At 38.9% G+C, this 288,358-nt stretch overlaps 1 protein-coding gene and 2 long non-coding RNA genes across 3 annotated transcripts; 2 read left to right on the top strand and 1 right to left on the bottom strand.

Annotated features, from left to right (window-relative positions):
• Positions 1-62,805: 62,805 nt before the first annotated feature.
• Positions 62,806-67,847, top strand: LOC124242526 (uncharacterized). The gene is made up of 3 exons (XR_006889468.1): positions 62,806-63,268; positions 63,765-63,886; positions 67,780-67,847. It is a non-coding gene; the product is annotated as an uncharacterized LOC124242526 (long non-coding RNA).
• Positions 67,848-114,421: 46,574 nt separating this feature from the next.
• Positions 114,422-286,595, top strand: CCDC192 (coiled-coil domain containing 192; the record flags this gene model as incomplete). The annotated part of the gene is made up of 6 exons (XM_046667795.1): positions 114,422-114,478; positions 134,657-134,764; positions 159,743-159,874; positions 160,758-160,814; positions 230,611-230,743; positions 286,266-286,595. Coding segments are annotated over 6 exons (774 nt in total), but the record flags the coding sequence as incomplete, so codon positions are not given.
• Positions 200,251-217,621, bottom strand: LOC124242469 (uncharacterized). The gene is made up of 3 exons (XR_006889455.1): positions 217,505-217,621; positions 208,896-208,942; positions 200,251-200,492 (listed from the first exon to the last, which is right to left on the bottom strand). It is a non-coding gene; the product is annotated as an uncharacterized LOC124242469 (long non-coding RNA).
• Positions 286,596-288,358: the final 1,763 nt, after the last annotated feature.

Below are 288,358 nucleotides of genomic sequence, written 5' to 3'. Positions count from 1 at the left end.
TAAAATTGATGCAAATAAATGTAGTGTCTCTAAATAATTTTCTTCACTTTACTTACTACCTTATGAGACAAAGGTTGGGAAGTTGAGCGGTTCAGCTAAAGAATTTTCCTTAGAAAGCTGAGGAGGGCAGAAGATGGTGAACAGCTGTGTTTTCACAATATTGTACCTTCCACACAAGCAGGTGGGGGTGATCCTTATTTTTCCAAGGCTGGAACTCCTTAATCCGGATTATCTACTGATTAACTCTAGGCAAAGATGATTTCTGGAAATCAGAAAGCTGATTACTGCTAGTAAATAAATTGACTCTAAATTCTAGTAGGTGCCTAAAGAAAACTCTGACTTCAAACTAGTCGACTCCTTTGTTGATGTTTTCCGTCACTTAGAAGCAAATGTTTGGACACGCTTCTTTCCAAGATGAAGAAAAGTCTAGGCCTGGGGCCCTGAATGTTGAGCGAGGCCACCTTGCTTCATATGATTGATGGTAATTTTATGTAACATTTCAGAAACTTCTGGGTGTTATCTGAGGTCTGAAATGATGACTTGCCAGTCTCATATAGCATATTTCATGTGCATATCATGTATCATATATCATGTGCATGGTCCAGGTCCCTGAGTTAGTGTTATGATAATAAAAATGGCTGGGTATGCTCTCACTTTTGATAATGTCTATGAGTCTTTCTTGGAGTTTCCAGGCATCAGTAAGGATATCTTTCTCTCCTACTGTTCCTTGGGTCTGTGGATCTGTTCTCCTTTGGCCTCTTCTTGTTCCTCCATCCTTCCTGCAGTTGTATATACTCCTGGCTACACGCACTTGTGTCTTCTCTATTGTGGAGCTTACCCAGCCTTGTCTTTGTGGTTTCTTCAGGGATCCCCTGAGCAAAGAATATAACCCTTCCTTTCCACTGTAAGAGATGGACTTTAACACTAGCAATGGAATTCTACAAAAAGGATGTTGGTAGTTTTTTTTTTTTTCTAAGGAAGATTAGCCCTGGGCTAACATCTGCCAATCTTCCTCTTTTTGCTGAGGAAGACTGGCATTGAGCTAACATCCGTGCCCATCTTCCTCTACCTTATATGTGGGACGCCTGCCACAGCATGGCTTGCCAAGTGGTGCCATGTCCACACCCGGGATCTGAACCGGTGAACCCCGGGGCCGCCAAAGCAGAATGTGTGCACTTAACTGCTGTGCCACCGGGCCGGCCCCGGATGTTGGAAGTTTATGATAAAATATTTAAGGAACAAGAACCAACTAATGGGAGGAGATTAACTGTATATTAAAATATCCCCATAAACCAGAGAGATTAGGTGGAGGATATATATTACAACTGAAAGTCAATAATAGTGATCAGTAAGAATATGGCCCCTTCCTACTTTCACCAATAATATGAATTTATGAAAAAGTCAAATTATATGAGTATATTAATATTTTGAAGGATAAAGTTCTTTTATAGTCAGAAGGGACTTTAAAATTTATCCAGGGCAGCTCCCTGATTCTGAAGATGAAGACCCAAGGCCTAGAGCAATGGAGTAGCTTGTTCAAGCTCTGGTCAGTGGCTGGAACTTCTTTTCTTGAGTGTCTAACACATGTCAGATGTTATTCTAGGTCCCAGATAAGCAGCCACAAACAAGGCCAAGGTCCCTGTCCTCTTGGGGTTCAAATACCAGTGGAGGAGGCAGATAAAAAACAAGCGAACCAATAACAAATGATCAAGATCATTTTAAACAGTGACAAATCCTTTGGCAGTATCAAAGGGGGAATGTGATCAAGAGACGGAGAGATGTTCTGGAGATAGGACACTGGTGCTGAGGCCTCAGTGGCAAGAAGAACCAGTCCTGTAAAGTTGGTGTCAGTCTGACTGTGTGGTGTGCCACAGCACTGCAAACCGCCTCCAGAGAAAATGCCTGCAAGGTCTTCTTACATTCTGTAGAGCTTCTGTCGTCTCCTTAGATTGCTTTCAGAAAGAGAAGTGAAACACATATTAATGATATGATGTAAATAAGCATCATGAATATGCAGCCCACAGTGATAGGGCCTTTAAAAAGACCTTTACCCAGCATCCATTCCCTGCCCTTAAGGAGCTCACAGCCTAATGCACAGCTTCTCAGTCATAAAGGCAACCTCCGGAAGCTTCATCATTGCTCTCAGATCTGTTCAGGCAGAAGTGAGGGAGGCAGCTAATTTGACTTCAACAGGATTCTGGTCAAGATCTAGTCCTCTTCTAAAAAGAGCTCTCAGCCATCGAATCCACACTTTGGCTTTACATCTTATGTGCCACACATATTTTAGTGTTTAATTATATTCTTATGCTTACACAGTAAAAAAAGAAAGTCAATGTGTATGCTCACAATAGTGACTCTAATACTGGTATTAATCATTGGAAATAAATGAGAAGAGCCAATGAAATTTCAACGAGCAACTGATAACATGCAAATCATTTTTTTCTTTTTTAAAGTAAAATTTACCTATCTATTGGGATTGAATGTAGAAAATTCAAACTACAACTTGATCATTATTCTTTAGCTTGTGATCATTTAATGAGCCACTATGAGATGGATTAATATACATTTAGTGTTGATAGGAAGAATACATTTTGCTGAAAATATCATCTCCATGCCTATGCTCAGAGAAAACTTTTCCCAGATTATATGGCCTTCACATTATCATCAAAGAGAAAAATAAAAGCCTTAGGTAGTCATATTTAAAGTTTGGAGATGAGGGCTAGACTAGAACAGAGGATTGTTTTTAAAAGGCAATTGAATGGAGATCCTGGGATTCTTTAAGACACTTCCAGAGGATCTTTAAAATGATTATAAAACTGTTTTCAGTCCCATTGCAAGAACATTCCAGAAATTGTTGAGGGGGATGGGATGACTCTAAAAAATTCAGAAAAGTTTCATAGCCTCAAAAATGTGAAAAATCCATGCGGCCCGATCTTCCCCTGGGCAGTGGGGGTTTGAATCCAGTCACGATGCGTGAGAGCCAGAGTGGATGTGCCATTTACTGCTCAATAACTTGACAATACAAGGAGTTTTGATTGTTGCAAAGCACAGAGTTTCTCAGAAGCTGTGAGTGGTGGAAGGAAAGGGTGAGAATGTGAATGTGCGCACTTGCTGGAGTGTAATAGGATTTCAAAATCTTCTCTGCTGTCTCAGTTGAACCTCCAACCTGAGGATAAAACATGAAGTGCCAAAGATGTTGTTTCCCATCTGCGGGGCATGCGAAGCAGATGGCTGAAGCTCTGTGAAACTGATCGAGGGCTCATGGACATTCTCTTTGGAGGTAGTTTGGAGTGCTGTGGTATTTCTTTTCTCCCTTCCTCCTTCATCCCAAGACTGGCAATGGAGAAGGGGAGAGTAATATCCTTTAACCCAAGTGAGAGGAGCCTCAAGGGACCACTCAGGCAGTTTGACCTTGTGTCTGGCACACCCCATCCCCAGGCTTGAATCTGTAGCTAGGTCAGCCTGGAGTTGGCAGAGCAAAGGGAGAGTGCATCTCCTAGGGAGTGAACAAGGTGGCAGGACAAAAGTGATTGTTTTCTACGGATAGATGTGGGCCTCACTGGAGAAACCAGCCTGTCTGTGAGGATAGTCTGGAGGAGTGAAAGGACCCCACAGAGGAAGAGACTTCTGAAGCCCAGAAGCTGAGGGAATGCGAAGTGGCCAGCCAGAAAAGACACATTGCTTATTGAAGGGCAAGGTGGCCAGAGGTGCTGAGGGGTTCTCTGAGGAATCTGCCAATGTACCCCACAAGAATATAAGCCAATCTCAGACATCCCCATGCCCAAAAGACACTGACACCAATTTACATCTGTATCTTTTCTCCCTAAACTATACTTCTGGGCCTAGTCACAGAATGGTCAGAGGCAACTGGTGGGGAAGAGAGAAGACGACTAGAGGAAAGAGGCCAATCATTAGCTCCTCCCTTTCCTCATGGCAGAATTCCAGAGCAGAGCAGACCTGACTGGAGGGATGGGGAGGGGAGAATTTTAACTTTAAAAGAGTTTGAGTTTGTTACTCTACTAGAATAGACTGAACTCGAATTTTCAGCTGGACTGGATTCAGTGTTTGAAGGTGACCAGAGAACTTTTCTTATCTAAGCATTATTTGAAACCAGAGGCATCCCTAAGATTTTGTTTCAGGGTCAGGAAAGAACAGGTGAAGGAGTTTAATAGGCAGAGAAAAATAAAATGAAATTGGTTTCTAGATCAATTAATAAGCTGGTTCCATGACCTAAACACACACTGAGATTGTGTGGCTTTTGGGTTCCAAGGAAAAGGTCAAATGCTGATGACCAGTGACGGTATTTGCTTAACTTGCATTCTCTCTGAGCAAGTGTCTATAAAGTGCTTACTGTAGTGTCTGGCACAGCACGAGCCCTCAGTAAACAATAGAATTATGATGCTAGTTATTTAAATTATTATTGCAGGGCATCTGATTGAAGACATATCCAACTAGACTCTCAGCCAGCAGGTTAAGAAGCAGGGACAGTGCCAGCCCTCCATAGAGGGAGCTCTGAAACTGTCCTTCCCAGGCTAAGAGGTAATGGGGCCTCTACCAGCTGTGGCTTCCCTGGAAAAACAATATAAGTGGTGAGTCAGACTCCAGGGGGGTACCATGGCAGAAGGATCAGGCTGTCCTCACTTGGAATCTTGGCTCCATAGCCCGTAGTGCGACAAATTATTAACTTCTCTGAACTTCAGTTTTCTCATGGTTAAAATCTAAAAATAATACTTACCTACTGCAGGGGGATTAATACCTACGTCAATGGGCTCCTGTGGTATTTAACGGATATTCTGTTTGTTTGCTTCCTTCTTCCTGCTCGCCCAGCCACGTTCCTCTTCTTTTAATTCTTAAAACCCCTCTATGGAAGCCCAGCATTCTTAAACTTTCCTGCTCTATGCCCTGTTTCCTCTACTCGTTTGGGCAAGTAGTCTAACAAACTAATCTCTAATAAGGTAGAAATGAAGGATAATTGCTTAGACTGGAGATGACTTTTTAACAGATGAATTTGGAAAATGGAAAGCAGAGAAGAAATCTCAGACCCTGAATTTTCCCACTTGTGTCAACCTGATGGGACAGGTTCGGGGTTGGAAGGACCACATTAAGTACCCCCACTAGGCTAGTGCTCCACTGATGGTGAAACTACCTTTTTTCTAATGTGGACGTCCAACTCTTACAGCCGTGACTGGCCATGTGCTCTGTACTCCTCTGAGCTCGGCACTAAACTGGGAGCTTTGCAACAGAATCACACTGCATCTTTGTAACAACTGAAAGGGAAGACATCCTTAGCTGACAGAGGTGACTGCTCAAACCCCAAAGCAGACAGACTTCAAAGTAGTCATTCACCCCAGACACACCCCCATGAGAAGACGGTACTGAAGCGATTCAAGAAATACATGTGCGAGTACAAAGGAGATGAAAACTTAGCAAAGAGGAGCAGAGGAGGAAAAAAGGATGGAAAGTCCCAAACTTTAAATGCTTAAGATTGTCCTTGAATTCTTTATCTTCCTTCCTTGCGAGTTAATACTCATTTCTGTTGGATCAGCACACAAGCTACTTTCCACAAATCTGCCAGGTACTCAACCGGTGACAAGAGGTCAAAGCGTAATGCGTCCCCACGTCCTTTAATCTGGAGCTGGCATCTGGCAGTGTTTGTGGGGACTTAACTTTAATTAATCGACTCCTTAGTAATAGAGCTGACAGTTTCCCTTTCACGGGTTTTAGAAAGTTGAAATTTTTTCCTCAAAGAAACTTAAAGTTCTCTAAATCCCTGGGCCTGAGGAGAAGACTACAATAAAAATAGACATCTTCTCTTTTAGTCTCTCTCTTCACACAACAAACACAATGTTATTCATCCTTGTGGGAAAGTATAGGTCCTAAAGGATAAGCAAAGAGATATTTGGCAATGAAACTGGGGAGAAATAAAAATATTATAACTGAGCTGTGGCCCCTGAACATTCCATCTCTTCTTTTTCAGGAAACTTTCTGGGGCTTCCCATCTCATCACACTCAACTTTTGTGCGTAATTTAGTCCTGCTGAAGAAACCTCAGCACCTCCTATCTGAACATCTCTTCAGAGGTTCTGAGCCCACAAGCCATGACTCATCCTAATCCATAAAGTACATATGGCCTCATGCCGGGAGCAGAAGTTTCAGCAGGAGGCTGAGCTGTGCTTGCTCCAGGGTCCAGGCGTGTGTGAACATGTCTGGAGGACCAGTGGCTAGGCCCGCCAGGCTCTGTTTCCCTGGATGACCAGGGCACTAGCTGGGCAAGAAGATACCCTAAAAGCAGAGTGAGTCGTGCTGTACATATTGAACGAAGTGAGTTCTGGGAAAGAACAAAATGGATCCGTAATAGCCCCCAGGGATGTTGGCCTGTGTCCAAGGGAGAGGGGCTGAAGTGAGATGAGGCGACAGCTAAAGGACTCTTGGAGATGAGGTGCCAGTAATCCAGGCCTCTAGAGTCAGTATTGAGAGGAGACAGCTCCCTTAGTGAGCACAGCACCTGCCTTGATGTGGCTTTGCTGGGAACCTCCCATGGCCTTGTATGTTAGTGACCTGAGCAGACAGGAGCCACAGCAATAGCACTCTAGTGTGCACCCACAGCGCCATGCCTCTAGTGGGCATTGTCAACCAGGACTGATGACGAGTTACAATTGGAAGTAATGCTTTCAGGGTGGCTATGACAGGAGACAGCTCCATAGTGAGCAGCAGCAATAGCTGTGAATAGTGGAAGAAGTTAAAACTGTGAATACAGGAAGAAGTGCTTCGTGGAGAATGTGCAGGACCCCCCTGAGAATTCCCAGAAGTATCAAGCTGTTTGTTGAAGAGAGGAGTACTAGAGTTCCTCCAGACCTGGTGGAGCTGAATCAGGGAAATATTGTGTAATGATATTATTTTAAGACTCTTGCTACCCCTGGTTGATGTGTTATGGGACATCAAGCCTTTGTGTGTTGGGATAGTGGCTCTATATTGTGGTTACTGATGACAGATTGTAGGAACAGGACAGTCGGAATATTGACTGAGAATCATGCTAGGTCAGGAAATTGGCGGGCCCTGGAGCTGGAGGATAGAGAGATCCAGTGTGGCTGTTGTCCTTCCCTGGGCCTTGAGGAGGCTGCGCTATGTCAGTAGCACAGTGGATCCTGGCCTATCCCTATGCCACTAGGGGAATGGTGCTGGGGACTCATTTTTCAAAGAGAGTGCCCTAACTGAGCGATGAGAGTAAGTGGCGTTTGGGTAGAGGGATGCAATTCTGGGTAGAACGTATATTGAGTGATTGGACACCTCTGGCCCAGATATTTTAGCATCATGAGTGGCCTTGTGCTGGTGACTGAGTTTGTGTGTGGGGTAGAGAGCTATGTCTCTTAGAGAGCTATAGGGCTGAAAGCAATCTTAGCTGAACCGGTCACCAATGCCGCTCTCCCCTGAATGGAGAGGAACTCCTGTCAGGTCTGCACTGGCAGACGTACTGTGGTCTCCTCAGCAGGCAAGGACTGCACAGTGGCAGTAATGACCAGTACAGCCAAAGAGAACAGGCTGCTTGACTGATTGCTAAAGAATGAATGTTTTACCCCCTCAAGATTCATATGCTGAAATCCTAACACCCAGTGTAATGGTATTTGGAGGTGAGGCCTTTGGGAGGTGATCAGATCATAAAGGTGGAGCCCTCATGAATGGGATTAGTGCCCTTATAAAAGAGACCCCAGAGAGCTCCCTCATCCCTTCCACCATGGAAGGACACAGTGAGAGGAGAGCTGTCTGTGAACTTGGAAGCAGGCCTTCACGAGGCACCAAATCTGCTAAGGCCTTGTTCTTGGACTTCCTAGCCTCCAGAACTGTGAGAAATAAATGTTTGTTGTTTAAACTATCGTCTACGGCATTTTTTTACAGCAGCCTGAACAGACTAAGACCCTGACCAAGGAGGTTATTCTATTTTCTCTTCTGGAAGAGCTGGATATCAAAACTGGCCCACTGGATTGAGGAAACAGCTCTGAGTCTTGGAACTTCTTTTCGGAAGGAAGACCCCAGGGATGGAAGAAATATTTTCCTCCACAGGTGGAATGGGGGATTAGAGTAACTTAATTTGAATATTAAAGAGAATGGTACCTTATTTTGCTTCCCAAGCCAGTAAAGTAGGACAGACAATTTCATGTTACACTATGCAGATTATTGGGAAGCCAATAAATATATGATCCCGCTCAACTGCCGATTGTCTTTACTGCTGCTGTAATGACCTCAAGAGGACTTTGAAAAATCTGAGAGCTGGGAGCTGTGCTCCTGTAAAGATCTGGACTAGCCTGCAAACACAGGATAGACAGGTGAGAAAACAAACTTGAAGCTCGTCTTCAGGAATTAATTATAAAATGCCCGAAGTGGAAGACAGGACCTGGTTTGCAAAATAAAAACGTCCTGTGGCTTAAATCATTGAGCTGTCCCCACACGAACAGCCTCTAGCAAAGATCTCTAAACTCGGTCTTTCTCTTCACAGTCCTTGGGAAGTAATGAATCACCTCTGGAAGATGACTGGTGGGTAAAATAAGAGATGAGACAACAAATAAAAAAATGAAAGCTTTTCCTCCAAGAAAAATGGAACTAGGCACCTTCAAATTGCAGAAGCTTTGCTGTAAAAAGTCTTCTTTCTTCAATAGTTACACCAGGTATCTACCTAAGTTCTGCCACATATCTGGGACCAAGATTTAGGAATGGGTTGTGGTCTTGTTTCAAATGTTTCATTGCTAATGCAGATCTATAATACAATGGCTTTATTTTTTATTTTTTTTTTGGTGAGGAAGATTGTCCCTGAACTAACATCTGTGCCAGTCTTCCTCTATTTTGTATGCGGGATGCCGCCACAGCATGACCTGATGAGCGGTGTGTAGGTCCATGCCTGGGATCTGAACCCATGAACCTCAGGCTGCTGAAGTGGGGCACACAAACCCAACCACTATGCCACTGGGCCAGCCCTACAAAGGCTTTATTTTTACTACACTCTTTTCTGAAACATCATATAGTCAAAATTTCCCAAGGCCAAAACAGGTTTTGGTCAGGCAAATTAGATTGTATCCAGCAAGTGTCAGAATGAGTAAAGGATGCCTTGAAGGCTGTCAGGGAAACCATCTCAGTCTCCAGGTAATAATCAGTTGATGAGAAACTTTGTTCATGTCCTTATGAGAATCAATGCATCTTTAATTATTATTGCTGTCTACTGGGAAAACCAGGGAATTGTACTATCTCAGAGCCTGACTTCAGCTTCCTTTCTAGTGGTAATTAATCTTTGATGGAGGCCTGTTCAGGTTATCTGGAAACTGTCCTTGAAATGCAGATTAGTGTGCGATAGGTATTGAGGCAGACACTCGGGAATAACACCTGTAAGGGAGCGAGGGAAGCAGGACTGAGCAGAGGGAGAAGCTGAGCTGATACTGTTGCAGCCATGGCCTTACCTTAGTCCATCGCACAAAGAGCTCTGGTCATCTGGTGATAACCCTTCTGTGCTGCCTGAATGAAGCAAGGAGACCAGGTCTTAGTATCTGCATCAACCACTATTGGTTGCGGGCTGTCCTCAGGAAGGGGCAGACCATGGGTGAATCAGCGCCCTTTGGCAGAGGGCAATGCCTGGAAGGGGACACGGTTATGACCCCTCAGCATGTGACATTCCTCTACCCTGGGGGGATGAGTTCCTTGGTTCTGACTAGGATAGAGGGAGAATCTGGGCAGTACACTGTAGATCCACTGCAAGAGTGCTTATTGAAGAGGTGTCTTAATTAAGGTAGCAGTTTCCTGTTGTCTAACACTGTGTAGCACATTACCCCAAAACTTAGTGGCTTAAAACAAAAAACGTAATTTATTATTGCTCCTAGTTTCTGTGGGTCAGGAATCCACAAATGGCTTGGCTGGAGGGTTCTGCTTGAGGTGACTTGTGTGAACGCAGTCAGCTGGTAGCTGATGCAGCTGGAGTCCAGAAGATACCCCTCTCTCTTTGTGCGCTCTTGGGGCCTCTCCATGTGGTTTCCTTGTAGGGCCTGGTTTGGTCTTCCTCACAGCATGGCCACCTGGCATACTCACTGCCATGGAGGCTTAGGGCTCCACAGGTGAGTGTCCCAAGAGAGACTGGAAAACACTATAGGGCATTTTCTAACTTACCCTCAGAAGTTCTGTGGTAGCATTCTGTGATAAACATCCTGTTTGTCAGGGGTCCACCCACTTTCAAGGGGAAGAGACAAGGATTCTGTCGCTTGATAGGGAATAACAAGGTCTGCAAGAACATATAGGAGGGGACATTTTTTGAAAATACAAAAGGCTATAAAGCTTATATTTTCTGATGGTAATAAATCCAATGAAAAAAGTTAAAAAATAATGGTGTAATGCAAATCCTTTGATTTTTTTCATCATATATATTCAACATATAAGTTCAGCCCAGAATATTCCATCAGTTGTAAGGAACTAGAAATAGAAGCAAATACAGCGTTACTATCCTCTGTTAAGTATTATATATGAGCGTATAGGAGACGCCAGCTAAAGACAGTTATTCCTACATCACAAAAGCCAGTTGAATGAATTCTACGTTAGTTTTTATTCATTATCCATCTAAATTCTTACATGTCATAATGCATAGGGCTCAATAGTCAATCCTCTTTTTTTCAACGATATTAGGATATCATGAGATCAGTATCCACGTTTTCAACACTCTGACCCTCAACTTTAGACCACAGAAATACTATCAGCTCCCCTCTTCTTATTTGGCTGAAGAAATGTGGTCACACCAAGGGAATTTGGACCTCAAAATCAGTTTCAAAACTGACATAAACTTTGATATCAGACAAATTCTGTTAGTTCCTCCTAGGACAGACTTTTGGATCAGTTGAGTCAAGACTAATAGGTTTGTTTCTCTGAAGTTCATTTGGTGTGTCCCAGGAGGAGAACACAAATACCTCTGTGTGATGCAACTTGGGAAACTAAAGCAGTCATTCTGCCTCAGACTTTTGCTCTTTGGTGATGGAATTCGGACACTTTTGGCATTCCTGACATTTCATCTAATCTCTTTCAGTGACATTTTAAGTGACCAGGATTACCAAACACTGTCGGACAAAACTATTGAGGCAGGCACACAATCATCATTTGTTTGAGGGGAACAAAAGATTTGTTTTAGATTAGGAATTCACCAAATCAAGCCTTTCAAAAACTTCTGAATCATCTTATTAGAGTGTCTACTGGTCTAGATAGGAAAGGCTGTTTAGTTTACAATATGTTGCCATCAAGTGTGCAGTGTACAATTTAGATGAGAACAAATGAGGCTCCAAATCCTTTTATGATGCAGAGTGCTTTTCAGCAGTGCTCGGCAATATAATCGATGTTTTTTTCACAACTTAAAGTAAAAAGCATTTGACGGAAAACTGCTGTTGCAGAATGACATTGTATTTTAGTGCTTTCACCTAAAAAGAGCATCTTTGAAAATAACTTTTAAAAGAAATGACTAAAGCCCCAAAGATATAGAATTATCTTAAAGTAGTTAAATGATGGATATCTGTATATTTTTAAATATGTCCCAAATTTGGAGATATTAAAAGCAAAGAGTTTTCATTGTTGGACAAACATTACATATTTTGCTCTCTAAAGAGAAGCCTTTCAACTCTTTCTCTCTTTGAGGCTAGAGTAGCTGGTTGGAAGACAGGCTTGCAGGTTTATTTGCAAACCTTCGGGACTATTGTTAGTTCAGTCTCCATTTGGCCCCCAGTCTGGGGCTCTCTGACTAGAGTTGGTGCATTGTTTCTCAAAATGCTTAAAAACACAATAAAGGGTCAGGCTTGAGAACCTTTTAAATCGCTGAACACTAGCAGTGGTGCAAATAACTCCCCCTAGTGCCTTTAAAGCTAGCTGAGGGGAGAGAGAAAATGCAAAGGGACAAAATAAAAGGATGGGCGAGAAAGGAGAGACAGGGTTCTCTGTCAAGGACACGGCAAGTTGCCACCAATTGGAAGATGGCTTAATAACTCTTGACCATGCTTGCGCGTGTCTGTTTCTGTGTGTTGACTGTGTGGCTTTAAGCCTGGTCATTATCGTTCAGGAGATCATCATGAGACAGGTTGGTATGACATTTCTATGCATTTTTATTTTTAATATTGAAGAAAAAAGTCCTCAAGCAGCCTGGGTAACAAGGATGGGGCCATGGCTGCCAGCTCAACGAACCCAATGTCTGTCTCCTCAGCTTCACCTTTCTCAGGAGGCACCTCTTCCTAGTTAGCAATGATTAGGGGACAAGGGTTTCCCCTTCTTTTCTGTAGGGGAGAACTCCTAAGGGATTCTGGGGAAGTGACCTTGAATGGTGTCTCAAAGGAAGAAGGCAGGTGATTCTGTTCTGTTTTCAACCTCTGTCCTTTGTTCTCCTCAGACTCTCTGAAATTTGTCACTTTTGTCATTTTCCTTTTCAGAAAGTGACAGTTCCCTGGAGATTTTTCACTCCACATCATCTCTTGACCTTTCTCTGAGAGGTTGTTTCTCATTTCGCTGCCAGCTTGCTGCACGGCACTTTTTTATTTGCAAGTTTTTAGGGCAAATACTTTCTTGTGTGAACTTTCTGTACTTCAGGCTGTATTTTACACCGGGGCCAACTCTCACTTGTAAAAAAGAAAGTTACAGCCAGGATAAGATGAAATAATAACCTCCTAGGTTTTCCTGCAAGCTCTTGAATTCTAAATTCAAACTTTCATATTTTAAATCTTATGCAAATTTTATTTTTCAGGATTTTTCTTGATGTTTTGTAAGCACTTTCCCTGAACCTGAAGAAATATCTGCTTCACTGAAATTATTGCAGAAATATCAAACCCCAGATAACTTGACATTCCTTTCCTCCTTAATGTTTTTTTATGGCATGAAAGGCCAATCTTAATAGATGATCAAACCATGTGGCATTTCTATTTTAGCCTTCCTGGTTTGAAGAACGACTGATATAAGTGGATAAGATACTGAGAAGAAATCCTTTATTTAGTGATGAATTCTAAAATAAGAAGGAAGAAGTAGATTTTAGAGAATAGATTTTGGCTCTGATAGCATGGATTTGTTCTCAAAGTTTTAATGATGGAGAAAATATTTTACTAAGTGTTGATTTAAAATCACTGTGTTGAAGTGTGGTTGATTTGGATTTCAACTGAATGACCTGACTCAGTCCAAATTAGAGAGTAAAATATATATCGAATGTGGAAAATAACCTGGTAATGTAATAAAGATATGAGAAAGAGGAGCTAAATGAATCCATCCCTCTTTCTTTCCAGTTTAAAAACCTCTACAGAAACCAAGGTAAGCAAAGGAGAGGCTGAGAGTTCCTGGAAATTCAGATAGTGTTCATGGAAGGCTGATTTATTTATAATCCTGCAGTAGTTTACATATGTTCTAGTAAGTGTAATACCTGTGCTTAACCAGTTTGTTATACATTCTTACTTCTCCAAAATTGTATTTTTCCTGAGATGTTATGTCAAAAAAATTTTTCCATCATGGAATTGTTCAGATTATTTGGGTGAGTAAAGAAATTTGTCCTCCTCCATTTTCTGCTATTAAATGTGTAGCGAGTGATGAAAAGTGCTCAGGCTAAGGACTGTTTTGGGTGGGGATCGGGGAACCCTCTCCCTCTTCTAAGAATCAAACACACTCACCTCAAAGCAAAAGGGATACCAGGGACTGCCCCTCTTTGTTTCCCTCTCTTTTTTTTAGGAGCTTGGTAAATGCATTAGTTTCCTATTGCTGCTGTAATAAGTACCCCCAGCCTAGTGGCTAAAACAACACAGATTTATTCTCTTACTCTTCAGGAGGTCAGAAATCAGTCTCATTGGGCTAACCTCAAGGTGTTAGCCAGGGTGTTTCCTTCCGAAGGATTTACGGGAGAATCCATTTCCTTGCCTTTTTAAGCTTCTAAAGGCTGCCTGCATTCCTTGGCTCATGGCTCCTTCCTCCATCTTCAGAGTCAGCAGTGTTGCATCTTCTTTCCTCTCTGACCCCTGCTCTGGTCCTTACATCCTCTCTCTCTGACTTTGACTCCTCCTGCAACCTTCTTGTAAGGACCCTCGTGATTGTCTGGGCCCACCCACATAAGCAGGATAATCTTTCCATCTCAAGGTCCTTAATTGAATCACATCCGCAAAGTCCATTTTGCAACATAAGGTTATGTATTCACAGATTCTGGCGATTAGGATGTGAACATTTGGAGGGGGGCATTATTCTGCACATCCTAGTAAACAAATACTCTCTAGCCCTCAAACTTTTTCTAGCTGGGCTTTCTTTTGAACACTAGAGCACCAGGATGCCCTAGAGTGAGCAGGCCCTATTCTCACATCTGAAGAGAAATGTATGAAAGGATAGTGTAAAAGTTTAAACTGCAACCACTGTTATAATTCTAATATTTATACCATCTTGTCTCACAGTGGTCTCCCTGGTGAAGGTTTATTTATGGAGTTTGGGCTTAGGAACTTAGCTTTTAAACTGATACCACTGTTTGCGAGAGAGAATGAGAGCAGGCATATCTAGATGCTGTGAAATAAATTTTAGGAGTGCTTTACTTTTTTGGACTTCTTCCCAGCAAAAACAACATTTTCCATTTTCCATTTATAGTCTGCGCCGTTTTGAAAATGACTTATCAAGGTTTCTAGAGGCTGGTCAATGAGTTTCAAATATTCCCATTGATGGAATAGATTAATTTTTACACCAAGACTTTTCCAAAAAGCACTAAATCAATATGCAGATACTTCTGTCAACTGTCTAGTTCTGACTCAGGTACCACATTCTATGCCGATTTTTTATTCAGAAAAATAGGGGCATTCAATAAAATGCATTGGAGTGAGGTAGGGACAAATGGGTTCCAAAAATGCTGGCAAACAGCAATTAATGATGGACTGGTTAGCAGAGGGAAAACCAGGCTGAATGGCTGCAGTCAGAGAGCTGTGTCTCAGGTGGGCACAGCTGATGACCTCAACACACAAAGTCGTTTCAGAAGTCTCAGGGTCATCTCAAGAAACACCGTGAGCCACCACTGCCCCCAGGATATCCCAAGGGTAAATCTAATATGCGCAACTTCCTAGTTTTTTCATTCAGTCCCAGGGCAGACCCCCACCTGGAATCTTATTCTTCTGGTGTGGACTTCCACAGAACATTGGAGCTGCTCTCCCTTCACATCCTCATTCTCTGTGGAATCATAACACAGGCAGCCACTGAAGGTTCCAGAGCAAGGGTCAAGCCCAGGGCAGCGTCTCTCAAGTATTCATCTTTGATTTCACCCGTTAAGATGACAAAGATGTCATTCCCCCAACTTTGGGTCCATCATAGCTTTTGTCATAATGAAATAAGCCTGGGAAAGGCCTCTTTAAGATTTTTAAATCCTAATAAATCTATCTGCGTTTCATTTTAATAAAAAATTTTCAAATTAGTCATCAAAATGCCAACACAGCCCAGTCATCATAAATCTAGTTTAAAAGTTTACTTAAAGTAAATAAGAATTTTTTTATCATTTGGCTTAAAAAACTAGTTAGGGACTTGATTTTCAAGAAGTCAGAAGCATGTTTGCTCTGTAGTAAAGTACCTGTTTTTCTTAAGACACAATGTTTTTGAATGTTTATCTATAAATTAGTTCACATAGTGGTATTTCTTTTTCAGTTAACCTAAGAATTAGATTTTACTTGTTACCATAGATGTCTGCTAATTGCTTATGAAAGTGAAAATATTAAATCCATGGTTTCACACTTTTTTACTGCAATCCACAGTAAGAAGTACTTTTTTTGTGGTGCAGCCTAACACACATATTATGTCTATAATATTTACATATTTTTGAAACCAAAGTTTTATGAAAAATAATTTCCCTTCCTGTAGCTATATTGTGATATTATCTATCTACTTTGTTTTATTTCATTAAGAAACTACTGGTTATGATCCACTAAATTGATTTCATGACCAGCAATAACTGGTGATGAAAAACACTGTGTTATTAAATGACACGAAAACGCAGATTATTTTGAGTTGGAAAGAGAAAACATGATCATGGGCAACCCAAATTAATTGCCTGACATATTCTATTATAAAAACATTAAAGGGTTAAATCTTTGAATCATGAAGATTATGGTTCAAATATTTATTAAACTTATTTTTGTTAGAGTGATGATGACTTTTGGAACAATGGTATTGAGTAACCCAGACTATCGAGAAAATAAGACTTTAAAAAAGCTGCGGAGGTGGTTTAGCCCTACATTGGTGATACTGGAGTCTGTTGTACTGCTTATAAACAACTGTGGTTACATTTCAGCACATAGAAAATTCCATCAAGGATGTCAACATGAGCTAAATGCATGTATCTAAGGAAATCAATTGTTAGTACTTTTTTCTTTATCGTTTGTGACCTCCTTCTCCCCAAAAAAGAAGCTGTAAGGTCTGAGCATTTTCCTTTTGGAATAATGCCAAGATTATCTCCATCTGGTAGAAGTTTTCAGACATCCTAAAGGTGCTCTATTGGGTCAGAGGAGAAGACATTACCTGGAAAGGTAAAGTTCTGACCAATGTAGGTTGGAGTTTACTTTTGCAGATGAGCTGAACAGTCATCTAGAAAAGGGCCAAATGACCACCTTGAGAAGTCAAAGCCAAGATTAAGAAGCTTCTCTACTTCATAATTCAAACTTAGAGCAAGAGTAAATGGTAAAATAAGCATAACAAATCAGTCAAATTCATATTTTTCCATTGGTTATCTTCTATGCCGTGAACATGTATAATTGTTTCAAGCTATTCCTCAGACCCTTTGGTGCCTCTGTTTTGGAAGTGCCCTGGGCCCACCCTCATCATCCTTCATCTGCTTGTTGCCTGGCCCAGCCAGTTCTGGGAAGAAGTGAGCTTGTAATCTTGGTTGGTGGTTGGCCCCCCATGGGTATGCTTAACCATGGATAAAGCATTCCTGCTGGAGAGATGCGTTTTTCTTATCTTACTCCTCCAACACATTTTACTGAGTATAATAACTTCAATTCATCTTCACTCTTACATTGCCTTAGTTCCTGCTTCTAAATGCATTTTGCATCAACTGAAGAGTTTGCTAACTGGGTGACCTTCACATCCTTGTACGGGAGAAAATACAAAATGAGACCAGGGATTACCATTTTAAATGAAAGCACTATAGTTGGAAGAAAGATAGCTCCTCAAGGCCCTTGAAGCAGAGTTGATTAGTCACAAAGAGCTAGAGGCAAAGCACCTCTCTTTGCACTGTTTTGCTGAATTTCTTGACTGGTTTTTAGGTTCTAGACTTTAAAAAGGAAATCCCTGTATGCAAAGAGGGTGAGCGAGGAATGGGAAGAAACATTTGCTGAGTGTCAGGGGCTTGGCATCTGCACTCACTCACTCACTCAACTGGCCCAGCATCATTCCTTCATTCATCAAATAGTCATTGAGCACTTCCTATGTGCCATACTTTTACATACACACTACATATATTTTATATAGGTACATATGTGTCTTCCAGTAAGTGCTAGAGATGACAACAATATTTGAAAGTAAGAGGAAAAAGGAGTGTGGTAGGCAGACAAGATCTGTAAATTGAGGTGACCTCTGATCAGAATCCTAAAGCAAGTGAGGGGAAAGAGCCACACAAGCATGTACAGAGCCCTGAGATGGGAGCAGCTTGGCATGTCTAAGGAACAGCAGGAAGGAAGGAAGGTCCATGTGTCAAGAGCTGAGTGAGAGTGGTACAAGAAGAGGCCATAGAGATAAAGAGAGTAAGGGGTGGTGGGTGGGGACATATTGCATGTGACATGCTTGTACAAAAAATTACTTATTTGTCTGAAATTCACATTTAACTGGGTGCCTTGTTTTTTTCTTGCTATATCTGGGAACCCTTTTCTTTCCTCCCTCTATCCCTCCCTTCCTTTCTTCCTTCTTTCCCATCTCTGTGGTTGTGGTATTCATTTCACCTACAGTTAGACTGATTTGTTTCAGTTTGCTTTCAGTGTCAATTATACTTTTTGTCCTTACTGATTAATTTTATTTTCAAATGTGTAGGATATTAACATACTTTCAAAAATCAAAACCATGCAAAATGACACTCAGAGAAGTGTGACTCACCCCCCGCTTCCCTTCTACCACTATTACCCTTGTAGGCCACCAATTTCATTATTTTCTGGGTTTATTGTTCATGTGTGCTTTGTTTGAATTTTTTGTAGTAAGAAAACTGATGCATATTTTCTCCTCTTTATTATGAAAATTTTGGCATTCTAAGTATGGTCGTTTGTGCTTTGCTTTTTTCTGCTTAATAATGTCTCCTGGAAATCATTCTGTATCACTTCATAAAAATCTTTCTTATTTTTTTTACAGCTGTATAGTACTCCACTGTGTGTAGTACAATAGTTTATCTAACTAATCTCCTATGCTTGAACATTTAAGAAGTTTCCACTGTTTTATACTTACAAGTAAGGCTGCAAGTGAATAATGTTGTGCATATGTATTCATGTATTGATCAGCGTGTATCTTCAGGATAAACCCCTAGAACTGGGCCTGCTGGATCGATAGTAAATCCGTATGTAATTCTGTTAGTTAATGCCAGATTGACCTCCTTGGGGTGATATCATTTGACATTCCAAACAGCGATATATGAGGGTGCCTGTTTCCCCACAGCCTCACTAAGAGATTGTATTGTCAAGCTTTTGAACTTTTGCCAGCCCGATGAGTGAGAAACAGTATCTCAGTGGAGCTTTAATTTGCATTCTACTTGTTATGAAATGGAAAATCTTTTCATATGTTTAAGAGACATTTTTAGATCCTGTTTGTGAATCATCTGTTCACGTCTCCTGCCTACTTTTCTATAGAATTACTTCTCTCAACTGAAAAAATTCCTCACATATTAGGGATATCAGTCCTTTATGAGATATATGTTGCAGATATTGTCTCCCAGTTGTTAATCTGTCTTTTGATTTTGTTCATAGTGTTTTTTGTTTTAAAGTAGATCAATTTCTGTACTTTCTACTCAATCCCATTGATCTTCCTCTCAGTTCATGACCCTGGATGTGTTTGAAGGTAGGCCTGACAGGGTTTGGTGATGAATTTGTGGGGCATCAGCAAAAGAGGAGTTAGGCATGGCTCCAAAAGTTTCACCTGAGCAACTAGAATGTTTAACTTTCTGTTTACTGAGGAGAGTTTGGTTTTTGTGGAGAACACCAGGAGTTCTGTTTTGGTCATTGCTGAATCTGAGATGCCATTTAGACGTCCTGGCAGAGATGTGAGGGGGCACATGGCTATGAGTGAAGATTTAGGGAAAAGGTGGTAAATAGACATTTAGACTCAGGCATGTAGAGACAGAATTTAAGACTAGAAAAGTGTCAGGAGGTCTTGATGAAAGTATCATGTCCATTTTAAGGGTATACATCCTAATACTTTGAGGATTTAAGTCCCTTGTCCAAGTAAAGTGCAGAGCTGGGCCGTGAATCTAGGTCTTATCCTCTGTAGTATTACTTTGCTAAGGCTGCCGTAACAAAGTACCGCAGACTCAAACAACAGACATTGTTGGGAGGCTTAAACAACAGAAATTTATTTTCTCCTGATTCTAGAGACTAGAAGATCGAGATCAAGGTGTCGGCAGGGTTGCTGTCTTCTGAGGCTGCTCTGCTTGGCTTTCAGATGACTGTCTTTTCCTCCCTGAGTATTCGCGCAGGTCTTCCTCTGTAACATGTCTTTGCCCTAAAGTGTTCTTCTTATAAGGACGCCAGTCATATTGGATTTGGTCTCATCCTAATGACCTCATTTTAACTTAATTCCCTCTTTAAAGATCTTATTTTCAAATATAATCACATTCTGAGGTTCTAGGTGTTAGACCTTCGACATACAAATTTTGAGGGGTACACAATTCAGCTCATAACACTCCTCTTTCCATGACACCAACTTGCTATGTGTTTGAGAGGAAACAGGGATTAAGAATCTGAAAGGCTATGCTGTTTCATAAAGGAATTAAGATGATGATTACTTCCATGCTCGGGAGTTCATATTTCTCCTTTTTTGGGAGGATATTTATGTGGATGATATAAACATGAGTGATATTTAATATGGGTCCACAATCCTCAGATCTGTTCCCAGGGGAAAGGCCTTGTCCTCTCTAGGAACCATGGGATCTGGAAAAGGCCATAACACAGAAGTTCCAGCAGTAAATTTGGGTCTTGTCTGGGCTGAAGGAAAGTAGGGTGAACATATTTTAGAACGACTATCAATATTTATCTCAGAGAAGTCATTCATTGACCACTAACAAATGTGGATTAATGTAAACCAGAAACATCTATCAGATAAAAAACTATCCCAGACTCCATCCTTTCAGCTAGAAGCAACCCCAAGGAAATTTCTCCTTTTAGAGATAGTCCTTAGTTATATATGGAAATCAAGAGTCAAGACTTATTAATTGTTGTAATTAATTCATTGAATATTTGTATATTTGTAAATGCATTAAAAAGAGAAGAAAAAGATTCTCTGGACGTCATGGAATGATCCCATAACTTCTCTAAGTCACCTTTACTTGGAAAGATCCTCAAAGTTCTTTTCTGCACTATTTTGTAATCTGTTTTTCAATATTTTTGCTCCTTGGTTCTTATTCACTCAACTACAATGTTCTGGTGCAGGAAAACATCTTCATAAATTACTAACTGAAACTCATCGAGATTCTATAGGAGACAAATTACTTTGAATTTGCCTTCCTAGAATTTATAGTCATTTCCGAGTAACTTTGTCACTGACATCTGTGATAATTTTTTTGGAATTCCAATATGTTATCTAACATTTCTACTTCTTAGAATAAATTATCTGAACTGAGTAAAATTTGCTCAAAGACATTAGGCTGGAGTAGAGGTTGAAGCAACTTGGAGTATGGTATTTTAACAGAATTGATTGAAGGGCTAGTGAAACAGAACATTCCGGTTGCCTTGGGTTGCTTAGGAAGGTGACATCGAGGTGTTAGGATAAGGGCAGCCTAAAAGCTGACATCAGTTGTGGATAATGAACTGAAGAAAGCATAGACACTGCAAAATGAAACAAACAAAAATCACACAAAAATGTAAATGTTGGTTTCACCAGCACACCAGTTAATTAAGGTTAATTCATCCTTAAAAATAAGAAAATCTACCCTAGTTAGAGCAAAATGTGGAAAAGAAATAACTCCTAAATATAATCACGTGTACTGCCCCGTCTTAACTGGAGGGACCCTCATCTTCAAGCGCCTCTGGCTTTCCTCTGCCATGGGCCCAGGCTTCATTCACCAACATCATCTCCAAATTGGGTTATTCAGGCAGCCACAGAAGTACGTAGTTGAGACTGACTGTCTAAAATGTTGACCCAACATTGCATTCCTATTTTGGCATTTCTTTTCAATAAACAAAAGTGGCCTGGGCCTCTCCAGACCTCTGAGAATGCTAGCAGATACTGATTGCTTAAAAACGCTGTGAACGAAACATCACCCTCATTGACTGTGGACTCATTGCACTGTTTATGTGCTGCATTCCCCAAATGAAATGGCTCAGGAGGTGGCAGGCTTCCCCAGGCCTGCAGCCCTCTCTCCTGTGGCCTTAACTATGCTTTCTGTCCCTTGTCATTGTATTTTAAGGGAAAGTCATTTGGGACTTCAGTTTCTAGGTGTTTTTAGTTCCCTTGATTCTGGCTGCTTCCTTTCAGGGAGGATTCTAATCTGGCAATTTTGAAAACACACCAGCACCAACCAGGTTAAACACAGTGCCCCCGGCTCTGTTGTGATTAGCTCTTCCTCGTTTTTAAGACAGGCACTGACTCTCTCAGCTCATTGCTTGCTTTAGAGAGTGTAAGATGACAAAAGAGGAGAGTGTGCTGAGTGGTTTGAATGCTAGTCAGTGGACTTAGTGTACCACTGGATCCCAGAGAGAGATGCACTCCGAGATCTCGCCATATGACCAAAGCCACAGTTTTAGGTTATCTTTACATTTATTATGCTCATGATAGGTCCACTGTGGTGGCGCCAAAACTGTAGGATTGGGATCAGTGGGAGAAGTAGAAGAGTGGAACACAACAGAAGGGCCTAGTACTTTTTCAAATCATACAGATTTTTTTCCTTTTGAGGAAGATTAGCCCTGAGCTAACATCTGCTGGCAATCCTCCTCTTTTTGCTGAGGAAGACTGGTGCTGAGCTAACATTGATGCCCATCTTCCTCTACTTTATATGTGGGTCGCCTACCACAGCATGGCTTGCAAAGCAGTGCCATGTCCTCACCCGGGATCCGAACCGGTGAACCCCTGGCCGCCAAAGCAGGAAGGTGCGCAGTTAACCACTGTGCCACCAGGCCAGCCCCTCAAATCATCCAGACTTTTAAGGAAAAAGGGAAAACCTCGTGATCTCTGAGACCAGTTCCCCTCATCCCCAATCAATGTGCCATGAGGAATATGCCTTTATAACGTTTTTTCTATAAATTCACATACATAGAAAATTAATGAATAGAGTTCCCATTGTGGAAATAAATGAAGATCACCCAAACGAGAACAGACAAAAGCTATTTATTCAGAGCTTGCTTTAGCAGGGGAGTCAGCCACCATCACTTGTGCTTGGTAGAGACTCAGTCAGGCAAAGGAGAGGGAAAGCTTTACAGTGGAAAAAGGGAAGGCATCGCTATGCCCTAATTGGAGGTTGTTGGCCTGAGAAAGCTGTAGGCAGGCTCACCAGGAGCAGAGCATTCCATGAGATTGGTTAGGGGTGCATATTTGGCTTTCTCCAGTTGGTCTAAAGATGGAAGCAGGGGACAAATTAGGGAAGCTGTCAGTTAATAAAGTCTTGGCTGTTTCAGACCAATTACTGGAGGGGTGATTGACTTCCTGGGCTGGTTGCTGCAGGTTGTGGGTCAGAGTTCTATTTTTATTTTTGTTGTAGCCTTTCAGTCTGTATACTGAGTCTTTTACCATAGGTAATTATTTATTCATAGGGACTCTTTATGTTTCCTGAATAGGATCCTATTGTTTGTTGTATATTGCAAACAATAGTTTCTCCCAGACTTTTGTTTTCCACGTTGGAGTTTTACATTTTTATATAATTAAACCTTTTTCTTTATGACTTTTGGAATTTGTAGCTTTCTTAAAAAGGCCATCTTCTTTATAGTGTTACAACATGCGTCTCATAAATTTCCTTTTAATGTTATGATAGTTTAAAAATAGTTTTGTAATCCAGATAAATTTTATTTTTTCGTAGAGTGTGAAGAGGAGCTACAGCTTTATTTCCTTTTCCAAATGGAGAGCGATTTGGAATTATACATTCTTGCCCCATTGACTCAAAAACTCATCTTTAACAGGCACTAAATTCTGATATATACCTGTGTTTGCTGCTGGAATTTTCTCTGCTCCTTGGATCTATTTTTCTGCTTTAATTACTAGAACATCACACCTTATTTTGAGGGCAAGATCCTCTTCATTTCAGTTTTGGTTTGTCTCTTTAACTTGATTCATTGAGCAAAGTAGTTTTTAAATTTCAATTTTCATAGGCTTTTTTTCCTTTCACTATTTTATACAGTTATTGCATTATAGTACAAGAACGTGGTCTGTATGATTTCTGCTTTTTGAGTATTGAGTATTATTGTGGTCTAACCTATGTCAATTTTTGCGAAGTCCTTATAAGTTTTTGAAAATAGTGCGTATTTTCTGTTTCTTGTATTAAACACATATGTTCAGTCTTGTCATGGTAAACCTGGAATCCTCTATGCCCTTACTGTCTTCATCAGTTTCTAAGAAAGTTATGTTGTATTCTCTTGGTATGCTTTTGGATTTGCTGATTTTCCCCTTGAATATCCAACAGCTTTTGGATTATATTAAAGTAATGTGATTAATTGTGTAAATGTTCATGACTATTACAATGTCTTGGTGGATGTCACAGCTAATAAATATCTTGGGCTCCTCTTTCCCCGTATTGGAAGGCAAATCCATAATTGGGAGGTAATTGGAGACCAAAGTGGACAATGTCTAGACTTGATGTTTTTCCTGGACACAAATGGGACTCCTAGTCTCCTCAACAGAAAACATCTCAGTGACAAAGTCCTTCTGTTCCTGAGAAGCAACAGCCTCTCCCTAAGACTGTGCTGGATCAATACAGCCACAGCGGGCCCCCCTTTCCCAGGGTTTCAGTTTCCACACAGTCCATTGCCCACTTACTTACTTAGTTTTAGACATTTATGATCGTTCGTTAGGAAACCATCAAGTTTGCTGGGCTTTTTTGTCTTGGCAATGTTCCTCCTTTTATGCTCTTACTGTCATGTATTGATTTTCTACATCAGCTGTCCAGTCCTGAGTACCTTTTACTATGTGCTCTTTGTACTATCTTTAGATAAAAATGTTGGAATAGGAAAAAAAGTGGCCATCTAATTGCTACTAGATTGCTCTTTGAGTTGAGATTTCAAGCATTTGGTGAAATGGTCCCTGTTTTCCACCAGGCTGGTAGTCTATTTTGTAGGTATGAAGTCTGGGAATCCCTTAATTCCAAAATACTGTAATTTCTAGGTAAAAGGTAGTGGTATGAGGTGCCTAGGATTGTCCCAAGGACTGCAAGTGTCACAGCCATGCAGTATGATCTTATGGGACAGATTAATTTTCACAGATCTTTTTTTTCTTTTCAATAGAGGCAATCAATTAAAAGTATAACTAATGAAATAGAGTTTGTATAATGTTAGCAGCTTCATACATACATGAATAAGTTCTAAAAATGCGTTTGCTTGTCACGCTTTGTGTCTTGGTTTTATCATTCAAAAGAGATGGTAACTGAAAACTATTATAACCAGTAGAGGACATAAAAGAACCTGAGGAACATTCCTTAAAGGAGCTAACAAACATCTTAGGGAGAAAAGGCTCTCCCATAAAGACTGTTAGAAAATAGTAGAATACAGCGTGGAATTAACTGCTAATGTAAACAGCGTTGTCTATAAGCTTTCTGGAAGTTCAGAGAAATTTTGTCTTTTTATATAGACATACTTTGGTTACTCCAGACATAGCTTTTTCAGACAAGATACTTCTTCCCATCCCTATAACTTAGAGCACACCAGGAAATTTAAGCAGTTTGGGAGTAAGTAACATTCCTTCCCTCAGTCTTGGAGTCTCAATGTGTAAGAAAAAGGTAAGCTTACATTTATTGGGTGCCGGCCATTTGCCAGGTATTTTTATGTATTCTATTTCACTTTATCTTCATCACAGACTTGCAATGTAAGTATGAGAGTCCCCATTTCACCTTTGACAAAACTTAACTCGGATTAAGTTTCATGCCTGGGGTTACTGAGCTGGGGAGCAGCAGGGCAGCGCTTTGCATCGAGTCAGGGCTCCTGGTCTTTCCAAATAATTACCACGCCTTTGCGTGAGATTGCACATGTGCTAACAAAAGCATTCCAGGTACTATTTATTCAATTGATTTTTCCATATAAATTATTAGAAAGCAGATACTTTATCTTTTCAGAAAGCTTTATGTCGTCTTCCAGAACAATATAATAGTATAACTCTTCTTTAGGTCATTTCATGACTGTCAGAACCAGGAGAGGAAAATAAAGCAAAGATCCTCAAAATCCCTTGGCAAGGTTGCCGGATTTAGCAAATAAAAATGTAGGATGTTCAGCAAAATATTAGGGATATACTTACACTAAAAATATTATTCATTATTTACCTGAAATTGAAGTTCAACTGAATATCTTACTTTCTATCTGGCAACCGTATCCCTCAGCCCAGGTTTATAATTTCATCATTCTTTTCAAAATAGCAGATTTCTCCTTGTTGGATATTTAGTTTCATTTTCTTTCCTATAATCCCTGTGTAAGAGAAAAATGGTTGGGAAAATTGGTCAATAGGCGCTTATCGAAAGGAGGAATTCTGTTTGGATAACTGAGCGATCAGTTCTTTGTGCATGGAGGATTAACTCTAAGTTTCACCCTTGATTCTGAAAATCTCTGACTGGTGTCCAAACCTGAGTGACTGAATCCAACAACAATTGTTCTATTTCCTTGGTAAAATGTCGTAGATAAGAATACAGGGAGGTGGGAGGGACAGCTATGTCATGTATTAAACCTGTAGCTAAACATGTATTAAACTTAAATCTTTTTTTTTCAAGTCCATTTCAAGAGACAATTTTCCTAATTTCGACACTAATATATTATGCTGCGGAGTTGTGTTGGTGATCACAATCTGTAATGTATGGTTGGTTAATTAAACGATGCAAAATCAGTCTGGAAAACTTGCCAAGAATCTATGGTCAGTTGGAGGTAAATACACCTGGGAATCTCAGACAAATTCATAGTCAAGACTGCTGTGACAGGGGTATCAGAATTCACCCGTGGTTTTCAAACACAAGGAAAACAATTGAGCGTGGGTGAATGTATAATCACAGAAGGATGACCTTCTCATTTTTAAAGGATAAAAACTTCCTCAAAAACTTGGAAATATAGTTTCTGAATGTGATGGAAAATATAGACCATAGAGAACACAAAACAAGCCAGTAATAGAAGTCAATGCTCACATGGGGGAATTTTTTAATGCATATATCACCCTCAGAGACACATTTTTGTTGTACTCATGACATGTTCCTGCACACTGTTTTAGATATTTCTCTATTAGTTATTCCTTATGAAAATATAAGAATGTAAAGCTGACAGAGACTGCAAGGTGACCTGATCCAGCTCCTCTCAGTGTACAGAATAATGGTAATTCAAATTGTTGTTTAATGGAGAGAGGGGAGAATGGGAGTCAGGGGAGGGAACAATGAACACTTATTTATAAAATTTTTTTAAACTGATTGTTAAAAAGTTCCAATGAGAGAGATATATAATCTTCAAAGTATCCCATTTACCTGACATTTTTTCTTAATGCTTCATTAAAATCTCTTTGATTACATTGTGAAAACAATGTATATGTCATTCTTTGAAAATAAACTATAAGACAGCTTCTCCAGAGACAGGTGCTTCTCTCTGGCTTTGGATAAGGGAAGAGAATAGAGCTGTACTCCCCAGATGTGATAGGATCCTGGTGCTCTATTTCTTTTCAGTCTGTGCTCACTTTGAAACACAATTCAGCCTTTTTTACATCCCAAAGAACAAATCCAATTCCACAGTACGTTAGGATTATTGTAGGTGTTAACAAGATTTAGTAGGAAGATAAGGAAGCGAATTGACATTGCCCACCAAAAAAAGCAAACTTACTGAAATAAAATTCCACATTAAATACCTCAGAACTTCACCATAGTTTCTCCCTGGCTGCCTCATCTTTGTACTTTCTTTCTCCCTCCCCCTCTAAAACCTCTTCACTTTCTGGAGTAATGTTGCTCTCACTCTCAGCTAGCATATCCCACTCAGCAAAACCACAGTTCTGTAGACAGTGGGCTCCATTTTCCTTGGAAACTGTTCTACCATTGATTATCGTTGAACCCTCCAAAATCTTTTGGAGTCTTACCTCCTACACACAGCAACTTTCCAAGTATTCATCAAACAAAACAAGTAACCAGCCTCAAGATGTCTTCCAATGATTCTTGTCTCTTGGTTTTCACTGTTCTTGTGTAGTCTCTACCTACAACGAATTATGGCTAACCTGCATGACCAAGAGAATATGGTAGAAGTGATTATGCGTGACATCTGAAGCTAGGTCATGAAAGTCATTGTAGCTTCCACTTTGGTCTCTTGAGTGACTCACTTTGGGGGAAGCCATGCCTTGAGGACACTCAAGCAGCTCTATAGAGAGACTCATGTAGAGAGGAACTGAAGTCTCCTGCCAACAGCCGGCACCTACATCGCCAACCATGTGAGTGAGCTATCCTGAAGCAGATCCTCCAGTTCCAGTCAACCTTCAGATGACTGTAGTCCTAACTGACACTTGACTGCAACTCATTAGAGACCTAGATCCAGAACCATCCAGTCGAACTACTGCCGAATTCCTGATTCACAAGAACTGTGAGAGAAAATGATTATATTTTTTTAAACCATTAAGTTTTTGCATAATTTGTTAGGCAACTGTGAAAAATAGTAAGAGATATATATATTGATCTCTGCCCCTGTTGCTGCTAACATTGGGTCTTTGACCCTGGTTCCTGACACAGAGCTCTTAAAATATTCATAATTTCCTGAGGGATAGAAGTGTCTTTTGCTCTAATGAGAAGACTCAGTGGGCTCCTAGATTGGGGCTGGTCACCAGAAAGACCAAGCTGTGATTAGAAGCTTAGGACTTTTAGCCCCACCCCCTATTGTCTGGAGAGGAAAGAGCAGCTGGAAATTGAGCTAATAATCAATCATGCCTACATGATGAAGCCTCCATAAATATCCTTAAAGTACGGAGTTTGGAGAGCCTCAGGGTTGGCGAACATATCCATGAGCTGGGAAAATAGTGTGCCTCAGCTTCACGGGGGCAGAAGCTCCTGTGCTCAGGACGCTTCCAGACCCAGTCCTATGTATCTCTTCATCTGGTTATTCATTTTTATCCTTTAAAATATCCCTTGTAATAAATTGGCAGTAGTAAGTAAACTGTTTTCCTGGGTTCTGTGAGCCACTCTAGTAAATTATTGAGCCAGAGGAGGGGGTCATGGAAAGCTTTGATTTGTAGTTGAGTCAGACAGAGTTACTCAGTTGTGAGTAACCTGGGGGCCCACTACTTGCAATTGGCATGTGAAGTGAGGGGCAGTCTTGTGAGACTGAGCCCTTAACCTGTGGGGACTGTGTGAACTCTAGGCATTTAGCGTCAGATTGCTTGGTGTGGATAACCGACACATCTGGTGTCAGAAGTCTTGTAGTAGAGTAGAATAAATACAGTAGTATTTTTCTTATCCAACAATATATAACTAATACTACATTCTTAATTGAGGCAGTGATTCTAATGCTTACTCAGTTTTGAGTTATGAAGAATGCTTCAGGTTTCACAGTATTAGATGATCTGTTTATTTCTTGTCTTCTATCATGTTTTCTTAATAAAGTAGCATGGAGAAACACAGAAAACTATTACCCTGAGCTCCTAATGGATTAATTTTTTAAAGTATATTCTATCCAATACTGGAGACAATAAAGCATTGTAGTTAAGAGCATGGACACTGGAGCTATGAAAACTAGATTCTACATTTTCCAGCTATGTGACCTTGGGCACGTTATTCAACTAAGACCCAGTTTTCCTTCTTGTAAAATATGCGGTAATCACAAGTACCTCACAGAGAGTTGAAGGGGTGAAATATTATGCATGTTCTTTGTACACTGCATAGCTTGTAGTGAATGCTCAATAAAGATTGGCTATTACTGAGATTTCAGTATTAAAAGAATGTCTGTTCTGATTACATTTAAAATGGAAATTTGGCAGACAAAGGACAGAAGCTCAAGCCCAAATCTTGCCAGCATGTTATTTTTTGTTAATGATATTAACAGGATCAGAATAACTTTCTATTCATCTTGACAAGCTCACAGACAACCCAGTGACACTGTGAACTTGGATGTTGTGGAATGCTAATCATCCCTAATGATGTCAATGTTGGGGCATAGTGCCAGTCAGAAAAATTTAACCTGGGATACATCTTCCATGTTTTTGTGTTATATTTTATGTACATTTAACATAACTGATTTGCATGCAAAAACCTTGAAACCATAGAATATTCATGAAGGTGGCTTCTTATACCTCTCATGTTTTATTTCCTGGGTTTGCTCATTCTTCTAACACACACACACACTTAATCTACACAAAAAATAATTTATTGGTCGATTTATTAGTGATTGTGAAGCTCCGTTGGCTAGAAGATGTCACTGATCATGAGTTTACACTGTAAACCTGGGGAAGAAACTATTGTAGAAAAGCAGGTGGAGAAATAATAGAAAACGGAAAATTAAAAACACTAATAGAAAATACCAAATAGAAAAGAAAAATCGTAATAAATGAAAATGTGGAGACCAGGAGAAGCCATAAGAAAATGATTATTTGTATGGCATGAAATTAGTGCATAAATGACTCAAGGACAAGCATTTTATAAGAATTTCTTATGACTGTCACCAGCACTTATATTTCATTGTTTCCCTTAGCTAATTTCTTTAAAAAAAAAAAAAGATTATTGTTAAGTAACAAGATAAAAGGAAGTGAAGTTTGGTTTGTAGGTACCTCAGACATTTACCATGAGCCTTAAGTGCTTACTGATTACAAGCACTGGCTTAATTTCAGTTTGCTGGCTCTACATCTTTGGCATTGGAACTTGAAAAGAGGTTAAATATTGAGAAATAAGTTGGTTATCAGAGTTCCTAGGTAAATAGAAGAGCTTACTGCTTAAAAGACCCTGTGTCATTACTGAGACACAGTTTTTCCATCTGTATATAGGAATTATATTATGTGTCCTTACATCATAGCTAAGCAATAAATGAGCCAATGACAAGAACTGGTCAATGAGATGGAAATACACCTTCCAAATTTAATATTTTAAGCCAGAAAATTTCAAAAGGATTCCACAACAAAAAGAAGAGGCTAGCAAAGGGGCAGTGCTGAAAGTTTAGACCACCAGTCTCCAGATGAAGGGTGCTAACCATCCAGAAAACAACGAGGTTAGGTGAATTTATTCGTATTCAATACTGAGTGCCTAGATGCCCCACTAGTCTTTCACTGTTCGGCAAGCAAAGAGGAAGGTTCTTCTGTGGGGAGTCTGAGCAGCCTAAGAAAAAAGACCTAAAGTCACTGACATCATACTTTTCCCATAAATCGCCCACCCAGATCACACAAAAGTGAAGTTCAAAGTCAACAAGCCTCACACACATGCTCAGAGCTTCCAACTAGAGAAGACTTCCAAGATGGCAGATAAAAACCAGAACAGACAGAGGTAAAACAACTCAGCAGACAAAGAAACCAGTGAGGAATAAGAAATCTTCCAAAGCCTACTATGAATATTTCAGAGTTATGAAAAGATATGGCAGACACGCACTGAAAACAAGATGCTACAAAAAACACATTCAGAAAACAAAGAAGATTTTTTGGAGATTAAAAAATATGATGGTAAATATGAAAAACTTAGTAGAAGAGTTGAAAATAAATTTGGAGAAATAGTTCAGAAAGGAGTACGAAAACACAGAAAATAGGTAAGAGGAGATAAGAAATTTAGAAAAAAGTCCAGAAAATATAACATACAATAATAAAAGTTCAAGAACAGAGAAAATTGAATATAGGAAATTATTGTGAAAATAATTAAAGATATTTTCCCAGGACTGAAGATCATGAATTTCCTGATTAAAAGAGCTCATAAGAAGCCTAAACAATGAATGAAAATAGGCTTACATAAGGCAAATCATTATGAAATTTCAGAATGGGACACAGAGAAGATTCTCAAAACTTCCAGATGGAAAAACAAGTCGTATATAAAGCATTAAATATCATACGCTAGAAAAATGGAGAACTCCTTTAAAATTCAGAAAGAATATTATTTTTTATGTAGAATTTAATATGGAGCTAAAATATCAATCAAATGAGAGGATAGAGTACAGATATTATCACACACCAGAGACACTCTTTCTCAGAAAACTGTTGGAAGATGTTATCCATCAAATTGAGGGGGCGAATTGAAAAGGAGAAAAACATAGGACACAAGAAACAGGAAATCCAACACAGAGAGAGGCAAAAGGAATTCCTAGGAAAATAGTGAGAAGGGATTCCAAGAAGACTGCTCTGCACCCATCATATAGGGCAAATAGTCTACAGCTTTGGTAGGAAAATTTATAGCCAAGGACGGTGCAGGTCGTTTTCTCTGTTGCCAGCCTTTCTCTCAGAAGGAAGAACTAGGTAAAGTGAAAGTCAGTGAAACCACTGCATTTGTTGATGAAATTCATGACAGTATATGACTGAGAATGAACAATGAGATAATAAAAAAGTAGAGTTACAGGAATGACATCAGCAGCATGGCAGTGTGAGATGCTCCCTTTGTCTCTCCCCATCAATCTACAATTACTCTGCCCAAAATGTTAGGACACCAGAGAGATCCACACATCTGTACATCTAAACATGGGTGGACTGGAACATGCAGAAGAAGTGGAACCAGAGTGTTGCCTGCAATCCTGGCTCCCTGGCCATGGTGGCTGAGCCCGTAGCCTCAGGGAACCCAGTAGCAGCAGCAGAGGTGGCACACACAACTCTGGCCTCCAGGCCTCAGCAGCACCAGTGGCCACAGGGAACCAGGCAACAGAGGTGGCAGATCTCACGACTCTGGCCCCCTGCTGGTGGCAGCAGCACGCATGAACCTGACAGCCTCAGATGTGGTGGAGGTGCCTGTGACCCTGGCTCCCCCAACACTTTCCCTTTCCTTGCCTTGGCAGTGGTGCCTGCAACCCTGAATGTGGCAGAGGTGTTGGCCACCCTAGTACTTTCAGTGGTGCTGCCAGCAATTCCAGCAACATCAGCATCAGCAAGGCACCAGCAACCCCGAGGCACAAGTAGTGACAAGGAGGGCACCAGAAACGCCTCTGGCAGAGATGAAGAAGGGTGGAAAGTGCCGATTTTCAAATACAGCCAGAGGCAGCTGAGTACAAAACCAAAAACTTGTGCTATAATGCCACCTACTGAAAAACAAAAGGAAGGCCTCTAATTACCAATCTGTTGAATTGGTAGGCTCAAAGGAAGCAAAGCTTTACCTAAATAAAAAAGGTGTTCATTATATCAAATGTACCAGCAAAGGAAAAACTCAGCAAGCACCATGAGAAACCACAGTAACATGATACCATGAAAAGAAAATGACAATTCTCCAGAAACCAAACTTAAAGTCATGGAAGATTATGATCTAACTGATAGAGAATTCAAAATAGCTGTCATGAAGAAACTCAATGAGCTACAAGAAAACTCAGAAAGGCAGTTCAATGAGCTCAGGAATAAAATTAATGAGCAGAAGGAACACTTTACTAAAGAGATTGACGCTCTAAAAAAGAACCAAACAGAAAATCTGGAGGTGAAGAACTCAACAAATGAGATGAAGAATGCATTAGAAAGCATTGGAAATAGAGCAGACTGTAGGGAAGAGAGACTTAGTGAGCTCAAAGATAGAAATCTAGAACTGATTCAGGTAGAAGAGGAGAGAGAACTAAGATGTTTTAAAAATGAAGTAACTCTATTAGAACTACATTACTTCCTTAGAAAAGACAACATAAGGATAAGGGTATCCCAGAAGGAGAGGAGAGGGAGAAGGGAGAATAGAGAAATAGTAGCTGGAAACTTCCCAAACCTGGGGAAGGAACTAGATATACAAGTTCATAAAGCTAACAGAACCCCTTATTATCTCAATGCAAGAAGATTTTCTCTGAGACATATTATAGTAAAACTGCCAAAAGTTAATAATAATAATAAAGAAATAATTATAAAGGCAGCCAAGGAAAAAAAAAAAGACCGTAACCTATAAAGGAACCACCCACTAGGCTATCAGCAGATTTCTTAGTAGAAACTCTATGGCCAGGAGACAGTAGAATGTCTTACTCAAAATATTGAAAGATAAAAACTGTCAGCCAAGAATACTCTATCTGGCAAAGTTATCCTTCAGATATGAAAGAGAAATAAAGGCTTTCCTAACAAACAAAAGCTGAGGGAGTTCATCGTCACTAGACCTGCCTTACAAGAAATATTGAAAAGAGCTCTTCTACCTGAAAAAAAAGGCAAAAGTACACAAAACTTTGAGGAAGGTGATAAATAGACAGACACAGTCAGAAAATTTCAACTCTAGATCAGAATAGGATGTTAAAGACTTAATTATAGCACACAGTTTAAAGGGAAAAAAGCATTAAAAATAACTATAGCTAATTCAAGTTGGTAAAACTCTCAAAACATAAAAAGAGATAATTTGTAACAACAAAAACATAAAAGGGAAAGAGGAAAAGGATGGAACCATACAGATCAATGAAAATAAGATGCTGTCAGCAGAAAAAGTGCTATTTTATCTATGAAACATTTTATAAAAATCTCATAGTAACCATAAAACAAAAAAATAGAGCAGAGACACAAACATAAAAAAAGGAAACAGAAAAACATCACAGAAAGCCACCAGACTAAAATGATAGACAAAAACATGAGGAAAAAGAAACAGTGAAGATATAGAGCAACCAGAAAATGAAAAATAAAATGACAGTACTAATTACACATATATCAATAATCACTCTAAATGTAAATAAATTGAATTCACCAATGAAAAGACACCCAGTGGCTGGAGGGATTGAAAAACAAGACCCAACTATATGCTGAATCCAGGAGACTTGTGTCAGCTCTAAAGACAAACATAGTCTCAAAGTGAAAGGATGGTAGATGATACTCCAAGCAAATAGCAGCCAAAGGAAAGCAGGTGTAGCCATACTCATATTAGACAAAATAGATTTCATGCCAAAAAAGGTAGTAAGAGACAAAGATGGACTTCATATAATGATAAAGGGGAGAATCCATTCCCTTAATAAAGACATAATATTTATTAATTATATGCACCTAACATAGGCACATCAAAATGTATAAAGCAATTATTAACAGACCTAAAGGGAGCAATTAACAGCAACACAATAATAGTAGGGGAGTTTAACACCCCACTTACATCACTGAGGCAGAAAGTCAACAAGGAAACAATGACTTTAAATGAAACATTAGACCAGGCAGACAATAGATATATACAGAGCATCCATCCAAAAGCAGCAGAATACACATTCTTCTCAAGTGCACATGGAACGTTCACAAGGATAGATCACGTATTGGGAAACAAAACAAGTCTCAATAAATTTAAGAAGATTGAAATCATATCAAGCATCTTTTCTGACCACAATGTTATGAAATTAAAAATCAACTATAAAAAGAAAGCTGGAAAAATCACAAATATGTGGAGACTCTACAACAAGCTACAGAACAACTGTTGGGTCAATGAAGAAATCAAAGGAGAAATCAAAAGATATCTGGAAAAAATAAAACATAACATATCAAAATCTATGGTATGCAGCAAAAGCAGTACAAAGAGGGAAGTTTATAGCAACATGGGCCTACATCAAGAAGCAAGAAAAATTTCAAACAATCTAACCTTACACATAAAGGAACTAGATAAAGAATAACAAACAAAGCCCAAAGTCAGTAGAAGGGAAGAAATAATAAAACTCAGAGTAGAAATAAAGAAAATAGGACTAAAAAGACAATAGAAAATATCAACAAAACTAAGAGCAATTGAAACGTATAAGATGTTGAAAGAAATTGAAGAAGACAAAAAGAAATGGAAAGATAGTCTGTGCTCGTGGATTGGGAGAATTAACATTGTTAAAATGTCCATATTATCTAAAGAAATCTGCAGATTCAATGCAATCCCTATCTAAATTCCAATGGCTCTTTCCACAGAAATAGAACAAAAAATCCTAAAATTTGTATGGAACCACAAAACGCCCTGAATAACCAAAAGAATCCTGAGAAAAAAGAACAAACCAAGAGGAATCACACTCCCTGATTTGAAATTATACTACAAAGCTATAGTAATCACAACAGCATGATATTGGCATAAAAACAGACACATGGACCAGTGGAACAGAATTGAGAGCCCAGAAATAAACCCACATGTTTATGGGCAACTAATTTATGACAAAGGAGCCAAGAACATATACTGGAGAAAGGAAAGTCTCTTCAATAAATGGTATTGGGAAAACTGGACAGCGACATGCAAAAGAATACAAACTGGACCACTATCTTTTACCATAAACAAAAATTAACTCAAAGTGGATTAAAGACTTGAATGTAAGACCTGAAACTAAAAACTCCTAGAAGAAAACATAGGCAGTATGCTCTTTGACGTTGGTCTTAGTAGAATCTTTTTGGATATGTCTCCTCATGCAAAGGAAACAAACCAAAAAGTAAACAAATGAAACTACACCAAACTAAAAAGCTTATGCACAGCAAAGGAAAACATCATCAAAACAAAAAGACGACTTACCAAATGGGAGAAGATATTTGCAAACATGTATCTGATAAGGGGTTAATATCTGAAATATATAAAGAACTCATACAACTCAACAACAGTAACAAAAACACCCCAAACAATCCAATTAAAAACTAAGCAGAGGATCTGAATAGACATTTTTCCGAAGGAGACATACACATAGCCAACAGGCAGATGAAAATATCCTCAACATCACTAGTTATTAGTGAAATGCAAATCAAAACCACAATGAGATATCATCTCACACCCATTAGAATGGCTATTATCAAAAATACAAGAAATAACAAGTATTGAGGAGGATGTGGAGAAAAGGGAACACTCATATACTGCTGGTAGGAATATAAATTAGTGCAGCCACTATTGATAACAATATGGAGATTCCTCAAAAAAACTAAAAATGAAAATACCATATGATCCAGCTATTCCACTTCTGGGTATTTATCTGAAGAATATGAAAACACTAATTTGAAAAGATACGTGCACCCCTGTGTTCATTGCAGCCAGCCCTGCTAGTCTAGTGGTTACGAGTCAGTGCTCTCACTGCCACTGCCTGATTTCATTTCTCTGTCAGGGAACCATGCCACCTATCTGTTGGTTGTCCTACTGTGGTGGCTGTGTGTTGCTGTGATGCTGAAAGCTGTGCCACTGGTATTTCAAACACCAGCAGGGTCACCCATGGCGACAGGTTTCAGCGGAGCTTCCAGACTAAGACACACCAGGAAGAAGGACCTGGCCACCCAGTCCTGAAAAACTGGCCATGAGAACTCTATGAATAGCAGTGGCGCATTGTCTAATACAGCACTGGAAGATGGCAAGTTGGTGCAAAAAAGACCAGGCAGTTTGCCACCTTACTGTACACAGGGTTGCTAGGAATCAGAATCAACTGGACAGCACTAACAACAAATGTTCATTGCAGCATTTTTTACAATAGCCAAGATATAGAAACAACCTAAGTGCCCATTGACAGATGAATGAATAACGAATATGTGGTATATATATGTATACACATACACAAACACACACACACACACACACACACACACACACACACACACACAATGGAATACTACTTAGCCATAAAAAAGGTAAAATCTTGCCAACTGTGACAACGTGGATGGATCTTGAGTGTATTCTGCTGAGTGAAATAAGTCAGACGGAGAAAGACAAATACTATATGATTTCACTCGTGGAATATTTTTAAAAAACCAAATTGAACAAACAAAACAAAACAAAACAAAAACAAACACATAGATACAGAGAACAGATTGGTGGTTACCAAAGGGGAAAGGGGAGAAGGGAAGGGCAAAATGGATAAAGGGGATCAATTGTATTGTGATGGATGGAAACTAGATTTTGGTGGTGAGCATGCTGTAGTGTATACAGAAGTCAAATTATAATGTTGTACATGTGAAACTTAAATAATGTTGTAAACCAATGTTAGCTTAGTAAAAATAAATGTAAATGATAAAGCAGGGTAAACTAACCAAACAAAAAAGTATAGTTACACTAAAGACTGGTGTCTCTTTTAATCTAAATCTTGGTAAGAGCCTTGTGGTTCTCATAAAGATGAAGAAAACACAATTCTGCCTGAATAAGAAATAAATCTCTTTTGCATCCAATCATTCAGACTTTATTCTATTGTCTGTTAGTGAGAGTTGGGTATCCTTTTGGTAATGTGTTGGTTGCCACTTTTTTAAGAGGTCGCAATAATTGTGCATCCTGGAAGCAGAGATTGAATCAGAGGCACTCTTAGTAGAAAATCTGGAAGGCTTGGAACCCCTTTGCTGACGGAGCCGTGGGCAAGAACAGGATTCTTATAATATAGGACAAGGTCTGTAGCTCAGTTTTCCTTCAAGGAAAACTGTTCTTTATGTGGAGAACTGTTGAAGAGCATAGAACAGTGTTTTTACAGTGGGGCAACTGAGGCTGTCTATTTAGATTCTCCGTTCAATTCCTAGAGAATGCCTGGTTGAATCATTTCTCACATGAGCTACTCCAAAAGCATGGCCCTACATTTATAAAACTTAAGAATTTAGAATTTTAGTGATTTCATAAAAGAAATATGCAGTTATTGGATTGTTTTAGTATATTTTGTTTTGTATAAATTACTACTACTCAGTTTATGGTCAGTTGTATAGAATAAGTATTTAGAATGATACCAGTATTAGGGAATTGGTAATCTTATTCTCGAAGACTCAAAGAATTCTCAAAGATTCTCAGAGAATCTAGTCTCAAAGACTATCAGTCTTTGAGAATCTCACAGATGAGAAATTGTATCTTCTTTCTGCCTCAGCACATTAGGAGGACATGTCATGGCCCCACCAGTGACAATGACTCTCAGTAAGTGGAACATGCCTCCGCACCTATGCTGGCGGCTATGTTCTCTTCTTAGTTGATCTTGATCCATGCTGTCCCTCAGACAACTTGAACATTGCTGTCAAAGTTGATCTATTCAATTTATTAAAGTCTTCCCTCCTGAATTTTTGTATTGAGATTTGACTGATGACATGATAACTAATAGGAATTATTGAAATGAAAATGATTTTCTTGACTTCTGTCTATAAAAGTTACTAATGAAGTTCAAAGTTAATTTTTGTTTTATTACAGGAAAAATCATTTTGAGTTTATTTTTAAGTGACTGGGAGATCAGAAATATTTGTTTCATTTTATCTGAATTAATTGCTTATGTAGAGGACTTGCGCTTTCCGCTATGACAAAGTAATTCCTGTGTTTATGTTTTATGTCCCAAATCCTAACATCAGATTTAAAAGATGTATTTCTTAGCTGATATCTTTTGTGGTTTACCCTCAAGAAAATATCGTTTGTCACGAATGATTCTGCATCATCTGTTTGGTTTGTCTAGAAAACATATCCTCTAATCCTTTTATGTACTTGAAAATAAACAATTAGGACAAGACCATTGTGATACTATCAGAGAGTAACTTTTACAAGCATATGAATTAAGATATATACTGACGTTTTGTTTTAAAGGCATAAGAGTTTTTAATGCAGTCTGCCTTGCATTTACCCAGTAAAACTCTTACTATATGTACAACTCAGCATTTTGAGTACCATTTGGTATTTCCAGAGTTTCTGAATATTGGCTTTGAATCTTATATTGTGAATGAAATTAAAAATCACACAGTTGGTCATGTAACTTATAGTCATAAACCTGAGGTGTGCAAAATGAATGCAACTTTCTTTACTTTTCAATTCTGAACTTGGAATAGAATGGCTTCTGTTTCTTGTTCCGCCTAATAGTAGAGAGTTTTTTATCTGGGTACTTCCAGGTAATCTGTGTTACTTGTAGATTCATTCTCAGTCTCTCGGGTAAATACTCAGACAGGGCTTCCTCCACCTCCTTCTTCTCTGCCTTCCCCCAGGGTTGAGCAGTGTTCACTGGTAGGACTGAGAGGGGCAGGTGTTCTCACCCCCAATGTGGAAAGGCACTTGAGTGTCTCACTAAGTTGAGTGTGTGTGTGTGCGTCTGTGTGTGTATACTCAGGGAGCAGGTGTCCCTGCTTAATGTGTGACTCTGTCAGTACTGCCACTTTGGATTGGATTTAAAGGATGACTCGATGAAATGCGGTGTTTTGGAATACAAATTGTGAATTTAACTTAAAAATACCAGCCTATGTAAAGTGGTTAGGGAGATTTCAAGTTCCTGACTGCCCTTTAGTTGGGAAGTTCCAGGTTAGTATTGGAGAGAAAGAGATTTTTGAGGGAGGCTGATGTGCCTATCAATTTTAACATAAGATGATTTGATTAATCAGGCTATAAACATACATGTATATTTTATACATATAAATTTACATATTGATATATGTACTATATTTCTATTACCTGAACTTGTATTTTTATTTGTATCTATATCTGTTTGAAATTTTATGAGATTATATTTGTGTATGTATATCCTATACTCACACAAAGCATTCAATGCTATCTGTTTTAACATTTTCACCATTATTCAACATATTCAGGTGAAATACGTTCTTGAAATACAGTTAGTTTAGAAGAAAATTTTTGTGAGACTCCTGTGAGTAACCCTTTCACTTCCCCAATGCAGTGCTGTGAAATCCATAAATGAAGTGTTATAGTATCCACACTTCTCATTCGCACTTGAACAATTGCACCCACTCACCCCAGAAGTGTTTCTGGTGGAAGCTGTGATGAATGTGACATCGTCTCCCCGACCCCTCCATTGCCCCTTTCAGCACTCCCTCTCCTCAGGCCTTTGGTGTCCTCTGAGGATTAGGGACCTGGCTCAAACATGAGTGTGTCTTGTGGTTTTCTATACTCTAGTGTGTGTGTGCCAACGGAGACAAAGAGAAAAGAGGGCAGTGAGACCCTGAATAACACCACCACGTTGCAAGTGTGCAACCAGTTGGCTGCAGTGGAAAATTCCCTGAGGAGCTATAGCCTCATCTTCTAAACTCAGTTCAGCATGCCTGATGTTAAGAGGTGACATACTCTATCCCACACTCCACCACCTCAAGCTTTGAGGTTTCCTTGCTAGATTTCACACAAAGAAGGAGAAAGGGAACACATCAACATTATCCTGCCTTAAGGGACATCTTAAAGATCAAAATCATGGAGAGAGTTAAGCCTGCTTGGATACCTTGGGGTGACAGAGAATTTCCCTTTGTCTTCCTGTTGGAATCTAAACCCTTCAGAAATAACATAATCTTTTTTGAAATGTCAATTTTTCCTTCCTAGCATGAAAATATGAATCATTAGTACTCTATGTAAAAGGGCCTTTTTCTGTTCCTCTCTCAGAAGTCTAAAGGTTTATTTGTCATTGCTAAAAGAGTGTGGATTTTGGAGTTTAATGGTGTCCCTAATCACTCCAACTTCGTTGGTACATTTAGAGTGATGGCGCAAACTGGCTGGCAGGGCTTCTGTGAGAATTACTTGAAATGAAATCTGTGAAAGAACCTGGGTCCCTTTACTCCAGGAAAATGTGAGCTAAGCCTGGATAAAGGATGCCCGTATCCTGTCATTTTCTGTATCCCAGGGACCTGGAAGGGATCTGGGGGCCATAGCCAATTGTTAGTTCTGATCTCTGGGCCACCAGGCCCGCTGCCCCCATGGTCTGTAAGGGATCTGGAACTGAAGGTGGCCGTGGTAAAGCGTGGACTCTTGTTTCCTCTTAGACCTCCATGTGTGTATTGTTGATCCTCACGTGCATCCACTAATAGTAAACAGGCCTGAACGGATACAAGTATCTTAAGGACTAGGCACAGAGTAATGTTTCTTGGCAGATTTCAACATTGCGTTATCATGCAGAAGGCTCCGATTTTCTTCTTTGCTCTGCAAATCATTTGGCCTCCTTACCTGGAGAGAGAGGCTTAGATGCCCTTCCAGTTTTAGTACCTTCATCTGTAAAATGATTACTAAAATAATTGCCTTCTAAATGAATCTGTGAAAATAAATGAGACATTGTAAGCAATAAACAGTGAATTTCAGTAGAAACAGTTTCTCTATCAGAAAGTCAGTGAATATAATTAAAAATGTGAGGAACCATGCCCTTTGAATATTTTGGATATATATTTATATAATGTGTTTATGGCAATGTTGTCACTTTTTCTAAAGTCATTTCTAAATCCTTCCTTAAAGCTTAGATCTACATAAATATGTGTTTATGCAGTGGCCAAAAAAAGAAATTCTTGTTTTTACTTTCATCTAGGGAAAAACTAAACACATTTATGACTTAGGATCCATTTAAATGTCTATTCTCACTGCTAATCATTTGTTTATTTAATGCAAAATATTCTGCCTTCATTAAAATTTTGAATGTTGATAGGAATTTAATAGCAGTACTCAAGTTCAATTAATACTCTAAATATTTATACTGTAATAAAGGCAAATGGTTTTGCTTAACCTGAAAATTATTTGCCTTTTTAATCACAGGAATATACGTTGAACACTGACTTGTGAATTTGTTGACTACTTTTCCCTGATATGGTCATTGTCTACTGTTTTGTCTTTAGTCGTAGCACATATTTAAGAAACATTTGCTTCTGCCTTTATGAGAGACCGCATGCAGAAACATATTAGCTAAGCCTGGTTGAAATATGAACTACCTGAAATGAAACACTTTTCCCTTTCGCATTGCACCTAATGGCCTAATTAACGTTGAGCCACTTATACAAGAAAAATTTTTAAAATTAAGTTTTGATAGTAGAAGTATAAATTGGTTGAAATTCATGAATTGGCTAATTATGCTCATAAGTCCATGTATAGTTCAAGCATTTGTCCAATATGCTAAAGTTCGAACACAGTATTATTTAAATAAATTCATTATAGAGATTTCCTAGTATTTATAACTATGTTAAGAGGTTTTTTACAATTCTAATCTTAAAAATTTTGCCATGTATACTATTTTCCATGAATACTCTTCCTTTACAATCTATGTGTATAGTCATTTCTATCAAGATTGTGTATTAAGTACTTCTCTGGGCTGGACTATTTAGGCTAGCTTCGGTAGGAAGTGAGGTACTTATCTCCTTATATATGAGAGCCTTGAGAAAGCTCTCAGGTTGAAAAATATCTCCTCTTTGGCCTGCAATTTCAGCTCTGACATAGATTCAGTCCTGACATTCTGATTCTTTTCAATATAATCCTGATTAAAGTGCTATATTCCAGAGAAAGTGATATATGTAAGTCATTAATATCCATTAACATCATTGTACTTATCACAGCTCCATCTTAACTGACAGCTAGCTGAAAGCAGAGTCCTGATGGAGAATAGAGTTGGTGAGCTTCAATGTAGGGAAATATAGAAGGCTCCTCTGGAAGTCAGCACAGGAACTGGCAATACAAAATGTCAGCCCTGAAGACAATGTCTAGGGACAACTCTGGGACACAAAATACATTAACGTCAGTCTCTGCACTACCTTAAATTTCAATCTAAGACATAAAACTTTCATATGGATAGACATCTTAAGCATTTAACAGTTCCATTGATTAAATAAGTATTCATGTTATGTCATTAAAAGGGATATAGTCTCTCTACTCTAGTAGACATCTACTTAACTCTAGTAAGTAAACTAGGAATCATGAATACATATTTAGAGCAGGTAGATTTGGGGAGAGACCCCGACAGTTTTTCAGAGGTAGTGGACAAGGCTTTAGGGTATGCGTGCTGTTGGAGGAGCTGTTTGTTTGAAGACAAGAGATAGAAGCACTTGGTTTAAAAAAGGTGAAAGAAGAGCTCACGTTGTGAGATGGTGGAAAATGAGCTTATATTGTGCCAAACAAAAAGCTACAGGCACAAAACTGATTGCTCCTGAATGACATCAAACATACCAAATTTATTTTTTACTTCAATTCGGTTTCTAGACTAGAAAGGTGTGCCAGGGCTAAGCTTTTTGATTGGCTTTTTACGAGTCATCTTCATATCTTGCCTTTCCTATAGCACACTTCCCCATGCTTTTGTTAATGACCAATGCACAAGGAGAAGAAAACCTTACACAATTTTTATAAATCATCAAAATTTTCAAAGTTCTTTCCTCGGCTGTTGGTACTGTGGACTGGCATAATCAGCAGTTAGTTTCCAGAAAAATGGAACTAGCTGATGAACTGTTTCCCAGGATGCAAATTAGACACACGGATAATATCTGATGTGGGAGGACCATAAATATTGGGACAGGAGATCTAGCGTATATGGAGGATATTTGGGGTTTTCTTCTGTGTGAATGACCTAAGCATAGTCCTGATAAATATTGAGGAGCGCTACACGACATCCAAAGTTTATTCCAACATGATAATGCTAAGATTTTTCCAACTGGAATGAAAATAGTCTAGAGTTTCTATCTCTTTGGCATTGCCCAAGTTTTGAGACCCTGAGACTTGTAGATAGGCATTCAGTTGTATTAATAATTTCTCGCTACAGTAGTGTAATTTTTTTAAAGTATGTAGATCTGAAAGTAAAATGACTTATTCTTATGCGTACATTAGCTCTCCCAGGGAGCTTGCTATTTATTTGGAAAGAATGTGTCCATGGTGATCAGGACAGTAATAAATAGTAAACTTTCTGAACTGGCACCGAGCCCATTTCTTCCCCAGGCACCAGATAAATTCACACCACAAGTTATCAGCAGAGTTCAGTGTGGTTAAAGATGCCCAATTAAAACCCATGAGCACCATGTAACTCTGAATAAATCTCTTCGTCTCAAGGCTTTTCCTGAGTTCAGAAAGATGTAGCCTTATTTGAATTATTCTGAAAATGATCTTCAACACAAAAGCTAGCAAGAAAACACATGAACAAGCTTGGGATCTCTTTCTTTCTATTTGGATTTGTTTTCTCTGTCTGCCAGGCAGGATGATAACGGGTCAAAGCCGTTACTTCCATTAACAGTCATGGCTCATATCCCATCTTCTCAGTCCTGATGCTAATCACAGCAAAGCCTCAGCAGCCTCTTGAAGCACTGCTGAGCAATCCATGTTCAACTGTGACCCGAATTCTAAAAGTAAAAAATAAAGGCAATGTTTCCAAATAGCTTATCAAGAAATGTTTCCACAGATAGTACACTCCAATTTCAGTAACTCTTAAGGATGTGACATTTCAGTTATTTATTTTCCCATTCTTCCTTCCTTGTACTGATTTGCAAATTCCTGTGATCTTCAGCATTGATATTCATTGCTGGTGTTAGAAGCATCTATAATTATTCATTTAGATGAGGAAAATATGGTCGTTGCTCTCAAAGGGTTTATAGATGGATTAAAACAGGGGTAGGGGACCTGTGGCCTGTGAGTCATATTTAGCCAACCACCTGTTTTTGTATGGCCTATGAGATGTGGATGGTTTTACATTTTTAAATGATTGGGGGGAAAATCAAATGAAAAATAATATTTCATGACACATGAAAATTACATGAAATTCAAGTTTCAGTGTCCATAAATAAAGCTCAGTAGGAATACAGGCATCTTCGCTTATTTATGCATTATCTATGTCTGCTTTCATGCTGCTGCAGAGTTAAGTAGTAGATAACAAGACCACCTGGCCTGCAAAACTGAGAACATTTACTTCTACCTGGCCCTTAAAGGGAAGTTTGCTGATCCTGAATTAGAATATAAAATAGTAAGTTCTAAAATGCAGACAGAAGGAAAGTGCTGCCCTGAGGGAGACGTGAGCAACTGCTTGGGGTAGTTACATTTTCCACAATCAATTATTAGTGCTTAACATTTTGAAGACATCTCATATTTGGGGAATTTTTTTCCATCAGTAGTATCTAAGCATCACAACTGAAGCAAGCTGAGGGGACTCCACAATTACGGTGAGTCAGAAGGAAATGGCTCTTCCTACTGCGAATGAGGCTTAAAAACAAAACTGGATCCGTAGAAGAGGAAAAAAATGCTTCATGGCTGAAGCCTTCTCCTAAATTTCAATAAATAAATGTGCATTGCTAACAGAACTGGAGAAGAATTTTCCACTGTCCCTAGAAGGGCCTTGGCAGTTCTGCAGCCCAGGAAAAGTTGGGGCCTAGGGTTCCACACATGACAGAATGTGGAGAGAAAGGATATGCTTCCCCAAGATTCCTCCACATAGCTGACTTGTAAATTCTCAGTCTCTTCCTTCTATCTGCTTAGGCATTTAGGTTAAACCATGCCCTATCTTTGAGGTTGAGGAGGTTTATAATGCTTAATCCCATCGCACGTTGTTTTCATTTAATAGGTCCTGATCATCATTTAGCTGGGTACCGGTTCTTTGAGGGGCATTTTCAATGCTCCACCCCTCTAAAGTTTCTGAGAGTCCTGGCTACTGGTTAATGTCTCAAAGAAAGGGAAAAATTGAGGAGAGAGGGAAGAAAGAACTAGCTTTCAAGAATGATGATCCTGATTCTTGATTATCTCTTTATACAACATGTCTTTTAAAAGGCATACTCAGCTCTTAAAGTCTTCCCTGGAATTAAACAAAAAGCAAGAACATACTCATGTATAGCATATGGGGAGGGTCAGCAAACCTATCCTCATTTTACATCTGAGAAAACTGCAGCTCAGAAAGATTAGTGAATTGCTCAAATTTATAGAGTTTGAGAAGCGGCAGAATTAAAATTTGTACCACTGAGTGGAAATCTTGGGCTCCTTCTATTACACCACTGCTACCTCCCTGTTGTAGAATATAATGCAAACTACATGTCTAGATGTAGCTGTCTCTGTGGGATATAGTTTAAATATATTAATTTAGCAGCACTGTATTCCTGCAGGGAAATTGCCCTGAGACGCATGATATAACTGATCTGTGTTACCCAAGCCAGGGCTCCTTGAATGGTCTTGAACCCCTTCATCTGACAACTTCAGCTCTTAAGCCAGCATTGTCTGGACAGTCCCATATTTACATCAAGGACTGAGTGATAACTTTCTTTTAAAAGCAGAATGGAGGAAGATGGCTCTCAGAAGAATGAACACACAGCCATCCTAGTGGGGCCCTCTGGTTAACTCAGTGCAGATTTGACCAATTGTATGGCATAGGGAGGAAGTACTGGCAGGGAAAACCACTCCTAAATCAGAAGTGGAAAAATCACCTCATTCAAACTGAATTCTGTGATGCTTACAATCAGACGGAAAGGTATCATGTAAGTCCAAATGTCTATGGAGAGCCTTCTGCATGCCCTAATCTATACTGGACTTTTGGGTGGTTATAAGGCTCCTCATGGAAGTTAAAGTATAATTAGGGAGATCGGACATATATTATGTAACAGTTTATTCATTAAACAAAATTGTGCCCCTTGTAAAGAATCTAAACTTGGGCAAGTCTGGTGGGTTACAGATGGCAATAGTTTAATACTGACTTGCCCATCACTTCACAGTAGTAGCTGTTAACTCAGGAATTGAAATGAGGAATTTTCCATCCGTATCAAGAAATAGTATAGAGGTTAATCAAGTAGTCTGTAGAGTAGCTGCCTCCACCTGAATCCCTCATTTATCACTCTCTACCTGTGTGGTGTTGGGCAAATCATGTAACCAGTCTGTGATTCAGCAGCAAAATTAGGATAAGAATACCTAATTTGTGAGGATGGAATAAATTATTACATGTGAAGCGTCTTAGAGGTGTTTGGCACATAGTGAAAATTCAATAAAAAACAACTATAACATTTACGTTAGTGATCCAGAATAGAGCTCAATATTTCTTTAGCGTTCCATTCCAGTTTGAGCATAGGCATAGGTTTTATAATTATACTTGCATTTGAATTTGCTGGATTTGTGCTGAAATGAAAAATTAGAATGTACTTTATCATGGGAAGATGTGCTATTATCATTTGTGAAATCAGAAGAAAAAGAAAAGTAGTATTTATGGTTATATAATAGTGTATGCTTATATAATAGTATATACATCCATTTGCCAGGAACTATTTTAAGCTTTTTTATATAAATATGATTCACTTAATCCTTACAGCAGCCCTAAGAGATAGGTAAGTACTATGATTATCCCTTTTGGGGCAAATAATCCATAACCAATCTATAAATCGAAATTGGGGTGATTTTTATTATGAGCCGGGTCTGAGGACCATATAGCCCAGGAGAGTCCTTTCACAAAGGAGTGGAGCACTCCAAAGAAGTGGCGGTATACAGAGTGGTTATATGCCATCAAAGAACATGTATCACATGCGATTGGAATGTCCCTTTTACGATAGTCATGAGGTTGCTTTGCTGGCACAGTGTTTCACATAGCAATTGATGAACAGAGCAGGTAGCAGGTCTGTGGTCTCAGTCTCAAGCTGAGTGGTCACAGTGTGACCACAATAGGCCAGTAATCAATTTCTCGCCTAGGGAGAAATGCTTATCCTTAAGAAAATGCCAATGTGGGGGAAGTTACATCTTTTTCTTTAAGGGCGTTGTTCTTGTCTTTGACACATAGCAAATACTTAAAGCAGATATACAAAACATGTTCAATGGTCATGTCAGTCCTTTTTGGGAAAACAAGGTCAGGCCAAATTAGTTTTACACCAAATGGCTTCTTCATATACTCCAATATATCCTATTACTTGTCATTTATTTATCATCCCTATTTTACATATGCAAGAATACAGGCACAGAGAAGTTGAGACAGAACAATGCAATTATTTGAATTGCTTTACGTCTTATGTTGATGGTAACTATGAACTCCTGGCCTTCCATTAGATCTCATTTTTTTCTATGTTTATGATATATTAGCTTAATTTTTAGGTGAAATTTTGTCTATGAATTATTTTTATTAAGGTTTTGCTGATTGTGTATTCCATGGAGGCTCATTTTGGGACAGGGTCAAGCCGATTGAGGAATGGACTACAGTGGATAAGTGGCTTCTGGATTAAGAGATGAGTGAGTGAACTGGAGAAGCCAACTCAAATGACAATTACTAACAATAGAAATAGCTTTGAAATTGTGCTATGGTTGAATATGACTAGATTCCAACATAGTAAAGACGTCTGAATATAAGTACTTAGTCAATTGTTTTATAGGGAAATCCTAATGACAAAAATTCACCTAGTAAAGCGTTACAGGAAACTTTCCATTGGAAGTACTAACGAAAGCCCCATGATTTCTAATTACTCTCTGAAATGATTGTTTAGGTTTCACAAAATATGCTTCTGCTTGAAATCCATCAAATTTATTTCCATTTTATAAACAGTAACCTTTGAAGGGAACATAGCCAGTGCTATTACCAGCCACTAAATTTGAATTGAACCAATTACTCAAGTCATGATGGATTTGAATTAATTTGCTTTGTATTTATGAAAACATGCTTGTAAAATTGAATTTTTCTTTTCCATCATTTATCAGTAAGAAGAAAGCTCATGTATTTTAGAATCACAGCATAATTCCCTGTGATTGGCTTGCAGGCAACATTGAATTATTTTAATACTCAAATGGATTGTAGAAAATACTTCCGGATATTAGATATTTTCCATTTTAAAGGTAGGATGTGTATGGAAGTTGTTATTGTGCTTCATCCCCAACAGGCCTGATTCACTCTTCTGCCAGCCTGAGAGTGCCAGGCACATATGCTACACCTGGGGAGAAGCTCCTGCAAGAGGAAAAGATGCCTCACCATTTCTCAACATGCTTCAAAGCCTTCCTTCCTCAGATTTCAACAGCCAACTTCTGACTCTGTGGGCAAAAACTTGAGGCAAACAATAATGCAGAGTTACCCTATTCCTTCTATTTTTGAGAGAAGCAGTCTATAAGGCACTATTGCAAAATATTTTTCTGAAAAACTTCCAAGAAAACTCGAGAAATCTCTCTCATCCTCCAGGTAAGCTCATCAAAGCATGGGAAGAAGGTGGTGATTTTCTTCTTGTGAACATATGATAGATGTAGAATCATAGAATTTGGGGTCTAGTTATAACCTCCTTGACTTAATAGCTGGGGAAAGTGGGACCCAAGAGCTAGCTTGCTTACATAAATTTGTCCCACAACCATTGAAAGAATGCAAATCTCTGGGGTCCTTGCAATACTTTGCCTCCCACAATTCACAATCAAGAGGGCCCAGGAGTCTTCAGATAACTCTCAATGCTCTGTTCTTAGTAGATAAATCTACTAGATTTTCTTAGTAGTAGATTATACTGCTCTGAATGAATTATGTCCCAAATTGTATAAGATTTCCTCCAAACTGCAGCTTGTTTGCATTCTAGTTATAGTATGAGCCTGAGACTCAAAATTGTTCTCCCTGAAATGAAGGAGCTCAGTAAAACATTGATTGCCTTATTTATTGATACATCATACAGTAAAACATCACTGACATGGAGCGTGGAGTTCTCTTTTGGTTCCAAGCTAATTAGAGTACAGTTTTGAGAAATGATTTTATAACATACAGCATGAACATGAAAAATATTGATGGAAATTTCTTCTTTAAATCAAGTTGTAATAATTTTTGTGGACTTATAAATTAGACAATTTATTCCCCCAGTCAACCACTGACCCAGTGCTATGCTCAATTTGGAGCTACCTATAATGCAATATTTTAACTCAAGAGCAAATTCAACTGTCTCAGTGTAAGAGGTGGGGGCAGATAACAAAGGACCAAGGGAACTCAGCCGCCTACTAGTTGGGTTAGTGGTCTTGCCACACAGTGGCCACTTCAAGACCCATGTTAACTTGAAAACTCTTAAATCCACACAGGAAGGTGAATGGTGAAGGTGAAATCCGCACAGTCCCTATCAAGAATCTTTTTTTTGTTTTTTGGGTTCTCTGAGGAGCTTTTTGTCTCTGCTCTCAGGAAGGCGTCAGGCTTATGTTCTCTTCAGAGGACAGTGAAGAAGGAAACCCACTAAACGATGTTTACGCCTTGTAGAGTCTGCAGTAGTCTAAATTAACTTCTACTTTTTTCGAAATGTTGCTGCTCTTTTGAAATTCTGATTCTACATGCATCTAGGAGAAGGGTTGGCCAAGGTCAGGGTGCTTATAAGAAGGATTTTAGAGGCTCCATCCAATTAGAAAAACACAGTGAAACAATAAAAGATTGCACAGGAGAACAAGGAAGACAAATAAAAATAATCTCTGATTAACAAAAAAGTTATTTTTGAAACATTGCAAGTAGGTCAGAATTATGAAAAAGGGGCACTTCGATAACTTTTCTCTAAGGATCTCAAACCCACGAAACCAAGAAACAAACCTATGAAACCAAGAAACCCAAGGTTAGTTGCCTTACTGTGAATGTTCAGCTCACTGCCTCCCATCCACCTCTCAGACTCACCCAGGCCATGCTCTTTCTCTCCATCTACGGGAACAAGATATTTCTGCAGACCGCAGGGGCAATGATCAAACTCCAGACTTGATGCAGTCTCTTACAGTGTTTGCATCCACCTTCCATGCCCACTAAGAAATTAATGTCATTGTTTTTCCAGAGGCCCCTATCAAACTTTGAGTTATTTTGAGACACTACTGTGTCTATTTATCTTAGGCCCTATGGAAGAGGGAGAGATGGATATTTTAAATGTGATCCTTGTGTTCCTGGGCAAATCACTTCACCTCCCCAAACTTTGTTTACATAGCTATAAAACTGGAATAAAATATTATGTAACCTGGGATGGTATGGCCCTTGTGAGGTACGGCGTGTGATACCTGACCCATTAAGGTTGGAGCCAGGGTGTGGGAGCGGATCTGGCAATGTCAGACTGTGACTTTGCCATTATGAAAGATCCAAAGAGTTCTGAAACTACATTGGAAGGGCAACATGCTAAACAAACTGTCCTACTGTGCTGAGCTAGGAGACAAGATACAATCCAAAAGAGGCTTCAATAGATCAGAGGCTAAAGAAACCAAGTGAACCCAGGCATCGAAATCCAAGGTGAGACTAGAAACAAGGGGAAGATGGGGAGGCAAGGAGGTTTAAGCAGATCAACCAAGATCCGGTGGAAATGGACCAAGGACTGGGTGGGGGACAGTGTTGGTGTAGGATGAAACCCAAGGATGCTAAGATAGGGGACAGTGTATGCCAAAGAAAAATTATCTTGGAGGTATAATCTATAGGGAGTCACTGGATAAAAGGTAAAACTCTAGCTAAATGTAGTGGTAGACTGTGTCACTGTTTGACAGTGTCTCCTGTTCCTTCCTAGGGAAGGTTATGCTTCTCAGCCTATTAAATTCAGATTTGGCCATGAGATTTGCTTTGTCCCGTGCAATTCAAGCCAACTGGTAGAGGCCTTAAGAGCCAGCACATACTTTGCCATGCTTTCTTTTCCTTCTACCTCTTTACTTGGTAGAGGCTGGGCCCTCTGTCTGGGTCTTGGAATGAGGATAATGATGACATTGGGGCAGAGTTCCCAAATGGCCCTTAATGAACATGTACAAGAAATAGATTTTTGTTATTTTCTCCCACAGAAAATTTGTTGTTGTTTTTTAATCACAGCATTATCTAGCCTATCCTGACTGATAGAAATGAAGATTACTGGTTGGAAGCTAGTAATTAATGGCTATGCCCGGTTAGACTTATTTTAATATGACAGGCAAAGTACAACAATGATACGGCAAGAGCAAATGACTAGGAAAAAATATGACTACAGTGTTTACTTAGGACAATTTGTAACAGAGAGTGAAGTCTATGGGTAAATTTTTTACCTCTCCCAATATCATAGCCAGTCAAGCAAAAAATGAATTAATAGGACACCCAGCCTCTTTTATTCTCAAGTATCTCACAGCCTAATCAGAAAGTCAGAGCAAATTCACTCACACACACACACACACGCACACTACTTTCACTGGATAAAATTATGTAAAAGGGTCCACTTTTTTCTATTGTAAGAGGTCAAAGTCTAAGGAGACCAAAGATACAAGGCTGCTGAGTTTTGTTATGATGAATGTGTTGTTATCCTAATTATCATCATCATTATTACCTTACTACTGCTTTTGTGGTATTAGATATTAAGGAGATATAAAAAGATATAATACAGTTGTTGAGTGGAGTTGAAAAAATAAGTTATTCTTCTCTGTCATATGTAGCTTCCTGAGCCCCTTAGCCTTGGAATGGACAATACTTGAAGGGACAAAGGTAATTTATTATTTTAGATAAACAGATGACGTAGGAAAATTGTGGTTTTGGAGGGATGGGATTACAGAATGAGAAAGGTTTTGAAAAAAAATGCAAGGAATTATAATCAGGTTGACAAACAAGGTGTGGACTCCCATAGAGGGAAATCAAGACAGAGCCCCAAGAGCCAGTGAGAGCTCATTGCAGATCATGGAGGCTAATTTTTGAAGGCAGAAGCAGGGAAGGGACGACTGTTAATGATGTATGGCCCATTCTGCCATCCTGACTTGGCCCAGGAATGTGGGCACATGCAGGGAACAATGGAGAGATTTTTCTTCATCCTTTTCCCATTTGCAAATACAGCTTTTCTTGGTTTACACATTAGTAATCTATAGTCCACTGAATATGGTACTGTCATTTGACCCAAACCCCCAACCATATTCATGATACGCAACATCAGTTGCAGGACTATTGGCAACACTAAAGGTTCATTTTTCTCAATTGACCCCACAACCATTTTTGAATTAAGAAAAATGTTGAGAACAAAAGCAAGGGCCCCTCCTGACAGCAATGCTAAAGGGCATTCTCATGAGGACGAAAGCAAATGGAAGTGAGAGTTGCTAATATCTGCTCTGTCTCAGTTATTTTAAAGGTGCTATTCTTGAGCATTTCAAATGAAGAGTTGCCTTTTCATAAGCTCTTTGAAAATTCTTCCTGAATTGTATTCAGTCCCTATTAATTTACCATTCAGCATTTTCACCTTTGTGTTAGTAATATATACTGAACAGACTGAAGTACTATATACTATTGCATTTGTTTATGTACCATTGCTGCAAAATAAAGTTTATAAAAGACATAGGTTTTTTTAGATTTTATATGGTAACTTGTGCTTCAGCCAAACAACCATTCTAAAAAGATTTTATTCTTCAAAATTTGAAAATATTAAATCCAGCCTTTTTTAGATCAGCAATGGTAAAATTCATTGAATATGTCATTATAATCTCCTTTATAGCTTTCTTCAAACATTTCTGATATTTAATGGTGTATAAATGCATACACATAAATAAATGAGCAAATAAATAATTAAATAGAAGTTAGCTATATAAATGAATAAATACATAACACATATAAAAACAGATGATGTCTGCATAATACAGGAAAACCAGGGCAATAGTTTAGATTTTATTACACTGTATGTGGTTACAAGAAATCACATTTTTAAGTGCACACAAGATGTGTGAGGAGAACCAAGAAGAATTAGCTTTACTTACGTGCCGAATAGACCACAGCCCCTGAGAGGAGATTCTGGGTGTTTGAGGAAGCCCTTGTCCTCAGAGGATTATCCACTCATTTGCTGCAGGCATATAGGAATCCATCAAAAGAGACTCATTGCCTGGGTTTCAGGCAAGGTTTTTATTTATTTTTTAATGGTTTGTCCATACGACACTGACAAATTTTGCAATGTGAGCTTGCACATACTTAAACATGGTTAAACAATCAAACTGCATGGAAGTGCTTATAATGAAGTGTCACCCTGTGTGCTGCCCTCAGCTCTTGAGTCTAACCCCAGGGAGAACAAAATTTTAACATTGATTTTTTTAGTTCTCTTTTTATTTTCTTATTAATAGTTTGACATCACTCTTGCCTATTTTATCGAGGCTGATATTCTCTTTTCTCTTCTTGCTATCATAAGTGATGATTTAGCTCAATCTTCACCACCACTTCTCCCAATATTTACGTTGGGATTCCCAGCCCTGTAGTTCCTTCTACAATCTCCAGGAGACAGTGGGGTCACTCATTTGTCCCCAGGCCTCCACTTCTTCCTATTTTTAGCCCCACTTCTCATTCCTGACTTTTGTCTTCCCTGCCAGGCCATCACCTCTCTGCAGCTGTAGCCCCCTCTGCATGTTTACTAAGCTCTGCTTCATTGTTCAGCTCTCCTCCAGCCACTTTCCCTCTCCCAGAAATAGACCAAGCTTCCCTCTGCCTCATGTTCCACACTGTTGTCTTTATCACTATGGGCTCTAATCTGGCCATTGTCTACTGCCACTTTAATGGGAGGTCCGAGGGGAGGCAGAAAGGAAGGGAGGAAGAGAAGACGTGTATATTTTAAATGGGAATTTCAGGCATTCTCAATGCAGGGCATATGCCTTTTTCTAATGATCAGTCTATGTATTTAAACAGTTTTTCAAAGAGGTTTGTGATACCTCAAATTTTAAGCTTAAAGCTCTTCTCTCACAGAGTTAAAATGCCTAATATGGCCAAACAATCAAGGGGCGGAAAAGAAATCCATTTCACTATATCATTTTCCAAGTGTGGACGGCATATGCTCTACATCATTGACCATATAGGTTTCTGATTCAAAATACGGATTCTCTGCCTTACTGAATTAAATAATCTGGGCCTGGGCCCCCTAAATCTGCAAGCTTAACAAGCTCGTGAGGCAATTTAACATTATATATAACAGAAATACAGATGATTTATAATGTCTGCATACTTACTATATATAAAGATATAATATATATTATTTATAGACAAAATTATAGATGGTAGACCTCCAAAGTTTGGAACATAGAATTGGAAGAGAAAGATGTACCCTTAATATTTACCTTTTTAAATGATACACTCTATGACTGGAACTTTTGATTGGTCCTATTGAAATATTTGTGAAGTTAAATGTTTTTTAAGCAGTGATTACATCATCTATAAGATGCAGCATTGAGGCAGCTGAAACTTGCATTCAATGACCATATGTCATAACTTCAGTTTATTACCATTTCCTCAGCCTCCTCTCCACCACATCTACAAATTTAAATAGCAGAAGTTGGGATTGGTTTTTCATAAATTTTTTAATGAGCATTTTTTGACTGTTATGTGTGATTTTTTTCCCTCTGGGTGTTTTCAAATTAACTTTTCAGTGGCAAGATGTTTAGTTCCAGAATTTTGTCAGGTATAAAAATCAGGCTAATGGGTCAGTAATTCTCAGGTACGTTCTATTTCATTTTCTAAATCATCTAAATGTTCTAAGCCGCTCAATCTTCAAACCGTCCATGCAGTAGTTTCCTTCTAAAATGCAGCTGTTGAGCAGAAAGAAAGAACAATGCCAAAATGACTGCATAAACATTTAGAGGCATGGTTTGTATAAAACTCTAATTGGCACTTTATATGACATTTTAAAGGCATTAGTTCACAGTCATTAGGAAAATTGTTATTATTGTACAAGTCATTTTAAAAGAATAAATTTACTCAGCAGGCTGTTAACTCCTCAGTATGAACTTCCTTTGAACAGTCAATAACCCATAGTGATGTTCTTACACTTTCATATTGTAATTAGAATTAATAACTAAAATTTTGCAAATATTGTCTTTCAATAGAACTATTGTGGCATATTTCGTGCAGTTGCCCCTTCTTAGGGTTGGACATCAGCTTTTTCACGAGCATGATGCATTTCCTTCCTCTGTGCTTTATTATTTTCGACTTATCAAGGAGGGCACGAACAAATTTGTTAATTTTGTAGGGTAATCGGAATCCTCACAAGTATTAAATCCTGTCAGTGTTCTTCTTTCAAATACATTGCCACTGAGTTGCAGCACTGTTTGTTCCTCAGTCTCATTTTAAATTCTTCTCCATTCCAGATTCATCAGCTACTAATTGAGCATTCAACATGCCACAGATGTGATGTGCACAGAAACGCATTCAAGAAAAGATCAAACCAGGAGGCTGCCGCTTTGCAGTTGGACTTTCACCTGCTTGCTTTTGATAATGCTTGAATACAGATCCTAATTTTTGGGCTTGGTTTGGCCGTTATTAAACCTTCCCCACTGCTCCCTTGAGCTTTGAATGTTCACTGACCTGTGAAGATAACGAGTGGATAAATAAACTTAGACCGGGCAAACCAGAGGGATATTAGAAACAGAGCTAATCTTGATTTTTTAAGAAAAAAAATCATATTACATGATGTAGCGATTTTTAAAAAACTTTTTAAAAGTGAGACTATGAAGGGAGAAGTCACCAAGAGGGCACCAAGGGAGAGGGCACCTAAGGGCTGAGATGCCAGTTCCTGCCAGTTGCCCTTGCTCTGCATATTCTTTCATCTGGACCTTCGTTGAAGAGAGTGGTCAGCCATGTCCAACACTGCCACAAGGAGCAAGAAAGATAAATGCTAAAGCCTTTTTTTCTTTGCTTGAGACCATTAGAAGCCATAGATGACCTTGTGAAATCAGGTTCTGTAGAGAGGGGAGGGCATAATTTAGATGTCTGCTGGGTGAGCAGTGAAGGGGAGGTAAGGAAGTGGAAAATAGTGGAGGTGGGCTAGTTTGTCAAGAAGCTTAGCAACTGTTGCTAGAAGTTGAGTTCTTCTGGGCCCTTATCAGGGAGCGTCCTAGAGTTGTACAGTGCACAACCTGAACAAACTGAAGTGGGGTCCTAGCACTCGTGTTTTTATTCTTTGCAACACCTAACATAGAACATATCTGACTCTTGAATGAACTTAGTGAATGTTTCCTGAATATGTGAAAGAAAAAACATACATGAAGGAAGGAAGTAAAGATTTGTACAAAGAATCTAGTGATAAAAATGAAAAGAGGGGCTGGTCCGGTGGCGCATCAGTTAAGTTTGCACATTCCACTTCTCGGGGGCCCAGGGTTCGCCAGTTTGGATCCCGGGTGTGAACATGGCACCACTTGGCAAAAGCCATGCTGTGGTAGGAGTCCCATGTATAAAGTAGAGGAAGATGGGCATGGATGTTAGCTCAGGGCCAGTCTTCCTCAGCAAAAAGAGGAGGATTGGAAGTAGTTAGCTCAGGGCTAATCTCTCCCCCCCCCAAAAAAGGAAAAAAAATGAAAAGAAAATCATTTATATTTTGAATCTTATACCAAGAATTGATTCAATTTTATTTTGAGAATTAGGCAGAGCCAGAAAGAAACACAATGATGATAATAATAATAATAACACAGCCTGCGGTGGCATAAAGCTTGACGGCTCGTGAAGTCTTTTTCCATACTTGTTGTCTATTTCTTCATGGAAAAGTGCAGCATAGGACGTTTAGGAAAGAATCATCACCTAACGAACATTAAAGGTGAAACTTGAAATTAGAATGTAGGAAAAGTTCTTAAAATGGATATCTAACAATATTGACTCATGATATTGTGTGGTTAAAAAGAAAGACTGAATTAACACCCAGGAATAACCCTGGGATCAGAATGGATAAGAGAAGCCTAGCATATATGACCTGTGAAATCGTCCTATTTCATCACAATTCCATGTTAGTCTGAGCTTTATACAGCTCTGTGTAGCATTCTAGGCTCCCTGTTGAAAGCTGGACCAGAAAGCAAAAATTTGGGCAAGAATTCAGAGAAGAGCTATAAAGATTACTAAAGACTAAATAAAAAGGACCTACTATGAAATGTCCAAAGGACTGGACTTTTCATAAATCCTTATTCATTGTTTCAGAATTCATGATGATTCACATAAGGCAACTGTGTAGAGGAAGGGCTTTCCCAATAGTTCCAATTGTAATTCTCTCATAAACGAAGCATCCACACTTGGCTGAAAGATCTTTCGTAGCATTAGATCTTCATCAAATGTTCTTTGGTTTACTTAGTCCAACTTCCTTGGGGGAAGATCATTCTAACAAAATTTTCAGGTGGTTAATGATTGACTTTTTGCAGCAAGGATAGAATGAAAAGAAATACGCCAACCTATTTAGACTAAGTAAGTAGCAGAGGAGTTAAACAGAGGTTGTCAGAGGGCGTTATGGAATCTACTTCTCTGGAGAGTTTTAAAAATAGGCCAGGCGCTGATCTCTCTGGGATGGTTTCAGCCTGAGGAGTAGCTAGAGGACAGCCACGGCCCTCTCATGTTCCCTTCCACCTCAATGAGTCTATAGGCTAAAACAATATCTGAGGAGGCCTCTTGGGCAGGGTAAGCCCGCAGGAACCCAGGCTCATTTCTAACTAGAGTACTTTCTTACCACATGGAATGATAAGTATATAAGTGAGGGTGGGGTCAGAATGTTCTCTGAACCACACTCCGTTGGCATTACTGAGACAGGGCGCTCCGTCTACCAGCACGTCGGCTGAAAAGCACAAAGGATACCAGTTAGTATTGAATGATAGTGCTCTGTTAGATTTCATTTGTCCCATTGTTTTGTGTGTGTGTGTGTGTGTGTGTGTGTGAGAGAGAGAGAGAGAGAGAGAGAAAATACAGTAAGTAAAACTAATTGGAAAGGGAATTCAGTTAAAAATCCAGAAAACATATAGGGAAAGGACCTTCATGTTCTCGTCAGGTTAGGTTCTAATGTCAAGCGTTTGATTGACATCAGGTCTTAACATTTAGCATTTGAATTTTTTGGGTCTGAGGCCAATCCAGGATTGTGGTCTGTTGCCAGCAGATGGGAGTTTTCCTCTTAGAAAATGAGCTTTGTCTCAGTCCCCTGGCGCTACTGGATAATGGCCCGCTTCTCACCAGAACAGAAGAGACAGCATAGCTGACAGGCACAAAGTCAGCCTTAAATATCATGCACCCCATCATTTGGTGGGTGGGTGTTGTCGCTAACTATGCTTCCACTTCAACAAAGAATGTGGTGAGTTGCCAAAAAACGAGGATGTTCCATCTTAAAGATTATGCTGAATTCTTTCCGGAGAAGCGTTTTTTTAAAAGATGAATTTTATCCTAAAATATTTTCCAAATTTATTTAGACATTCCATCCAAGGAAAATAATTTAAGTGTTGTGCCATGTAACTAGAATCTGTAGAGTTAGAACAGCTTTCTCCCAACAAAGATCTATCTTTATTCATCAAGTGGTCTCAAGCAGCCTGGGTGGGGTGAGGCGCGTGCCAAGGTCACCATTATGCAGGCTGGCCAAAGGAGACACTGGACCCGGCAACCTACACCCTAGCAAATTTACAAATAGGTGGTGAAAATATGGTTCTGTTTTTTAATTGTTCTTTCCTCTTTGCCTCCCATAATTGCTGCTTTTCTGAAAGGTCAATTTCATTTTCTTTAGGAAAAGGAGTCTTTCCTTCATCTCCCAAATGCTAAGTTGATGCCCTTCTCTAGAAGTCTTCCCATTAAGTAAGTTGGCCTGAAGGTCATAAACCGTAATCAATATGAAGGCTGGTTGCTGCAAGGTGCTAATTGACATCCCCAAAGAGGAATAGTGTCAACAATCAATAGAGAAGACAGAGCACTGGTAGATTTATGGCTTTGATTTTGAAAACGTATGGGAATGCCCTGTGATATTTCCCCCATACTCCTTTTGAATGTTAATGATTTCTTGAAGACGATTTCAGACACACTGCTAGGATACTGCCTCTACTCACTGAAGCAGAATCCTCTGAAGAGTTGCTGAGGCAGAACTGAAATCATGGCTCACCTCAAAGAAGCCGCCGTATTGGCCGCTAATGATGCCTCACACAGAAAGACGATGCTCCTGTAACTCGGGGGTTTTAATGGGAAGTTTCTAAGCCTGAAACAACAGCTTTAGATCTGGGGTGAGCTGCTTGCAGCTACCACTGCCTACTGCTTTAACACAGCTTGGTCGGGAAGAATGGAAACTAAAGAGGCTTGTAACTACCTGTAACTGTTCCACCAGGAAATGGATCAAGTGTTTGTTCAGCCAGATCCAGGTACTTCACCAAAACTGTGTCTTTGATGAGCTAATTAATGCTTTTCTCTAACTTTACAATTTATGCATGAGCATAATCGCATAGATGCCTTTTGGATCCAAGTTCTGAATTTAAATCTAGCTAAAAGTCTAATTAAACAGTTGCTAGGTAAAGTTAATAACGAAGGGGTAAAATGTAATAACGCCTTTATTTTTAAAGCATGCTTAAGTTTATAATGCTACTGATACTGGATAGAGGAGAAGTAAACCAGGCTTTCTTCTTTGCTAAGCTGCAGTAAATTATTCTTGAAAGCTGTTTGCCCGTTACAATATTTCTTTTTCCATTCACCTATAACGTGCAACCTTCTGAAATGTAACAGGGATGTTTTAATTTGTTTATGAAGGATCACAACTCAACAACTCACAATGACAGCACTGACTGTCCCTGGTGTCTCCGGGTGATGAGCAGTGTGCAGCCCTAGGCTTTTGAGGTATCAGCAAGCAGTGTTTTTCACTAGGAAACACACAAGGAAGGAGAAAGAAAACTAGGCAGAACAGGAGGTTTATTGTTTGAAGTTAAGTTTAGTTTGCTGGTGGTGCCTTTTGATACCCCCAGATGCTGACTGGGCACTGGCGTGGTATTTTTCTGATGTTCTCAGCGAGGCTGCAGCCTTGCCCTGCAGTCCCTTTAAAACTCTCCAAGCAGATGTTAGGAAGAAGATGAAGATAGGGAAGAAGTCAAGCTGAGGTTAGGGTTCAGGCTGAAGAGAAAGGTGGCCCACTGACCCAGAGCTGACAAGCATCGGTGAGCTGGGAACAGCAGGGTCCACTCCCAAACCCAAGCAGAAGTGTCTGCAGGCTGACTCTGCAGGGACAGCCGGAGGGAACAGACCAGCCAGTGCAGCAGTGGGGGCTGGCAACAGTTCTGAAACTGCCTGTTGACATTCGTAGCTGACCACATTCGCATGTCCTTAAAATCATTTTTTATGGGCTTTCTAGTGGACTTGGGTCTATTTTTTGAGTACATAAAATAATATTTACCCTTAGCTGTCCTGTGAATTCTAAAACATCAGGGCTATTGTATTGGAACAGGAGGGCTGTATTTGGAAAAGAAGAATATGAAAGTTGCCGTGTATTTATGTGAGCCAAAAAGGGAGGGCGGGGGGCAGTTAAAATACATGAAGCACCTAGAAAGAGCCAGGAAATCTTTATCTGAAGTTCTTGGCTGGTTCTTTGAATTTACAGAAAACATTTTGTATCTTTGTGTGCACATCCTGGAATGCAAGTTGCTTTTCACTGGGCTCATACACAGAATTTCCACAAGACTCGTAGGTGAATAACTTTTGCTTGTGTAGCGATTCAATTAGTTAGATGATGAGGTGGTTTGTGGAAGGCTCACGACCGTGGGGGGAGGTGTATAAAGGGTTGCCTGGGATGTTTACATGGCAGCGGTGGGTGGGTGGGGTGGACGGTGAGGTGGACCTCCGGAGACTCCAGCTGTGGAAACAGCAGTGCCGCTGAGGCCTCCTTTAGCTCAAAAGGTAGAGGGTGAGTCTATTTCGCCTCAGTCTCAGGATATGTATCCCTTTAATCATTGAAAGCCGTGTTGCTGTCTCAACAGTCGGCTTCAGAGCAGTTGCAGAATAATGCAGCACTTTGAGCAAGTCTGTCTCAGCCAGTGACTGCAAATTCAGTCCTGCCTGGCTAGCCAATTCCCTTCCTGTTACAGACTACAGATTAGTCTCCCTAGTCTGCCAGATAAATATAAATCAGGTACACAGGATGTCTTTGTAGGACAAAGTGTCCTGTCCGTCACACGTGAATGTAAACTGGACAAGCCTGTGAGTGTTCTCGCTCAATGGATGACTGTTTTTACATCCACTTTGTCAAGTCACATAGCTAGGTTTCTGGCCTGGAAGTTTTAAAAATTAGGATGGCAATTATGTGGTTTAGGAATACTTAAAATACAGACAGCGTTGCTTAACTGTACCCGGCATACCACTAGCAGCTGAGAGATGACAACTTTCTACTCATTCCAGCATGCCGGAGAAAAACTTGCCAACCAGCATCCTTTGGGGGATGGTACTCTTTTGGTAATTGATTTTTATGATTTGGGGTAGTTTACTCATAATCTCCATTCCTTTGTGTGCTTGCTTGTGTAAGAGAAATCAGAAATAAAGAGCCCACACTCACTCATCATCACCTATTTATTGAACACTCACTCTGTGCCAGGCAGGACTACATGTGTGCTGCATCTGCTGCAACTATTATCATTGCAACCCATTGTAGGGGGGTGGGCGCTTGAGTCAAGGACCACAAAAGTGGGATGGTAGAATCAAATGCCTGTGTGCGGTTCCACAGAACAAGATGCCAAATGGCTGTCACTTTAAAAAGAAAAGAAACATGTCATTGCTTTAAGATATATTTTCTTCAGATAAAATATTTTTCCTTACTGTAAGATTGTATAATGAGATGCTAGTGAAATGAAATGTACGAAGGATCCCGGCCTGAGAAGGGTACACATTGACATTTATAGTTTCCATGTGAGACATTTGGATTCAGAATACTTTAAATGGCTGCCCTTCCCCACCAAAGGAGCAGATTAGGTAAGAAAGGGTTGACCCCTTAAATAGAAGGGAAACTGCTTATTGCCAGCTGATTTTTCTATTTCAGACCCCACCCATCAGCATTGAGGCCAAGAAAAATTTAGAGAGCCAAATAACTGCTTTTCCAATCATGAGATCTGTGACTATTAAAGTGTCATTGTGATTTGGACTATCTGTGATTCTTTGAAACAAGATCTATTTCAAACACAATGGTCTGACATCCCAGTTTGGCTGGATGACATGAGCTTTTTTTCCTCCTCTCTGTATCAGCTGGCACCTCAAAGTTTGAATTCGGTTCCCGGGACTGAGGGGCCAGAGATTTAATTCAATCTCTATTTAAAGAGGCACTGATCCCAGAACAGCAAGGGATTCTTCAAGGAGCTTGTTGTTTAATAAGGAGAAGGAGGCAGAACACCATGGAGACTTCTCCTGAAATAGGTGCTGCCACAGAATGCAGGGGAAGTGCTCCTGGAGACAGAGCAGACAGCACTCCATGACTCTGATGAAGGGAGAGGTGTAGGCGCCACAACAAGGTGGTGTTTGGTGTGGACCCTGAGGGAGGGAGAGAAGTCCACAGATGGGAGCAGGGTGAGGCGGAGAGTATCATGACTAAAAGCTCAGAGGGGGGAAACCTGGAGGTGGTCGGAGCACAGCAAGTCTGAGGTTGGGCTGAAGAGCAGACAAAGTGAGGACGTTATCCTCAGGCATCTCCAGGCTCAATTACACGTAAGTTCGTTCTTATCAATACATTGGTCATTTTACTCGAAACCAAAAGTGATTGGATGTTTGTTCCTTTTTAAACTTAATATGAAAATAAATTTAGAGCTTAGAAAAATTCCATTGTTAGACTATGTCTCAAACCGTGGTCCAGAAAACAGGGGTATCAGGTCCCTAAAGGGGTTAATGGGCGGGTTAGGGCCTTGGACATTGGAGTACAAAGGTTTTCTGAAGGGATGAGTGGTAAGATCTGAGCTTAAAAAGATGAATCTTGATGCAGTATGTAGAAAATGTGAGGAAAGAAAGAGAGGGCCTCTTTGCAAATTACTGTAACTGAAGTGAGTGGGTAATAGTGAGAATGACTCCGGGTAAGGTGGACTGCTCACAGGGCTTCATGAGTAATTCAGGATGTTTTAGACTTTGTTCCTATCACAGAGTCTAGGGAGCTAGGCTTGAGAAAAGGGAGTATTACATGATTTTTGAAAAATGGCATCTTTTAATTAAGGTTTCCTTGGTCCAGTATTAAAATCAGATTTTCTTTCCTGAGCACACACAAATGGACCTGGCAAAGCGAAGACATAGATGTGCTGTGTGATGGGGGAAGCCACTCAGGATTAAAATACTGCCGTGAGTAACTGGTCTTTCTTATACTTAAAATAATTACCTTTCGTTATTATAAACACTTATGATGGTTGTGTCAGAATCTTTTGAAATAATTTACTTGCCCAGGTTTCACTATTTATCTAAAAGAAAGAAATCATTACAGCTAAAAGCAATTTTAAACATTTTCTAAGACTCATTTTTACCAAAAAGGGACATTTTATTCCAAGATAAGCATTTAAAAAATGTAGATGTCTTTGAATATTTTTGTACCGTGCTAGTCAAGTGATTACATTTATTTCTTTTCCTGCATCTTGTTATATCTGATGCTTCCTTTAACTTACACATGCTATTGAGCTTTCCAAATTTGTAAATTATTGATTAGCTGATTGCAGGTTTGAAATTAAACAGGCTTTTCCAGGGATTTCAATCAGTCCTAGGGAAAATTGTGGAATAGTTGGCATTTCTTTCTGGGTCTCTGTATCCCCATATCCCTTTATAACCATCTCATCGCCACCCACTACCCTTCATCTCTCCCCAGGACTCTCCTGCTGGGTCTTCTGCTCATAGCACCCAAGTCTGCTCCTCCCAGCTCCTCTCAGCAGCCTCTCACTCTCAGCAAGGCCTTCCTTCAATCCCCTTTCTGTCCACCTCACATCCTCCTCCTTAAAGTAGAAACAGTTTTCATAGACAAATCCCTACTAATGTGTTAATGTGTCACTTTCCTTAGTAAAATATTGCCATTTAACAGGAGCCTTTGATGATCTGACCAAATGAAGTTATTTTAATAAGAACTTGGGCACCACAGTATGTTGGGAGGTGAGAGGCTTACAATTTATAAAGAACTGTAGAGTTGCCAAAATCCTTTCATCTCCATTTTGTCATCCATTTGGTAAATCTGGAAGGGGTTGGAGAATATATATTTATATTTTAGCAGGCTTCTCAAAACATCTGATCAGGCTGCAAAGAGGGTTAACCATATCCTTGCATCTGCCTTTTAATCAGCATAGGGTGGTACAACTGCAAATTAAAGTGGATTTTTAAATCATTCTAATAGTTGGCTTCCCTGTGAAGGAGCCAGGGCCCAGACTTATTCCTAGGGAGACTGAAGAGGGAGACGTGGCTGCTAATCTAAATCAGAATCCCTAGGTTATTTGCTGGGGCTTCTTAGAATGGTTACCCATCACTGTAGGCCCCAAATGAATGCTATTCCAGCTCTAAAAGTGAGGTATGGAAGAAGCCTAGAAGTATGAGATGTTGAGCTAGGAGAAAAGACTTGGCATTTTGCCTTGTATGAAGGACAAGCCTGGGGAAGGCTGCTCCTGGGTGTCAAGATGGCTCTCAAGTGGAGACTAGAGGCGGGAAGGGAGGCACTAAACAAGGTATTACTATACAAGTCAGCCAGCTTGTGGCTGGGGAGTCATTATCCCAGACTCAAAAGGTCCTATACCCAGTTCTTCACTGTTTTCATTGAACCTCACAGAACCAGAAATCTTTGTGTTAAAATTTACACAGTAAATGGTCTTGAATTTTCCTATATTTCCTTTTTGGATTGTGTAATGTTTTCATAAAGAACTTTCAGAAAATGCATACCTGTCTCAGCTGTATTGGGAATAGACAAAGAAAAGGACTCTGGCCTCATTTGGGCTGAAGGGAAATGGATGAAGAATGGGATTCTTGCAAGCCAGCAGGGAGGGCAGGGATCCAAGAGAGGGGATCCTCAGTAGGACATGAAAAGACAAGAGGGCCTGTGGCAGAGACAGCTTAGGCATCTATTCCTCTATCACCACATGACTTTCTTTTGACCCAGCCCATGGAGAATTTTATATTTGGTATGATTAAGTTCAGTTTGGGTATTTTGGGTACGTACACATAGCCCTCGTCGGAAGCATTAAAACAGCTGCATTGGAAGCTCTGGTCATCCTTTCCAGCTCCCTCCTCTCAGCCCCAGTTACCTATCCAGAATTAACACCCAAAGTGCCCCGGGGGTGTTGTGGTTGAGTTTGTGCACTCTGCTTTGGAGGCCTGGGGTTTGTGGGTTCGATTCCAGGCTTGGACCTGCACACTGATTGTCAAGTCATGCTGTGGCTGTGTCCCACGTGCAAGGTGGAGGAAGGTTGGCACAGGTATTAGCTCAGGGACTGTCTTCCTCAAGCAAAAAGAGGAAGATTGGCAACAGATGTTAGCTCAGGGCCAGTTTTCCTCACCAAAAAACCCTCAAAAAACAAAACAAAAATGCAAACCAAAGCCAAACTCAATCCATCAGCATACTCTATATTCCTAATGAGCTTATTTAAAAAGAATACTGCCAAATTTTATCCCAATCTTACTTCAAAAACAAAAAAAAACGAATCATAAATGAATCCCTTGCAACTATTCCAGACTTAAAAAAAAAATTCAGTTATGGAGCTGCAAAATATTCTTTCCCCCTAAACTGCTAACTCCTTCCTCCCAGATACTGGTTGTAATTCCTTTTATAAACTGTTTTTTAAACTATGATTGTATAAACTTTGAAGTGTCAGCATAGAAGCAAACTGTTATTATGATCACTAATGCTATACTTCAAGGCAATGATTATAAGTTAACTGAAGAAATACTGTGTTAATGCTTTAGGTCATAATGTCTATTTTTATTTGTTTGATTATTTTCATTGAGCATAATTTTTTTAAGCCATGTTAATTTCCATTGCTGACTACTCTGCTAATAATTTTTCTTGTAGACAGACTCATCAATAAATATGTCATGATTTTTCTATATAGTAATGTCTAATATAGATACTTTCCTTTACAAAATTAAAGATTTAATTCAATATCTGAAGCTTTTAATGGCCTTTGTGTATACTTCAATTTACCTTTAAAGACAAACAATAATATCCATATACCTCCATTTTCCTGTCAGAAAAATGGAAATAGCGATAACTTGTCTTTTTCCTTCTCTTCCTTTCTGCCAAGTGGTCTTAAACAGTAAGAAGTCGCTGTAAGGTTAAAAAAATGCAGTCGATCAATTCCTTTTCCCTAGCTCAGTTCTCTAGGTGCTTCCCAGGGTCAAGTATTGAACCTGGTCTTTGATTTCTAAAGAAAAAAGAAATAGCCGTGGTAGCTTGACGGTTTAGGAGCCTGAGACACCTCCCTTTCCCCTTGGCCCAGGCAAGAGAAAGCAAAGGAGAAGCGTCACAGCAGCCTTAGTCATGTCTTAAGTGAAGCGAAACTTTGTTTTGTTTGTTTTTCTTCTTTGTATACTTTTCAAAGGGTTTTCACAGACATTCATCCTTATTATAGCACCAAGAGGTACAAAGGCAATTCTACTTCCAATGTTACAGCTTAGTGACCTCTTCAAGGTTCTACATGCATTTAGCAGTAAAATGGAGGCCGGGGCCAGAGCCCAGAACCCATGCTTCCTGAGGGAATTTCTATATTAAGAAGCTTTTCCAGCCTCAGTTTCCTTGCTGAGGTTACAGAGATCTCTACTTTCACGGAGCTTGCAGTAGAGCGGCTGACATATGGTGTGTTTAGCCACAGTCCTGGCACATAGCTGGTGCTCATTCAATGGTACCATTATAAGAATGATGTGAGAGTAATATTACTTGAGGGAAGCTAAAAGAGACTTGGCAGGAGAGACTGGGTTTAGATGTCAAGTTGGCAGCACACTCTGAGGTCAACATTACCTTGCACATTTCTCATCTTGTGTACTCCCGGTGCCTTCTCTGCCCATCTCTCTTGGCCCCAGGTGGCTGCTCTGAGGACAGTCTGGTAATTTCATGCAGGAGTAAAATATTTTTCCCCATAATTATACAGAATTAAGCATCTCTGGTGAAAAAGTTTAGGGATTTCTTCTTCTCTCTGAAAAACATGACTGTGAGCCTAGAAATAAGGTTGCTATTTGATAGCTATTACTTTCCTTCCCTTTCTTTCTTCCAGCAGATATCTCAGCCTCTCCAAGGTGCAGCCACCATGATCTCAGCAGACTGATGATGGAAGAAAAGGAAACAGGGAGATCCTGTGCTCTGGCTTCCCTGGACGATGGATGGAGGACAGCCCATCCCTTCGCCCCTAGCGCCTCTTGGGAATACATCATCAGATTCTAGCATGTCTCTAGAACAGAAAACCACATTTGTTTTTGTGATTTTGTTATTTATTTTCTTGGGCATCCTCATTGTCAGGTGCTTCCGGATTCTTCTGGACCCCTATCGAAGCATGCCGACCTCGACCTGGGCTGACGGACTTGAAGGCCTGGAGAAAGGGCAGTTTGACCATGCTCTTGCTTAGCAGGGAGGGAGCAGGGTCCCCTCCCGACGAGGTGAAGTGCTTCATGTCTTGGCGAGGATTTCTCTTTAGTTGATGTTCTCAACAAATCAAGTTTTAACAAGATCTGGCTCTAAGACCACAGTCTGTTACTATTCAGTAAACACGCAGTTGGGCTAAAGACATCTGAAAATATTGGAAATGGAAGATTATGTTACTAACCCCAAAATAGGAAGGTTTAAATTTCTATGTTTCCTCCATAGATGAATATTGTTGAATGTGTGTGATGGCGAAACAAAGAGCATCAATTCTGACATAAACTTTGCCATAAAATGAAGCACTATCTGACCTGACCAGAGAATAAAAGGCTAGAAAGGATCTGATCTGAATCTAGTGACAGGGCCCAGAAGAGACTTTCTTGCTCTAATCATCTTTCTCAGTTTGTCTTATTTTTGTGGGAATCTGGGTCCTGGGCAGAGAGTGAAGAAAACTGTGCTGAATGGACCCAAAGCAGATCCTAGTTTTCTCCAAAAGCAAGGAGCAATGGGCGGACCTAGAAGAGATGACTCCATCCTTGTGAAACACGACTGAGGATGATATTCTTTTATTTTTCAAATAAAACTCAATTCAAAGGCTTGTGGAAGTTTTAAAACTATTTACCAAGCCAAGTGCATTCTATGTATTCATATTAATAACATGTGTAGAGGTAACTATACATAGCCTGAATTTACTTTCTTTACACAAATGATTGAAATAAATAGTTTGCAAGTGCACCTTCAGGTTTTTTTTTTTTTAATAAAAAGTTAATTGTTTAGAGGAAAAGACTTTTACAGTCTTAAGAGGAATGTGTGTTTATGGCTGAATATAGAAACCAAATAAAAGTTTTCAAGAAACAGAAGTGTCTCCTCTCTTATTTCACCGAGGCTCATGCCCGAGAGGCAGTGAGTTATATCGAAGGCTGAGGACTCACAGTGTCCTGAGAGAGAGAGAAAGAGCGAAGACCATGAAAGGTCATCTAATTCCTCCCTCTCCCACTTCAGAAAGGGCTCCCACAAATTGTCCTGCACACGTAAAACCTATTCTGAGCACTATTTAAGTCCACCAAAAAGAGAGATGTGAAAACCTCTTACTCTAACGTCCATTGGTAGGAAAACCTCATATCTAAACTAAACCCCTTAGGCTGTAGTTATAGTCTATGTCTTCTAATTTTTTTCTCAGCTAGCCATCACGTTTTTAAATTAAAGTTTAAAAAGTCAACTATGCCAAAAAAGGCAACCTTTAGTAAAACTGCTTTCTCATCTCCTGTTTTTTTAACGTTTTTTGGGGGGTCCTGCTGCCCAGATTTCCCTCCACCTCATGTTCTCCCTTGACTTTTTTCTTTGTTTAAAAAAAACCACAGATTTTTTGAAATATAACTCCCATACCATAAAATTTGCCCTTTAAGTGTACAATTTGGTGTTTTTTACTATATTCCCAGAATTGTGCAACCATCACCACTATCTGATTCCAGAATTCTATACGCACTAGCAATCACTTCCTATCCCCCTTCTTCTTGGCCCCGGGCAACCACTAATCCACTTTCTGTCTCTATGGCTTTGCCAATTCTGGACATTTTGTAGACATACAATCATAGAATATATGTCCTTTTGTGTCAGGCTTCTTTTACTTTGTGTATTTTCAGGGTAGGTTCATCTATGTTGTAGCACAATCAGTACCTCATTCCTTTGTATGGTCAAATAATATTCCATTGTTTGGCTATACCACATTTTGTTTATCCATCAGCTATCATGGTTATCCATTCGCTAGTATAAAGAACACTTCTGTGAACATTTGCGTACACGTTTTTGTATGGATGTGTGTTTTTAATTCTCTTGAGTATATTCCTAGGAGTGGATTTGCTGGGTCATATGCTAACTCTTATGTTTGACTTTCTGAAGAACTATGAGACTGTTTCCCAAGGCAGCTGCATCATTTTACATTCCCACTAGTAATGTAAGAGTTTTGATTCTTTTCTTGACTCTCTCCAACTACTCAAATTTCTTCTTTAGCTATAGAATTTATAATTGAACATACCACTTCGAGAATGAGTCAGATTCAAGAGAGAGAAGCATCTCATGGTTTCTACTTGCTAAAAGTTCCTTGATGTCGTCAGAGATCCTTTGCTTCTAGATCTAAAGCCAAACACTGATGCTGATCTGTGGTCATTCTGTGGTCTGTTAAGTCACCTGAGTATTTTTTCTGTCTAACTAATACATATTTTTTAAACTCTAATTATAAAGCTTTCTTTTTCTTCAAATGTACCATGTCATGTGTGTCATTAAATTTTTTCTTATTTTATTGGGAGTCTATTCAAACCAACTCAAGTATTTATTGAGCACACGCTTTGAGTGATAGGAAAAGTACAGGGCTAGTTCTTGCTCTTGAGTACCTTTCTTGTTGGAAAGCTAAGAAATGAAAGAAGGCATATGTCTAAATCATTGTTCAAATGACTGATATGAACCTATAGTTCCCACCCCATCAAAATTATCTGGGATCTTAAAAAATAAATATGACCACATACACTAATTTTTATTATAAAAGTTTATCATGATCATGGTAAAAATGTACAAATGATATGGAAAAACATAAAGTAAAGAGCAATAGTCAAAATTCTGCCTCCTTAAGTCACTCTATCTCCTCAGTTTCTCCTGGGAAACTTGTTGAAAATGTAGATTACGACAGCCTTCCACTCCTAGAGGCTGGTTCTGTAGAGTTGGGTCAGTGAACAAATGTTTCAGGAGATAAAGCACAGGAGGGATGGATGTGGGCCAAGGTAGTCAAGGAAATGTCCCAGGAGACAATGGCCCAGGTGTGACGTACATGTTTAAGTGCTTGGTATAAAGCTTTACACAGTGTAAGTTATTATTATGAAATAAATTAGAGCTTCACCTAAGAGGATGGAGGTGCTTTAGTTATGTGCAAAGGAAGAGAGGAGGGAAAAATATACTGTAAGGAAAAGAAGGTGTGGGTGTGGGGCTTACAGCTAGGAAAGCAGCATAGCTGGAGCTCATGCAGGAAGGATACAGGTGAAGCAGAACATCAGAGGGTCCTACAAGGCAAGGTGAAGTGTGGGAGTCACTGTAGATTTGTGAGAAAGAAAATGACATGAAGAGTGGTGGTCAATTCCAGTTTCCATACCCTTCCTCAGGGTAACACTAAGATCTACTTCTATAACGGGAACAGACTGAAATAACCACCTGCCCTCTATGAGGCCTTTGAGCACAGGATTGCCAGTAAGTGCCACAGGGCCTCCCAAAGCCTGCTCTTCTTTCTTTACTCCCTTTATTCCCCACTCTATTTTTGTTTTTCCTTCTCAGATTACTGCTTCTTGTTCACCTTCCCCTCACTGGGTCTCCCCTGCTCCACGCCTCCCTTGTCCAGAGCAAGAGTACCATAACAAGTGATAAAAAGCTTTGGGCTATTCAGAGTAAATTGATCCCTCTTGTGAGAGGTGCTAACTCTCTGTTTTAATTACACACAGCTCCTTGGGGTGAACAGTATATTCTCTGAAAGGTCACATAAGCCCTCTCCTTCCTGGCTTTCTGGCTACAGGAGTTACAGTGCAGCATTTTGCCTACCTTACAAGATATTTATAACGAGTACAGCTGCCCTCTATCGTGGATATCTGCATCCCAGGATGAAAAAAATCACTTTCTCAAGGTCACTCTAGAATAGAGCTGCCTCTTGATTCAGAAAAATGTGGCAAACATTCTCAGTCTAAGCTCTGAACCAAAACTCCATGGTTTACGCCCCAAGAGACCCCAAGTTCTAGATGAACATCGCTCCCTCCGAGAGACCTATTTTTTTAATATCTTAAACATTGAGTAAAGTAAGTCTAACAAGGGGTGTGAAGGAGATTAATCTGACTCCTGCTGCTAAACTAATGAACATTCCAAGCCAGATCATTCTTTTATTTTTAAGGGTTAAAGCTGAAACAAAATAAGCAACAGTTTTAGGAGGCAGAAGTTAGAGCAGATGCTTATGCATGCAGGAAAAAATATGTATTTAAGTTCCTTTTTTATTGGATTCATTGCATAGTGTTTTACTGAAACACTAAGGCATCTATATAAGTATGTTGACAAATTTAGTTTGATAAGAAGTTTTATTTGACCACCATAAATCTTTTATAAAAACTTTGTAGTTTCAAGAAGATGTCGGCTTTCAGAATTGACATGTAAAACACATTGCAACACAGTTATTTTCAAAAAATATTTTAAGCCCCAAAGCGAGAATAAGTTCTGAGATGTGATTTGTGAGATCTGCGGTGTGTGTCTTCTGAGTCAAATTATGCGAGAGGGGGGTCTCAATTACTGATTAATCACAAAGTTGTAGAGTAGAGCAATGATCTCCAGAAAAAATGCCCAGATCACTACATATGCATATGCATCTCAGGATCAAATGGTCCATGTGGGAAGAGGTTATTTGCTTGTTTTGAGCTGCAAAAGAAGGACCCTCTAAACTTTGTATCTACTGTTTCATAAAAGAATAAATGTATTATTTCCAGACAGATGTCTACCTCTTCAGAAACAAGGCCTCCCCATCCTACGGCTTACTATGGCCTGATGAGCCAGGGCCCAACACTTGCCGGTCTGGAGCCCTTTCCAAGGTCATTTTTTGGAATAGGATTCCCTGCTGGATTTAGTATAGAGGGGACATTTTGTTTCCAGTTTCTTGCCATAAACTACTCTCATGTCTTGCCAAAAAGCACCCCAAGGTACTCTTACATTCCTCCATTCCATAGCCTTTCCCAATATCCTTATTGATGTTTCTATGTGTTAGGGTAAGAGAGATTCCCTGTAAACCATCTTTCAGAGGGGATTTCCACCTTATTTTCTTCTAAGCCCTATTACCATGCCTAGAGCTCCAAATTTACGCCAGCTGTTAAGAAGGCAGCTCTTCCTGGATTCGTTGGAGTTTGAAAAGCTGGAAAGAAACATTGCTGTCATCTATTCAAACCCATCACTTTACATGTAAAGAAATAGGGAAGCATAGGGATCAAATGGCACACCCACAGTCACGTCTCCACCCAGTGGTTATAGTCGTATCATCTTACATATGTGGTGTGCAGATGAATTCAAACAAATGAACAGCTAATAAATCCAAGAAGTGAAAAATGTCTATTTGCTCCATTTGCTAATTGACATGACAGTTATTCTTAAATAATCTCTCTTTTTTTGGTGGGGGATGGGGAGGAACAAATGTGCTTTGTTTCTTAAGAAAAACTCCTGTTGACAATATATTTTTTTTTGGGATAGTCTCAAGCTTCAGTTTAAGTGTCTAGACAATGAGAAGTATTTCCAGGTAGATTATAAAGGATTCCTTAGTAAAGATTTTCTTTCTCAAAACACAGGATAATCAATCTAGGATAAGGCTTCAAAGTCTTTATTTCCAAGTAGAGTGTTGAGATGTTTTTCTTAGCTGAAGAGGCACAACAAGCGAGATTACAACATAAAGTTCATAAAGACTTTGGATATGGCCCTATCTCTGGTTTATCAAAGAGACGTCTGGATCCTCTTGGGACAAAGACAGAGCTTCAGAAGATATACAATGAAGCATTTCAAGTTTGAAAGTGTCCTTTATCCTTTTCTGTCAGGCATTTTTTCCTAGTTACTTCACTGCTTTCTTTCCCTCTATTTTCTGGTAAATGGAGTGCTAGAAGAAGCTTAATGTAACATTAAATTCAGTACTTCTCTGGTATACGAATATTTCCTCAATAGTCATAATAAATGGTTACCTGGTTTCTCTCTAAACGTGTCTAACTTCTTAGGAAGTCCATCCCATTTTGAACCTGTTCTGTTTTTTATAAAATATTTCCTTATCTACTATAAATGTATCTTTTGGTAATTTCCACCAATTGGACATTGTTTTTTTCTTCTTAAGTGACAAATTTCTAATACTCTGTAACATGACAACCCTCAAGATGTACTTATTCTTGAAAGATAATTTTCCATGGGTCTCTCCTCTTTCTGCACGTCTTTCTAAAGAAGCACTGACAGCATTTTGCTCTTTTCAAATATGTTTGTTTAGAGATGGTATCCCCCTCCCCTAGAAAAATGGTTGGGCAGGTTTGCTTACAGCCTATTATAAAAGATTGGGATTTCCTAAACTCAGGATTCCTCTCCCAGAATACAACCCACTGTGTGTGTGAACATTAGCCAGTCCTGTTTGCATTGCCCTGTGGAAACTGGGGCTTAAGGAACCAGCAGCAGAAAATGCTGATGCTCTAGGTACTGTGATTACTGTGAGTAATAGACTGACCTCTGTTTGAGTCTTGTGTCTTCTACCAACATCCATGAAACTGTGTCAGGCTAACTTGTCAGCTTGGAAGTATGGTAAGATCTCAGCTCCTTCATGGTTCTCAACAGTTACCATTATTCCCCCAGGATAAAAAATTCCAGTTTCTTCAAACTTCCTTCGTATTGTCATATGTTTGGAACCATCTCTCGCTCTTATCAAACATTATGGATGCTCTTCACTTTAACTATGTCCCTGCTGCATAGAAAGGAAAATAATAGTCCACATGTGGTCTGACTAAAATGAGTAGAACCGAATTATCATTTATTTTGCTCTGAAAACCACACATTGCAAGGCAGCCGAAGATGAAATGACCTTTTTTGCAGCCACGTTACTATTGACTTATATCAAACTCACAGTCAGCCTAAACTCTTGGGTATTTTTATCTATGCCAAGGTAGAAATCAATCTATGTCAATGTTATGTCAAACATAAATTCCCATCCTATTCTTGCACAGTTTTAAAATTTTGCACCCAAGTTCAGGAATTTAAAATTTCCCTTTTTTGATTTCACTGTATTGCATTTGGTGCAACATTCTAGGCTTTTTATAACCTGATTCCCTCATTAGCATATTCATTGCGCTCAGCATCTTTGTGTCATCCATAAGTTGGCTCAGTAAGCCATCTACATATTTTTCACATTAAGGGTATAACTTTGAACATATCAGAGCCAAGGAGAGAGCCCTGGGCAATGCCACAGAGATCTCAATGTATTTAAAAAGTCAGTTGGCAGGAATAATTGTAAGCAACTGCTCCCCACAGGAAGCTCCATGGAGATGTTCACCATGGGGAAACCTATGAAGCATAAGGACTCATTTAAGCCTATAGCAAAGCTTCAGAAGACAGGGAAACGACAAAAGTGATATTTGTGTAACTTGCAGAGCTCAGCTGAAATGTTATGGATCCAAATTGGCAGGCGAGAGTCACACAAATGGCAAGAAGGGACCCTATCTGCATTTATTAGAGCTTAAAACTCATAGGCACTGAAAAACTTGGCTACAACCACCTCTAGCCCAGCACTGTAACTCCGGTTATCCATGAAAATAATCATGCACTGTCTGCCAAAGAAAAATTTCTCTTCGTGGCAGAGATCATCAATCATATATTAATCCACTTGAGATAGCACGGAACAGGGAAGGAGCGCACGCCTGGGACTGGCAGCCTGAGTTCATTACTGATTCTACAAGGAGTTGGCTGAGAAGCTTTTTAAAGTCACTTAATTCCTCTGGCCTTAATTCCTTCACTTGTAAATTGAGATGTTTGGACTAGTTAATCTCCAAATGGTGTTTTCCTTCTGAAAAAACATTTATAGCTAGAAATTTGGGAATCATTTACTGAACACCAATATGAAAGGGCCTTTAAGAACTTAGATAATATGCCCCAGGTCACATGGCCAGTGTGAGGCAAAGTGAGAATTTGGATTCGGTTTGCCATGAATGCTTCCTTATCTACAAAATAGCACCAAGAATCAACCAATCGTGAAAACTCTAGAAATAGAAATAAGGTTTTCTAGAAATGCTAAATTGAATCAACATTCTGCTGAAGTTTTTGTTGCTGTTATTGTTAAGAAGTCACCTGGAAAAAGATGTTGTGGGGTGGAGAGTGGCCTTTGACAGTGCTGTGAGGTTGATTTATACTGAGTTTTATGTTTTGGATACTCAGCCTGTTTACATTTGTCCTTCAACCCTCACTAACTGTGTGACTTTGGGAAAATGAGTTAACTTTTTTATATCTCATTTTCTCATCTGTAAAATGGGCATAATATTAATAACATGTCTCCCACGCAGTTTTTTACAAGGACTAAGTGAGAAGATGAAAATAGTACCTGACTAACAAGCTTTCAACAAATATTGGCTTAATAACTATTACAATGCAAAAGGGATCTTTAACATGCGTACCTCATTGAGGTGCTAAGTTATTTAAATGCGTGCCCCAAACACAAAACTCTGCCATTAAAAATCAGACTATTAAGGCCAAATTTTCTAAAATTGTGCTTTTGTGATTATTTCCTTCGTTTTTCCAAGTTCAGGATATAATGAGGAAAATATCCAGTTAAAGTGAAGATTAATTTGAGCTCTGGGCCTAAAATAAATGCTTTCTTTTGGGAACGAGCATAGACCTCCAGGCACTGAAAGACAAGGTTTCTCTTTTTCATTCCCAGAAGTGCTCTTTCATCATTCAAAGTTTTTTCTTTACATGAGCCAACTTTCAAAATATTTGGGAACAGAAAGGATTTGCTCTCAGGTTTCTTATCATTGCTTTGCTGGTGACCTTGGTAAAGTCAATAGAATTCCTTCATGTTCTCCATAAAATGGAAATAACAAATGAGACTATTTGGCAAATAAATCAATGATCTTTTGAGTGCTTAAAAATCCTGCCAAAATATTAAATATCAAAATATGAATATTTAAAAATAATGAATTTCTATTTGTGTTCCGAAAAGAAATAAATTAAGCACGTATTTTATTGATAACAAAAAATACATTGCACATGCAACAGATGCTACTTCATCGTCCCAGATTAACATACTCAATGCTGAAACATTGGAGAATTTATTGTGGATGTTTCTAGGAGTATAATCCCTGCCTCTTGCCAGCCTGCCTCCCCCTCTAAGATAAGCAAGGGCTATTGCAGCTATTTTTAGTTTTAAATTAGTTTTAAATAGGGAAAACATTAATCTTGTGATTACCCTCCTCAGAGTTCCAAGACTGAGCTTTCATGGAGGTCACACTGTTCCTTTGAGTGATCTGTAAGTGAAGTTTCAAAGAATACCCAGCTAGGGAGTCCAGGAACAAAACTATGTGTTTATTTAAATATCTCACCAAGGAGGGCAGAATATGAGAATGATATGTCCTCTAACTTTTGCAAAGGAATTCTTGGCAATAAATCCTGTTGATTCTTTGGAATTGGATAGCTCTGCTTAGTTCATTGGATAGGATGGTTTTCCAGGATATCAGGTTATTGGCCACAGCTTTTGTTGGTGAGGTTTCTATGGGGTAAACACTTCTGGGGAGAAATCTACAATTGGTGGGTCCTCTAGGATATCATTGAGAGGTTGAGTGCAGTAGCTCCTGGGCTATCCACCCCCAGAAAGTTTTCTCAAAACGTAACTTCTCCCTGTTGCCCTGGGAAATACCTGTCTGTTTCTTGGATTGTTATGTTACTGAGTCATTCTCTACCTTTGCTTACCTTCCTGGGTAATTTAAATTTAAGAAGTGAAGGTTTCCAAATGCTGGAAGGTCATATTTTGTGTTAATCAATTAATTCATTCATCAACACACATTACTGAGTGGCTAATGGGTATCAGGCATTGTACTAGGTTCTCATTAGATTTACATAGATAAATACAGAGTACCTGCTCCTGAGGAGTATGCATTCTAGATGGGAAGCAGAAAAAGTTTCAGCTTCTCACTATTTACTACTGAATAATTTTTGAGGAAGCTAACATTTTGATAAAATTTTGCCAAAGATGTCCCTTAAATTTGATTTGTGTTTCAATTTATCTTCTAGAAACAAAATTACTCTCTATTAGTTTTACGATTAATATAATTTTAAAGCATTTCATAGAATTCAGTAAAATGTGATATATGAATAAATGTTATTGAAATATGTAAACATCTTAAACAAGGTCCTCACATCCCAGAACCACACAATGTTTCATTTCTGGAAATGTCTTTAATATGTATTTAAAGAAAATGCGTGGAGTTAGGCCAAATGAAGAACCGTAAATTCTAGGTTGCCAAATTAAATCAGTTAAATGTTGAATGGAAAGAGTTACCCAGGTAATTCAGACTCCATCTCCCCTAAGGAAATCTATAAATCGGGAGGGGTTGATATTTAGATCTTCTGATCTATAGACCATAACCACACTGCCTGAAACGTCTGGTTAATTTGAGGACAGGAATTATTTGCAATCATCTTTACTTACCTCGTATTTCCTAGCCAGCACACTGTCTTAGATATAACAGATAGTCAATAATTATTTCTCGCTTAGCAGAGAAGTGAATTTAATTAAGTGCCCAAATATCTACTTATCTCTTTGGCCACTAAATACTGGCTGTGATAAATTTCCATGCTCTGACTTTTAAGGTCAAATACATGGAAGACTTGGTACTGCCTTTTTCTTTCTTTCTACCCATCCCCTCTCATTTGAAAAATGACTAGCCCTCTGTTAGGGAATCTTTCGTGTGCGGGGAATTTCCTCAGGGCTAATTCTCATTTGGGGGTAAGTTTTACTTTCTTTGAGCTCCATGTAAACAACATGCTTAATAATAGAAACATATTGACGGTTTTGTCCCTTTTAAGCTAATCCCATCTTACACGAAATTCTTGCTTTTTAAAAGTCACCCCCCAAACCCAGTTTGAAATGGAATTTAGTATAATAAACATTTACTTAATAAGCATACCAGGACAGAAGAATTGGCGTGATGGATTATCTTACATTTAAATGTCCACTGGAAAAAAATAACCAAGTCTTTTTCAATTTAACTTGACTGGATCTTTTTGGCTGACAGTCTTTCTGCACTCAATTGAACTGGCACTCTTTATATTTTAAAGAGACATGTGGATTTCCAAACTTAATCTTTAAATCCCTAATAGCTTGGTCTCTGCTATAATTCACTAATTCCCTTCTGCTTGTTCTAATGAAAGGAAAGCTTTGAAGAGGAGGAAGAAAATTATTTTTTTTTTTAAAATCAATAACAAACCTTGAAATGTATGTGGCTTTTTGTTCAAGGAGATCAAAATGCATTGTATCACAGTTTATACTTTTTTCATTTTCTTGCATCCATTTTCTCATGTTATAGATTTAATAACCGAGGTTACAAATTGCTATGTAGTTTTCCTTTGTTCAATCATTTATTTGACAAAAATGCATAGAGAGGTTCCCATGTGGAAGGCACCTTACTGGACATACATTGTGTCAGATAGCATCATTGCCTTCAGCATGTTTAAAATCCAAGAAGGGAGCTAAGGATCACAAACATCTGGAAGGTTATAGACTAAGTGTGGGCAAGAAGGATAGGTCTCTGCTGGTTTGTCATCATGAAGGAGGTGCCATTTATCTTAAATCTTGAAGAATAGGTAGAATTTCAATACACAAATCACAAGAAAGAGGAAGAATGAATGATGTAATGAAAAAGGCACAAGACTGGAAAATCACAGATCTGGGTTCTGGCCTCTGTTGGAGATTCACTTCATGAGCTCCAGGACCTCAGGATCTTCATTTGTAGAATGAGGAATTGGGTTAGATGGTCTCCAACTTCTCTTCCAGCTCAACCATTCCACAGCCTTGCAAAGTCATGGAATTATAAACGGACTGGAGTGACCAGTAATCAAGATAAGCTGGTGTGTAGGGTTTCATGTTGAAAGAAATAGTAGTGGATTTTGATCTTTAAATATCAAACAGAGGAAATTACTTTGAAAAGTATTAATAATAATAATAACAAGATCTAATATTTAAAAAGTATTATATTTTAGTTTGGATCAGCAAAAACTTTTGCTCCATCCATCATTTGACCTTCAGAAAACAGTATGAATGGCCAGACATTTGCATGAGGTGTTGTCGTTCTTCCCTTTGTACTTCTAAGTGTTCCAATTAATTGCTTCAGAAAAGTTTGGTTATTTCTCAGTTTGCTCAGAGAGGAACTAGGCTCACTGGTGGGTAAAATTTAGGTATTTGGGATCTTTAAGACACAATGCTATCAATCTTGACATCTCAAACGAGGAGCCAAGGCCCATTAGTAGCATCAGGACCCTCCTTCTACCTTGTTTTTATACAAGTTACTGGTTTTTGTCAACAGGTTGATGGCTCTGGGAACTCGTGAAAGAAGATATGCTATTTCAGCTTGTAAAATCTTTGCAAAGGATATCTTTCTCTGAGCCAAGCTTTGGTCAAGTCAAAGTCATTGTACAGCTCTTATGGAGATGCCATGTGAAGCCCCCTCCCTCAAAAAATGTAAGATTCTTCCAGCTGAATAGAGCTCCATCCTGCTCTATGGGGGCTGTAACAGTTTGGACTTTATTTGATGGACAGAGAGAAATAATTGGTTTTTTATTTTTGATCAGGGAGCGGTTCACTTGAATTTTTCCTTAGGAAGATTGATTTGGAGACAGAATGCAGCGTAGGTGAGGGACATTGCAGGATGCAGACTGTGCAGGCAGAGAAACCTGAAGGGTGCACTGTAAGAAGTTCAAACTAGATGATAATAATAAGACTGGAATGGAAGAGACTCAAAAAATGTTGAGAAGGAAGACTAGAATGATCTAGAAAAATGCTGTCCCATAAAAATATAAAGCAATCAATATATGTAATTTAAATTTTCTAGTGGCCACATTAAAACAAAACAAAAAGAAATAGAAGAAATTAATTTTAATTATATTTCATTTAAACCAATATGTCCAAAATATTATCATTTCAACATGTAATCAATGTAAAAACGTATTAATGAGATATTTTATGTTCTTGTTTATGGTATTCAGTTTTAAAAAATTGTTGTGCACTTTGCACTTACAGCTCATCTCAATTCAGACTAGCCACATTTCAAGCACTCAGTAGCCACATGTGGCTACAGGCTACCATATTGTTCAGCACAGCTGTCGAATGACAACAAATCATCTATGGATTGGAGCCTGGATGAAGAGTCGGGGAGACAATCTGAGGGTTTGACTCTAACAGAAGAATAAGAGCTACTCCTTTAGGAAAACTGGAAATAGTAGAAGATGCCTGTAGTTGGGGGAAGAGAATGAGGATAGAGGATGAACAAGTAAGGATTCCATCATTTTGACTTAAAACTTCCAGTAAAACAGCTGTTGGGAAATATGTAGCAGGCATTAGTAAAGACAGGATTAAAATTCAGCATGGAATACAGAATTCAGAATGGACATATAGACTTAGGAACTGGTTCCAAGGGGATGACTATTGAAATGGTGGTATTCAATGTGGTTACCAAGTGCAGGGAGAGGGGAGAGCCTTGAGAAAATGCACAGTTGGAGCATATAAGAAGGAAGGCAATCTGGTAAATGAGAAAGGGTCACAGCCAGAGGCCTGGAAGTAGAGCCAGGTCTGGCAGTACCAGAGTGGGGCGCCATTGAGCTGGAGTCTACCCAGGATTCAGAAGGCACAGAAGGCTGGAGGGAAATGGAAGTATAATAACAGACTTGTGGTAAGAAAAGAGGTTTTAAGTTTGAGTTTCATACGGCCATTCACTAACTTTAGAGAAACTACTGTTTTTCTGAGTTTCCATGTTCTAGTTGTAGTAATAAAATAATAGAAGATAACACATATTAGTGCTGCCTCTCCTATGTGCCAGACACCATGCTAGGAGTTTTATAAACACCATCTTACTAGTTTTCACAAAAGCCCTCTGAAATAAATTTTAAGGGTTACATTGTGATAGGGAATTATTAGATGATGACATGGCCAAAGGACCCATTTACAACTTATCGTAGATACCTTTCCTCTTAATGAAGCTCTCAAGAGGTAGACAGATACATATGGGACATTGCAAAGAGCAGATTCAGAAGTTCATGAATTTATTATATATATACATATACGTATATATTTTTTATCCTCCTCCCAAAACAAACACCACTTCTGTCAGCTTAACAGCACACTTTCCGAGGCTGTTGGGCATACTAACCTCAAAACACCAAGTTTTTAGGGTTGCTACTGAAAATAATTTCGCCCTTCCTAATTTGGTCTAAACTCTTTCAGGTCAGGGATCTAAAATACGTATAGGATTGGGGAAAGACATTAAGTTTTAGCCTTTTGGTACAGGCTAACCTTGATCATTCATGCCTTGTTTTTGGCATAAATCTCCAGTCATTTAATTCAGACCTCATCTCCCCATATCTTCCTAAATAGATTATTTATCTTCTAGAAACTGAGCCTGAAATGACTCATTCTTTCAAACAAATAATATCCAACTTTTTGTGCAAGTTGCCAGTTTATAAATATATTATGATTTTCATTTAACCGTAGCAAAATACTCAGCATTTGTAGAGTGCTTTCTACGTATCAGGTAGTCTATATGGTATTCATGAATTCCTTTAATTATCCCAGGATTCTGTAAGGTACATGCTATCATTATACTCATTTTTACAGAGTAAGTCTAGGCAGAGGATATTTATATTACTTGCTCAAGATTGCACAACTAATAAATTGAAGAGCTGGGATTCAAAGACAGTGTGGCTGTAACTGCTAAGCTATATTATACTTCAGATAGAGAACATGTATGTCTATGCATAGAAACATTCTAAAAAGTTTAGGCTCCAATTTAAGAACCATTTATAGTTTCTTAAAATTACAAGCTGATTGGAAACTTTATTTCATTATATCAATGCTCATTTATTTAGCATCCATGATACAGCCTAGCAAAAGAGGATATGGTAATACATAATGATAATACAGAGTCCTTATTCTTGGTCTTCCATAATCTATATGGGGAGACAAAACTGACACATGGAATATTCAGAGAGCAATGAAAGTGTGTAGTTAAATGCTAAGTCATGTGGTGTATTAAATTGTATATTAGAAGGGCGTGAAGAAGAAGGAGAATGCAGAGGGTCAGTGTGGTCTGGGAAAGACTCACAGAGGATGTTAAATGATAGAGGGAAGCTGGAGGAAGAGAGGGGATAGGAGGTCACACTTGCTAAGAAGAACAAGATGAAGATGAATGGAAGCTCAGAGAGGGGAATGAGCATGGTATGATGGTTTCTATTCTTCATTCCTCTCTCCCTCTCCTTCTGTGTTTCTCTCTCTGTATACACACATTCATACGTATACACATGCATACATACATGCTTGTGGTTGTATATGAGTATACATATAGGTTTATATACATAGATTTACTTCCAGATAATATTTATCTCACACCAGTATTAAAATGTTTCTGATAAACTCAGAAAGATGATGGGTTGCTGGGAGATGACAATTTGTAATCTTTAAATCTGCAATGGCTAACCTATAAAATGAGAGGGTCTGAGAGAGAAATGAGTCCAAATACCCTTGGAGTTTATCCCGAAAAACCATCCTCCTTTCAGAAATCAAGGACAGGTCAATACTTAACATCAAGATGATATTTTCATTTAAAAAGAGCTCCTTATATGGGAAAATTGATTATTTTTCGATTGACACCATTCTTCGCTCTTACTTGTACACATTTTTGGTCTATCACTGCTGTGAGCAATAGAGAGAAAATTGCTCTGCAATGTTATCCCTTTGTGTTCAACAATAAAATCCAAGAAAAATAAAATATTCCCCCAGTACAGTGAGTTAGTGACTGAGATGAAAATTTTCAGTTTTATGGGTTGAAGTAGAGTTGTGAATCATGGGTCCTGTTACCAAAAAAAGCTAGGGTTTCTAAGACCAGGAGAAGGAATTATTACATAAAATTCTCACTGTCCTCTGCTGCCTCGATTATGTCAAAACAAACAGAGACCAAAATTTGGTTTTTAAAAAAATCTTGAGATGTAATAAATTTCATTTGATTTGTCATAGGACTTTTACAACTGGTAAAAATGTATTCCTTTAACTGAAAACTATCGTAATCCACAGACTAGGATTTAAAAGCTATCTTTTCTCATGTCAATTGTGTATGATAGTCTTTTCTATTATTGTATCTTTAACAACCCTCTGTGAGTACTTTGTGGAGGAATAGCCATATCTGTATTCTACAGATGTACTCAACTGGTCCAATTCTACTTGGGCACTATCAAATCTGCGAGTTCACTGATGTGGTGGAAGGAGGTAGCAAAATTGATTGTCTCCTCTTTTCTTTTACAAAACCCATCATGAACTTATAGGTATTATAAAAGCCATCAGTAGTAGTATTGTTTCTGATTCTACCACCAGGAGGTGTATCTGTATGGGAGACTTTGTGTCTGGGTATGTAACTAAGATTTTTTCTTGGAGTAATCACACACACTGTAGATTTCTAGAGTCATTTTTTCCTCTAGTATTAAAGCAAAATGTTTATTGATTCCTCTTCTCGCGCATTGTTGGAAACCTAGCATATTGTCCAGCAGCTAAATTGATTTCTGTTGGGGTTGGTTGGTGTGGGAGAGGCCACTTACACTTTTCCTGATGACTTCTGACTTCCAGTTGTTGCTGTATTGAATTTTAAGTCTCTTCTCAGTCTTTCACTTCCTATCTGTAAGGCCCCTTTTCTGCACTATTTCACTCTGCTTTACACTGAATCTCTCTATGATCAGAGTACCTCTGAGTCTAGTCTATGTGTATAGCAGATTTTCATGAAGAACTTTGGGGCCTAAAGGATAGTTATATAAAATATGCAGAATATTTGATATAACCTAACCTTCAATGTTAGATAGGCTTGTTCTTAAACTTGATCATTCCCATTGCAGCTAATTTTCACTGGTTATATATTTGACTTTGGCTGCAGTCTACTGTCATGTAGCTGGGTTCCCTCTCTTCCTTCAACTGCTTCCCTTCTTTCTTCAGCTTGCTAATCTTTAACCTCGAAATTTCTGTTCACTTCTTCTGTAGAATAGTTTACCTATATCTTCAAGCAGAAGAATATTACCAAGAACGGCTACACTAGGCTCTGCTCTGAAGACCTTATCTTCATCACCAAAACATTCCTTGGTATGATTTCTGTGGTCAACTCATAGGCTAAGGATGTTTTTCTAAAGAGTGATATGTGCTGAAAATATTACAGAAGAAATGATATTTCTATGGCTTATTTCAAAATAATCCGGGGGGAGAGGAGAGGATACAAGTAGAGATGAAACAATAGTGACCATGGGTTATTGTGTCAATATTGTTGTGTTGTGTCAAAACTGATATGTCTGTTGAAGTTGGGTGAGTGCCTGACATTCCATTATATTATTCACTCTACTTTCGTATATGTTTAAAATAATCTGTAATAAAAGCTAAAATATTTTGCTACTGGATATATACTATATATAATTAATTAATATATACTGTAATATATGCTATATATTTTATAATTAACAACTATATATATAATTTGTATAGGCCTATCTAAGAGATTAATAGACTAAAAATTTGAGAGTAAAGGCAAATGACAAACTTAAGGCACAAACTTATAGGCACACCAGAGATATTTTAAGAAGGAGACATGCAGTAATAAGTGTATTAGTTATTTTTCAGTGCCCCCCAAATTGTAACAAAATGTAATGGCTAAAACAACAGATATTTATTATCCCAAAGTCCTGTGGGTCAGGAAGCTGGGCACAGCATAGGTGGGTGTCTCTGGATCAAGATCATTCACAAGGGTGCAATCAAGTTGTTGACTGGGGTTTAAATCATCTCATGGCTTGACTAGGCAAGTATCTGCTTACAAACTCATGTATGTAGTTCTTAGCAGATCTCAGATCCTCACTGGCTGTTGGTCAGAGACATCAGTTCCTTGCCCACCTATTCTCTCCACTGGGTAGCTCCAAAACATGGCAGTGTTTTTCTTTAGAGACAGATTGAGGGAGCAAACTTTGTAATTAGTTTCAGATGACATGCCATTGCTTCTGCTATATTATATTTGTTAGAAGCATGTCAATAAGTCCAGCCGGCATTGGAGAAGATTACATAAAGGTGAGAATACCAAGAGGTGTGGATCATAGAGGGTCATAAGAGAGGCCTTCTACAGTCTGCACGTTAGGCTCCAATAATTCACATTCTTTCCACATTCAAAATACATTCACTCTCTTCCAAGGTCCCCAAAGTCTCATTCCATTATAGCATCATATCAAAATTCAGAATCTCACCATCTAAATCAGGTCCAGGTATGGATGAAGCTTCTCAGCATAGTTCCTTAAATACAGCTGTTTGTGCGGAGTTTCTCGCAATGCACAGATCTGTGAAACTAAAGAGCCAGATTATCTGCTCCTCACACACTCAACATCCAATGGTAGAACAGTCGTAAGAGAACTGTCATAAGCATTCCTTGTCAGAAAAGGGGGTAAATGGGAGCCAAAAAGGAGACTTTGGTGCATGGCAATTCTGAGCTCTAACTGGGAAAATTTTGGAAATTCCTTGTTCAGGTCCAGCAATCATTCTCAGTGGCTTTTGGCTTTGCCTTCTGGGCTTGCATTAGTCAGCTCAGGCTGCCATAACAAAATCACAGGCTGGGTGGCTTAAACAACAGAATTTATTTTCTCACAATTCTGGAGGCCAGAAGTCCAGTATCAAGGTGCCAGCAGTGTTGGTGTCTGGTGAGACCTCTCTTCCTGGTTTGCAGATGGCCGCCTTCTTGCTGATTCCTCACAAGGCCTTTCCTCTGTGTGCGTGCAGTGAGAGAGAGATCTGGTGTTCCTTCCTCTTCTTAGAAAGATGCCAGTTCTATCCAATTAGTGTTCTACCTTTATGACCTCATTTAACCTTAATTTCCTCCTTAAAGGCCTTATAACCAAATATAGTCACACTGAGGTCCTCAACATATGAATTTGGGGGGACACAGTTCAGTCCATAACAGGGTTCTTTGTGCTGCCTGCTGAGTCATCTTCCTTTTTCATGAAGACATCCCTTTGCTGATAAGTAGTTTTCCCCACCTACTTTCTGACATTTAAGGGGATCTAACTGCCTCTTTGCACTTTTGTACTGTCCCTGTCCTCTTCAACCCAACGTGGCAGTGGCACATCCTTAATCTCAAAGGGCCTTTTGTATGGCTGAATAGTTCTCTGAGGCACCACCTTTGATCTGTCTGAGGTCTTAACAAAAAAATTTGCAGTCACACCCTTGGCTTCATCTCTAGACCAAGGGTGCAATAACATGTCTTTGGTATTTCTGCCAAAAGTTCACAATTGAACTTAATCATGAGGAAACAATGGACAAACCCAAATTGAGAGACATGCTACAAAACAACTAGCCAATACTCTTCAAAAAAGACAAGGTCGTGAAAGACAAAGAAAGTCTGAGGAAACATCTCAGATTAAAGGAGACAAAAGAGATGTGACAACTAAATACAACATGGGATCCTGGATTTGATTCCAGTCCAGAAAATGGACATTAGGGGAAATGGAACTAGTATGTTTATTTTATTTCTCAAGCAATGAAGAATATTTAGCTACAGGAGCATTTCTCAACAGCAGCATTATTGATACTTTGGGTCAGATTATTCTGAACCCTGGTCTTATGAAGGATAGGTGGGTAGGGAAAGCCAAAGGGGAGAATAAAGTCATCGACAGTTGAGGGCCCCTGAAGATGAATTTAGCAGGCTTGCATTTCAAGGGCATGGACCAAAGTTCAAAAATATAACGCTATTTTCTATAATCAAAATTCATTCTCTGACTTCGAACTTTCTGTTTTTTTCATACACACAAACATAATCATAATTTATGCTAGGTAAACACAGTGCAGGTTGGAAATTTCTCAGGCAATCCTAGCGCATAATCCAAGCACATTCTGGATGAAACTTCCTCTTTGATTTTTCTCCCTTCTTCTCTCCCTGGATTTGAGTCTAAGTTGGAGGAATGTGGTAGGTGGACAAGGAAACTTGCTCAAAAGCCATGCAGTATTGTTGGGAAGGAAGCTATTTGCTTCTCAGTTTCAATCCTCTGCAGATATCCTTTGAGCTGTAACTCATCTGCTTTGATTTTCAGGCACGCCTTATGTTTTACTACCTGCCAAAATGCACAATTTTATAGTCAGAATTTGGTCATCAACCTCTGCCCAGGGTTTATCTACTTAGAAGTTTATGACATTGCCGCGGTCTCCGGTTGTCACCCTGCATTTTCCTTGACCCAGTCGCTGGGCTTCTTTTGGTCTTCCTTTCCACGTCCTAGTTCTTCTCCCCATCTTGGTATCCAGGGTTCAGGGATGCTCAGAGGCTCTCACTTTGTCTCTGACCCATCCCTGCTCTATTATATGCAAACTCTGTTCTCATGAAGGACACTGGCTTGGTGGCTAACTCCTTGAGTTCAGACTGGACCAGTGAGGCACTCATCCATAGCGTTCTACCCTTTTCCATCGCAGTGGTGCCAGGGACTTCTCTATGCAGGTTGCCTTTCATTGAGCATCACCCAGGATCCAAGAAATATGTCCCTTTTGTTATCAGAAGCCAAAATTTAAATGACAATTCTTCTGTATTCTTCCCCACTTTCAGGCATGGGGTAAGCGATGAGGAGTGGCAAGGGCAGTGCACAAGGACAGAGAAGAGCCTATATGTCCTTGATTCTCTTCCAAATTTGCTCCCTTTTCCTACACAGTGCAATTGGCTTTTCTGGTTTGGGGGCAGGGGTAGAAGCATGGATGTTCATCAGATTTCTTCTCTTTTCAAAGCTTTTTGGTCATGCATCATACCTACATCAATGCTTTTGAATTTAAGAGCCAAGAATTTGGAATCTTTGCTCTCCAGCCCTGTAAGTGAACTAGTCTAGGTAAATGGCAGCCTCATATCTCAACACTCACTATGGAATGTGCACAGGAGGAAAGAACAAATTGATATCTCAAATTATTTCCCTGAGAAGTGAATGTTGTGCAGGTTTAACGTGGCTTCTAATAGAAATCTTTCTCTCCAATCAAACTCCTGTTAACAATAGCTTGTAGGGTACACTAAAAAGGATGCCAGCATCCCACACCCTCTTCTGATAAAGCACCCCTCTTTGGGCCAGTATTCTGAATTCATTCAAGATGTGTACATTCCCCTCTCTGTTGCCAGGTTCCTGTTATCTCATAGGCTGGGCATGCCCACTCCTTTCCCCCATTTTCCTGAATCTTATCCATAAGGCATAAGGTCAATTTCAACTGCCTCATGACGTCTTTCCCAATTTTTCTTTTCTAACTAGCTAAGACTTTATTCCTTCTGTTTTGAATTATTTAGTATTTGTTTATTGATGGTTATTTACATTTTTTCCTTTACGCTTACATGTAGTGATCATGCCATGTATTCCGTTTATATACTGTGAAGTGTCTAGCATGGAACTGATATAGAGCAGATGTTAAATATTGATTCATTATTCTACATTGGTTTAAAAAGAAATATGAAAGTCTAAGCACTCCTGTGGATTATTTTCTAAGTTTTGACAACAGTTTGATTCTGTTTCCTGGAGATGTAAAAGGCTTCTGAAAAACAAAAATGAATAAACCTAATTTTCTAAATTTTTACCATATGATTTACAATGAAATGATGATCATAGCTGTGACAAGCTTTTAAAATTGCCAATTAAATAGTCTGGTTTGCTTCTGTGTATTTGTCATTACTGTTTTCCAGCATGTTATACTGTTTTCAGAGTCAGTTGTCTTTGCCATTTTAAGGTTCTCTCTACAAGGGATGGGTGTAAAATTATGTTTACTAAAGCAAAGAAATGTCAGTAAAGCATGAATACAGAAATTAGAGGAACAATTAGATATATGATTAATAGCAACAGTAATAATTTCCTAGAATGTCTTTGTTTTTTTCTTTATTTTTTGAGGAAGATTGGCCCTGAGCTAACATCCATGCCCATCTTCCTCTACTTTATATGTGGGATGCCTACCACAACATGGTTTGCCAAGCTGTGCGTAGGTCTGCACCCGGGATCCAAATCAGCGAACCCCTGGCTGCCGAAGCAGAACCTGCGAACTTAACCGCTGCACCACCGGGCCAGCCCCAGAATGTCTTTCTTCTGGTGAAGATAAATGTGCTAAAAATTCCATTGGATAAATCAAAATCATGTTCAATTATAAAAAGAATTATATAATTCTATTATTATTTTTATCTTACAATAAGAACTTGATTTTGTCAATGTCCCATTTGTCTATTCATTCACTCAACAAATTATTATCAACCACTTACTACTTGCTAGATGTTGATGTTACAATGGTCTTTGCCCTTACAGAACTTACAAATTTTGGTTTCTATTTCAATTGAGTGATTTAATTTTCTATATAAGAAAGCACTATAATCAAAACACAAAATTTTTCAGGCATCTTGTAGCCACCCTAAATGATTCCATTTTTGTAAATACTTTATAAAAAAATCATTTTTAAGAAAATAATTTTAAAAAATTATTTCATGAGCACACTTAAAAGTTAAAAGAGCAATAGACTTTTCTAAATATATGATTATTTTTTATTTTTATTTTGAATATGTATTTGCTTGTCACTTCTGGCTGGGAAGACACATGTGATTTGTGTTGAAAGGAGTAGTCCAATGACTTATACTTTTTAAAGGTAATTGCCCTCATGGAAGACTCTAGAAAAGAAAAATGATGCTCAGAAATACTCTTGCTTGAACCAAGAGTTACATTTTAATATCAGCACTTGGAAGATAAACACTACCAGCCCCCAAGGGAGGTGGTGTTCACTGGATATCCTACAACTTCACTGTGGGAGGACAGAGAAACTACTCAGCTGTTGACAAGCAGAGGCAAGTAAACATTTATGCCAGAATTGTACACACTTACCATCATAACATCACCCTTACTCCTCCATTCTGGTAGATAAATAGACATTTTAGATTCCTCCCAGGAATATGGCATTTGTAGGATATTATTTTACTTTAAATAGTTTTCAGTAGGATATGAAAGAGGATCTCCATACAGACAAATAAACCAGATATCTAATAAGTCTTTGGATAATTTAACAGAGCCCCATCCAACATTCTTTGTGGCCAGAGACTGTCATTTGATGAGGCTAGAATATCACCAGCATCTCCGTTCTTGTCAGCATGCTCTGCTCTGCTAATATCTGGTATACAGCGGTGCTCTGCTGACCTGGGAAAATATTACTAAATATTAGGAATGACTCGATACCCTAGATTGGTTGATTGATTGATTGAGGTAACATTGGTTTCCTAGATTTATTTTGACAAATGAAATATAGCCCTAGAGGGAAGAATGGACCTTTTGTGGTTTCATCTTCCCAGCTGATACTGAAAGCACAGTGCCCAGAATCCCAATTATAGTGTCCCCCCTTATCCTTGATTTTGCTTTCTGCAGTTTGAGTTATCCGTGGTCAACCACGGTCTGGGAGCACATGATATCCTCTTTCTGACAAATCACCAGAAGTTCAGTAGTAGCCAATTGTCACAATGCCTCCGTCATTCACCTCACTTCATCTCATTACATAAGCATTGTGTCATCTCACAGCATCACAAGGAGAAGCACGAGTACAGTACAATAAAATACTTTGAGAGAGAGAAGAGAGACAACATTCACGTAACTTTTACTACAATATGTTATAATTGTTCTATTTTATTGTTAATTATTGTTGTTGATCTACTCCTGTGCCTAATTTATAAATTAAACTTATCGTAGGTATGTACGTATAGGAAAAAATATAGAGAGTTCGGTACTAACCATAGTTTCAGGCATCCACTGGGGGTCTTGGAACTATCCCCTGTGGATAAGGGGATGCTACTGTACCTCTTTTCCCTTTGCTATAAATGGTACTTAAATTGCCAGTCTCCCTTCTGAAACTCAAAAGAGATCCAACAATTAAAATTTATCTTTGTTTGGAAAGTGTTAGATCCTAGCTGCTCAGCTTTTTTTCACTTCAAAGCTGAACAATGTATTTTCACACAGTGTTCTTGTTAGAGGAGATTTCTGTAAGCTTGATTCTTTGCCTTTGATTCTCTGAATACTCAGTTGGGTCTTGGTCAGGATATTTTAGTTTGTTTAGTAAAGCCCACCTTATGATTTCTTAGTGTATGTAAAGAGATCGAGTTAATTAAATCACATCCATGCGTTGCATACATCTCAATTACTTTTGAGATGTGATGTACTAATAACTGTTCCTTTTTAAAACTACATGAAATGGGCCATGATTGAGTGCTAAACCACCTGAAACACGACTAAGGGAATGAGAAAAATATACCACTTGGAGGGGGCTAAAAGAGTAGAGGGATTCTTCTTGACTTTATAAATACTGGTTAGGCTCTTTGGTGGGAAGTATTAAAATATCAAGTTACAGGAGCCTCTATATGGCCAAGAATCTTGCCTTCACTGCAGCCTCAGCAGAACTAAGGAGAGATCCCTAATTCACATGTGGTGATGTTCTGCATTTCTCATCTGATTTCAGTGGAACCATAGGTAGTTTTTTTCAACCAGGTCTTCTCTTTTGCCAGATATCTTAGAATGGAAGAAAACCATAGTGGAAGTCAGGGAAAAGGAGAAGTAGTTGAATAATCATTTTCCATTGTGTAAGTTACTGTAAGAGTCCCTGTTTTTATAATAAATACCACATAACATACAATGAATGGAAGAGAAATTACCAAGTATCTCAGAAGCCCATCTCAGAAAAGGTAAAATGAGAAAAAGCCTTTTGAAAACTCTCCTAATGTATCACTCAGGACTGAAAGAACTATAACTATTTTAGGCCTGTCCTTCTGACCCCATTTTCCTTGTAGAGAGCCAACAGAATTCAATAATCAAATGCTTCAAAGGATGCCTAAAGATCTGACATAATTCCAAGGCATGGTTATTGGAGTTACTGCTGGCAGAGGCAGAAACCATAGGTGCGTCTTTCTTGGGTCTAGGTCTGACTCAAAATCAAAGGAAAACCATAAAAACATCAAGCCAAGAAGACAATTGTATGTTTGGCCTCCTGTGGAGGCAATGGTAAACCTACCATATTGTCCCAAAGCAAGTTTCTGGGTTTCTTCTATCATAAATTCTCTTCCTGAGGCTCTCAGAGCAGCCCACATTCAAGGACAATGTGCCATGTAAAAACAAGATTTAATTAGGGACCCAGGAGGTGGTGAAGATTTAGTGTTATGCAATCAAATTAAATATTCTTTTGCAGCTTTTTGTTTTCTTAACAACTTAGCAAAGTTACTCAGAATATAATAAATCCAATGGAGAATAAAACCAAGTGATTAAATCAATAGTGGCAAACTCTGTGACCTTTTCAGAGGGTACTTGGTTTTCCATTTTTGTCTGAATCCCTTCCAAGAAGAACTAACTTCAGAAATAATGTGAAAAATATTTGATGCAGTGTGAGAAATTCAGGTTTTTGTCAGAAAGAATAAAATTGCACATTTGTGTCTGAAGATTTAGTGAGTACTGTTTCTTGAGTTCTTTACCTTTAAAAGTTCTCAGTGTCCACAGTGGAACAGCTGGGAAAGCACTGCGATCTAGTTTGACCTTCATTTATTAATTTTTTTAATTTACTCATTCATTTAGTCCCTCATCTATCCATTCACTCACTCACTTACTCACTCACTCACTCTTTTCACAAATATTTGTTGGGAACTTCTATGCCCCAGGCATCGTGTTAGGCACTAGCAATACCGTGTTGATAAGAAACAGATAGACGTTGTCCTCCAAAGCTTATTAGGCTAGTGAAGAGGAAACATATACTACCAGATGATGACTCTACTATAAACGTCTCTAAAGGAACGTGATGTTATGACAGGAGACCTCAACCCATCTGGGCACTAATGGAAGGTTTCCTTGAAGAAGCAAGGTTTAAGCTGAGATCTGAAGGATGAGTAAGAAGAGTTCACTATGTGAAGAGGAGGGAAGAGCATTCCATGCAGAGGGAACATTATATACAAAAGTCCTGGGGCAGGAGAGAGCGTGTTGTTTTGGAAAAGTTAAAGAAAAGCCAATGTGTTTGGAAGCAGCAACAACCTTAAAAGCCATGAGCAAATCAATGGTCTGGATCTTGCTTTCTAAATATCATCTTTCACTAACAAAAACCGAAACTCCTTGGAAAAATGGTCAAATCCAGGGCTCAGGAAGGGAAAGTACAAGATGAGTGCAGGACATTTTACTGGGCTAGAAAGTAAGAGAGTGCTCAAAGAGTAGAGGGGACTTGTCAAAATAACACCGAAGCAAAGCCAGCTTTAAGAAGTTCTCTTTGACCAGATTTCTGGCAATTTGAGTATAAAAATAAATAGTGATAAAAGTACATTATAACACATTGAATAAAACAGGAAACGATGAGTCCATCCTGATATAATCATACATGAATAAATTTAAAATTTGGTGAGGGTCCAGCCCCGTGACTGAGTGGTTAAAGTTCCACATGCTCCACTTTGGCAGCCCAGGTTCGCAGGTTCAGATCCTGGGTGCTTACCTGCTCCACTCACCAACCACTCTGTGGAGGTGTCCCACCTACAAAAAAATAGAGGAAGATTGGCAAATATGTTAGCTCAGGGCTTATCATCCTCAAGAAAAAAAAAAAAAAAAGGAGGAGGATTGGCAATGGGTGTTAGCTCAGGGCAAATCTCCCTCAGCAAAAACAAGACAAAACAAAAATCACTTTGGTGAGGCATGAGATGTTTACATAGTCCCAAATTACCTTCCTACAAAATGTTTGTTAATTACAAAGGGAAAAAGAATACTCTACAGTGGAGAACCTTGGCAGACACGACCGTAAGTGATCAAAGATAATACCATTAGTAATCATTAAAATTGAAATTGTATGTTGTTTTATAGTAATCAATTAGAACACGATATCATTTCTCTAATATTTCTGCCAAAGTAAACAACTATCATGACGAAAAACCAGGCCAATCTAAATTGAGGGACATTCTCCAAAATAACTGGCTTGTAATCTTCAAGTTTCAAGATGATGAAAGCCAAGGAAAGAATGAAAAATTGTTCCAAGAGGAAGAAGATTAAAGAGATGCAACCACTAAACACAATATGTAACTCCAAATTGGATCTTTGGCTATAAAGGAAATTATTTGGATACTTTGTGAAAATTGAATGGGATCTGAGAGAATAATTCATGTGAAGTTCCTTATTTTGATGGTTGTAATTTAAGTATGTAGGGGAATGCCCTTGTTTATAAGAAATGCACTGGTTATTGGAGGGATAATGGAGCTCCATATCAGCAATATACGCACCCAAATGGTTAAATAAAAAAAGTCTTATGTAGTATACTTTCAACTTTTCCACAAGTTCAAGATTGTTTCAAAATAAAAATTAAATGAATTAATTAAAAAAGAGAAAAAAGGCCAATATGGCTTGGCCCTCATTTCTCCTGTCTGGATAATAAGGCGTGTAGTTGAAATCCATAGGTTTTAGCTCCAGTTATACTGTAGTGTGGTAACTAGTCCCCAGGAATGGCATAGAAATGAAAAAGGATGTGTAGTAGTTTTCTGCTTCTGTGTAACAAATTATCACAAACTTGGTAGCTTAAAATAATAGATACTCAAAAATGTTGAGGACATGAAGAATAAATGATGAGTGAATGATTAGCTACGGCAACCAAAGATTTATTTTCTTATTTTACTAATCAAAATCTGCAGTGCTGGTACCTTACTGAGTTATTCTTCCAGAATAGCTAGGTTAAGGAGAAACCTGACAGCTAATTTCCAGTTCCTTTTTGACTGATGATATTTGTGTGTATATAGAATCGCAGGGGATTTTTTTAAGTAAGAATAATTTACCAAGAAGACTTGGGACATATTCATCTATCAATAGAAGCAGCTAATACATTCAGAATGAAGAGATATTATGATCCTATGTTGTTTCAACTAATATATATTATGATGAAAACTTAAATCTCCTATACTCTAGACTCCCATATAAGGGTATAGGAGGAAATTGTATTGAAGTTAATTTTGTAAATAGTTATATCGCTTTTTGTCATTATAAAATGTGAATATTCTCAAAGTAAAGAAATTGAAAAATACTGAAGAGTATGAAAAAGAAAATAAAGGTCATCCATAATCCCACAACTCAAAGAATATAACTATTAATATTTTAATAGATATCCTTACAGATTTTCAGATCTGTAATCATGGGCAACAACACACAGCACGTACATATACAGTTCTACGTAGATAATTCTATATAGAGTTTTTATAGTGTCTTTTTTGTTTAAAAATATACCATAGACATAGTTCCAGGATTATCAATATACATATGAACCATCATTTTTTAACAGCTGCAGTATATTTTATTATGTGGTTACAATAACACATTTTATTTAGTCAGTCTTTCTTGATGGACTTTTAAATCATTCCAATTTTTCCAGAAGTATACACAACACTGCAATAAGCACCAGGATACATAAATCTTTGTACTTTGGTTTAATTATTTCTGTAAAATAAGTACTTAAAGTACCACTGATAAATCAAAAGGTATGCAAATCTTGATGTTACTAGATTGTCCTCGGAAATGTTTGACTCCACAAGCACATTATAAAGTATTTGTTTGTCCTTACTAACATTGGGTTTAGCAATTAAGTATGTTATCTTTTCCAATTTGACAGCTAAAAATAACATGTTGTTTGAATTTGCATTTCTTTTTTATATAATTTAAAAAATATTTTAAGATGAGGTTGTTAAAATGGCTCTGAGGCATTATTTTCTCTTATTATTTTCTTAGCATATTTTCTACCTCTTGCAAATATTTGTCATTATCTAAATAATTTTCAAAATGCATTAGTGTGGTAGGCAGCCTCTAGGATGGTCCCCAATGATCCTAGCCACCTGGTATTCAGTCTTCTGAAATCCCCTCCTCTTGAGTGTGAGCTGGTCTTGTGACTCCCTTCTTTGTACTGCCAACAGAATATGGTGAAGGGGGTGGGATGTCACTTCTGTGATTATTAGGTTGTAAAACATCCTGACTTTCATCTTGTGAGCAGATTCCCTCTACTGCCCTCTTGGCAACATGCTTTGATGAAGCAAGCTGCCATGTTGGAGAGGCCCAACTAACAAGGCGTCAAGGTAGGCTCTGGCCAAGAGCCAGCAGGGAATTGATGATGCTCTCAGTCTAACAGCCCATGAGGAAGAGAATCCTACCAACAACCATGCCAGCTTTGGAGTGGATCTTCTCACAGCTGTGTCTTCAGGGAAGACCCTAGGCCTGGCTGACACCTTGATTACAGCCATACCTGTACCCATGCTATTGTACTGTACTGTCTCACAATGAGACTCCCTCTATGGCATATTCTATCTCCAAAGGTTACAATGTAGAATTACCAATGTAGAGAAATACGACCGTAGCATATTGTATCTTACAGTATAGAGGTCAAATATTTATTTTGAAATCCTTGTATAAATGAGTTATCATATTATATATGGCAATATGGGGATTTCAGAATAACCAAAAGGAAATTTGGTTTCAGGTTAGTTTGCTTTTGACAAAGAAAGTTGATGACAGCTCTTATATTTGTGCTTGTTATTTTTGTTAAAGAACTTATTGGATACCCACTCAACATTTTACTTTCAACTAGCACTGGAATTTTTAAGGACTTTCCTTTGCTTTGATTTCACAACAAAGATTGGAAATTCTATACCAATGTATTTGCATGTACTTGTATTTATATAGATTTGAGCATCTACTTATATATGTCCATACCTGTCTAGATTGTGTGAAAGATAAACATCATACTTCTTGATCCCAGGATGCATAATGCCCCTGGGAAATGCTCCTTTGGGAGTGCTGGCTATTGTATAAAGGCACACCCATGCTGCCTCCAGAGGATTTGAAGGCCCCTGTTTCCTCCTTCAGAATAACAGTACTTGTTGCTCAGCATTTCTGTGGGGGAAAGTGTTTAAAAGCTTAAAGTGTTTTAGCAATGTAAGGAATTTATCTATGAATGTCTCATTTGGTCCTCTGCATATGAGGCACAGTAAGGGATTTAGAAATTGTAATTTAGGAGGAAACGAGAAAGCCTCTCTTCCCTTTCCACGTTGCCTCCTTGACTCCTGCCTTCACCACATTAAATGTCATGTCAAGAGATTCCTTTGGGAAGGGGGAGGGTAACCTTATTTTCTTCTACTCATTTAAATATCTATTATTATGAGAGTTAGAGGAAAAATTTGATAACACCTTCTAGGGCTTTATTCATACATTACTTAAGCGTAAGGCACCATGTTTTCACAAAATGATGAATTCAGCAGGGAACCAAACAAGTTTATGTTTTTATCTATCAAATATTTTTTTCTCATACAAAGGAAGGTGACAACACAAGAATTTGAAAGGTGAAAGTTAAGAGTAGACTGAAGTGGGCCGGAGGAAGAGCCCAGAATGGAGAGAGGGAGGGAGAAGGGGAAACATAGCACCTGATTTGCAATTTTACCCTGATCAAGCCACGTTAGAGCGCCCACTACCTATTCTGTTTTAAGCAAAGCAGAGTAGTTGCTTCCCCTTCTGCCCAAAATCAGATTCCTTCTTCCTATTACCAACTTTTGCCATCTTATTTTGATTAGTTAAAAGAAGTCCAAAAATCTGTGCTAAAGGCAAAAGAATTCCAAGCCTTGACGATTCAAAAGAAATAAAATTTATGATGCCTCTAAGGGAAGAGTTGAGAGATTATTCTACTCCCAGACATGAGCCACAAGTGCTAAAGGAAAGACTGTTGTCAGTGGAAAGTTCAACAGGATATACATCTCAGTAGGAAGATGGGGATGGATCCATGAGGAGTAGCTCCAGTCTTCATTCACAGAGCACTTAAGTAGTAAGGCAATAATTCAACACAAGAGAAATGCCTTCCAAGATTTTCCCTGAGGAGTGATTAATACCTAAGAAGGGACAACTCAGGGTTTCACTTCTACCTTCTCCATTTGATGACTTTGAGAATGACCAGATATGCCATGTGGTATGATGGAGAGAGAAGACGTAATTTGGAACCAGAACGCTTGGATTACATCCAGTACTTCTACTTATGTAAGCAAGTCAAGTCTCTTTAAACCTCAGTTTCCTCATTAGTAACAATCTCTCCAGGTTGTTTTGAAATCTATTGAGATAAAAAGATTGAAATATACTCTACAATTTTGCTTGTGGTTTTTACTGCTACATGTGCGTATAAATTCCAGAACATTCCAAGAGAAACAGCATGATTTAGTCGTGCAAACACAGATGCTGTGATGGAAATCTAGCTCCGCCACTCGTAAGAAGCATGAAGGATTTGAATGTTCCTTCCATTCCTTTAGGATACATCCGAAGATGTGCCTGGCACAGAGGATCCCTGGGAAGTTTTTCCAGTTGATATGAAAAAAAATCTTTGAGGTTCGTTATGTAAAATTTTAAAATGTAAAGTATTCAACTAAAACAATCTTTTCTAAAAGTATGTTTTCTTTAATTCTACCATGCACACACACAAAAAAGTCTGGCCAGTTGTTTATATAAATGACAACCCCTTTTGATGACATGAATTTTAAGAGAAATCAACCCTTGGATTAAGCTGCCATGCCTTTTGCATTCAACATAAAGTGAATAAAAAAAAGGTGAAGTTTGAGGTTATAGTAACTAATGTTTGTTCTTGAAAAGATGTGAAGCAGTGGGACAGGAGTGAAGGGGAATCGCATCCACGTCTCCAGTTTCCAGAAGTACATACTGTGATTGTTAGGCCTCTGCTTATATACTCACTGGATGAATGTGAACACTCTACTTCATGACCTACAGTCTCCATGATAATATTGTGAGTGGTCGTAGGTTGTAGGAAATGCATTATAGCGTAGTGGTGAAGAGTATGGATTTTAGCTCCAAAAAGACACATTTAAATTTCAGGCCTTCTAGCTGCTAGATGTGAGATCTTGGGTAAATTATTTAACTTCTGCAAGTCTTGGTTTCTTCATATGCGAAGGGGCAATAATCATAATGAATGTCATCAATGAAATAGTATAAATAGAACTAAGTGTGGTACATTGTAAGATCTCAATAAATGGTAATTCTGCTTCTATGGCCATTTTCCATGCACTCTTACATTATGTATAAAAATAGAGTTGTTGTAACATATTTTAATGATATTCCTAAGGTTCTGAGTCCATTCATCCTCATAATCAACACACATATATATTTTTCATTTTATAGCAGCATTTTTCTCCTAGGTGGGTATACTTTCTTTTGCAAAAGAAACTAAATCAATAATTTGTAAATCAAATTATATTTGATAATGAGGGGTGGGCATTACATTAAAGAAACATAATTTTTAAACTTGGTTGAAATACATAGTCCTTTGAAAATCTAAAGATAGCTAGGTATCCTCTTTGTGGCCAAATGCACAAATCCTTACATGCACTAAGCTTTGTGTATAATTAAAGAGGCACATGGATTTCCCCTAAAGAAGCTGAGATTTTCAATGAAGTGAATAAACATTCAATATAGCAAATAAACCAATCCTTAATTTATCCATTGTATAACTCAAATTTTTATACAGTGACTTTTAATGAAGTACCTTATAAGACTATTGATGTTTAATGTGGTCTGAAACATAGTCACATGCCACCGTGCTTGCTAGATAGAATTATTTTTAACCCAGGCTTAGTAACTATGCTGTACCTAGCAGTTTTGTAGCCAGTGAACAGTCACTGGTCTATCATTAACATTAGTGTCAGGGGGTTATATCGAATCAACAATCTAATTACTACTTTTATGCCTTTTCTGTACCAAAGAACTAGCAAACACAGTGATCTTTTTTTCCAGAACAGTTCTTTTTAACTTTATATTTTCAATAAGAATCTTTTAGAAATTTTTGTAAAGTACCTATTTTCCTAGCCTATCAATACCTCATGGGAATAGTTGAACATTTGAATCTTAAAATCAATCAGTAAGGTGACAAATTTACCACTAAATACTTGGCTTCACTCCTGCACTCAATACCATATTAAAGTTAATGTGATATAGTGTTTCAATATTTGAAAATAACAAATGGTTAATAGACTCTAACGACTTCTCTGCCAGCAAAATTTGATATTTCGGCTAATAAAAACAAATCACAATAACACCTTCTGAATATAAGGTTTAAAGACAAGTTTTGAGATGTATGAAAAATCTTGAGGAAATATAGTTTAGCTATCAGGCAACCTTTAAAATTTCATTTCTGAGGTTGCAAATTAACTGGGGAAATAATTTGCTTTAAGGAGAGGTTATCAACTTAGGATAACCTACATTATCATTGCATTCGGGATTTTGATCTCATCTACAGCTCCAAACTTCAACCAACGGAGTCTGATTGTTCGCCTCATTTTTTTTTTCCCATGAGCTGTGGGATTTTGATAATCCATGAAACCTCAATGTGAGATTTGTGGGTTTTTTTTTTAATGTCATGAGGTAAATCAGGACGCAAATGAAAGCAGTTCCCATAATAGTGAGAAACAATCTCCGCTGGCAGGAGTTTTGTTTGGTTGCTGATCTGTTGCATCTGCCATGTGTGAAATGACAGAAGGATCATTCAGGAAATTCAATATGCCCACAGAGAGAAGCCAAACACGACAGCTTATTTTGGGAACCATTCTATCGTGAGGACACATTTGTTCTTGGAGCAGCCTCGGAAAGCCTCCCTATTATTGAAGTGTGTCTTGATTAAAGGGACCGCTGCTGTCCGCTGCAGAGAGAATGGCTTTCTCTTGATAAAGTTGTCTTATTATTGTCAAGGTTTGTCCTATTTCAAGGAAGATATTTTATTCTTAAATATTTGTTTATTGCCTGTTTTCAGCAGCACGCTTTGAAAGACGGTTCCTGGAAGGCTAGGAACGGTCATCTGATAAATTACAAATAGTGAACCCTTATAATAATGTATATGGCATTTATCTCTTATAAACAGGATGCTTCTAGAGAAGGAGGCATGCCAATGTAACTGGTATTTCTTCACATTTTTTATTTGTAATCTTTACCCTTGTAGGATAGTCACCAAAATTTATTTAGTAACTAAAATTTAGAAGTCAATGCAGAAGCTATTGTGTTTTTACCAGAGCATTTAGATGAAGGCAAATAATAGTATATTAATTGTAGCTAAAAATTAACAATGGCGTCTATTAAGGCACTTAGTCATGCTTCTCATCTTTCATTCTCTTGAATTATTTTCTTTCCTTTACATATAATTTCTACCTAATCTTGGGATTTACTGTTCTTGTACCTTCTTTTGCTAATTCGAGTCAAGATGGCCAAAATAATCCTTTGTAAATGATAAGTAACAAGTGTGATATATTGAAAGTGGGTGAGTGGTTCTATCTTACCAGTTTCTGGGACACTGTTGCTGAATTGCTTTCAGATTCAGCAAGCATCTCACAAACCTTCTCACAGAATAATAAAATAATAATCATCTTACAAGGACAAGCAATAATTCACCAGCTGAGATGTGTCTGGTAGATTGTCAGCATTTTTCTCCCCTGTGTGGTATAGGTTGGGTGTTCCTAATTAACGCTAAGAGCACTGACAAAACTGTTTGCCTTTTTGAACTGACCTATTTAAAATTGTTTTTTCTGGCTTTTGAACTGCCACACATTAAGTCTCTGCAAGATCAAATTTCTTCTCTTTTGCTCAGGTTAGTTAGGTTAGTTAGGAATTCTTTTCTTCCCTAAAATTAAAACTACAAATACGAGATTTCTCAATACTTTTTAGTTACTTAAGATTAACTGATTTTTGAATAATTTCCATGTACTGTCTATGAAGCAAATACTGTCCTGTGCTGAAATGGGCAGATTCTGGAAGGAATCGTGTCTCCACCCTGCTGATGGCTCGTGATGATTAATGCTTCTAGAGTGGGGAGACATTCCCTGCATCCAATGAGTACAGAAATGCTGATTGTCTTTCCCACTTGTCGTTTGCTTTCAACTCACATTCACATCAAGTTCCAAAGTGTTGTCTTCTTGGTAGAGGATAATGATGAAGATGTGACCTGCAGGTTAAAGAGGGGACTTGTCAGCCGTGTTCAGACTCTGCTACTCAGTGGCCTGGTATGAACACTTTTTTAAGGGTACTTTTATCACTTCTCTGTTCTCTCCTGTCTTTACCCCAGCTCTGAATCTTCAGACCTCTCCTTCAACGTTCTATGTACTTCAGGAAGGGTATAGAAACCTCTCAGAATCCTTGTCCATTTGTGCACACAGCACACACACACATGTGCGTGCGCACACACACACAGTGCTTAGTAGAGAGCCTGGCACAGAGTAAGTATTCAATCCAGTGAGTGAATTTAATGACTGGTTGAAAATATAAAGGAATAACTAATGAAATGAACTACATTGAAATATGGAAGAAGATTTCAGTAAATTTTCAAGCTGATCAAGATGTTTTGTTTTGGTTCTACAAGGTAAAGATGAAGGTTCATCATTCTTCCAGACAGAGAGACTAAAATGGATGTCTTTTTCAAGTTAAACAAACACATCATTAGATGTAAAAATTTCAAAATAATTTCTAAGCTATAGCTGCAAGGTGGTTGGTAATTTCATGAATGTAATAAGATTTGTGAGTACAAAGTACTTTAAATAGAAATACTACATTCTGAAAATATATATACACCACTAGGTAGTTAGTTTATTAGCTTCATAGTTGTCTAAGAAAGAGATTCTCAAATCATATTTCAGATCAAAATTTTAAGTGTTCTCCTCATCCTTTCTTTAACTTTTTGTTTTCCTTGCTGGTATATACTTCATCAAGAAAGAATAAAAATACAAAAATAGAGAAAGAGTGACCATTAGGGTTGTAACAGTAAATTAATCTTATTGACTATTTTCCTAGTCTAGATAATATGAAAAAATATGTAAAACACTTATATGACAACAACCATATTAGTAAGATATGATCATTATTTCTATCATAAATTAATTAAATAAGAAATGCATATGTGAATTATATACAGATTACATGCAAATGTATGCCTGCATTGGATAGTGTTTGAGTTTCCCAAGCATATTTCATCCTTCCCCCCTATGTAGTAGTCATGGAATTTGAACTGAATTGCTCCCACTCCCAATTCTAAGAGTGGATTCTGATGTATCCTATCCCACTGCCACAGTGGTTGGTTTGGGGGTGGGCGCATATTTCAGATTTACGTCAATCAACATTTCCCCAGTCATAGGGATCCAGCTATTTAGGATCGCAATTAGAACAAACATAGGACTTTTGTTCTAAGGTTATAGAGGCAACCCTCTTTATCTCTGGCCATGAACAAGGTCACAATTGCAGTCCCAATTACTGCTGGCAGTCATTCTATGCCCACGAGGAAATCAAGCCCTTGGAAGAAGACAACGCTGTTGATAGAAGAATGACAAGATGGAAAGATACTGTGTGCTGATAATGTCACTGATTAACCCTGAGGAAACTTTGACTTCTGGGCCTTCTAGCCACAGGAGGCAGCAATTTCCCTTGTGAGTTAACTACTATGAGTTGCCTTTTCTGTTACTTGTTACTGAAATTACGCTTCACAGTACAATATCCATCAAAACACATTCATCCAGGGGCTGGCCTGGTGGAGTAGCGGTTAAGTTTGCATGCTCCACTTCAGTGGCCCAGGGTTCACTGGATAAGATCCTGGGTGCAGACCTATGCGCTGCTTATCAAGCCATGCTGTGGCAGGCGACCCACATGTAAAGTAAAGGAAGATGCACGTGGATGTTAGGTCAGAGCCAATCTTATTCAGCAAAAAGAGGAGGATTGGCAGCAGATGTTAGCTCAAGCCTAACCTTCCTCAGGAAAAAGACCCCAAAACATATTCATCCATTTGACTGTGAGCTATAAGAAAATCTTAGTGGAGAGACGGCCTTTCTAAGAAATGGCTTCTTAGGATTTCCTACTGTCATTTTGTTTTGTTTTACTATTTGGGACTAGATTCTTTATTGGGAGTATAAGAAAATTGTTAAAGAAATGAGAATATAATATTTGGATAAATTATTTTTAATTTTACAGCTAACGAATCTCTAAGAAATTTTAGTAGGGACAAAAAGGACATAGATTCTACAGAGCCTACGGTAATGATGCATTAGAAAAAGCATGAAGAATATTTAAAAATAGATGAACAGTAGAAACAACCTAAAAAAGAAATTTCTCAGTCAGTGTAGCAGTCTAACAAGTATGTCTCAGAACCATGACGGTTTTGAACTACGCCTCTCTCCAATACACTGTGATAGGCACATACATAATAACAAATGTTTTTAAACAAGTGAATGATTTACTCTCAGGAAGTGAATAACTATAAAAGAAGAGTCAGTCAATCATAGAAGAAACACAAATATGTACTCAACAAGACAGTACTAATAGTTTAAGGGAAGCAATGAATATAGGCAAAAGAATGGAGGGGGATTGTGCTGTAAGTTGAACAACTGGGTTTCCTGGGTAAAAATTAAGAATAATAAGAAAAATATGGGTGCATGAATTAGGCTTTTACTGGTTGGAAGCAATAGGAACCAATTCTGGCTAAGAAAAGAAAAAGGGAATTAATTGGCAGTATATTGGGGCTCATGAAATCAGCAGAGGCTGCCGTTAGGGTTAGAAATGGGCAGAAACCAAGGCCATTCCAGATGCTGAGAAGCAGGACTCATAACAAAGAAAACTCACATCAGGATGTAGCCATTTAAGAGAGGTGACAAGGTGGAGGATAGTGGTGATCATTTCAGTAGAGATTATGAATGTTTGGTTGGAGAAGATTGAAGAGAGATGGAAAGAAAAGCAACTCTTTTGATGAATTTTTCGGTGAAGGGGAGCACAGAAAGACATGCGGTCGAGAGAGGTTTGTTCATCTTCTACTGCTGCCATTTGGCGTGTTTCTATGATGATAGGACTGAACCCCTGACTAGAAAGCTCCTCCCTGCAAGCGTGCCTAGGCTGGTCCCCTCTCATTCTTCATGTCTCAGTTCTACATCACCTTCGCCTCCTAGTTGTATATCCTTGTTTTATTTTCTCCATAGCTCTCCTCCCTGTCTGAAATTCTCTTCTGTATGTTTGATTGCCTCCACCAGCTAAACTATGAAATTAATAAAGGCAGCAACTTTGTCTTGCTTACCACTGTATCACCAGCATCTAGAAAAATGCCTGTCACATAGCAGAGCCTCAATAAATACTTGTAGGATAAATAAATAAGCAAATGGATAACTAGAACTTCAGCTATTTCTTTCATTCTTATATCATCAATTTGAGATTGAAAGTCCCAGGATCCAGTTGCTGAATAGCCAAGTTCAGATGTTATGCAGTCCTTTGTCTGGACAGAGTCTGACCCTCCTTGGGTTATGTGGTGGGGGCTGAGAACGTGAATTTACTGTCTCTCCAAAACCTAATACGAGAGCAGAGAGACAATTCCCACAGGGAAATCAGGGTCTATTTGGGATCCCCAAATGACAAATGCTCCCGGCAGTACAGAACTGTGAAGAGGGAGAAGGAATGGCTGCTTCCTGCCATACAAAAAGCCATAAATGAAAAGTCTACATTCCCGCTCATCAATTAACAGCTTTTAATTTCATTCCCATGTTTCCTGAGGAAAGACTTTAGGACCAAGGAGTAGGTAAGTCTCTGCTCACACAGATAAACATCTCCTCCATTAAAACATGCTGGAAGCCTGGAGATAATTAGACCCACTGTGTCAAGCAATCAGCAACACAGGGAAGAGGTCACAAAAAACAATGACAAGAGAGCTGGCTAATTCTTGAGAGAAACAAAAGGAAAGTCTTTGCAATCAGTTGAAAGATGTTTTGGTTGTTGTGGTTTGTGGACTGATCTGTACTTATTTTGTGGTGTTAACTTTGGTTTTTATCTCACTTTCACTCTCACCTCTTATCCTCCGCCAGCACAGACACACCCAGACTCCCAGACACAGGCACAGTCACGTTGTGTCTATCACAATAAAAGCATAGTGAGCTTCCCTAGGTCAACTCTGTGAGGAGTGGTCATTTTTCTCCGCAGGATTGAACCTCCCCAAGAGGAACACCTACGAGGTACTTCTGTTTGCTTTTATTTGTTTATTCTTTTCAATGTTTGGGATCTAAGTTACAAGAGCCCTTTGGAAATCCAAGACCTGCTTCATTTTCCCTTTTTCCAATAGAACATTAGTGGCTACCAGAATGAATAACCTTAATAGAACGAACAGTTTTATGAGAACTGGGACAGTATTAATTTTATTCAAGCCTAGCACCATGCCTAGTGCACAATGGGTTTTCAATAACTATTTGGTTAGTAAGTGAATAAATAATTGAAAGTGAGTGGACAGATGAAGGCCAAAGGGTTGTTTCCCAAGCGGAGACTCTAAAGACCTCCGCTGCAGCTTTCTCTCCTCGCCTCAGTCACAGCGCTTCACTGGAAATCTACCACCTCTTCTGTCTTGCTCTTTCCTCATAGCTTTGTTTCTTCTTCTACGCTCCTTTCTGGTCTTACCGATACTAACTCATCTAAGTTTGATAAGGCATCCTAATAAGCATTAGCATGAGAACACACAAAGTACATATATTCCTTAAAATTAATCATTATGTGCACATGTATGATTTCTGATTCTAAGAAAAGAGGTATTCTTAACAGGCCACAAAGTAAGTTTTCAAATTGTGCATGGTAAGCTACAAGAGCCTCAACAAGCATGCAGCGATTTTTTAGTTTAAAATACTGTTAATGGTGGAAGTGCCAATGACTTACACATATTTTTAGAAGTTTCGTTACAACATCCCTTTTTTCCAGTAGACTTAGAGGAAAAAGCTGTAGTTTTTCTTAAAATCAGTTCAAGTTTTAAAATTAAGACCACTTCAATGACTTTCACTCCTAAGTACTTTTCCTTAACCTAACCATAAAAGATCATCATGAATTTCACTATGCTCAGTCAAGAATTCTGTAGACTAATATGTCTTCAGTAAACATACTCATTTCTTCACCACCTTCAGAAACCCTTCCCCCACAGTAATCATTTAAGGAGGAGTAACAATGGAAAAGTCACTTTGTTTCTCAAGGACTTTTTGAAAGTCTGTTTTTGTACCAGCCATATCTCCCCGCCTCTCTTTTTGATCAGTGAGATCAAGATAAGATTGATAACCATTATAAATAATTAGTGCCTACATAGCCTTTCACCAGCCATTATTGAGATGACCTTCCTTTCATAAATTGTTATGAACCAAATAGATGCTGAACATCTGCACAGTCCTCTAAAACGTACTAAAGCATAATCCACTCTGTGGGTTTTTTAATAAGATGGGCTAAGAGAGCAGATCAGAACGCTAGAGCTGGAAGGAATGACAGAAACAGCTCAAGTGAGTCTTTTATAAATAAGAAAATGAGGGCCTAGAGAGGTGAGCTGATTTTCTGAATTCTACACAGGCTGCTAACTAGATGTGACACCGATACCCCAATCCATGTCTTTCCACATCTACCTACTTACTGGTGATTTTTTCACCCAGAACTCCAACTTCTCAAAGTTCACAACTTTATTCATAAGGTTGTTTTACCAAGGATCTGGGTGACTTAAAGTTCTTTTGGAGGAGTAAATGCTAATTACACTCTTTAGTTGATCAGTTCCAACTATTCCCACTGCTATGGCAGTTATTTGATCTATATGCTCCATCCCTAGAAACAAATTCTGTGGTTAGAAAAATTGCTGTCACACCCACCTAATTTATTTTGGGATGGTCTGTGTGACTAGGTTTGAGTGAGCCCAGGACATGAGGGATCAGAACCCAGGAGTGATTCCGATCTATCCACTGAGGAGGTCCTACATGTACTTCCTGCCAGAGCAGGAAGTGGAGTGAATATGTGCTGACCTGGGTCCACGAATGCATCCAGGGAGAGACGTAGCAACTGGCTGGGAGAAAGTGGCTGGTGTGTTCGAATAAAGCAACAGGGAACAAGGAACAGTGGCTGCAGATGAGGGGTGACTGGGAGCAGAAGACCAGCAAATTGGGCACAATTTATTACCTCTGCAACCCTGTGTCAGGAAAGAAGCCTTAATTAGGATGCAGCCAGGTAGGGTCTTCTGTCTGGGGCCTGTGGGCCCCAGGGAGAGAATATCGTAAAAATAATTGTCTGAGACAAAAACCACTGCTTAGCCTATAAACCAATCCTTTTCTGTGTATGCATCCCTCTCAGATAAGCAGTGTAACTGTTTCCTTAGCACTGGTTTTGGAGGTAAACATGCCGTGGTTTGAGCACAAAACAGCTGCTTCTGGCCCTCTTTGAATGCGTTTTCCAGAAATGATGAATATGCGGTGATTCTTCATCTGTACTCAGGCCTGGATCTGATTTGTGAGATGTTTTGAGGGGTTACTGTGGCTTTGTTATTGAGATTTTTTTTTTAGAAAGTTAACTGTCCTTTCCACAGCCATTGTGGTTGCTTGGCAACAGGGGACAGCAGAGCAGTAACAGGGATTCTAAAACTCTAAGCGATGGGGCTAGTTGATGTCTGTCCCATGGACAGGGTACCCCAGTGGGCTTGACTTGAGATGGGAGAATGCTATAGCAAGAAATCTGTGGCCCCAGAGTCTGAAACCCCAGAGAGAGGCAGGTGAGTTCCTAGTTCCTCCTGTCCCAAAAGAATTCATGGGAATTTCTAGATAAAGTAGCCTTTGCTCGGTACTTCAAAGAAAACCTTTCTGTAAAGTCTGGGGGAAAACATCAGACAGATTTTTCATCCTTTCCTGGAGAATGACCCCTTTCTTTGAACACTACTATCTTCCAAGATTGTAGGGCAGGCCATGACACACAGTAGGTGTTCAATAAATATTTGTTGAATGAATACAATATCCCTCACTTGCTTTTCTCAAAATCACATACTCACCCCAACCATTTTACTGGCGTGGGAAGGGGGCGCTGAGCCAGCCCTTTTTCAGGACCATTCTAATGAAATGTCACCTTCACCTCTCCCTTGCCAGGAGATATACAGAAAAGAAGCTAGGCCATCCAACTCTCCCCAGATAAAAACCCAAACCAACTCTGACTACAAATATGGAAGTACAGTTTCACCTCTATAAATGATCTATGGTTAACTGCTAGAAAATTTGCATCTTTGCACAATACTCATTTCCCTTTCAAATGTGAAAATACCTTCCATTTAGAATTTTCTTTTAAACCTTGAATGAGGGATGACCATGCCTCCTCTGCAGGAAGAGCTGGATCTTGGTGGGTGGTGTCCTGTGTGATATGTTCATGTATAACTGCAATTCTGCTTTGTTAAGCTTTAAAATGTGTTTTCATTACATGAAATGTGTGGGTCTTGTTTTCATTTACTTTTGACCTTGGGTCTAGGGTCTATGGATGATGTGGGAAATTCACAAATCCCACCAAATTTTATGTAAAATATTGTTTCTATGTGCAAAGGAGTCTATGAATCTCAAAAGATTAACAATCTTTGGGAGAAAGGAAGTTTTCTATTAAAGAAAATCAAATTTAGCAAACACTCAATTTCTTTTAATTTCCCTGAACATAGCACATAAAGAGAAAATATGTCAATGTGCTGATAATTGGAGAGGTGAACGTAATGGTACCAAATGGGAGAAAAATGCCCTGTGATTAGCAACTTCGAAATGAATAGCCCAGTGTACAAGCAGCAGGGGAGCCAAGTGGAAAGAAAGCAGGACTTTGCTTTCACTGTAGATTATCATTGGTGTTTTTGTTCTCCTGGTCTATGGAGCTGAGTGTTCTGTGCAAGAAGGGAGCAGGGCTCTGAGGCAGGAGACAGTGGAGTCCCATACTACCTCTGTTAACCTGTAGGTGGGTTCAGTTCAGCTCCCTCACTTCTAAGCAGGACCCATCTCGTCCCATGTGCCTGTTTCCCTGCTCTACTTTCCTCTCCCCTCTTCTTCTCATGTGCTTGAGACAGACCTTCTCCATAGTTTATATAAACCAAATGGGAACTTGCTCCTATGTTGTCTAGGCAAAGGAGGGTGAGGCCTTGGATGCAATTAACTTGGGGAAAAAAAAAGCATTTTCCCAGGAAATCCTATCCTATATGAATTAGGTACAAGTAGCTGTATTTCCAAACCAATTTTACTAAAATCATTTATTCACATGGACTAATTGGTGGCTAATTATTACTCCAATTTGACATGAAAAATGTAGGGTAAAAAGTTTGGACAACAGATAGGAAGATACTTCACTGAAAGGATGGAAATGTTTATGTGCTTGTCAAGTACTGAGAAAAAACAACTGTAAGGCTTATATGTCATGTTATAACTCCCTGCCAACAGAAATTTAAAGAATTTTTTTCAGTTTTTCCATGAATCCTGAAGTAAGAAAACCCTGGAATAAAAACAAGCTTCATAAATACATTTGTTAATTCTAATTTGTTTTCTTTCAAGGCTAATAGGCTTTCTAAAGCTTTTTTCCCCTTAATTATGGTAAAACATGACTTGTATTGTGTATGCTGAATTACTATGGTTACTCTGAGGCCATGACTCATGACCTTTAAATATTATTGTCAGGCAGCCAAAGCTCCTTCACTTTGAAATCAGTAGTTTTGTTTGAGGCATTATTAAAAGAAGGTCATTTCCAATAGTACTTTTTCATATATATTTGTGGCACATCTGAATATGCACATAAGGGTATTATATTCACACTGTTTTGTTTTGCTTGGCTTCATTCAGTGGCACAATGTTAATTCCTTGTGTGGTATGTCATTGGGCAAATAAAAAATAAATAAGGCATAGTCCTCGTCCTTTATGTGGTGTCACTGAGAAATGCAAAAACATAGGTAGACAAACAATTACTTACATCCTGAAATGTAATAAGGGCTATGAGAGAGATGTCCAAAAACTGCTTGTAGACACAGAGGCAAGAAATACTTCTGATCGGTAGGATCAAAGAGGCCTCTGGAGGAGGCAGCATTTGAGTCATGGTGTGAAGAATGGGTAAGATTTTAACAAGCAGAAAGGAAAGCTTGAGTTTTCTAGTCAGAGGAAACAACCGAAGAAAAGGTTAAACACATACTCTGGAACTATTGGACAGTAAAGTTTGGTGAAACTATGAGTTTTCTGAGATGCATTGATAAAAGATGAAATTAATTAGAAGGTGAGAGGGGCCAGCTTACTAAGGTCTTTCAAAACCATTGGTTGTTTTGCCGAGCAACTGTGATACCCAAAAGATTGTTTTTCATTTCATGATAAAGAGGTACTGTCAAGTAGAAAGCACCAAAATACTGTTTTTAGCTGATTTAAGTATGACGTGAGAAAAGCAATTACATCTCTCAGAACACCAGTATGTCCTTCCACTCAGTGGGAATTTAATTAATTTTGTTCAAGAGTCACTAATTACTTTGTGAACATTTTTAAGTGGTTTTAGATTTTTGGAAAAGTGAGAGACATGCACAGAAATATGGAAATAATACATTCATTCGGGGGAGAGTAGGATAGAAAATAATAAAAGTACCCCTGCATTTTAAAGTAAGCCTTACTAGTTGGCAACAGTAAAATGAGACTTATTAAGATTTGAGGTTTATTAAATCATTCATTTATGCATTCATTCATTCATTCACTCAACAAGTATTTATTGACCATCCTAGCCCTCTTCAAGATGCTGAGGATAGAGTAACAAAAATAACCACAGAAAATAGTCCCTATCTTTAAGGAGTTTACATTTTCAGTAGAGAGGAGACACAATAAATATAATGAACAAGCAAATTATATAGTATGTTAGAAGGTGGTAAGTACTGCAGAGAAAAATTCAGCAAGGTGATGAGGATGGACAAGGGAGTGGGGAGTTCAATTTGAAATGAGCTGCAAAGGGTTGGCCTCCCGAGAAAGTGATATTTGAGCAAAGACAAGAAGGAAGTGGGAAAGAGCCAAGTGGACAGGTGTGGAGAAAGTTCCTGGCAGAGGAACTTAAGATGGGAGTCTATAGGAGGCTGAAGAACAAGGAGGAGGCCAGTGTGACTTTGAGGGGAAAGATTGAAAAGGAGACTGTTAGGTGAATTCAGAGAGGAAAACGTGGAGTTGTGTGGGGGAGGGTCAGCAAGGAGTGGGTTGAAGTCCCAGGTGGGTGGGAAGAGTGAATGGCAGACACCTGTAGGAGCATTTTGGCCATTACAGGGCCTTTGGCTTTTATTAAGAGTAAAACTGAATCCCTTATTGGAGGGTTTTGAGCAGAGGAATGAAATGATTTTTCTTATGGTTGATGTGTTGAAAATAGAATGTAGGAGGCAAAGACAGAGCAGAGAAGGCCATTTAGGATGTAATGCAGTAATCCAGGCAAGAGCTAATGGTAGCTTGAGGCTTGAACCAGGGCGTTAACAGTGAAGTTGATGAGAAGTGGTCAGATACTGGATATATTTTGATGGTGGAGCCAAGAATTTCCTGTTGGATAGGATACGGATTCTGAGACAAAAAGAGGAGTCAAAGTTCTAGCCTGAGTAACTAGAAGGATGATGTTATCAACTGTGGTGGGGAAGACTGCAAGTAGAGCAGATTTGAGGTAGGAATGAGAAGTCAGGTTCTGGAAATGCTGACATTGAGATATTTATTAGACGTCCTGGCGGAGATGCCAAGAAGGCAATTGAATGAATGAATCTGGAATTCAAGGGAGAAGTCTGGACTGGAGATATGTATTTGGAAGTGATCAGCATATTGATGATATTTAAAGCCATGAGGTTGGATGAGATCCCAAGGGAGTGAACGTGAATAGAGGAGAGGAAGCCTGGAACACGCAACGGTGAGAGCTCGGGAGATAAGAAAGAACCATCAAAGGAGACTGAGAAAGAGCAGCAGGTGGCACAGGAAGGAAACCTGGGACCTTAGGATGTCCTGGGAGCCAAGTGAAAGAAGTACTTCAAGGAGGGAGTGATGAATCACGTCAAAAGCTGTCAAGTAAGGGGAGTTGTGACAAATGACCACCGAATATAGTAAAGTGGAGGTCAGTGGTGAATACAGTAAGTGAGGTTTCTGTGGAGTGGTACCCGTGACAGTCTGAATGCAGCGGTTTTAACAAAAAACAAGAGGAAAGGAATTGGAAACAGTGAGAATATAGTTTTGCTATAAAGGGGATCAGAGTAATCAAGCAGAAACTAGAGTTAAGTGGGTTCAAGATACAATAAATAGCAGCATGTTTGTAAACTATTGGAAATGATCCAGGAGAGAGAGAGAAATTGAGAAAGAGTGTAGGAGACAAAGAATTCCCTAAGCCTGCTGTTTCATAGGATTATATGCTTTCCGCCCTCTGTTTTTTTTCTTAGTTGAAGTAAGAGATTTTGCAGGTTTTCAGAACAGATTGTACTGTTCAGACTGCTTATTCTCAAGAGAACATTGAAAGGCTATTTTATCTTCTTCAAGTAAAGTTTACGTTCCATAGTTTTGATTTCCTTTAGAAATGTTTAGAAATTGACATTTGGAGGAAACACTGGAAAATTTAGCTTCAACGTTACAGTGTAAAGATCCATTTAAGGTGGGGCGTGTGTGTGTGTGTGTGTGAGTGTATGTGCCTCTGAAATAAAATTTTGGAATTCTAAACTCTTACTTTATTTCAGCATCACGTCTGGAAGTTCGGAATCAGATACACAACAAAGTAACAAAATATCGGTAAGAAATGAAGTTTGTATGATTTATTTTTCTTTAAAAAAAAGCATTACAGTTAATGAAACTGTAACTTCCTTAATTAACACTTAAATTTTCCTCATATAGTTTCGTTTTCACATTTTGCTAGTAAAGATCTCAAAAATAAAATATAGAATATTCTTTTTCAATTAGAATGAGGTAAATGGGCCAGAGGGTCAATCAACTAAGGGACGTTATCGGGCAGCAGGGAGGTTAGGTGTGCTGCGGTGTGGCCTTTCCCATTTTCACTTGTAACAAGCCCCACGCTGTTCTCTGTGGCCCTACAATATTATAGACATCTTGGGTTGCTTCAAACTATTTGCTCATATGTGAGGAAATCCTGGAATTCAGACATAATACAGAGTGCATAAGTTGCATTATTTGGTTTATTTAGGCCTGGATTTAAATCAGTCTATTCCAGACATTTCCATCTCATGCTCTGTCAAGTCAGCTGATGACACACTTAGCCTGACCTTTGAAGTCTTCTTTCTTACATGAACTCTGTTATGGCCCAGGACAGCTGGGTCCTTTCCACCAGAGCCTCATCTAGTCCTTCCTGAGGGCTCAGGTGATAACTGTGTGGGTTGTTGAGAAGTGTTGAACCTGGGTGATGGGTACTCGGAGGCTCATTATACTAACTCTCTACTTTTACGTAAGTTTGAGAATTACCGTTCAAAAAGAGAAAATAAGCTATCTGTACACCCTTGATTCAGTTTTAGTAAGGACCCGCTAGGCTCCACCCATAGATGATTTCTGGAACAATTCTTTCAGCTCTATTGTAGAGGCAGTATGTATAGAAGAAAGATCAAAAGACTAGGAATCAGGCCCAACTTTGCTACCTCCAAGCTGTGTGAAGATAGCCAAGTCATTTAAATTCTCTGAGCCTTATTTTTCATCCAGAGAATGAGGATGATGAAACTTTAACAGTCTACTTCAAATAAGATGTTTGGAATGTGAGAATGCTTGGTAAAGTACCTACAAATGTACAGAAGGATAGTTATCTGGAATCTATGGCATTCAAATGGGCTTCCCTGTGGGCCAGGGCACTTTGCTATTTAATTTCTTTACTTCTTTCCGGGTTCAACAGTTCTGCTCTACCACTCTGGTCCCAGCCCAGCATCGCCAGCTAAGAACAATTGATCTAGTGAGGTGCATAATCAGAACCTCACTTCTGCACAATTATCTGTGTTCGTAAACTGTTAACGTCTCCTTTCTAAGTATAGTTGATTTAATCTGGCCCCAGACCAACTGGACAGCTCTCCCAAAACATAATGTGTGTCAGGGGGAGGGTTTTCATTGAAGAAATGTAAGTCAAAGGGAAACCAAATTAGATTAGTAGAATATGACTTTAATTAAAAGTTTGTTTTTTAACCATAGTGATAGTTTACTATCAGCTAGGAAAAGAAAACCTAATAATGAGTTTTTACTTTATATAGTGGAGCTATTTACAGTTCTGTTGCCCAAAGAAAGAATACTGCTCACCAGCACTATATGAAAACATTTTTTCTCTGGTTGGTTGGAACCCTTGGGTTAGCGGTTAAATTGGAATTTTGGAAACGGGAGGCTTCAGCTCAGCAATCGCTGTGAACTGCCTTTTCCTCTAACAATGCTAATCAGCACCCTAGAGGTAACCCTCTCATTGGAAGCAGAGACACTGAAAAGGACAAGGTGCCAATTACCACATTTAAGATTTCTGCCTAGGGCTTCCAATTAGCTTCCTGCAGTTCAGAATCTATGTTCTTTCAATTTACATTTAACATAGTTGGGAGCCCTGGGGCTTAAAGTAGCTGGGTCTGCTTTAGTTACTGTATTTTTACATTGCTGGAAGAATACATTCAGCTGGAGGAGGTTAGGATTAGAGACCTCAAGGCCGTAGGTTATCCACAATTAGTACTGCGTCCTTTTCACCACACAATCCCTTTTAAATCCTGAAAGTTGTGGAATGATCACTCAGCAGAACCGATTCTGCTATGGACATGAGGAACCAAATTGCAGGCGGATCTCAGAGGCCCCTTTTAAATAGTTCTGGCTAGCTTCGGTAGAGAAGATTGAGATGAAGGATGAAATCTTTTCAATTCTGTGAAGATGTCTTGACCACCAGCGGAATGAAACACCCTCTACCTTGGCTGCACCACCATCTGGTGACGGTGGTTCTCTACTGTTTCTACTGCCCTGGTCTCGGAACACTAATGGTAAACTGTGCATTCTTAGAGTGAGCACTGGCTTTATTCATCTCTGTGTCACTAGGACAAAGTTTCAGATACCAAATCTGTGCTCAATCATTATCATTTGATTTAGAACAAGTGGACTGAGCTCGAGGCATAGCACTAGGTGATTGACAGATGCCAGCTCTCTGAATCCTTACAACAGCAGATGGGGATGGTTTCCAGAATCATCGCTGTTGTATTGATACTCTTCTTCTTCTTCTGATTATTATTACCACTTTAGAAGTTAAGAAATTGAGGTTCAGGGAGGTTGAGGGAGATTCCAGCTGTTGAGTGATCAAAGAATGTGTTCACTATATAATAGGAACATTATGGGAAAATCCAGTTTGCGTTAGTTTGTTTAGACCCACTTCTCAGGTGCGAGGTTGTCCCCATTTATCTGGACCCTTTTCCTTGGGGCCTGTTGGAGGATTAGAATGTTATTTGAACTGTTGCCTTTGCTCCATGATAACATCCTCTGACAGAGAACAGCTAGTGCATACAAATCATTTATTTGAAACTGTTTAGGAAAGAAAAATTCTATTGCAGAGAGGCTTGACCTGAACTGGACACCTGGCTCAGGATTTCTCCCCCTGAGCTATTCCTGAGAACTCTGACACATAGAAATGAATGATGTAAAACATATGATGCCATTGTTTAGGTGGAGGGGTACATCCAAAAGTGAGCAGGTGGGTATGAATTCATGAATACAAGAGCCTGTATGAAGTATTTCACTTGTTGTGCAAATCTTAGCTTACATTAAAACCTCTTTAGCCATTTAGCTTTCAAATTGTAATTTAGTGATGACTTTATTAAAGAATCATTATTTTAAGTACCAAAGATATGGAAGTACTTTTTTCTTTTTCCTTTGTAAGGTCAAGTTCATAGTACACTACGTAAGAAGTCAGCTTTACAAAACAACCTTAAAGTAGCTGGAAGATTTTACCTTTGATAAACAGGAGAAGGCAAGCTCTGCCTTAAATTGTGTCGAATCGTATAAATTCTGTTCCTTTAGTACTTTGTGTAATATAGCATTATTTTTGCAGGAAGGATATATTTGGTCACATTTCCAACATTTCTATATCTTAACATTCTAAAATGGCTTTCAGAAGGTTCTTCCCTTGATGAACAAACTTTCAAATCATTAATTAATCACAGTTGTTAATATATCACTTCTGCTTTAAATGAACATTTCAAGTGATTTAAAGGAAATATTCCTATTCTTAACGTAAGATCAATATAGAACTGTATTTCCACATATATTTAAATATAAGGATTTGTTGCTGTTTCAGTGAATAGGCTATTTTTATTTTTTTTGCCACTCTAATAGGTAAGAAATATCTCAGAACTTTTTGGTTTGGATTTCTTTCTTTCTTCTTTCCTTCTTTCTCTCTTTTTTTCTTTTTTCTTTCCCTCCCTCCCTTCCCTTCCTTCCTTCCTGCCTCTCTTTCTTAGCTTTACTGAGGCATAATTGACAAATTTAAAGTGTACAAATTGATGAGTTTTGACATATGTATGCACACGTGAAACCATCGCCACAGTCAAGGTAATGAAATTACCCATCACCCCAGCTGGGTATTCCCTCTCCCACACTGCTCCCCACTTGCCTATGCCCGGTTTCCAGGGATGCACTGATCTGCTTCATGTTAGTATCTATTATTTTGCATTTCCTTGAGCTTTATGCAAACAGAGTCATACAGTATGTGCCCCTTTTGCTGGCTTCTTTCACTCAGCAAAATTATTTTGAAACTCAACCATGTTTTAGTATGTATCAATAATTCATTTTTATTGCTAAGTAGTATCCCATTGTATTGAAAGTATCAGTTTGTTTATCCCTTCATCTGTTGACTGACATTTAGGTTATTTCCAGTTTTTGACTCTTACAAATAAAACTGCTATAAACATTCACGTACAAGTCCTTGTATGGACATATGCTTTCTTTTCTCTTGGGTAAATACCTAAGAGTGAAATGGTTGAGTCATATGATAGACGTACTCTTAATTTTCTTAAAAACTGTCAAACTGTTTTCTGAAGTGTTTGTATCATGTTACATTCCCACCAGCACTGTGTGATAGTTTTAGCTCATCCACATTTTCTCCAGCCCTGGTAAGGTCAGCCTTTTAAATTTCAGCCATTCTGGTAGGTGTAGTAGTATCTCATTGTAGTTTTAATTTGCATTTCCTTTATAATTAATGATGTTGAGCACATTTTCATGTGCTTATTTGCCATCTTCATATCTTATTTGGTGAAGTAGCTATTGAAATCTTTTGTCCATTTTTAAGTTGTGTTGTTTGTTTCTTATTATTGGGTTTTGAGAGTTCTTTATATATTCTAGGTACAAGTAATTTTTCAGATATGTGTTTTGCAAGTATTTTCTCCAGTCTGTGGTTAGTCTTTTCCTTCTCTTAACAGTGTCTTTAGAAGAGCAGAAGTTATTAATTCTGATGAAGTCTAATTTTATCAATTTTTACTTTCATGGGTCATGCTTTTGATACCTGACCTAAGAGATCTTTGCCCAAGATCACAAATATTTTATCCTTAGTTTTCTTCCAGAAGATTTATAGTTTTAGGTTTAACATTTAGATCTATGATTTATTTTGAGTTAATTTTACCTGATGATGACTCACACCTGAGACTCTCTCCAGGAATTTCCCTTGGCTGAAGGAGCTTTCTTGCCCCAAAGTCATTGCCCTTCATAGGATCAACTTGCATCCAATGGATGGTAGATGCATGTCCACAAGACCTGGCCTCCTTCCTTTGATGGAGGACAATTCTGAAGGTCCAGCCTAGCTCCAGAGCTCCCGTGCAACAGGCTGAGGCTGCTTTTGCATTCGTGCTTCTTGCCTTTCTTTATAGATCTTGCTCCCCAGAGCTGTCTGCAATAAACCCTCTCTAAGAGGGGTCTCTCAGCCAAATTTCTCAGAGTCTGTTTCCCAGGGACCTTAACCTAATAAAATCACAAAATCAGAATAGGTCTAACTAACGAATGAGGTTTTGTGAATGGAAATTCATAATAAGTGCAAAATAGCCATTGTGCTGTCACTGAGGGCAAGACAAAAGATATGAATAGAAACTGTTCTTGCCACTTTGATAGCACTCTTTCTTAGTATGAGACTTTATAATATCTGTTTGCAAACTTTACAGAAGTAAAATATATTATTTAATAAAGCATGGTAATATTCATTTATTCACTCCAAAAAGTGGCTTTTTTCCACAAAAGAACAAATAGTATAGAAATTGAATTGTTACTTCTAGGGACATCTGCTTGTTATCTAGATAGTATCTAATATTACTCTATCTGGGAGACTAATATGAGCTCCCCAGATGTTGGGATGTGAGATGTTAGCTGGAGTTTCTACCCGTTGTTTAACCTTTCATACAGCAACTTTCAAGTTGAGATCTTACAATAAATGAGGGTCTGATCCATATCATGCTCTTCCGCCCCCATCGGCAGCCTTGTTCCTAAACAATCATCTCCAAGTTCATCTAATTTAAACCACGTAGCCTAAATTCTATACAGAAACAACCTCAACAGAGGTTTCATGGAAGGAGTGCATAGAAAGGTGGTAGTGATGATATCACGGTGATTGGTGAGAATTATATTTTTTCCCCTTGGCTATTATCAAGAAAGATCAAAACTTCAATTCTTTTCAATTTAATTTGATTATCATGAAAGTTTTTGAAGGTTATCAGCTACAAGTGGCTAATGGCTTATCTTAATTTTTATTTATCTGAATAATTTATTTCTTCTTCACAACACCCATCCAAGGTGGAAAGCAGAGGGACTTGACTCATCATAGTAACTAAGGGACCCTCGGGACGGAAGCATCACCTGGGAATGCACTTCTGCAACCCAGGCAGGCAGCAATGGAAGCGGGGACAAAGTGCACAGCAAGTGCTCCACCTGAAGTTACACACCGCACTTCTGCTCTTATGTCATTAATCAGAGAAGTCACATGGCCACAAACAACCTCAAGGGTTGGGGAGGTGAAATCATATCATATGCCTCGGAGAATTTTCAGAAGTATTTTGGTGGACAAAAATTACAGCAAAATAAAACTAACTATAAAAAAAGGAAATAATCAAATCTAAGAAAAGAAAGGAAATGCTATAGATAGATGCAAAATAAAGGAAGACATTAGTTCTAGAATTTCTCATTTTAATAATAAGTTCTATTTAACTTGAGAACAGAGGCCAAAAAAACTTTTTAGTAGTTTAAAATGAGGCTTGCCAAAGAAATAGGAAGTCTTCTTTAGAAAATGATCCTTTGCAAGCAATTGGGCAAGATGACCTATTTCGTTTTTAATTTCTATGATAGAGTAGATGTATAAAAAACAAAAGGTCCTGTTTTCACATGCAAATATGTTCCTTTATTTTTTTTAAATGTCAACAAGCAAAGAAATTTAGAAAACATGTGGCATTGAAATAGATTGTTTACAGATAGGATGTTTTCCAGAATTTCCCCAAGAGGCATCAGTGGCGCAAAGAACCTCTATAAACTGAAGCAATTGAGTGTTTGCAAATTTGTTTCATCAGATGCCCGTGACATTTTTTCTTCTCTTGGCTCCTTTAAATGGCAAAAACTTCCAAACAACAGGCATTTTTTGGGGAAAGCATGTTAATTTGTGCTGTGTAATGCTGACACATTTTATTTTCTGCAAGGGTGAAAATGTTGAGGTTTGTATATATAGAAGGAAGGATGTTGTGAGATGTAAAAAGGGGACATAATTTAAATATATATATATTGGAATATATAAAAGTTAAATATATTCAGTGGAATTTAAGGGTTACTCTGAATTAATATTCTGGATAACATCAAGTTTCATGTACCATTTGCTCATCTTCTGAGACCTGAATGTTTAGATCAAAGGAAGACAGAGTAAGGGAGAAATGTGTTTTAGGGACCATCTAATCAATCAGTCTGACTTGGAGAGCAAACTTCAACTGCTGTGGTCTGAAGAAAAATACTTTCCTTGAGAGAAAATATCCTCCCAAAGGGCTAGGACAATTATTCAATTTAACCTTTCCCAAAGCATAAGTCTCCCTTTGGGAGGCTCTCTTTGGATGCTTGGAGAGATGCTGGAGGAGAGTGGAGGTGGACTGGGAGTGAGAAGCACAAAGACTCAGGCTCTCAGGGATAAAGCTTGGCCGCTGGCTGCCCTCAGTCTCATCAGGCAGATTGGATAACACGGGCTTAATTTGTTTTCATAGTTTTGTTAAACGAAAATCTGCTGCTGGGAATAGCAGTCCCGGGTCTTCATGGATAGCTGAGCTGTTTGTGTTAGATCAGGTATCAAAGTCAACTGGTTATTTAGAAATCTGTGTAATAATTTGAGTCAATGTGTTGTGTTATCTGTACTTAGGTTCAGAGAAATCGAAGTTTTCTCCAGGTTTTGATTAAGAGTTTGCTTCTTCAAAAGTTGACTTCTCAAACAAAGTTATGCATTAATGCACAAAGATGAAAAGATTATTTAGTCTCTGAAAATTCTATACCTGGTAAAGAAAACTTATCACTTAACACTATTTCAACCCATTTAAGAAGCATTTATAAATATGCAAAATAAGTAATAGAAAATATTTGTAGCATCTATTGCAACATAATATCCTTAATATATTAAGGTCTTATATAAATCAATGGCGAAAAGATTAGCCCTTAAATAGAAAATGAACAAAAACCACAAATCACAATGTACAAAAGAAGACACATAAATATCTAATAAGATGTCCAGACTTGCAAGTATCAAATAAAATGTTTAAACTCAATAGAAGGCAAAGAAATAAAAATTTTTAAAATTTAGATATCATGTCAAACCTGTCCATTTGACAGACATAAAAAGTATTGAAAATGTCACTATTGGCAAAGGTATGCAAAATCTATGATTCTCATATACTTTTGGTGGGCGTGTTAATTTCGGGGATGTAATCTTAAACATGCATCAACTTTATACTCTTTAAAATCCAGTAATTACTTTTTCCATTTATATTAAGAAAATAAGAAAACAAATCCACAAAGATGTACAAATATGCTTATTACAGAATTGTCTGATTGTAGGGAAAATTGCATATGTACATGGTAAAATTTATTGTGACCATTGAAAATTATGGCAACTTTTAAAGTTAAGAATGGCAGAAAATGACATCTATCATTATTCCAATATAGATTATACCTATGACAATTGAAAATGAAAATGATCATAATTTAACTGCATATAACTATGTATAATATGAATCAATGTTTTGTGTGTTATGCATCTTACAGTCACACACACAAGTCTAGAAGGTAATGCACCAAATGTGGTGCCTTAGTTTGCTCAGGCTGCCCTAATAAAATGCCACAGACTGGGGGGCTTAAAACAGCACACATTTATTTCTCACAGTTCTGGAGGCTGGGAAGTCAGAGATCAGGGTGCCAGCATGGTCCGGTCCCAGCTTGCAGATGGTTGCCTTGTTGCTGTATCCTCACAAGGTTGAGTTGCAGAGAGTGGACAGAGGGAGAGAAAGGGAGGGAGAAAGGAGGAAGAAAGAGAAGGTGACAGAGGGAGAGAGCTGTCTGGTTTCTTCCAATAAGGGCACTAATCCCATCATGAGGACCCCACCCTGATGACCTCATCTAAACCTAATGACCTCCCAAAGGCCCTGCCTCCTAATACTATGACATTGGGCCTTACACAAACATTCAGTCCATAATATGCGGCAATCTCTGGGTGGAGGATTCTGGATGATTTTCACATTCATTTTTATACCTTTTATATTGTCTGAATTTGGGGGACATAATACACAGAAAATCTACGGCATAGAGATGATGATCAATGCATGGCTTTTTCCCTTTCTCCTCCCTCATGGTTATGCTATTGAAGTCCACTTATCTGAATACCTGTCCCCCCTTTCTCAACCTTTATCACATTATGAGCTCCTGAAGGGTAGGGAATTTGATTAATTCATCTCTATCCTCCAGGGTGTAGCTCTGGGCCTTATATATGAAAGGCACTCAATGAATGTGTGAGTGATTCTCATATGTTTGTTGTTGCTGGACACACTGTGTTTTTCAGTTAGGGAAGAAAATGCTCTTGAATCATACATGTAATGCAAAGGAAAATTAAACTGTAAGATATTTTCAAATTAAACGTGGTTCAGAAACATTCTTTGGAAAGGAGTAAGCCCTGTTTTGCCTGCCTTAAACGCCTAAGGAAAATACTATAAATTCTAGAACAGTCTGCTTTCCCTTGGGCCCATAACTTCTTGGAATCTTCCTTAAAATAGTAATATCTGTGTCCGCGGTGACTATATTCTGAATCCTATTAATTTTTCTCCTTCTAAATATAGCAGGATTTGGCCTTTTTGCCTTCAAATATGTTATTATATTCTTTTCTAATAATCATGATACTGAAAATGTAGAAAAAAAGTCTCCCATAATAATTTTCTTTGTAACCACTTCACATGTAAGGCTGAGATCCATATGGTTCAGGTTCAAAACTGATTTGCGGCCTAAAAGAACAGTCTAGTACCCACAAGGTAACTTTCAAATTACTCAAGTTCTTAACCCTTAGTATACCAGGAAAACAGTCACCATAATTTATCTTTTTTTATAATTTCTTTTTGGTTTCCTTTTTAATCTTATTTTAAAGTCTTAGTGGGAGATAATTGATGAATAATGATAAAAAATAATTCCTAGGATGATTAAGTAGCAACATGTTTCAAATATAGGAACAATAAGATCAATAAGATGCCACAATATATCTTAGATCTGGAAAAGGTTCCAATGGACCTGTATTGCGACTGCAAAATAAAACGTTTTATTCTTTTTTTTTTTTTTGAGGACGATTAGCCCTCAGCTAACATCTGCCGCCAATCCTCCTCTTTTTGCTGAGGAAGATTGGCCCTGAGCTACCATCATGCCCATCTTCCTCTACTTTATACGAGGGATGCCTGCCCACAGCATGGTGCGCCAAGTGGTGCGTAGGTCCACACCGGGATCCGAACCGGCAAACCCCGGGCCACTGAAGCAGAACATGCGAACTTAACCACTGCGCCACTGGCCTAGCCCCCAGTTTTATTCTATTTTTAAAATGTATATCTATTTTGTTCTTTATAAGCCCTCTAAGAATGAATAAAAGCCACAAAATATAGATTTTTACAAAGAGAATGTCTCAAAAAAAAAAGAAACTCAAAACTACATTTGAATCCAATGAACTCTGATGGTATATTGAGGGCTAAATTGCATTAAGCAGTATATGGGGAAAAATTTCAGAGATACTTTTTAAAAAATTCTGCTTTCCTTTTCTATAAGCTTTTATCTCACATGACAGCTTTTCCCAAGATTTCTCCTCAAAAGTTCCTTGGAAAACTTTTTCCTTGAGCTCTAATCCGCGTTCCTTTTGCTCTTCTTCAGTCTCCTCCTTTCCTTGTCAGAAGCCCGAAAGAACTAGCAAGAAGGTCAAGAAAAGGAAGAAACAGAGCAGACCAAGTAAAAACCCTCTTTAGCAGACAGAGAAGGGTACAGGCTATGCCCTCTTCTACTGCATTTTTGAATCTTTGTTCTTATATTATGCATAATGATTTAATTTTTCCAACAAGAAATAACCAGGCTAAGTTAGTTGCATAATGCCAAGACCACTAGAGTTTCTACGAGTTTTTGGTCCCTGTGATCAACCCTCAGGCTCTTTCCTAGGCTGTGAGCTCCCAGAAGCTACACCATAGAAACATAAAACCTAGAGTTTAAAAAAAAGGTGATCTTTTTAGACTTCCTTCTATGGCTCGGGCATTATGCTAAGCATTTTTCTGCATTACCACACTGAATCCTCACAGTAGCCCCCGCTAAGTTAACATCTCTTCCGTTTTTAGAGGTGAGGAAATGGAGGCTCAGAATAATTAAATTACTTGCTTACAGTCACAGACAAGTAATGATCAGTCAGATTCACATTTGAAATCAACAGAGTCCATTTTAATTAGTATTAAGGGGAAAATGAACTATTAAAGGATATTAGATATTTCAGAGGATCTCTAGGAGAGTCAGAGAATGAGACTTGGAGACTGTACCTAATTATTCTGCCTGATTTTGGTGAAGAACCTATTACTTCTACCACTGGGCATAGGCCCCACATCACTTGTTACTTCCCCTGAGCGTGAGATATTACTTCTAAGTCTGCTGTCGCTGCAGCCTCTGAAAACACAATGACTCTGTCAACCTGGCCAGATTCCATTCTCTTTGGCGCCTTTATCGTATCACTCTCATCCATATTGAAGTGTCAGGCTGGTGTGTCTGATTGGTGGAGCCTAAGTCACATGCCTACAGCTGGGATGCAAAAGATGCTTGAGAGGGAGTTCCTGGCTTATACTTTCGGGAGATGGAATTCAGGAAAGGAAAAATTCTCCTAAAAGGGAAAGACCCTGGACCATCAAAATAGCATGACAAATGGCCACCCCAGAGTGCAAGATGAATTAGACATAATGGTCTTCTCGTTTCACAGGTGAGAAAATTGAGACCCACTGAGTAGTTAATGTTGGGCATGCTGTGCCATCTTCTCTGATATTCTGGCCATGCCTCTTAGTAATGTTTGGACTGGAAGACCTTAAAAGACGTGGAAATTCACAGCAAAAGAGAGCTCTCTTATCTGTCCTCTGCTTACCCTATCACATTGGAATGTACTATGGAAATTGTTGCTGAACTTTTATCTGATCCAAAAGGGTGCATAACCCATTTCTCCTTCAGATTTTGATAAAGAGGGCAGTCTGAGCAAATGCCAGGCTGGGTCAGTGGGTAGGGGGGCATTGTCATGGAAAAGTTTTCTCATGGAACATCTTTAAGTAAGAATCTCCTTAATGGGTTTCGGGAACAGCAGCATTAGAGTATTGAAATTCTTATCATTACAGTTAAATTACTCGGATTTTTTTTTAAGTTTACTTATATAGAGCCTAAAAGTCACTGGCAGAAAAAAATTACCTTCACTCTGAACACTGTCAATCATAAAACATTTATTGTTGATTATACACAGTGTAGCAATAATTTATTCACAAAACTAAGTTTGGAAAACCTCAGTGAATTTGGGCAATAAAATTCCATCACCCTACTTATAAGCTGACCTGACAATCCTTCTTCTTACAGACATGTGTATTTCCTAAACACTGGAATGCAGTGGGAAAAGGAAAACATTGTTGGTCAACATGCCAAAGTACTGAAAATCTAAATTTATGATGTGTGAGAAAATAAATCATCCTGTCACATTCGAAGCACTATCTTTACAAATGGGAAAAATATTGGCGTTATTATGTGCCCTACTGAACCAAAATTTTATTTAAAACAAATAGTATTTTTTAGATGTTTTCTTTATCAAAGGAAACAAAATCTTTCCTTATGTAAGTTTATCTTATGTTGTTTCCCTTTTTTTATTTTATGGTTTTATTATATTTGATCTTTTTTTTTCCATTTTGTTCTCACAACAATCCTGTGAAGTAGGAAAGAGTAGTTGAATTAATTTTAACATTGACTAATTGCTTCACTTCATAATTTACCTGCCTTACACATTTGTTTCATAAATTATTTTTTATTTTTGTGTGGTAAAATATATATAACATAAAATTGACTACTTTAACCATTTTTAAGTGTGCAGTTCAGTAGTGTAAAACATGTTCATTTTTGTGCAACTAATCTCTGGAACTTTTTCACTTTGCAAAACTGAAACTTTATACCCACTAAATAACAACTCCCCATTTCCCCTCTCCCTTGTTTTTTAAAGAAATCAAAACTATTCAAAATAGTAAATTACCTTGCTATGTCCTTTTGCCTTTGTTTTTTTTATTATGAAGGAGATATATTCTCACTTTGCTTCATGGTGTGCAGGGTGGGTTAGCGCTAGTTACTGTGAGGCGTCAGTTACGGGAACCAGCCTTCTTGGGAAGGTAGGCTACTTGCTCTACTGTCCAGAAAGGAACCATTTTGTTTCTTTTGAGTTTGGGGCGTTCCTCCAGGAAGAAAAGATTATTTCTTTATTTATCTGCATGATTTACAATAGAGGCAACAAGAACACATTGATACTCTCAATCATTAAGATTTGGTATTTTGTTTTATTTATTTTTTATTTTTTTGAGGAAGATTAGCCCTGAGCTAACATCTGCCACCAATCCTCCTCTTTTTGCTGAAGAAGATTGGCCCTGAGCTAACATCGGTGCCCATCTTCCTCTATTTTGTGTGTGGGATGCCTGCCACAGCATGGCTTGATAAGGGGTGCATAGGTCCACACCTGGGATCTGAACTGGCGAACCCCGGGCTGTGGAAGCAGAATGTGTGAACTTAACCCCTGTGCCACTGGGCCGGTGATATTTTATTTTAGAATAAAAAGTAAAGGTGGCTGGAATACTCTATTCCTTCTAAACAAGGAATTCATAATGGGGGACCATGAATGGCATTGAGAAAGAGCTTAAACACCCTTAAAGTGTATGGAAAATTGTGTGCATGTATGCTTATTGTATGTGTGTGCAAGCATGTGCAGATCATTTTTTTTCCTAGTAAGAGAATTGACAGACATCATCAGGTACCCAAAGAGGTTTGTGATGTTTAAAGTTTTAAGAAATTGACCTACAAAATCAAAATGGTAGAGGGCTATTTTAAGTCACAAAACAAATTCTGTAACATAATATGAACTCAAATTCAGGCCTAATCTAACCCAGTCTTGTTTCGCTATTAACTAATTTAAATGATGAAAGATACATACTGTTTCCTAGGTCCTTTTTCTCCTCTGATAGTATTTGTTCTCGGTTTCCAAGAACCTATAAAGCAATGTTATCTGAGATAGATCTGCAATGTTTGAAAGCGGGTTAGGTCTGCCTTCTACCGTAATCCTTCTAAAATCTACCAGAATCCTCATCAAAGAGAAAGCACAAGACCCCAAAGCACAGCAATATATTATGAGTGAGTATAAAAATGTTAAATTAACCACCAAACTTTAGGCATTCTTTTGATCTTTACCTAAAACTAAATCCCAAGATATTTGTATTCAAGAGAAATTCTAAGCTGAGAATCTGGTGAGGGTGTTAATCCTGTCTGTCTTGTTACCACTTATTTCCCATTGCTTAGCCTAGTACCTGCCAAATAATGAGCCCTCAATAAATATCTTTTGAACTTGAATGAATTGAATTGCTTTGAACTCTATTATAATGAGTTGGCTTGCTAAGAATTTTGGGTAAGCCATTATTTAAAGTTATTAATGTAGCTATCAAATGTCACATTGTCATTTGTGTTTAACTTCCACACCAAGGATCTTATAAATTAAATTGAGCCAACAATTCCTTTCAAATACCTTTCTCTTTGATTCTATCAGTGATGCTATAGAAATGGAAAAGGAGTTAAATCTTTTATAGGGTGAAAGATGACCTTTAGAAATGTATTTTTTCTAGGAAAAAAAAGTATCCCGGAGCTTTGCTAAAGCAACTTGGTATTGACTACAGATCCATCTTGGACTTGGTCCAGGGGAACTCAGGGACCATAGTTCAGAAAAGGCCACCTGATAAAACACGCAATTTGTAATTTGAGTGATCATCTAGATAGGGGGGTTTCTATACTTTTAGATTTCATAAACCAGTAAGAATTTCCACCCCCAAAATAATTGGGGTTAGTTCTTGTAGGAATGCCAACTTTCAATTTTTTTCAAGACAAAATACTAAAATACAATAATTCCCATATACTGTCATTATCATTTGTTAAAGAAACATCCTCGTAACACCAAAATACATAGAACGATCATAATCAGAATAAAGGACAGTCCTCTAAACGGAATAAATTTGGTTTCATGAAAAATTCACAGTGTTCTTGTAAAAATTTTGCTTTTGTCCTTTTCCTGCTGACTGATGAAAATGTTATCACAAACCAGCACTGAGCTACGGGCTGGTATTTGGGAACCACTGACAGAATTAAGCCCTCTTGGCCTGAGATTTCTTTGTTTCCCCTTCCATAACCACTCTCCACTCTCCCCCGACGCTGCTCTCTTCCAGTGAAGCTGGTCTCTCTGGACTTGTCATTGAGGCTCTCTTGCCCTCTGGCTTCTTGTTGAATTCAGCCCAAGGAAGATATAGACAGTAGAACAGAGGGTGGGAGGAGAGGAGGTCAAGCTATTTATTTCACTGATCCATCCACCACTACTGCCTGGGCACATTTTGTTAGTGGCTATATTCCTCTACCCAAGGTCTTAGTTCATGAAGATGGCCCTCTCCTCAAGCTGGCTTTCTAGATCTGTAATAATGCTACCCACTTACCTCTCCCCCTACCTCTTCAGGTCAAGATAAGCAAAGAGTATCTTTGCTTCTAAGGAGTGTCACACTATCCTTTGTTGATGCCCTTGACTGTGCCCACATCCATGCCCTTCAGTAAACTGCCCCCAATCACTCCATTGCAGTAGCCACCTGTCTCCTGCTGGGACCTGACCAACACATTCTTCATTTAAAGATGAAAAAACTGAGGGTCCAGGAAGTGAATCCCAAAAGTCACATAGTCCAAGTCACGTGGTCAGGTAGAATCAAGTCAGGTCCAGAATGTGGCCTTCCAGATTTCAAGCAGAGTTCTCCTTAGTCAATGCTCATCTGTCATGCTCACATGGCCATTTCCATTGAAATCATATTGATGGACACTTTCTGGAAACTTCTCTCCACTGGGCTTTGACAATAGTTGTAGTTTGTTCAAGTTTTGAATTTAAATGTCTTATTAGGTGACTATTGAAGCAAGCACAAACACAGAGAAATACTGTTTTCACTAAAATGGATTGGAATCAGGAAAACTGAGTCGTTAAAATGTTGCCTAATAGAAATTAGCAATTTAGCCTAAGAAACTATTGCAAAAGCTAAGTGCAAAAGGACATGAGAGTGATGAAATTTCCATGGTAAAATGAATTCTGATGACCAGAGATTAGGGGAGGGATGAAAAAAATCTGCCCTGGGTAAGGAGCTGAGGTGGGGAGCTGCAGAAAGGCTTTAATCCGTATGAGAAATGACTTCAATCTGCATCAGAGATATGAGCAGGTCGTAGAAGGGTAAGGAAGTTTTGGGCCTTTGCTCTCTGTCAAGCAGGGGGAAAGAGGAATGGACCACAGTAGTAAATAAATGAGACATCAAGCAGGAAACTTGATCATTGCAAAATGTGTTGAAAGTGTGTTTTATCTGGCAGGAAGTTACTGTACTACTGGGCAGGAGCCGCTGGAACCCTCCATGTTAGAAGCTCCAGATTTCTAGAAACATTTGTTTTAAACTGACCTACGTCAAAATGCTCTTCTGTAAAGGTGGAATCTGCTATAACCGCATGTTTATTCAGCAATCTTGCTTTTAAATAAATGTACACGAACATATTTAACATATTGTCTTTGTTCTAACTGCATACTTAGCAGTTTCCTACTGCTGTGGTTTGATCATTTGCTGTTACAAAAGTGTCTCTAAGAGGACTTTCTTTTACTAGGGTTTAAAAATAGGCTGGCAAGTTTTAATATCAGATGATTCTCCTTAAAGGAATTGGGATAATGGAATTATTAATAATAACATTAATTGAGCCCTTCTTCTGTCCAAGCAGTTACCGGCTTTACCTCATTTAATCCTCACAATAACCCTTCCATCACCCAACCCCGTGGCCATGTCCTTGCCCTCTGCTGCACCGTCTGGCCCCTGGCCTTGGCAAACAGACTTTCCCTGGCATCTGATCCCTGTCAGTGTCCCAGGCCGGATGCATGGAATGTATTGCTCAGTGAAGTGACTGTTATGGCCTCTCAGCATGAAGGACCACTCCTTCTGAGGCAACCACCTTCCTTGACTGCTGAGCCTAATCAATCAACAACTGTTTACTGAGCTTCTACTAAACACTCGGTGAAGTTTTGTCTGGTCTCTGCATACAGGAGCCTTTCTAAGTGTTACATGTGGATTCAGAGCAGGTGAAAGAGTTGGATAAGTCAGAGACCTTGAACCAGGGCTGAATGGTAGAACAGGTTTTCATGGCTGAAGAAAAAGAGTGAGGTCATTGTAAGGCAAAGAAATACTGGCTTAAAAGTAAGGAAGAGGACAATGAAAAGATATTGAGATGGGTTAGAGAAATCAAGAAAAATTAAATTAGGAAAAAAGAGTAGATTTTCCTCCAGTTTCTCAAGTGAGAAACCTCTGCAGCCAAAAGAAAATCTACTCTTACAATTTTGTATAAGATTTGTCAATTAGTAGACTGTCAACATTAACACGCATGCATAGTAGTCTAGTGTCTTTACTGTAATCAAAGAGTTTATTGAGTTTTAATATTCTATAGTATTATTTTAGTTTGATCATCTTGGTTATCTTATTTGCAGGTACTTAGATTACTGGTTTGATATTTAAGTAGAAAATTTTAAGACAAAGAGTAGAAGTTAAAAACTGGAATTCCCAATGAATTGCTAGAATTTACCATTTGAAAATCTACAGACACAGGCTCAATTCCCAAACACCTGTAAATATCATATATTTTAAACAAGCAATGTCATATAACAGATTGTTGATTAGTACAATTCACTCATCAGTTACTTTAATCACCAAGACAGTTTCATGGCCATAATAAAGATAAATTGCTTTACGTACAATGTATCCGTATGTGCTGGAAGTAGAATGAACTTAATGGTCTAAGTCCCACCTTTCTGCTCTTCTGCCACCACATCTTGCAAAATTGGGACAATGACTAATTGCACCTAACGTTTTTAGGGACCTTGAAACCAAACACCTATGTCCAAAACCTCTAACTCCATGTATTTACTTATTTCCGAAATTCTTCTTTTCTTTTTTTGAGGAAGATTAGCCCTGAGCTAACTACTGCCAATCCTCCTCCTTTTGCTGAGGAAGACTGGCCCTGAGCTAACATCTGTGCCCATCTTCCTCTACTTTATATGTGGGACATCTACCACAGCGTGGTGTGCCAAGAGGTGCCATGTCTGCACCCGGGATCCGAACCAGTGAACCCCAGGCCACAGAAGCAGAAGGTGCGCACTTAGCCACTATGCCACGGGGCCAGCCCTGTTCTACACACGATATTTTCTTAAATCTACTTATAAAACAGAGTCCTACGTTTTTCAACAACAGTCTTCAGTCAATCCTGTTGCATTTGGCTTTGACTTAGAATGCTTTTGTCTTACTGGAAATGGTTGTCCTTCTTGGCTGAGGAAACTTGAGATGTTTGGAGAAAAAGACCTGGAGAAATAGATTAGCTGATCTTACTGGGTCTACTCACAAGAATTTAGAAAATTTTTTCTTGAGATCAAACATTAGACAAGAGGATTCTCCCTGGAAATAGATCAGAGATTCCCAATGCTTTTGGAACAGTTTGGCCTCTTGACAATTTCCCCTTTCTTCATGTTTTGCAGCATGAATGATACGTAAATGTAAATACACAGGAATTTTGTTTCAAGTCTCATTTTTTGAGGTGTTTTTGGACTGACTCTTGAAATTATTGCAATCATTATGGAATGCTGAGGATCATTGGTTCATCCCAAGTATCACTGCTCTAGCCCAAAATGTTCATCCCCCAAAGTCCAACTTGTGGGGGAGACTATGCAGCCGTGTGTGGCAGAGCTTGACCTAGGAGCCAGGCTGTTTTTGAGATGTAGCGACTTTTCTTCACCCCTCATCCCATAGAGTTTCACTTATATAAAAAGCCAGTGGTAGGGCCCTAAGGTTCAGAATATTCTATGAGCAATTATAGGAACTGAATGAATGCTTTATTTTTATGGCTGGTTCCATTTACCACCAGATGGCTCTATTGTATCATCAGGAAATGCACACATGTGTAAAATCGGTGGGATCACTAAACCAAAGGGAAAAGACAAAGCAGTAGGTTTTTTCTGAATATGTGAGAATACAGTTCTTTCTTTTTATGGGGTTAATTGGAAGCAGCTGCCCATAGCCTGAACATTCACAAGAAAACAGGACACATCCAAGGAGACTATAGCAAGATCATAATCCCAGCACATATGAGGTTTTCTTTATAAGTTTTCATTTCATTGTGTAATTATTAATTAAGTATTATAATAGCCAAAGAGTAGTCAAGAAACACTCTAGGCTCAGTAGGGCCTGTAACTAGTATTTCCATACTGATTTTGCATACTCTTCCACTCGTGGATGAGCAAGAGAGACTTTAGAACAATTTTGAGAGGCAGAGTCTCTGCGTTTGCTGATTTGAGTCATATTAGCCGTGTTCTGGGGAAGAATGATCTGATTCTAAACCATGTAATATCTTTGCTGTAACAGAACTCAGGATAAGAAGGTGACGATCAGAGAAAACACGAGGTTCTCTGAGTTCAAATGACTCTGCTCCTCATGATAGATGAATGTTAAAAACGTAGGCATTCTAGGTGACAGCTCTTATTAGGAATGTGAAAATTTTTCTTTTTTTAAAGATTGACACCTGAGCTAACAACTGTTGCCAATCTTTCTTTTTCTGCTTTTTCTCCCCAAATCCCCCCAGTACATAGTTGTATATTTTAGTTGTGGGTCCTTCTAGTTGTGGCACGTGGGATGCCACCTCAATGTGGCCTGATGAGCAGTGCCATGTCCGCTCCCAGGATATGAACTGGAGAAACCCCGGGCCACGGAAGCAGAGCGCAGGAACTTAACCACTCGGCCACGGGCCCAGCCCCAGGAATGTGAAATTTCGGTCCTGACGTCTTGAAAGAAAGTTCCCTTTGTATCAAGAATAAAAGTTGCAAATTAACCAAATCCCAACATGGATAATTTTATTCTAACTTTCTAAGGTTGTGCGTTGTCATAATTTAATGTACATTTTTTACCCTCCCTTTAGACTCTAAACTGTTAAATAAGACTATTGTTTTTATAACATTTCACTGTTTTATTACTGTGTTGAAGAAGAAAAGGAGATCATTGGTGTGAGTTTTTTAAGCCTATCTGTAGTTCACAAAGTTGTTAGAGATGTGCTCAGGAAACTATCCATGTCAAAAAGTAATACTTGATTATTGTTTTAAAGAAAGAGTCCTTGGAAACTGGACGGATGGTGTTTACTTTGGCACAACTCAAGTCCTTAGAGATTTGCCTGAAGGAAGCAGAAGAAAAGGCTAAAGCCTTATCTGAACAGGTAATACCTAACATTAGGATTGGAAATATATGTCCTCAGTGTGCAGTAGAACAAGTGTAAACCCAATGCATGTTTTAACCTCTGTGCCTGTTGGTACATATATGTGCACCTGTGCAAGCACACACACACAGCATTTCATTCATTTTAGGTATAACAATAAGTGCTTTAATCTGTAGAGAACTTTTCAGCCTTAAAACTTCTTTTACATTTATATTTTGATTTTCCTTCACCACAGCCCATGAGCTAGGCAAGCCATCTTTAAATGAGTGGTTTTCCTAATTAAGTGAAGCCTATTTGCATTATAAACAGACAAGCCCAAAGCTAAGATAAAACCTATAGGAAATATACAGGAGTAATTTTCTCGAATTATTTGAGGAAAGAGAATTTTTCCAAATACTGGCTTCCCTCTTGGGTTTTTGAAACTCACAGAAGCAAAGCAGGTCACAGGTGGAGCATAGCCTTCACGGGGCAGCCTCGACACTTTACAGGTCATCTGCGTACACAGCAGGTCCCTGGTTTCAGAGGCACTGTGTGTATTAGAAAGCTAAGACCAGGGGCTGGACCATTTCCCAACAGGATTACACTTTGCAAACGGTGGAATGTATAGTGCAAATCCCACTGCGACTGCTGCCCTTTCCCCCTGGGCCAGGGGGCTTGGCCCCAGAGAGCGAAGCTGCCTGGAGTCTGGGTCCTGCCACAGCACAGGACACCACTGCTCACTCTTGGTGATAATCAACGGAGGAAAAAGGACAGAAGAGATCCTGAAATGTTATAAACGCTTATTAATTTCTCATGGATTGGTATGTTTTGCTAATATATTTAAGAAACTTTTGAAAAACAATTTTTTTAGGTTTTTTTCATAACAAAGACCTGCACAGCAAATTTTGATTGCATCCAAATTTTAGAATTTTTGCAGAAACTAAGGGGGAAAGGTGCTTGTGTTATGAGGAAAAGTATAATTAACATGTAATGTGGTGACACACACACAAACAGCCTCCATTTCTTTTTCAGTTTACCAAAAAGAGTATCTGTTACTTTGGGTTGTGTTTATTGTTAACTGACTAAATGTGACTGATGCAAGGGGTCACCGGGGACATACATCACTTAATGAAAGCGTGTTGCCTTAGGCCCAGATCCTTTTGGGAAAGCTTGCTTCTCAGCCTTGTGCCATAACTCTGACTTCCCAACTGGTCTTTTCTCTAAAACAAACAAAAAGAAGGCTCAAACTGTGGCAAAATTATGAATTACAAAGAATGTAGTGATGAACATGAGGAACCACTTCAAAGCACAAAAACCAAGACTTTCAGAGCTGCCAAATGGAGAAGGAATTTTGAATGGCTGACATAAAGGAGGGCACCCCTGCTGATATTGGGTTACACTAAGAAGTTATATGTTTATTTTGTAATTGAATGTCTTTTAATGATTTCTCATTTAAATCGGTAAAATTCAATTCACCCATAAAAGTACTCATTCCTTTTGTTCCTTATAAAATGTTTTTATCCAGTACAAGTAGCCTCTAATATTTGATTCTTTTTTTTTTTTTTTCTGCTTTATTTCCCAACCCCGGCCCCTGGTACATAGTTGTATATCTTAGTTGCAGGTTCTTCTAGTTGTAGGATGTGGGGCGCCACCTCAACATGGCCTGACGAGCAGTGCCATGTCCACGCCCAGAATCCAAACCCTGGGCTGCTGCAGCACAGTGCGCAAACTTAACCACTGGGCCATGGAGCTGGCCCCTAATATTTAAGATTCTTAACTTGATGATCCCTTTATGTAGCATCAAACAATTAGATATATTTTTTTCACTGCTTAGCAGATTAAACATGTAAAATGGAAACTAGATTTCACTCAACTTCTTTGTACCTACCATGAGTAAGATGCTATTTAGGTGTTTTGGGAAGAAAGATATATAAGCCAGGGTTTCTCTACCCAAGTGGCTCACAACCAAAAGAATCAAGGAAAGAGCAGGAGAATGAAAATAGGTGTTTGTTTGGTTCCCAGAAAAACTACACAATAGCATTAAGTTGCAAGGTCTATGTGTTATTTTCCTAAAGTATTGTCTTTGGAGTTGCCAAATTTGCATAACCAAGTAAATTTCATTGGAAGTTGGCAGTGCTTTGAGGAAAAAGAGTATGATGTGCAAAAAAAAAGACCTATTACAGGCATTTTCAATATTACATTTTTAATTAAGTTGAGTATTTTATTAGATTTGGCTGTCTCCGCTGCTACTGTTTTGAAACAGGTTAATCAAATACAGAAACTTTCTCAGAGGATTTAATCCTGAGCTTTTGCTTTTTCCAGTGTTTTAGTTTAGTCTTATTCTGGAAAAGATAAAACTGTAAGAACATTCCCCTCCCTCCTATTTTTAAACTTAGTAAATATCTTAAAAATGGGATGACAGAAGGATAGGGAAAGGTAAGGGGAGCAACTGACCTTTCTGAAGGCTAAGATATGAGACTATTTCAGAATGCAACACCTGTCTCAAACAAACGTTTGTCCACTGGGTGCCACTGTCTTCCTTACTAGGCTATACCACTAAGTGGCTGCAAAAGGAGAAATTGTCTTCAATACTCAAGACAATGATGTGTGTGTGTGTATAAAACAATATTTTTGCCTGTGTGTATGTTAAGTCTTCTTTTAAATATCATTAATTTAGGATTTGTCACGAGGATATTGGAATTGCTATCTGGCTTTCACTGGTAATCCAAATCATGTGTGTCAGCCATGAGGCTGAGCTCTGGTCAGAAGGGCTGGCCTGGTGGGCTAGTAACAGGTGGGGAGAGCAGAGGAAATGTCGAGGACAAAGATTTGTGCTGGAACTAAGGAGTGGAAGCTCATTGTATTGTCAACCAGTGTGTCCCACCTTTGAGAAATGGTAAATCTCACTGTTAGCTGAATTTTACTTCCTGGCTTTGCCTCTTAGAGAAGAACATAGAATTAACTCAGTATGGAAAGTATACACGCCTACGGTTTCATCTACTCTAAGCTTCTGCTGGGTCTGCGCCTCACTTTACTTAAACTCAACCTTCCTAAGGTCCCCTCCAGCAAGATCTCTATTGGCTCACTATGAAAAAGAAGCAGCTTAGAAATAGGGAAGAAATAAGGAGATTGTGGGCACTTCCTCTGTGAGGTCACACAGTAAACAGAATTCTTTGTTGGCTTCTCTCTAGCTAACAATTATTCTTTATTTCTCTGCAGTTATGTCAGTATTGTCAAAATAAAAGAAATACGAGATCAGGATAATTTGCAATTATGACATAATCTGGGCTATTCACAGTTTAAGAAATAAGTTTGCAGCAATTCAGTGGCCAGAGGGAGAAATGGTCATAAGAATCCAACTCTTGTTCTGGGTAATAATGGTAAATAATTCAAAACATTACCAAGTTTTGCTAAAGAGAATACTTGATTGTATTTCCTGTAGGTTAAGATCAGTGGGAGGTAAAGCCTGGAAATTGGGTAGTAGATAAAGGACAAGAAGGGGGAATGAGAAAGAAGGAAAAATGTTGAGGAGAGAGGAGGAAGAAGAATAAAAAAAGTTTCTGGAGAAACTCATAAAAAGCAGCTTTTGCAAGTGTACTGGCTTCTACCACCAGTGATAGCAGGGACAAAGATACAGAAGGGACAAAGAAAGAGGGTCAGTGGGCTGCAGTTTATGACCATCACAAGCAAAGACATCCCACAGCTTTTGTGCAGAGACAGGTTCCAAGAAAGTGTCAGGAAACCCAGTTTCACAACGGAGCACAGATCCAGAGACACCCCAGTCCAGAGGGACGTGTCAGGCCAGTTCCTGAGACACTTCCTCCGGCAACAACTTTGGCCCAGTGTCTTCCTCATCCATCAGGGGCTCCTGGCAGTAGCTCCAGGAGAGCTCAGGCTTTGTTCCTGCTCCACTACTTGCTAGTTTTATGACCTTGGGCAGTTTACTGAATCTCTCTACTCACAGCTGTCTTTTCTAGAAAGGGGTAAACATACTGAATTCATAGGGCTGTTGGGAGGATTAATTGAGATAAGTGTATCTGGCTCTTAGTAGGTTCTCAATAGATGTTCATTTATCTCCACTCCTGCTAGTGGTCATAACAGAATGTGTGATTCTCTGTGGCACATGTCGTGGGCTTGTGAGTGTATATAAGAAATGTCTTTCTTTACTGGTGTCTCTCAAAGTGTTCGAATGATGCTCAATTCGTAACACAGCAGTTCTTCTTCAGTGCTGACAATGTTATGGTATTTCAACCAGGAAACACACCCCCCATCCCAGCTCCCTTGTTTAGCTTTGGTACCATCCAGCTTTCTCTTCTACTCTTTTTCAAGTCTTCATTTGGGAAAGGGACTTTGGTCCTTTAACCTTGTTCTTCCTTGCTGCTTCATCTCTTGGGTCTTCTGTTTCTGCCCAGCTTGGGAGTTGAAGGAGCAGTGCTGGTATTTGGTCATTTCAAAGTTCTTTTGGGGAAATCGGGAAGCAGTGGGGGGGATCTGTGATCATTCCCTCACCAAGGAGGTCGATCCAGTAACAACCATGTAGTCAGAATTAGCTTCAGACATTTTCTGGATACCATACCTAGCAAAATATTAGTTACATATTAAGTGTGCCATAAACACTAGCAGGAAAAGAGATTTCATGATTTGGTGCAAGGGCTGGAGGTAGGAAGCTTGGTGGTGAACTTGACTTTTTTTTCTAACCATCCTTTTTCCTAGGCAGGAATGAGACATAGACAAGACACAGCAAGGGGTCCCTTTATGGTCTTTTGGTGCATAAAAATAATTTTTCCCTTTTTGTTTACATAAAGAGAGGTTTGTTGGTGATACTCAAAATGCAGAGAAATTTCACTAGATAAGAATGTGCTAGTTTTTTTTTTTTAAAGATTGGCACCTAAGCTAGCATCTGTTGCCAATTTTCTTTTTTTCCTCTTCTTTTTCTTCTCCCCAAAGGCCCCCAGAACACAGTTGTATATTCTAGTTGTAGGTCCCCCTGGTTGTGCTGTGTGAGACACAGACTCAGCATGACCTGATGAGTGGTGCCATGTCTGTGTCTGGGATCCAAACCGGCAAAACCCTGGGTAGCCAAAGCGGAGCGTGTGAACTTAACCACTGGGCCACGGGGCCGGCCCCAGAACGTGCTAGTTTTATTTCCCAATATTAGGAAAAAGCACATGTGAGCCGTTTTCTTACTTCTAAGTAATAGCTCATGTGCCAATTGGGCATAATTTTCCCCTTACCTGATAAGAGGGACATTTTTGAAGGCCCCAAATAAAACTAATAACAGTGCCTTCCTGTATCCTCACTCTGTAGTGAACTTGACCAGTTATGTTATATACAAAGAAGATTCCTTTCCTTTTCTCTTTCCCCCTGGGGTCTACCTGCCTAAGGTTCTCCTCCATCTTAAAGAATACCAGGAGCAATAATGGAGACAAAGAGTGAAAGTGGGGGGTGAAGTGGGGGAGGGGAGTCTAAGCTCGCATCCTACAGAAATGCATGTTGGTACCAGACACTCCTGCAATGCATTGCAAATGATAGACAGTGGGTGGAGGAACTGACATTTATTAAGCACCATCAGTGTTCCAGGTACTGTGCTTAGATTTATGGACGTTTCATTTGATCCACACAAGAACCCTATGGGATTATAATAAGAATCCCTGTGAGGAAAACGAGACTCAAAAACATTAAGTCGAACCAGCCCTGATGGCTTAGTGGTTAAAGTTCAGCATGCTCTGCTTCAGCAGCCCAGTTTTGGTTCCCAGGCACAGAACCACGCTACTCATCTGTCAGTAGCCATGCTGTGGTGGCAGCTCACATAGAAGAACTAGACTTACAGCTAGAATACACATCTATGTACTGGGGCTCTGGGGAGGAGAAAAAAGAGAGAGAGAGGAAGATTGGCAACTGGCAACAGATGTTAACTCAGGGTGACTCTTGCCCAGCAAAAAAAAAAAAAAAAAAAAAAAAAGTTAAGTCATTTTCCCAAGTTCATACAGTTAATAAATGGAGAAACTGATATTAGAACTTAGGTATTTTTAAAATTCAAAGCTCCTATTCTTAAGAACATGTGGTCATAGGCCAAGGCCATTTAAATGGTTTTCTACTCAAGCAGCACTGAACAAGACCAACTTAGGTTGGTTTCCAAACTGGAAACTGGAGGGCTTGTGAGACAGGTTGCTGGGCCCCACCCCCAGAGTTTCTGATTCAGTGAATCTGGTGTGGGGATCAAGAATTTGCATTTCTAACAAGTCCCCACTCTAAGCTGAAGTTAAGTTCCAGACCTAACCCATACCTACAAGCCAAGGTTCCTCTTCACGCTTGCCCTGTGCCCCCAGCTGCATAGGAACTGATTGAATCAGTTAGGACTGATCTTGGGTATGTAAAACAGACAATCCAAATAAAAGTGGCCTAAACAAATAGATGCTTATTTTTCACTCATGTAAAATCTGGACACAGGCAGTACAGGAGAGGTGTGGTAGCTCTACAGTCCTCAGAGTCCTGGGCTTTGTCTCTTCTGCATTCACAAACATGGATTCCATCTTCAGGGTCCAAGAGGCACCTGCTGCTGCAGCCATTCTACTCACATGCCAGGCAGTATGAGGAAGGAAAAGGCAAGTGCAAATTAGGGATGGACAACTGCCAACTGAGCAGCCTCTTTTAAGAGCTTTTCTCAAAAACTTACTTAACAAATTCATATATAACCCTGACCACTGCTATTTGCATGACGGTTGAGAAATGCAGATATTTAGCTGGGCACATTGCCACCCAAGAGTATAGGGATTCTTTTACTAAAAAGGAAGAAAGGATATTAGGTTGGCAAATAGCTATCTCTGCCATGCTCATCCAACCTCTTGACTATACTGTTGCACACAGTGCTTTGTCCTGATAATGTCAATTTTTTTGCATGTGGTTTTCCAGTTTTCCCAGCATCATTTGTTGAAGAGCTGATTTTTTCCCCATTGAATGGTCTTGACAGCTTTGTCAAAAACCAATTGTTCGTAGATGGATGCCTCTACAGACTGTCAATTCTATCCCACTGCTCTAGAACTGTGTGACTTTCGGTAGGTACTGCTAGTTGGAAACAGGTAAATTTTTGAGCTGGAACTTAGAGTCAGTCTTCTGGGTCCTTTACCAATATCTTTTCTTAGTGTGAGAACCACAGTGTATCTCTCTTACTTATGCAGTAACTGGGGATTGAATGAATCGTCTAACTGATCTTTTACCTTTAACACTTAGTATAGTAGGCAAACAAACACAAAGGCAAAAAGACTAGTATGTTTGACTCTAATAACCCAAAATTATTCATCATTTTATACCTGAGACTCTAAAATAAACTTTCATTATTTGCCTATTAGTGTTCTATCCATATCCATAAGTTTAGGAATAGGAAGAATATAGATCCCCAAAAATTTTAGATGTTGGATATGTGTATGAGTGGCTGAAAGTGATTTGGTGCATAATGAGATTGCCCCCCAAAAATGTTCTGGTTCTTTTTTCATTGTTTAAGTGCAACAGTGGGTCCCTTGATGTCAAGTTTATTTGAAATAAGTAATGTGCCCTTGGTAGGAGTATTCATTTCTGCAAAACCTCAGAAATTATGCTTGATATGCCAATCTGAAATCATGAGTTTTTGTGAATGAGTTTTTGTTTTCCAATCTATTTGGAAGTCTACTTCAATGCCATAAAATTGCAAGCAGTCTATTTGACTTGGAATGGATTTTCTCATCAACATAAGACTTAGTTATTGGGAATTTTGTTAAACAATTTGATTCTGGTTGACTTTATAGCAGGAAGAGTCCTCTCTTAAAATACACACACCTACCACACACACTTATGCACCCTCCTATCTAAGCTGATGCCAATCTTTACCCCTTTACTGGATTGTTGGGCATCAGTCAGGAGCCTCAGAGAATGTAAGGAAAAGAATACAGCTAGTGAAGAGAGAAGTTGTTTTGAATAGAGTCAGGCACAGTGACAAACGGGCTTCTGTTTTTATTGTTGTTACAGGCGGGATGCGTGGACTGCTGGCCTGTTATATAACCAAAGACTTCCTTTTGCTTGTAAATGTCAAGATCAAACAGAGGTCAGTTTTAAATAGCTGACCGGGTGCTAATAAATGTGACTTTTTTGTCTAAGAAAAAATCACAAAAGGCCTTGTCCCTTATGAGTCAGGCCTTGCTGATAAGAGCAGGTATCTTTCTGTATGGGCAAAACCTGCATTTTCTTCGTAAGATTTTCTCAGAGATGGCAAACTAACTTTAACTTTGCTTTATCTCCACAAGAAAATTAGTAAGTTATGTATATGTTTTGTTCAATTATTCATATAGTCATTCAATAAATATTTACTGAGCCTATAATGTGAGCTAGGCATTCCACTAGGTACTCCCATGTATATTAGCTCATATATTTCTCCCAAAGGCCCTGGAAAATTGTGTCCCCATTTTGTAAATGAAGAAAGCTCTTTTGACGGATTGCAGCCCTCTTGTCTGCTCTGTTTATACATTCTCCCTTGGTGACCTGCCTGTAGGGCACACAATCTACAGAGAAGAAGCAAGTCTTCATCATTAGTCCTGATCTTCCTGACCCCAGATCTGAATATCCAACTGCCTATTGAATAGCTCCACCAAGGTTCTCACAGTCAGCTCAAGCTCTATCTGTCCATTAGCTTCCTGCCCCAAGTCGGTTCCTTCTCCCACAACCCCTAGGCCAAGGATAGGTGCCACCAGCCACCCTGTGGCTCATATCAAAAATCTGTGTTACTTTGATTCTTTCCTCTTCTTCATGCAACACATCCAATCAATTAATAAGTATTATGAATGATGCCTCTCAAGTAATTCTTGAATTCATCTTCTCTTCTCTATCTCCACCATCATTGCCCTTGTCCATGCCACCAACTTCAGACATCTCCCAAATTTACTTTTATTATCATCCTTGTTTAAGGGCTCCTCAACACTATAGCCAGAGTGAAGATTTTATAACACAGACCTCATATTTCTCCTTGGCTTGAATCCTAAATTATCGCCCTTTTACTTTCAGGGTCAAATCTATACTCCTTAAGAGATCTTACAGTCATTTGTGGTCTGATCCCCTAATTGTTTCTCCAGTTTTATCTTATGCCACTCCCTGCTTATCACTATTATACCACTTTCAATTTTTTCCATGGACGATATTTTCTCTTACCTTTCTTATCTAAGAAAAAACAAAAAGCCTTGTTCCTTAGAATCAAGTTTTAATTAACACATCCTCTTTCCTCTGTTTCTGCCTAGAGTTGCTCTTCTCTGCTCCCACCACCTCCTCTCACCCTCTTTCTCATTATCCAACAGATCTTAACCAACTCCTCCTTTCAGATCTTGAATTAGATGCCACTTCCTCCAAAATGCTTTTCTTCCTCCTTCAAGTTTGGGTGAGATGACCTTCCCGGGGATGATGCTCTCAGAATCCTTCTCCCACTTCGCCACCAACTATAATTGTCTGTTTGTCCGTATCTCCCACTACACTATTTGCCCCATGGAAAAAGTTCAATTAGTGACTTCCCTGAGGTCTCAAATCAGGTTAGGATTCATCCATTCATCTCTCATATCAGAGCTCATGCTCTTTCCATTATAACAATTGGAGTTGACTTATAGGCAATGGGGAGCCATTAAATGGTTTGAAGGGGCATATTCAGATCTGCACTCAGAGCAAAAACTCTAAGGGTACCGAGAAGGACAGATTTGTGAAGAGACTAGAGCCAGGCAACTCAGTGTGTAGATTCTTGCCAAAATTCAGTTTAGAAATGATAAGTGCTTAACAGTGGTGAAGAAAAGACAGAGACAAGAAATATTTAGGAGTTGGATTTGGTGATTAAATGAAAAAGTAGCATTCAAGACTGACCCTAAGTTTTGGGTCACTGGATGATCTGTGGTCACCCCAACCATCTTACATTTGAATAATTAGAAGTTGAAGATGATTCGTTTCTTATGGCAGGCTCCACGCAGGCTCAAGTTAACCCATGTGTGCTCTGGAGTCTTCTTAAAGCTTTGTAATTTGAATTTCCTAACTTAGGTTTTCTGAATGTTGCAGTTCTTTGATATTACATTGGACCTTTAACCCATCTCTTAGAAATAGGATTTTTTTCTTTTTCCCATTTTCAGTCCCTGGGGCTTCAAAGAGAAAGTTTTGGATGATCGTGTGTTTTGTATATGCAGATCTCATTAATTAACCTCAAGAACAGTTTAATGTTTAAATTTGGAGTTGTATAAATGCAAGTCTCTTGACGTTATTGAATGGATGTATAGTGACAGGCAGTCCCTGATACCCTTCAGGAGATATTCAAAGTCAAAACTGTTTGCGTGCTAACAGGTTATTGGCCTTTCCCACTATCATTCTTTCACTAGTAGACAAAGAAGTTTTCCAGATGCTACGTGAAAGGTTGAACACAGAGCAGGTATGAGAATCCAGACATTAAGGAGATTTGAGGAGAAACGGAAACCTCTGAGAGAAACTCAAAGATAGCAGAATGCATTTTCCCCAAGCCAAGACAGTAGAGAGTCAACTCTGTGTGTCTTACCAGTAGGACTGTGCCCTGTTCCATGAAAGTGCTCCAAGAATGTACCAGAACTTAGGTGGACTGGCTGTGTTCTAGGAATGGGTCCTAGGTCCCCGTAGTTATTGGCTTTAATTTATCAGAGCCTGATATTATTGCTTTTTTACTTTTACATCCAAGTATTTGAACTTTATGTCCAAGTCAATGATTAATTGTCTCACTTTTTCCCATGTCTCATTTCTCTCTGGTATTCTTATCTATTCATAAGTCCCAGGGAACTTTTTTGGAGATTAAAGGAATCTTAGGAATTTCTGTGCCTGGACCCCTAACTTTATGTTTCAATTATCAGTTGACCTTTTGGTAAATATTTCTGTTTTCACTCGGAGCTTAAACGTTCCTTCATTACTCAGAGTCCCCCCACCCTCCCCAAATTTGGGGCTGTTATGGGTTGAATTCTATCCTCTCCAAATTCAAATGTTGAAGTTATAACTTCCAGTATCTCAGAATATGATTTTATTTGGAAAAATGGTTATTGCAGATGTAATTAGTTAGGATGAGGACATATTGGAGTACGATGGGCCCCTAATCCAATGTGGCCGGTGTCTTAATAAAAAGTGAAAATTTAGACAGAGACGTACAGGGAGAAACTCATGTGAAGATGAAGGTAGAGACCAGGGTGACGATCCTACAAGCCAAGGAATGCCAAAGATTGCCATTAAATCACCAGAAGCTAGAGGAGAGGCATAGAAGATTCTTCTTTACAGCTTTCAGAAGGAAGCAACTCTACCAATCTACCTCTCAAGTCACCTTGATCTGGGACTTCTAGCATCCAGAACTGTGAGACAATAAATTTATGTCTCTTAAACCGCCCGATGTGTGGAACTCTTTTACAGCAGCCCTACAAACTAATACAGGGGGCAATATGCTTCTAAATTATGGGCCTTTGGAGGTCTATTTTGAGATGTGCATGAATCTAGAAATGGCTGCAAATAACTTGTTAAAAGGCAGAAATACTAATAAACGTAAAAGTCTGTTTTGTCTAGGATTGGGATAGGATGAGGAATTCGTTGTTTGTTTTTAGCTATAAAATTGAGATGAGGCCAAACTGGTTCTGTGAACTAAATGTATCTTCAGACACAGAGGTTCCTGTCCATTCCACAGGTAGGATAGGTAATTCTTAAAGTGTTTGACTCTGTTATTTATTGCCAAGAAAGTTTGTGGTACTGGTCCAAGTCAGCTTGTGAAACATTGAGCACAAGGGCAGCCTTTGTTTTTAAATGAAGTCACTCCTCTCTCTGTAGCACGAGCTCTACAAGGGTTGCCAAAACAGTTTGTTTTTGAGTGGTTTGTGAGTGACACTGGAAACCTATACTGCAATATTAATTGCGGTGTTTGTGTGTGTGGGTTGTAGAGGAGAAGATGTAGAGTAGACAATGAGAGGAGACAAACATGAACATTCAAGTTACTTAATGGGGTGGGTGGTTGTTTTGTTTTGTTCTGTTTCTGAGAAAGATTTGCCCTGAGCTAATACTCATGCCAATCTTCCTCTATTTTTTTTTTTTTGAGTATGTGGGCTACCAGCATAGCATGGCCACTAACAGAGTGGTATAGGTCTGCGCCTGGGAACCAGACTCTGGCTGCCCAGCAGAGCTCATGGAACTTTACTATGCCGCTGGAGTTGGCCCCAATGGGGTGGTTTTAATAATTGTAGTCTGTGATGGATTGGGTGGATGATGAGGGAAAGAGAAGTTTTAAATGTATTAGTGGTTTAAACATATAGACGTGTGGTTCTATTTATTGAGAAAGGGAAGTCTGGGGAAGGTATAGAATATGGGGAGTTCACTTTGAATACATTAATTTTTAGATGCCTTGTATGCATTCAAGTGATAAATCTTAAGTAGGTTGTTGGAGATATAGATATATATATATATATATATATATATATATATATTAGTCTGAAGCTAATTGTTGGTATGTAAAAACATCGGGAGTCATCAACATGTGACTAGTGTTTAAACCTAGTGAGATCAGCTAGAGAATGAGTGTAGATTGGGAGAGAGTTGAGTCGAAGACCAAACTCTCAGATTTCTACACTTAGAGGATTGAAAGATGAGGAAAATCTAGCCAAAGAAACAGAATCAGGAAGAAATCCTGAAAATCGTGTCCTGGAAGCAGAAAGAAAAGAGTGTTTCAAGAGGCATGGAGTCCTCAAATGTGCAATATTTTCCTGGGAGGTTGAATAAGATGACCAGAAATTTGTCCATTGTGTTTGGTAAAGTGAGAATCAGAGATAACCTTAACAAGATCAGTTTCAACAGAGCAGTGGAGGGCAGAAGCCAATTGAAGAGAGATTAGGAGAGACATATAATTCATGGCAGCTCTCTTCCCAGGCACGGGGAAATTTTTTCTGTAGTCTGAGAGAGAGCAGGATCGAGAGAAGAGCCCACGATGGCAGAGTGAGAGAATTCTGAGAATCTAATTTGAGACCCAGAGTCTAGGGGTGCCTCTACTTCTTAGTTAAATGAACCAATTAATTCTCTTTTTAATCTAAGCCAATTTGCATAGGGTTTCTACAACAAAACTGAAATGGTACTAACAAATAGAGGAATTAGTGAAATATCCAAACTGGAACTTAGTACAACCCCTACCAAAGGAACACCCTCTAGCCTTTTTCTTGATTGTGGCCATGAGAACAGAATAGGACAAAGAAGGCTCCCAGAGGTCAGAAACAGAATCAAACGGGTCAGAAACCTCCACTCACCGCATTGTCAGGACAGGCCTTATTATCTCTGATTAGTAGAATGTGATGTTTGGAATGGCCAATGACAACTGTAAGTTGTTTCCCCTTGTCCCTTTTTCTGAAAGGGAATTATATTGTTCTTTTCCTGCTTTCCCTGTATTTTAGACATATTAGGGAAGGTACTTTTTAAATTTAGTCTTTAGGTACCATATCACGATAAGTCTCATGTGGATCTGATTCAGGCAGGAAAGCACATAATTTAGAGATCTCAATGTATAGCTAGATGCAGTAATTTGATATGCCTTTGGGTTGTCTCCTTTTGTGAAGTGGTGAGTGCATTTTTGATGCTCCTAGTGTAGAATAGATGCATCGTATTATGCAGGGGTATTTTGGGAAATGCATGCGCTTATGAGCATAGGGTGTAATTGCGCTGGACACCCAGAGGGTGGACTTTAATTGGCCTCTGTCTTAATATCTACCTTTTCTGGAAAATTGCTCCTTCTGGCTCCAATCTTGTAATAATTCTGTGGCTGTCAACCACAGTATTCCTGTCTAGAGGGAATGATCTTTCAGCACGTGACCTTGGTTCAGTCAATTATGATATCCCATTTTTTCTGACCATAAAGATCAACCCAGGAGAGGTCATATGAACAAAGATGGGTCAAATGGAATCCTTTTTCAATTTGATACTGGAAGACAAATTGTCTTACTATTGAGGTCATGAAGGCTATAGGTAATATTTTCCAACGGTGTGAAGAAAGCTTATCTGCACTGGGAAATAATGAGGCAAACACATAGGAGCAGCACTAAGGTATAGAGGGGGAAAAGACGGATACTATGACTTCTTCCGAGACTGTGGAATCTAGCTGTGTGTGAAACCAAAGTCTACTTCTGACTCACCAGTTATATAAGCCAATAATTTTTTTTTCTTAAAAAAAAAAGAGTAAGAATATTGTAAGAAAGTGAAAATGGTGTGGGTAGGCAATCGTTTTAAGAAGTTTGGGAAAAGAAGCACAGAAATAGCACGATGATTGGAGGAGGAGGCCGGGGAGGGTTCGATGGACAGCTTTCATTCATGAGAATTACTAGAACACGTTTATATGCTGGATAGAATCATTCAGAAAGAGTGAGACAGAAAATTCAGAAATGGATGGGGAGGAGTACAGATATTACAGGAGCAAAGGCCTTGTGACAGACACAGGAGATGGGATTCAAAGCCAAGTGAAAGGGCTGGCCTTTCATAATCAGAAGAATATCTTCTCCATTTGTTTAGTAAGGATGCTTTCCCCTTCAAGTAACAGAAACCCGGTTAACGTAATGTAATAGGGCCAGCTAGCATCTCACATAAGAATAAGTCCAGAGGTGCATCAGTTCCAGGGTTGGTTAATTCAGTGGCTCAAGAATGTCACCAAGAACACAGGTGTTATCCATCCTTTGGTAGAACCAACCACAGTGTTGACTGTATCAGACTTGTAGGATTCCTGCAGCCATTCCAAGCATTACATGAAGTCAAAATATCCTGAGGAAAAAAAAGATGTGCTTCCTCCTGCATGTCTTTTCAAAAACTCCGGTAAAATCCTCCTCAGGCTCCAGGGGCCTCCACTGGATTGCAGGCCCATGGCTAAAATAATCTTTTATACCTGGGAATGAGACCAACATGGCTGGCTTAGTTCAATTGTGATTCATTCCCTGGGGCTGGACAAAGCCAAGCTCCCCTAAACACAGGGCTGCTAGCTAATCCAAATTGGGTGTCTGGTAGCAAAGACAAACAGGGAAGCAACTGTTGGGAAACAGATTAGCAGTGTCTGCTGCAGTAAAGTTTATATATTGGCTGGTGGGAAGATGAGGGAGTAGCCATTTGGCAACTTCTATTTTTTCAGTGAATTGTTGATGAGGTGGTCATTTGGGCAAAGGGTGAGGGTGGACTTTTGAAGAGAAAGTATGAAATGATATTCAAGGAAATAGTAGAAAGTAATAATTAGTTCTCTCAGAAAAAAAGAAAGCCAATTTAGTAGGAAAAAAATATAATGATATTTTGATTTCAAGGCAATGCTGAATACCTGTTTGAGATTTGTGTTCATCAATTTAAAATGAAACCAGTCAATCCAATTTTGTTATTTTTTTCTAATAACATTCAATGAATGGATGTAATGCTGACAACTTTCCTGACCACTGAGAGCTAACTAGAAAGTCATTTTATTTTATTCTTGTGGAGGTGAAATTCATATAATACACAATTAACCATTTTAAAGGATGCAATTCAGCGGCATTTAGCGGATTCACACTGTTGTGCAATCACCACCTCTCTCAAGCTTTAACACTTTTTCTTCATCCCAGAAGAACACTTCATACCCATTAAGCAATCCTCACAACCTCCTCATAACTCCTTCCTCCCATCCTCTGACAACCACTAATTGCTTTCTGTCTCTATGTGTTCATCTAGTCTGGATATTTTGTATGAAAGGAATAATACAATATGTGACCTTTTGTGTCTGGCTTCTTTCACTTAGCATAATGTTTTTGAGGTTCATCCAAGTTATAGCAAGTACCAGTCCTTCATTCCTTTTTATGGTTGAATAATATTTCATTGTATGTATACAATACAATTTGTTCATCCATTCATCCATTAATGGACATTTGGTTTCCACCTTTTAGCTATTACGAATAATGCTGCTATAAACTTTCATACACAAGTTTCTGTGTGGATATATGCTTTCACTTCTCTTGGGCACATACCAAGGAGCGGAATTGTTGGGTCATATGGTAATTCCATTTTTAGCTTTTTGATGAACCACCAAACTGTTTCCCACAACAGCTGTACCATTGTACATTCCCACTAGTAATGTACAAGTGTTCTTGTTTCTCTACATCTTCACCAACACCTTTTATTTTCCATTTTTTAAATCAGAACCATCAGAACGGCTATGACGTGGAATCTCATTGTGGTTTTGATTTGCATTTCTTTAATTAATGATCAATGATATTGAGCCTTTTTTTTGGAATTAGGAAACTTCCAATTTTATTCATAAAATTATTAATCAAAATTGTGAAAGTAGATTTATAGAGCCACATATCAATAACAAAATAGGAAGGAAATGAAACATTGCAGAGACATTTTGACAAGTTCCAAAGAAATACACACTAGGCTAAAAATCTACAGGCAAGCCATGGTTGCACAATAGGTTATATCCATTACTGCATTTTCTTGGTAACTTCTTCTTTATATTTGTCTTTCTCTTTTCCAGCTTGTGCAGATTTGGCTTTGTGTTCAAGAATTTTTTCTGGTCTTCGTTGACCATTTGTATATCTTCTTTGGAGAAACGTTTATTCAAGTCCTTTGCCTCTTTTTTAATTGAGTTGTTTGTCTTTTTGTTGTTGGGTTGTAAGAGTTCTTTAAATATTCAGGATACTAAATCCTTATCAGACATATGATTTGCAAATATTTTCTTTCATGTTGTAGGTTGCCTTTTCACTTTCTCGTTAATGTCATTTGCTGCACAAAATTTTTAAATTTTGATGAAGTCCAATTTAACTGCATTTTATTTTATTGCTTGTGCTTTTAGTATCAAAAACCCATTGCCAAATTTGAGATCTTGACGTTTTTTCCATACTTTCTTCTAAAATTTTAATAGTTTTTGCTCTTATATTTAGAGCCATGTTGAGTTAATTTTTGTTTATGGAGTGAGATAAGGGTACAACGTCATTCTTTTGCATGTGGTTATCCAGTTGTCCCAGCACCATTTGTTGAAGAGAGATTTCTTTACCTATTAAGTGGTCTTGGCACTCTTGTTAAATATCAATTGACCATAGATGTTTGGGTTTATTTCTGAACTCTCAGTTCTGTTCAAATATGTGTCTATGTGTCTATCTTTATGCCAGCATGACACTGTTTTCTCACTATAGCTCTGCAGTAAGTTTTGAAATTGGGTAGTGTGAGTCCTCCACATTTGTTCTTCTTTTACAAGATGGTTTTGGCTATTCTGGGTCCTTGAAATTCCCATATGAATTTGAGGATTGGTTTTTCCATTTCCACAAAGAAAGTCATTGTAATTTTAATAAGGACCACTTTGAATCTATAGTTTGCTTTGGAGAGTACTGCCATCTTAATATTAAGTTTTGCAATGCATGAACACGGCATATCTTTCTATTTACATGGATCTTCTTTCATTTCCTTCAGCAATGTTTTGTAGTTTTCAGTGTATCACTCTTTCACCTCCTTAGTTAAATTTATTCCTTGGTAGTTTATTCCTTTGGGTGCTGTTATGAATGGAACTGTTTTCTTGATTTCCTTACTGGATTGCTCATTGCTGGTTGTGTTAAACATGCCTTTATTTTCTATATGTCAGATGATTTGACATCTGGGGCCTTGCTGACCCTGGAGAGACTGCTCCACCCAGTGCTAGTCAGTTCCCACAGATAGTAAATGACTTGCCTGGCAGTGTGTTTTTCATATACAAACTAAGCAATCCAAACCCACATCCTCACCACCTCCTTTCTTAGGCTCTCAACACTCAGGGCCACAATTCCCCTGACCTAATCACCCCAGGTCCAGGTACCAGATAACTAGGGACAACCTCTATGCTCCAGGGCCCACTGAAGTTATTCAAACTAGCAAATTCTAAGCCTGTTTATCCTGATTCATCCCATTCTTTCCGCAGAAACTATAATAAATGCTTTTGCCCACATTTTATCCTTGCTTCCTCTACCTCCTGGCTGACTCTGGTGATTCCTCTGTAGCCCCTCCATAGTGTGGCCTCTCCTGTGGTGTGGCATGACCCTCCTCATGGGAACTCTGAGTGACAAACTATATTTTCAAGGGCAGTAATCTCCTGATCTGTTGGCCTCACCATACCTGAATAATAATAAAACCTACATTTTAAAACACTACTGTATAGCAACACAAGCAGATTTTTGTGTGTTTATCTTGTACCTTGAATCTTTACTGAATTCATCTTTTAGCTCTAGTAGTTTTTTGAGGACTGCTTGAAATTTTCTATATATGGAATCATGTCATCTTTAAATAGAGATAGTTTTCGTTCTTCATTTCCAATGTAGACATCTTGTTTTCTTTTTCTTGTTTAACCGCCCTGGGTAAGAGACTTTCAGTCCAAGGTTGAATAGCAGTGAAGAACGCAGGCATCCTTGTCTTGTTCCTGGTTTTAGGGGGAAAGCTTTCCATCTTTCACCATTGAGTATGATGTTAGCTATGGTTTTTCATAAATGCCCTTTATCATGTGGAGGAAGTGTTCTTTTTTCCTAGTTTACTGAGTGTTTTTATCATGTTGAATTTTGTCAAATTTTTTTTGCACTGATTGAAATGATCATGTTGTATTTCTCCTTTGATCTGTTTATGTGGTTCATTACTTTAATTGATTTTTTTTTTTAATGTTGAACCACCTTTGCATCCCTGGGACACATCCCACTTGGTCATGTTGTAGACCTTTTTTAATATGCCATTGAATCCAGTTTGCTAGTATTTTGTTGAGGATTTTGCATCTATATTCATAAGGGATATTGGTCTGTAGTTTACTTGTAGTATATTTGTCTGTCTTTGGTATTAGGATAACTTGTTAGTGTTCCCTCCTCTTTTTTTTTTAATGAGTTTAAGTAGGATTACTGTTAATTGTTCTTGAAATGTTTGGTGAATTCACTGGTTAAGCTATTTGATCCTGAACTTGGTTGGGGGAAGTTTTTGATTACTTATTCAATCTCTTTTCTTGTCGTAGGCCTATTGAGATTTTCTATTTTTTCTTGAATCAGTTTTGGTAATTTGTGTGTTTCTAGGAATTTGTCCATTTCATCTAGATAATCTAATTTGTTGGCAAACAAATGTTCAAAGCATTCTTTCATAATCCTTTTAATTTCTGTAAAGTTGATGGTAATGTCCCCACTTTCACTTTTGTTTTTGGTTTTGTCTTTTCTCTTTCTCTCTTTTATAGCTAAAGATTTGACAACTTTATCGATCATTTCCAAGAAACAACTTTTGGTTTCATTGATTCTCTCTATTGTTTTTCTATTCTCTATTTTATTTATCTCTGCTTTAGTCTTTATTATTTCCTTGTTCTACTGGCTTTGGGTTTAGTTTGCCCTTCTTTTTCAAGTTCTTCAAAGTATGAAGTTAGGTTGTTGACGATGTATTTCTTCTTTTTTAATGTAGGTGTTTTCAGCTATAAATTTCCCTCTGGCACTGCCCTCACTGTATCCCCTAAGTTTTGGTATGTTGTGTTTTACTTTTCATTCATTTCTAAGTATTTTCTAATGCTTCTTTGACCCATTGATTCTTTAAGAATATATTATTTATTTCATTTTCAAATTTTCCAGTTTATCTTTTGTTATTGATTTCTAGTTTCATTTCATTGTAGTCTGAGAAGGTAGTTCGTATAATTTCAATCCTTTTAAATTTATTGAGAATTATTTTATGGCCTAACATATGGTCTATCCTGGAGAATGTTCCATGAGTACTTGATAAGAATATTTACTCTGCTGTTGTTGGGTGGATACTCCTGTATATGTCTGCTAGATCTTGTTGGTTTGTTGTTCAAGTCTATTTCCTTATTAATCATCTGTCTAGATGTCCTATCCATTATTAAAAGTGGAGTATTGGGGTAGCCAGTGGCATAGTGGTTGAGTTCAGCGTGCTAGTGGCCCAGGGTTCACAGGCTCAGGTCCCGGGCACAGACCTACACCACTCACGAAACCATGCTGTGGCAGGCGACCCACATACAAAGTAGAAGAAGACTGGCACAGATGTTAGGTCAGGGCCAGTTTTTCTCAAGCAAAAAAGAGAAGGATTGGCAACAGATGGTAGCTCAGGGCCAATCTTCCTTACCAAAAAAAAGGGGATGAGGTACTGAAGTTTCTATTCTATTATTGTTTATTACTGTCTATTTCTGCCTTAAATTCTGTCAATGATTGTTTCAGATATTTTGGGGGTCTGTTGTTTGGTTTATGTATTTTTATAATTTTGATGAATTAACCCTTTTATCAATGTATAATATCCTTCTTTATATTTTGCAATAATTTTGACTTAACAACTATTTTGGCTGGTATTAGTATAGCCACCCCAGCTCTCTTTTGACTACTATTTGCATGAAATATCTTTTTGCATCCTTTCACTTTCAATCTAGTTGTTTCTTTGAGTCTGAAGTTAATCTCTTATAAGCAGCATATCATTGGATCACGTTTTTTTTTACCCATTCTGCTAGTCTCTCTCTTTTAATTGATGAGTTTAATCTATTTGCTTTTAAAGTACTACTGTTAATGAAGGACATACTTCTGTCACTTTGCTATTTGTTTTCTATGTATCTTATATCTTTTTGTTCCTCAATTCTTCCAAAGCTGCCGTCTGTTGTGTTTGATTTTTCTAATGTACCATGTGATTCTCTTTTCCTTTTCTGTATTTTTTAAAGTATTTGCTCCTATAATGTGTGTGTTTGCATGCTTGTTAATATCCCATAGGTCCCTTAGACCTTAGACTCTGTTCATTTCTCTTCATTCTTTTTTCTTTCTGCTCCTGAGATTGGGTGATTTCAGTTGTCCTATCTCGAAGTTTGCTGATCCTTTCATCTGCCTGCTTATATCCTGTTGAATACTTCTAGCGAATTTTTCGTTTCAACTATTTTGCTTTTCAACTCCAGAATTTATACTTGGTTTCTTTTTATAATTTCTATCCCTTTATTCATATCCCCTACATGCTCATATATCATTTTTCTGATTTCTTTTACTTCCTTGCCCATGGTTTCTTTAAGCTCTTTGAGCATATTTAAGATAGTTAATTTAATGTATTTGTCCAATAAATTCAAAAGCCCAGTGTCTGGGCTTCCTCAGGAAGGTTTTTTTTTTTTTTTTTTTTTTATCAATTTCTCTCTTTGTAAATGGGTCTTACTTTACTTTGTAAGCTTTATAATTTTTTGTTGAGAACCAGACACTTTGAATATTGTAATGTGGGAACTCTGGAAATCAGATTCCTGCTCCCCTCCCAAGAACTGCTGTTGTTGCTTGTTGAGGGCTGCGGGCATACATTTGTTTAGTTACTTTTTCAAACTAACTTTGCAGAGACTGTATTCCTTGTCATCTATGGTCACTAAAGTCTCCTGTTCCATTATCTCTGTGGTTAGCCAGTGATCTGACAGAGATTTCCTTGAACGCTAGTCTCTTTCTTCATCAAGTACTTCCCTGGATGCTGCAAGTGTTCTACTAGACTCCAGAGTTCTGAAATGGTTGGTTCTGACAGTTCTTGCCAGCTCAATAGTTATTGAAGTGGAGGGACCACTTCCTGAAGCTTCCTACTCTGCCATCTTCTGTGAAGTCCAAATCACTTCGTTTTAACTATTATCTTGAATATGATTCTAAAATGCATCAGTACCCTTTATTGAGTGCATCAATAAACTCTACAATGGATACAGTTTATCTTTCTTCGACTTTTAACTATATTGCAGTGCCTTTATGATGATCTTTTTACTGAACATTGGAGTAAATATTTAAAGTTGAATTTCTTGAGTGGATTTACACAGCCTCAAATGTGTAATATGGAAGTTATCTCTTTGTTTTACATAATTTTTAAGACAAATGTTGGTTGTACTTTTTAAATCATCTCTTCCCTCCAAACTTCTTACGACTATGGTCAGAGGGGAAGGAGGCCTGCTCTTCAAAAGGAGTCTGAGGTATAATATTAGCCTCCCAGTATCATGTGAACTGTATGTTCCAGCAAAGGTGGCTAATTAGGATACAGAAAAGTTGATCATTTAAAGATTAGATATATTTCTACTTTTTTTAAAGCAGATATCGGGTACCAAGTTGAACTGAGCATTTGTTTCTGTTCTCTTTCAAAACAGTTACTCTGTAAAACCAAGGAGTTCTTACAAAAAGAAAGAAAAGAATAGGAAAAGAAAGCAATAAAAAGGAAGCAATTTAAGCTAATTCAACCCTAAAAGCATATAGTTCCTCAATCTTTAAAATGGTGGTAATAACAAAAAATATAAACAAAACTCCTCATACAGTTTTGAGCAATGGAATGAGGTAACATATATATGCCTGATATGAGGTAGACATCAACTGAATGTCAGTTACTGCTGTTTTTCCATAGACTTCACTCACTCGTGGTCAGGAGCATGGACTTGTGGAATCAGACAGTGTATCAGTAGAATGCTATGGTAGCGAGTAATAGAAAACTCAACTCCTTAAACAATAAGGAAACTTACAAGCTTACTAAGTTTAAGTCCCAAGGTAGGATGTGCTTCAAGATGGTTGATAAAACATTTCAATAATGTCAACAAGAATCCAGGTTTTTTTCTGTTGTCCACTCTTCCATTCAGAATATGGCTTCAGCATATGACTGATTTCCCTGATGTTTGTAGGCTGGCTACCGTAGCATTCACATCTGATCGGTGAGGGAGAGTGTTTCTCCAAATCATCAAAGTCCCCCTGGTCAGTGTGAGCGGTCCAAATTAGTTCACACCTCCTCATACAATAACTGTTGCCAGAGAAAAGCCAGGTTCTGATTGTTATGATTATCAGGCCCCATGTCTGGAGCTGGGGTCAAATTTGGGTTTAGGCCAACAAACCCGGTGTCTGCTACTGAAATCTTGGGTCCTAACACTTCCTTGCTATGTCTTTGGGCAAGGTATACAACCTTATTGAATTTTCTCATCTGCAAAATGGGTGTGAAGATGAATTGAGATAAATAAATATGAAAACAAAAGGTTTTATCCCCAGTAAATGTTGTTATTAATATTATTATTATTCATCTATACACTTTCATATTATGTAATGGTTTTAAATTGTCTGCCTTTCTGGGTAAAGTGTGAGTTTTTTGAGAATATAAACAATATCACTTTCATTTTTTACCTCTAAAGTCTTACATATAATGAATGCCCAACATATTTCTTTAACAAACAGTGAATAAATGAATATCTGTTGAGTGAATGAATAAAGGCCTAAAAACAACAAAAAGTAGATTTGAAAGAAAGACAACCAAGTGGTGATTAGATGAGTTACAAGTCAGACAGGATGTGGTAACAAAATGAACCAGATTTAAAAAGAATATATTTGACAGAAAAAAAACCAGAAAGACCTAGAGAGGCCTTTTTCTTGAAGAAGAGAGTGGTTGCAGGAAGTGAGCGAACCCAAAACAATCTGAGTTTAGGGTAACCAGCTCGTAGAGGCTGTGATATCTTCAGATATTTTGTTTTACAATTTGAAAAATAATAAATATTTGGATAAGAACCATATGAATGCTTACTGCAATCTAGAAGAGGTAGAAGAAATAATACTAATAGCCGCGGAGTACTTGACATGTTCCAGGTGTTGTTCCAAGTGTTTCTCTTGTACAAACTCATATAATCCTCAAAACAAACCCATGAGATAAGTACTATTCTTTTCATCCCCATTCCTATTTACAGATAGGAAATCAAGTCCAGAGAGACTGAGCAACTTGCCCAAATCACATAGACACCAAGTAGCAAACTGAGATTTTTACCCAAAGGGTCTGACTCAAGAGTCCGTGTGTTTAGCCATGACACTATACTGTGTAATAAAATAGAATGGTGCTCAGAGAATCTAGACTACATTTCCAAACCACCATGCACCCAAGAGTTAAATGTGTTAGTGCCCATGAGGGGCACCGCAGGCCTCCCAGATCACTGAGAGCCTAGAAAGGCGTAGCCAGCCCTTCAAGACATATGTGTTCCCTCTGGCACTTCGCAGTGCACTTTTCTAATTCCCAGCCTATAGCACAATGGCAATGGAGAGTGCCAATGAAACAATGATTTGTTAAGGGAATTATTGTGTGGATAGATGGATGGATGAATAGTTGCATGTCAGTGTATATGATATGCTCACCTTATTTCCATGGCAGACCAAACTCTTTATGCTTCCCCATTTGGTAAATTGTCTTTAAAAACTTGCTGTACTTTTCAAGATGAGACAGTAAGCTTCGCAATAACACTTGGAATAATATGAAAGAGATGCTTAGAGATAAACCATGCCTCAGAGGATGCACTGGGGGGTGGAATGAATACAAGGTTGTGTTTCCCTTCCCAGGGACTCTTTCTGAATTGTTGCTGAGCTGTAGAGAAACAGCACAATAAGCTGCCTGAATGAATGGAAAAGCAGTCCAGGTCTCTCCAAGGGAACTGAGGGACAAGGGACTATCAAACTACCACTTTCCTCAAGAGAAATCCACAGAGAGTAAAACAAAGACAATCACCTTCAGACATTTCTTTGGTTACAATTTAGCATAGATCTGCCTTTGATCAGACTTTAACTTGAAATTCCTGCATTTCCTTTCAGCTCCATCTACCCTGCTGCTTGTATGGTAAACATTGAAGGGAGTTAGAACTCCTACTCTTTCTAGAGAGCTGTAGTCCCCCAAGAGTTAAGTTTTAAGAACCATATGTAAACCACAATACAGATTTCAGATTCAGCTGTACCAATAAAGTACAATCTTGAAACATAATAAAGATGAGTGTTGAGATCGTTGTACTAGAAATCTCTTTGCCTGTTGTAACTATGGGGTTTCATCTCTTGTCTGGAAAGGTCTTTATTACTAAAAATAAATAAAATCAAGATTATTTCTTCCTCTCTCTATACTAATCATTTGTCATCTATGAGGGAAATATCTGAAGCAATTTTTATTTTTAGTAGATAGTGGTGGAAGGCAATTCACTTACAAATTGGACTTTTAAACAGAGCTTTAAAAAAATCGCTGTACTTACATAGCCTTACAAGAAAATGTCTTTAGCTTGCAGCCTCTGAAGGAACAAAATCAAAACTGATTGAGCAAGTTTCCTGGCTGGAGAAGAAACTAGCGGCTCTGGACCACAAGGAAGACAGAGGGGAACCATATGAAAAAATGGTTCTTGCAAAAGACCAGGTATGCTGTAGAAGAAAAGTAACCTTTATTGTAAAAGTTACCTAAATCGATATGAACTGCCAGTTCTGCAGTCATTTCTGGCTGGGTTGGAAGTTTGTATTTAATTTCAAGATGATAATAACAATATCTATATTTGCTGAATGTAATTGTATTCCCTGATGAATATTCACATACAAAAATGAATTTCGTCAGTAATATTTTTAAAGTTCATTTGATATATATCCTTTTGAACCATATTAGCTGAATATTCTATTGATTTTTAAGTGGTAGTGACTATGAATATTTCTTAGTTTTCAAGTTTGAACTTAAAGAATAGTTTCTGTGTAGTAAAACAAGTGGATCAGAAAATTTGTCATATGCTTTTTTTAATCAATTACTTTACAAGAAGATACTGATCTCTGAATCTCTGGACATTTATATATGTGTCATGATATAAATTTATCTCTTGTTCACACCAAATGGATTTGTATCTGCCTTTGTAACATATATTTATATATATATATTTGGAGTATATATATTGAACATATATATATCGTCAAATAAAAACATATCCATATATTCCAAAGGCAGATATGAACCCATATATATGTTTACATAAGGTGGGTTAGCCTTACCTGTAGTACATTAAGCAAACATTATTTTTCTCAATCTTTTCCTAATTCTTAATTCTTATTTGTATACTTTGTCCTTAGTCTCTTTCGTAGAATGGAAGCGAGATAGGGATGGCAGTGATAATTTCTTTAATGACGATCTTCAAAACATCTAGCTGAGATAATGCTGCCATTCACAAAATTTGAGAACTAGTACATATTTATATCTGGAATACTTTGAATAGGTAAAAGGAAGAATTATGCGCTTTGTTTCTTTACTTTTCTCCTTTTAGTGCATTGAGAAATTACAAGCTGAAGTGAAAGCGTCCCAGGAGCAACTTATAGCGCAGGTAAGTGTTTTCCTCCTTTTTTAATCCTTTTATTTATATCATTGTCATCCTGGAAATGAACAGATATTTTTCAGAAGTTATAACTGTGGGCTTTCTGCTGCAAACGAAATCACAAGGCTGAGAATCAGTATTTTTGCTGCCTCTACAGAATTGCTTTCTGTAAATAGAATTCTGATTTATATTGTTGGTAAAAATTACAAAACTGAGCTCTTATATATAAAACCAATGGTCTAATCAGGTACCATCAGGATAAGAGAAATGGAAACTAAGGGTGGAAAAACAGGGAAGCCAGGCTAGTTCAGAGAAAGAGTGGAAGTGGAAATTATAGACACATCGAATATAGACCTAGAGCCGTGCTTCTTAAACTTTAGCATATCAAGAATTACCTGGAAAAATTTTAAGAACAAATCACCTAGAGATTCTGCTACCTGTATGCCTAGGATGAGCCCTGGGAATTTGGACTTCCAGGTGATGCTAAATTCAGGTGATGCTGATGCTGCCAGTCTTTGGACTATATTTCGAGCAGCACTGTTTTATATATATTCATTCTGCCCCAATCTTGTGAGTTTTAGGCAAGTGACCATATAAATAAATCAGATCCAGAATTGTCCATTTTATACTGCAAATACTCTCTTGAATCTCGAGAGTAAATTTCTTGTATATGTTAGCCTATGTTTGCTCAGAGAACAACAAATGAGTATTTCCCGCCACAATACCTTCGTGTATTTAGGCAGGTAAACCAGTCATTGCCCTGCCACTGTCCCTTCCCAAGGATCAGAACAACCCTGATGCTGTAAGTATTTCCTCAAAGCCTTGCTTGCCATTCTTTTAGTGATCTCCTCCATCTAGATCCTGGGTGGTAGGGGATGACGTCTTCATTAAGAACACTGGTCAGTCATGTTGAATGGCCGCTGTGAACAACAACAAACTCCTCAGACAAATGTTAAGACCCGAGAAGTTGCAGTCCACAAGTTGTGCAGAAAAGACTCTGCAAAATAATAAGTTCTGGTTACCATCCCTTCGGGGTTTGAAATGAGCTATCTGCATAAAATCATGGTAATGGCTCCATTTTTGTGCTGGGGCAGAGAAAAGCTAATCTGCTGCAGCAGTAAACAGAGCTTTTAACTCTAAATTCAGAATCTCTTTTGGCATTGAATGCTCAATTGACCGATACTGAAAATGACTAAGGCCTGCATTTGTGACATATTCAGACAGAGGTAAATCTCATTAGCTCAGTATTCTGTCACAGATGCCTCTCCCCTGGCCTGCCTCTGAGTTGCCAGACAATGACTATTGTCAGAGGTTGTCTCCTTGTGCCAGATTGATACCTACTGCCATATGTCCAGGAGATTTTTAGCTCCAAATTTTTTTTAAGGAGTGCAGGTTTTGATATTAGCTTCTAGCATCTCTTGTGCAAAACTGATAAAAAACAGTCACAGGTGCCTTAGGGAAATTCTTGTGGTATCTCCTTCCATTGCCCAGCTTTTGTGGATTCTATTCCTGTACCATGCTCTTCCTGGCCCAGGCTTGTCGAAACTGGGATTGCTTCCCTGTATTAGGGTATTGATGGTATTGATATCAATGACTGACATTTCTCCTATGTAATTGCTCAGTGTTCGGATTTTAATACAACAGTGTAATCATCAAAGTCTTGCTTCAACTCACCAAGGATATTTAAATGAAAATAACATTAGTAATAGTGTCTCATGTCTGCTATGTCATAAGTGCTTCACAGATTACCTATTTTAAATCTCAGTATAACCCAACAAAGTGTGCATTATTTTTCAGATAAGAAAACAGTCTTAGAGATTAGATCACTTGTCACACATGTCAGTTCTGAAACCCAGGCTTTTGCTATCGCAATTTGCTGCCTCTCCAAATTATATTCTCCACGTGCCATTTGAGGCGTCGAACCATGTTTATAAAGGTTGGCTCCAACCTCCTTTCTCTGTTCACTCTTAGTGATTCATCAGCTCATAATGCTTCAATTCTCACTTCTATGCAAATACGAATAAACAACCCCCTCCACCTCCACCAACTTCTTTCTATCTTAATCATTCCCCGATTACAACTCTTTAGTGCTGTAATGAGCATTCCTTAAAAAATTATTCCTGGAGAAAACATTCCAAATGATGTTAATCTGTATCCTGGGGGAAAAAAAAATGGGAGAGGCGTTAGAAGCACAGTTAAGTTAAATGGGTTTATTTACTGCAAGACTTATCAGTGTATAATCAATTGCCAAGAAAGGGCCCTGGTATGCCATTTTCAATGGTATTTGACCATGAAGGATGTTTTAAGTGCACAGGTTTGAAGACTGCTGCCATATTGCATCAAATTAAACCACTATGCTTGCTAAATATGACCTGAATATCTTGCTGACACCCCAGGCTCAGCATATACAAAGTCAAATTTATCATCATCTATTAACATCCCTTAAATATGCACCTATGTTTAGATTCCCCAGCCATAGTGAATAGTATCACACTGTTGTTATTTATTCTAGATCCAACTAAAAAGCAGTGTTTAAATCCTACCTCTGTCTGCTTCCATCCCCCATTTGGTTAATTGTCAGGCTCTGAGTCTGTTTCTACAAGTTCTCTCATTTCCATGTCTTCTAGTCCATTGTATTGCCACACTCCTAGCTCTTTTTGATAATTTTATATCTTAATTGGCCCCAAATTATTAACATATGTGAGTTCAGAGCCTCTCACTGCCTCCCTTCCACTAACAATATAGCTTACTTGCTGTAACACCATCAAACCCTATTTGCAGAGGAGAGAAAGGATAAAATCCATGTGTAAAGATTTGGGGTGAAGGCAGAAAACCAAACAGAGCCAAAGGATAACACTCACAGAGAGAAGAAAAGCTACTGGAGTGGCAGAGGAGAGAGAGCAAGGAGATTATGAGACTAAGGTGGTGGGAAAAGAACTTTGCCGAGGGGGTGAGCGTTCTTCTAGGATAGGAGGTTGAAAGACTCCTGGGAATTCTGGGGATGCTTAAGACTATGAAATAACAGAGCATGAATAAGAGCTTTGGGGTTGTATGTACTTGAACCCGCTTAAGTGTTTGAGAGTTGAGTGTAAAGTTTGGAGTTCCTGTTAGGAACCTCCTATATGTGCCTCCCATATGTAACACTGCTGTAGGATTTGACGCTGTAGTTGCCTCCTGGTTTCCCTACCTCCACCTCTAGTGGGGTTTCCAAAGGGCCATCCCTACCTCTCATCTCCCTCTTCTTGCTCATTCCCCTCTCTCTGCCTTACTAGCTGAACGGGCTAGTAAACTGTACCTCCTGTCTGTCTTTATACCTGCAACTGATGCTGTGATTTTGCTCACTGTGTTTCTCTTGGTCTGGACTATCCTTCCCCCTCCTCTTTATCCAAACAACTCTTACTCTTTTTGTAAGACTCATATCAGGGATTGTCTTCTCCCTTAGCCCCCAGATTACCTTCTCTGGGCTCCCATAGCCTCCTATACATACGTCTATTTTAGCTCAAAATACTACATTTTATTGACGTCATCTGTTTCTACATCTGTCCCTCACTAGACTTGAAGGTCATTGAGGGCAGCACCAAGAACATGTCTCTGTATCCACTACACCAAATACAGGGCTGGGCACCTTACAACCACTCAATACATTTTACTGGATTAATTAGAATTTTACTCTGATCATGTCATTTCCCCTGTTCCAAAGACTAGCGTAAGACAATTGTTGCCTATTATCTCAGAATAAAGTCCAGCCTCCTGATCGTGGCATTTATCATACCGAAAATGAGAGTCTGACCCCTTTTCCTGCCTCCTCTCCATTACACATCTGAGACTCCCAAGTACACCCATGCATTTCTGCCCTAGGGGCTTTACTCATAGTTCCTTTCCACCTGCAATATCTGTTACCACCATTGTGTTTGCCAGATTTTTCCCATTCTTCACCAAAATTTTTCCTTCCAGAAAGATTTCCCTGACTATCCAACCAGAAGTAATCTCTCCTTCCTTGGTACTTTCATAGTACTTCCCTGTACCTTTCTTCTGTCACTTGTCACACTGCGACCCAGAATTATTTAATGTGGCCTAGCTCTTCCCAAGACTGTGAGCTCCTGGAAAACAGGGAGCAAATCCATTTATCTTTATGCCTCTCACAGTGTCTGGCTTATTGGCTTCTACAGATTTCTTTGAAATGAATTTTTTAAATGGTTAAACTAAAAATAATGTTCTTTTGATATTTATAGGAGCCCACTTTAACTTTTTTGGAAAATTACTTTGTGACATTTTATTCCTTAAAAATGCCAGTTACATGAGGTGTTACTTGGATCTGAAATGGATACTTTCAGGGTGCAACACGGAAAGGACAAAAAGTAATGATTTCTTCGAATGGAAATAGAAGGAAAAAATAGCAGAGAAATAAAATACAGATGTGGGAAACCCCTATTTCAAAAGAAGTAAGAAGAACATCCAAAGGAAACGATGGTCTTAACATGAAAATTAACAACCTAGGGTCTTGGCTTCCTTTTATTCAGTGTTCACTCGTCTAGAACCCAATAGTTGAATTATGTTATTGTGTAATTAAATTGATGACTATGAAATGGAAAGAAGATACAGGCCTAAACATTTCAGAGTGAGTTGTCACTGCCAATATGTTGAAGATTAAAATCTTATCCCATTAACTTTGCCCAATCACAGTTTATACTTTTAAAAGATTACAGACAGTTGCCTTTCCCAAAGCACATGTGGGTGTCCACTCTGAGCCACCCACAGGGCTAAGCTGCCCTAGGCGTTTTTATCACTCCCTTCCACAAGATTACTTATTTGCCTAGAAACGTATGTGGGATTAAACAAATATTTGAAGTGAATGTTTATACTCATTCAACAATAATTGTTCATGTTAGGGCAATTTGAGACAGAACTAGGTATCTTAAGAAAAAAAATCCTTTTAAAATTAAAAGCTTCCAAATTGTTGAATCCATTGCTTGCCTATTTTTAGTATTGGGACAGGGGTGCAGTATAAGTACTCAGCCCTGTCCATCCATTCTATCACTCAAAATCTGATCATCGGCAATAGTTCAGAAGTTTGCCTCCTCTCTTCACCTCCACCCCAATGGTCAGATCATCTCTTGGTCTAGCTACCCCCAAGACCTGACCAGGACCAAAATTTCTATAATATTCTATGGGATTATTTCAAAAAGGGAAATCTGGGTAACTAGGTGGTAGACACACAAGTATTATGTTATTCTCTATACTGTCCTGTATGCTTGCAATATTTCATAATAAACTGATAAGTTAAAAGTACCCAGAAGAAGAAACTCTTCCAATGAATTGTACAGCATGCTCCAAGCTGTAGGATTGATGAGTGTGTCTTTGAAATCAGAAGTTCCTGACCTACAGTTCCTGAGTACATACTTGAACCTGGAAGCAATGGTCCTGATGCCCAGGATTGGGAACACAGGGCATGAAGGGAACTCTCTGGATACCCATGACAAATTTTCCCAAAGAGTTGGTTTAACTTTTTCCTTTCCTTCTCTAAAGAGGCTATTAACTGCCATTTTGCTTTTTAAGAATCTACAAGAGCTCCCAGGTTAGATCAGGTGCAGACTCCTCTGCTCTAGAATTCCAGGCACTCCTTTTGCTCCTGTGATAGAGAACATGGGCTGTTTGTGTTGCTGTTGCTGTCTTTTGGCTGCCTAAGCACCTGTTAACACATCTTTGGCAACAGTACCCTCATATCCTTTTTAAATGCTTCTCTCCCCTCATGAGCAGTCTTGGAGGGCCTATAATTCATAGTACCTATCAGCTACTAACTAGGGAGTCGACATGTGCGCTAAATCAATTGGACTCTGAATATTAATTCAGGTGAAGCAAGAGGAAAAACACTTGGAACTAATACATCCTACCAGTAATGCCCAGGCATCATGGCAAAGAAGTTTGTGCTGCCGAGACCAGAACTGCTCTAGTTCCCTTCTATTTCTGAATCTGATTCCTGTCCGTTTTAGGAACTACCAATAACTCTAATTAGCTTGAAGAAAATTCCCTTTTTCTTTAAGCTAATCAGAGTCAGATTTGGTTGTTTACAGCTGAGAGCTGTAATTTTTATGCTATCCGAGTAGTTCTCAATGCATGGCCCTTGGACCAGAAGCATTAGAGCCACCTGGGACTTACTTGAAATGCAGATTTTGAGACCTCATCTCATACCTCCTGAATCAGAAACTCTGGGAGTAGGATGCAGCAATGTCCAGGTGGTTCTGATGATGGCTAGCGTCTGAGAAGCACTGCGGGGTCCAATAAAACCCCTACCGCTTTCAGCCTAGCCCCTCTGTTCTCCCCAGAATCATTATCCCCGACCAGCATCTCGCTGTTGGGGGCCAGCCTCTCTGTCCTCATGCTCCTGCCTCTGGGAAACATCCCGGGCCTGATTCTTAGTAGAACAAGCTGGGATCGCGGCACACAGGATGAGTTTGTTCAGCTGATGTGCCAAAAGGACGATCTTCCTGCTCTTTCCCCGCTCAGTCCCACACTTCCATGTGCTCTAGAAGTATCACTTCATTCCTGAAGCTTGTCATGACTAAGTCTAAGGTAAAGTGACAGTAATTAATAACATGTTAGAGTCCTATAAAATTTACAGTTTCCTAAATGCTCCCACTCACATTATGTCATTTATTTTTCACAAGAATCCTGTGAGGCAGGTATTACTCCTCCTCTATCAGACGAAGAAAGTGAGAGTTAAAGACAGTAAGAACACTGTTCACAACAAACCACTAGTATGTAGCAAAGGAAAGACTTGAATGTAGGTATTCTGACTCCAGGACCCCTGTTTCATAAGCTTGATTTCACTTTTAGTTCAGGATTTTTGCTGAATATATATGTCAACGCACATGCCGGTTGTGTCACTAAATTAATTTTTAAGGTCCTTTAACTTTATTGTAATCTACAGATCTCAAGGCTGAGTTAATCAGCCTGAGAGACTTTGGTGTTAGGACCTAATAGAGTCCTACCTGGAGCCAATGAGGAGTGGGAAAATTCCTTCCCCCTGGGCCATTCTTTTAGAGCCAGACATGTTAATCTAAATGGAAAATTCCTTAATGATTATTTATGAGCAGAACCTGGTGGTACTAAATGGCCTCATGTGGGATAAATCTCAGAAATATTTTTATTGCATTAGTTGATTACATTATAGCTAACCCCTCTCTACATCCCACCTTCTTTGCTTGTGTTATCTGGCCTAGATGACTATTTGACCCTTCATTTTAACCCTTTATGTGGTTATTCCATGGCTCATCTTCCACATGCTTGATCTGGATAGGCTAAAACTCAGAAAAAACAATAGAGGCTTTCAAATCCCATTGGTGAGTATTGCCGCCAAACTTCTCGGTGAGCTTGGAAAGGGAGAGGGTCTGAGCTCTCACTTCACACCAGCAGCTTGCTCATAACCTAGAGTCAGTATTCGCTGAACTGTGAGCCATTATACAGATCCTGCCTAGTAAGACATGATTAAATAGCTAATCTCTAGCACATTGATGAGGCAATATTCAAAATAAAACTTTAGAGCTCCACCAGGATCTTATTTAATTAACCTTATCTTTTTTTCTTTTTTTTGGCCTCAAAAACCCAAGGCACAATAAATTGCTGTGGGAGCCACTAATCTTATCTGTAGGATCTACTAGTGAAGGCAGATTGCGGGGTAGGGACCTAAGGCAAGAGTTTGGTCAGTCACATCATGCAAGCCCGGATTCTGGCTGACCCCCAGGAGGGTGATTTTCCCCTTCTGACCAGATCTGAGTTCTGTTTCTTCATTTAATATAGACGATGAGTAAGTTTAAGCTGAACATCACCCAAGGACAATTCTTGCCACCCCAGCTGCTTTTGAACCATTGCATGTGCCTGATCTTTGTTTCGTCACCTGATCGGACATGTGCTGTAATCCTTTCACTTTTTGGTAAATGCCTATTAGCTAGCTGCATTTTTTCACTTATTTTAGTTTCTTACTCAATAAGCTTGGACTTCTGTAGGTTCTCAGTATTTGTTGAATGAATGAATGAATCAGTCAATCAATGACTGAGTGGATGAATGAAAGTGGACAGCCTTTCAACTCAAGAAGTATCATTTCAGTCCCCACAATGTCCAAAAAAGGATGTCAGTTCTAGCCCCAGCCCAGCTGATCATTTCTACCAGAGAGCTTAACTGCGCTCCACGGGTTAACCGGAAGAGTCATCTTGGGCTCCATAGTCAGCTTTAAAAATCTTGGATGAAAGGAAGCATATCACAGAGGAGTGCCTGAAATATAGTCCATTTTTTCTTTCGGATAGATACCCTAAAATCTTTCCTGAATTAAGTGAGCGCAGCAGAGAGTCACATTCCTACACTGCATTGTCACCCTAGAATTGCTTTTATTGACTGTAGTGCAGGTGGTTTGGCAGGACGCTAATGACTTAGTTTGGGAAGATTTTATAAGAAACTGTCCTATGATGCTTATTACTGTGTTTGCTGTCAGATTATTATTGAGGATGTTTATTATTACATTGGAGAGTATGCCTTTCTGCATCAGAAATATTGGCATTTCCACTGAGCACTGGGCTTGCTTTTACTTCATGCATTCTGTGTTTCTATAAATGGTTATTTTGGCTACCAGGAAGGCTAGAGCCAAGTTCTCTGTGCCTCACCTCCCGCAAGTGATCATGTAGGATGTCAGGGCATGAATTGTGTGAACCAAGCTTCCCTACCCTTAAATTTCCTTGCCACATCTTTCAAGTTCTTATTTTAGTGGCTCCAACTCAATACATTTTTACCTTTTCAAGCTATGCTAAATTCTTTCTGAAATGCATCGATGCCAAGTTAAATCAGTGCATCATAAGGGGAGTAATCAGACATTGCAGAGAGGCCCCGAGCAGTTCTTCCAGAGTTGCTTCCAAGCACTAGAGACTCAGTTATGTAAGTCACTGACTTAAATCTCTCAGGGGCTGCTCATTGACTGTAAGAGAGAAAATAACTGTCACGGCAAGTAGAGACTTTGACCAGATCCCTACTACTTTTCCTTTGAGAATTTCTTCTGATATTGTCCCCCGTCTCCATCTCTTTTAGCCTTTACTTTACTCCATTAGTTGAGTCCTCTCGTTCTGGGCCTTGGTTTTGTTCACACATAGTTCTTGACACAAAGAAGGTGTTTAATAGATGCCTCGTTGAGTGAACAGACAAGTAGATGAGAGAATGTATCTATCTGTATATGCCAGCTGCTATTTAATGTTAATTTTTAAAAAGAAAACAACAACAAATTAAGCATGTCCTTCTAGTTTATAGCAAATCATCTAGAAAAAATTATTTATTTTTAATTTTATCCTATTTTCAGACGAGAAGAAACAAAGTCAAATAAAAAATTCTGTCTTAAAATAGTCATAGCCTGGTATTTTGTGAATATTAAACTTTATCTGTTCTCTAGATATAATTTTATTCTGTTATTAAACATTAACTATAATGTTTAATTTAACCATACTTATTTATTTATACCCTAATTTCACAACAGATTTGAAGTGGCGTATAAGAAATGGATGTATGAAATAGTTGAATTTTTTGAAGCACATAAATAACCATAATTGAGAACACATATATTGAAATAAGTAGCAATAAAATGAGAAAAAAATAAAATATGCATGTTTAAGTCATAACTTCCCATGCAGTATAGTTGAAACAGAAATATAGCTTTGATCTTCCTAACAGCCAAAGGCAAAAAGGGGGAAATGATCAGATAAATAGATCTTATCATATTAGGAGGAGGGGATGTTACCAACTATTTTCTAATGATTTAATTCTGAAGTGAGATTTTATGTTGGATTTCATATATGGAATATTGAGAGATATAGTGGAAGGAAGAAAAACCCATCAAAAATATCAGATCAGCAAAAGCAGCAATGAATTTTATATGGCTGCTTCTGTAATTTCCGTCACAAGAAGCCACAGGTATAAGATGTAAACAGTTAAAGTAATCTTTCCTCATTGTAATTATGGTCTAGTTGGTATTGCATATTTTTTTTAATCCCCAGCTATTTATGATAATCCAGCAGGAAAATTCAATTGCATTCAAAGGCCAAGTAAATGAAGCAGAAGAGGGAAGATGGCCACAAGAAGTCATGTGGGTCTAGAGAGTGCATGACTTACATAAAAGGGAGAATAAAGCTCAAGTTTGACTAGATTCTCCAATTTTTCAGAAGATGAAAATCTAGATTTTTATGTGGAATCTCCCCATTTGTAAACGTTGGCAACTAATTCACATAAAATAGAAGGCTCTGTGGAGCAAACAAAACATATTTATAGGTAGCCTGAATGGGAACTTTACACTGGATTTTCAATTTAGACAACTATTATCTTACACCTGTTCTACAATTTGAAAGATGTTCTTTACAAAGAACATGAATGTGTGGTGATTTTAGGTGAAGGGAGTTTGTTTTTGTGGTAGTTGTTTCAGCCACTCTAATTTTATTTGTTTGGATAATACTAGCTGTTGTAACAAATAGACCCCAGAATTTCAGTGGCTTAACACAATAGAAATTTATTTCTTGCTCATTCAAATAACAGTCTATTGTGAGTATTCTTATTGGTGGGCAGGCTCTGCTCATTCATTGTTATTCTGTGTCATTCATGATAAAGACTGAAGGAGCCTCTGCCATCTTCAACATATCGATTCCCAGGTTACTTTGGGGTCATGTCTACTCCGGTTGGCCAGAGCGGAAGAGACCATGGAGGCGTGTGCTTGGGAGGTTTGTAATGGGCTATATCTGGAAGTGGTGCACTTCACTTCTGCTCATGCTTCAATGACTAGAACTCAGTCATGAGGCCACATTAGTTGAGAGGAATGCCAGGAAAGTAGCCTAGCTGTGCACCCAGGAAGAAGAGTGGAGCATGGATTTTGATGAGTAGCTATCAGATTCTGCCACACCAGCATTTAAGTCATTCGTCTTATATTGAATCTACAAGTATTCACAATTTGACTCCAGAGTAAAGGAGATTAGACACTGGTTTATTATTATTAAACCAAGTAAAACTTGATATTAAAATTTATGCAATAAATACCAGACAATCAAAAGGTATGAGGGAAATTGTACAATATCCCTCCATGTCTTGCACCATGATATTCAATGGACAAAAATCTCACATTCTTTTTTTAAAATAAATAAAATTTGACTCAGGCCCCTGTTGTCATTTTTAACAGGAAATTTGGTCTCAGTAATTTGGTAGAAAGAGTGATCCTCTCTCCTCCCTGGTACCACAGGGATTTTACCATCCAAAAGCAGAGGGGCACTATTTTCTAGTCATTTGTGGCTGCCATTCCCTCTGCTCGTGCCCATGCCTATGGGCCCATTCACAGACCTGTGGCTCCTTTGTTCAGTGCTGAGCTTTAACAGAAGATTTGTGGAAGCTCTTGGTCTGTATATAGCACTCAGTGTCCAACCTACCTCAGCATACCTGCCTATTTGAGGTTTTATATCCAAAGGAGCTGAGTAGAAGGTACCATATTCTCTGCCATCTGAAGAACCTCCAATACTTTATCCTCTGTGTTTTGGATGAACTAACCTCCTCCCCTCAGGTTTGTTTACCTTCTTTTCCTTCTCAAAGGACCAGATTCCATCCCCTCACTACTAGAGGGATTATTAGGTTCTTTTATTAATGAGGTCAGGCCCCTCATCAAAAGGCTTTCCAGATGCTCAAAACGCCATCAGTGAATGTTAGTTTCCTCTCCTTGCACCAGAGTTGGCCCTGGTTTCAATGTTGCAGTAGAGGCAATTCCTCTTCATGAGGTTAATGTTTCCAGGTTGGATTTATTTGAAACTTAAGGGATTTTGTAAAGAGTTATGAGAAATGGATGCTTAAATAGCTGAGTAGAAATGTAGGGTGTTTCGCAGTATGTTTCGTTGCTAAATGTGAATAAATATTGAAATCATTAAGTAAAATAAAATCTGAACTGCTAACTTTAGCTATGAGCGTTGAAATTGATTTTGACTATTCGTTCCCATGTTTGATAGCTTCTGATCCCCAATGATCAGTCTATCGTCATTACTAGGTTTACCAGGTGTTAACATCCGTAAGAGGAAACGTGAGCTCTTACACCAGTAATCATGAGATATAATAGAGTCATTGTCAAGGTCTGAGAAGAACGAAGAAGAGGCAGTATGAACGCCTGTCCTTCCCCTCCTCAACCTCTTCTCCGTACGACCCACACGCTCCACACACACCCCTCCCACACCAGTGAATTGTATAAGTTGACTAAGTATTTAAGAAATGCTTGAGCATCAACTGATTGTATAAGATATTTTTCCCTCCAAACCTTCAAGACAGATTGCCAGGGCGGAGCCCCGCTCTCCTAGCTTACTAGTTGCGTGACCTTGGGTGGGTTGCTTGATCTCCCTGAGGTTCAACTTCCACAACTGCAAAACGAGGATAATAAATGTATCTAGTTCACAGGGTTGTCATGAGGATTAAATGAGTTAATATAAAACTCTTAGATGAGCACCTGCCACACAGTAAATCTTATATAGTGCTTGCTAACTAATAAAACAAAACAAAACATAAAACAACAACAAAAACCCAGCAAACATTCCTACGGCTTGTTCAGTGCTAAGCTTTAACAGCATTTTTGGTAAGAGAATGCTCTGAAAATCTGGCAGCATGATTATCTGTAAAATGGGATAATCATAGAACCTGTCTCAATAGGGTTATTGTGAAGATTAAATGAGATGATATAGACAAAGGACTTAGAATAGTGCCATGTGACATTAATTCGTGCTGCCGCTGCTGCTGGAATGATTGCTTTACCCTGATCATCATTTGCAAGATATGCTTTGACATTTGTCTAACAGTTTAAAACCTTATTTTTTCAGGACCAGACTCCATTTTATTGAGTTTAACTCTTAAGTACTTCACTGTATTCACGATAAATACACGTCCCTGTTGAACCCAAAGAAGTAGTAATTCTTATAAGTATGTATTCTTTCCGCATATGAGGAGAGCGTCTAGGAGACCATCGACACCTGCCACAGGAGGCCCAGAGGACTAATACAGGTGGTTTTGCTCACCTTCACCTGAGTAAGAACACAGTGATTGCGTTAGGCAGCTGTTAATGCCACGGGGAATGGAAATCTACTGCTGAAGAGTTTTGCAACTGGAAAAGATCATCTTCGATGCTTAGAGGGGATTCTGACCACGATCCTGTCCCTCCCTTTTGCCTGCCTAACCTTTACTTTCTCAGCCCCCTGGAGAACATTGTCCTACCTAATTCTGTCCAATTCTTGCTTCACCCCATAAACAAACATCCCAACTGGGAGTTTTGATGACGCATATTCCCCTGCGTAGCGCTAAATGAAATGCAGCTGACTTAGCCAAAGTTTCTTTGATGTTCATTTTTGGATGCACATTTCTGGAAACATTGATATGTGTTTAGTGGAGGAGCCAGTGGAGGGCAGAGGAGGGTCAGGGGGCACACACCTTTCCATGAGACTTTATGGATTTTATTCTTCACTTTCCTGATTTCAGTGCCCAAGAAACAACTTAAGTTGTCCCTATTTTATTCTTCCGTCCTTTCTCTGTTGTAGCCTTTCCATTCTCAAATATTCTGTCACAAATTCCTATAAAATAGAAGGACCTTCAATCAAATTAAATGAGGCACCTCAGAATTGTTGAGAATCTACTTTTCAAACAAGTAAATTTTCATATAGTTTCCTAGAAATCATCGAGGATGTCAAGCTCTTGTTTTGAAAAATAAAAAAGGAAGTTGTTTCTAATTTTAAATGTTCACTTAAGTAGATGCTTATGTGCAGATGTTTATCATTTGTAGTGTTTCAAATATAAATAATTCTATCTTTTGCCCAATTTCTTCCTTTGTTTGAAGTGCCACTTATTGAGAGCTGACATAAACTCCACTGGGAGACTGTAGGGGGAGGGGTCCAGGGGAGTTCTCTTGGGCCTTTATAAATGAAAAGGTATTGTCACAGCTTCAGAACCTGTAACAGTAATCAGCAACTGCGTACATAAATGCTTTAGACAGACTTGTCTAAACTGGTGTGATTTCTCAAAGGAGGATAACCAGGTCAGAGAGCCGACAAGTGGTTTAGGTATGAGTCATCTTAAAAATAAAGAAAACCGAAAATAATACCTCCATACCTTTTAAACTTTTTTCATTAAAAATTGATGGCAATATAGTGTTACAGGAATTAAGGAGGACTTGAGCTTCTCATAGAAAGGATACAAGTAAGTCACAAGATTTCAGTAAGAGGCTAAGGAATGCAAAATCAAAAGAAATACTTATTAATTGTTCATTCTTCAACTATTTTTGCTGATCCTAACAAGCCAGCCTCTTATGCTTCAGGCTTAATGGGTGCAGGGAGCCTTGGTGGTGAATTGTTATTGTCTGTCCTCACGGAAGAACTGGTTAAGGGGAAGGTTTAAGAGGAGGAGTGGGAGGAGGAGGCTTGGTGAGCAAACAGGGAGGCTGCTGGCAGCATAGGGGAGAATGCAGAGCACACCAGGGTGGGAGTGGGAGCAGGAACAATGCAGACAGTCAGACTGGAAATTCAGAGGAAGGAATAGGCGGAAATGAGAATAGGAGGCATTATTCTGCTTTGTAGAATTGCTAATGAGAATACAGCTAGATGTTTACATTGAGCATTAAAAACAAGTTATGTCCAGTTTGGGCTCACGGGAATGTTTCCCCCTCAACACTCTCTCAAGCCTGAAACACACCCATCCCCAGAGACAGAGCCTCTGAGGTAAGCAAAGTAATTAAAGAGCTCTCTCACAGTAACCCTCAACAGGCTGCAGTGTTCAGCTTGTCATTGTTGTAGACAAAACTTACACTGCATGGAAACCTAAGACCGAGGTGGATTTCAGCCTGAACAACCAGCATGTTAAGTGCTCATAAATGTGCAGTTTTTAGTATGTTGGAAGAGTTCAAAGTTCAGTTGGAGAGAGACTCGGTAATATTTTGAGGATAGTTCTAAGACTTCCCCAAAAGCGTGTTGCCTGGGGTGTTTACTTTGCCTGTTGGCCATGGATTTTAGGATAAGAAGTTAGACTTTAGGATGACTTCCCAGCAAATCAATTTTTTCCTGATCAGTTTCAAGTCTGACCTTCTTGGGAATTCATGCAATAAAATATATGTTTTTCCCACTGCTCTCCCATTCATGTCTTATGTATCTGCATTGTCTTAAACATTGTTGAGCATAAGCAATTGTATTCAAAAATCTTCTTTAAATATGGTAAATTCTTTTTCTTGGTGTACTTAAATTTTGATTGATTTTCAAGGATGGGTTTTTATTTGTTTTAGTTTTCTTTTCAAGACCATATGTTTTGGGAAAATTTCTAGCCTGAAAATATAATTCTCTGCACCCCTCATAAATAAATATGACAGCAGAGATTCTCTCTTTTTGCAATGACTGTGTGTCACCTTAAAAATGCATAGTAGTAAGGCTTCAGGCTGGTGTTTCTCAATCTGAAACTGTAGGTTCACAGGTGTATTCTTAGGCCCATATGGTATATGCATATATATGCAACACTGTGTGTTGGGAGCTATTGTGGCTATCAGCGCCAATATATTTTAGGAAGCATCGATTGATATTTGTGACGTTTTCTGTGGACTCCTACTTGCCAAGGCAAACCAAACCTGAGGTAGGTGAAGGTGAAATATCAGAACATCGAGTGAAATGCTGCCTCTCTCCTCCTGGATTTCATTTCAGAGTGATCTAAGAGACTCAAAACCTAGTGTCTTGAGGCTGAATCTGTGCAGCAGTTCATTTGAGGATGGAAGGGTGTGGGGAGAGAATCAGGTTTAACGTAATTTCTATAAATTCACAGATTCTTACATAGTATTCACCTTTCGTATCACAGAAAGAGTCTCCTCTTAGGCCTTCCAGGTTGTCCACTGGATTCTAAGGAGTTTCTCTATATAGAGAAGTATAAGAGGGAATTTGTCAAAATCAATGATTGGACATACAGTAGTCCTCCCTTTTCTGCAGTTTTGCTTTCTCTGGGTTCAGTTACCCTCGGTCAAGGGCAGTCTTAAAATATTAAATGGAAAATTCCAGAAATAAACAATTTATAAGTTTCAAATTGTGGGCCATTCTGAGTAGTGTAATGAAATCTTGTGCCTCCCACTCTGTCCCACCTGAGCGTGAATCATCCCTCTGTCCAGTGTATCTGCTACCCACACTTAGTCGCTTAGTAGCTATCTCGGTTATCAGATCAACTGTCATGATATCTGGGTATCTTGTCATGCTTGTGTTCAAGTAACCCTTATTTTGCTTAACAATGTCCCCAAAGTGCAAGAGTAGTGATGCTGACAATTTGAATATGACAAAGAGAAGCTGTAAAGTGCTTCCTTTAAGTGAAAATGTGACAGTTCTTGACTTAAAGAAAGAAAAAATATCATAGGCTGAGGTTGCTAAGATCTATGGTAACTTTTGTTACAGTATATTCTTACAATTGTTCTGTTTTATTATTAGTTATTGTTGTTAATCTCTTACTGTATCTAATTTATAAATTAAACTTTATCATAAGTATGTATGTATAGGAAAAAACAGTATATATAGGGTTTGGTACTTTCTGTATCCAATGGGGGTCTTGGAACATATCCCCCATGGATAAGAGGGTACTGCTCTATTCTTATCAGGCGTTATTAAATATATAACATATACGTACAAAGTTCAAAAATCACAGACTTATATTTTTCCTCTTAACGCTTTCTATCCATCATTGATGTTTAGATAAAGCTAGTAGACAATGTATTTTAAAACCATTGTAGCAATTCATGTGTTTGAGAAAGGTAGTGGGGCAGGCAGGGTGTTAAGAAATAAGACCACCTGAACTTATAAGTCTGATGGACTTGACAAGGAGATCATGATTCAGAGTTAGTGTTCTGCAGAGAGTACCTTAGAAATCAACATACTGTTGTATGGATAAATATTTTCCACATTAGTGTCAAATATCACAAAGGGTTCAAATTGCATCTGTGAAATTTTTATACTCTGGTAGAGAGAATTTGTGAAATTGAGCCATGAAAAGGAGGGTCTTTCTGCTAAAGAGATTTGCCAGGGCCCTAAAGCTAATTAGCGCATTTGGGGCAAGCTTCCACTTACAGTTCAGCATCAATGGGGTTTCTAAGGTAGAGTCCTGTGATAGCAATCCTATCATATTCTTGTTTAAGAGAAATATATTCTAACCAATTTAAGCAGAATAGGAATTAATTGAAGATCATCAGTGACTCCCAGACTCTCCAGGAGGGCCAGAGGACCAGCCTTGGAAACTGAAGCTGGGAATCATGCTCAAATCACATCACAGAACTGCCCCAGTGGAACCATCCACCAAGGGGTCGCCCCAGCTAGTACGTCTGATGCCAGCCCTGGAAGCTTCCCCTAGAACCTCTGCTTCCATACGGGGTGTTTCTGCTGTGAGTAGAGTGCTCCCGAAACCGTTCTGATATGAATTCTGACATCGATGCTTCTTCCTCGTGGAGAGGAGGTCTCAAGCCTGCACTGAAGGTACAAGGGAGGCAACAGGTGAATTTTAGGCTTGTAGCTTGAGAAGGTGAGGACTCATAAGGGAGGGAGAACTCCAAGCTTAGAAAAAGTGTTCAGAATGCTTGGAAAACAAGAAGAATGGCATACTTCCAATATACCTATCAACCCCAGAATCTGGTTCCTCGGGCAAGCCTAACTAGGTAAGTTCTTGGTTCTCAGACAAAAATAAGTCAAGGTAAATTCAACTGTAGCCTCGGAAAATAGTGATTGACTTACTCCTAGCTATTTGTTTCTTTAAATCTTGCTCTTTAATATGTCTAGATTTAAATTTGTTAAACAAAGGCAACAATGTGATATTATTAGTTGTTTATACTAACTTAGTAGTAATCTTTTTATTTATGACACACAATTGTTTGGATGCTATGATAGTCCTTCCTTTCTACCTGTTACCAGGTACAATCTCACACCTGTTGTCAGTTGTTAAGATTAAAGGTACAGTGTCTTGGAGGAAATAGTGACACCCTAGGAAAGTGGTTCTCAACTGTAGTCAGTCTTAGAATCACCTGAAAAAATTGTTTAAAATACAGGTAGAAGAGCTGCCATATGACCCAACAATTCCATACCTGGATGTATACCCAGGAGAATTGAAAACATGTCCGCAAAAAAACTTGTACACAAATGTTCATAGCAGCATTATTTACAATAGCCAAAAAGTGGAAACAAGTCAAATGTCTATCAACATTTGTGGTATATCCAAACAATGGAATATTATTCAGCCATAAAAAGGGATAATGTACTGATTCATGCTGAAAGATGGAGAAACTTTGAAAACACTATGCTAAGTGAAAGATTCCAGAAACAAAGATCTATATGTTGTATGATTCCATCTATATATGGGAAATGACTGCAAATGGGTATAGCTTTCTTTTTGTGTTGATGAAAATGTTCAGGAATTTGCTAGTAGTGATAGTTGCACAACTTTGTGAACATATGGAAAACCACTGAATTGTACACTTTAAAATGGTGAATATTATGGTATATGAATTATATCTCAATAAGTAAAGAGAAAAAATGCAAGGAAAATCCTAAATTTTTCCACCAAAGAGTCTAAAAGCAAGTCTGGGATGGAGTCTGGACACATGTCTTTTAAATTGGATGCAGATGGTCTGTGAACCACATTTTGAGAAACATTGTACCCGGGCCTTACAAGTATAACTCTCCTAAGCCATAACATTGTACAAACATTCATACGAATCCACAATTCTTCAAAGTCATCATCTTACCTTAGAAAATACACGTAAAAATAATACAGAATACTATCAGAAGATTCTTCAGAATATTATATTCCAAATGAAAGCACAATAGCTTTCTCCTAAATCGTTGATGTAAAATCAATGGACTTAATGATTTTTAATAAATATAATATTTGTATTTTTTACTCTTAACCCATTTACACTGCACTCTAGAAAAAAATAAATTGCTACCTTTTAATTTCACTTGACGAGAGTCTAAAATATTCTAACTTGAATTGTATTAATTCATCAATTTAATACAATTTTAGCATCACACAGGCTCGTGCACTAGGTTGATACAGAAAAAAGCCAGCCACCACCCTCTAGGACTTAGCCATCTAATGCAGTGCTTCTCAACTTTGGCTACACGTTGAAATCCACTGGGGAGCTTTAAAAGATACTGAATTCTGCATCTCTCCCTCAGAGACCCTGATTCCATCAGTCTGAAGTACAGACAGGGCATCAGGACTTTAGAAATCTCCTTAGATCATTCTAATGTGCAACTAAAATTTAGAATCACTACTCTAAGGAAGAGATTAACTATAGACAGGTTATATCGTGCATTATGCCAAATGGTATGATGGCAGTAATCAAAAATTACTGTGGGAACTCAGAGGAGTCATCCCTAACCAAGGCTGGAGATGATGATTGTGCAGGAAAGCCTTCAGGTACGTGGCGATACCTGAGCTGAGTGTTAAAATTATGGGGAGGAATTGGCCAAGTGAAGATGGAGGTGAGCATGAGAAAGATATATTCAGAGCAAGCAGCCTGTGCAAAGGCAAGAAGAGGTGAAAGAGCCTGAATGTTATCTTGAAGAAAGGATTAAGTAAACTCCCAGCAGACAGGTCATAGATTTTGTCGCTGCAGCCACTGGAAGTTTCTCTAGAAACCAACTTGAGTTGGAAACGCTGGCACTTTAGGTCATGGCATCCTCTTCCATTCTTGCATCTGAGGCAAGGCAGCAATATCCTAGTACTCTGTATTGTGGACTTACAGTAGAAGAAGAAAATCTAGTAGTGCTGGGATTTTCTGGTGAAGTTATTAGCTGTTGAAATCGATCCTGGAGTTATTTGTCTCATAAAGTGTTTGACACGTCTACTCATATCAATTGCAGAGCCACTTTTCCAGAAGTGCTTGAGCCCATGGTCCCAGGTAAAGATCTTCTATTGTCTCTAAATTAAGTAACCCTTGAACAGCAGAGAGGACACAAACTAGGCAACTACTAGGAAACAAACTATAAGGAATTTCCTTATATAGCAAGAAGTTCCTATATATTCCTTATCCCTAAAAGAACTTTGGGGGTTGGAAAGTCACCACCTAACTATGTCAACAGATCCTGCTTTAGGTTCCCAGACCTGTACTCTACTATCTTTCAAGTCTGATTGCCATACAAATAACAGGTGGTTCTCAGGTAGGGCAAACAATCCGAGTGTTATTTCCAGAGGAACATTTGAGGTCTTAGAGAGATTGCCTTTATCTGATGTGGTGGAGTCGGTGATGTGATAATATATGTTCTCTTTATTGAGTCTGAGTGGTCACTTCTATGACATGACTTTAAAGATCTGAAATGAAAGAAGCTTACATCTTGGCAAACATTTAACATCACAGTGAAAGTTAGCATAGGAGCCAGACCTTTTGATAGTTGTTTCTTTTTAGATAGCTTTACAAAATGTGTATATTGTGTATATGATGTCATGGCTTCTGATATCCTTTCACAGAGAAGTTTATTCTTGGGCCAGCCCCCGTGGCCTGGTGGGTAAGTTCAGCATGCTCCATTTCAATGGCCTGGGTTTGGTTTCTGGTCACAGACCTACACCACTTGTCTATTAGCAGCCATGCTGTGGTGGCAACTCACATAAAAGGAAAAAAAGAGGAAGACTGGCAATGGGTATTTGCTCGGAGTGAATCTTCCCCAGCAAAAAAAAAAAAAAAAAAAAAAAAAGACGTTTATTCTCTGCTTGGGTCCCATAATTTACAGGGACATTCCACAGATAGTCTGAAGCTGGAGAGTCATTGATGTCATACTTAGAAAACTTGGAAGGATGTTTAGGCTCAAGCAAATGAATGGTTCATTGTCTACAAGATGCTTGCACCTGGTCAGGTACCGTTGGCCCCTATTTTATGAAATACTTGTATTATTTTTTGTTTTCACAAGCTATTTTAAAGCACACACACACACACCTTCTAATATTTTTAACTTAACCTCAGCATTTCATCATCTTCATACTCTTATTGATTTGCGTTATTTTAAAATTTTTGTATTTTGAGCAGCTAATGCTGTGAGTTTTGTGTGTGGAACTGAATGAAGATGATTTCTCTGGAAAACTTTCATGTGCATCTAACAACATTTCATTTCTAAATAAGTTATTCTTTAAGTCATTTTGCTCAGACTTTGCTCTGCAACTCCAAAACGTAGCCAGTGAATATTTGGCCAAAAGGTCAACAACATAAAGGCTTATGAGTTAGAAAATTTCCATCTTTTCCTTCCTATCCTCTCACCCTTTATGTCAATAGTGTGCAGTTTCTATACTCTGTAACATAGAAACACACACACACACACATATTTTCTTTAAGTTGGGATGATTGCTTTTGTTTATACCAAAATGTGATCTTGGGGCTGGCCCCGTGGCTGAGTGGTTAAGTTCGCGTGCTCCACTGTAGGCGGCCCAGTGTTTCGTTGGTTCGAATTCTGGGTGCGGACATGGCACTGCTCATCAAACCACGCTGAGGCAGCGTCCCACATGCCACAACTAGAAGGACCCACAACGAAGAATATACAACTATGTACTGGGGGGCTTTGGGGAGAAAAAGGAAAAAATAAAACTGAAAAAAAAAATCCTTGAAAAAAAAAATGTGATCTATATGTATCACCTTCCAATTTAATGTACTACCTTTTCCCCTCGTCAATGTCATAGACATCCTTACAGCATTATTTTTAGTAATATACTCTTAAACTAGTGAAATTTGTAACAAGGATTATTTTAATCTACGTATATATATTTTTTTCATGAAAGATTGGCCCTGACCTAACATCTGTTGCCAATCTTTTTTTTTTTTAACTTCTTCTCCCCAGTGTCCCCCAGTACATAGTGGTATATTCTACTTGTAGGTCCTTCTAGTTCTGCCATGTGGCATGCCGCCTCAGCATGCCACATGGCATGTGATGAGTGGCGGTGGGTCCGTGCCCAGGACCTGAACCGGTGAAACCCCAGGCTACTGAAGTGGAGTGCACGAACCTAACCACTCGGCCGTGGGGCCTGATCCTAAATATATTTTTAATATAAAAATGTCTCATTACCTCTTAGACCACACTTCCCATGCCCTCTGTTCACTATCCGGCCAACGATTTTCAAACATCCTTTTTTCCTCTCACCCCCATTACACACACACACTACATATGTACATACACACAAACACAGACACACACAAAGCCCAGCAGGCAGAGCGCTCACAGTAATGCTGAGTGATGACTGAGCGCTAGTGGTGTGCTGGTGAATGTTTAACAATTGGCTCTCGTGGGCAGGAGAAAAGCCCTGATTTACAGTGTTTGCCTGTTTCAGTGATGTAAATACTCCCTCCCGCCATGGCCCTTTTTAAGCTACCAATGTTAGATCAACCAGCACCCAAACTTCCTGAAATTTTAACAGCTGGCTCTCACAAGCTTGTGTGAGCTGGCTCCAGACTGCCAGTGACTGAGGCTATGGTGCCAACAGCAGAAGGTGCTGTGACTTTTTTGGTGCAACCTAGGAATGATGGAAAGATTCATCTCAAGACCAACCTCTTTTTCAAGAAACCCGAAAAGTTGTCTCAGCCTCTTTTCTTGATCTGAAGTTGACAAGAGTTTGGAGAACTCATCTTTCTAAGGACCCCCCAAGTCTCTTCTAAATTCCCTAGGGATCTTTAATGTGCGATTGGGCAACAAGTGTTCATGGACTTTATGGGTTCATGTCCATTTTGCCTATGTTGAAGCTAAGAGTTTATCCAGGCATGCTGCCAGAAGTCATGAAGCCCAGCTCAGAACGTATTGTCCCTGCCATCGGGAATTCAGAGTTATAGAGAAGGGAACTTGAGGGATAAAGTGTCTCCTCAGGTGGTCCTTAAGCCCACTGATGTTTGAAGAACCTTTCCTAATGGGTGACTGTTTCCTCCATGGCAGCATGACCTGTAAATGCCATAAAAACCTTCAGATACAAGATGGTACTCAGAAACCATGGAACAGAAGGGCTAACGTAAAATCCAGTCAGCTATGAATATTCCTATTAAACTTAATTTTAAGGTAACTATAAATATTTCCCAAGCTCTATTGGCTACCTTGATTTCAAAAACTTAAATCAAGGGATGGTAAAGGGAGGATTTAAAGAAATCAAAATCTACAGACAAGTCAATAACAATTGGATTCTGGCATTTTCCAGGGCCACATTCGAATCTGTTGTCCTAATTCTGTTTTCCTAAGGGCCAGAAACTTGCCATTGCCATTCCAAGGAGAACATTTCGGGTTTGGGAGGACCCTGCCTTAGAAAGCTAATCAGGAACCACTGAAAACTGCCTGCTCGTCTCAGAGTGTAGAAGCTTTCACTTTGCCCCTTGGGTACATGAATTAACCTTGGGACCCTGGCCCTGTTCATGTTACATCCTTTGCAAAAAATTCTTTTCCATCTGTCATTCCCCTTAGAGCCCAAAGTGCCCGTGGATCTGAGGAAATTGAGAGATCAGAAAGAGTTAAAAGCTTTGCTTAAGGCCACATTCATTCACTTCCCAAATACTTATAGGATGCCTATGGTGGGATGCAGCAGTAAACAAAATAGATGAAATCCTTGCCCTCATGGAGTTTCACATGGTGTGAAAGGCTGAAAAGAAAAATAGGATATGAAAGGGGGTGGGACCATAGGAGAGGGTGACTATTGTCTAGAAAGATGGGGGAACCCCTCACTGGTAAGACAATATCAGAGCAGAGAGGGCTGGGTGTGAGGGAGTGAGCTCTAAGAATGTCTGGGGAAGGACATTCGTCCAGAGGCTCTAAGAAGGGCGAAGGTCACATGCTTGCTTTCAGAGCGCAGGTCACTGGAGATGAAGAGTTCTGAAGCATGACAGATAAAATGGCCCTCAAACGTGAAGTGCTGCTGCTCCAGGGTCAGATGCTGTGCCAGACTCCTTCAGGCCCATGAGGCACAGTGAATGATATCTAGCTTCAGGGTTAGACTATGTCTGTGTTGTAGGCTGGATACCTTCCTTGGTGCCAGACCTGAAGGCAAGATTTTCCAGGAAGAGAAAGAATCAGAGTCCCTCAACGCTTCTCAAGAAGTGCCCCCAAATCCAGCAAAATAACTTGCCTATCAGCTCTGCATTGCAAGAGGGAAATCCAGGCAAACCTATCCCTCGCCTAAAGGTGTCTGTCACCGAGTTTGGTTGGTTTGTGCTTGTCCTCTGAGTAATTACTGACAGCAATATTGCAGATGGTAATCTGATCGTACAGGTGTCTCTCCCACACTTTTATGGGTAAAGTCCGTCGTTTCAAGTCTGTGGGTACGGTTGATGTTAACAAGGCCTGGGGCTGTTTGCAACCACACCTCTTTCTCCTGCCATCTGCCCAGGTCTTTGGTGAGAAAGAGTCCCTCTGCTTTTTATTACTGAGTGCCAGGTTAATCCATGTTCCTTTGGGATAGTCCAGAAGTCTCCATTATGCCACATTATTGGAATTCCCATTTTAATAAGTTCTTAATATATTTTTCTCCTCTCTCTACTGATTTTCCCAATTCAGTTGCCCACATTGAAGATTATTTTACTAGTAAACTAGCCTTTCTCCACCATATGAGTTAGAGGCTGCAAAGCTGGACTGGTCAACTTTCCCGCATGCTAGCCAATAAATTCTATTTTCAAAGCTCGTTGAGGTCTCTGCCTTACTTCTAAAATAGTCAATGAGAACAAGTAGGACTGCTCTTATTGGCAAGAGCTGTCCCCAAAGCTCCATTCCCTCTCTGATCTCTAGAGTCACCCTGAGAGTCCTTCTTATATGTTCCAAAAAGGTCATAGATTTCCCCCAATCCCTATTTACAATCTGTTTCAGAGGTTTTATTAAAATTGGTGAAAGGCTGTTTCAGCGGTGCCCACACAAAGGAATCATTATCGATTTGACCTTTAGCTGCCAGCTAGCCAATTTTTTCTTTGCTGATGGAAATCATAAGCATTTCCAAAATGCTCAGTCCTCATGCCACCCAGCACACCAGGCCAACCAGGTGTATGCAGCTGTGTGCACCTCCACCCGACAGCAAGATTCCTAACCTTGAGAAGAGAAATGAGAGCAGACTGATGGAAGACTACGGGCTTGTATTACCATCCCTTGCCCTTTGAGAGAGAGTATTAATATCTAAAAGAGCCTATCTTCAAGGACGTGACCAAAGCTGAAAGCTGTGCTTCATTTAAGAAAAAATCAACAGCTGGAGTTTTCTTAGAAACGTTAACAATAATATCAACAACTTCTTTCTAGCTACTCAAAAGGAAAGCATGGAGAGAATAACATAACCTTTAGTTTTCATTGAGAAAGTTACGGGAACGCTCAGTGTCCCATGAAATTCATTTGAATGGATCCTGTTTTAGCGTGCCAGCTGGAGGAAATATTATTTATAAAAGCAAACAAGCAACATTCAGTAAGGAAGCAGAACCTGTGAAATAATGTGGAAAAATTTTGTTTCAAGACTTCTATTCTTAATGCTTTCCTCATCGGGGGTTCATATAAATTAAACAGATTTTGCTTGAGTGTTTCCAAAACTCCCCAAATCTTTCTCTTAATAAAGCTCTTTCTGAGCATTTGCTCATGGAATTTCACAGACCCACAGACAAAAATACAATTGCCTAGATTTTGGATAGCATTTCATTTTAACGTTGTGTTAGATAGATCAAGATGAAAACAGAGTCTGTGTTAAAAACTCAAGTGTGATTCATGGAGACAGGAGCCTCGTGTGTTCTGTAGAATGTGAGGTCACCGCATAACTCACCCATCTTCTCTCCTCCTGCCCCACAGGAGATGCTGTCCTCCAGTCAGGGGCACTCACTCTTGGAAAAGAGAATATTCAGGGGGTCCCAGAGCTCTTTATGAAGTAGCCTATTTTTTCACCACCTGTGTTAAGATAAATGAGATTGTGTTGGTGCCAAATCTTTGAACCCAAACATATTTGTTTCAAAAGAAACAATGAAAGTTTTTATTAAAAGGTTTTAATATGAGAGAGGACAAGTTTGGTAGTTTTTTAAGCACATGAGCTGATTTTCAAGATAACCTGAATACCTTGAGAGGAATACCACAGCAGAGCTGTCCAGCTCTTTAACCAGATTTTGATACTCTTATAAAACTAAAAATTCAAGTATCTTCATTAAGCGTTTGCTTGAGGAGCCTTATGGAAGATTGGCTAAGAATGGATAGTCACTTGGAAGGGGATTGCTAATAGCATTTACTTCTGTTTTTTTCTATTAAGACTCAATCCTAACTTACAATGAATAGAATAGCAAGTTACCCACAATGGCATCAGAGTAACAGTTCAGAGAAATAGTCCAGAAGCCAGCAAGCCATATTAGTGAAATCTCTCTCTAGAACATAAAGAGTACTGTCTTCGAAATAAAATGTACAGCTAAAACCAAGCAGAAATATGTGCAGTCTTCTTCTTCTCAGTCATAAATGGTGACTCCAGGCTCAGTAGGAGCTTTGGAGGCCATCTTGTTCAAAGTCTATTCAAGCCTGGAACTTCTCAGCTGCTTCCCAGTCCTTGAAGCTATGCTATGCTCCATTGGGTGTGTCTCTAGCTCTCAGAAGTTCACCAGGCCTTCAGCTCACGGCACAAGAGGCTATAGCTGTCCTCTGCCTGGGTGTCCAAGGAATGGCCCACATCCCCAAGTGCCTCTGAGAGGCCCTTCTGACGGACCTTCAACTCATCCCAACATACAAATCCTTTCTTCCATTTATTGCCAATGATGTATGATTCCATATACATTCATTTTTACAGAGGACTAAGGACTTTTTGCTAGTTAAATAGAAGATGAGTTATTATGGATTACTAATGTTTGAGGCTCATAAACTGAACATAGCACATTGTTAGAATTTAAGGAAGAATATATTCTATAAGTAGTCATTCTGAGGCAGTGTTTGCAATACTGGAAAGCTACTGGTGTTCATGTAAACAACCAGTATGCTTGGTTCTCAGGACTTCATCAATCTTCTGAGTTGATATTTGCTTTTCAATTGTTCCTTTTTTTGTTGTTTTGTAATTATAAATTAATGTTAGTTTAGCTTTATCATTTTCAACTTAACTTATTGAAGATTTTTTTGTTGTTACAATCATTTGGTTAAAGTTCTTTGGTTGTTAATGAATATTTGCATTTATGATATTTTTTGCTTATATTTTTCAAATAAATAGTTATTAAAATATGTGCGTATTAAGGTTTAAATAGGAATCATCCATGTCACTAATTTTAAAGATGTATACAACCCACATACACTGCCTCAGCCTGCCTCCACCAAATGGTTAATAACATGAACCTTGTGGGTAGGTGTACTAACTAAACTTGTGCAGATTAAGTGGGTTGCAACATACTATCAAGATAAGTGTGATAAAATTAACGTATTATTGTTTGGTTTCGAGGGCGTTGTTTTATAGCACATGTATATAAGCTCCAACCGCAAATTGTTTTCTTTTCTTTTTTGTTATCGCTGAGTTTTTTTCAGTTGAAAAGGAGGAATGAATCAGGTAGATAGACTAAAATGTCTGGTTTCCTTCTATCGCCCGTCACTGAAGTGGGCCATGATGTTTTTTTTAAAGTTGAAGAACCACTGCTTTAAATCACAACATACTCTGGAATGTATTAAGTCAGACAGGTGTAAACATGAGCCTTTTTTCTTGCTGGGGACATAGTCAGATTGGCAAAGAAACCATTTTAGCACAAGTGAAACTAGGTGAATGAAGAAATTCTTATCTTCTTTCGGCTATCCTATGTCCCAACTTGTGTGTTATCTGAAACACAGATAAAATGGGATGGCCATTTATCTTTTAAGAGTATTTCTAGACTTTAGTAAGGATTTGGCTTCAAGGAAATCTGGAATTTCTGTCTTCTAGAGACAATTGTCTCCAGTTCTGAGGTTTAAACCTGGTCATTCTTCTTCTTGCTGAGTTTTGGCCCAAAGTGATCTTGAACTGAATTTTGTAATTATCTGAGAAACGAGTCCCTTTTACTGGAGAACAAGAATAAAGACCACCTCTTGAGTTTTTATACCTCCAATGTCCTGATGACATCTTGGTGATAACTTTAATAGAATAATTTTTTTAAAAGAAACATGTTTTGCTCACTGTTACTTTTCTACAGATAATTTGAAATCAAATATTAAACCATTTATACACATTTTTTCAATACGATAAATCAAGATAAAATGGAAACTCTCAATAAGTCATTATTAGTGAAGTGGATGAATTAAGTCACCCATAGAGTCTCTCCAAGGCCTGTGTTTTACGATGTTGGCAGTGGAAGAAGCAAGATATGTGTAGAACTTGGTGGGCTCCACAAGGTTAGTCAGGAAAATTCCCAAAGTGCAGAGCCTTTTTCAGAAAAGTCCATTTGTTGCTTCATTTCTTCTAGGAGAAGTAAAAGGAGTACAGGTTTCTCTGCAGGCACCAAATACACATTTGTTCTGTCAAGACATTGGATCCTGACAGGAAATTTCAAAGGGCAATTTCTAGGGCTCTCTTCCAGCATCTGCTTTTTTGGGGTCCCACATACCATGTATTGTGTCCTTTGGCCTGAAACAAGAAGACTGTTGCCCTGGAGTTCTTTCCACTTCAAGTGTTTTTGATGAAAGCATCTAAACACTCAGTTTCAGATTAGAAAATTAGTTTATTTTTGTTATCTTAATGATGAATGATTAACCTGAAGTCTCGGAGATGTCTGACATTTTAAAACTTTTTAATTTAGATTGGCATGGTTTATAGTGTCTTTAAAAACAGAACCTTTCTGTTCTTAAATATTTAATCAGTGTAAAAGAATTAGGAGCGGTCGGCAGAAGAACTCCTTGTGCTACTGATTGTCATTACTGCTGGCAAGTCTCCCCTGCCCCGGACACAGCTGTGCAATGTACACGGACTGTCCTGAAATACTGGACCAACACAGAAATGTCAAAACAATAAAGGAACTCTTTCCTCCAACTTGGTCTTCCTGTCAGATGGTAACTTCTCACTCCATTGGAGTCATCCCAATAGTTCCTGGACAGAAAAACAAGAGGTGTCTATATGCCTGCACTCTTCCCGTGTAAAATCCTTGACCAAGGCCAGCAATTTCCCATCTACTTATTTGCTAAGAATTTGCAGGCTTGACTTGTTAAGTTGTTTTAAAATCTGTACCCCATTCAAGAAATTTAAAGTATCCTTTGCTTTCTATACATGCTCTCTGGAAAAAAAGCCAGACTTTTCATGAGTAATTAGAAACCATTGGGAAAAATACATTGTGCTTGAGAAGAGCAGTGAGTCATAGCACTTATTTATTTGCTCTGTTAGTAAGTAGCAGGAATGGACTAATGAGGCAATGTTTTGATCCATCTGGAATCAGTACCATTTAACTTTCCTTCTCTGTCATCATACTGTCCTTGAGAGTTACATGAGGAATAAGATAAAGGTTCACTAAGGTAATTTCTGGACTTTTTGAGCACATTTGAGTCATCTGTTATACTACTAAAACATTCAAGCAAAAGGCAAAATAAGGGGTCCATCAGAAATAGTGTGATCTTTGTTTACTAATTGTTTTATCTGTTCATTTAATAAATGCTTATTAATCATCTATTATTGCCAGGTTCTCTGCACATACAATAATGAAAAACATGAAGATAGCCTCTGTCTTCTGGCATTTTCATACTGGGGGATGACACAATGAAGTTAAAAGACATTTGCTACACAGTGTGAGAAGTGCTAAGACAGAGTAAATACACATCTTTTAAAACACTTGGGAATAGCCCTTAATTGAGTCTGGGAGCAGTTGGGGAGGTTTCCCAGAAGAAATAACATATAAATTGAGACATGAAGCATGCATATAAGGACAGATGAGAGAGTATCAAGCAGAGGGGTATAATGTTCATTTCTTCAAAAAGGAGCATGGACATTTTCTGGAACAGAAAGGTGTCCAGAAATAAGGTTATAGAGGTGGACATTGCCAGGAGCAGTTGGTAGCCACTGAATGGTTTTAGATATAATCAGATTGATACTTTAGAAATGTCAGACGGGGTCAACGTGGGAAGTGAACTGAAGATGGGCCAAGGATACCTATTGCAGTAACCTAGGTGGGAGGTGATGGCTTCCCTTGGACAGAGATGCTGGGGATGGAAGAAAGAAGCAGCATAGGTGGAACTATGAGAGACTGGAGATGTGCAAGGGGGACACAGGAGAACCTGGTATGACACAAGAGCTTGGGAAAAGGAGCGGAAGGTGGTGCCACTCACTGAGGGAAGGAAACTGTTGAGGAGCAGGTTGGGGGCAAGATAATTAATTTGATTTTGAGCGCATTGCCTTTGAGTTGCCTGTCGGACATGTAAAGTGCAAATGGTCAGGAGTAAATTGAAAATGTAGATCTAAAGTGAAAAATGAAACAGAGTTGGAAACAGTTTTAAATAGAAGTAAACAAAATGGAATATTTAGATCCTCTTTTATATCTATATTTTGAGAATTGTTTTGTGGTCGTTAACCTTGTAAACAGCCTCTGGAATTTGCAAAGGCAAACCGCAAACAATCTCCCACAACTTTGCCCTTCAAATATCTGTGACAGCACTATAATTTCTAATGAGTTTATTTGTTTATTTTTAACATCCTTGCTGGTAACCAAAGAGAAAAGATAGTGGGGAATAATAGAAATTGCTATAGAAGGAGCTAGATGAAGAGCAGCTATACCGTGAAATAGATTTTTAAAATACAGAAAATGATATATTTCCAATTTCATAAAATATTTGCAATAAAAATTGCATGCATGCATAAGCACAATATTTTACGGTGTTTTTATTTTTCAGTTTTCTAAAGGTTACTTTACTTCTTAGACTAATAATTTCCAGAATCAATATTTTGTGTCTTTGTTGACTTTCTTATTTGGAGGCAATTAAATACACTTAAACACAATGGCATTATCCTTTCCCCAGCTGTAGCTCCTACAACCGTTTATTAATAACAATATAGAGACAGACGAGGATCTTTGACAAATGAGAATAATATGCTGGTGGTTTGACTAGAGAAATAACGAAAAAAAAGATACCTTTTTTCTAGCAAATTATCTATTTTTCTGAAAATTTGCAAATTTGCATTATGAAGTGGAATGAAAGATAAAATGTGAACTCATTTCTTACCTACCTTTATTCATTCCAAGTTTATTTCTAAAACTCAAATGGTTTTTAAAGCAGTCTACATTGTCAGATCATAATACACTACATATAGCAAAGAAATAAAAAACAGCAAAACGCTCAGCAAAAGACACACAGATGCCTTTTGCATTCTTAAGAAAATAAAGGATGCCTCTAGTGTGCTTGTGTGTTTTGTCTTGTTGATTTTTTGTTGTTTCATGGATGCCTTCTTGTCCTGACCAAGCCTCTAAGGCCAGTAAAGAAAGTGACTGGAGACTGAAGAACAGGAGGGAGTACGCTGTGTATTACTTTGCTAAGACGGCCGTGACTAAATACCACAGAATGGGCGGCTCAGACAACAGAAATTTCTTTTCTTTTTTTTTTTTGAGGAAGATTAGCCCTGAGCTAACTACTGCCAATCCTCCTCTTTTTGCTGAGGAAGACTGCCCCTGAGCTAACATACGTGCCCATCTTCCTCTACTTTATATGTGGGACGCCTACCACAGCATGGCATGCCAAGTGGTGCCATGTCAGCACCCGGGATCTGAACTGGCGAACTCCAGGCAGCGAGAAGCGGAACATGCGAACTTAACTGCTGCGCCACCAGCCGGCCCAAAATTTATTTCCTTATAGTTCTGGAGCCTATATGTTCAAGATTAAGGTTAGTTTCTCCTGAGGTCTCTCTCCTTGACTTGCAGATGGCACCTTCTCACTGTGTCCTGACATGGTCTTTCCTTGTTATGTGTGCATGTTCTTCTTATAAGGACCCAGCAAGATTGGGTTAGGATCCACCCTAAAGATGTTGTTTTAACTTAATTACGTCTTTGAAGACCTTATCTCTGAATACAATCTAGTTACTTTCTATGAATACAATATGGTAATGAGAGACTTCAACACAAGAATTTTGGAAGGGCCCGCCCCATGCCGAGTGGTTAAGTTCGCCGGCTCTGCTGTGGCGGCCCAGGGTTTCTCTGGTTCGGATCCTGGGTGCGGATATGGCACCGCTCATCAGGCCACATTGAGGTGGCGTCTTACATGCCACAACTAGAAGGACCCACAACTAAAATATACAACTATGTACTGGGAGGATCTGGGGAGAAAAAGCAGAAAAAAACACAAAGATTGGCAACAGTTGTTAGCTCAGGTGCCAATCTTTAAAAAAAAAAGAATTTTGGAGAAACACAATTGAGCCCATAACACCCTGCCTGCCTCAAATTCTCAGGCGAGGTGAGAACAACTCTAAAGGTTTTTGAGGCAGAGGGAAATGGTGATGTTTCCTCCTACTCCTGTGGCTTTACAATCCACAGATGAACTGAAAAAAATCTTCATGGAAAAGTAAAAATTTATCTGTATCTAAATATAGAATGTTAAATGACAGCTTGATGACATAGTTTGGCAACCCGTGGAAATCATAATTGAGTATCTGTTTAATGCACCATTTTCAGCAAACTCACCCACCAAGCTTGGCAAAGAGGCAAAACCTCCAGAGCTGGTGAGCTATTTACAGTTAATTCTGAGGGATGCCACTTCTAAGTTTATACAAGTTGTAGCTCGTGTTTTTTCATAAAAGCACTAGAGGTTTTCTAAATTTAATTGACAGTTTAGAAGATAAGTGCTAACTACAGAATGAAAGTTTTTCCCCTAAAAGTTCAATTATTTCTTCTGTCCCAAAGTTTTTGTATGTCTTATGCTGTCAAAAGTTAAGAAACACTGTATTTTTTTTAAAGTTTTTAAGCACTTAGCACTAATTATAGTGAAAAAAATGAAATAAATTTAAAATCAAATCTATAATTATATAAGAATAAATTATGCTTTAAAATCTTCAACATATTGGATAATAATTGACATACATATGTGAATTAGCAAACCATGTTGCATGTAAGGCATTTTTAGAGTCTGAACCTTCTTACATAACTTTCTTTCCATCAAAATAGACACTCCTATATTGTGTGTGTGGTTTTTTTCAGATAGTTGTTATTAGAAAATAATCAGATAACGCCAATAAAGAAATGATTTATTGAAGTATTAATCACTGATTATGACATACTGATTTCTAAGACTCTTAGAAATGAAAAAATAACTTCACAAAAGTAATTCTTAATGGTGGAATTTCAAGTACTGTGGCATACTGGTAGAAACTATAACTTTGCTATCCTTCCTCTGTCAGTGACACTTGTCAAACTTCAAGTTTCCTATATTTCTGAATATTTATCTTCCTTACAAAGGGATACTGAAGTAGTAAAAATGGGTGTTATCAAATAAGTAGAAACTTATTTCAGCCATCTTAGAAGTAACTTCCTTAGCAGACTCCAAGGCAAAGAAGTAGCCTGCCAACAATGACCTAGGACTTTCAGGCCTTATAGAAGATATATTGGATGCAGGACATCTCCCAAGCTGCTGCACAGATGTTGAAATATTGGGTAATATACAACAATCCCCCACCCCATAAAAACCTTAAGTACATAGTCCAGATTGAAACCCAAAAAAGGAAATTCTCAGATGCTGTACACACAGAACAACTCAAATTAAGAATGCTGAGTTAGAGTTGATGCCAAAAGACTCAAAGGGAAATCAGGAACAAGTTATGGATTAATGGCTGGGGACTTTGATTACGTGGGGAAGGGAAACTAGACAGTGAGACCTTGGGAGCAGAAAGCTAGAACTAAGCTTCATGCATAAAGCTAGGGGTCAGGAAACTGTTCCACAAATGAAACAGGAACAAGAAATTCCTAGAATAACTAGAAGGAAGTTTGTTATATACCCATATGTGTTGAAATATAATCAACCACAAGAAATTAAAAACCCAAGCCTGCTCTGTTTAAAAACAGAGGTTAGAATTCCTGTGATAACAAGGTACTATATCCCCAACCTGAGAGATTAACATAAAAAATTTACCAAAGACCAGTGCAAATAGGCCTGCCACAGGGATGAAACCCATAAAAGATGAATTTATAGTAAAAAAAATTACACCTCTCTGAACAAATTACCATAAAAGTGAGCTGGCAAATAAATAGAGGATGTATATAGCTGTTGACAAAAATAATCCATAACCAATCTATAAATGAAAATTTGGGTGAGTTTATTCTGAGCTAAAATGTGAGGACCATGGCCCGCAGCCTTTCTTCCTGAAGGAAGAAGAAGAAAAGGGCACCAAAGAAGTTGGGTGTACAGAGTGGTTATATACCCCCAAAGAGGATGTTTCACATATGATTGAAATGTCCCTTTTACAATAGTAGTGAGACTGCTCTGTCAGCACAGCGATTGATGGATACAGCAGGTAGGTCTGCTGTCTCGGTGAACACAGCAGGGTGGCAGGTCTGTGGTCTCCAGCTGGGTGGTCAAAGGCGAGTGCAGCAATCAGTTCCTAGCCTAAGGAAAGATTCTTATCCTTAAGGAAATGCCAATGTTGGGGGGGGGGGGGGGTAGGGGAAGTTGCACCTTTATCTTAAGGGCATTTGTTCTTACCATAGTAAATGTTTAAAGCAGATATACAATGTGTGCTCAACGGCCACTGTCAGGCCCTTTTGGAAAAAACAAAGTCAGGCCAAATTATGTTTACACCAAATGGCTTCCTCATGTACTCCAATATGTCCTATTGCTTGCCATTTCTATTTGTCATAGCACACTGGGAATGGAGATAATGGAACAATTTTAAAAGGACTTCAAATTATTTACGAAATTCAAGAAGAAAAGAAAGAAAACCATAAGACAAAAACAGGAAGATACAAAAAAGAATAGGAATATTTGAAAAATAAGCTAATAGAAATTCTAAAAATGAAAATAGAGTAATTACAATTTTTTAGAAGCTTAAAAGGGCAAATTTAACAATAACTTAATGTAGTTAGAGAGAATAAGTGAATTAGAAAAGAGATGCAAGAGAATCATGCAGTATCCTGCATATAAGAATACATAAATGAAAAATATGAAACAGAATTTAAGACATAGAAAAAAGAATGAAAAGGACTAAGAATTTTTAGAGAGAAGAGAGGACAAGAAATATTCAAAGTAATAATGAATCTGAATATTGTAGCATATAAGAAACATATACACCTCCAAGTTCAAGGATTTCATCAAGTTTTCAGCAGAAAGAATGAAAATCCACAAATAGACACATCATAGTAAAATATCAAAAGGCAATGATGTGACCTTTTGACAAATCAATGTCAAAAAAGAGAAAATCTTAAGTCACCAGAGAGAAAAGATATATTGCCTGCAAAGAAACAAAACGATAGCAGACTTCTCATCAACAATGATGACTGGCAGAAACAATGGGAAAAAAACCTTTATTAGGCTGATAGAAAATAATTGTCATCCCCCAATTTTTTTTCTTTTAAAGATTTTAATTTTTTTCATTTTTTCTCCCCAAGGCCCCCTGGTACATAGCTGTATTATATTCTTTGTTGTGGGTCCTTCCAGTTGTGGCATGTGGGACACCGCCTCAGAGTGGCTTGATGAGCAGTGCCATGTCCGCACCCAGGATTCGAAGCAACGAAACACTGGGCCGCCTGCAGCAGAGCGCGGGAACTTAACCACTCGGCCACAGGGCCAGCCCCTGTCATCCTCAAATTTTATACACAACTAAATTGTCACTCAGGTGAAAGTGAAATAAAATAATTAGATAAACAGAGTCCGAAAGATTATACTATTTTCCCACTGAAAGAACTTCTCATGTTTTTCTTCAAGAAGCAAATTGAATCAAGGAACCAGTAGCTGGATGCAAAAATAAATGATGAACAAAGAAATAGGTAACATATTTTGGGAAATATAATTTACTATTGACTGCTTAAAAATGTTTTAAGATACATTAATTTAGAGAGCTGTAAAAGCAGGGGAGCACTCCACTGTACACTCCCTAGAATGGCGAAAATGAAAGAGACGAATAATATCAAGTGTTGGCAAGGATACGGAGCAACTAGAACACTTAAACATTCCCGTAAGTAAGTAAATTAACACAATCACTTTGACAACTGAACTTGGGCAAACATTGTGACCCAGCAATTGTGTTCTGTTGGAATACATCCAACAGAACCGTGGACATATCTAACCAGGAGAAACGTACCAGAATATTCCCAGAAGCTCTATTTATAATATCCCCCCTGGAAACTACCCAAAAACTCCTATCAGGAGAATGAATAAATTATTCATATATTCACAAAATGGAATATTAAACAGCAATAAGAATGAACAAAATACAGCCACCATTCAACTAATCACATGAGCCTCACAAACATAATATTGAGTGAAAGAAAAAAGCTGTGTGTGAAAACGTAGCCCTGTGTGATTACATTTAGTGAAAGTATAAAATCAATTTATGATGTTAGAAGTTCAGATAGTAGTTACCTTTGAAGGAGGGAGTGCCTGAAAAGAGGATGTGAGGGGAACTTCTAAAGTGCTGGTGAGAGTCTACATCTCAGGCTAGAGGCTGATTACTTACAGGATGCATTCAGTTTGTGAAACTTCACAGAGCAACACACTAATGATATGTACTTTTCTGCTATCTAGTATGCTGTAATGAAAAACTTAAAGGACGGGGGCCCTTACAGATTACCTATTGATTAAAAATGGGGGAAAAAGACATTTACAATGGTGCTATCTGGAAAACATCACCCTAGCCAAGTGATCCAGCCTAGAATCATGAGTAATAGAACAACATGTTATTATGTTCTCTCTGATAAGAAATATGAAATGTCATCTATGTAGTCTTCTGGCCCAAAATGTTTAATCTAATCACAAGGAAAAATAATCAAATGCATCCAGACTCTCAGATAGTCTATAAGACAACTGTCTGGAACTCTTCAAAAATGTCAAGATTATGAAAGAAAATAAAAGGCAGGGACTGCTCCAGATTAAAGTAGACCAAAGAAATATGACAACAAAGTGCAGCACATGATCCTTGAAATGATGTTGGATTTAGGGGCTGGCCCCGTGGTGTAGTGGTTAAGCTTCCATGCTCTGCTTTGGCAGCCCAGGTTTGTGGGTTTGGCTCCTAAGTGTGGACATACGCCACTTGTCAGGTGTGCTGAGGTGGTGACCCACATGCAAAACAGAGGAAGATTGGCACAGATGTCACCTCGGGGCGAATATTCCTCACCAAAAAAAGAAAACAAAAAAGAAATGATGTTGGATTTAGAAAAGAAAAACTTTTAAGGGCTATTTTCAGAGCCACTGGAAAAATTGGAATATGGACTGGATATTGGATAATATTCTTGTATCAATATGAATTTCTTGGATGTGATAATGACATTGTGGTCATATGGAAGAATGTTGTTTTCTTAGGAAGCGCTTGCTGAAATATATAGGAATAATATGCCATGATGTCAGCAACATACTTGAGAGAGAGAGAGAAAGCAAAAGTAGAAAAATGTTAATTTCTGAACCTAAGTGAAGGGTATGTGGTGCTTCTTGTACTCATCATTCAACTTTTCTACTGGTTTGACATCTGTCAAAATAAAATGTTGGTGATGGAGCAAAGCAAGAAGATGCAATTATCATTTTATACAACCTGAACATGAAAGGTTGTAGGCATTGGAGGGAGCTTTGAGTTAAAGAATTCTAAAGTCCTTGTAGCATTTGGAATAGGATGTAAAGATACTGATAGATTTTAAACTTTGTTAGTTCAAGTAAATGTGTTTAAAAAACAATAAGGGTTAATGTGAAAATATAGGAACTAGAGTATATAACTGAGTATATAATATAATATAGTAGTATATACAACTATATAATAGTATAGAGTATATAATATATATGCTATTATAGATAGTATAATGGGATTAATGTGAAATTGAAAAAACACATGAAACAATAAAGCATAAAATGTCTACAGTAAAAGTACATGTAAAAGAATCAATAGAACAAAATAGAATAACAAAAAATTTTTAAATCTGACAATGACTAAAGAATTCAAAGTAGTAGTTGCTTCTGGGGAGAAAAGAAACTAGGAAAATGCAACTGGGGATTGGAACAAAGTGTATTTAAAATTTATTAATAATATATATCAACGGTACACCCATCAAGATGGTAATTGATATAGCCTATGAATTAAATCACCAAAACCCAAACTATTTGTAGATAGATATTTATAAGCTGTTCATATATAGTTAAAGAACAACCAAACAGAAGAACACTTGAGAGCCTGAGCATCTGTGAATTATCATGAAGTGCACACGTGTCATTTTAAACGTGCCAGCAGGCCCTGGCCAAGCCTCAAGCCACTGCGAGCCCCCTTGGGGCTTCAAGCTCCTGATTGTTGAAATGGTAGCCAAGATAGTCAGCCTTTTAAAGCAATTATTCTCAACTTAGCCAAAAGAAAAGAGCTATTCTGCAGAATGATAAAATTTGAAGGAAAAATTTAATTATGAGCACATTAAAAAAGCTTGGCCCTCTTCTTCCAAGAGAATCTTATTTTTGATCGCTCCCTCTGTAGTTCTCACTCTGAAAATATGGCTTGGAGCAAAATGCAAGTGTTAACATTCTCATACACTCCTTCTTTCTTTCTCATTTCACAGTCCTGACTTGTTCTCTTTCACTAATGGGTTGATGGTAGATAATCAGCTAATTAATTCTCCCAACGCACCTAATTTATAGCTCTATTCTAGTACTTTTATTGTTTGAATTATCTTATTAAAATTGTATTTTAAGTAGGCATAACTTTCAAAATTATTTAAGCTTCTAATTCACTGTCCTAGTATCCAATGTTGAGCACATTAGATGCTCAATAAGTATATAACGATTTGAACTTCTTTGATTTATTTCTTCTTGTCTCTGTTTATACTATATTATAAACACAAAATAGTAAGCCTCTTGAGGGCAGGGACATTGTCTTCTGCATACTCTGCTTACGTGTTTTACTACTCTTTACTTTCTTACATATAGCAAATGCTTCATATTGCTTGAATGATTGTTTAGGTAGAAGAAAATATATAATTTTTTTCATTACCAAAGCAAAGCTCTCTCTCTATGACCCTTCAAAGAGTTCCAATGCTTGAAACCAGCACTTTTTTTTGCAAATGATCTGTTGTTTGTGCTCTTAGAATTAATAAACCTTTAATAAAAAGCTAATTTTCTAGCTATGCAAGATCAAATCACTGCAGTTAGCCATAATAGTGTTAGAACATGCTGTATGAAAACAAGTAGGTTGAATTCTCTGTCTCTCAGAAAATTCCTTAATTTTCAAGCAAGACAGAGACCTTGAAAATTTCTCTTCCATCATGCCTCAAAAAATGCATATTTTACAATGCATCCAAAATTAGGAGAACATTAATTAGAGATCAAGTCAAGAAAATGGAAATCACTATAACAAAAAGTGAAACTTTAATTATTACAACGCTTAAACAAACTTCATAAATCATGCAAATTTGTTGTAATCATAGCATCTTTGCAGGCAAAAATTTCAAACTGAAAAACAATCCAAAATCTTCACCAGGAGAATTTTCAAAGGGAGCAACAGTTTTGTGCAAACAACCAGCTCTCCTGGGTGGAGTCTGACGGTCCCATCCCTGAGGGTCGCCTGCTAATTGCTGAAGTCTCTGGGGGAGGTAACATAGCTGGCAGTGTCTTCAACCTGTAAAAACACCACCATCTAATGAGTGAAGAAAATGTGATTGCACAATAATAAAGTGGGGGGAAATGTGTTGTTCAGTGCTTCAGGAGTCTAAAGGGGTCAGTATATGTTTTTCTTTCACAAAACAGAGAAAAGCAGATTTTAAATTACTGGTGAAGTTGATATAAAAAATTAAAAACTACGTAGTTCCAAAAACTTTTCTTTCTCTTCAGCCAAAGTCTACTAACTATCTCAGAAAGCATCTGCAATTTGTGAGAAGAGAGAAAAATGATGATCATGCCTTTTTAACTCTTTTAGCTAACAGGCATGGTCAAAAAATAAGTTAGGGTTCGTTCTTTCTCTTTGGTCCTATGTTATGTATTACGTATACATATACTACATCTCACGGCACATGAACTTCAGAGGGATTCTCAAATTGGTGGTACATTCACTGAAACTGAAATATTAAAGAGAAAATTGGTCCAGCTTATACATAGGAAATATTTCACATTGTTCAGCAGTCGGCCCAGAATCTGCAGTTTCCCAAATTCACTCTGCTATTTTCCCCTTTGGAGTCTTTTCTCATCATGTTCCTTTTGCCCAAGGTCTAGGGCTAAATTCCTAATCAACTTTCACAGCCTAGCCCTTCCTTAGTCCTTCACTGAATGGCTCTCTCTTCCTTTGAATGCTGGATCTCTCTGATGGCCTGCCTCAGATGACACCTTGGGTTATTGCGATTCCGGAGATCTCTCTTTCCCCTTATTAGAATGCAAATGCCTTGTGCACAGGGATGGTGCTTTAGCTATGTGTAAAAGTCACCCTGGAAAACAGTACCCACTAGTCTCAAAACAAATATTCATTATTTCATTCTGAATAATAAGAATTAGGCCAGAATCCATACTGAAATTTCTGAAATGTGGACTCTAGAAAGCATTAGTTATACAAATATATGTCATCCATCTGACTCTCACCCTCGTCTAGGGAAGCAACCCTGTTCGCTCTTCTGTGTTATCTTCCTGATCCCTAGTATACTCTCAAGCTTTGCCTCAGTTGGTAGCCTTTGGGAAAGCAATATTGCACTTGGTAGTCCGAGAGCACCTAGCACAGTGTAACACATGTAGCTGACATGTAGCAGGTGTTGACGAGGACAGAACAGTTAGAGATAATGTGGTGCTTTAGTTCCATGTACAAAAAGTCATGGTTTCTTAGAGAATTCTAGATTATTCAATTGCAAATTAAAAGATGTTACAGAAGACTTTTAATTGGGGATACTGAGAAAATATCCTTTTGTCTTCAAGAGACATTAATTTGCAGCACACATTTTAATCACAATAGTAAACATGAATGTACCCAGGAAACAAAAGCCACAATTGACAGTGGTTATTTTCTGAAGGTGGGAACATGTACAAAGTGTCTCTCTGGGGATTAGTGGATGGGCTGTCAGGAAGAGTCAGTCTTCCCACGGGCTCTCTTAAACCTCCCTTTCTTCCATGCACTGTGACCTTTTTTAAGACTAAGCTCTGCTATAATGATTACTTGCTGATTTTCTCTCTCTCTAGTCAGTACTGAGAAGAGGTAAAAAGAAAATGAAGCTAAGAAAAGAGCCCTCAAAATGCTTGGATCAGACTTCCTAGTCTCTAATTCCCATATCTACAGTGTCTAGATGCCCCACACTCTATAACCCAACTCTGAAAGCAGTGTCCAGTTTGTAGCCTCCACCTCAGTGATGTGACCAGAACTTAAATGGAGCAAAGGCCCTGTTACCATGGTAACCAAGCTCAAACACACTGACTTCCTGGGTCTTTTCTAGTGAGGGTAATATCCCCTCCAAAGAGGCTGAACAATGCTAAATAGCAACTCCACAGGAAGCCACTGGTGTTCTCTTTAGGGAAATGTTTCCCACCTGAGCTCTGAATTTTTCAGACACTTCTGCCCATCACACATACTTATGGTGAAACTTGGCAACGACCTAAGTCTTCAGTTATAGTACAACCCTACAGTGGTAAGTTAGATGGCCAAAGTCTTGTACCCGTAGAATACGTAATAACATGGGGGAAACACTCACTATATAATGCTAAATGAAGAGAGGGATGCAAAACCACATCACTGGTATGTTACCAATGCTATAAATATATATGAACATGCATAAAGAAAAAAAAAGCCTAGTAGAAATATACCAAAATGTTGGCAATAGTAATATATTAGTAGGATTCAAGGTGATTTATATTTCTTCCTTAAATTTTCTGCTTTTTAAATTTTTACAATAAATATGTGTTAACTTTTAAATCACAAAATGAAAATAATCATTGGTTTTTAAAATGATGCATTTAAATATGATCATGATAAGGAAATTATGGACAAAAGAAAAGTAACAAGGATCACTGCCCTGAGTTGCAGGGTAGCGCTCAAGAGACTGGGCTCTGGGATATGACTGTATGGCCTCATGGCCTTAGATTAACTTCTCTGAGCTTGTGTTTCCTTGCCAATTAAATGGGGATACTATATTTCATCAAATCTAAGATTCTATGGATCGTAAGATACGTACACCATCATTTTATGTGCCAGAAAGGTTTTTTAAATGCTGCCAATACTCCATTTTAAGCCACATTCCTATTTCAGAAATGTGAAATAAACGTGTCAGAGAATCAATGAAATGCAGTAATATTTATACCTACTTCATAAGCTTTTGTGAGGATTGAATAAAATAATCTACACTGTAAAGTTCTTGGAAAAGTCTATGATATGTAATCAAAGCTTAACAAAGGTCAGCCATTAGGTCAGACTCACTTAAGATGGCTAAGTCAAACCCTGAGTGGGAGGGTAGAGACTCCGGTTTGAGAGGTCTGAGGATGGCATGTAGATTGACGTGGGAAAGATGGTGAAGGCGGCTGAGCGCTAGGGAGAGATGGCTGTAGTCACGAAGACCTGAAGCCCGAGTCCCTACCCTGGCTTGACCAGGTATGAGAGCCACGAGTAGAAAATAGAGTCATTCTTTTAAAAGCAACATTACATAGGGTCCTAAAGCTTGAAATTCTCAAATAACTGGGTAATAAGTTAAACAGTGAGAGTTGAAGAGAGAAAAAGAGAAAGAGGAAGAAAGTTTGAGTTTGAGTGGCTAAAGTATTTCAGTCATCGAATTATCTCCTTCATCTCTAACATCTGTGGGGTAAACACAGGACACAGAGCCCTACAGCTTCATGGGTGTAGTGGAGAGGAGCTACAAGGAAAAAGCATGTTCACAGTCTCTTTTCTTTTTTTTTTTTTGAGGAAGATTAGCCCTGAGCTAGCATCTGCTGCCAATCCTCCTCTTCTTTGCTGAGGAAGACTGGTCCTGAGCTAACATCTGTGACCATTTCCTCTACTTTATATGTGGGACCCCTGCCACAGTGTGGCTTGCCAAGCAGTGCCATGTCTGCACCCTGGATCTGAACCGGCAAACCCTGGGCCACCGAAGCAGAACGTGCAAACTTAACCGCTGCGCCACCGGGCTGGCCCCCACAGTCTCTTTTCTTAAAAACTTTCCAAACAAGTGAACAAAATAAAGGCACGCATGTAGGAATATTTGCAATTTACATGCCTATAATAGTACGCATAAATTGTAGTAGAACTAATTACAGATAAATGCAAAAATGGAGACATGCTAAAAATGCATTTTTATCAAATTATTTCACATTTCCTGAGCTGCAACAAGGCTCTAGGAAATTAATGCTTTTCTTCAAGCACTTCTTATAAAAGCACCTATTGTGACTGAACATAAGGTATTCATAATTATCTTGGCTTAAGAGCAACAATAATGAAAGAGAAAGTTACTAAAAGCACTAAAAAGCAACATGTTTCATCATATTGGTCACTTAAAGGATAAATTTATTGTTTTTATTGACCCATAGATAAAGTGTTTACCAAACATTTACCATGTGAGCACTTAAGTTAGATGAGTGCAACAGTGGGGGCCAAAGCTACAGCCAGGAAATGAGCTAAAGAATGTTGACCAGACGGGAGAAATCTAGCAGAACGAATCAACCAGAACGCTGACCACCGAACATTTTCAAGTTTTGTATAGAACAAATCTTGTATAGAAACAAGGCCCAGCCTGGAAATGGTCCAGAAAAATGAAATCCTCTATGGTGCCAGGAATTGCACTGAGGTCAAACAAAGAGAAAAAGAAACTGTTGACAGAAAGATATTCCTTCCGTTTTTATGTGCTCTTAGCAGGCAAATCAGTTTTAGTGTGAAGAACGGCAGCTGTGGTGGGGTCTGTAATAAACTTCAAGCTCATGGTAAATTTTGAGACTCCAGAGAACAAAGCACATCATTTTGGAATATGTTAGCATTCAGGAAGAGCTAAGCCATTCAGATTTATCCTCCAAGTTCCCAAAGGGTACATTTTCTTCTTGTCGGGAGAAAGAGTCATCAAAGTACACCAGATGGAGTCAAAGGGAATAACTGATATTCAACTTTTGGATATCATGGGTGTTGATTTTAAGATTGATTTTTTAAACTAGTATTTGTGCTTACCAATAATAATTATTGCTATTATTTTTGTTTTCGTTTTTAGGACAGAATCTTTCAGGTTTTCATAAAATGACAGACTTTGTCAAATTCTGGAGTGAAAGGGGCTTCACCCATCTTCCAGTCTCGCGTTATTCCATGTAACGCCCCTGAAGGAGGAAAGTCATGTGGAGGTCATGTAGGAGGGAGGTGTCTGTGGGTCATGCTGAGCTGCTTCTCAACATATGCTCACCCTCCTCCCTTGACTGCACTGACTTAGAACAAAAAGAGTTGTCCATCCTGGGTGTGGGTGACTTCCGCTTTCAGTTAGCAATAAAAGCCTTGTAGCGGGTCACTGCCCCAGTAGATAATCAGTGAGCATGTCTTCTTTGTATGGGCACTTTCAACTTTTGGATCAGAGGGCACAAGCTCATATTTCTACGGAGGCCAGGCAGGTTGTATAAATGAGCTCAGTGAAGTCAGGGTGAAAAAATTAATTGAGCAAGTGCATTGATGATTGTTGACTGACACTTGGCCTCAATGTAGGAGATAAAGGGAGTAAAGGAGGCTGTGGTAACTGTGAGAAGGCAGGCTCTATTTTAAAAGGGCAGCCACCATTTGGCTTCCCCTGAGAGCTCACTGAGGAATATAGGCTTAGTTGCCAACTCAATTTTCAACTGATGCTGGCTTCTCGGGCATGCAACCTGTGCAGTCACACCAGGCCAGCACTTAGAAGGGCCCACACTTGCTTTAATCCTCTACTGTCACTGTCATGAAATTCTTAATAATTTTTGAACAAAGGTGCCTACACTTTCATTTTGCACTGGACTCCCAAAATGATGTAGCCAGTCCTGTTTTCGAGAGAAGTTGTGTATCCATAGTTTTCTTTAATACACTCTGATTTTTAAATATTGGAAATTAATTCAAATTTTAAAATGCAGTGAATGCTACACATTTGCAAGCTAGCTGGTTCAGGAGCTGGCAACAGATTTTAACCCTGTAGTTCGTCTCAGCGATTACCCTAGAATCTTAGAACTTGGAGCTGTGAGTTCTTCAATACAACCTGGCCCATCCCCTCATCCTCCAGATAAGGGAACAGTCACAAGGAATGAAAATAGAAGCACAGGCTGTCGTATATAACACCTGCTACACTGGGCCTTTTGGGAGCAACCTTCCCTGGACATACCTCCCATACACAAGGAATCCGAGTTTTATGGCATCTGTGAAGTGTCCACTTTCTGCTTCATCACTTTAATTTCTGCCAAGAAAGTTTCTTTCATCTTTTGGTGACTTATATTTTTTCCCAGTGATTGTAAACCATTGTTGCTTTAATTATGATTTACACAGTAATTTTGCAAGTAGTGTCTCTTGACGTAGCCAGACATCTGTACGTTTCTAGGGCCCGGTCTACACGGGAAGTACACTACCCGATCCTACTGAAGGGCTGCAGGCTTTATGTGGGCAGTTTCTTTCTTTCCTCCTTCCTTCATGCCACCAGCTTTGAAAACACTCTATGTGACATAAGACGAGGAAAAAAATAATGTGCACAAATGTATAATCACATTCTAGGATAACTTTTATTCTCCTTTATCATTAATACATTAGAAAAGTGTGCTTTCCTAGGTTATCAGGCATTACATGGGCTGGCTATTTTTATGAATTTTAATTTTGTGTTGGACCCAGCCCTAGTTTTTAAGAATTTGAAATAAGCAACATAAGCTGTCTTCAAGAGTCCCCCAGTTTATATTTCTTTGCCTTTCTACCCCTATTTCCGTATCTTTCTCCCTGCCTGGTTCTATGGCATCCTATGGCCTACGAGAACTCTGGCAAGCTGTTAGTTGTTGAATATCTGCTTTGGCAGATCCTGAGGCAGGCAATGATTCTATTTCTAATAGTGAAATTTTATACCTGAAGCCGCTAGTATAATCATTTCATTCCTATGTGTCTCAAAGTCTCATTTTCAAAGTAGATTAAACTTTTTAATGGAGTAGTAGGATTTACAGACAACTTAGTTGAAACATATTGTGATGGATAAGACAGGTGTTTCAGGAACAGATTTGAGAGACTACAAAGTAAAACGTCAAAAACAAACAACCTGTGCCTTGAATATAATGGAGCTCTAGTCCTGGCCAGATTAAGAGTTTGAGTTAATTTAAGCAGTTTTTCTTTGGGATCGGTACCCTGCCCCGTGAGGGTGTCTGCTTCTCCCCAGGTCACTCCGAGGGATCCAGTGGACCTTTGATGCCCAGTGCTAGACTGGATTTCCCTCTCACGGAGATAAAGGTCAGGGAGGAGAGACTGCGTGGCAGACAGTGAGATGTTTTGGAGACACAGCAGGATGTCGATGGTGTGGCCGCTCTTTGTGCATTCATGGCGGCAGCCTGCCAGGCCGCTGGGCCAACAGTGCCTGTGTTTGCTCCTTTGTTATTTGGTACCATGTGGTGCCAGGAATACTCTGGCAGCTGATACTGTCAGCAGGTTCCCCTAAAACACCAAGTAGCCCTGGGTAGACAGGAGGAAATAATGTTTGCGGCCACATAGGGACTTGTGCCACCATTTTACAGGGCATTGGCTTTTGTTATTTGTTTATATTTTTAAACCAAAGGGCGCCACCCTTCTCTTTGTGATTCTTTGAAGACAGCAAGGTTCTACTGCTTTTCTCTGTTCTTAAGAAGGATCATGTCTGAAAGATAAATAACTGTAAGATAGTAAGAGGGAGCTGGACTTACTTGAAAAGGCCACATTGAAATAAAACAAGTGAATACCATGCTTCAAGCAAAGCAGGAAAGATGAAGCTTTCATTTTAAGAAATAGCTACTATCATCCAAAGAAATTATGTGACATGTGTAGGACTTCTTGGTGTATACAGTGTGTTATTCCTCAAGGACACATGCTGTTCACATGCAGACCATGAGAAAGACTGTGTTGGGGATCCGGCCACAATAAACGGACCTAAGTCACTGAGTACATGACCTGCAAACTCATCCTTACTTACATGTTTCAGCCTTGTTCTATTAGTGAGAAAATTGTAGTCCAAAATAAAAACACCCTGCGGGCATATCTGTGACAGACAATGACTTCTACTGGGGAGGTAATGTCTTGAGGTTGAAAGCAATTTCAACCAGCCACAGTTCAAATCCATCTCCATATTTACTTCAAAATATCAAGTCTATGGAATGGAGTTATTTTTCAGTCAAAACCTGGTCTATCAAAGGATACTATTTCTTTTTTCCTCTAGATTTCATTAAATGATCAGTTCTGAGAGAAGAAATGCTTCTGATCAAACAAGTGTAATCAAGTACTTAGGATGACTCACCCAATGTAAATCGTCCCCAAGGAAGAATGATATGCTTAGACACTTCATATAGAAAAATCTTACTAACTTAGAACCCCATAAATTATTTAAAATATGAAAGTGAGCTGGGATATTTCATTTCATTCAAGCAGTCAAACACATTTTCATTTACTCAACACATTTGGATTAGTCCTGGAGACTGGAGCCATTCTGGAGAGGGTTGAAGGGGGAGTGGGAGATGACAGGTAGAAAGAGTGGGCAACTCTTTGAAGTTTAGTTGTGAAAGAAAATAGATGGGGATAGCTAGAAGGAGATGTGAGATGAAAAAGGTGGTTCATTTATTAATTTGTTTTTAAGAAAGGAAAGTCTTACGCATATTTATAGCTGTTAAGAATGATCCTAGAGAGGGATAGTTTGTAGGTATGGCAGAAGGCATGATCAGAAGAGAAAAGTCCCTGTGAAAGCAGGAGGAGATGAAACCCAGAGCATACAAGGGCAATGGGGAGGGATGAGCCACATGCAGATGGAGGGCACTTCTTCCATTGTGACCACAAGGTAAGGAGGAAAGGATGGATGCCAACCACGTTACTCTGTGGACTTCAGGGCCTGAATTTGAGGGAGCTCCCATCTGAATTGTTTACCTGGGTGAGTTTTGGTTTTTCTCTGTGTAGTAGGTGAGAAAGATCATCTGTGGAGAGAGAGAGGAGATTAATTAGTTTAGGAGATTTGTGAATAGCAATGAGAGCCTGACCTGGCCACTGTTGGAAATGAGAGCAAGCTGCAAGAGAGGCTCAGAAGAATTGCTGGGCGATTTTGAGAACTCAGTTAAGATTAGAAACTAAGACTATATAGTGTCATTAAAATGCAAGATTGTGAGGTTTTTCTTCCACAGAACTCAGCAGCACCAATGTTGGTCCCAGAGGGACAGGGATCAAGGAAGCATGGGGGGTGGACACAGAAGAATGATGGAGGAAGAATGTGGAGGATGTTGAGAAGAGAGATGAAGTATAGGACAAGGAAACCACAGTGGATAAACTTGACTGAGCTCAGGGAGGTGGCATTTGAGATCATTTGTGCAACCCCCTTAATTAGCAAATAAGGAAACTGAGGCTTAGGGAGGTTTTGTTTAGCCACTGATTTTTCTGAAGACTATGTCATCAAACAAATCATTATAATTATTTCCCATTATCCTATATGAACTTTGTGATAAATGAGGATTTCATTGCTGAGCAAAACCTTTGTTTCCAATGGGTAAACAGAAACAGCAGTATGTAATAAAAGACAATAAAACTGTAATTCTCCACAATATTTTAAAATACAAAAATTATGCTAAGTCAAGAGGGACATATATGTGCTACAGATATTAACTGTACAAAGGGCTTCCACGTACCTCAATGTATCTAGGGAGTAAAATATACTTCCTTTGCATCTGAAATTAATATTCTAGCTACTTTCACTAGGATATAACTTCTGTAAAGACTGTAGAGTCTTTCCTATAACACTATCCCCAAAACCTCCAACAGGACCTTGATGAGTAGGCATTCAATGATGTTTTTGAATGAGTGAATACATTAAACAAGGCTAACTCTTCCCCTTGACCTCCTATAGGTCCTTAAAGTCAAAATTAGACTTATTTTGCACCCATTCTCTTCCCACACACACACCCACAAAGAATCTGATCTTTCTTTGTGTTATCCATTTCAGTTAAAGGTGTTTCCATTTACCTAGTCAACAAAGCAGAAAAACAGGAAAACATCAGTGATTCCTTCCTCATGCCCGTTTCTAGGATTAATCCTGTCAATCCTATCTTGGAAAGAGTTTGATCAATACTTTCCCCTTCTCAGCGTTTTCACAGTTCTGCTCTGTGCAAGCCTTCATCATTTCCCAACTTGATTGCTGCGTTGGTCCTATATTTAGGTTCCTTGACCAAAAGTTTTCCCCCATTGGTCCAGTGTTATTTCCCACTGCCCATCCACTTGCTAAAACTATGGCCCATTATTTTCTACAGAATAAATGTCCTTAGCATGGCCTTTAAGAGTTGTACAATCTAATCCCTTGCTATGCTTCGAGTTTTGTCTCTTTCCATTTTGCATTCTTGTCGCTCTTTTTTTATTTTTTGCCGCATTTTTGCCATTTTGCATATTTTCACAATTCTATGCCTTTTCTCATGCTGGGCTTCTGTTTAGAATACTTTTGCTTCCTAGCTCATCCAATAAAATCATAATTATTCCTCATATTTTCCTCCATTATTAACTCATCGTCCAATGAGCTTCTTCACTTGAAATTCATATAGTGACTACTCAGTTACATTTTTGCTGCTGATGGCATTTCTCTAAAAAACAAAAAACCCTACTTTTAAAAGATATGAAACAATATCAGTGACAGGAGATTAAGAGAAAATGAAAAATTTAAATTAATATTTAAACTCAGTATCATAATGGACATAAAATATAAACAAGATAATTGACTGTCCTCATAATTAGATTAAAATAAGTCAAAATAACTACAAATAGCCCTATCATTTTGCGCCTTTCTGGTTGGAAAAATATAAAAGTTTGATTTAAAAAACAGGGTAGGCTGGGAGATAGGCACTTTTAATCATCTCGTGAGAATGTAAGTTGGTAAGCTCTTTGTGAAAGGAAATTTAACATTCTTCAAATTTCTAAATGCAGGTATCAATTGATGTTTATAAGGTTGTTTCCTTTGTGGGCCTGTTTGTTTCTAACTTCTCAGTTGTCCCTATTTTTTTTCTCTCTTTAGAAATTGAGATTCAGACAGGAGTGGGATCCTAATGGGAATGGGTAGGTGCTTCAGTAAATAAATCTTGTCCACTTTGGTTGTGTGCCACGAATTTGTTTCTTCTGGCCGATGTGGTTCGTGTTTCTGAAAAAAATGAATAAAGGCCCATTAAGTGTTCAAGTGAACAAGCTATCCACAGCCAGAGGATTCAGCATGGCTGGTCAGGAAATGTGAGACAGGAATTGTCTTTAGGCAATACACATTAATACACATGTGCTGATCATATCTGAGAAGATTTGAAGGAAGTGGTGGGAGACTAACTATGCTCCTTTTGCAGTGTGCTTATCAGTGGCGGCAGCAAAGGGTAGCTTGGAGAGTAATGTTCCCTCATCCCACAAGCCACCCATGATAAAAACCTGAGCTAACTTAGAACAGTGTGCTTTCTATGCAAACACAGGCCTAGACCCTGCCTTGCATACACCCTTCCATCTGGGTTACTGGCCCCAAAGCCTCTTGTCCAGAAATTCTGGAGCCACCACTGAGGCTCATTAAGACCTGACTTTAAGATTTCTAACAACATCACTGGAGGATCAAATCACGGGAAGTAACAAGAGGTGTTCTTTCAGCATTCTGAGGTTCAAAACCCATCTCTGCCACTTAGTAGGTCTAATCTCTTACCTAAACTCTGCCATTCACCTTGGCCAATCCTCTGTGCCTTGGTTTCCTCAAGTGCAAAATAAGGATGTTAATAAGAGTCTCTACCACATAGAATTCTTATGAGGTTCTCATGGGTTAATATATGTAAAGTGCTTACAACAGTACCTGACGTATAGAAAACACTGAATAAGTGTCAACTCTCATTATTATTTCAGAAACACTTAGTTCATTCTGGGAAGAAAGGTGGTATCTATTGTTTAAATTAGAATAACTCTAGTTATATAAATTTCACACGGAAGACAAAACATGCAATAGGAGCAATTTGCTACCAACCCTGAAATACAGACATCTATGTAAACGTTAGAAATATATGTCTACCTCTTATCTTGAAGTTAGTTGAAATTAGTGACTGTAGATTGCCTTATGTGCCCCAGTACTGTAGCCAGAATTTCCACCTACCATTTCTCCTCCACAGCATTCCTAGCCCAGCCACAGCCATCAACTCACAGGGGCTGCATGCTGACTTTGTCTGGCTCATTGCTAGGGGCCCAGTCTGATCTAGGGTGATACCAAGAGGTCCAGCCAGCCCTGGCTCACCTCTGTTCTAGAGAATCTCTGAAAGATAGCTTCAGGAATCTCAGAATGTGGAAAAACCTGGCTTTCCTGGGATGTGGTGGTGATTTGGTTGGCTCTGAGAGAACCTTCCTCTCCTGCTTACTGGTACCTAAATTCCTTTAGTAGAAATTCATCCTCTCGGCCATATGCTTCTACAGCTGTAAAAATCAAAATGTCACCAAATGATTAATTTATACCTGACTTGGGTTAGAGACACCATAAGACCTGTGAGAGGTGGGAAGGGATACGAGGCGGAGGGAAAGGAGACAAACCTTCAACTTCTCAGTAATATATTTTCCTAAAGCCAGTCCTGTTTCCTAGACTGAAGCAAGTGTGACAGCTCAGAATTTTCTACGCTAAGAAAAATTCCTTGTTAAGAAGAATCTCTCAAGACAGTACTCAGAAAATCCAAATAAGACCCTTCAATCTTGAGTCAAAATAAAATCATTTAAATTCATCACCCTTGGACAGATTTCGGCACTTACTCAGATCAGGACCTGGAAAATAGTAAGAATAAAAGGAAAAAGGGGAGTTTGTCCCCTTTCTAATAGCATCTGCCAATTGACTGTGAATCAATAGTTTATGGCTTTAAGGCTGGTTGTAAAATAAAGGCCTTATGGATAACACAGTTTGCGATCAGTGCTGCCGCCTAGATCTGCCACTTTTGTGCATGTGGTTTCGTAATCATGTTTAATCCCTTTATCTTTGGCAGATATAGGGCCATGAGGAACATCACATGTAGTTGGGTAGGTTATAACATGAACAAGGATGCCCAGCTAAGGGGCAAATGTGGACAAATATCCAGCTACATTCTGCTAGCCTAGCTGAGCACCTTGACTCAGGAAAAGAGTCCCCCTACAGGAAATGGTACTATAAAAAAATTCTTTCAAAGGTACTCCAATGGCTAATGCACAAAGATTCATCTACCTCCTTGGGGCATCTTTTACTAATCCCCACAAAGGTGCTCCACGGGATGCAGCAACAACCTTGGTAGACATTTTTAGCTCCCCAGAATTCTGAACTCCATCCCTATGATGGGGGAATTCTCCATTATATAGGTCTTCAAGAGAAGCAGAACCCACCATGTAAACCAGGCAGGCCAGATAACCTTCCAGCCTCCTTTGCAGCCAGGATGAAAGAATATGGCCCGTGAGATGCACATTTCCTGGAATGTGAATTGGGAGTTGGAGATGCACTGAAAAGGGCAGGGAGAATCCCTTAGGGCGGCAGGAAATTCCAGTTTCCAGAGGCAGAAGCAGAGGTAGCAGGAGCTGTAGGAAGCTTTCATCACGCAGTGCCACAGCGAAGGCTTTGCATGCTGGGTTGCCTCAGACTGTGGGCCAGTTCTGTCAGGGTTTGGTTCTTGTCCTGCCTGCTGCAAAATCTCCCATGTCTAGCGTGTTTCCCAATCTGATTCTCCAAGATTCTCAGCAGTAAATTCATTTTTTATTTAAATTGGTCTCAGTCATTTACAAATCAGAACCCTGAGCAGGGATTACGATAGGGAGTGCTGTGATGTTGGTATCTTTGACATTTAGAGTTAAAAATTATCCTAGAAAAGTTATCAGGCAGGACTCTTCACCGTCCTCCCACCACACGTAGAGGGCTTCCTCTGTCTTCTGGGCCAGTACTCACCTGGCTTTGGATCCAGTCCTCTCCCACCATCTCAGGAATCTTAGAATACCAACTATTTATTACTTTCTTGTATATGTAAAACATATGATACATATGTATATGTATCAACTAGATCCTTCCTGTCAACATCTGAATGTGACCACATGCTCCCAGCTAAGTACAATGATTTGTGATGAGCCCACATGTCTGTCTAGTTATTGCTCTGTCCCGACAGTTCACTAACTGGGGTGCCAGAGTACTGAGTGTTTCAAGAATGGGCTCGAGGTGTGCCATAAGATATCGAAGGTCAGAAATACTTATGGTAACAAATATTTGGTGAATTCACTTCTATAGATTCTCATGATTTCCCCCAGATTGTCTACCAGTGCCCTAAGTCTCTTGTCTGCTGTATCTATTCTATGGTTTAGCACATATATTTTTCAATAATTATAGTTTTGGGGGCCGGCCCGGTGGTGCAGCAGTTAAGTGCACGTGTTCTGCTTTGGCGACCTGGGGTTCACTGGTTCAAATCCCCAGTGGGGACATGGCGCAGCTTGGCAAGCCATGCTGTGGTAGACGTCCCACATGTAAAGTAGCGGAAGATGGGCACAGATGTTAGCTCAGGGCCAATCCTCCTCAGAAAAAAGAGGAGGATTGGTGGTAGTTAGCTCAGGGCTAATCTTCCTCAAAAAAAAAATAAAAATAAATAGTTATAGTTTTTATTTTCAAATTTTTACTTGGTTCTTTTTCTCCATAATGCTTTATTCTTGTCATATGATTTTCAAAATTATTTTTGAACATTAAAAACCTTTTCAGATTCCTCTATTATTACTAGTTCCAGGGTATGAGTTCTATTTGTTGTGTACGCCGACATCTTCTCTCTCATTGCAGTGAGTCAACTTCTGTAATCTTAGTCAGTGAGTTTATCTTCAGTGGAGATCGTTTCCGCTGAGCTCTTAATACTCACTTCCAAGATTGCCTCTCCTAGAACCCTTCATGTTTCATTATTTCTGAACCATCTGAACCATTTTGTATATTTTTTGGCTCATGGTTTCTGTATAATAACATAGACGTGAATCAGAACCATGCACCATACATGGCATGGATTTAGAATTCAAATTTCTCGAGAATGTCTTCTTTGCTACTCATTTCCTGAATTCTTATAATATCCCTGAGTTGGTGGATGCTGTATTTTTAGCCATTTACCCCAACTGAAAAGCCTCTTCCTAGCTCAAGCTTACATGCATGGGAAGGACAGCCCCATCCCAGCCCCTTAGTATGCACAAGGTCAGCAAAGTTTGACTCCTATTCTTAACTGACTGTTACAATTCCTGCTCCTAATGTTTATGTCTGCTCACAGTACCCCTGCAGGCTGCTTCATTCCCACTCCTGTTCAAGATTACTTACTTTGAATTCCCATTGCATTTTTAATACCCATGTATTTCATTTGCCTGCTTTGGAGATTTTTATGTATGTGTTTAGATCTATAATGTATTTTTCTGTGTTACCATATGACTTGAGTGGAAAGGATGTCTCCCCATCTCAATCCAATCTGTCATCTTGATCAACAGTCTGGATTGACATTGTTAGCAAACTTAGGAGGTAATTCTTATAGACACTAAAGTTTGGAAATGACACATGAAAGTTTGAACATCAGTGCATAATGGAATTTAATACTTTCTTTTTCACCACTCCTCTCCACTCACAAACACACAGCCAATCACTCAAATTCAATTTACTTCCTAAATATTCTTGTCTTCCCACTACTCGCCTATTCATTTGGACTATTGAAATGATTTCACAACTGAAATCCCTGTATCTAGACTTTCTCCCTTAAAAATCTAGCCACCTCCTACCATCAGGGTGATGTATCTATACCATGCATTTGTCCAAGCCTAAAATTCTTCCATTATCTACAAAATAAAGCCCAAACTTCCTAGTACTATTTGAAAGATCCTCCATGATCCAGCCTTTATCTTTCCTTTTTATCTTGATGTTTTGAACTTAACCTCATGAGGTTTCCTACACAGGCAGTGTTTATGAACCTCAGTTTTGTGCATACTAGAAGGACCTTGTCCTTGTATCTCTTTCTTCCTAACCTATCTACTCCTGTTCATGTTTCAAAACTCAGTTCAGGCATTATCTCCTTTAGGAAACCTTCTTTGGCCTTCCAGGCAGGCCTTAGGGCCCCTCGTCTGTGCTCTTAGAGGACTCTAGATATACTCCGTCACAAAACATTATGTTGAAAGTTTATTATATGTCTGTCTCTCTCACAGACAAGAGCTTCCAAAGAAGAGCTTATATTTTGTATTCCCAGCATCTGGCTTAGAGGATAGCACATAGTAGTAATGTTTGTCGAACTCAAATAAATTGTTAAGAATCTCAGAAAACCAGCTCTTTCTAATGAGCTGGATTCTCTCTTAAAATTTTACCTGCTTTGGAACATGTAACCTGGTCAGAAAAACATGTCCTCAAAAGTCTTAAACTAAAAAGCTTTTCAGTAGATTATGCTCTTGGAAAATTGGGATCTGTCCAGGAGAAACATTCAACTCTTGCTGATATGCTCACTTGGCTCTCCCAGGGTGATAGAAATACTGCTTCTAGGATAACTCCTTGTCTAACTTACAGATTTTTCCCCATAGAAGATAGTAATAACAGTTTCACTGAAACACAATGAGACTGAGAAAAGTAATAGAGAAGCAATTAGTTACAATATTGTCACTCATTAAGACTGGAGTGCACAGTGTGACCCCAGTTTCAGAGAAAAAAATAAACAGAATCAATACAAGTGATCGAAGACTGGCTAGTAACTATACTCTACTTTAAACCTTTTCAGACAACTTAAGATTCCTCCTTCTCATATTTGGAATACCTTGGAGTACTTTGAGGTCCCATAAGATTTTTTCTCCTGTAACGAACAAAAATTAGGCTAGCCAGCAAAGATCTTTGAGATGTTTTATGCCACAAAAATGATGTTTCTTTTTCTTTTCTACTGTGTGTGTCCATGTGTGTGCATGTATGTATGTGTGTTCAGTACATTCAGGGATTATCAAGGGATTTAAAGCATTTAAGAAGCATGAGTTACTTTTTTTTTTTAAAACATCTTGAGTTACTCTTAAACAAGAAAAAAACATACAATTTTAAAGCTAAAAAAAAAAAGGAGATTTACTTGAGGTATCCTTCTTATTGTCTCTGTTCCCCACCTCACTTTGAATATTTGAGGCTCAAAGTATTTAATCAGGATGAGTGAATTCATCCATGTGTAAATCCTGAGGTGGTTTTAAAACTTCCATTTGTCATTAGAGAAAGTGAACATCCAGGCACTTGCCTCAGATTACTGTGTTGTTGACAGAGTTGGGAACAGGACTTGGAATTTTCCTGCTAGATTTCTTTGAAGCTTTGAAAGTCGTTGAAATAACTTTGAACAATGCAATGAGTGTGAAAGCAGGTATGGGAATTTTCCTTAGCTGTTCTGACCTGCACAGTTTTGCAAAGGAGTTGTGGGTGGGAAATAAGAATGAGAGGGACCAAGGTGTTTTTCTCCAAGTCAGAGAGGGAGAGTGAGCGCTGGAGCTTGGCATGGCTTCGCAGTTTGGTGCTGTCATTACTATCTTTTCATATTTACCCTAAGAAAGGAAGCTGAAGTACTCAGCAAATTCCTTCACTGTTCCGCCATACTGTAGTATGATTTCCTGAGATTCCTTTCCTCTGACTGATTCCTTTCCTTTGATAGTTGAAATTGGCCACCTACAGAAAAATAGCAGAGATGTTACACAGACCAAGCCTCACGGAAACCTCCCCCATTTGCAAGTTTCTGGAGTTGCTACTGTTCTTACTTCCCAAACTCACACTCATGCCTGCGTAAGTGCCCTGAGGTATACAAGTACACACCCGTCCAGAGGGCACTCCTACTGCCTTTGTGGCCAGCACCTGGTGGTTGTCCATAGGTAGTCCTTCAGTTGACCTTTACAGATGTGCACATCAGAACCAACCAGAAAGCTAAAAGATCAGATTACCAGCCATACCCAAACTCTGACCGAATAGGACTGAAGAGAAGCTTGAACTGATGTGTTTTTAGAAAGCTCCTCAGATGGACCTAATGTGTAAATGTCAAAAACTATAGAACAGGAGAGGAAGACTTCACAGCCCTCTTTTGAAAGGGCAGATGAGAGAGAGAGGCTCATCACTGAATTAGCTTGCCTGACAATCGTCTTCTCCTATGTGTTTCTTTTCTAACAACCACTGGATATTGACCAAAATTTACCTGTTTCTTAGGCTATTGTACTCTCGAGTTATGTCTGTTTGATGACTCCAGGCCTGTTTGTCTGTCAGTGGGGTTTTGCATTTCCTAATAAAAGAATTGTATGTCATATTGTCAGTAATATAGACCTTTCTTTTATCAAAAAGAACAAAAAAAAGGAAAGCCCTGTGTCAGACATAAAAGGAAAGCCTAATTTACATATCTGTTATATAAATTATCTTACGAAAACCATTTAATAAGATCTGAAATGGCTTCTAAATGTCTTCCCACTTTGGGACCAATGTTACTTGGTTGACAACAAAAACAAAAAGTTTCCTAAAAAACATTTTTGGGAAAAGAAAACGCAATCTGTAATTAAAACATGAGAAGTTTCAGTTCATCTAGGAAAGGCAAGTATTGTAATTATTGTACTAGTATGATTGCTATTTCAAGAAATGTCTTCCACACAATAGCCAAGAAGTGGAAGGAATGCATGTGTCCATCAGTGGATGAATGAAAACAAAATGTGGCATATACAAACAAAGGAATATCATTCAGCTTAAAAAGGAAGGAAATTCTGATACGTGCTACAACATGGATGAACCTTGAGGACATTATGCTAAGTGAAATAAGCCAATCAAAAAAAGACAAACACTGTATAATTCCACTTACATAAGGTATTAGAGTAGTCAAATTCATAGAAACAGAAAGTAGAATTGTGGGTGCCAGAGGCTGAAAGGAAGGGGAAATGGTGTATTGCTGTTTAGTGGGTAAAGAGTCTCAGTTTTGCAAGATAAAAAAGGTCTAGAGATTGGTTGTACAACAATGTGCATATACTTAACACTACTGAACCGTACTCTTACAAATGGTTATGATGGTACATTTTATGTCATGTGTTTTTTTACCACAATTAAAAAAGAAAAACAAAAATGTCTTCCAGTTGAAAGGCCAAGTGCCTTTGTGACTCAATAATCAATACTGTCAGTTTAGATAAGGCACTACAGAATTGAAATCAGAGCAAGCAGAAATCAGTTTTGACTTTGACCCATGATATTTGAACAAAATTAGGGTGCATGTTATTCATCTATTCATTCTTTTAGACAGTCAAAAAGTATTTATTTGTTGTGCGTCTCCTTAGCTTTAGTTTCATAGACATGTGACTGGATTTAGGTCAGCCTCATTTTTATCTAGAGGGTATCAGATTCAGTCCAGGGTGTCCCAAGGGTGTATTTCTGGGGACCTGACGTTTCTAGATCTGGGTGGTCTCCTGTCAAGCCAGTGTCATTCTCATTGCTACTAAGAATGACCTGGAACTTCAACTCTAAAGCAGAACTGATCAAATATGGCTCCTGTGGGTTTTCTGGGTCAAGACCAGAACAGGAGCTCAAGATTTGTCTAACTTGGGACATCCTCAACCTATTCCTAATGATCAGCTCATCTCCTTATTCCTAAACCTTACAATCTCAGACTCTGGGAAGCTGTGACACCACAAGACACTAGCAAAAGATAAAGCAAGTGGCTTTAAACCAAGTCCTTATGTTCCCCTCCCCATCCATTATCCTTGCATATCTTAGAGAAGGGTGTGTTGACGGGAACAGCCCTAGAGATCTACCAGATAGAACTTTGAGATCTACTTAAAGATTCCTGTTTGGGAGTTCAGATTCATGTGCTATCTTTTCACTGCTAGCTTTCTTAGCAGAATTAGAAAGAAAACACCTTGCTGGGGAGTGAAATAAGAGAAACAGACTCTGGAGTCCAACAAAACCAAGGAACAATTCATATTTGATGACTTGTTTTACAGCAAGGACATTTGTCTAGACTTGTTAAAATATGCAATCTGAACTTGCTAATATCTACATAGCAAAAATTCACATCACCACCACACCTTTCCCTCCCTCTCTGACTCTTTGCATGCTAATTTACAAATGTCAAATGCTTCCTTCATTGGGTTATGGCTTTGCAGCGCAATCTTGCATGCATATAACCAGATTCACATATAACATCAGATTCCGAATTTAAACTTTTGTTCTGAGGACTATTGAAAATCACTATATATAAATCCAAATATCCTTGGCTCTTCACCTATGAAATGTGGCTTCATGACGTGAGCAAGATGGCCCTTCTAAATGGTGGAGAAGGACAACACAAAAAAAATTTAACTAAAGTCACAGCTGGCATGTTGAAGATGAGGATGAAACTAGATTTAGATTGCAAATACTGCTTAATGTTCAGACCATTTTCCAAAGTGCCAAGCTACCTGCATGGAACAGGACTGAGATTTTTTAGAAGGGAAGTTTTCAGGTGTGGCAAACCACTGCTATTTCTTCTGTCGTCTTTAAAGTTTTATGGTATAGGTTACCCCAGCGGTCAAGGACAGGAACCGCAGGAAAGCCCTGAGAGAGAGATTAAGCTAATAATTGTCAGATTATAAGATTTTAGCTAAGAAAAGTGAGGGGTGACTGTTGCAGTATTAGAGACACGGTTTTCTTGTCATTAAATTGATACAGACTACAAGGTAACCAATGCTAGACAAAATGTCATCTATCACACATGCATCATCAGACACATTTGTAAGATTGCAGGAAAGTACAAAGAATTGGGGAGGATGCTACAAAAAGTCTTTGCAATGAGAGCGCCAACGTGACCTTGCCTTGCAGCTCTTGGGCAAGGAACTTTAAGGTAACTCAGTTTTGATCACTGGGTTATGTCTATAGTTGTCAAGACTGTATGTTTGTAATTTATTTGAATTTTAACTGTTTCCTTTGCTTTGTACCTATAGCACCATGAGGAGCTAGATTTTTCTAACTGAAGGCCATGACACAGATTTAGCAGCACTTGCTGTCCCCTCTGAGTCTTTTTTACTACACGACCTTCCTCTTTATTATAGTGGATAGCTGAGAAGGAACTGAGAAGAGAGAAATCAAGAACAAAGAATTTTGGGGGTACCATAATAACAGGACAGTTAAACACCATCTGAGTTTCTAGATAGAAGTAGCTGGTCTTAGCATTTGCAGGCTATATATCGTTGGTTCTGTGGCTCCCTAGCACTAGATGTTTGTGGCTTGCCACCATCTGCTTCATCAATTTATTTTATGCACTTGAAGTTATATTGCTGGATTTGTTTAATATTTAACTGAATCCTCCCTTTCAAGAAAAAGAGTCAAAAAGGTAAGCCACATCTTGAGCTAGGAGCCAAGTTTGATGCCTTAATTTCTGGTGATTTCCCCATATGCATTTAAAAGATTTGAGTCAGATTAACTTCAAACTTTACCTGCAATGAACTTGATAGGAAATTTTGGATTTTCTTAGGGAGAAACTTGACTTGAGATGCTTGCCCCTTATGAAACTGCCTTTGTTTCCAGACATATACCAGAGGAAAGCAATTCAAAAAGTAAAGAATAGACAAATCGCTCATTTAATTGCAGCTATATAGTATTCCACTTACAGATATTACTCTAAAGCCCTATGCTCGATAATTCATTGCCAAAAGCCACCATCTCAGAAGTTCTCCTTAGAAAGAAGAAAGATTCTAAAATAATAGTAGCAGTAACATATTAACCAACATCATGCCGCTCAACAATTTACAAAACATTCATCCATACACTCATTCTCTTACTTTTAACACTGTAAATACTTTTTAATATGAGATCTGGTCCATTTCACTTTAAACTTAAAAACTTCTGCTGTAAAAATTGCTTCAACTCTGCATTAAGAAAGTACCAGGTTTTTTTTAAAAAAAGATTTTATTTTCCCTTTTTCTCCCCAAAGCCCCACAGTACATAGTTGCATATTTTTACTTGTGGGTCCTTCTAGTTGTGGCATGTGGGACGCAGCCTCAGCATGGCCTGATGGGCAGTACCATGTCCGTACCCAGGATCCGAACCGGCGAAACCCTGGGCTGCCGAAGCTAAGTGCGCGAACTTAACCCCTCGGCCATGGGGCTGGCCCCAAAGTAGCAGTTTTTTAAACATTGTATTTCAGGGGAAAAGAATACATAGCACAGAAAGCTTCCCACTTCGCCGCTCCCTCTAATTTCTGTTATACACTGTACAAAGCTATTTCATGCTATATAAGAATCATTTCTCCTCTTATGATCCCTTTCCTTTTCTCTACTGACATTTCCTTATCATTTGTTAAGTGGTTTTAAGGCCAGCTCTTATACTTACTGAGCCTGTATCCCTTTACTTTCGCTGCTTTCAGGGCAGAGTGGAGTTTCTAAAGGAGAGTGATATTTATTGGAAGGTTAACTTACTTCCGTTCTCTGTACCACTCCAGAAAACCCTGCCAGGTGATTCCAACACCTGGGTGCTTCCAGATCTGATTTTTCCAGTTCTTAAACACATGCCTTTACTTTATGATTCAAGATAAGTCACAGATGGTCAGTAGCTGCCAATTTCCTCCCAGAAGGTAGCCTTAGTCAAATTCAAAAGGAGTGGTGAGCACAGAAAAAGGGCAAGTATCTGCTTAATGATAAAGTCATTGCGGAGAAAACTCTCTTCATTACTTTTTTTTTTTTAAAGATCTTATTTTTTACTTTTTCTCCCCAAAGCCCCCCAGTACATAGTTGTATATTCTTTGTTGTGGGTCCTTCTAGCTGTGGCATGTGGGACGCTGCCTCAGCGTGGTTTAATGAGCAGTGCCATGTCCGCACCCAGGATTCGAACCAATGAAACACTGGGCCGCCTGCAGCGGAGCGCATGAACTTAACCACTCGGCCACGGGGCCAGCCCCTCTCTTCATTACTTTTATAATCATGTTAGAGGAGCTGAGCAGCACTTTCACAAGCCAGATATGGGAATTCTTTTTCACCTCCTGTATATTCTGTCCTCTCCACCTACATCACTTCTTATGGCTGTTTGCCAATGAGGTCAACACCTGCAGAGGTGGGGTGAGGACCTGAAATTGCTTCATATACAGCTTCGGCACCTTGGGCTTTCTCTGTCCCCCAGGGCGGGTGGGACTGGAAAACATCTTTTGCCAGGTGTGACAATGCACTTCTCTCTCTCTCATGGTGTGACTTGACAGAGTAAGACCAAAAAGTAGATTTGATTTTAGCAGGCACTGGCTACACTTTTTTTTTTGCAAGACCTATTGGACCTGTGCTCAGCCAGTACTATGAAAACCTATTTATTGCGCTGTAGGTTTTTTCTTTCTCAAAAATCTTGGTTGTCAGCCTGATTAATATTTCCTGGGGAAGAATGATACGGCAGGGTTACACTCACACAAAAAAAGAGTATACAAGCAGTACCCCTTAATCTCAGAAATGGGTTAGACTGAGTACAGTTATTCTAATGCCATATGAAGGCAAGTTGGCTGGTAGACATTGGTCCAGCTTATTTCTTTGAAGTTAGCAGGATCTCAATTACCTAAAGACTCTTCTTTCTATCAGACGTAACCACAGTATGTACCACGTGTAAAGAATGACCCAAGTCTAGTACTTCCCTGTTCTCTGGGTGAAGAGGGCTTTAAGAGGAGGCTGCCCACTTAAATAAGTGTTGTTTTTGACACTGGGACCTTCAACACTGTGATCTTAGTCACGGCTCCAGGTTCCAATCATATTCAAATCCCATTGCCCTTCAGTTCTTATGGCCAAGGAGCAATGGGATATAGTGGGAAAAATCTACTGAGATTGGGAATTGGGAAACCTGACTTTGAGACCTGCTTTGTGCAGTTTTATTAGCTGTGACTTTGGGCAAATCATGTCATTTTTCTCTGCTTCCACTTCAGCCTCTCTAAAATGCTAGGGCTGGACAATTTGGTTTCAAAGGTTGACCGCAATTCTGCGTCATCTAAGATTTAATGATTCTATCTGATTTCCTAAACTGTACAGAGGGGTTAGTCCATGTCTCAAAATTTCATTATTAGAAGTTAGACACTTCTTACTTTAAGAAATGAATTATAGAATAGGAAACCATTGTATCCAAATGGAGCACAATGTAAGACTCTTGGTAGGAAGTCCAGGCATACAAAGCCTGGCGATGGAAGGGACAGCCTGGAGCCAGATTGCTCAGATTTAAATTGTGAGTCACCATCTGACTTTGGGAAAGTTACTTAAAGCTCTCTGTGCTTCAGCATTTGCATCTAAAAACGGGATTAATAATAATCTTACTTCATTGAGTTGCTATTAAAAAGAAATGAGTTAGTACGCATAACGTTCTCAGAACCATGCCTGGCATATTATAGGTGGTCAGTAAGTGTTAGCTCCTCTCTGTAACATTCCCAACAACAGTCTGTGTGCTACATGCAAGGAAGGGGAGCTTACTGTCTCTGAGGGCAACAAATTCCAATTTTTGGACAATTCTATTGTTAGAAACTTCTAGCGTACCACTGGAGTTCACTCCAAGCGTAAAGTTATCTCTTTATCTTGTAATAATTTGTAACTTCTCTTACATAAACACTTTGGACATTTCTGGAAGCTAGGACATCCACTGGCAAACTTTACCTCTGTCCCTCATAACCATTTATCCCATGGAGAGAAAGAGCTGAGGCTCGACTCCTACTATAGGGAAATCCTTTCCCTGTAGCAAGTCAAGATGCTTGTCTAATTACTGGGATTTTGTTTTCTTTTTATTAGAAATTCCAAACCCTCTGGGAGTGGGGAGCAGAGTTAAAATGTATTTCTATAGCATGTTGTAACATAAAATAAGCTACTCAGGTGGGAGGGATTCTGCAAGGAACTGAGAAGTGCCAGCTTTGATTTCCGAAGTCTTACTCCACTGACCATTAAACGTCAACAGTGGTCATGAGGGGCCTGGCTCTTGGTTAAGGTTGTGATGAGGTCTAAGGTCTGAAATAAGACTAAACTACACTTGCCTTTGTGATTTGTCTTTCTTTGTTTTGTTTGAGGAAGATTAGCCGTGAGCTAACATCTGCTGCCAATCCTCCTCTTTTTGCTGAGGAAGACTGGTCCTGAGCTAACATCCATGCCCATCTTCCTCTACTTTATATGTGGGACACCTGCCACAGCATGGCGTGCCAAGCGGTGCCATGGCCGCACCCGGGATTCGAACTGGCGAACCCCAGGCTGCAGAAGCGGAATGTGCAAACTTAACTGCTGCACCACCATGCCAGCCCCATGTGATTCGTCTTTCATTCAAGGCATTTTGTAAGAAAGCTTCATCTGATCTATTCTTTGTCACTTCAGATGACTCAATAGAACAGTCACAATTGTCAGGATCAATTCAGGATCCTCTGATAAGTGACACTAGCAGGGCTCAGAACAGTGCCTGGCACAGACAGTCCTTAGCTGGGGTCATCAAATCTTTCCTTTATTTCCTAGATTCTCTAGAGATATCATGGCAACCCATGCTATAAATGCCCCGCCATCACACTTCAGTGCTACTCTTTTATTATCAAGTCAGTTCTATTGCCTTCCTTCTTCTTCTAATTAGAGCCACTCACACTCTACCAAAGGTTACCTTTAAGTCACTTATATTAATGGTGCTGTTGGTTAGTGAAGCCTCATGTTGCCATTGAAAGGAAAAATCAGCCTCTGGAATCAAAAGACCTTGGTTCAAGTCAGTTTAGCTTCTTACTTACTGAGAGATTATGATTAGATCTACTCAAGCTCCCTGGGGCCTCGCCTCGCTCCTCTATGAAACAGAGACACTGACATAGATGACGATTACATTTCATCAATGAGCAGTGGCTACTGGGAGTGTGGGTTAAGGATTGTGAAGCCAGGTGTGCAACCCAGGGTGAAAGACTTCCCAAATCAAAAGCCTGCCACGGAGTAGAAAGGAACATACATGGCACATATTTGCCATCCCTGGAATTTTAAAGTATTCACTTGAGGAGTGTATAAATATAAAAGAAAATAAGAGTTCTGAAATTGACTTTTTTAAGCCAAGTTGTATCCAAATGCTACTGTCACTTAATAATTTCATTATTAAAGATGGGCTATTAGAAGAGAAATGAAAGGAGAAATCTTCCCATACCTTCTGTATTCAAACAAAATTGTCTTGTATGTCCTTGGTAGCAAGCATTTTATCGGTGGCCCTCTGGAGACAAAATCTGTCTTTATTATATGTGCTTTCTAAGTGATTGAAGGTGGGCTGATTTCAGACAAAGTGGGAAGAAGCTATGCTCTGGCAGGTCCAGAACAGAGATGCCATGGAAGCAAGAGGTAGGGCCTTCCAGTGCCCCTCACATCATTCCATGTAGGCAGCCACCTACTTTGCCCAGGCATTGGGCCAGCTCTGGCAGGAGATTAGATCAAGGTTATTTCCTTGTCTGTTTTCAGGGACATTAAGCTTTGTTTACCCATACAAAGTGAGGAGGAGATCAATGCAATTATGCAGAAAACTTAATTTAGAAGAAGCAAGAGGAGGAGGAGGAAGAGGAGAAGGAAAGGAGGAAAAAAAAAAAGAAGATAGAAGTCTTGGTTTCAATAAAGTACAAATTTTATTTTCTGTAAAGTGTGACAAAGACAGCTTTAGAAGAGATACTTCAGTGTGTTAGTGGGGGCTTGAGAGTTTCCCCTGATATTTCAAGGAAAAAACGACAAAAATAACATGACCTATCTACTACCCTGCAAACACAGTAATGGTACTATCAGTTATGTATTATGTCATTTAATCCCCGCCAGCTCTCTGAAGCGGGATCTAGGGCCTGAAGACGTCATGTGCCTGGTGCAGTTTCTTGTGGTCAATAATTGGCAAAGCCCAGCCATAGAATCTGAGGCCACAATTCAAAGTGTGTGGAAAGACCAAGAAATTTTAAACAGTGCTGAAAACTCTGTGTTGAAACTCTTCTATAAATAGTTCCCTGATTATTTCTAATTCCCATTGACTTGGTATAATGCAAGCTATTCAGCAATGTGATACAGATAGATATTTCCTTTTCAAAACATTGCACAAATACATGGTTTCCTCCTTCTGTCCAGCCTGTAGGAGAAGTAGGAAAAGAGCAAGGTAATAGGAATTTACCCCCAAGCTATAAAGCCTTCCTATCCTCTCAGTAATCACCAAGGGGAGCTCCTGGTTACTAAGGAGACCATAACAGACTCCATTAGATTCTGTACAACACTTGGGTTGCCTGGCTAGAGAATGCCAAAAAAGCAAAGGAAAATATTATCGTTGTTGAAATCATTTGATGTCTATGACTAATAAAAAACATGTTGGCAAACTGAATTTTTAGAAATGCCCAAAGGCCTTGGTTACAGCTAGGAATTAATAGCATACATAGCATAAATAGCATATGCATAATAGCATAAATAGATGTTAAACTATTTTTAAATGTATCTGAATAACTAAAAGGTCCCAACTGAGACCTTAACCAAACAATCTAGGTCCTTTATTCAATTTTTTATTTAAATCTAAATTTCCCCACCTCTTTCCTTATAGCTAAATAATCAAGTTTATACATTTTGAGTCACATTATCCTTGAATTCTGAGGGACCCATAGGGCTTCTTGGCCTTCTTATCCAACTTTTCACAAATACCAGAATTACCTGTAGGGTATCCCTGACAACTGTACCCACCTTAGAGTCTATGAGGGCTGAGGTGTCCATTCAGGCATGTACTGTGCCGTGGGGGATCTGGAGGAAGCCAGAGATGGAAAGAGTTGGAGGTAAGGCAGACCTCCAATTACCTCTTGACCCAGATCCCAGAGGTTACTATGGGCCCGCCTGAAGATGTTCATCCAGTCTCTTCTTAATCATTCTCGGAGCAGGAGGCCTTTGCCAGGACCCATCCTATCTTGTTATGGATGCAGCTTTGATTGTTGGAGGGTGCTTTCTCGTGCTGTGCCAAAATCTGCCTCTTGTGTTTTCAACCCTTGTTCCTCATGATATCATTAGAAAAATACTGTTTGACTCAACTTCCTCTCCTCTGGAAGAGTCCCTCAGATAACTGAAGTCAACTGTCATGACTCCCCTGTATGCTGTCTTCTCCAAACTAGATATCCTCAGTTTCTTTCTCAGATCATAAGGCAAATATACAAATATTATAACAATAATAAGAGGAAGAACATGTAATCACTATAAGAGAAAGCCAAAATGATGACCTGGAAATGAGACTTTTTTTAAAAAAATGAGTTAAATTTTTTATCTGAAAAGCTGAAATTTTTAACTGATATTGAGAAGCACTATGTCTTCCCACTGAGTTCCTATGCACTATCCATCAAGTCATCCTGTCAAAACGGAAATGTAGCTTAACAAGATTTTTCCTTAGTGACACCATGCCAGCTCCTAGTGATAGCCATCAATTCTCGCAAAGCTGCATTTATCTTTTGCTTGTGTTTATTTACTATCAATGCCTACTTTGAGAAAAGTTTCTAGAAAAATACTTTTCTGCACATGAATAGTTGTGACATAATTTCAGAATGTGAATACCATCTATTAAGAATTAAGGGAGGGACAACGTAAGGGACCTGAATCTTCAGTTCTTTCTCTTCTCAATATTTTATTATGAGAAATTCCAAAGTTACAAAAAGTTGAAATAATTTTATAGCAAACATCCATATACTTAATAACTACATATGACAATTAACATTTTGCTATCTTTGATTTATCACATATCTGTTTCTCTGTCCACCCATCAACCTGTTTTACTTTTTTACACATATCAGTGTAAGTTGCTATCATCGATATACCTAACCCCTAACACTTCAGCATGCGTATCATATCAGTTCTTTCTGTGATACCTTTAATTAGCACTCTCTTCTTCGTCGCTCTTGCCATTCTTTCCCTCATTCCCTCTATATTCTCAATTTTCATTTCTGCACCCTTCCTCCCACTTTCTATCCCCAAAGTTCTATGTGATAAAAGGAAGTGTGAGAAATGTGAGCACAGAGCAGTCTTGGAGTAGCATCAGGAAAGGTCACTGATGACCATACAGGGCCTCACAGGTGTTATTATCACAGGCCTGGGACGGATGAGGCCCTCATGAACAAGCTGATGAAAATCAACTTACAAGAGAGAGGTATAGATCAGCATGCCAACTCAAGAATTTACTGTGAGAAATACAGCTATTAAACACCTAGGCACATTTCTTGATCAGCTCAGTCTCTCCCTGAACTAATCTGCATGACAGGCCAAATTGTGAAGGATTTTGGTAAATAGAGACTCAGAGGAAGAGAGTTAGTTAGAAGGATTTAGTGGCACAAAGCAGAGGCCTTATCAGCATTGATGTTTCAACAGCTGGCCAGCACAGTGCCTGATGCCAAGGAGAAGCTGCATAATTAGTACAAGGATGAAATGAATACATGAACACTATCACTCTAGTAGAACTGCCCCGTAGACTAGGTACCAGCCTGTGACTCAGGGCACCTCTCGCCTAGATCACGCTGGGTAAACTCTGCCAAATTCCACCTCTCAAACTCTCTTTGAAGAAGTTTCATGACTGCCATCCTTCTTTGAATAACGCATTCGTTTGTAGCCATGTGTATGCTGTTACTTAAGCTTGAGTGAAGTCCTGATCTTCCTGCCTTGGATCTGGAAGACAACCTGTTTCTAACATGGGAGGTCTGTGTCTATCTAATCGCATCTTCAATAAACTGATTTTACTGGCTTTACTCTCAAAACACCGAGTGCCTCCCTGCTGCCTGAGTGTAGGCCTTTCAAAGACCAGGGAACATTATCTTCCATTGTGAGCGAAAACCATCCCTTTGCCTATCTCAGGATTTATGTCTGATAGGAAATGTTAGTCATTCGTTTCCCAGGCTTCCTAATTATCAGCCCATAAAGACTTGGAGAGATGAACTCTTCAGTGGAAAGGCAGCAACACACAAGTGCAAATGTAGCACTTTTCACCACAGCTTCTCTCTAGTTGCAGATAAATCCAATTTTGATAAATCAAATCCATTTTGAAATACATAAAGGAGGCATTGTAGTCATAAAGTCTCAACATGAAGCCTTTGGTTAGTAACAACTTCCTAATAGAGTTCTTTCAAAGAAATAAATCAGATTATTTTATAGCAAGGAATTCCTGTCCTCTATCGCTTGAAAACCGTTCTTACCTCCGACCACCTTCCCTATATAGATACCATAGTAAATATCTATAAACATCAGCATTTCATGGTAGCATCACTCCCTTTAGTGTTTATTTGAATGCAAAACATTATGGTATTAGGGTGAAAAATGACACAGAATCAAAGCTCTGACTATTTCATGTGAGGCTACATACAGAATGGGGAAAAAACCCGGGTACTTCTAGGCATTAGCATCTCAGTGATAAATGCCAACTGGCAACTAGAGGTCTTCTCTAATCACCTCTATTGTAAACAACCAAAACACAAGGTTCAGATCCAAAACTCTTCAAGAGGGCATAATACTGTGATGAAGAGAGTGGGCTTTTATTGTTGGGGATCCCAATGCTCTGACAGGAGCACATGCACTGTTTCACAGACCTCAACCAGGATTCAATCTAGATAAATAGGGAACATTTCATCTAAGCCCTGCTTCAAAGGCTATGTTTGTTCAGACATCATTAGTTCTTTTTATTCCTTTGATGCATCTGTCTCTAGTGACGGAAACTCTTATTTTTTTTAAGAAACTAAAGCACAAAAGGAAACTGAAAAAGCTACAAACTGATTTGGCAACAGCTAAGCAAGAGGCTGCCATCACAGTCCTGGAACTCAATGAGAAGATAAAGGCTCTATGTGAGGGAAAGCCAGCCCCTAGAGGTCAGTATTACCACGTGACAGTTGCACACTGGCCCATCGTCCTCGGTGATGTATATAGTTATATTGTCAACAAAGGAAAAAGCAAGGCCACAGCGCCAGGCAGCATACTGGCCCAGTAGCCTGCTGGCCTGGCCTGACCTCCATTCCGCATGAATAGAGACAGCACACAAACCTCTCACCCCAGGCTGGGTTCGCTTTCACCATAAGAGAGACAGAGAATGAACAAGCGGTTCCTTAAAGGAAAGTCTCTGAAGCTGAAGAGCCAGACTGAAATAGATCTGATAAGTGTCCTTGCACAAACTGAGTGGCAGTGAGGGAAGGGCAGGGCCTAAGAAGCAAGACCTGAAGCCCCTAGGGATGGGACTCTGCAGTGGGGCAGGGAGAGGGGCTGTCTAAAAGTGTAGACAGGGCTGTAGGCTGAGACAGGGTCAGGGAGGGGAAGAAATTAGAGTTTTAACAATAGGCAAATGAGCCAGAAACAAGCAGGGAAGGCTGGTTGGGAATGAAATTTGGGTGGTTCAGAAAAATTTTAATAGCCAATTTGGTTTGTATTTTTTAAAAAGTCTTCTCCAACTAAGAGACTATAAACACACATTGGGTAAAAAAACCCCACAGACTGTCATCACTAGCAATAATACGAGTTAACATTTAATACTGTGTGCCAGATATTTTGCTAAGTACATGCATTTAATTCTTAGAATAACTTCTGAAGTAAGTACATTTACGGATTCCACCAGAGTAAGCAGAGGCTTAGAGATGTTGATTATCTTGCCCCAAGTTAGACATGTGTGAGCAAAGCCTGGGACGTCAGCCTCCAGACAACAGCTTACCTACCCTACACCAGGCTGCCTGTCACAGCTCTCACACAGGAAAGCTATTTTGCCGCTATGCAGCAGCGACATCAAACCTCATTCTGCCTGGTGGATCTCTTGTAAAACTGTGGTTCCCTGGGACAAATGTCTTTCTTTGATGTGTGGGGCTCTTGTAAATCCAGGAACATGCCATTGTTCTTACTCTGGCTTCCTTTATTACTCATAAATAATTTTGGAAAAAGAGGAGGAACCTGGAAATAAATGAAGGAGGAGGAAGGAGATGATGTGGTGACTTCAGAAAGTGAGACACTCCCAGCATCCCAACCCACATGATAAAGCTTTTAATATGAGTTTGGTTTTATTTTTCAGTTTTGAATAACACTTTCCCAGGGTTGAAATGGAAACAGTCACCTTGAAACATATGCTGAAGGTCAATTTGTTTTTCTCTTTCAACAGAACAACATAAAGATAGTTTATGAATTTTCTTTTACCACCATGAAATCTAAAAAAATAAAATCCTTTAGAGAATATTAGCCATGTAAAGGTCTTTGTTCTAGGGATCAGAGCCAGATTTCAAGTTGGTTGCATAATAAGAAGCCAAGAACAATTGTAGAGCATATTGGAAAAAGTTTTCGAGCTCACTTGAGAGAAGCTCTCAACTTTTCAGTTGTACTTTAAATCTAGAGAAAAAAGATATTATTGCAAGGTATCTAATTCTCGTTACTCATTTTTGACAAAAATAGTATTTGCTGTCTAATCGCAATTTTGACCCTTAGATATTTTGATAGGTCAAAATTAAAATAATGCTGAGGTACCAGGACTCTAATGGTTTCGGGGAGGGTAGAAAACTAAATCCCATGTTACCTTATTTGCCCATTTTTTCTCTATATTTCTGTTTAAAAAAAAAAAACTACAGTACAGAAAAACATTCTAATGTGTTATGAACAGATATAAATTTAAATAAAGCCAAGTATTCCAAGGTCGATTATGGCTGAAAACAGCCACTCACTTTTCGACCTACATGTTGCTTGTCTTACTTGGTGGAGAAACTGAATCAGTGGACTGACATTTAGCACGAACATCTTAAATCAAATATTTGCACATCTTTCCTCTCCGGTTGGTCCCAAGCAGTCTCACCCTCAATTCAATAACCTGGGAGACTGTCAAGGCCTTGTGGCCCCAGAGTAATATTAGCTCTCATCCCCAGAGACCTTGGCCACCTCTCAATTCACTTGTAAGGAGTCTGAAAAGTTGTCAATAACTGTAACACACAATGACCCCCATTTAACCACAGAACAATTAGGGTTGACCCACCTCCCACACACATTCCTGGACCAGATTACCACCCCTTCCCTAGTTACCTTGTGCCTTTTTATAAAATGTTTGTTTTCAGTTCTCAGACCTCTGTTTGTAAATGACAGATGCTCCAGCCATAATAGCTTAAGGAGAAAGGGTGATTTATTGACATAAGTGTAAACAAACTAAGAAAGGGCATGCCATGAGTCTCAGAGTCCAGTGAATTCCAGGTCTCAGATACCATCATGACACTCTGTATCTCTCATCTCTGCTTCTCTCTGCATTGAGTCTTCATTCTCTCAAGCAGGATGTCAAAAGAGAAAGTCCATAAACAGCTATGGATTGCCCTCCTTATCTGTCTTCCAGAGAGGAAATAAAGCATTTTTCCACCAACTCCAGTTAGAAAAAGTACAAGAAAGAACTCTGTCCTGGCTTGGGTTGGGTACCCATCTGGGGACATGAATCAATCTTTGTGGCCAGAGGTGGGCAACCATGGTTAGACAAGCTCTGGTCACACACCCACCACTGGATGGCAGGGTAGAGGGAAATAAGGGTGGGGAGGGAGAATGTTCTGACTGGTAGCTCCCACCAGAAGCACAGGGCTGGACTGGGAGAAAAATACTTCCTTAAAGGTAGGCATAGCCCATTTCGGGAAAGAAAGAGTGAAGGACTAAACCAACATGTCCAATACACTCTCAGTTAGTGGTCAAGTTAAAATATAAGGTAATGCTTATGCTTAATGAGTCACCCAGCCATAGTATTTGCTTTTTGCGTGTGTGAGTGCTGAGGAAGATTCGCCCTGAACTAACAATCTTTCTCTTTTTTTTGCTTGAGGAAGACTGGCCCTGAGCTAACATCTGTGCCAATCTTCTTCTATTTTGTATGTGGGTCACTGCCACAACATGGCTGATGAGTGGTGTAAGTCTGCACCCAGGATCCAAACCCTTGAACCTGGGCTGCCAAAGTGTGAACTTAACTACTAGGCCACTGGGTCAGCCCTGAGTATTTGCATGTTTTAAGTAGATTCTTCTTGATAAAAAAGAGATCTTCATGATCCAAGAAATAAATGTCTATGGTATAATTTCAAACCTCTTAATAGATGGAGAGTAAATCACTTTGGGAAATGGAATCCCCTTCCAGCCTCCATCAAGTGACATCATGGTTGCCTACTCTACAGGCCTGCCTTATTCTAACAACTGAAATTACAAAAAGGGGAAAAAGTATTAATTCTAAGTAACATGTTACCTGGATTAACATAAAGCTACTTCTCTATTATAGCTACAAACTGATGCTTATAGTTCCAACAAGCAGATTAATGAAATATTTCCAAATAAATTAGAATTTCCTCTTACCCAAATGTGGAAGTCTTTTCCTGGTTTGTTTCATTTTCTAAGTAAGTCTATATATTAAGTTTCCGTTCAGCTCTTCTGATCAGAGGAATGTTCCAGAATATCGAGAATACTTTTAAGCATACTCAAATTGATGAAACAGTGTACTATCAAACTTTTTTTTTTTACGTAAAACACAGTAAACTATTTCATTGGCTATGTACTTAAGTTGCATCCAACGAAATAAATGATTTAAGTCAACGGAAAGTTTAACTGAAAAGAAAAACATCTTTATCGTAAAACTGGCACAGCAGGATACTTACTAACAGCCTGAGTGTTGTTTGTTGATTTTGCTTTGTGCAAATAATCACAGCCCAAAGGCAGATTCCTTCCGTCATTTCCACAGCCTTCGCCTGAAGTGCGTACAGCTTTATTTACTAGCAGAATTCAGTGAAATGCCTATTGTACTCTTTCAAAGCTTGAGTCCACCTTTTGGTAAACCTTAGTCTGCAGAAATCTAAGGTTAAATTTCAAAACAACCTTTGCTTCCTTTGGCTTAGGAGGACAAAGTTACTTTGCAAAAGACCTTATTGACTAAGTCCTGTTGTTGGTATGTGAGCATTAAGTCACTTGCTATGATGAAAGCTCCTATCTTTGACCAGAACATGGAGGGCCTGGTTTGTAGATTTCAAGCTAGCATGCTATAGGGAATGCATGCTTCTGGATTTTTTTTCATTTAATTCTTTTCTCTTAATATGCACATCTGGCATGCAAATAAGGTCTCTAGCCCCCACATGCAAGTTCCTGTTGTCCCAGTGAAAGCCATATCAACTTTAAGTCCTCTTTTGGTTTCACTCCATTAGGAAGACACTCCCAGGTAGTGCAGGTGCGTCCTAGGGCAAGCTTATCCAGGAATCAGTGTCTGAATAGAGCCCACCACACTTTTGAGGGAGGCCTATAACAAGATTGACATTTCACAGATTTTCAGTGACACAAGACTGCTTTTAAACATTATCCCATTAATTTTAAGAATCAGACCGTTGCTGTCCTATATCCTTTGTTTTTTTTGAGGAAGATTAGCCCTGAGCTAACATCTGCCGCCAATCCTCCTCATTTTGCTGAGGAAGCCTAGCCCTGAGCTAACATCCATGCCCATCCTTCTTTATTTTATGTGGGACGCCTGCCACAGTATGGCTTGACAAGCGATGCACAGGTCCGTGCTAGGGAACCCCGGCCGCCGAAGCAAAACATGCAAACTTAACTACTGCGCCACTGGGCTGGCCCCTGTCCTATATCCTTAAGAAGATCAGGAGATATATCTCTGTGCCAACACCCTAGAGTCAACTCTAATCATTTTAAAGAGTATGTTTTATCATGACGGCCACCCCCGTCATGATAAAACACTCAGGCACTCAGTCCAAACCATCTCTCCTTTTTATCACTCCTCCTGCAAATGTCCTCAGGATTAAAGGTCCTATTGCAACTAGGTGTTAAGAAAATAGGGAGTTCAGGGTGATGAAATATTCTGGAATTAAATTGCGACAATGGTTACACAACATTGTTAATGTGGTAAAACCACTGAACTGTACACTTTAAAATGGTTAACATGGTGAATTTTATGTTGTGTGAATTTTATTTCAATTAGAAAAAAGAAAAAACCTTGATTAAAACAATCCTCACTAAAATGTAATGACTAACCCCCTGTTAAGCGTAAGTGTATTTTAATGAGAGTGCTTTGGGTCTAAATAAAATCTTGACTTGGTAGAATTCCAAGCCTTTAGAGAGAGGTCATATTAATACTTATTGGAGTAAGGCTAGTCGCGTATAGTTATCCATTTGTATCTAGGCTTTTTGGACACTGCCAACCCCTTCTCTTCTTCTTTCTCTCTATGAAGCTCTTTGAAAGGCTGCTCTTCCTCAGACTAGGAAACAATAACTTGATCAGTAGTTCTACTCGCAACCTTTTCTCACCACTGAACACAGATATTTATTTTGCCCGTCTACTTAGAGTTTCCTAAGAAGGTAACAATGAAAGCTCTGGGATCTCACTGTTTCAACTGCTGGGACTTGGACAAAAGGCATTGCTCACCACCCGTGTCATCAGGCTGCTTGGTGCTCAGTCTGATATTTGGTCAAAACTCAGACAGGCAGCCTGTACTTCCCCAGTGCTGCCAAGGGTGCCACTATCTTGACACAGAGTGATAAGAATTTAGGGGGGAAAAGGTGGAGAATCCCCCCCAACACACATTATTATCCCAACATTCGCAGAAAAAGGTTTTCTTTTAAGCTCTCCTATTGAATCCTCAGATATAGAAACCAATCCAAGGTGGGATATTTTACATTTAGACCATAAACTCCAGCAACTAACAGCAGGCAAAATGAGAGAGGGTAGAAGTGATAACTTCACAGTGTGCTTTTTAAGTATCACAAGTTCCTAAGGAGTTTTAGTATTTATCTCACAGAAATAGCTTGTATTTCTCATAGAAATAGCAAACGGATTATCTTTATAATCTCTAGGTACAATTCAGAGATTGTCTGTCAGTTTGTCTCTTCCTTTGTCCATTGCAGTCTTCCCCACTAGAGCCACTGGACCCCAAAGCCAGTCTTCTCACTGATTTCAGAAGTTCCCTTAAAGACAAGCAACTGCTCCAGAAGTCCCTGCAAAGCTTAGGGATTTATTGCACGAAGATCCCAAGAAATGTTACTTATTCAGTATGTGCAAATTTAGGGTGATTTTAATTTTCAAAAGAACATTCCAGAGATCTCTAAGCTTAAAAATCACTCACGTAAAAACTAGGCATTGGTCAGGACTTTGCTGATTGCAAGTGACAGAAACCAAACTGAGACTAGTTTAACCAAAAAAGAAATTTACCAGCTCCTGAGGCTGGCAAGAAGGCAGAGTCACAGGGTTTCTGGACTGCTCATTCGGCTCCTCTTTGCTATTGGCCCCATCTGGGCAATTGCAGCTGCAGATCAGGAAAGGGTGCCCTGGCCTGACAGTCTATAGTGAACCTCTGTTTCTGTCTGCTCAGATCCACTTCCCCATTCTCTCCGTAGCAGAAGCATGATTTTTTAATCATGCTTTTCCTCTTTGGGGAAGTACTCTCCCATTCTCTGTAGTCCTGTGGGACTGTCAGTCAGGGTGTCTCTTTCCCCCTTGACCAAGGGGAGGGCTTGTGACTAACTGAGCCAATCACACTTGCTCTTTTTCCGGAAACTGAATCTTTTTAAAAAAATTCAACTGTATCATTTCTTTTCTTTTCTGGGGGGAGAGGGCGGTGATTATGGGAAACTTGAATCTTGAGCTGAGTTGAGTGAAGGAGGACAGAAAAAGACTAGAGCTGATTCGTTCTGGAGGTTGGGCCCTGGCACCTGAGAAAACCCTCTACTAGTTCTTTATCTTTTATCGTTTTTTTTTTTTTGCTTTTTCTCCCCGAATCCCCCCAGTACATAGTTGTATATTTTAGTTGTGGGTCCTACTAGTTGTGGCATGTGGGATGCCGCCTCAACATGGCCTGATGAGTGGTGCCATGTCTGCACCCAGGATCTGAACCAGCGAAACCCTAGGTCGCCGGAGCCGAATGCGTGAACTTAACCACTCAGCCACGGGGCTGGCCCCCACTGCTAATTTTTGATATCTATATCCCTAAGGTTGACTTCACGAGGTGTGACTGTTAAGCTTTCCTTCAACACTGAGAGCCATCTCATATGCTTCCAACAAACTCTTTTTTTGGCTTAAAGTAGTCAGAATTGGCTTATAATACTTACAAGCACAGAACTTTAATTATACCCAATTCCAGGGAAAAGAACTTCTTTCTCACACAATCAATACAGAAATCTCAGGGAAGGAATTTGATTGACCCTCCTTGTATCACAATCTTACCGGTGGATCAATTGCTGTGGCCAAGACAATGGGGTGTTATCATGGACCACACCTGGGTCATGTGCCAAAGGTCAAGGACTAGAGAATATTATCAGATAAAAGAAGATGGGAAAAACTTCAGGACAGAAGACAAAAAATACCTCTCACTGTCCCCTTTAATCTATTTTAGTTAAACCTTTAAACTTGGAGAAGACAGCCACGAGCTGAAGATCAGTTTTATCTTGTCAGGAAAGTACAAAATTTATCTTCTTTCTCTCCCTATTATTTTCAAACTGCATATCTAGGCCCTTCCTTTGCAAAAGGTCTGGAAATCTATTCATTTTATAGTGAACAAAGGGTAAGAAGATCCATTCTGAAATTTTTGGTTAGGGTCCAGTATTTGCTAGCTATACCAGCTGTGGGAATTCAATGATGTCAAGGTCCCCTCCCTCCTTTGTTTGGAGGACTAATTTTAGAATTACACTAGTATCAGGAAATAGTATTCCCTTCCTTCTGTCCATCCCTTAGGAATAGTTTTTAAAAAAAGTCTCCTGGCTTCTGTATCCAGAGAGGTTGGATGAAAGGGCAAGGGCCAGCTAAATGTCAGACAAGGCACATGGGAATTGGAGCTTGATCAATTTCAAAGGCTTCCTACTTAACCACGGAGACTGCTCTGAGCACCAGAAGAGCATGTGCTGTTTGGGAATGCTGTTAAATAGCCTGGAATAGAGCTGAGAAGAAAGATGATTCTTTCCAGGAAATTTGCAGAGCAGTCGTGAGAACTCCTTTGTCAAACATCGGTAGATGGACATTTACTTGTCAACATAAGCTGAAATGGGAGAATTTGAGGTTGCAAACAATTGTCAGCCAGCTGTCAATACTGGTGCAGCTGTTCCTGGTACAAACCTCTTGTTGCCAAAGTAGAAAAAGTGAATGATGTTATCTCCTGTATTCCCCAGAAACCTCAATATTATTTTATTTAATGACTCAATGTTTCCTGATAGGAGGTTAAAGTTAGAGAAGAGCTACATTGGTCATATGAATAAATTTGGAGGACTGAGTGGATAATTTTGGAGAGTTTGAGCTCATCAAATCAAATTTAAAAAGGATGCACAGAACAAGATTCTGCTGGACAAATGGGTGCCTTCTGTTTGAAGGCATAGGATTTATTTCTGGCTAGTGGGATAGTGTTAGAAATATACATACATTAAATATATACCCCTATTTGCATTGTGGTAGTCTGGAAGAATATTTGTTTTTAAAGATACACTGCCTTGGACCAGACTGCGTTATTACGCCTCTAAATTCCTCAATCAATAAAGCCACAATTTGGTATTTGACAAAGAACATAGAACTAAGAAGAAATAAAGAGGAAATGTAAAATGAACATCATTATTCCTGATTTGCTTAATATGCAGTTGGATCCAGAGAAGTGTGTTAACTGACTCTGGCATAATAATCAGTGCCTGCAACATCTGAAAATGTTATTGCTCTTCAGCAGATGCTTTCTTTAATCCCAGAAATTACGGCTGAGAATGACACCTTGATTTTCCAGTAAGACCTGGAAGTCCTGCCACGCCAAGCTGTCATCTCAACCTGGGTACACCATTAGAGCATCTCTCCACAAAAATGGTCTAGACATGTCCCAGGGGCCACTTCTTTTCTTGGTCCTTCTTGGTGGATAAGGAAGGAGCTCTGCTCCTATTCTAGGGACTTTTGAATAGAACTTGGCAAACAAAGGAGGGAGGAGCGCTCAGCCACAAACTGAACTTACATTCTTATAAACTGATCAATTGTAACTTCAAAAGGTAAATTTCTGAAGCCATGGAAATTAAAGGATGCTTGAGAGATGATGGAGAGATATCTGTATGCGTCATGAATGAACATAAACAAGAATTCTTAAGAGTCCTCAAAGGCAGGACAAGCACTTACAAGACTCAAGTCAATAGGATAAAATTTACTAACTTAGTTCTATAGAATCTAATATTACCTTAACTCTTAAAAAGTTCCTAAATTTATAAGGTAATAAGACAGCAAAATTTTTATCACACTGAGCTGTGTATAATAGGATTCTGACATCAAGTAAAAGTCTCATCCTCTAAGTTGACCCACAATACATCAACCGATGTGACAGTCTCTTCCAGTCAACTATCCCAGCTGACCAGCGAAACAATTGTGATGGCTCTTTAGGGCGACTAGGTCTTTCTAACCCTCAATAAGTGCCAAAATCTCTGGTCTTATCCCACATTGCTAAGTAAATTTCTGACAAAACATATTTTTCAATATGCTTTCATTTTATTTTTTGTAACGTGTGCCACAGACTCTATTCATTTTCATTTAAAATTGTATATAATGTTAATTCATATAGTTTTTATTTACTATTTTTAAAAGATTACATGGAATTTTAAAATGAGACTTCTTTTAAAATACACTTCTCATTTCTAAATTTTAATATCTCATTTATCTATAGTGATCAAATTATTAGAATTAAAAATCAGGACACCACCTGATATAAGCTTTAACATAAAAATTTACATTAATACTCAAAAATATTTGAAATTAGGACCATGCTACCAAATCCTACATATATTATCACTATACTTACAGTTCAAACAGGATTGCTCAAGAGAGTGGAAATGCCACATTTATCTCACTGATTTTGCTTGTGGATCTTAGCAGCTAAGTGTCTTTGGGTCTTAGAAGCGAAGGTTAGTAAAATGTAATTAACACCACAGACCCAAGAGAATGCCAGGAGACACTGAGGGAAATACAGAGCTGACTACTCTGAAAGCGAGAATCAGTGTTCATCTTTCATTATTGTATCAGAAGAAAAGAAAATATTAGAACCAGACCTTGTATAAGCCATCTATATTAATGCTATAAACAACATTTTCAGATGCCAGTGGCTGATCTTTTCTTTTTCATAGCCATAACTTTTCCAGATAAGTCCCAAGAGTCAGTAATTGAATTTGAGAAAAGATGTCCTTCTTTTGAGGTTGCTTTTGATCTAAAGCCAAAGGCAAGTAATTTATTTAGCAGAAGCTGTAGGTTCTAAACAAAGATATGTATTTGGAAATATTGGCAACCAAATTAAGTACCTTAATTTATTTGTCAATAAAGCAGTAGCAAGATGCTAAAAATTCACTTCAGGATAAATTCTTAAGGAAATGGAAATTGGTTTGCGGTTTTCTTTTTTCCATCCCTATGAACATACACTGAGGAACATTCTTATTTAGATTATATACAAAGGCTGTGGTCCTTCTTTGAAAGCATTCCTGAAGAAAACTGGTAAAACCCATGAATCTTGTATTGCCTCAACTACGTCAGCTTCCCTTTTCATGAATTTAATCTATGCAATAAATAAATACCCTTACTCTTTTTTAATGACTGATTTCACATGTATGTTTCTATTTTGGTAAAATTTTTTTGTTTGTATTATTCCTGGATTTATTACATTCATCCATTATATTAAGTACTATTTGGTGCTTATGAAAGTTAAGCAAGAGTGAAAAAAAACCTTGATCGAACTTCAAAACAAGGGAGGGAAAAAAACTAAATAAATAAGATTATACTAGAGAAATAAAATCCACATGAAATGAGTAAAATCCAACCCTAAATGAAATGTTATAGCCAGGTGCAACTACTGGGAGTTTCCCGCAAAGTACCTCTGCTCGGTTCCTGAAGACTTTGCACCAGTTATTTCCTCTAAGATGCCTTAACCCTTTACTCCTATCTCCCTCTCTGCCCTGTTTTTCCTTCTGATCCTTCTTCAGAAAGTCTTTGGGGACTACCTCCATCACCACTACCATCTCCCCAACAACTCCCTGGCCTTCCCATGAGTTATGCATCTGTAAACCTTGTGCACACTGCAGTCATAACACCTATTATAAATATCTCTTTGCTTATCTTTCTTTACTAATAGACTGTAGGTTACTTGAAGAGAAAGCAGAGATAGTGTCTTAGTTTTCTTTGTATCCATAGCCTAGCATAGTGCCTGATGTGCGATGGTCATGAAATGTTGGATGGATGGATATTGAATAAAACTTAATGGGCCTCTGTTCTGGTGTTCTATTGCTTAATATGTTTATGAATTGCTAGGTGATGGAGTGTGCTTATTAAATTAAAAATTTAAAGTCAAGCCGAGTGGCAGATTTACCAGGGAACAGATTGTACTTTTAAATTGCCAGTGATGTCCATGGGATCACTAGTACTGTTACTGGCTCGAAGGTTGAAGGAGATTATCAAATCCCGAGATAGATTTGAAACATTATTGATTCTTCTGCACCATATTGTAATACATACTGTGTGGACTTATGGCCAACTGTGTTAGTTTATGACTTCACTTTACCATTTCAATTAACACTGAGGGCATATACACATACTTAGAGGACTTAAAATCTAGCACTCAGAGTTCAAATCAGAGCTTTGTCATTAAGGTGGCCAATCTTATAACACTGAACTGAACATTAGTTCTGAAGTCCTTTCTATTCTACTCTTTAAACCGGCTGGCCTCCCTGCCCTACTTAGCACTTTGGGCCAGCACCTGGCATCCTTATATTGGCCATGGTCTATGCCTTGAGCCACTCTAAGTCTGCCCATCATGCATACCACTTCCCAAACTCTTCCTGACTTCCTCTGGCCCTATCACTGGTAGACAATTTTATGATTATTTATTTGGATCCACTACTCAAGGTGACATCTCTAGTTCTCACTCATTCTGTGATTAATTGATATGTCCCTTGATATATGTCTGGTTCTAACTGCTTTAAGTAATATCTTGCCCAATTTTTGTCTAGCCCTTAGGATCCTCTTCCCTGTGGCCTCATGTTCCCATCAAGTTGGTCTGGTTCCCATAGATACTAAGATCTCTTAGGAATTAACCTTCAATGGTTTGGCTCAAGTTCACTGTTGCTTACTTTCATTTAGATCTTGATTATCTAACCCCTGGTCTTTCACAAATGATTTCTTTTCTTTAACTATCTCAGTGTTTTACATTAAGGCAGGGCAATTATGCAGGAGTATAGTTTGGAAATGTCACTTTCGTAATCAGAAATACTCCATGGCTTCCCATTGCCTGTGAAATAAAGTTCATATTTTTTAGCCTGACATTTAGAGCCCTCCATGAACAGGCCTCAACATATCTTTCTAGATTAATTTCTTAAAACTTTCCTTTACACATTCATATTCCCTCTCTCCATCATTTGCCTGTCAAGCCATCTGGTGGAAGCCCTCTAGCTCCATTTCCACTTCTGCTGACAAATAACAAAACCTGCCTGATTGGTTTCACTTTGTTTGCATGATTATAGGCCTCAGATGAGCATTTAACTTTGCCCAGCAAAAGAGCCATGATTTTTTCCAGCACGTTGCTTTCTCTCTGAGACAACTATTCTGTACCGTCATATTTCTTCTCAAACTTCCCTCACCTCCTCCACACTTACACCTAGCTGATGACTTCACTCATAATTCACTGAAAATACACAGGCCGTCAAATGAGAACTCTCTCATCTCTTTCCACTACCAAAGCTAAATTCTTGCTTCATCTCATCACCTGTGTTCTCCTGATTACGTTTTGTTACCCTCCTCCCATTCAAGGTTCTATCCTCCTACCAGTGCTCCAGACCCCATGGTTCTCTTCTTCCTAGGTATGTCACTTATTTACCCTATCTCACACTTGCATCATATACTCCTCTTTACTAGCTCATTCTGATCTGCATAAGTACATGTTGGTATCTCACATCTCTGCACAAACTTCCTTTGATTCCCCTTTGTTCAGTACCTCTGTCCCACTCTTATTCTAAAGTAAACAACCCCACACAATGTCTTCACTTCCTCACATCCCTCCCATGTGCTGTTGAACCCACCTGAGTCTGTTCTTCCCAGCCCATTTAGAGAATCGTATTCAACAGAAAGTGCTTTAATCAAGGTCCCCAGCAATCTTCATGATGTCAGACCCAATGTAAACTTTTCTGTGTTCGTTTTACTTGAATTCACAGCATCATACAACACAGATGACCACTCCTTTCTTCTTGACACATCTCCACTCTTGGCGTACATCAGACCATATAGTCCTGGTTTTTCTTCTTTCTCATTAGCTACTTTTTCTCTGTCTAATTTGTTGAATTCTACTTTATAGAACCTCTAAAGATCTTCAAGACCTAGTCCAGAGCCCCCTCTTCTGAATCTTCAGTCTTTCCCTGGATTGTCTCATTTTTTCTCATGGCCTTAAATAGCACCTATAGTCTGATAATTCCTAAATTTGTATCTCCAGTCCAACTCTCTTCCTTTAACTCCAGATTCATTTTTTGCAAGTGCGCTTTATATATCCTCTTGTTGATCTAACCTTTCAACCATGGTCTCCCCCTATCTTCTCCCAGCTTAAGCAATGGCACCACCACCTACCCTGTTACTCAAGCTAAGCAAATTAGTGAAAAGAAAAATTACAAATTGGGATAAGTGTGATAAAGAAAATAAATGGAGTTCTATGATATGAAATAATAGGTTGGAACAGAAATAGAGGACACATTGATGAGGTAGGTCAGCAAAAACCTATTTAAGAAGGAGCTGACATTTCAACTGAAATATGAATTATGAGGAGTCAAGCATATAGAGATGCAGAGGAAGAGCATATTCCAAAAGGAAATAGCAAATATAAAACTGTTTCAGGGAAACAGTTTGGTGTATTTTTGTAATAATCATAGGTGTAATATACTTGGAGTGAAGTAAATGGAGGGGGAAGGTAGCAGGGGATGAATGTGTAAAGATAGGGATTGGATCAAATGTGAATATTTCAATAGTGCAGGTGAGAGGTGGTGGTGGTTTGGACCAGAGAAATAGAATTGGAAGGAATGAATTTAATCTTTTAAAACATTAAAAAAAAATTTTTTAAACATTTTTATTGTGGTATAACATACATAACTAAATATTCATCATTTTAACCATGTGTAGGTGTATAACTCAGTGGCATTAAATACATTCATGATGTTGTGTAACCATCACCACTATTGATATCTAAAACTTTTTCATCGTCCTTAACAAAAACTCTGTACCCATTAAACAATAACTCCTCCTTCCTTCTTGTCTCTCGTATTCTCTATTCTACTTTCTGTCTCTGTGATTTTGTCTATTCCAGGCATTTCTTATAAGTGGAATCATACAGTATTTGTCCTTTTGTGTCTGGCCTATTTTTACTAAGCGTAGTGTTTTCAAGGTCCATCCATATTGTAGCCTATGTTAAAATTTCATTCCTTTTTACGGCTAAATATTCAGTTGTATGTATATGCCACATTTTAAAAATCTAAGATGAATTTAGTCTTTATTTTGAAAATAGAATTAGGGAGACATGCTGATGACTTGGACATGGAGTTGAAGAGAATGAAGGTAACAAAGATGATTCCTAGGATTCTAACTTGTGAAGATAACTGACAGGAGATTAATTCAATGAAATGGGGAAGATTTGAGAAGGATATTCCTTAATCCCCAACTGAATTTGAATTCATAACCTACTGGATAGAGGAGGATTCTTGAAGGATGAGGCCCCCACTGAATCTTAAATGATAAATGTGAGTTAACCATGTTAACAGATATGCATGAGAGAGGGTTGGATACAGAAGAAAATTCAAAAAGAATGAACCAAATGATAAAAGTCATAAAGATCTTCATTTTATTTCTTTTGCCTGGAACATCCTCCCCTAATTCTTTATGTCCCTGTCTGAAATTTTCCTGATGTTCAAGTCCCAGGTGAAATGCCAGCTCTTCAGACCCCCTTAGGCACTTATTTATGCTCTTTCAATTTACCATATTTAGCTTATATAACAATTTTTGTCCATTTCTTCCCTGCTCTTTGAGGGCATGCATTACATCTGTAGCTTATTTGTATCCTCCCATAGCACCCAGTACTGTTGACTTGTATAAAGAAGACTGTGAACAAATGTTGTTTTTCAGCAGGGTATCATTATCAGGTATGGGAACGGAAGATGTACAAATTACCAAACCTAAAACAAGCCAAGAGGCTAGAAAGAATAATAATAATTATAACAATTAATTATTATAATAGATATTTGAAGATTTTCATTTAAATTCTTTATATCAGAATTTAGTTGTACAATTATCTGATGTTATTACATTTTTGGTGCAGTGGAGAAAGCCCCTATGTTACAGAGTAAACATCACAGAACCTCATTATCTCAAAAGAAAAGGTAGGCAATCCTGAGATAATTAAGGGGCTGTTTTTTGTTGTTGTCATCATTTTGTTTTGTTACCATGTAAATCTAATCATCAGAAAGATTAATTCCTAGATGGGACTAGCAGTACAGAAAAGTACAGATGTAGTAATTTCTAACATATAAAAATAAGTTTAGTATCTAAGATGCTGAAATTAGTTGAGATGTAGCTTAGATTTCCAAATGCCTTAAAAGAATCTATGTGAACTCAAAATGTTCCCATTATAATCTGATTCCCGTTATAATCAGAACTATTTACAAGTGTGTACGTAGATTTCCAATATATAGGTGATATGGAGAGAATTTGACTTTTATCTTTGCTAGCTCTAATAGTTCACTTGGCAACTAGCAGTGGTCCTCTGACATCATCTTATCATCATCCTCCAGCTTTATGAAGATGTGGCATTGTTTTATTTGATGTTCTAAAGAGAACCTAGATAATTATAGATTTAAAAAAGGACTTACAAATCTGTATTATAGATGGTTACATGTACAAATAAAGTTTTTTTAAAGGCAAGAGTCTGGTTAAATATAAACCCATGGCTCAGGGTTAGGAAGAGAAACAGTATAGAGTAGGTTTACGTGAAAAGAAAAGAAAAGAGAAAATAATGTTCTCCATTGTTTTGAGTGACAAAGAATTGGCAGGAATCCAAATACCATGGGAGACAAGATTAATATTACGTGTATCTGTCAACATCCTGTTTGAAAATCTCAGCCAGGATCAGAGGTCTCTGAAACCATCCAAAGCCTAAAGAATGAGTCATATTCTCTGCAGCAGACAGCCCTAAAATATCACTATCGGTTGTTTGAAGTCAAACAGACCTTGGTGATCTTCTTGTGAACTCCCATGTTTTACAGACAGAAAACGGGCCCAGAAAACTCTCTGTCTATTCTGCAGCACTGGAAGGCACCACGAAGCAATGGACAGAATATAGACTTTGGAACCATACAGAATTAGGTTCGGGTCCCAGCTCAGTTACTCAGACAAGCCCCTTACTATCTTCGAGCCTCAATTACCTCAACTGTAATATGGGAATAGCTACTTTGCAGGGTGGTTGTGAGATTAGGAGTAATGTGCCTAAAGCATCTGGAACATAGAGAATCAACAAGTGCTAGGTCTCATTAACCAAAATTCTGGGATTTGTGGCAGAACAAGCATGCCCAAACTTAATCCAAGTGTGTCCTCCATATACCTTTAGAGATCCTCAATCAGTAGATCTCTTCCCAAAAAAAGAGTGAGCAGAGAGAATGGTATACTCTTCTATAAATACATAGGCCTTTAATAATCCAGAAATATCAAATGAGTCAGTATTATATAAAATACCAATAGAACTTCCAAATTTTTCCGGAACTTCAATGTAGCAAACGATAGTTCAACACAAGGGGTAGAAACCTAATAACTTCAGGAAAACACTTCTAGGTAAAACTGAAGGAATCTTTCTGAACTGAATCTTTCATACCTAAATACGTGTGGGGTTGGAGTGTCAATGTTGTGTATTTGTATTTCAGAATGGTTTTTGTAAATTATACAGTGGCCTATGGCCTATTTTTTTTTGAATTCAGCAAAATTGCATTAGATTTATCTAACATTTAAGGCAGAAAAGAAAACTTTAAACCTTCAAAGATTGAATGAATTATACAGAGAAGTAAAGAAAGATTCCTGAAGGCTTTATAATTTGTAAAAGAGTGAAACAGCTGAAATGTTTATTTGTCCTAGTTAGTTATCTCCATTGTAAGTCTCATGATATGGAAAATAGGCCCTGCCACTTACAGGATGGACTTAATGAATCACAGGCAATCTGATTGCTCAGATCCTTTAGTCCTATCTAATTCTAACTCACTCACATAGACATAGTCATTAGCCATGACGTGTTCAATGAGAATGGACAATTTAAGTTTCCATAGCCAGTCAGCTGTTCTTTTGAATACCTTCTTAGGATCATCCCTTTAAAAATTAATATAAATCTTTTACACTGAGGTAGAATTAAGTCTATAAGGAAATACTCTGTAACTAGCTTCTCCTAGTTACTACTTATGTTGTCTTAGGTGCCTAGAGTTACCACTACGGTAACGTGGATCTGGATAGCTGAGAAAGGTAGGACATATATAGGATTTTAGAAATAGAAAGGATCTTAACAAGGCCACAAATTAGCCTATAGGCTAAATCTAGCCAAACAAAGTGTTCTGTTTATTCCTTAAAGTATTGGCCTGTGCTATATATTAGATATTTTGCAATACTTTCAACCATTTAACAATCAGGAGATTTCACATTCTGAGCAGAACTTCCAGCCTCCCTTGAAAAGCTGGGCATTCTGGCAATCCTGGGTCTGAATTCTTGCCTGGCAACCTTTGGTTAGAGCTGAACAGTGGCGGCCCCCTTAAATGCAATGAGCTCTCTTCAGGAGCCCCATCTCCCATCACTCCTGATGGAGCTACCCAGGCCAGTTCCATTCACTGGCCTTACCTGCACAGCTCCTGATATAGTCCAAACCCACATTCGTTGGAAGAAAAAAATAAAGCTCAGAGAGATCAAAAGACTGAAGCTAGTTCTAGAACCCAGATCTCCTAGTCAACTATACCTTTTCCCATTTTAGAAAGTCTTTAATGAGTATTGCTTTGTTGGCTATGCTCTAAGAATGAAATAAGCACAAAAATACAATCTAGAGCAAGATTTATAAGAAACGGAATACTGAGGTAAAAAGTTGTGGAACCTCAGACAAAGTATAACTGTTTATCAGTTGCTGCTTAGCTTCATCTTAGGTTACAAACATAGTCTTAGAAGGATGCCTAATTATTATCAGGCAATTGGCTTGTATGATTTTTTTTTTCATGTCTCTAAATAGGCTTTATTTGGACCTCAAATGTTAACATACATAAGAATCACTTGGAGAATTAGTGGAATTTAAAGTCCTAGGCCTTTCTCAAAGAGGTCTTGATTTAGTAGTCTATGTTGAGGTTCAGGAATTTGCATTTTTGACAAGTATCACGATGATTTATTACACTTACTCATCAGGGAAAAAGTCACATTCACTTTTTCAGTTCTGGTCTTAAGTTCCAGAACTTAATCATGGTACTCTGTCCCCTTCATTCAGAGAATGCAAGTTTCCTGTGGTCCCTGATTCTTTTCCTTCCTTTTCTGTGTTCTCTGCTTTGTGATTTATGAAAGAAAAATCCAAACAAGATATCATGACTGGTACAGTACAAAGGATCTAAATTTAATTAGCTAAATGTAATTGTTCAATACGAATGTTTTTTACCATGGTGACTAGGTTACTAATATACAATATCTCCTACCCACTCTACTGACTTAGCTCCTTTTTCTAAAGAATGTTTCCTTTGAATTGAAAAAAATTCAATTAAAATTGTAAAATGAACTTTTCCTTTATGAACCAAGTGTACTAGAAGTTTTTATAACTTTAGTTTGAAACTTCAGATCAAGTTGTTTTATGATTCTTCCATAAAATTTGTGTTCTTTAAAAGTATATCCTCTAGTACTTTTTAAGTAGACTTTTAATATAACTAAAAAAGTAAGATAAACACTGTTACACAGTAGTTCCCTCACATGTGACCATTATTTGATTCCCCTAATTGAACTAGATCTTAAATGCTATATAATATCAGAATCCATTTGTTTATCTTATTTAAAGTGATTTTAAAGAGAAAAAAATCTATATTCAGTCCAAAAAAAGGTAAAAGAACAAACAAAAAATTAGTTTCCTAGGAGGAAGAGGTTATCAAAAAGGGATATGTTGTCTGCCCAGAATTAATCCATACTGAAACTCTACAGAAGTAACACCACATTACAGAAGATAGAGAAGAAGAAAAACTCCATTAAAGCAATGAGTTGAATTCCCAGTAGGATGGTTCTGAATGTGAAAGTTTAGACTTTCAGTTGATAAGTGCTTATAATAGAGCAATTCTCATGTGAAAGCCCGCATATCTAATCAGGCCACTCTTAAAAGGAGAGGTAAGGCCTTGGCGGATTTTTGACATTATTTAATGGAAACCAACCTTGTGTATATGTGGAATAACACCGTTGCATATATAGTGTTTTCTTTTTTGTTTTCCTCCTAGGAAGTAGCCTTTAGAGAATTTTTCTTACTCGTTTTTATCTTTCAAAATTTTGCATTAGAATGGATGTTCTACTTTATGAGAGCACTTTTAAAAAATCAGTTGAGAACGTGAAAATATTTAAGAATCTTCCAGCTTTGTATGTATTTTACTTCAAAAGTAACTTTTATAATACTTGAACATAAGCTAATGTGCTGCAGAAGTAATTAATTGACATGATTCTATCAAGTAATTTAGACCCTCCCTGATATCAGATGAGAAGCTTAAATACTGGGTCGTATAACAGTAACAGGTTAAAAGAGTTAATCCAGCTTTATCGTTAACATAGGAATTTAGGAACTGGATAGCTTAAGAACATGCTAGAGAATATTTTAATGGGCTGAAAGAGTTCCTAATATGGTCCAAATATTGGTTAATAGAGGAGGAGAGCTGGGATAGTGACTTGATTCAGAGCTCCCTATATAAGAGAGGGCTTGTTTACAGGTGCAGTAATTTAAGAAAAGAAAAAACCCCTGAGATCCTGCCTTACTTTAGGCACCAAGAAGTCGTGCTGTTTTGCAGGAATGAGGAGGTGGGGGGAGAAGGAGCACGCGGGAGAGGGAGGACATGGGCGTTAACACAGCACAGAAGGCACAAAAGTTGTTCAACCCCATAAAATACCCAGGATGTGGAAGGACCAGCCTTCTGGGAAGCTCGTTCCCGGGTCTCCCTCCTCAGCAGTGTCTCACTGGGTCACAGGGTTGCAGGAGGGAGGGTAGAAAGATGGAGGTCACTCTGGCCAAAATGGTTCCAGGGTAAGTCTGTAGTAATTTAGTACTTAGGGCAAAATTACAGTTTTCTAAACAAGGCCTGTGGCTCTGGGGCACATGGGTCATATCTAATGAAGACAGACTTGCACCGTGAGCACGGGTCCCTGACCTCAGTTTTACTTTCTCTGTGGTGCCTGGATTCCAGGGCAGTGATAACAGCCAGAGAGTGGGTTTCTTAGAGTCAAGATGCTTTTTAGGAAGAAAATAAAAATATGATGACTGGGGAATGAGTCACAGACGTCTTTTGAAATTTAGTTACAAATGTTATAGAATGCTAATAATTTTAGACTCCAAACCAAAAATTAGAATTATGCTTTTATTTCTGTGTTCTGCATTTTGAGGGAGCGGGAATGTAGGAGGGAATTTTTTCCAATAAAACAAAAATGCTTGAAGTCAGAGGTGAAAAGAGGACCGAGAGCAACCATTCTAAACAGACATTTGCCTGAGGAGAGAAGGGTGTTCAAGACAAGTGGTAAAAAGGGTAAGGCACCTTCAGAAGCAGAAACAGAGGCCCTGCTCCGAGGCTGCTCACTGAGCCCCCATTAATGTACACAGTGTTTCCAGGAGAGGAAGCTTGTGGAGAGACAATTTCTGGGATAACAGGAGGACTGGCTTAGTCTTAAAGCTGCAGTGTCAACAAGCTGAAGGCCTACTTCTGAACTCACAGGGCATAAACACAGCCTCTCCACTGCCAGCCATAAGTGTAAAAGATTGTCATATAAACAAAAAAAAAAGAATGATAAAAATGATCAATGAGAAAAAGGAGCCTTAAACGGCTATCCATTCAGACCCAATCACTCAGCAGAGAATCTGCTAATTCAAAGCTCAGCTGTGTGTTATGGAAGCTCAGCTTAAAGACTCAGCCCTGATCTAGAGCTTGCAGCACCAGATTCACTATTTGTAGTGTTTTCAAAACTACAGTAAGTTCTCAAAAGAACCTGCACATCTATCTTTGAATATTTACCCAAATACCCTGGATCTGTGGCTGTTCTGTGGGAAGGGCAATGGGCATAGCAAGGGGGCCTGGGCTCTGAGCTCTGTGTGGGACGGCAGGTCTCCTTGGTGGTTACCTTCAAATTCAGGTTTCCATTGACACTTAAGTAGTGGCTTCAGATCCCCAGAGAAAGCTGCCGAGCCAGTTCCAAAAAGGCACCTGCGTTCACAGGTGTTTAGCAGAACATGCAGTTTATCCATTATTTGTCAGAGACTTTTTAACATTGCCTGGAATATCTAATTCTCAGGAGAAAGAATGGAGAGTGGAGAGAAACAGAAAAACAGGGATCTCAATCCTAGCTCTGCTAATCCTAATACTTGGCTGTGCCTCAGTTTCTCCATTGCTCTAAAACTGGATTAGTGTCCTAAGATTTTGTTGGAGAAAGCATATGGAAACTCCCATTCCTCAAGTGTTCCTTCCTTTCCCTGGAGGTGTCTCTTCCTCTAAGAGATGCTACACATAGAAAGCAGGGTTGCATATTTCAACTCATCCTAAACTCAGGGGTACAAGAAAAACAGAATTATGTTTATTCTATTAGTTTTAAGAGAGTCACTAAGGCCAGTCCAGATTCAAGGGGAGAATTAGATTCCACCTCTTGATGGCATGCAGCCAGTTCACATTTCAGAAGAGCATGTGGGATGGGACATATTGCTGTGGCCATCTTTGGAAAACATGATCAGCCACACATGGCTTGCTGCATAACTCACTTTTGAAGGTCAAAAGCTGAGTATAGCCTTTTGGTATTTTCTTTGTAACAAATTCCAATTTCTCCTCAGGCAGACAAATGCTTAGACTCAACTAGTACAGACGTTTCTGGATTCAGGAAGACAAAAGAGGAAGGCACATTAAATATTGTCTTCTCATAAATGCACCTATGACTCAGATAAATTGACAAAGTTCCTGAGCCACAACCTCATGGCCAGAATTGCTTGGCTTCCTCCCAGCTTAGCTCACAAGTGAAAGGGGTATAGCCAACCAGTCTATTTAATTATTAATTAGGTTTTCTTAAAAATCTTTATTAACCAGTACTGTATAAAAGTTGACATTGCTGTGTGGCTCAAGTCTTACTAAATAGTTGATCTCTCTTCTGAAAAATGACTGATTTGAGAAAAAACTTTAACTTCCGGGTTCAGAATAAACCTGTTTCTTCCCAGAGAACACTTAATTTGGTTAAAAAAAATGTTTTAGTCTGTATAAGTAATTTTTTAAGCAGAAAGATAAATCAGTCTAAACAATAAGACATGACTTAAATTATAATTCATTTTATTCCACACAATAAAATTGAGCATCTACTTTCAGTAAACAAAAAAGATGTGTTCCTTGCTTTCATGAAGTTTATGTAATAAAACTCATTGCGTGTTGTTTCCCTGAAATGTTCCTCAAGACATTAAACTGTCTTGCTAAATAATAACATTTCTAGGTAATGGCATGAAAAATCATTCCATTGCAAACGGCAAAAATCAATCATTCTAAAAATTGGGGTGGCATGAAGAGTCATCAGTGATTCGTGGTTAGTATTCTGGATAGACCTAGGCCAAAGAAGGAATGCTTAGGAAGTTATTACCAAAACTAGCTCTCATTTGTATTTTTATTAATGATTAGTAAGAGTTCTTGCTGATAAAAAAATACATATGCGAAGTGATGAGCACCTTGTAAACCATATTTAGGTCCCTACTGAATTTGACTGATTAGAAAAGTAAAGAAATATAAATAGTCTGAAAATTAATAGAGAAAATTGGAGAGTCATTAGTTTAGACACGAAAAGCAAACACAATTAAAATTAAACCAAAAACAAGTAAGTGATTACTGAAGGATTGAGAGAAGAGAAGAAGGTTGTTTCTGTGCCAGCTTCGGAGAAAGATTAGGGGAAGGGCATGGCATCGAAGAATCATCGTCCATGCTCCAAATCAGTCGGTCAGGCCTTCTTTACCTTTTTTCTATCCCCATGCCACACATTTCTGATGGTTCCTCTCAAACCCCACCACCCTGAAGCTATTGCAAGATTCCAATCCTCTTTTAATTTGCTCCCTTACTGACATACTGTAGCCCAGATCACGTGCTTCCTCTTTTGGCCCTTGGTTATGTTCTATTTTTTATCATTTCCTAATTGTCATATTTGTAAGCTCTGACAAACCAACTCTCCAAGTACCTGAAGTAACCAGTGTACCTTTGGGTGTAGTTGGTCGACCACAGAGAATCAGAGGAGAGATGAGTAACCTTATTTTCTCAACATGGAAACATGTCAAGTGAAATGACGTATAAACAAGGACATTGGAGTGAGCAGGATGAAACCTTCAAAGTATTCTTTTTTATAAAAGTCCTTGGAGCACCTTCCTGGGCTGAGGCCAAAGTCTCAAGTGGACAATACTAACCAGGAACCATCCCCAGCCTTAGTCCTGCAAAAACAAACAAAGAGCAGCTTTCCCCGACCTCCCTGAGCACGTGCATCTTGCCCAGGGAGCTGGAGGCTCAGTCCTGCGCCCCAGATACATGATGGTCTTCAATGGTTTAGGCAAGGTGGTCAGGGAGCTGGCAGATAGTTTACTCCTCAACTAGGTGAATGCTAGCGCAGGGGAGGAAGACTGTCCTCTGTTCTCTTAGGCATAGAGACTGGAGCCTGTGAATTAAACTGCCAAAAGCCAGACTGACAGGAGAAAAGCATACAAATTTATTTGATGTTACTATTTTTATGTAACATAGGGGGCTCCATAGGAATGAAGTGAACACCCCAACAAAGTGGTTAAGCCCAAGAGCTTAAACACCATTTTAACACAGGGCAATAAATTAGGAGACAAAGCAAAAGGAGTTTGGGTTTCTAGGAGTAGCAAATTGTAGGAAGGTAAATATTTGGGAGAAACGAACAGAAGAGAAAGGTTATTTAGTAAGCTTTGTTTGCATAGATTCATCTTGGCATCCACGGCCTGTGACCAGTGAAAAGAATGTTCTCTTTCTGGTACAGGGAGGGCATCTTTCTTACTGGAAATTTATGTTCCGCTTTTAGCAGGAAACAGGGCAGAGAGCTGTTACTGCATCTGCCGTTTCTCAAAATAATCAATAGGCCAAAGCAGCATATTTTGGGGTGGCATGTTCTGATCCCCTTTACTAGCTACCAGTTAACACCTAAAAAGTTCTGTCCAATCCTTCATTCTATATCTTTTAAGACAGAGGGTTTCAAAGAATGAGGCTGAGGTCAATCTGCATCAAAATTACTTTGAAGGAGAGAGACAAACTCAGAATCCTGGGCCCATCCCAGATGCACTGACTCAGAATCTCTGGGGTGGGTCTAGAATCCACATGTTTAGTAAGCTTCCACACAGTTCTTGTGCACACTTAAAGTGTTAGAACCAATGTTTTGCATCCGTTTGGGCTTTCAATGTTTGATTCCATCTTGGTAAGGTTTTTGAATTGTTGTTTTAATAAAACTAATCAAAAGTTTGCCTAGAATTGTTCCTCAAAGTTGAAATATCCAGAGATTTTGCATTTTAGGAATTCAAATTTTTATTTTTTTCACGCACAGGGAGGAATGGCTAGAGCCATGTGGCAGCCTCCTTTCGATGGGGTGTGTGTACCAGAGTTCACGACCATCTTCACTGGCCCCCTTTACTCACTTACATTCAGCTGACTGGCCAATGCAGGAATTTTCATTTTCAACCCCTGGTTGAGAGAATTCTGTGTTTTGTGATGAGGGGGACCAGCATCCTCTGAAAAATCAGACTTGCCAACAGATGTTTCTGGAAACTTCTTCTGCCCAATTTACTTCAATTCAGAAAAAAATTCAAGTTAGAAATGCAGCAACTCTAATATGGCAAATGGCTACTTTTACTCTCTTGGGACTTGGGGAAAGCTTATGGTCCTTCCCTCTAAGTACACCAAAGAGCTGTCGGCAAGCAGTCCAGGAACTGATTCCCAGAACCTTATCCTTCTTTGATGGCTGGAACAAGGGGATCGATACAAAATAACTTTATGTCGTCTTTATGTCACCTCTTCTACAGCTGCTGAGAAGTCATTAGGGAATTTAAGAGGAAAAACTAGAACAGTTTCCCAAGAACATGTTAATTCTGACCCTTGGGAACCAAAGGTCAGGGAAAAATCATCATCGGAATAACAGAAAGGCAACACTGCTTGAAAATTAATGATGGCCCACTTTAAATCAATGACCCACAATGAAGCTGCTACACACATCCACATACTCAGAGGATATTTTGATAAACATTTTTACACATAAGATGATTATTTTTATCTGTACTAAAAATATAGTACTTAAATATTTCATTAATAATATTAATCAAATTTTAAGCAAAAGTTACCCATAATCTACTGCCCCAACAAAATGTTATTTTTCATATTAGCTCTTTCTACGTAAATACATTTATATGCACACATATTTTTATAGTGAAAATACTATGTTTTGTGTCCTGCTATTTTAATAAGATCCTTTAAATTTCAGTACTATGGGGATCCCACATATGATGAATAAATTGTATATATAAGAGAATAACTATTGAGAAATACAAATCTTTCTTTTTACGATAATAACCAAATAGTCTAAAAAGAACATAACAGCAGGAAGCTATAAAACAGTTTTTTCCATTCTTGGATCTGGGTCCTGACATTCACAACATGCTTGTTAAAAAAAAACTTCCTGTCCTCATTCAAACAGTTGATTAAATGCTCTTTCATAAATGTTTCATTTACTTTCGTAAATGTTCCTTACTTCATCATCACCCCCGGTTTTCACATGCCTTCCATCCGTGTGCATTCGTGGAACATATATCATCCTTGGCAGTGAAAGTCAGGTGATATATCTGTTGTTGGATTGGTCTTCAGGACAGCATTCAACAGCCTGCAGTAAGTAAGCAAATACCCACAAGGACTGCTGCCTGCCACAGCTGGAGACAATTTTCTGGGCATATATGGCATCGCAGAGAGAATAATCTACCGGGCAATTAGCAGTGTTATTTTTATAACTGATGACATCAGTTATTCTGGACAGGTAGAGCCTGTGAAGTACCCTAGCGCTTCAGCAATTAATTTGAGTGCGTGCGTCAAAATACTTACTTACCTGGAGTTGTTTGGGAGCATGTAAGTTTCACTTTATTACTTCTATTGAACTTTATTGCCTCTACTAGCCAAGGCTCACGTGGTCGCCAAGTGTCAGAAACCCAAATTAAACTTGCTTAAACAAAATAGAGAATGTATAGACCTTTGTAACAAAAATCTCGGACATGGCTAGATCCTGATGCGTGGATGTCCGGACTCTGTCTCTGTCTTCCAAGCCTGCTTTCCTCTACAGTGAGTTCATTCTCAGGCACGCTCTTTCGCTTGCCGGATCATGGTGTACACCAGCAGCTCCACACTTGCACTGTAATGCTTAGCAACCCAGTGGGATGAGAACTCCTCTTTCAGAGCAATCTCATCTAAGTCCTGCAATTCACTCTCTTGGGGGAATTTTTTGAATGAATCATTATGATTGGATGATTTAAAGCTTGGGATTGGCACACTTGGCTTATGGGGCCACCAGTGGAGCCCTAAGTAAGTTCAGCTGCACCCAAGTCATATAGCCTGAGAGCAGAAAAGGGGAGATTTACCCAAACAAAGTTGCACTGGTATTACTAATAATAATATTACCTGACAGAAACAGACAAACAAAAAGTAGCTGTTCACTGCAAATAGGAATGCTAAAAACTTGGTTTCAAGTCCTATCTTACATGACCAAATCTAAACCAATAGTTTTTAAGAGAAATAAAATTCAAAGTGGGGCTGGCCCTTTGGCCAAGTGGTTAAAGTTCCATGTGCTCTGCTTCAGGGGCCCGGGTTCATGGGTTCAAATCCCAGGTGTGGATCTATTCCACTCATCAGCCATCCCGAGGTGGCACCCACGTACAAAATAGAGGAAGACTGGCACAGTTGTTAGCTCAGGGCTAATCTTCCTCAAGCGAAAAAAGAGGAAGATCACCAACGGATGTTAGCTCAGGGTGAATCTTCCTCACACACACAAAAAAAAATCAAGAAAGGGAAATGTCTACTGAAAACTCTTTTGTTCTAAGGTAGCAGCCAGTTATTAACATTAAATTTAAATGAATGAATTTCATCATGATAAAAAGTGGCTGTGATAGGTAGAATAATGACCACCCTCAAGACGTCCTCATCCTAAACCGTAGAAGCTGTGATATGGTACTTTACACGGCAAAAGGGACTGTGCAGATGCGATTCACGTCAAGGACCTTGAGATGGGAGATCATCCTGGATTATCCGGGTGGGCCCAATGTGATCACAAGAGTCCTTAAAAGCAGGGAACCTTGCCTGGCTGTGGTCAGAGGAAGAGGTAATCATGAAGAAAGGTCAGAGAGTTGCAACATTACTGGCTTTGAAGATAGAGAAAGGGAACCAGGAGCCAAGGAATGTAGACAGCCTTTGGAAAATGGAAAAAGCAGGAAACAGATTCTCTCCTAAAGCCTTTAGAAGGAACACAGCCTTGCCGTCACTTGATTTTAGCCTAGTAAGACCTATGGTGAACATCTGACCTATAGAACTGTAATATAGTAAATTTGAGTTGTTTAAGCTGCTGTTGGTGGTAATTTATTAGTAGGCAGCAATAGAAAACTAATACAGCAGCCATTTTGGCACTGTAATGCATCCTGTGGCCTAGATTCTCAGGAAATGGTCAGTTCACACCACTTGGAATGGCTCAGACTGAAGAACTTTATTTTGGCAGAGACATTTAATGCTCACTGAATTACACCTATGTCCCTCACCTTTCCCAGCCTCTGTGCAGTTAGGTAGGGTCATATGATTTTCTCTGGCCAATGGATGATGAGTTTAAGTAACATATGCCCTGTTTCAGGCTGACACAATGAAATGCCCCTGCACACACACACACACACACACACACACACACACACACCCCCAGCTCTTTCATTCTCTGCCTGGCCAAATTGGAAGGCTCATGTTGAGACAGTGGTGCCACAAGATACAAGCATCCTGGATCCCTGACTCTGCTGAAAAGGAGCTGCCTGGAGAACCACTACATTTGTTAAAAGATTTTTGCATGAGTCAAAAATAAGTTTTTCTGTTTTAAGCCACTGAACTTTCCAGCTTTATTTGTTACTGTGGACAAACCAAGTCTATCCTGACTAGTATACTTATTTAGAATAAGGCTATCCCGGGAGACAAAGGATCCAACCTGTCAAGTTTAACATGGAAACTACTTTCAAATTCTCTCTCTCTTCTCAAACCATTAAGTGGCACCTTTTATGCTTCAGTTTCCATGTGCATTCAATTGGGAGATATAGAATTTTATATAGCACTTGGGAAAATATTGAATATCATATAAATGACTATTCCTTTTATTTGTGTTGGTTACATCAAACAATAATGAATTTTAAGTTAGAAAATAAAAAGTTTTACATTTTCTTAAGAAATAATATTTTTGTTTTTCTGTCATTGACTGGTAATGATAGTGCAGATACTATGCTTTCATGTCAAGTTCATATGATGAAAATTTATATTTACATGATAAAAATTGCTTTTCTCTATCAATATTTTACGTTTAAGGTATTTACCAAGATCTTAATGAACTTTAGCAAAACAGCATGCTTATGCCCATCAAAAGGTAAAAGTGACAAGGAAAAGTAAATTCACAGTCTGTAATGCTTTCCTAAGAGGATTGGAATTCAAAAAAAGTAAACCAAAAGTATCATCTATTTTAAATAGAGTAATGTCTTAATATTCTCCATTTAATCATCCAAGGTAATAATAACTCAAGAAAAGCCAAGGATTACCCAATTCCTCTCCTTCATTTGATGGGAGAGAAAATTGAGGACTTCAGAAAGTGAGTAATGTATTCCAAGTAGCCAATAGGGAAAGAGATAATACCTGAGGGCAAATCTACAGGCAGGTAGAAAGCAGCTATTTTGTTAAGGGCAGGCTAGATTTACATGATCAAAAAATCATATCTTTTTTTTTATTGTGGTAAAATATACATAACATAAAATTCACCGTTTTAATCATTTTCATGTGTCCAATTTGGTGGCATTACATACATTCACATTGTTAAGCAACCATCATCACCACCATCATCTCCAGAACTTTCCCCTCATCCCAAACTGAAACGCTATATCCGTCAACAATAACTCCTCTCCCCTGGCCTTCAGTAACCACTGTTCTATTTTCTGTCTCTATAAATTTGACTATTGTAGGTACCTCCTATAAGTCAAATCATATAATATTTGTCTTTTTGTGTCTGGCTCATTTCACTAAGCATAATGTCTTGAAGGTTCATCCTGTTGTAGCATGTGTCAGTATTTCCTTTCTTTTTAAGGCTGAATAATATTCCATCGTATGTATATACCGAATTTCGTTTAGCCATTCACCTGTCAATGGACATTAGGGGTTGTTTCCACATTTTGGCTATTGTGAATAGTACTGTTATGACCACTGGTACACTAATATCTGTTTGAGTCCCTTCTTTCAATTCTTTTGAGTATATACCTAGGAGTGGAATTGCTGGATCATATGGTAATTTGATGCTTCATTGAGGAATTGCCATACTGTTTTCCACAGAAGCTGCACCATCTTGAATTCCCACCAGCAATGTGCAAGGGTTCTAATTTCTCCATGTTCTTGCCAACATTTGGTACTTTTTGTGATTTTGGAGGGTGTTTTTTCTTTGTTTGTTTTGATAATAGTCATCCTAAAGGGTGTGAAGTGTTTTCTCATTGTGATTTTGAAAAAAATCCCATCATTTTACCACTGAGAACTTCTATCAGTGCCTTTATTTTTCTAATGTGCCACTCCTTTTGAATTTGGAAATATGCATCTGACTTGCCACCTATGAGAGGCATCACATCAATAAGTAAAGTCCCTCTAACATACAAGTTAGCAGTCATTGTCATCCTTTTAGAGCAACACAAACAAATACTTTATATAGCGGCAATTTTTTTTTTCAAATTTTCTCTTTTAGAAAAACTTTAGAGACTCTTTAATAATATAATTATAAAAATATATAATTTTTAACTATTATAAAAATACAGTATCACAGTATTTTTAGATATGTGATAAAATCTTTCAATTATTTTCTTTCTTGAGAGACTGATATAGCCAGATGTTAAAATTTTTTCTTTAAATTGGCTGTATCTTAATCAGCTATTTCAAGTAATTGAAAATTTTACCTCAATTTTACTTCAAAAGGTTTTAAGCTTCTAAGTATACCACCAGCAGCTAAAGCTGAAAATGTGTCACCAAAAATCTTTGATATGATGGTGACTCTTCTCTAAATGGCACAGCTAAGGAAACCTATGAGAATCCTTAGTCCCTTTATAACCAGTTGAATTAATATGCAGTGACAATCCAGATGTTTGATTCAATAACCTGTAGCATTCTATCTTTCTAGACACAATAGGAATGACGTATAAACTCTGCAGATAGGCTAACCTGGTGGCAATAAATAGGAAGTATATCTGTGAAGAAACGCAGGAGATTATTGTCAATTTAGGGTTCGTGCTTTCTGAGAATATAATCACAACTCAGTGTGGCTTAATGCCATCGTTTTGCTCTCCTATAGAAGAGTCACACCATCCAATGCGTCATCTTACACACACACTGACTATACGCATCTCACAGCTTGTTCACCTCTGGGACAGCTAACTTTATGTTTCTTTCCCAGGACAGATGATGAGTTTGAGTAGGGAAATACTTACAACACATAGATAGTCTAAGCCCAGTCATTTCCTTGGTCATGTAGTTTAACAGCTCTTTGACTTGGGCCAAATCAGTTTCACTCTTAAGACCTTAGAGGTCTACAGATTTTTACTAAGAACTAAATGAAAAAGCTTTTTTTTTTTTAATTTAAAATATTAGAGAAGTATAGAGGAATATCATTCATAAGATAACATTACCAGTCATTCTTGTCTCATCTTTCACTTTCTCAAAACAGAATAAAAACTTTAAATAAATTAGATCGGAAGTAAATTTTAACACTGCTTCTTCCTGATAAAATATGAACAATTTAGTGCTATCATATCACTTTCTCAAGGAAAACTTAGAACTATTACATTGATTTCTGATTTGAATTTTTGTAGCGGTAGAAAAATAGTTTTGAAATATCTTCTGATATAATTTCTCATCTCAGTAATTTAGTTTTATTTTTATTTCTCCCTCGAATTTCCTTTTGCCATTAAGTCCAGACCTTGAGACTGAGGCTTACTCCCCAGGGTAGAGCAGACGAGCGAGTGTTTATTAGAAAGAATAATTGTTTGGCTTTGGCATTCAAACTGAGATTTTTAAGCTTCATAGGAAGATAATAGTTTTGAAAATTGGGCTCTGAGGAGGAAGAATAATTTTCTTACACTCTCAAAGTCATATTCTCCTAGATTGAATCCCATGAAATATTCACTCATTTTCGACCTACAAAAATGGAAATTTATTATTATTCAACCTGTACTATATATCAAGAACCCAAGTTTAAAGAATTGACCCTAGATTATCCCATAGAAAAGGAAGGGAGATCATATGATGTGATGTAAAGGAAATTCTTACCTTACTGTTGCTAGGAGAAGGAGGCAAAGAGAAAAGAGAGAGAAAAGATCTGTGAAGACAGGGAGATCTGGGAGAAAGCAATGGGCAGTGGTATAAGCACCCAGTTATAGTGGGGTTAATTCTCTGCTTTACGGCACAGAGCCTGAGGAGTCTGCCCTTGGAGATACTCCATGCTGAATGGCTGGAAGTAGGAGCACTTCTGGCTCCCCATGTCTCATACATACCGTCGAGGAAATACAGAAGTTCTCGTGTGCCTCAGTTGGGGTTGGGAGTGAGGGGCAAAAGACCTGAGGCCCAAAGAGATCTAGGGTTGGGCTAGGAGCTAGCATGAGACCTAGAGAAGATGGGCTACGTCAGAAATGAGGGCCGTCAGTGTTCAGTTCCAGCACAACATCTGAAAAATAGGTGAAACCAGCCACAGCTCAACAGATGCCAATCAATCCAGTGACATCGAGACAGTAGTGACCACAGTAGGACTACACATGTATCAGACATCTTTCTGTCAAACCATAGCAGTATGGCATACGAACTTCTTAAAGACTTCATCGTGGAAAGTATAGGATAAGGTGGGTGAGAAGACCCCAGAATTGACAGACCTAAATCCTGTAGGGACTGAGAAGTGATTGTTTTAAACCACAAAGACATAGTTACCCTGAGTGGGCAATTCAAGTTTATTTTTTTCTCCTGCTACTGAGTGAGAATAGGAGATCAGGAAAAAGAAGAAATCAATTAAACTTTGAGGTATACTGTGCTAGATTTGGATAAACATGTTCTTTGAAATGGGTTCCATTTAGGAAACAATTTTTTCCTGTTTTTTCATTTTTTCTTGTGTGTGAGGAAGATGGCCCAGAGATAACACCTGTGCCAATCTTCCTCTATGTTATGTGGGATGCTGCCACAGTGTAGCTTGACAAGCAGTACTACATCTGCGCCTGGGATCCGAACCTGGAAACCCAGGGCTGCCAAAGCAGAGCACGCAAGCTTTACCACTATGCCACTGGGCTAGCCCTTAATTGTTTTCTGTTTTTAATATGCTTGCAACTTTTAAATTTGCTGCCTAATTTTCAGTCTTTTGTGCCCTTAGTATAGAATGTTCCCAATCTCAACAGCTATAAAAGCTGTAAAATTAAACAATATGTCCACTATACTGGCTAGTTAATGAAAGAACTAGAAGCAACATATATTTTTTGACACCTGGTCCAGGACACTTTCTTATAAAGAGAGTTTTGGGTTCTTTTTTAAGTTTTAGTTACAAAGTACCAAGACAATGATGTACTGAAGTTTATTGAACTGATGGTAAATGACTTCTTTTGTTTTACTATTTTTCTGGTCAAGATAGAGAAATAGAAAATGTCAAGACTTGATAGACTAGTTTATATATATATATATATATATTCTCTTCTTAGAGAAGACCAGAATCTCAATTCATCTCTAAGATGGTTTTTATTGCCTCTCCTATGAAAAAGAATAAATACAATGATCAAATTTCAGTACTTTCAAAATGTGCTCATTGGCCCAGTTTCCTAACTTCCTCTGTGTCTGCCAAGACAAGCACCTGTGTGAAAGAGACTTATGTCAAACTTAGACAAAGCAGAGGAAGTGCCTATAAGAAGATGGAAATAATCAGAATGTGTTACAAAGAAAATTTGACCTTCCCGAGTCTCTGAAGCCTAGAAGTCATCTCAGATCTGCATCTTCTGCCTGAAGCTAGAGGCTCGACCCTTCCTGTACTGTTTGTACATCTGCAAGATGATATATGCATTTATGGCTTTCAAGGTGACGTACTGTAAAATCTTCTATTTACCTTTAAACCGGATCACTATGTAGTGGGTCCCTAGAAAGTCTTTGGCATTCTTGCTAAATAGAAAACACAGGGCATGGCCTGGTGTTGTAGTGCTTAAGCTCACATGCTCTGCTTTGGCAGCCCAGGTTCACTAGTTCAGATCCTGGGAGCAGACTTATGCACCGCTTATCAAGCCATGCTGTGTCAGGTGTCCCATATATAAAGCAGAGGAAGATGGGCACGGATGTTAGCTCAGGGCCAATCTTCCTAAAAAAAAAAAAAAGAAAGAAAGACAAAAAAGAGAATGCAAAATCTCAACAGACAACAATGGGTGGCAGCACTTTATACTGTCTTCCTAAGTAATTACAAAGAATTCATGTTCGAATGAAACCAATGCTCTGCCTTTCTCAGATTTGTCGGTTAGTATATCCATCATTATTAGAGAGTAGAATGATGCAATATAAAAGGAAATTTCCAGCTGTGCTTCTAAATGGTTGGGTGTGTAATAGGGAAATCCAGACCACAATAAACTCCCAGTATTGAACTAGTAATTGTTCAGAACTGAATAAATATACAGGAGTTTAAATAGTTGTATGTAGCACAATTTCCCCGACCATTCCCATTGTTTCCCCGTTGCAATAAACATGGGGGTTTCTTTTCCCATGCAGGAGCCATTAGAAAGGTGGTATCCAGTAGTAAACAATAGACCACTGACTGTCCAGATCACAGTATTTCACATGACCCCGTACACAAGCTAACAGCAGTGTCCTGCCAAAGTCTAGCCCATGGGGAATAGGCCTCTGAGATTGTTTAAAAGTGGCAGGCTGTGAGAGAGAAGGCTGTTTCCTTTCTTGGAGCCCAGTTTAGCTGGAAAAGGAGGATAGGCAGAATGTGAGTTTCCTGTAGCTTCATGCATTGTATAATTTTATTAGACATAAGCAAACTTGCTCTGAATGACTTATATTAGCCAACTGAGATATTTCCTTTTATGTAAAATGTGACCTTCAAACTATATACAGCATATCATCCAATAAGAACATGAAATAGCTCCCAACCATGCCCCTTCACAGCCAGTGCAATCATCAGATCCCAGAACGGAGATCACTATTTTAAGCTTCACAAGGCACACATTGAGTCTGACAAAATTGCTAAGATGTCAACAAACATTTGTGGAACACTATTGTGGGCCACGTAACCATGCAAGCCCTGGAGCTAAGAAGCCAGGTGACACCCTGTCTCTATCCCCAAGGAGTTTACAAGCCAGAGGAGAGGACAGAGCTGTGGACAGGCAAATACTAACAATAACCTGTGGTGTTCTGATGGCTGAAGAAAAGCTGGGAGATAAACCAGCGACTGCTGTATGAACTCGGGAAGTTCTCATGATTCTGGAGATGTTATCACTTACTTATAATCTAAATGGACCCTAACTCTACAACCTCTCCCATAAACTGATCATGAGAAGCTGAAAAATCATATATTGTACTCCTCTCAGCACCACAAGTTGGTGTGCACCATAATTTACATGTATTTATTGATAAATACAGAGAGAGAGAGAAATTCTTCTTCCAGACCCATGAGGGGATGACAACACACAGTAAAACTGAGAAACAGGGAGAAAATTAGTAACACAATTCCCTATTTTTTGCCTTATTTGGAGCTCTTTACCCATTTATTTTAAGCCCTATACCCACTTATTCTCCCTCACCTCTCACCAAAAAACGTTTTTATCAGGAAACATCAAGCAAGGAAATGCCACTGACCTGACACAGTGTCTTCAGGCTCTTCTTCCAGTAATCTCCCTTTAAAGCATAAATTGTGTGTCCTCCTTAACAGCGCGTAATAATGGGTGACAAAGCTGGTTTCCTGTTATCTCCAATGAGAACAAGTTCCTGGGTTTAGGAAAAAAAGAAGAAGTTGTACTTTTTTTTAAGTGTGGTGTTTAAAGGTTATACCGAAGAGATTTTGGAACTCAAGTATTCCAGGAAGCCAAGGGTTTCTGCATTTACAGAAATCACAGGAGAAAACTAGCTCCTAGATAACGCAAGGCTTCTAGCAGGGGATGCAGCTTCTTCTCTTGAACGGATTCCTCTTGATGATGAGATGTTCGTTGGAGCGATCACATCGGAGACATCCAGGATTGCTCAGGAGGGACCTTTCACTCTCTGTTGAGATTTTTTTAAGCAACTGAAATTTCTGCTATAGGTTTTCCTCTTCTGTTCAGCTCTCAATGAGCTCCACGATGCTTCCAGTAAAACTTGCTAAGCTTTGTATGTGGTACCACATAGCCAGATTTACATCTAACCGTAGAAGAACCACAGCCAGCTCCAGATTGGCCTCTGTTGTCACCTTGTTTCTTAGGACAAGGTAGTCTTTTAAATTTAACACTGCAACCATGTTAAACTGTTCAAAAACTCTTCCACATTATATTAATAGCTAGCCATGGTTGTTTAGCAGCAGAAGGAATGTTCTGTTTACCCTGTGACCTTTCTAGAGACAGCATGATGCAAGAACAAGACCAGTGTTTCAGGAGTCAAACAGATGAAAATTTGAATCCTATCTCCGTAATTTTCTGCTGTGATCTGGCGTAATTCTGCGAAAGCAGGTATTATGATACCTATGGTACTGACCAAACGGAGCCCAAAGAAGTTAAATAGTTTTGCTCTAGGACACACAATGAGTAAACGGCCCAGAGAGAATTCAAATGCAGACACCATTTTACCATATTTCCTTCAAAACTGGGTCTTCACGTCCCTGGGGCTTGAATGCTTCACTTGTTCAGATTAATATCTCTTATAAACCTACGTGTACCTCTTCACTGTTGGCCACCTTAGTAACTAAGTAGTTCTACATCTTGAAGCTTCTCTGACCACAAAAGAGAAAGAAAGCATCCTAAGTGCACTGGAAAAGAAATTTTCAGGTTCAGTTCCACACAGACTGCTGCTTTCTATTAGTAATGTGAGTGAGATTAGATTTTTAAACCCAGCTGTAGTTACTGTGGTTAAATCTGATGTGGCGATTAGGTCTATTTGGAAAATTTTAAAACACATGCCTTTAGACTCCCTGCAGATAGAGAGGAAGGAGCCTTAGAAGAATTTTCTTCTAGACGTCTCTGGAGATCTCAGGAGTCATTAACAAGAATAGGCCTTTTAGATTGGAATCTACTGTCAACTTCCTGAGATAAAACCAGATGAACTGCCTGAAGACTAGACAGTTCTTCCAACCAGAGGCTCATGCATAATAGGAGATGGGCTGGAGGGCAAAATGCAGTTTATATGTTTGGCAAGACCCATCTTTCTTGACACCTTGCCTTATCCCAGGTGGATGGAACTAGAAGAAGGATTCAAGAGCAGGGTTGAGGGGATATATATCTACACGCAAAAATTTGAGTTTGCTTTGACCTGTACTTTATTTGTATTTATTTGTATTTGTATGAATGTGGATAGAGATTGGGGAAGGGGAGTGAGAGATTAAGATAATTGGAGAAGGGGTAGAATTATTATAACTTGATAAATATTCCAAAACCAAGACAACTGCTCCTTGGAATTGTAGTGGAGGGAACAAGTAGGAGGAAAGATAGATTTAGTGATAATGAATGTCCTGGAGGAAACAAGTTTCACATTTTTGGATCTGGAGAGCTGAGTGGTTTAGGATGTTTATAATTGGAGAAATTCACATCCTTGATTAATAAATCTTGCCTTGCAGAGCCACAGATGGAAATTTCTTCTATACTCTCTACCTTGACTAGTACAGCTTTACAATTTATTGTCTGAAACTTGGGGGCCAAATATGTTTCAGAATGCAGAATTTCTCAGATTTGAAAGGTAATCCGAATAGTATCTGGGATAATATTCCATAACTGAATATATTAACATTTGCACTGAATGGGATGTATAAATAGTTTCCTATCAGTTCAGATCAGATTTTGCTGCCAAATGAATTCAGATTGGGTCAGGTCAGATTTTGCCACCAGATGAGCTATGAAGAACTTCCAGTTTCCAGAGCTTTTCAGATTTTGGAAATAGAGCTATGGGATTGTGAACTTGTACAAATGGAAACTTCTTCTTGACCGTTCTACTAAATAGAAACATCAGTTGATTTACAAGAAGAAGGGGAGCTTTGATTTGGGGAATGTGCTTAGAAATATTAAGCAGGCAACAATAACGATGCAGTTAACATTTCTTGTGCAATTTTTATGTGCCAGGCATTACTGTAAGAGCTTAACATGAATTAACTCACGTAAATCTCTTACAATTCTATGAGGTACTGTGTTGATGTATTGATAGGTCTATTTACAAATGAAGAGACTGAAGCACAGGAAGTTTAAGTAACTCTGCCAAACTCACACAGCAAGTGATTGGAGTTTAAACACAGATTGCTCCCTTCCCTGAATATTAATACTATAGTTTTATGTTCTACACAAAGAAAACAGTTCTTATATATCATTCTACACACATTCCTCTTAACTATAGGAAACTAAGGGGTATATTTTACATTTAAAGTCCTATAATACCTCTCAAGAAGCTTGCTTTCATGTGGAACGTCTTTTGTAGAAGAGAACATCTGCAATTCTTTATCTTAAACCTGAGCCGATTAACAGATTATTGACGCAAACAAGCTTATTATGAATAATAGAAGAATCAAGCATTTAGATTATTCCTTGAGGATAGACGCTGGTTTCTAGTCACTGTTTTATCTCCAAGGCCTAATTTTGAGGCTAGTGTATGATTATTTTCCAAAGCGTCCTCTGTGTATAACAGGCGCTTTGTAGAGTGAAAGAAGAAACCCAAATCTCCAAAACCCCTCAAAATAAATGAGTCCCATTCAGAAATGCTAACTTATATTATTCTACTTATTTACATTTTTCTCTTAGTTGATGTTAGTCCAGAAGAATTTTTATGAAATCAAATTTTATGTTGATTTGTTTTTACATAAAAGTATAGCATCGATGGAGGGGAGGTTAAGTTTGCTTTTAGCCAAATGTTAGTGTTTTAGCTGGTCTCTGCTGACTCCTGGCCATGCTTATGTAAATGTGTATTTATAATGTATATATGCACGCGGAACGTGTGACACATTCTGATAGGATCAGGCCTTATTCAAACAGCACTTGGAAAATGATGCTGCTTATCAGGTTTTACCACTCCAGATTCTTGGTTGCTGGAATCAGGTGCTTCCACTTGGTTCCCATGCTTATCTCTAACAATATCTGAAGGGTTCTTTGACTCAGAACTTTGTAAAGATGAAAGGATTGGGAAGGCCTGAAACCATACTATGAGACATACTATCAACAGTTTTCTAAATTTACCTTGAGCAAACCATGTAGTTCCTGTATTAATTGCTAATCCTATTCCTTAAGGAATTTGTGGATAAAAAACCAACTCCTTCCTGGTCCTGTCCATATTTTGCATCGTTGCCATGGTTCTGCAAAATTCACTGTTCTCCCCTATGGTTTGCACTGTCCCAGTTTCAGGCTGTATATGGCAGAGTCACTCTCTTGTATTAGGGCTTTTCAATCAATTGAGAATTCTCAGTCTCTTCATCGGCAGTTGTTCAGAGTTCTCCCTCAAAGCACAAAGTCTTTCTCTCTGAAGTTCTGTAGCAGATCTTACCTTGATACTGCACAGGACAGTGCTGGGACCTTAGAGAGGCACTATTTTTCAAACCATCCTCTGCAAAATTGCCCAAGGACTATTCATTCCTCTAGCTTTTTCCTCTACTATGCTGCCTCTCTAGATCTCACTCTCCCTCCCTCTTTCTTTCTCTCTCTCTCTCACTCTCCCTATCCCTCTGTACTTTTATCTGTTTTGTACTGCAGGGGCAGCATGGGCCATTTTGACAGAGAGTGGCACTTTCAGGTAGGGTAATTCCAGATAAAGGATTCCCCATTGAATAGTAGCCACTTACCCTCTATTACTTCCTGTGTCACATTGTCTCTGGACACCTCTTTGGCTTTTCTTAGATTACACAGACATATGTTGACACATGGAGAAATATATACACCTACACTCCTATGCCATCCTTGCAGAGAGATGATAATTTGAAGATTTAAGTTGTCCTACTGGTTTTTCAAATATTTATTATACTAGTTATTAATATAGAATCAACTTTAAAAATCTTTTTTTTCAATTTTAATTGAAATTCTTACTTGGCAACATTCTTATTTTCCCCATTTGGGAGACTCATGCTCATATGCAAATATGTAACTTTGTGGTTTATCATCAATAGGACTCATAATCTCCAGGAAGCTGAAAAAGCTAAAGACATAGTAACCAAGTTGTTTTTGCTTACCTTTGGTCTTTTGGGCTGTTTTTCCAAGAAAAGACTGAGAAGTAGTTTTGGGGTCATAGTGACACTAGAGGGATACTAAATAAGCTATTTACTCCTTTCCATCCATCTATTGAAGACAGAGTCACAATCACCATCATTGCCTTCAAATTAACTCAACGAGAATCTGGTGCTCATCATGTACCCACTAGTGGACAATGTGGATGTAGTATGGGAGATTATACTAGACATAAGAAACTTAAATGCCAACATTTAAACTAAAAACACGTTATTTTAAGTATCAAAATAGTTTAGAATATATGCCTTGAAGCCCAAAGTCCCTAATACAATTACAGAATTCTAGAATCAGAAAAATTTTTCATTGATTATATAAATTAACATTTTTTGTTTACTAAATGAAGAGGCTGGCACACAGAGGGGCTGATTTGTCCAAGATTTTAGGAAATTATTGTAGTGGCCATTTACGTGAGTATAGGCCCTGAACCCTCTCCTTGCATCTTTTGGGCTCTGCCCTTTCTTTCCATACTGAATTATATAATTCACTTGCTGGCTCTTAGACACTATTAATTTGTCAAAGAGTGTATTTTAGAGTGTATAAATATACATTTTAAAAATTTTGCGATGAATATAGTAGGCGTTTTAGAAATGTTGACATTCTTGGCATTAAACATCATTGTGCACTAAAAAGTATATGCTACTGAAAATATTTCTTCTTATGTATTTAGATTTAAAAATTCTCTTCAAATTATAAACAAACATCAAAGCTAAATTTGAACCTAAACTAATTGAATTTTGTTTGAGTTCTTTGGCCAAAAAATAATTCAATTTCCCCAATATCAAAATGTCACAATGAATAACTTCTTAATATTTTTCAAAACCAATAAGTTGCATCTAAAACAACCGGCATCTTATGCTGCTAGAATTTTGATACTGATGTGGCTTTCACTAGATGTTTCCTATAAATTTGATTTTTGCTGATTTGCTTTACTTTATGCTATCTTCCAGACAATAATTGTTCAATTTATTGAAACTCTTTCTAGGAAAATGGCTACTAAAATATGAACTTTATAATAATTGAGAGAGGTCTTTCTTTATTCATCATTCATTCATTCATCCATTCACTTGCCTTTCTGACCTCCTTTCACTTCTGTCAGAAAATTACTGTCATAAATTGCGTTACTTTAAATACATTACAATGTTATAAGCTTAACATCAATTGCACAGCCCATCCATTGGTTCAGAGATGAGCTTGTAATCTAATATGAGCCAATGGAATGTGAGGGATACTTGTTGAAACTTATGGGAGAGAAAAGCCTCCTATTTTTCTGTAATAGATAAAGGTAAAGACCCTCTTTGACACTAGATAGAAAGAAGGAGGGTTATCCTTGACAGACAGTGGCAGTCATCTGTCTACCAAAATAGTACCAGGCTAGGAAGAAGCTGACATTGTAAAGACAGAAAAGAGAGACCAAAAGATCTTCGGCTACATTATTGTGACTACTAGTTCAAGTCTTGCCCGAAACTAGCCTTATTTCAATACATTCTCTTTATTACTTAAGCCAGTTAGAGTTGGGGTTTTGGGTTTTTTGCACCCACAATAGTACTGAACGATACACTATTATTGCCATTATGTATAAAAACAGTTTTGTTTGTTCACTATGGCAGACTCTATTAGTCACCTACACAAAAGACTCCATTCTTCTTCCTTCTTAACAAAGCCCCAATTTTATTCATAATTTAGGCAGACAATGTATTTCAAGGGTCCTCCTCATCCACACCAGAATGCTCCTGTTTATTAGTCTTAACCAATAATGATGATTCTACTCTCTTGTCAAGGGCTGCTTTGGGAATATGATATAACCACAGACAAAAAATGTATACGGTAAATTGTGCTGCAAGAATCATGGAAGTTTTCCTAACCCTTAAAAAGGTGAGACAAGACAAGACTCTCCTTTGTCTTTCAACGTTTAGACAATGCCCTGCAAAGGATATAGCCACTTTACAAATAGGAGGGAAAGACCACAGAAACTAAGAGAAGCCAACCTGGCTTCCTTGAGCCACAGAATGAGCTAACCCTGGAATTCCCCAGACTTCACCTTATGTGCGGTAACAAATTCCCCATTGTCTACGTTGCTGATAGTCATGTGTACTGTTATCTGGAGCTGAAATCACCCTGACTGATATATTCACAGATGGTATTGATTCTTTGAGGCTAATTCCAACTAAAAATTGGAATTACCTCTCTTGATTGATTGAACTCCATCTGAGTCTTAAAAAATAAAGATACTTTTACAATTTTAGGCACTCTTTCTCATTTGAAGGTTCAATCTAAGTGGTTTAAAGAATAGAAGTGACCAATTAGTACATAATACAGATTAAATTTAAATAATTCCTATATCTTCAACCAGAGACAAAATGAGAACTTGGACTTCTGAAAATTAATATGTCCTAAGCCTTTGTTTATCCAGGTGGTTAGAACCAGAAGACACAGAGAGGGCCATCCTGGAAAATAGCCAGAACAAATGGCCACAAGACTTAATGGTCATTCTTTTGCCAATTCCTAAGATTCCTATTATCTTAGCATTTTCCAGATCAGAAGTTAATAATAGATGGAAACAAAAAAGAATGAGACACCTGGTATGTTTTATTCTTTTAAAGCCAGGAATATTCCATAAATACTTGAGAAGTACTCAGAATATGACACCCAGGGATATGTTGTGACCTCAGATCAGGAGAATATGCCAGTGGGACAAGGCTCACATGTACTTATATGAAATACCTGATGGTAGAGATAGGGGAGAAGGAGGGGGGGTGGTGATGAGGTTGAAAAATGGCCTGCATATTCCAAGTCTGCTTCTACGCAAGGATTCCGTTGGTATCAGTCATAAAAATAGAAACAAGATATAAACATTTACTTTGCATGATTGCTAAACAAGTTCTTCGTAAAATGACATAAAGTAAGTGCTCTGTTAGTGTTCATTTCTTTCCCCACTTCCTTTTTCTTCCTCTCTTTTCCTTCTGTCTTACAAGTATGGAGGAAGGAGCTATGGAAAAAGGAAAAAAGTGAAATCATAATTATGGAAGTATTTTGACATGTCTAAAAATTATAAATATTATTTTCTAATATTTATGTACAATACATTCAAAATATATACAACAAAACTTCCCCGTATCAGAATGGAAGCATTTTGTGAGTATTTCACCAGTTTCCTTGACAGCTTTTTGCACTTCTCTAAAGTGCCTTGGATTTAAGCCCAACCTAAAAATAACCCCTTCACCATTAGCTTTGATAATGTTCTCAAGGTATGTAATTTACATGATAAAGTAGGTAACTAATGGGAAAAACATCTATCAAAATTAACACATGTACCAAATATCAGAAGATTTCCTAAATAAGGAAAAGCTTGTTTGAGTTCCCTCTTGGGGAATTTCTCCATTACTTTTGACTGTAATGAAATTATATCTTGAAATTTCAAAAAATAAAATCAAGCTGTTAAAATTGGAACAGCATCCACTGGGAGGAAGAATTGAAAGAACCATGTTTCACAAGCTGTCCTTAAGAACAGGGCATTTTTATGCTGCCAATTTAACTTAGCAGAGACATTCCTGGCCTTCACCCATCCCTGGGGCGATTTCTTCCTGTTGTCTTATTACTGTAAAATTTAAACTAACAGCAAGTTTCATGAATAGAAGTGAAAGAAAGAGTTAATAAAAATGAAGTTAGATGTAATTATGTAGAAGAGCAGAATTTGCCACCTTAAGACGTATCTCTTAGGTGTGAGGATTATTTTGGGCTTGTTACCTTTAAGGAACTGCAGACAGGGGAGAAGCTCTGAAAACAAAGCAGAAGTTACCTTTTGTAAGAGACATTTACATTTGTAAGGGAAATCTTCATTTGTAAAGGTGTCCCCCACTCAGTACCAAGAAGAGGGGGAGGTGACCTTATCTCTAGAAACTTACCAATGCAGAAGGCAAGGACTTAAATCTGCATGAAAACTTTACTGTTGTTTACTGTGCTTTCTCTGGTGATCTCCCATAACTGACTCCTCCCGCCCCCAACATCCTCCTTTATCTTTAGCTGAAGATGTTATTTAAGGTGACAACCTCAGCCATTCTGGCAAGTTGTTCAGTTTTCCTGGGTCTCTCCCATGTATATGTGTCATAAAGCTTTGTTTGATTTTCTCCTGTTGTTCTGTCTCATGTCAATTTATTTCGTAGACCAGCCAGAAGGACCTAGAGGGTAGAGGAATTGTCCTTACTTATATAGGAGGTAAGATTGATAAGCAGTGTTTGTTTCTGTGAGCTATTCCTCTCAAGTGTGCAAGGGCCCTCCCACTTTCATATTTTCCTACCCACTTCAACTCTGCTATTGCTTCTCATGCACTCAAACCATTTTTATGTCCTTCCCTAAAAACTACTTTTCTCTTGTTCTCTTCTAAACTGAACCCTGTAAATTCCAAAAATAAATGTCTAAGTGCTCAGGTGTACCACTGTAAAGCCCATTTGTATCATCTGATAAGTGGTCCCTACCAGCTTGTTAGTTTTTTATGGCCATCTATTACATTTCCGTAAAGTGACTAAAGCTGAGGAAGAAATAATGGAGTTTAGAAAAGTCCTTAATAAAATAGTACCCTGTAGAGATTAAGAACATAATTTTTTAATGAGAATTACAAGGGCACAGAGGTGAAGGATGCTGTAGGAGTGTATTGCTTGACCTAGTGGGTATGGAGACAATTAGACAAAATTAAGAGTTTGAATCAATAGGACTTTGTGATAAGCTGGATGGATGATCAAAGGAGGAATCTGAAGTAACTCTCAGATTTCTGACTTTAGCAAATAGATGCATGGTGATGCTATTTTACTCAGCTGGTGAACACTGGAAGGATACCAATTTTGGAGGTTATACAATGAGTTCAGTTTTGCACATAGTGTATCTGAGATGCTTATGAGATCTATCAATGGAGGGATCAGGGTCCAGAGCTCAGGTCTGACGTAGAGTTGTAAATGTGGGCATCATTCACACAAATAGATTGCAACCAAGGCCAGAGGAACGAATGAAAATACCCATAGAGAGAAAGAAGGAAGTTTAAAACCAGGAATGTAAGGATCTCCATGCAGTAATTGACCTGAGGAAGAGCCCACAAAATGAGACCAAAGAAGTAGCCAGAAAGTTTGGCGGAAAAGAGAGTGTCATATTGCAGAAGTCAAAGGAAGGGTGTTTTAATGGGGCCTGTCAACAGTGGCAAATGTTGAGGTCATTCAAGATGATCACTGAAGCCAGTCCATTGGATTTAGTGACACCAGAAACCTCAGCGAGGCCAAGTTAGGACTGTAATTGAAAATAAAAGCTAGAGTGCAGTGGGCTAACACAAGAAAAGTAGGAGGAAAGAGAATCAGAGTGAAAGGAATAGATGACTCTTCCAAGAGACTTGACTGTAAAGGTTAGAAGAGTGGTAGAGCAGGAGCTGAAACAGGCATTAAGTAGTGAAAGTGTTTTATTTCCTTTTTAAGATGGAGCAGTTGAGTGTGTTTAAATACTAATGGCTTGGAGCCAGCAGAAAAGTTAACATTTATAAGGAAGAGGGAATAACAATGACAAAAAATTCCAGAGGATGCAGGAGGGTCTGGATCTAGTCCTCTCTGGATATTGGAAACCCTCAGTTGCCCTTAAATTGAAATTCAAGTCCATTGGTGACACTGCACCCAAATGTCCTATAATGGATAGATTTTTCTCGTTATTGTACTCTGACATTCCTTAGTTTTCTCTTCTGTAATTGTTTCCAATTACTGTTGTAATAAATTACCACAAGTTTAGTGGCTTATAACAATACAAATTTATTATCGTATAGTTCTGGAGATTGGAAGTCCAAAACAGGTGTCACTGGGCTGAAATCCAGATGTTAACAGGGCTGTGTTCCTTGCAGCAGACCTAGAGGAGAATCCATTTCTTTGCTTTTTCCAGCTTCTATAGGTCACTTGCATTCTTTGGCTTCTTCAAAGCCAACAGTGTAGCATCTTCAGAAATTTCTCTCTGACACTGACCTCCAATTCCCTTTTATGAGGACCCTTGTGATTACATTTGGCCCTCTCAGAAAATGTAGGATAATTTTCCCATCTCAAGATCCTTAATTTAATCCTAACTGCAAAGCTCCTTTTGTCATAACATATTCACAGGTTTTGGGGACATTTTTGGGGGGATCCTATTGTCAGAGAGACTTAATAGCAGTGTCAAGTCTGCAAAATGACTTGTACCCCCTCTCCACAAACTTTATTCCTCCGCATAGATTCAACACGCAAAATGCTAATCAACGAAAAAGATAATCCTTTATCCCGTCTTTCCCCACACACACAAAAAAACAACTAAATTTCATTATCATTATCAAAGAATAACTCTGCCAATACTATTATTACTGTGGCATCATTTTATCTCTCAATGCCATACAACACTAGAAACTGTAACACCTTTTGAAAATTAATGCAGATAAACTAAATTGGTGTTCCTTATTTCATAAGGACTTACCCTCATATAAGCCCTGGGCATCAGGAAGAAAAACAGGGAGAAGACTCACTGTGAGGCACTCTAGTGCAACATGCAGTCCAAAGGATGTACAATCATCCTGACTTGTATTCCTCCAACTGACTTTGAATCCATACTGATTCCATTTCAGACAAGCATAGAAACAGTCCTTCATCTATTGTCTCTTTTTTTTTTCTTTCTTTCTCATAGTCTTCTAGGTCTCTCCCTCTCTTGAATTTCCTGTTCTACCAGGATCCATTTTTACCCTTTGGCCCCTGGCCAGGCTGTCAGCCATTGCATTCATCCATTATTCTCTTCAAAGCAGCCAGACTTATAGGAGGGGACTTCAGGTCCTGCTCGTAGGAAGAGGTAAGAGAGGTTCCAAAAACCCTTCCTGCTGCTTAGATTGACCTCCTCTTGGCATAACTCAGGTGCATGGTTATGCAAACACTGTTTGTGTCATTTTTCAACCTCGTCTAAGAATTCCTTCTGCAGAACAATCCGATGTGATCTGAGACCCTGAAGTAGGTGGGAAGGAACCCTGCCCCAGAAAGAGAGCTATGGGGTAAGTTAACCTACGCTGTCCCACCCTTGCCTAGTAAAACACCGCCCTACCCGTGTACATAGAAGGTGGAAAACAGCACCGCACTCTGCTCACCCAGCAATGTCTGGCCACTGGGAGTTTCCCCACCTCCCGCCATGTGCCAGCCTATATTCATTTTGTGGCACCATCTTTGTGATGTCCTCACTTGCTTTTCCACACAAACAGCCCTTCCCTCCCTCCTGAGCTACTGCCAAGGTATTTACACATCTTTCTGTGATAATGTTCTTATCAATCTTCTTGCACATATCAGCTGACTCCAGCAAGCTCCAAGAAGAAACTTCTGGATTCAGATCTGCAGAAGGGGATTCACTTGTGCCCTGCGTGGTGGTGGTAGCTATTAAACTCTTACGGAAGCTGGAGAGTCACTATGCATCCACCCCAAAGCACGCTCTCTCTCTCTTCCCCTTCCTCTGGTTCCTTCCCTCTCCCACCCCCTCCTCATGGGATGGAAGAGAGACTCCTATTCAGACTCGCCTATGAGGAAATAGATCCATCCATTCATTTGGAAGCAGAAACAGAAGCAAAAGCAAAAACAAACCTCTAAACAGTCATCATTGTCTCTGGATATTCTGGAGATAATTCAGCCAAGTTAGAACTGGCAAGATGCTGCTGAGATTTAAGCTAATTAGAGGAGGAGCGGGAGCCTTGAGGACCGTGGATGCATGCAGTAAGCTAATAATGTTTACAGGCAGAGCCATGTCAGATAACAAGGGAGAGGCATACAGAGTATATTAGATGTGATCTCTCTTCCCCCACTGTGTGTATTGCTGCCTGGTCAAGAAGAGGCTTGCCTGGGAGATTTCTGGCCTACCTTTTAGGATTTAGCCAAAAGCTTAATTCACTATTGTAGCTGAGCAGAAATTCAATTGCAAAAACCTGGCTGATCATCAGAATTACCTGGAGAGCTTTGTAGAAATATAGATTCCCAACACCCTCCTAGCTTCACTCAAGCGGAATTTCAGCAATGAGGCCTGGATCCTCTGTATTGATGAAGCTTCCCGGGCACCAGCTTGGAGAACCATTTTTATAGCTCCTGAGAATCTCTAAGTCACAGCTCTGGAAGAGACCTGTTCTAATGTTTCTGTTTTTCTACTTAAAAAAGAAAACCGTGAAACTCAGAGATGTTAGGTGCAATGTTGTACAATCCCAACAGTTTATTATCTGGGGAAAAGATGCAGTAGTGAAAAGCTTCGTGTAAAGAAAATATGTGTCTTGGGAGGAAATCTAGGAACTATCCTAATGATACACCAACTGAAAGCCTTGAACTGGCCATTGCTACGGTGATTTTGTATCATATATGCACTTAACTTTCTTTCATTTATTCACTTAACAAGTGACTTAACCAATGTGCCAAGCAGTGCTTTAGGCACAGAGGACACAGTAGTAAACAAAACAATCGAAAGCTCCGTCTTCATGGATCTTTCATTCTAGTGCAGGGGGAAAGAGTACCAACACGAGAAAAATAAAATAGAGCAGTCAGGTAGAGCATATCAGTAAACCAAAGCAGGGAACAGGGATTTGATGAGTTCAGCAGTGGGGGCCGGGTTGAAACTGTAGGCAGGATGGTCAGGGAAGGGGCCATTGTGTGAAAGTGACTTTGGAGAGGAAAGACCTGAAAGAATTGAGGGAGCTAACCATGTATGCATCAGGGGTACAATTTCTCAGGCAGAGGAAACAGCAAATGCAAAGGCCCTGGGGTGGGAATATGCCTGGTCTTTTAGGAATGAGGATAGTGGGAATATAGCAGAGTGAATGAGGAGAGAAAGAATAGATGTGTCAGCAAGGTAAAGGGGGGCCAGATCACGTAGGATCTTGCATTGTAGCACTTGGTTTTTAGTGTTCATGAGACGAAAAATCATTGGTGGATTCTGAACAAAAGAGTGTCAAGACCAAACTTATTTTTTAATGGGACCTCTCTGTGCAGAGTTGAAACCAGATTGAAAGGGCAGCAGAAGCATGGTGGCCAGATATAAAGCAATTGCAGTACTTCGACTGCATGCGCTGGGCACGAGAATTAGCCATTTCAATAAATACTAAACATAGGCTCACAGTGTTTTATGCCTCGGAGTGAACACAGGACGGAGGCTAGGAACCTGCAGTTCCCTTGATCTGCTTATCTCCCACACATGGCTCGCGGTGAGAGCATCCCACCACGGCAGAGTGGTTAGAGATGAGTGCTTTTCATCCCACCTCGTCTCCAAACACTGAACAAGTTCCCGAACCATCCACATCAGCCAGACCCCTCACGCTGGTTCTGAGGACAGGTGCAGGCACAGCATCTGCTTGAAGCCCAATGAACTTGAAGCAACAAGTGCTTCCTACACAGTCTCTCTTGCTCCTTGTTTTTTCTAGGTCTTTTTTTTGTTGTTGTATTTTCTATGGGCTCTCTGATCCCACTGCTCTCTGGAGTACTTTCCCCTGACATCAAGGCTGCAGCCTTTCCATTATGCTTTCAACTAAGTATCTTATTCCCACCAAAGCACTTATTAAATCAGACAGATATTTTTAAGCACTGGATATGGGACTGTTGGGCTATTGCTAGGTGAAAATATAAATTTGCTCCAGTCTGCTACTTCACCTCAAGTTTTCTGTCTAAGATATAATCTTATTATAAGACTGGTCATCATTATGATGTGGGAAGTTTTGTGATACATATCAAAAATTTCTAGCAAATATCACACTGCATTTTAATTCTTTTAATTGACCAAACATTTGTCAATTCAATCTGTTCTTATAATGCTGCTTGTTTTTTCCAAATCAACAAACACACGCCAACTTCAGATGTATTTTAAGCGTTCACAGCATTGGCGGAAAGAAATGGAAAACCCTTCGAAGTCGGTCATTTGGCACTCTAAAGATTGGTCTCTGTACAAATAAAAACATTGAAGGGGCAGATAGAGAAATCTTTGAGAAGTAAGACTAATCTGATTTTCAAGAGGTAAAATATTTGTGCTACAAGAATGCAAAAAATAAGTGAATCATTTATTTCAGAGAATTACTATTCTCAAATGTTCGTTGTAAAAGTCTAGAGGATAGAAAACTAGGAAGGTTTTGTCGTTTTGTTTTTTGTTCAAGTAGGGAGAGGGATATGTTTACAAGGATGTGCCAATTTTCAAGTCCAACTATGGCAATAGATGAAACCGGACTCCCTTGTGGTTACTGAGAAATATACACAGCTTTCAAAACCAGCTTGAAGGTGAGTCAGAGTGATGGGCATTCATGCAGAAGAGGAAGCTGACATAGTCTTTTAGGCCAAACGGTAATCCTGGGTGGCTTTGTTGGAATGAGGTATTTAATCACCTCACCGGTAAGAGTCTCATTGAGTAAATACTTGGAAACCTTGGTCATTAGCTTGAAAGGCAGAGAGAAAAGTAAATATTCCTGAGTGAGTATCCAGCGGAGGTGTTTGTTGAGGCAAAATCCTGAAGGTCCTTTAGGGTTTAACCCAGGGTTGCCTCTCCCTGCTCAACCGTGCAGCTGCAACTGTAGGAGCCAGCAGCGCGTCTGATTCATTCTCTATGTGCTGGCTCCCAACAACTAATGAATGAACGAATGAACGAAAAGATAACCATGGAGGATATTGAGACCTGGTTGGGGACAAGTGTGCTTCCCATTGTTAGAGATATTTGAATCAGAAACTAGGTCTGTGCTTCTCAGAATTTCTCTGTTTAGTAAACACTTTTGGGTGGTGGCATAAGTGAAGGGATCAAAAGAGAACACCCTTTTTAGAAAGAAGTACTTAGAAGATCTAAAAAAAGCCTCCCAGCCATTCACTGGACCACCCTTCAGCTCTGTATCACTGTTTACACAAAACTATTAACTTCCCGGATTCACGAGGCAATGTTTTCACGTGTTGTAGGTCTTTTGACCTAGTGTTACAACACATCTTTCTCTGATTAGCAACAAGTGTACCCAGCTCTCTTCCCAGTCTGTCTATCACAGCCTCCCACCTGTCAGATATCTCTATGAGAACATGTAGCTGCACTGATGGCAAATGCAAATTTTACTCATTGATTACAATTAGCAGCTGACCTAAGAAGACCTTGAGGGACCCCAACGTCTGAAAGCCACTTGCTTAGAAAATTACCAGTTAGGGATATTGCAGAAATAATTCCTGTACAGGTGAGACCAGATCACCCCAAAATGCATATTCCAACTCTAAGTCTCTAAGCTACTCCTTAAACTACAATTACCTCTGCTGTTATCTATTTAGTCATTTTTGACAGACATAACTCTCATCTGACACTTTGCTGAGAGCCTGAAGCTTTTGAGGGTATGAAGAATGAGAAGCTGGAAATGGCCAAAGGCAAATGTCACAATTTCTTCTGGGCCTTTCGTCTTTCAGGGCCCACATCGAAAACTGAGCACAGCCTGGCCCAGCTGCAGACAGAAGGCTCCTGTCGTCTGTCCTCTTTCTAAACCTGCACAACTATCCCCACGGCTTCTCCTGTCTCTTCTTTGTCATGACCCTGAAACTTCCTTCTCACTCCTGCTTCACACCTATTTTAAATGGAGGCTGAAAGAGAGGAAATCATGAAAAATGGCGTCTGCTTGTGAAAACCTCCGCACCAGTAGCAGTCGTGATGAGTTCATAGCCTGACTGTGGCTAGTCGGGTTTGTCCCCCTGTCTCTGACAGATAGAAGAATCCCTCTTATCTCTGGGTCTCCTAGAGCCTCTGGGTAAGGGGTTACACTGAGATTATCTGGTCAGATGACAGAATTCTCCATGCTTCAGGCAGTCGTGGCCTTGGCAAGACTGTCTGAGCCGCTAGTGAAAGCCTAGGAAAGACATAGGAAAAACCACTGTTTGAGGTTTGGGAACATGGAGAGCAGTCAGGACCTTTGCGACACGCATCCCTTCCAGATGAGGGAACCTGGACCAGGGGAGAGGATTGCAGGCCAGATCATACGAAGGTTAGTAGTGGAGTCTGCAAAACTCACTAGGGTAGCCTTGGGCTATTTCCAAGACAAATAGGATGTGAGATTCCTGGAGTCCCCCACTTTGTTGAAGAGCTTATATCACTTTTGTTATTTATAATGTGTTTAGAAACGGAACAAAAATATTTTTGTTATATACGTAAAAAGGTCATTTAATAGTAAAATACACTTGTATGAGATTTTCTTTTTGGTGTACGTGCTTTTATCTTGTCTCTTTATCAGCATTTTCATTTAATATATGAAAACAATACAGTAGTAATCAAAGGCCTCATGCCATCTCTCCTTTTTTCAGCTTCTTGTAACTTCTCCATTCCTTTTCCAATGGTCTTCTCCCTGTGCTATGGACTGAATTGTGTCCCCTGCCCCCATTCATGTGTTGAAGCCCTAACCCCCAATGACATAGTATTTGGAGATGGTGCCTTTGAGAAGTAATTAGGTTTAGATGACATCATGCCAATGGGGCCCTCTTAATGAGATTAGTGCCCTTATAAGAAGAAACATCACAGAGCTTGTGGTGTCTCTCTCCATCATGTGAAGACACAGAAGGTGGCTATCTGCGAACCAGGAAGAGAGCTCTCACAGGAACCCAACCACGCTGGCTCCCTGATCTTGGACTTCCAGCCTCCAGAGCTGTGACAAAATAAATACCTGTTGTGTAAGCACCCAGTCTCTAGTACTTTGTTATGGCAGCCTGATCTGACAAAGACACCTGCGTCACTTTCTGTACCTACTACTCTCTTCTGAGAGGGCAGAGACAGAGGATGTGGACCTAGTGACTATAGTCGCCTATGTAATGTCACTCTGCTGCATTTTTGCCCTTCTCCCCAAATCCCCCCCAGTAGATAGTTGTATACTTTTAGTTGTGGTCCTTCTAGTTGTGGGACGCCGCCTCAACATGGCCTGATGAGCAGTGCCATGTCCGCGCCCAGGATCCGAACTGGCAAAACTCTGGGCCTCCAAAGCAGAGCACACGAACTTAACCAGTCGGCCACGGGCCCCTACCTATATTGTATTATTTTTTAAAAAACAATTCAAAAAACACTTTTCAACAGTTTGCCTTCTAGAATAGCACTAAACTCCTTTCTTCAATGTACAAATGGGTAAACAATAGCTTTTCCTGAAAGGAAAGGAAAAACTGGGGAAAGAAAAGATTGATGGAGGGGTCAAAGAGAAAGGAGAACATGACAGACAGACATGTACAAAGAGAGAGGCTCCTCATGCGCACCTCCACCCCTAAGCCTCACGGAAGCCCAGCCTTCCCCATTCTGCCCACCATTCCTATCCTTAGCCTCTTCCAACTGCCTAAGGCTGCCACTTCCTATCTTCTCTGTCCTCTCCTGTTAAAACTCACTTCAAACCACAAGAACCCATTCTCCCGAGCCCAGATTTCCATGCCTCCACCTTCTGGGGTAACAAAAACATGATCTAGTGCTAAAGGTTGAGGGTCAGCAATCCTCCCTCCCAAATAACAGTTGTACACATTAACTAGAGCCATCTATAAGGAAGACATCTGCCTGCGTTTCGGAGAGTGCTCATCCAAAAGGAAACTCTAGCCTAGCACTATCCAGTAGAAATATAAGGAGAGCCACAAATGCAAGCCACAAGTGATATTTTTAAGTTTTCTAGTAGCCACGTTTTTAAAAAGTAAAAACAATTAATTTATTAATTTTTAAAATAGATCTTAACACAATATATCCAAAATATTATTTTAATGTGTAATCAATTTTTAAAATTTAATGAGCTATTTCACATTGTTTTCAAACTAAGTCTTCCAAATCAAATGTGTATTTTATACTTACAGCATATCCCGATTCAGACTAGCCACATTCAATTGCTTAATGGCCACATGTGGCTAGTGGCTATCATATTGGACAGTGCAGCTCTGGCCAGATAGAGGGAAAAGTGAGGCCCTGGCGTACGAGCAGATGAGGAAGTTCTCTCACCATATGGCCTCCCTCTCCTGAAAGCACAGGCGTGTTGCAGAGGCAAAAAATAAATTCTCCTTTGAGATTTGAGATTTTTTCACTGCTTTTTAAGAAAGGTACTCAAATCACCATCTCCTTAAATGTTATTGTTAGAATTTAAAATGTTGAGAACAAAAATTTTTCCATGGATTCTTGAAATGTAGTATGTTGCTAATAATAATTTCTACGAGCAGAGAACAGCCTGATCTCTCCTCTCACCACTTTCATGAAGCCAAAAGCATCCTGCCTGCCATACAACGCGGTGCTCAAGCTTTCACCCCGTGATCCCTCGGGAAAGTGATGACTGCAAATTCGTTTTGTTTGCTAAGAAATAGGTGATTCTCTGCCTGCGTGCACTACCACAGCAAAGCTGCCCTATCTTTAGCAGGTGTGTAGGTACACAATAGTAGCAGGCTTTTGTATCCTGGACAGACAGTTATGTTTCTCTCAGGTGCAGCTGCAGGGTTTGTCTTCACTGGGGATTAAGTAAATGCTGGACCTTCAGTTATAGCAATCAACTGTCGATACTAAGTGTCAGGTTCATTCATATGCTCTTGGCTCAATTATTCCTACAATGATACCCATGCCCTTGACATCCCTAACTTCTTATAGCTGAAGTCTGCCTTTTATATAACTCAGAGAAATTATTTTAATGGTGGAAATTTCAGGATGAGAGCAGTAAGGAGGGTGGTACTACTAAAGTCTAATAGGATGAGGTTTAATTCAGTAGCTAAAGTTTTTGATGATCCAGTGAGATTTATTTTGAAGAATTCCCTGCTGGCAGCCACTAATCTTTTATCTCTTTGTTGGAGCCTCTCTCTCCTTCCTTACTCAGGCCTGTATGCTTATCTGAGGGTTAGCTGATAGAAACTGACAAAGGATAAGCTCTTCTGTTCAGGAGGTATTCGTGATTCTATTAAGAAATGCTGAAAAGCCTTTAGACCTAAAAGAAATGAATCTCTATGGGAGATGTCAAGCTAACAGAGTTTTCCCTGGATCACCTTATACACCTCTGCCAACTCTAAAGCTGACTTGGGTCAAGAAACTAGTCTTTTCTCATTATCACTTCTCCCAGAAGGGGCAATGACCTTTTCTTCCCCCTAGTGAAATTAAAATTCAAATTGAAGCATACTTCTGCTTGATTGTAGCTCTTGTGAAAGATTCTTAGGGAAAAGGATAACATGAAATTTGGGATGGCTGTTTTTGTAGATTGGATTTTCAAGGACTGCTCATTCCCGTTAATTGAAAGTTCGATGCATATAAAAAAGAGTTGGCAAAGACTGATTCTCCTCCCTTTCTGGAGGCTTCCAAGTTCTTTTTTCATGAGCACCCAGAATCTTTCCCCTCACTGGATCCAGATTCCATTCTCAGTATATCTAACCAGATGATGCAACATCTGTGTTCTCTTTTAAGGACGTGAGAAATGAAGCTTTTCCTCTTCTCTCTCTTTGTGTTCTGGGAAATCAAATTAAAGCTGCTCAGTCTTTCCTTTTCTTGTTTGCTTTAGAAGGCAACACACTGGAAGAGTCCTGTGGCAGTCTGCCTCCTGTGGAAGAAGGTGATCGAAAAATTAGCCTGATTATGGAGTTGTCAACACAGCTTTCCTTTCAGACTGAGAAGATCACTCAGCTGGAAGAAGTTTTAGAGGAAAAGGAAAGGAAGATTCAGCAGCTGGAAGCTCAGCAGGGACCCCATCCTTTCCAAAAGGTCGAGGACTCTCCAGAATGTTTACAAGAAACCTCAATTTTCTATAATAATAGCATCATTCCTGTGGTCTCTAATGAGGATATGTAAAGATTCTCAGTAAGAAAATAATAAAAGTTTATTGTGTCATCAAGGTAAAGTCCAGAACTCAAGTAGTCTCCTCACTGGCAAACTCAAGTTCAAGTTCATGGGTTTGAATATATCCTATAATGTTGATATTGGAAGGAAAAAGCAAAAGGAAGTGTTAAGAAACAAACACTGAGTGTTTCCCCTTTAGACATCAGTAGTCACGTAATCCACCCAGCTGTAGAATACTGTTTTTAGACATTCCTGGTTAACAGTGGAAGGAGGAAAAACACAAAACTAGACAGATGGTCAAAGAACTTAGCATTATCCTCTTACTAGAGGTTTATCACACTGCAGGGGGATGGGGGGTGGCACCAATCCCATTTTAGTATGCAGCTCACTTGTGAACAGAATGCTGTCCTGGAGGGCAGGCTTCAAACTGGCGAATATGAAGGTACTCAAGAGCAGAATCATGGCCAGTAGAGTAAATAGCCATGAGGTCTGTCCTTTCGTATCTTCTAGAATGTATTTCTTTGTGGCATGTATTTTGTTAACATTTAGCAAGGGTAGAAATGAAATAAAACCAAAATAATCAAAAGAAATAAAGAATGGATAAATCAGAGCTGCAGTCCTTTGGGAAAAGTATCCGGAGACAGCATCTCCCTGGGAAAACACAAAACACGGACTTTTCCCTTAGGAGCAAGACTAAGACCAAAGCAAAATATACTCTTCTGTTAATGACTGTACCAAGGAGCTATCGACAGCACAAAATAATATCAGCAAAAATGGAGGATGGGCAAAAGAAAGCTACCCAGGAACTAATAGAATAGAAGAATCATATCATATTCTTCTCCCATGCATCCCCCTCAAGTGAACTATTTCCTACCCAAAGGGCACAGGTAGGCATTAACTTTAAGGAAGACTTTGGTACTTAATTTTTACTGTCCTGAAACAGCATTACTCAGGCAAACAGCTCTAGCTCTCCCATGAGTCTGATTGTATTGTTACTTCTGCATTTAATTCAACGAATATTCATCAAAATTCTTCTGTCTACCAGGCACAGTAATAGATATTAGTTATATCATAGCAAACATGAGAATCACATCATCCAGGAGTTCATAGACACATAAGAGTCTCCTTACATGTAAGGGCGATTGTAATGAGAGATGGGAAATGGGTGAACATAGGCTAAACCTGTTTAGCACTGCTTCAGTAGAAGTTCTCAAATTTGCTAAGCATGTGTGATCAGTAAGAATGCACATTCCTGGTCTTGGGTGTACAGCCCGGGAATATGCATTTTCACAAACACATGTGGTATTCCTGAAGAACATATTCTAGACACTACATTTTAAGACTTATTGGTTTAGGGCTGGCTTCAAGTAGAGCTGTCACCCTTTTGTTCCCAAATTAAAAGACTATCCCTAGAAAGAATTGCTTCTTGCAAACCAGGGTGAAGAGTCTTCTACACTATGTAACTAGTGCATAATCGTATTATGGATGCTGACTATATACAAAACAAAATTTCTAAATCTGACTTTTTTTTAAGGAAGTAATTGAGTTTTAGACTCACAATAGCTTTGTGATGTTGAGTCTAGAAGTTCATTACAAAAAAACATGGGGTCTACGAGTAGGTTCTGTTTTCATCCAAAGCTAGAATCTTGCCATACTTGTATATAACCTCAGCGTTTCACCTGAGATGTCTGCAGGTATGTACAGGTGCAGTCTGTTTTCAGAATGAAACCAACTTGCAACTGATCATGAATACACAGCTACCCCAGAAAGGGACTCAAAGTACTTTTCCATGGTTCCAAAAGAACCTTTTCCATGGAG

Source organism: Equus quagga, chromosome 7 (assembly GCF_021613505.1).
Source record: "Equus quagga isolate Etosha38 chromosome 7, UCLA_HA_Equagga_1.0, whole genome shotgun sequence".
Classification (NCBI taxonomy): Eukaryota; Metazoa; Chordata; class Mammalia; order Perissodactyla; family Equidae; genus Equus; species Equus quagga.
Note: the sequence above shows the minus strand (reverse complement) of the source record. Positions and strands in the feature narration are given on the sequence as shown.